The following is a 255,517-nucleotide window of genomic DNA, read 5'->3' on the forward strand; positions in this document are numbered from 1 at the left end:
ATGAATGTCATCTTCATTGACAGAAAGACTTTGATTTTTGGGGTCAGCATTTCCCATGTCGGGGTGCATGTACATATTCTTGAAGCCCTAGGGAATTTTCTCTTGGGTCTGTTGGAGATGCATCTGTGTCTCTGTGTGTGGCTAAGGGAAGGGTCTCAACGTCGGGCAGGCTTGAGTTTGAGTCCTAGTACCATCACCAATGGCTCGTTGTGACCCTGGGCCATGTGCTTCCCCAGCCTCACCCATCGGATGAGGTAATGAGGCTGGCTGGAGGCCCTTCAGGACAGAGAGCACCATGCCAGGCTGGCAGGGAGAGTGCTGCACATTAGCTACCAGCACTATTATTATTCCCTATTATCATGTGCTAGTCATTCCCATCCTTCTTTGCAGTTTATTATCTCTCCAGGAGACAGAGAGGGTGGAAATAGGATTACCCTGAGAGTGGGACAGAATGGTCAGCCCAGAGTGGATGAAGTCAGCTGCATGCAGAAGCTGCTGTAAATGACAGGATGTTTCCCCTGCCAAAAGCAGAGGAGCAGCCTGGAAATCTAATCAAGCCCTGGCCAGACGTCAAAGGAAGCTGAAGCCTTCATTAGTGCTATTAATGAGGAAGCAACATGCATGTGAAGTTCTGGAAAGCCAGCCCACAGAACAGGAGGCCTGTGGGCCTCGGTCTCAAAGGCTACCCCTCAGGAGGCTACCGGTTATGGTTCTCAGACCTTGAGAACATCCGGCTCCACATCCCATCTCTGTCACTGAGCAAACTTCTGATTGTCCTTGGCTTCGATGAAGAGTTTCTTATAAGGGGAGACATCCCACAAAGCAGTGCCTCTGGGCCCCAGCCCCCTTGGTGGACCCTTGTAAATGAACACTACACCTTCTGACTTCTCTATCAGCTTCCTAGGAGTTTGGTTCACATAACTCCAACTTCCTGAGGATGCTCAGCCCTGTGAGCTGAGACAAAAATCTGTGTCTGGATCGTGCTAATGCCACTAGGGTATGAGGATCTGTGGAAGGGATCCACCACTTCCTGCTATTGATCCATTTTTAATTTTACCAACAGGGACTCCCCAGTAGTCCTCCAGGTAAAGACCACACACTACCCTGGGCCAGAGTTGGTAGCTCTGGAGCAAGATCCTAAAGATGCCACCTTGGGACACCCACCCTTCCTTGAACCCCTGGGATGGGCCCATTATCTTACTGGCAGAATTTGTATTTCTGTCTCCTCAAACCACCTCAAATAAGGCAACATACCAGTGAGTTCTGGGGACTTTCAAACTGGGGAGAAGACTGGGAACAAGCCCAAGGGAATTAAAACTATGAGCTTTTTTTTTTTTTTTTTTTACAAAAATAGCCATTGTTCATCAGCTCCATGTTATGTTTTGCAATTTCTCTTGGTCTTCTCTAGGCCTCTGAGCCTCAAAACACCTCCCCCCTCCAACGTATCTGTGTCTCTCCATGGACTTGACCCTCTTCACTCTCTGTCCTGAGTTCTTGGGGGCAGGATGACTGCTTGTGCCTTAATGGTCCCCTTTGGTTCAATAATAATGTTCCTGCTCCCAGAAGACACACAAAGCGGTTCTGGGTAGATGGGGCCAGCCACTGCCCACTGCTTGCCTCAGTTCATTAAACATGTTTTCCCACAGAGCATCCAGATCAGAACACGCTGACAGCTAATTACTATGCTGCATGTTGTCAACTGGACCCGAAATTCCACCATGGTCTTTGGATCTGGAGCCGCTCTGAGCCTGAGACAGACTGGGGACTTGCCAGATTTTTGAGCTCTGTGCTCTTTCCCACCTGGACAAGCAATCAGATACCATATACACACTAGATTTGTAGAGAACTCTAACCCAACCCCCACTGCTTCCCCCACCCCCCGCCAACCCCAGTCGCAGAACCTACAATCATCATCTTTCAGAGTACTTACAGAACAAGAGGGCAGAAATCGAGGTACTCTGGACTGAAAACAAGAAGTAACGGAATTTGCTGGAGGTATTTTTAAGTCGTAATGCCCTGGTCCTGGGCCTTCATGCTATAGGAAGGGGGAAAAAGAATGTTTTATAATTACTAATATTTGCTATATTATAATGCTTTATTTGCCTTCCACAAATAAACATATGGATCACTGTAATATGGTAGAAAAATCTCTAGACTGGGGTTTGGAGGATCTTATATAAGGTGTGCCCTGGCTCAAGCCATTGGGAAATGGGAATAATACCTGCTTTACCTGCTTTACCTGCCTTGTGGTGTCTGAGACTGAAGATTAAGTGACCTGTAAAAGTCCCCCTCCGTCTTGCCCCACACTGGCACGCCTCACTCCTACCTGCCCTTCGGACTGTTAACGACTTGCTGCTTTGAGCTGTTAAGCTTTATAAAACATACATATTCTTTCCTGAGTGTAATATGTGTTATTTTAGTCCAAACAAGTCTTCACAGCAATTCACTGACATCAGCACAATGCTGTGACATTAACATAAAATGATCATCCTAATGGAAAAATTACTAAAAGGCAATTCACAAGGAGGAAATACAATTGTTCACTGAGGAAATGGCAGGTGGCTGGGAGTAATTTTAACCTCTATGAATAACTGAATAAGTTCTCATTAAAACAAGTATATGGAGGATCCTGGGTAGCTCAGCGGTGCACCCAGCAATCCCAGGGCGTGATCCTGAAGTCCCGGGATCGAGTCCCACATTGAGCTCCCTGCATGGAGCCTGCTTCTCCCTTTGCCTGTGTCTCTGCCTCTCTCTCTCTCTCTCTCTCTCTCCATCTCTCATAAATAAATAAACAAAATATTAAAAAAAAAACCCAAAGGATATGATTCTTGTTTCAGGGTCTTCAAAATTCATGAAAAAAGAAGAAAGGAAGAAGGGGGATGGAAAGAGGGGAAAAAGAAAAGAAGGAAGACCCCAAATTTTAACCACCAGCATGGACACTCCTCTATGACTCTGGTGCAAGTATAAATTTGATTAGTCCCTCTGGAGGACAATTTGGCAAGATACGAAAGGGCCTGTAAACATCTATACCTATCAGGTGAGAGGGGGAGAAAGGAGTCTGGTTACCAGATTGTTGCAGAAATCCGAAGACACATGAAGAATCCTAGGCCAGATACAGCAGGGGAAATGGAAAGAGCCCAAACATCGCAGTGGATGATGTGGACAAGACGTTAACCTCTTATTTTCTTTCTGGCAGTTCACTTTTTCTCTCCCATTTTTAATTACTTGTGCTATTTGGTAGAAATGAATCTTTCTGACATGATGTCTAGGATCTGTTCCTACATAATGCAGGGACTAGTGAAAGTGGGTGGGATACACACTGATCAGGAGCTACAATTGTTGAATTGATGCATGGGTGTTTGATAGAGTATTGTGTCTACATAGTATGTATTTCTGAAGTTTTTACAATACAAAGTTAGAAATGATGTATGTTTATTATTCTGACCCAGCAATTCCACTTTTAGAAATTCATCCTAAGAAAACAATTGACAACATGTGCAAGTATTTGGCCACAAATGTTTTTTCTAAAAATTGAAAATTGGAGGGGCACCTGGTGGCTCAGTGGTTGAGCATCTGCCTTTGGCTCAGGTGGTGATCCTGGGGTCCTGGGCTCGAGTCCCACATCAGGCTCCCCATGGGGAGCCTACTTCTCCCTCAGCCTGTGTCTCTGCCTCTCTCTGTGTCTCTTATGAATAAATAAAATCTTTTAAAAAAATGAAAGTTGGAACAAACTAAATGACTGATAATGCGTGGCTGGCTAAGTACACTGTGATACATCCATTCAGCTGTCGAGTGATGGATTTTTACAGACATAAAGCTACTTCCAAATACTTTTCAGTGAAAATGCAAGCTTTAAAAAAATGTGCATAAAAACCAGGAATGGAATGTTCACCGGCTGTTTTCCCCAGGTGGCAGCATGTTGTGTAAAAAGAATTTTGTTTTTCTTACCTGCATTTTCTAAATTTTCTACAATGGACTTGAGTGCTCTTGAGACATGAAATATATATATATATATATATATATATATATATATATATATACCTATTTTATAGATAAATGAACATGAAAAATGAGCAAAGGAGAAAAAGATAAGAGTAACAATAGGGTTAAAACAGAGAAATGTGTCCTGTAAGATCTTTATCATCACTAAGGCTGGGCTGCAAATTAGCCCATCAGATTCAGCAGAACAAGTGTTCAACTGCAGACCTTCCAAGGGATTTAAGAGCAAAGCTTTCCCTTTCATTCCTGTGGGTGGCAAAGCAGTGTAGTTTGGGCTGCCATCTCAATTACTCTTCCATGAATGGAGTTATTAAAGGTCAAGCACAAGTCTGATAATCAAGAGATGGATGCCCCTCATAATTTTACAACTCATGGTAGAGAGATGAACACAGTAACACTTTGAAACTGATACATACGTGGGACAGAGATTGCTACAAGCATGAGTGGAGTGACCTCTGCACTCCCACTGGAGAAATGTGAGCTGCCATAAAAACCAAGGCACAGAAATTCAGGGGAATCTGTCAGGAATAGTCTATGCAACCAACACCTCCCCCCAATTGGTTTGGCCATAATATATGCAGTATTTTTAAGTGAGAATGGTACTGGGACAAAAGATCCTGCTAAGTGCGCTACTGTTGACTAACCGCCTACCAGCAACCACTTGCAGGATGGCTAAGAAATGCTGCCACATGTCCCCTTCCCCTCAAGCCTGACGTGGCTTCCCTTCCTAAGTTTCCGTATCATGAGCTTCTTGGGAGTCCAGGTGCCAGGCCTGGCAAAGTGCTGATGTGTGCCAGTGCCACCCAGTAGCCCCCCCCCCCCCCCATATGGGCTTGATCATCTAAATCAAAGGACCCAAGACTTGGGGCAGAAAAGAAATGACTGCGTGCTCTTTGCCCCACTTGCATCAGATGGAATCTTTTAAGAGCCAACATTAGGAAAGTGGATACAGGCCCAAATTCATATTCCAGAGGCCACAGGCATGTTGTTCTATGTGAGAAGTACTGATTGGGCCAAGATCCTGCAATGGGTGGGCGGCAGCTCCAGCAGAGTCCCTGATTCTGAGGACAATGTGAGTGAGCAGAGCAGGAGTAGAGAGAAGGGAACAACGGGAGGATGTTTCAAAGATGAAGAACATTTGAATGGTTAGGAAGGCTGCTCCCTCATTGACTGGGGACTGAGTATGACCCAGAGCTTGGATTCACCTTATGTAGGGTGCATGGGTGGAGGGTGGCACCCAGGTTCATCAGACAGTACCAAGGATCTCTCTCACAAATCAGGTGAGCCATCTCTTAACCCTTGTTTTCATTAGCATCACGATTTGGCAACCTGGGTTTCCCAAAAGTACACCTTTCAAAGGCCACTGACATTTGGTGCCACAAGTGGATAGAACTGTCACCTTCCTAGGGTCCCAGGACCTGCTGCCAAAAGTAACTACAGGAAACCTTTCATCCTTACCCATTCTTCTGCTTTGGGGCATGATTACTCCTGACAAGATGATATTATCTTTCTTTCCCTTTGAAAAAGTAATTGAGTTTCTACTCAAGAGCAACTTTAACTAACAGGATAGCACAAATGAATAAAATACTATCTTCAACCTCAGAGGAGTTTACAGTCCAGGGAGGGATTCTTTTTATCCCAAAACATGTGAGGAGCTAGGATGGTGCTGAGTGAGGGCTGAGCTAATTGCCTGGCTTCAAGACTCTACACTAGGCCCTGCTGTGACCAGCCTGTGCTAACTGTGACTGCAGTGGGCCACAGGATGGTACCAAGGGAAGCCACTTTCCACTTACTACCAAGGGCTCAGAATGCACAGACCCCAATGACTTTTCTGGAGTGCTCCCGGGACCCTGCCATACCATGAAAGAGCTTCCCAGTGGGCAATAACTCTCAGTACCATTATAGGCCTTTGGAAAGCCCTGCCATGCCGCCACTGAACACACTTCTCCTCCAGGGCTGGGAGAGTGGGACTGGCTAATCTCTGCCCCTCTGCTCTGGAACTAAAAGATGTATCACTCTGGGGCATCCCAGAGCAGCAAAATGCCAGGTACCTCTGAAAAGACTGTGTGAGGGTAGATGAGATTATCCCAAATTACTATGTGTTCAATTGTGATCCCCTTAAAATTCACAAACTCTACAAATTTTTATTGTGCTGAGTTGTGCTGAATGGTGTCCCCCGCAATTCATAGCTCCTGTGAATTTTGAATTATTAGTACCTCAGAATGTGAGCCTCTATGGATATAGAGTTCTTGCAGCTATAATTAGTTAAGATGAGGTTATTAAGATGGGCCCTAATCCTAGATGAATGCTATCCTTTAAAAAAAGGGGGATTTTGGACACCCAGACACGCACACAAGGAAAACACCACACAAAGATGAAGGCAGAAGTCTACAAACCAGAGGAGGCCAAAGATTGTCAGTGTACCACCAGAAGCTAGGAGAGAGGAACGGAACAGATTTTTCTTCACAGCCCTCAGAAAGAACCAACACTGCTGGCTGGCTCCTTGATCTTGGACTTCCTCTAGAACTGTGAGACCATAAGTCTCTGTTGTATAAGCCACTCAGTTGGTAGTACTTTGTTAGGGAGGCCCTAGCAAATGAATTCGTAAGTGCTCAGCCCATTTCTTCATTCAGCCAGTACAAGTACGTTGGAAGTGGGAATACAGTGGTATGTGATTGTCTCCCGATATCCATTCTATCCCTTAGTACAAGAGCAATTTTTAAAGGGGCACATGTCTACCCAGCATAAAGGCAACATTTCCCAGCTTCCCCTGAAGCTAGGTGTGACCACATGACTAATTTCTTGGCCAATAGGCCAGAGGTGAAGAGGTGTGTACAAACCCCAGAGCATCCTTATGGAGAGGGCAGCTTCTCCATCTCCCCCCAACTCCCCTACCCCGTTTGGTTGATCCCACATTATGTGCTTAGCTCTCTGGGGCCATGGGAATGGAAGCCACTCTCAGCAGAGCAGCACGCAGAAACGTGATGCAGCTGAGGTATCTTACCAGCTCTAAACTGTCTAAACTGCAGGACATTTATACAAGGCAGATATATGTCCTCTCACTTATGATATTGTTATTTGAGGTCTCTGCTTCTGCAGTGGTTTAGCGCCTGCCTTTGGGCCCAGGGCGCGATCCTGGAGACCCTGGATCGAATCCCACGTCAGGCTCCCTGCATGGAGCCTGCTTCTGTCTCTGCCTCTCTCTCTCTCTGTGTGTGTGTGTGTGACTATCATAAATAAATAAAAAATTTTTTAAAAAAACAAAACTATGACAAATGTGTGGCATATGACACAAAGGGGCAGATAGGATGCTATAGGAGAGCATGTAGGAGGGTAAACTGTCTGGTCTGAGGGGCCTGAGACGCCACTGAGGAATTACAAAGGATCTAAGACCTAAAGAGTAAGGAGCGGGTGGAGTTTGCAGACAAAGAGGCTGGACGAAGGGTTTGTACAGAAGCATTACTAGGAAAGCCACCCAGGGAGGAACATGCCATTCATGTTAACCATTCAGACAAATTCACTGCATCACAGAAATAAAATGTGCCTAGGCTCCAGTCCAAAAAAAAAAAAAAATAGGGACCTGAAATTCAACTTTCTCAAGACAGTTACCACTTCGTTATGTTTTACATGTGTCTTAACACTAAGAATGGTTTTACAGTTTAACTGCAGGTGTAAAATGTTAAGTGTCACCTTTGTATTTCCAATCTCTGCAAGTCGCCCCCTTTGGTTTGCAGGTTTCAGGGCCCCTGGCCTCTCCTGCCTGGTCTGGAGCAGGCTCAGCTGCCCACCGCGACCTCCCCAGGACCCTCGCCACTCCCCGGGCAGCTGCCCAATCCTGTGCCATCTCTAGCTCAGAACCCACTCTCACCCAGTGCTCACTGCAGCCTCAGGTGGGAAACGCCATCACCTCCATGCGGCCCATGAGAAGTGAGGCTGGGTGGGCTACCAACAAATGCTTTAGCCCCTCACTTGTGGGAATCAGAGCCAGTTACTGACCTTGCTTCTCATTGCTGAGAGGTATCACTGCTTAGTTCTAAGCTTTTTTTCTTTAAAATCACAAAGCTAGAGGGAACCTAAGAAAAAGCACACGATCTGTCCCCATTGATTCTAGGCACAACTTTCAATGAATCATACCTGGAGAAAAGGTCAGAAATAAAATTTGTGGCCTCAAAGATCTATCCAGACACATGTAAAACACAAGTAGTAAGCAGCAATAACTGAAATTATTAGATGGGGTGGTAAAAAGGATCTCCCCCAAAATGTGGCTGCATGCCTGTAACAGCTGGAATATGTGGCCCCAGAAAAGGAAACAGGGGCCCCTGCAAGGGCTGTAGGGTGGTGAGTGCCAGGAGAACCTGCAACTGCTTCTCTGGGAATTCAAGAGGAGGCCTGTGGCTGAGGATACTCAACTCACAAAACTCTAAAATTCTGTTAACCATTGGTCTACAAGTTCAGGGAGCCATGAGTGCTGTCGCCTAGGGTAGAAGCAAAACTATCAGACCAAAAGTTATTCACATTTGCGAAATGGTGAACTGATCGTACCTCTTAGGTGTACCTCGGTACCGTTTATTTCTGCGGAGAGAGGGAAACCAGGGCAGTCGGGGTTCCTGGTAGGGGCCGAGGGGGCTGGCAACACTGAGCGATCGCAAACCTGCCCATCCTAGAAATGCAGCTTTTACAGGAATGCACCTGCCGGGGACCCCCAGGCAGTTCAGCATTGCTGCAAGCGCTCACTGGCCCACCCTCGCTTTTCTAGAGGACTGCAGAGCTGCACCGGGGTTAGAGATCCAAGGCCGCACTTGGACGCAGGACCTTAGGCAGCTCCCCATCACAGCGACAGGCCCAGGGCAGGCACATGACTGCCACCTGGCCAATCCAAAGAGCCTGCCTATGGGCAGCCCGGGTGGCTCAGCGGTTTAGCGCCGCCTTCAGCCCACAGCCTGATCCTGGAGACCTGGGATCGAGTCTTGCCTCGGGCTCCCTGCATGGAGCCTGCTTCTCCCTCTGCCTGTGTCTCTGCCTCTCTGTCTCTCATGAATAAACAAATAAATAATCTTTAAAAAAACAAAACAACAACAACAAAAAAACCAAAGAGCCTGAATGTTCACACTCTCCTGGCTGGGCAGGCAGGTGCTGCACCTGGGGCTGCTCGTGGGCCGTCATCCCAGCCCATAAACAGCATGCCCGAAAGGTTGTAAAGGTCAATTAGTGGCAAAAGTCCCAGAAGCTGTGTGCACCAATAAATTCCATCCCACTTTTATGTTTTATGTTTTTTGCTTACGCCAGGTCAGGATGGGCTTCTCTATCACATGCAACTGAAAAATATCCTACCGATTAGATTCTTTTTCCTGTTCCCTCTCAAGATATTGTTATAAGAAAAGAGAGCAGGAAATTCTTTACACCTGCAGCCAAACAGGGATATGTGACTCTGCTGGTGTTAATACCACTGGAAAAGCTGCACAAACTTTTTAAAAAGAAAAACTGCCAGGATATCTTTTAATAAAAAATCCTAGTACATCTGTTGCTGTATTTAAAAGGTTGTATTTTTCCAAAAATGTTACCTACAAGTGAACTCACCTTTGAGGAGATTTGAGACTGGGACCTGCTTTAATCGTTTTTCAGATTTCATTCATGCAGAAATCAATCTGTTTGGCTTGACTCAATCTGACCATGTTTACTAATTATTTTTCTGTTCCTTGTGGAATTTTCAACTATCAGCTTAGTTCTTAATTGAACTAATTTCGTAAAAGCAAAAACAGCTGGAATGATTCAGCATTCTTTCATAGTGCTAGTTTTAATGCAGAGAGTACGGCACAGATCTGCTATCCCCTTTTCAAACTGCTGTTAAATGTGACTAAAACAGACAAATCATATAACGCTCATTCCTATCTGTACAGACTCTTTCCTGTTTATCTAATCCTTTCCTTATTCTTTATAGGCTTGTCAGGTTTTAAGAAATACAGAAACATCTTGAAATATTTCTGTCATCAAATAAAAGAAACTCATTTTCATTTGACATTGTCAGATTTTATTCCTATTGTCAAGAAAGATGTGCATGTCTTATTTTTCACTTTATATACAGCTGTGAGAATTAATAACTGTAAGGAATCTGCTCAGCAAATCACTGGAAGCCCCAAATCATGTGGATGACTGAGTCCTAATTAAATAGTAGTAAGTGGCGCTATTTTTTTAAGTAACAAAATATTTTTATGTTGACCATTTTGATGGCTCTTTTCTTCAAACACTATTTTGACGGCTCTTTTCTTCACACTTCAAATGGCTCTTTCCTTTTTTTCTTTTTTCTTTTTTTTAAACACTACCTCTTTTCTGACTTTTTATATCTTTTTTATTTTTATTTTTTTAGAGAGAAAGGGTGCACATAAGAGTGGGAGGAAGGGCAGAGGGAGAGGGAGAGAATCCCAAGGAGGTGAGTGCCAGCCCAATGCCACCCTGAGATTGCAACCTGAGCTGAAATCAAGAGTCATTTAACCAACTGATCCACAGGCACACCCCGCCTATTTTCTGAATTCTAAAAATCATATTTTGAAAAACTATAAAAGTAATGGAAAAGAAAGGAGGTAAATAATCACCCTTAATCACAGCACCTCCACATAGTCACTAACTGGATTTGATGCATTTCCTGCATTTTCATAATTTTTCTTACATTGCTGCTGTTGTCATCTTGCTATTATAAGTAATCCCTTCATGACATCTTTGTATAGATGAATATTTCTGTCTATAAATTATTACTTTAGGAGGATTTTCTCAAAATGGAATCAGCACAAGATAACATAATGTCCAACTGCCTTTCAAGGGGTTGTATCAGTTACCACCAGCAACAGACAAGAGAAGCACTGGGTCTGTATGGTCCACATGCCAAGTAGATGCAGGGGAAAAAGACTTGGAAAAATAGAATCTTCCTTAGTCCTCTTTACCTTAATGGGCATAAAAAAGAGTCATCAGTGGCCCCAGTATGTTCAAAGAGGTTGTGCAGAATCTCTGATATCTTTAATGCCCACCCTTGGAAACACATCCAAGAGGAAACAAAATCCACGCAATTTTTTGGCAGGTCGAGAGATTTATGTGGGTCATTTATGAAAGCAATTGAATCAATTAAAGGGAAGGGCAAGGGGAGGAAAACCCACAAATGACAAGTTTTACTTTGTCCAACTCTCTTGGATAAGAATGACCAGGATTTGTTGCAGTATTCTCCTCTTTAGAAAAATCCTGCTATGAAGCAACTATACCTTTAGGTCTTGGGATTTACAAGGCTTGGTCATTATTATCAAGGTGCTAAAAGGTGGCAGAAGTTGCCAATACAATATTTTTTATGCATGCAAAAAGGCCCTTTTTATTTAGGGTAGACCATGTCTCCCAGCTTCTATCCCAAAATGTTCACATAAATATCCTCCTCACAGTCTTTACTATGGAAAAAACAGTTGTACTGATCCATAACCAATTATTATTACTTCAATAATAACTGAAATAGCCAATGAGTATACAGCCTCACCTTGGTAATCTGAAGATTAAAAACCACTTTTCAACCCAACAAATCCCTTACCAATGGCTTCTCTTAAGAGCTACCTATACTTTGGGGCAAAATGTAATTCACTGACTGAATCCCTGGCACAAACAAGACTGGGGATTTTTGTTGTTGTTGTTTTGGTTTGGCTTTTTATTTATTTTTGTAAGATTTATTTGAGAGAGAGAGAGTGCACACAGTGGAGGGAGAGGGAGAGAGAGCAAAATCCCAAGCAGACTCCCTGCTGAGCTGTGGAGCCTGACACAGGGCTCCATCTCATGACCCGGAGATCATGATCTGAGCTGAAATCAAAAGCCAGACACTTAACCCACTGAGCCACCCACTGAGCTCCCAAGAAGGCTGTGTTTTTTAACAAGTGAGAACAGCTTCTCCACACTGAGAGGCCTTCAGACACTTACGATCCTAGAGGATCTTCAAATCCAAAGTTAATGTACTTTCTAGAAATAAAAAATCATGCAGGGACGCCTGGGTGGCTCAGCAGTTGAGTGTCTGCCTTCAGCTCAGGGCGTGATCCTGGGATCTGGGATCGAGTCCCGCATCGGGCTCCTTGCAGAGAGCCTGCTTCTCTCTCTGCCTGTGTCTCTGCCTCCCTCTCTGTGTGTCTCTCATGAATCTGCTCTGCATTCATATGGTCATTTACTCATCTTTTAACTGACTGCTCCTGGAGATTTTATGCATGAATGATCAACAAATTTCAATGGGCCACTTTTCACAGATTATGGAAAGAAAGGAAGAGGAGATCCACACCTATATGTATCCATCTTTTTTAACTTGCCTCATTCTCAAAAGGGTTTAGAGTGACTCCGTAGATGTCTATGGGTCATACTATATTACACTAGATCTAAAGGTCAGATTTCTGGTGATTGTAGGCTTCAGGTATACCAACAATAAGGCAACCTGTCCTAAGTCAGTCGGGCTCAAATGACAGCACAACCTTACCATGCAATTGTAAACAAACACATTTTGGGAGAATCAAAGAATTGTTTAAAAAATCAAAACACCAAATACAGGAAAGAAAATTAAAGTGAACGTGTCTTTGGAGGGAATTTTTTAAGTGGTAGAAAAAATAAGAAAATATACATAAATTTCATTCATTCATTCAACACATTTTTCAAGCACTGTACTAGGCTCTGGGCATTGATGAATAAGATGGCCCCCCTTTCATGGAACTTACATTCCAGAAGATGATGACAAACTAATTTGACGACATCAACATTTTACACTTTAAATGTCTCTCTCTATAAAAACACGAAAGTAAAAGGCAAAATCCCTGAAAAGCTTCAGCAAATACAAGTGCTAATATCTTTTCACTATAGTGTTTATACAAATTGACAGAAAAGAATGTTAAAACTCCACCCATGACTAGAAAGTATTCAGGAAGGACCACAAATAACTGATTAACAAAAAATTAGAATGTGTAGTTTCAGATCCTACAGATTAAATTAAAATAATAAGATACCATTCTTTTACTATCAAATTAACATATTTTAAAAATTAGTGATAAAATTTATATAAATCTTATGAGATGGGCACTCCCTTGATTGCTGGCAAAGATGTAAATGAATGTAATATGTTTTTAAAAGGGTTGGCAATCTAGATGAAGAAGCTGTATATCACCTCTACACTAATAAATACGATTTGTGATAATCCATAAAAAATGATGCCCAAATTTAGAAAAGATTTTATGCATTGAGTCTTATGTTAGCATTAGTCTCTTGATCTGAGTATTCAGCACCATTGTGCTTGTATAACAAAGTTGTGAATGTAAACAAAGTTGTCAGACTTCTCCAATAAACTGACCTTTTACAAAATCATATCCTATTCAAACATTTCTCCCTACTTAATACTGGCATCCACCATTGCAGACAGACAGCGTCTTTTAAGTCAGTTTTTCTGTCATTATTAAATGATATTTAATAGTACATTGCACATAAAATGCAAATCCAATTCAAAGTGAAATTGCAAATTTTACCCCAAAATGCAAGATTTCATGAAGTTGAAATCTTTAATTTCTTTCTCAAAGTGGATTAGTTTCCCTCTCAGACATCTTTAACTGTTCTCCCAGTGTGGACCCACTTTATCCTGGATCCCATGCCTCCCTCTTTCTGGATTTACTCTTTTGTTTTGCTGTATTTTACCATCAGTGGCTTCTTTGAAAAGGGTATTAGAAAGGCAATTTTTATTAATTTTTGCATGTTGGAAAATGCCTTTATTTTTGTCTTCACGATTGATTGACTGAACACAGACTTCTGAGTTGAAAATAATTTTCCCTTTCTTCCTCTCTTTGTGGATACTAAGTGGATTTTAAAAAAATCTTCCCTCTATTTAATGCATTCTGTTTTCAGCCAGATTTCCATTGTTCTGTCTGTCTTACTTCCATCTCTCATTCATGTTACAGGCTTTTCACAGTTGCCTGGTGGAGGCTTGGGTATGTGGCTGGGATATGTGGAGATCAGGCAACTGAACGGTGAGCCAGTCTTTTTCCTGGGGTTCCCTAAATATAAGGATGTGGTTCTCTTTCCTCTAAGCTCACTGAGTTTTTCTTTTTTTCTTTTCTTTTCTTTTCTTTTCTTTTCTTAAGATTTTATTTATTTATTCATGAGAGACACACACACAGAGAGGCAGAGACATAGGCAGAGGAAGAAGCAGGCTCCCTGTGGGGAGCCTGATGGGGACTCAATCCCAGGACCCTGGGATCACAACCTGAGCCAAAGACAGACATTCAACGATTTAGCCACCCAGGTGCCCCACACTGAGTTTTTCTAGAGGATAAATTCTACTAATTTTTTGCTTGGGGTCAAATGTCCAAAGTGCAGCATTTTACATTAGGAGAAGAAAGGGAGCACCAGACTTAGATTACTCTGTATGTACCATTTCAATTAATTCCCTGGGGTTCAACTAATTCCCTATGCCTCACCTTATCTTCCCCACCCCAAGTCCTGAGCTTTTCTGCAGTTCTAAGAGATAAACAGGCTGCCATCTCTTCTGGACCACCCCATGCCTGCTTTTTAGCTGGTGGCTTCCTCTACTTTGTCCAAAAATTGTTGAAATCTTTTGTCTGCCAATGTTTCCCTTTTTTTCTCTTTGTCCACGTGGATTTATTTATTCTTTTTCTACCATTCTTATTGGGATTTGAGAGTGAGAAGGGATCATATGGCCAATTGGCAATCCTGAGAAGGAAATCATCTATTACTTTTAGAATAGAAAATATAAACTTTAAATTCAAGTAGCTATTATGACCATGATTATAATGAAGCAAGGATACTCAAATTGATACTCAAATATTCTACATATGCAGGAAATACATTTATTTAACATTCATTCTTGTAGATTTTTTTCTGACTCTGCATCTTCAATTATGTCAAAATTGGATTCTCCCATAAGAATCAACAGACTTTTCTATTTGATAAGGAAAATATCCGTAAAAATTCCCAACAGAGTGCTTGCTTCAGCAGCACATATACTAAAATTCCCAACAGAGCAAGTCTTTGTGAATTTTATTTTTCTTCATTTTGTAGAGTCTGTTATGGAATTATCTCTAGGTTAATGTCAGAAACTGTAACACATGTTTTGTGTACAGAACAAACAGCTAATGATATAAAAATCTAAAAACTGGAATCCCCTTCTTATAATTCTTCCTCTTTTCACTGACTTTCCTTTATCCCAGATATCTTTTCTTTTCTTTTTTTTTTTTAGAGGATTTTATTTATTTATTCATGAGAGACACACAGAGAGAGGCAGAGACATAGGCAGAAGAAGAAGCAGAGTCCCTGAGGGGAGCCCGATGAGGGACTCGATCCCAGGACCCCGGACCCCGGGATCATGACCTGAGCCAAAAGCAGACACTGAACCACTGAGCCATCCAGGATACTGGGATATCCCCATATCCTAATTCACCCAGGATATAGGGATATCCCAGTATCCTAATTCTTGTCATCTCATCTATATTCCTGGAGGATGGGGGTGGAGGTGGGGGATCTAATAAGTCACTAATTCCTCAGTATGAATTGGATCAATATATTTCTCCTTCTAAGAGCTTTTGCATTTAAAAGAGGACATGTGAAAAGGAGAAATCCCCCCAAAAGATTTTTCTACAGTTAAATCGAGAGTGGCACATGTCTCACATTTCAGATCTTAGGCTGCCATATCAAAATCCTTACTATGGGGGGGGGGGGGGGACCTGACTGACTTAGTTGGTGGAGCATTCGACACTTGAATTCAGGGGTTATGAGTTCGAACCCCACACTGCATGTAGAGATTACTTAGAAATTAAATTTTTAAAAATCTCTACCTATGGAGTTTCAGGCATTGCTGCAGTGGGTGGGGACATAAAAATACAAATTTCCCTTCTGGGCCTGTCAACTAATAAATGACTTGTGGAAAAGCCTTTAGATTCAAAGCCTAAGAGGACAACTAGCAGGAGATCAGGTTCTTTTGAATTTGGCTTAGGATACAGGCTCTGAAGGGATAAGTATGGGTGTCTCTTTCCTCCTTCAAGCCTTCTCTTCACTCCTGCCCTTATTTCCTTCCTCAGCCTGGAGTCAGCACCTGCTGAGTGTATCAGAAAGTAATTCTGGAGATGGCTCTTGGGAGGAAGGAGGTACATGTGCTTCTATCAACAGATAATATTAAACTTGAGTCACAAGTGTCTAATTTTGGGTTCCACGTTTCAAGTGGTGCATGCCAAGCTATCTGGTCCCACACCAGTCAGACACATGCATTGTGAACCCTGGACTTTCATTTAATCTGCGTAGGTTTCTGTGTGCTTGTATGGGTACACCTGGGTTTGGTTATTGACTTAACGATGTCCTTGCCCTTCAAGAGAGAAGGAGAGCCCTGGTAAAATGTGTCATTTGCCATTGAATACTCAACAATACTTACCTAGCATAGGGCCTCCCATACACAGCCACCGAAAAGAGATGTGTAGAATAGATGAAAGAACCTCTGTTGCAGTTAGCTAGACTCAGGTGAGTCCAAAGAAACTTTGCTGAGAAAAGACTGGAAGTTCTAACATCCTAAAGGTGTCTCTGGGAAAAAATATGGCAAATGAAGAAAAGGCAATGTAGCAAGGCTTCCAGCTGGAGTCTAAGCTGCATCCATTCATTTTAAGGATCTTAGATACTCAGGGCCGAGCAGGCAGGCTGGCAGATGGACCTCTTAGGAGAGAGAAGCCTTCTGCCTGTGAACTCATTCTACTGCAAAAAGGGTCAAGCAGGCAACCTGGGCCCATGAACAAGCCTTAGTCATCAGTGAGGAATGGTGACGCCAGAGACAACACAATGTCTGCCACTTGGATTTGACCCCAGACCAGCTCTAAATGTCCAAAGGCACTAAGCAAGTCACTTGATCATGCGCTCGCACTAGGCAGCACAGCTTAGAGCCCAGGTTTTGAGGTCACCATAGACAGGGTCTAAGTCACAGCTCTACTTTCTAAATAACCGTGTGACCTCTGTTAACTAACTTCCATTTCCTGACCTGTGAAGTAGAGGTGAAATATTAACCCACCGAGTTGGGATCCCTGGGTGGCTCAGCGGTTTAGTGCCTGCCTTTGGCATGATCCTGGAGACCTGGGATCGAATCCCAGGTCAGGATCCCTGCATGGAGCCTGCTTCTCCCTCTGCCTGTGTCTCTGCCTCTCTCTGTCTCTCATGAATAAATAAATAAAATCTTAAAAAAAAAAAAAACCCACAATACTTAACCCACCAAGTTGCTGCGAGGATTAAATGCATCTGCACCAGAAAACACTTCAATGAGTGATGGTGGCTATCATCATCAATGCTAATGGAATACAGTTGACCCTTGCACAGCGTGGGGGCTGGGGCACTGGTTACACATAGAAAATCCATGTATGTATAACTTCACGCTCCCCCAAAACTTAACTACTAATAGCTTACTGTTGGCCGAAAGCCTTACCAGTAATATACTGTCAGCACATATTTTGTATGTTGTATGGATTATATACTGTATTCTTACAATAAAGTAAGCTAAAGAAAAAATATTAAGATCATAAGGAAAAGAAAATACATTTACAGGACTATAATGTATTTACTGAATATACTGAGTTTACTGAAAAAAACCCACATGAGTGGGCCCAGACAGTTCAAATCCATGTTCTTCAAGGGTCAACAGTAGCTTATTTATAAAGTTCCTTCCAGTTCTAAGAGTCTTTAATAGGGAACACCTAAGTGGCTCAGTGGTTGAGCATCTACCTTCATCTCAGGGCATGATCCTGGGGCCCCAGGATCGAGTCCCGCATCGGGCTCCCTGCATGGAGCCTGCTTCTCCCTCTGCCTGTGTCTCTGCCTCTCTCTCTCTGACTCTCATGAATAAATAAAATCTTAAAAAAATAAGAGTCTTTAACAATTCTATGATTGTATTGTCAATTTCTAGAACAATTAAACTGAATGACAAAATCAATCAAATGAATTTTTTGGATAAAGGTTAAATAGCATTCTATAATGGCCTGAAGATTACTGCATTTATCTCAAAAAGGTTTAAGAATGGTAAGCAGCATTTCTACACCATACTCACAGAGCACACCGTCATCTCCCACTGTTGGGATCAAAGGAGTTTGCTTTCTGCAGTTTACAAGTTTGTGGATCTAAACCAAACCCACATTCTGCTCTGGGAATGCATGTTTAGGACAGACATGAATCACAGCCCTGGGCTATTTCTTTGTCTTAAAACATTTTCCATGAAAGTATTCTTTTCACTTTGTTGAAGGACAGGATGTTCCAAATCAGTGAATCACTTTTATTTATGAAATAGAATGGATGAGGTGACATCAATGAAAATGGCAGAATAAGGAGCTCGAAAAATCTCTCCGTAAAAGCAATGAGAACAAAGGCAAAAACTATCAGAATCAACTGGCTTGAGCCATTTCACATCCCCAGCTGCTTGTCCAGGACGCCTAACCTGGACAGGACTATTGAGTCTATTGAGAACTATTGAGTCTCTTCTCACTAATAGTAAGCAAATCATTATTAGCTCATTAGCTCACAGCATTCATTTAAAGCATATATTTCAAGGGGAACAGAGTCATTACCCAGCAAAAAAAAATCCAGGTGTCTTGACTGCTTGCTGCCAAAGCCATCTGTACATATGCATCTATTTCCTTTCCTCCCATCAAATAAGAAAGGTGTAACTATCCGCCTCCCATTCCACACACACACACACACACACACACACACACACATAGAAAGGGGGGGGGGGAAGAGAGAGAGAGAGAGAGAGAGAGAGAGAGAATAGCCAACAGAGAGTACATACTGGGGGAAAACATGAAGCACCCTGGAGGAATGGTACCTTATGTAGTAGAGCGGAGAGAGAGCCGAGGCCCACATGCCTGGAGAGGGCCTTCCAGGGGGACAGGCTGATTTGCTTCACAGAACCCAGGAGAAGGTCAGGAATTTTAGGCAATGAGGCCCCTGTCAGGTGGGAATGGGCAGGTGGGGATTGAAAGTAGAAGAAACTGGTAGACCTCTTCTCTCCAGGTATCTCCTCCTCACTCCCTTCCTACATTGCAGGCAGGGCACGCGGTTCATTTCTGGGAGACTGCACCAGGGAACTGGACACAGGAGCCCCAGGCACTCTGAGGACAGGAGCTTTTACCCAAAACAGGAATTAAGTGAACTTCTCCACATATCAAACGGTGAGACCCCCAGCCTCTTCCCAGACTTAGCTCCCAGAACACTGGCAACTGGCCTATACTCTAAGCTGGAGGCTGAGGAGTCATTTTGAAGCTACTGTCATGTCCAAGAGAAAAGGTCTAGGACTACCCAAAGGAAGAATTTCCCATGTCCTCCTCCCATCAATCCGTTGTGAAATCCAAGGGACATACTCCCCATCTATCTTGCTGTCCTGTGCCTGGTGTGACAAATTACTATAAATATGGTAGCTTAAAACAACAGATTTTGGGGACACCTGGGTGGCTCAGTGGTTTAGCGCCTGCCTTCGGCCTAGAGTGTGATCCTGAAGTCCTGGGATCAAGTCCCACATCGGCTCCTTGCATGGAGCCTGCTTCTCCCTCTGCCCCCTGCCTCTGTGTGGGTGTGTGTGTGTTTGTGTGTAAATAAATAAATAAAATCTTAAAAACAACAACAACAACAACAAAAAAGCAGAGTTTGATTCATAATTCTGGAGGCCAGAGTGTGAAATCAGGGTCACTGGGCTAAACTCAAGGTGTTGGCAGGGTGCTGCTCCCTCTGGAGACTCTAGGGGAGAGTCTGTCTTTGCCTCTTCCAGCTTCTGGTGATGGCCACCTTCCTTGGCTTGTAGTCGCATCAATCCAACTTCTGCCTTTGTGGCCACATTGTCTTCTGCTCCTTCTCAAATCTCCTCCTGCCTCCCTCTTATAATGTGACCGCATTTAGGGCCCACTGGAGAATCCAGGACAATCCTAATCTCAAAATCCTTCACATAATCATATGGGCAGGGCAGTTTCTGCCACACAAGGTAACATTCACAGGTTCTAAGAATTAGGACATGAACACATCTGTGGGACCATTATTCAGCCCAGCACACCACCCACATACAGAAAGTTTTCAATCAGCTTTTTCACTTCTCACATTTGTTCGTGGGATCACAATTTTTTTACCTTTAGTGGATATCTGAACTTCTTGTTTTATGAAGGGTCCACTCATGGCCTTCATCTATTTTACTTTTCTATTGATGTTTTCCCTTGAGATTGTTAGATAAGGCCATTAGCCCTTTATCTACCACATCTGTTGAAAATATCTTTCCTAATTTGCATTTGCCTGTTAACTTGTTTACAGTTTGTCTTCTGATATACAAAAAATGTTAAGTGTTATGTGACCAAACCAAATACTTCTCCTTTGCAGTTCAACCACTGCTCTTATCTCAGAAAAATCTACCTTATCCTAAAATTAGATATGGGCTAATATATTTTCATCTGGTTTTATGGTTTATTTAATTCTTTTATCAACATGGAATTTATTTCAATATGTGGTAGGAAGACTCTAACTTAATTTCTAAGTTATTTAATCAACTGTCCAGCATAAAATATCTCTTCCTTTCTCTACTGATTTGTCATACCATCTTTATCAAATATAAAAATCTTATATAAGTCCAGGGTCTGTTTCTGAACTCTGTTATCTAAATTCCTCTTTCAGATGTTCACTGTATGTCTTTCTCCCCCTGGGTTTCTAGTTACAAATAGGTAACTCAAGTCCATGAAACCACCCCAGAATAATTTCATATTGCCTTAATACTTCAAAATGTTTATATAATTGTTTTTTGGCATTCTAATAGTTAATTATCTAAAGTTCATTTTTATCATGACACATGAACATATATTTGGAAATCGGTGGATGCAGGAAGGCATTTTCACATTTTTTAAAGAACCCAGAGATACTTTTCCTTTTTGTTGTTAATACAATGATCTATCAAATATCTCTGATGATTTTATTAATTCATTAAGTCAATAATACCATGTGCCAGGCATTTTTCCAGGTGCTATGTATGCAGGACAAAAAACAGACAAAAATCCCCACCTTCATGAAGCTTACATTCCAGTGGGGAAGACAGATAAAATAGGACAGATTAATGTCTGAGTGTAGTGTATCAGACAGTGATGAGCAGTATGGAGGAAAATAAAGCAAGAAAGAGAGCACAGGAAATTCTGAACAGGTGACTAGGGATGACTTCACTGAGCAGGTGATATGAGTCAAGACCTACAGAAAGGAAAGGAGCTTTTACTTTTCCTCTGTAACTTGACACAAATGGGTTACTTATATTGAAATCCCTAGTATAGCTTCAGATACACTTGAAGTATATCTCAAGTCAATTACATTAATCATTCTCTGCTTATCTACTACAGATAACAAAATATTAATCTTGATATATCAGAATGAACCACTGCATATCTTAAACATCAAATTCATCATGAGTTAATTGTCTATAATATACTTACAGGAGTGAAGTAGCTTGTTGGAAATCTTTGAACTGTAGAACGAAATACGAAGCTTCTATATTTAAAAAAAAAAAAAAAAAGATGATTTTCTAAATCTATTTTTTAACGTGAGAACTTTGTTAACTTATTTCCTGTCTCTCACTAAGCATTTAAAAATGCTAATCTAGGGGTGCCTGGGTGGCTCAGGTCATGATCCCAAGGTTCTGGGATCAAGCCCCAAGTCAGGCTCCCTGCCCAGTGGGGAGCCTGCTTCTCCCTATCCTGCTCCCCTTGCTTGTACTCTCTGTCAAATAAATAAATAAAATCTTAAAAATATAAAATAAAAATGCTAATCTAGATATGATGAACATAAATAAGGTTTAAAAGCCATTAGTATGGGTTAAGAATGTAAATAAAAAGGCATGAGTGAAATTAGTAAAAGCAATTTAATAAGTATATAATTACCTGGAAGCATGCTTGGGAACTGGTGCAGGAAGTAGATCATATTGCCCTGGTGAAAGCTTAACTGACTACATAGAATGGACAAGGACACCAAAAATAGATTAATACAGGTCTTAAGCTCACTTTATTTTATTACCTGTCATTCATAATCCTTTATTTTATGACTATACAGCATTATATAATTTATTCTCTATCTTAACAGTGGAAAAAGTACATTTTCAAAGATGGAGCTTCAAAACACCACTTTTCATGGTAAATTTTATGATAATGTGCCTGAGCTGATGCTGATGCATAGAAAAATACTGAACAATTGACCGTATTTTAAAAGTGCTAGATTCAACAAATCCATTTAAGTACCATTTAGTGAGGCTTCTCTGTGGGTAAAGCACTGCTAGGTGTGATGGGGAGAAACACAATGGTAAGAGAGATACGGTCCCTGACCAGCAGGAGTGAGAAGGCACATACACAAACAATTCTAATATAAAATACTATTTTAAAAAATTATAAGTTGGAGACTTGGGGGTTGGGAGAGATGAATTAAATCCAACTAAGTGACCTATAGCTAACCTCACATACTCAATGGTGAAAAGCTAAAAGCTTTTCCTCTAAGGTCAGGAAGAGGACAAGAGTGCCCACTTTCTCTCTCCTCACCGCTCATGCTCTCTGTTGCTACCTCTGTCTCTCTCAAATAAATAAATAAATAAATAAATAAATAAATAAATAAAATATTTTTTTAAAAAAAGATAAGAGATAAACGTTGGTCAGGATATGGGAAAAAGGAAACCCTTGAGCACTGTTGGTAGGAATGTAAAGTGGTGCAGCTATCATGGAAAATAAGATGAAGGTTCCTCAAAAAGTAAAAAATAGAACTACTATATGATCTAGTAATCCTATTTCTGGGTATATATCCAAAGGAAACAAAATCCATATCTAAAAGAGATATCTACACATTCCCATGTTCACTGTGGCATTATTTACAAATAGCCAACCTCTGGAAAAAACCTAAGTGTCCACTGATGGATGAGTGGATAATGAGTATATATATGATAATGAATAAATATATATATATGATATATGAGTATATGATATAAATGCTATATATATGTGCATGAATCATATGTATGTGTATGTATGTGTGTATATATACATATCTCACAGGAATATAATTCCAATGTGAAAAGAAATCCTGCCATTTGCAACAACATGGATGAATCTGGAGCACATTATGCTAAGTGAAATAAGCCAGAGAAAGACAAATACTGTTTTGTATCTGTCATATGTAAAATCTAAAAGAGTACTCATAGGGACACCTGACTGGCTCAGCTGGTGGAGCATGTGACTCCTGATCTCCTGGTTGTGAATTCGAGCCCCACGTTAGCTGTTGAGATTGTTTAAAAATAAAGTCTTAAAAAAGAAAAGGGTACTCATAGAAACAGAATAAATGGTGGTTGCCAGAGGCTGGGGGTGGGGAAATGGGGAGATGATTGTCAAAGGGTACAAACTTTCAGTTATTATAAGTTCTAGGGCTATCATGTACAGCATGGTGACTCTAGTTAAGACTGTATTGTATGCTTGAAAACTGCTAAGAGAGTAGATCTTATGTGTTCTTATCACACACACACACAAAATAGTAACTATGTGAAGTGATGGATGTGTTAATTAACCTGATGTCATAATCATTTCATGATACATACAAAATATAGATTCTTTTTCTTTTGAGGGGCACGAGGGACAAAGAGAGAGAGAAGGAGAGCCCAATGCAGGGCTCGATCTCATGACCCTGAGATCATGACCTGAGCTGAAATCAAGAGTTGGATGCTTAACCAACTGAGCCACCCAGGTGCTCCCACATAATGCATAACAATATATAATCATCATATACACCTTAAATATACACAATTTTTTCAATTATACCTCAGTAAAGCCAGAGGGAAATAATTAAATAAATCCACCTGAGTGGTCTAAACATGGCAAAGACAGTGAGATTTGAGTGGGGCTTTAGGGAAGGCAGGACTTCCTCAAGGGGGCCAAGGAAGGTCATTTTATGGAGAAGAATGTTGCAGAAGAGACCGTCTCTTTGCCCACTGCCAAGCTTGTTGCAAACTACCTGGGGGACTCCACTGTCTCTCTATCTATAGATAGTAGTCCAGAAGTTCATGACGTAAGGAGCATGAGGAACCTAAACAGACAGAGAGTGGGATATGTGAGAGGGGAGGAAAAGAAGGAAGAGAACTGGAAGCCAGAGGAACGAAGACTCACTGGACCTCTAGACCTCTAGAACTTCTTATGCTGAAGGAGCTGGGAGGGAGGAGCTGTATTACAAAATCCTGGGAAGATTCCTTCTTTCAAGGGAACAATCTCCCCCACCCCCTATTATTTTAAAATCAGGTTTTTTTTTTTAATTTATTTTATTTATTTATGATAGGCACACAGTGAGAGAGAGAGAGAGGCAGAGACACAGCCAGAGGGAGAAGCAGGCTCCATGGACCGGGAGCCTGACGTGGGATTCGATCCCGAGTCTCCAGGATCGTGCCCTGGGCCAAAGGCAGGCGCCAAACCGCTGCGCCACCCAGGGATCCCTAAAATCAGGTTTAAAAATACAATACTGCCTTTGCTGAAAATGAGGCATCCATGTCCTGGCATCATCTGCCACAAGGAAGTTCAGCTATCGTATTTAACCCCACAGCTGTCTTTCACATTTTTTTTTTCAAAGATTTTATTTATTTATTCATGAGAGACACAGAGACAGAGGCAGAGACACAGGCAGAGGGAGAAGCAGGCTCCATGCAGGAAGCCCAACGTGGGACTCGATCCCAGGTCTCCAGGATCATGCCCTGGGCTGAAGGCGGTGCTAAACCGCTGAGCCACCTGGGCTGCCCTCTTTCACATATTAATACAATTTTGATTGCAAAGGCAGCTTTTTGTGGATACAGTGATAAGAACAGTAAATATAGATTTTATGATGAAATACATACATTGTCCTGATGCACCTGTGCCTTGTTAATTGCTTACTCAACATAGTAAACACCAAAGAGACATGAGTTTGTTTGTTTAATCATGCCATGGGAGCACAGGAATGAATTTTAAACAGATGCTTTCTTAGGGGCCACAGCATTTTATTTCTTGATTTTGATGATGGTTACATGGATATTTGCTTTCTGTTTAAACTGTCCATATATGCTTTATGCTCACTGTTTTTGTGCTCTCTCTCTCTTGTACATATACCCACATATACAGGAGAAGAAATAAGAAAGAAGTGAAAAGTGGGGGGAAGAAAACGACCCTTAAGCTGCTGTTTGCTCTATACTCAGCAACCACAAAAGATTTACGTAATAAAAGTACTCATAGAAAAAGTCTTAGCATTAATCTAGAAAGGAATACTGGTAACCTATTGCTTCTATACTTGTCCTACTTTCTTGGCATTGGCCATTCTTTGCTATTTAATATAGCTGAGAGAGGGCTATTTTTTTCCATAAAGTCTTAAATATCCAGCTGCCTCTTATAAGAAAGTATTACTCTGCGCATTGCTGACCTTGTTGCAAGCTATCTGGGTGGTTCCATTATCCTTGGGTCTAACGGAATATACATATACACCAAAAAGAATGTATATGAAAAGAAAAGAATGTGGGGCACCTGGGTGGCTCAGCGGTTGAGCATCTGCCTTTGGCTCAGGTTGTGATCCGAGGGTCCTGGGATAGAGTCCCACATCACGCTCCTTGCGTGGAGCCTGCTTCTCCCTCTTGCCTATGTCTCTGCCTCTCTCTCTGTGTCTCTCATGAATAAATAAATAAAATCTTTTTTAAAAAGGATGTGTATGTGCATGTGTACGTATGTATATGCATATGTGCATGCACATGTGCACACGGGTGCACACACACACACACTCACTTTCCTAATTCCTATATATGCTTCTCAGTTCATTTGTAATGTAAGGCTCAGAGAATCTAGACAATGTGCCCACGATAATACCCGACTCTAGCTAATTGTTTCAATCCATGTTAATTAGGCACTCAGAAATCTTACAATACCTTAGAGTCATCAAATATGGCAAGATGATATTAGTGTGGATACTGAATTCAGTTGTGTTGTACCAGCACCATCAATGTCAGAAAACTGGAAAAAGTAAAAAAAAAAAAAAAAAAACTTCTTAGGTCCTTGGTATGACAATATTTTGAAAATCTGGATCCATAAGTAGGTGGGATGGAAGAGAATAGATTGTTCATCCATTTAGAAGCCCTAGCAGAATAATCATAAGGTGAATGCAACCAATGGGCTGGTAGGTGTAATATTTTTAGGCCCTACTAGTAGAAATGTCATCAAATATACCTTCTCTCTGAGAAGTAAAGTCTCTTATGTCATATGAAAGTATCATTGATTCACTGCTCAGACTTGGGTCTGAGAAACAGATGACACAGAACTTTTTCAAAAAGAAGCCTGCTTCATGCTAGCAATGACATGGTCCTTAATTTTGCAAGTACCCTATAGTGCTCACTTTGACAGCACATATACTAAAATTGCAAGTACCCTGTACTTTTCATCAGCCCCAAACGAACTAAGAACTATAAGTGGGTCCCAGTCCCTGAGACAAATTCTCTGAATTCATTTTTCAACACAGTTAACAATGATCAATGAATTGGCCAGGTTTTCTCAATCTTAGATTCTCAAGGATGTCTTTTGAATACATTAAAATGGATCCTTTGGGGTGCTGGGTGGTTCAGTGGGTTGAGCATCCAACTCTTGACTTCAGCTCAGGTCATGATCTTAGGGTTGTGAGACTAAGTCCTACATTGGGCTCCACGTTCAGCAGGGAGTCTGCCTGGGATTCTCTCTCTCCTTCTCCCTCTGCCCTCTCTGCCCCACTAGCTCTCCCTCTCTTTAAAATAAAAATAGGGACACCTGGGTGGCTCAGCAGTTGAGGGTCTGCCTTCGGTTCAGGGTGTGATCCTGGGGTCCCAGGATGGAGTCCCACATTGGGCTTCCTGCATGGAAGCCCATGCTTCTCCCTCTGCCTGTGTCTCTGCCTCTCTTTCTGGGTCTCTCATGAATAAATAAAATTTTTCAAAAAATAAAAAAAACTGCTAGGAATTACCAAATTACCTTCCACAATATTTGCAACAATGTGTATTATACAAACATTATGTGAGAATATCTGTTTCTGTACTCGCTTTTCCAATAATGGGTATCATCAAACTTAAATTGTTGATCATCTGACAAGCAAAAAAAATTATGTCTAGTCACTTTTGTTCCTTTCTCATTGCTTAATTATTAGTTGAAGCCAAGCATCACTTTGTGCTTTTTTTTTTTTTTTTTTTTTTAAGTAACTGGTATGTCTCTTTGGTGAACTGCTAGTTCATATCTTTTGTTCTTTCTTAGATTATCTATTTCAGTTGGATTATAAGAGAACATGACTCTATTCCAGAAACCAATGTTGCACTGTATGTTAACTATCTAAAATTTAAATTTAAAAAAAAAAAGGAGAGAGAATATAACTCATTTTTACCCTTTGATACAAAAGTGCTGGGATCCCTGGATGGCGCAGCGGTTTGGCGCCTGCCTTTGGCCCAGGGCGCGATCCTGGAGACCCGGGATCGAATCCCACATCAGGCTCCCGGTGCATGGAGCCTGCTTCTCCCTCCGCCTGTGTCTCTGCCTCTCTCTCTCTCTCTGTGACTATCATAAATAAATAAAAAATTAAAAAAAAAAAAAAAGTGCTGAAGCCACACAGTGACTGACTCACTGGCTTTAGACTAGAGCAGTCACTATCTTCTCCCTTTCCTGTTCATTGTAGGGAAACTCTGCTTAGCTGACTTGGGGTTGTTTGAAGTTCCCCTGGCATACTGATTTCAAGTTTATACTTTAAAATTTCCTATGTAAGTCCTTTGATCTGTGTTTTTAGTTGAAACCATAAACAGTGGATGTAAAATGGTACTGGATTTATTCCACTCTGCAAGATAGAGTTGCAGGATAGCACACTTTGTAAGAGTATTTTGGCAATGCATCTCCAAAGACTTAGACATCTACATACCTTTCCCCAACAATTCCACTCTATGACTAACAGCAGAAAATGGTGACTACATTAGGATATGTGCATATAGTAGAATACTATGCAGCTATCTAAAATGATATAGAGAATATATAATGGTGAGGAAAAGATTCACAGTATATTTCTAAGGGAAAAAAAGTTCTGGTTCCTATTAATGGCAAGCTATGTTATTTGGTTGATGAACTTTCCTACCATAGACAATTACTACAAATGAGGAATAAAATATTAAAAGCTAACAAACCAAGAGTTTTAAAAATGATCTGAAATTGCTAACCAGATAACAAGGAATCATAAGAACACTATAGCGAGACATAGCAAGAAGCCAAAGAGGTATGTGGCCAACTTTTGCCCAGAGGATGTTTGCTGGTCCAGACTAAGCTCAGCAGAAGACCAGGGCTGCATTTGAGGCAACTTCAGAGTCTTATAAGGATCCAGAGGTCAAAGCCTAGGCCCATCAATGAAGGTGATCTAATGGGAGTCCTACCCACAGGAATTAGAGACCCTAAAAGAACACTTTTGGAAAGTAAACCTACCCCTATCACTCAGTGCTAAAGGTCTATATACAGAGTTGCCTTGGTGCTGAGCAGAATTGGAAAGGGGGACAGAAATCCATCATTAAGAGGGTATAACCATGGGCTAGTCCCTTTCATGGATTCCAGTCCAAATTCCCAACACTGGAGCGATCTAAGAATACATAGACAATGCATTTCAAGTGGCATCAGATTAGTAGCTCCCCCAAGTATCAGGAGAACCAAAAGCAAACCTTCTCGGAAGGAGAACACTTTTCTCTTAGGTCTTAGGGTTCATGAAAATAAGTTTTGAGGAACAGTGAAAAATACACACACAAAGACACATCAAAGGAAACAAATAGAATACGGCCCAGTCAGATATCAGATAGTTGGGTAATCATTCATTCGTTCCACATTCAACACATATGAATCAACACACACTGTTCTAGGGGCAAAGATGTAACAGTGAGCAAAATAGTTAAATATTCATGTCCTCATGAAGCTTCATGCTAAGGGGGGAAAACAGAAAACAAATAATAAATGTAAAGTAAAAGTAAATTACAGAGTATATTGATGGCTACAGGTGCTAAATTAAAAAATAAGGGCAGGGTAGGGAAGGTCTGGAGTGTCAGGTGGCCAATTTAAATGGGGATCATTGAGAAGGTGACACTTGAAGAAAGAACTGAAGGAAACGGAGTGAGTCATGCAGATATCTGGAATGAGAGCACTCAAGAAGAAGGAAAATCCAATGCAAAGACACTGTGGTGCAGTGGTGAGCTCAAGAAGTAGCCAGGAGGCCAGGGGCAGGAAGGGGGTGAGTGGGAATAGTAAGATGAAGCCAGTTCACAATAAACCTGTTGACCCTGAGAACAACCACTCAGAGATCACACCCGTTGTCACTAAAGATCTCAAGCAAGGAGGTGGGTTTGTCGGTTGGTTGGTTGGTTGGTTGGTTTTATTAGCCCCCTCTCCTCACCCTCAGGGAACATTTGGCAATGTCTGGAGATAGTTTTGGTGCTGTAACTGGGAGGGGGACTGCTAATGGCATTTAATTGGTTAATGGCATCTAATTTTCCAGGAATGCTGCTGAACATCCTACAAAGCTCAGAACAGCCTCCACAACAAAGAATTATCCTGTCCAAAATGTCAATAGTGCCAAGGTTAAGAAACCCTGAATTAGACATATAAGTGCAGAAGTCAAAATACAGATGGATATACAAGTCTGGAATTCAAGAGAGAAGTCTGAAGGAGGTATAAATTTGGAAATCTCAAACAAATAGATGGTGTCCAAAGCCTTGGAGCTGAATGAGATCATTGATGGAGTGAGTGTAGAAGGGGAAGAGGTATGAGTGCCAGGGGCACTCCAACATGAAGAGGTCAGGGAGAAGAGGCGGGAGGGACACCTGAGTGGCTCGGTAGTTGAGCATCTGCCCTCAGCTCAGGGTGTGGTCCTGGGGTCCCAGGATTGAGTCCTGCATCGGGTTCCTTGCTGGGAACCTGCTTCTCCCTCTGCCTATGTCTCTGCCTCTCTCTCTTTGTATCTCTCATGAATAAATAAATAAAATCTTTAAAAAAAGGGGGAGGTGCTGAAGAAGGTGAGAGAGCGAACAGGAAGGACTGAGGAGGAGGAGGTGGAGCTCTGGAAAGAGGGGAGATGTGAGATAAAGCCACCTACAAGAGGGGCAGAGAAAACAACCATGGAAGTCCATTCAGTGTCAGGCAAGGTGAAGGTTTTTTTTTTTAAAGATTTTATTTATTTATTCATGAGAGACACAGAGAGAGGCAGAGACATAGGCAGAGGGAGAAAAGGCTCCCTATGGGGAGCCTGATGTGGGACTCCATCCCAGGACCCTGGGATTACGCCCTGAGCCAAAGGCAGATGCTTAATCATGGAGCCACCCAAGCATCCCATGGTTAAGAACTTAAAATAAGATCAGTCATTCAGCTACATGGATGCAGGTACAGAGTTCCCAGAGACTTGGACTTAAACAGTGTGGTTGCCTTGCCAGACAAGTAAGATGAGCCACCAGGGCAAGGGACTGAGAGTGTAAGGGGGGAGAAGCTCTAATGAGTAACTAGGAACAGAGGCTCTGCAAGGAAGGAAAACATCAAAAAGTCAGAGGCAGTGAAAAGGAGGTAGGATGCATGGATTCTAGATCAGGAGGATGGAAAAATTGTTGGGGTTAGTGCCCTAGGGTGAGATTAGGAGAGGGTGATAAGAGTGGGTTGTATGCAGTTGAGATTGTGGAGGATTGAAATGTTTGGTCTTGAAAAACTGTAAGGAGTAAAACAAACAAAAAAACAAAAAGCCACAAACAACTCTAAAGAGTGAATGGCTGAGGCAGAGGAGAATTCAAGAAACTGAAAAGCAAGATTGTTGGAAGATCATGTATGGGGCACACTGAAATCACAAGAGCGGTGGAGAGAGTGGGAGCAAAAGGGAGTTAAAATCATCCAGAAGGGACGGGGTTGGAACCCAGGGGCTAGTGGAGAATGGCAGCCAGGCAAAGAGCAGGTTATAACACTGTAGATAGGGGAGATAATGGCCTCACTTCTGTTCACATGTTCTATAATAAAAACCTATTACTTCTCAAAAAATAATTCCAAAAAGAAGTATTATAAAATCGTAGGGCCATCTCAAACAGTCTTTGGAAAGAGCCAGACATAGGTGAGTACACGTACACACTCATGTACGCATGCGCAAACACACACAAACACACAGATCTATATACCTGATAGGAGTCTTTGATATAGATTCTATGAGTTACATGCTTCAGAATAAAGGCGTTAACAATAGCAAAAACTCTTACACACAAAAAGCAGCAGTACAAAGTGAATATTCTATTAAAAATTGTGAAGCTGGAGAATGCTGTTCTGTGTTAGTAAATAACAGCAATGTATACTCTATCTACCTCAGATTCAAATTATTATTTTACTGAATTCTGCTTTGTTTAAAAAAAGATTTTATTTATTTATTCATGAGAGACAGGCAGAGGGAGAAAAGCAGGCTTGTGCCCCATGTAGACTGGATCCTGAAACTTCAGGATCACGCCCTGAGCTGAAGGCAGACACTCAACCACTGAGCCACCCAGACGCCGGGTTCTGCTTTTAAAAAACCAGAATCGTAAAAAATAAATAAATAAATAAATAAATAAATAAATAAATAAATAAATAAATACCAGAATCGTAATAAATAAATAAATAAATGATCTCATTCATTTTATAAATAAAATAAAATAAAAAACCAGAATCGTGAATTTTATTTGTGAGTAAACAAAGTTACATCTGAATCTCTCTCTTCCTGAGAAGATTATCACATATTTTTGAAACAGAAAATTAGGAAAACATTTAATTCTTCCAGTTTTTACAGCATTATCCTTTTGGGGGAGGTGGGGAGAGAAGAAAAAGAAAGCAAGAGAGTATGTTTTCAGGTTTTATCCACCCCTCTGGGTAAGCCAAATTCTTATGACCCTTTAAATCTTTAAATTTTGCCTAATACTAACCTTCTCTGTTTTCTCCTTTCAGCAGTGGGCCTTGGCCTACCCTCAAAAACCCCTAAAAGCAAGAAGAGAGGAAGTAGAAGGGCAGTAAGTGGTGGTGCAGAATGAGGAAGAATGGTTTTGCACTTGAGGTGGCCAGAATGATTTCACATGTAGCATGGTTACCCGATACCAAGCCATAAATGTCTAAGTATAATTTAGTGTTTGTATTCATCCACTGAAGCAAACAGGGTAAGATTTACCCAATGAGCATTTATCATTCTGTCCTGTTTCAAAGCTATAATTTGCAAAGCAGTAGGAAAGGTTTACATGCTGGCTATGACGTGCTCACCCTGCTGAAAATTTCTTGCCCATCTTTATAACCACAGCCCCTGTACTTAATTCAGCTTCCAGTTGCAATGCGTTTCTTCTCAGGTTATCACAACGATATTCTAATAAAGTTGTAGGGGTTAATACTATTACTGGCTTCTTTAAAAATGAGAAGCTCAGGGGCACCTGGGTGGCTCAGTTAAGCATCTGCCTTTGGCTCAGGTCATAACCCTGGGGTACTGAGATCGAGCCCCGAGTTGGGTGCCTTAGTCAGGAGTTTGCTTCTCCTTCTCTCTCTGATCCTCCCTGCTGCTTGTGCTCTTGCTCTCTCCCATGAATAAAAAAGAAAAAAAAATCTTTAATAAGTAGGAGGCCCAAAGTCCCAAGTGCTAAAGGCCAAGTCCCAATTCTGTATTTGCCAGCCTGGAACAGGCCTTGGACAATGTTATGCCCTTCCCTTATCTACTCTGGATCCACACATCCAAAGTCGGGTTCATAGCCAGAGGCACACTGGAAAAAGCACTGAATTTGAACTCAGAAACCCTCAGTTAAAAGTACTGCCTCATCTATTTATCAGCTATGTGCCTGTGAACAAGTGACTTAGTATCTACTCACCTTGGTTTTCATGTATAAAAAGGGGATAACAACTGTTCCGCCTATTTTAGGGAAGAACAACTAAGAGAATACGTGTGGAAACTCACAGTAAGCTATTAACAGCCACATAAATGTCATGTATTATACAAGGTCCAGCTTGGGTCCTTCTTAATCCAGGGAGCCTTCCAGCTTTTCAATCTAGCCTACACTGAATTCCCCCTGGCATTTCCTGCCATGCTATTTATCTTAGCACTTGATATATTTGCTCTTGCATTGTTACTCAAAGATTCCCTCAGTCAGGCACATCTCCCTACGCGGAACCTAGCATAAGCACAGCAGTGCTCTCTCTATCCTTAGTGTCATGAATGAACTGGAGGAAACAGAGAGTAGAATTTGACCTTCTTGGTACCACAGTGCTCATTTCTACAAGAAATTTTTTTTTTACAAGAAATTTTTTTTAAAGATTTTTTTTTTTTAAGATTTTATTTATTCATTCATGAGAGACACAAAGAGAGAGGCAGAGACATAGGCAAAGGGAAAAGCAGGCTCCCTACTGGGAGCCCAATGCAGGACTTGATCCCAGGACCCCAGGATCATGACCTGAGCCAAAGGCAGACACTCAACCACTAAGCCACCCAGGTGCCCCTCTACAACAAATTTTTTAAAAGACTTTCCCTAGGATATTCAGTTATAGTCATATTCTCATTAAAGGGCACTATTCACTGGAAAAATGTTCTCTTTAAAAGATGAGGGTACTGGGTCTAAACTGCTTGAGGGAACAGAAGTATGGCCCAATCACAGGTAAGATCCCAGAAGCTCCCCAAGTCAGAGGAATCCTGCCAAGAGTGCCTGGAGAGGGAATAATTTTTCCCCACGTTACTCTCCTTAGGTTAAGGAGGCCTCACAGGGGGATCCCTGGGTGGCGCAGCGGTTTGGCACCTGCCTTTGGCCCGGGACCCAATCCTGGAGGCCCGGGATCGAATCCCACATTGGGCTCCCGGTGCATGGAGCCTGCTTCTCCCTCTGCCTGTGTCTCTGTCACTGTGTGTGTGTGTGACTATCATAAATTAAAAAAAAATATATATATATATATAAAAGGAGGCCTCACAGGGAAAAGGCCTCACTTGCAAATCAGGCAGCCCTTGTTTGACTTCTATAGGCAATAAGGTATCCTAAAGGATTTCAATTTCTCCTGGGGAAGATGCATTCAAAGTACATAGAATATTTTCCTCAAAGGCTCTTGGTAGCTTTCCCACAAAAACCCAGAGACTTAGTAGCACTTTACCTGATCTTTGTAAACCAGCCTGCTGGGGCTCGACCGAGGTTTGTCTTTAAATGAGTAAGTGGCCACTTGCTTCTTTAACAAGTCCAAGAAGTCAGGAGGTGTGTACAGGGGAAGGTCATTTAGGACTGGATCATTTCTTTGCACAAGAGGTGGTTTTTTCCTTCCTTCGTTTTTAAAATTGTAGGTTGCTATTACTGGATTTAATAAGGATTCTTCAATGAAAGTTTTCAAGTGGTAAGTGCCAGGGATAGGAGTATTCTGTGGAAAGTTGATACCATTTTTCAGATCAGTGTGTAAACTGGTAACATCCCCTAAAGCATCATTTGTAGAAGGGTCAGTCACTCTTAAGGAACATTTCTTTCTGTTTTAAAGTTTAATAAAATTTTATCGAATTAAGTAAATGCTCTTGACACAGTAATATTTCAAGAGAATCATGATTATTTCCTTTCTGAGACAATTGCTGAATTATAGCAAATGGGTTGTGGCCATTGTTGAAGTTTTAACTTTTTAAAAAGTGACTTCAGAGATACTAACACTTGAAATGCAGGTGAACTATAAATGTCAGGTCTCCCTTGAGACCACTCAGGACAGTTTCCTGACTTAAAAAAAAAAAAGTTAGCCTACTTCTGCTTGGCAGACACTACACGTTTCTTTCTAGCCCTCAAGTGAGAAGCTAAAAAAATAAGAACATGAGACGGGATGAACTGAGAAAGCATGTGGTCTAATCAGTCCATAAGAGGTTTGGTACTTTCAAATCACCACAGTGTGGCTGAATGGCTCCACCTGTAAGTTTAGTCAATGTTGCTTTTATGGCTCACTTACTACTGAGCACCCAGCCTGGTGCCACCATTAAAATTAGTTCAGTTTCAAGAAGGCTTTGGCCCACGGCCCCTCTATTATTGAAGAATGTGGATAGAAAATATTTCTACAATATAGAAATGATGTCTTTTGAAAGGGGGATCTTCTGGTCATTGTTCTTTCATATATTACCACCTTGCTTTCCTACATTGACCATGTTAACTGAACTATCACAGGCCCTAAATCCCATCTAACCAAGATAAAACTGAAACCCAACCCCCTTTTTTAGACTGGGGGCTTGTTCTTGTGTAATCTCACCCAGATCACAAACTAGATTGACCTTATCTAGCTATCCTGTAAAGCACTTAGACTCCTAGAGTTGTTTCACTTTTTACTGCATCCAAAATTTAGTTCTCAGTCAGATGCTGAGAGTAAAATTATAAATAGGAAATGAGGTCCGCTGTTTTCTTACAATTGTTAGTGACTTAAAATGTAAGGCTGATTAAAATATCAATAAGAATACAAATTACTTGAATAGAAAGAATGAAAACACATACTGTTAATGCTATTCTCCACCATCCTTCTCTTTCAAAAGATGATGTCTTCCGGGTTGGTTTCTATTAACAAACATAAAATGTGCTTATTCATTTGAGAGGTGATCCGTGGAAGTCAAATGTATTTTCTTTTCTTTTCTTTTTTTTTTTAATGTATTTTCTAAAACATTGGCTTGAAAAGATTAATACCTGTATCCAATTGGTCACCCTGAATCAAAATAAAAGCTACATAACGATCAATTTTGCCTGTCATATTTCCTTAAATTACTATTTTATGACTTGATGTGCTTTTTAGCCATTTAAATTCCCTTTGGAAAAATGAGAGTAATAAACATCCTCATCTCAGGGAGATGTCATAAGGAAAATTAGATGTGGCAAAATTTGGTGTTCTTAGGAAGCAAAGAGTTGTGTGAATCCAAAATTGTATTATTATAATAGATTTATGGTTCAGGTGATTGCGCTGGGAGTTCAAGGTAGAAGATAGTCATCAAATTAATGTGATATTGGGATACAAATTCTCAGTGACTTGGCAAATGCTTAAAACTACTATCAAATATGTATCATACAAATATGATACAGCTACTTTTCTCAGCTTGTCCAGCCAGCTGTGACACTACAGAGGCAGAATGATACAGGAGGGCTTGAACTCCACCTCTGCCGCTTACCAGCTAGGAGCACTAGGCCAGTCACTGAACCCTTATGAGTCTCAACTCCCTCTTGGGAGTATAAAAATAAGGCATTCTACATTTAAAGACTTAAACACACAACCAGTGGTCAATAAATGATAGCTTTTATTTTTTAACATCTCATCTGCCAAGTTAAAAAGGAGATGATTTTGGTATTCCCTAGTTTCCAAGGATGCTCTTGGCTTCCACGGTAGGTACTCTATACCCATTTATTATTATTCCACATTTGTTTCAGCCTCACCACCAACAGAGCATGGTTGTTTAGCTTTTTCCTTTTGTGCTATTTTCACTAAATCAAGTCATTAAAACACTGAATGGTACTTCCATTTATAATGATTTTGTTACTACTATAAAATATAGGTTATTTCAAGCAACAATGCATTAGAAATAATAATCTTAGAGTAAAACTGATATAACTCATTCTTCCTTTTTAGCAACTTATATCCACTCTACTTAGAGTGCCCCTGGGCTTTAATTTCACTATGAAATGTGCATCTAACAAAACAAAACAAAACACTGTTTCATACACACTGCTAAGTCTATATTTCTTCCTATACGTTCCCTTTATTAGATTCATGTTGGATCTTCTCTGTTGCACATTTATAGTCACAGAAATCAAACTTTCTCAGGCAGGTCAAGACAAGTCTCCCACCTCTCCCTAGGACCAGGCAAATGAAGTGGAAAGAAGGGAGAAGTAAACACCCTGCTTCTAAAGGAAGGTAATTGGCAGCTGCTGTTTTGTTTTGCCCAAGGCCAGGGATCTAAACTCCACCCACCTATCACTTCAAATTCATATTAGGGGGTGAATCACTTTTACAAAAGATAGGCTAAACATCCCTCGCCCAAATATATTTAAAAAGTAAACTAAGGTAGTTTAAAATAGTTTATAAATACGAAAGCAAGAGGCAGGCACAAAACCCTGCACTTCGGACTAAGGGAAAACCCATCCTCTCGGCAGAGGGAGACGTCAAAGCAGCTGTGCAGCGCAGCTGGTAGTATAGGAGGAGGAAAGAAAAAACGGAGGACAAAGGGCAAATGGAAGGATGAGGGAGAGCAAGGGAAGAGGAAATAAAACCAAGTAGACCTCAGATAAAGATCAGGACTGGACTGCAGGATAGGTAGGAGGGCAGGGTCAGGGAGGAAGGGCAAACCGAGGAGCACAAGGGCCCAGCATTAGAGACGTGGGAGTTGGGGCAGGAGCCTGCCGGGCGGGCGAGGGATGGCTGCGGGCAGGGGGGCTGGGGGGGGGGGGGGGGCGGGGAGGACGTCTGTACCGAGGCGGTGACCAGCGAACTGCCAGGCCCCAGGTCATCCCTGAGGCTGTTGGAGGTGATGGCGACTGGCTGGTCCATGGCGGCCTCCTCGCTCCCTCCCTCCGCCAAGCCTGGCGTCCGGTTGCCAGGAGGCGCCTGGGGCCCGCGAGCTCGGGAGCGCGCGCAGGCGACCGCAGGGGACCGCCGGGCGTCGTGTCCAGCTGGGGGTGGAGGTAGGGGTGGGAGTGGGGTGGGGGGAGGGAGGCGGGCGCACTGAGGCCCGCGCCACCCGGCCACCCGGTGCGCGCAGGAAACGGCTGGAGGCGCGGTCGCTCACTGCAGAGAAAGGCTAGAGGGCCCCGGAGGCGCTGCAGAACCTGGGGCGGGGAGCTGCGGCGGGGAGCTGCGGCGGGGGACGCTTCTGAAAGACGGTTTGGGCGAGCCTGAGCGCACCGTAATCCCCACCAGGCTTTTCACATAGAAGAACCCCGCCCCACATCCAGGGAGACAGGGAGACAGTAGGCTTCGTAGGCATGCTTCACTTTAGCGCAAAAATCAGCCTCAGCACCCACTTTCTAAGGTGGCTTCTAAGCTCCTCTGGATGGAAATTCTGGGGGTGTTTTCTTCTCTTGCCTGATTTTAGGAGTGCGCACTCGCCGAAGCAGGCTTCCCTAGCTGTGAAACCAAGGACCACCGTCCTGATAGACCCTTTTCCCTTCCAGCCTCTCTTAGCTGTAGCTTCTCAGCCTTACAAACATTCTCATCTTCAGAAACAAACCCTCCCCCCAACCTTAGTAATTCTGTTTTATGGAGTACCTGCGGCGTTCTAAAAACTTCATACACATTAATCTAATTCAATCCGCACAACCCTGTGAGGTAAATACTAATTCCATTTTATGAGTAAGGAAACAGGTTTACTTGGACAGTTTAGCATACATAGTTGAGTGGGCATCACAAGTGGCAGAGGCAGAGTTCAAATCCAGATCTTGTTCCAGCACCCCACTGTCCACTATACCATAAAGTCTCTCCTCCCTTTCACAAATTTCTAGAGGAGACTCCGGTCTTTCGCCTCTCCTACTTCCCTAAAGCCATCTTAATCTGACACGTGTACACACCTTTCTATTAAAACTGCACTTGCTCGGGATCCCTGGGTGGCTCAGCAGTTTAGCGCCTGCCTTCCAGTCCAGGGCGTGATCCGGAGCCTGGGGGAGGGGGGCGAGGGGGACGAGCAGGGGGGGGGGGGGGGGGGAGCGGAGATCCCGCATCCGGCTCCCTGTTTAGAGACTGCTTCTCCCTCTGCCTGTGTCTCTGCCTCTCTCTCTCATGGATAAATAAAATCTTAAAAAACAAAACAAAAAACCACCAAAACTGCACTTGTTGAACTAGCCAGTGATCCAATCACCAAATCCAATGGGGACTTTTCAACTATCAAACCTGATCCCGTTGGTCACTGCTGCATTTATTACCCCACTCCCTCATTCTTGAATATCTTTCTTCCCGTGATTATTAGGATTTGACCACTCTCTTCTGCCATTTGTCTTCTATAAAGGTGATAATAAATTGGTACCTATCCACACAGAGCGATTAAGACTAACTTGAGTGAAATGTTTGGAACCATGTCTGGCACAGTGTATTCAGTAAATACCGACAAATCATTGCCTTTGGGACAAAAGCAAAATTCACAATCCAGTTTCCTTTCCTTTTCCCTCATTAGAACCTCACACTGATGTAATACATGGAAACCCCATGCCATCTTCACACTTTGGTCTCCCCTTATGCAACAATGCTATTTATTGTACATGCTACAATGCTCCCCTTCCTCAACAGCCTGGCAAACCTCGAGTTGCCTCTGAGAAGTCCTCCTTGGCCTAATCCATTGTACCTCAAAGGACCCTGTGCCTATCTGCTGGAGGATTCATTTTGACAAACTGTTTCTCCACTAATTTTTAAACACATTCCAAACACAAGTTTTTGTCTTAATTCTGAGTCTTCTGAACAACCAGAAGGATTAAAATATTTCAACAAATGACCACTTTAGAGGATAATCTAGCACAGTGCTTTTCAAAATGTGCATACAAAACACTTGGGATCTTATGAAAGCAGATTCAATTCTGAGGCAAGTGCCTAAAATTCTGTAGGTGACTTTTTGAGTAGTGAGACTCCATTTAAATTTCTCTTAATGGGATTCTAAATTCAACATAACCTTTAAAAAAGGGGGGGGGGGGCAAGCAGGCACCAAGTTTGAAATCACAACTGACAAAGAGGCTAATAGCCAGTTTTCACAAATATAAGAGATTTAAATCAAGTCCATCACTGTTCCTAATTTCACTTTCTTATTTTGGCTGAGCCTGTAAAACTGGCTCAGCAGACTAGGGACTGGTACTCTAGAGACTAAAGGAATATGATGAAAGGTACAGAGAAGTCTAGAAACCCATACAAGGTGTGAAATAGAAAAGAACATCTAGATGAGAAAATAGTTTAGAGAATCTCAAAAATAGAAACAGCATAGGTCAAAGACTTCAAGGACTTCACCAATAAGACAGATTAAGCATGTAGGATAAACAAAATGTCCTCTTAAGAAAACAGTCTTGTACAGTAATCACTGAGAAAAATTTAAAATTTTCAGGTTATAACAGTAGTTTTAAAAGGGGGGAAAAGTATTTCTGAGACTACACTAAGTAGAGGTCAACAGTATCTATACTATGCATCAGATCTTTTAATAAAAATTCTGTAAAATACATCCTAAAGCATGGATCACTTCTAACTGCAGCATTCTAACAATTTTTGTTAGAATTATCTGAGAGCAAACATGCTACAGATAGCAGTTGAGGTAATAATTACCAATTACCGTGATCCTGCTAAAATAAAACAGGCAGTATGGTTAAGATTTAAAGATAGGTTTTAAAATTAGTCCGGAGTTCCATTAAGATTGTTGTAGAGGGACACCTGGGTGGCTCAGAGGTTGAGCATCTGCTTTTGACTCAGAATGTGACCCCAGAATCTGAGATCGAGTCCTACATCGGGCTCCCTGCGAGGAGCCTGCTTTTCCCTCTGCCTAGGTCTCTCATGAATAAATACATCTTAAAAAAAAAGAAAAAGAAAAAGAAAAAAAGATTGTTGTAGAAGGCAGAACTGAGATTTGAATCCAGCTCATTATGTGCCCAATATGACCAGTTAAATTATATAAACTGTTCTATACTTCAAGGAGGCTCCTGAGTGGTGCAGTTGGTTAAGCATCTGACTCTTGGTTTCAGCTGTTGTGATCCGGGTCATGAAATTAAGGCCCAAGTCTGGTCTGCACTCAGCAAGGTTTTAGTTTTTCAATCTCCCCTCTTCTCCCAACACCACCCCTCTCTCAAAAACAAACCTTTAAAAACACCCCATAACCTGCTGTATACTTTTAATTTCCTATAAAAATCAATACTGACTTTGTGACTTTTGTGAATATAAAAATCAGCAATTAATGATATACCCCAAAATAGTGTGCCCCCTTCTACCTTGTTAAACTTGAAAATGTAGGAACTGGAAGAACTACGGAACTGGGAAAGATGGACTTTGACCAATTCCCTCATTTTACAGTTGGAACTGGGGGGGGTTTTACAGCATAGTATTATCGACTGAGCACTTACTGCAAAAATGCACAGACTATGCTACGTGCTTTACCTTCATATTGTAAAAGCCAAGTAAAAAATAAAAACAAAAACAGTTGGGTAAATTATATCCATCTTGCAAGTAAAATAACTGGAGCTTAGGTAATATTAACCACTTAAAGTTTACACAGAACAGTGATCTTAACAGTGTTGAAGTAAAACTCCAAAGCCCAGGTTTAATACTCTGATAACTATTGTGTCTCAACAACCAGACACATTAATCTCCCACCAGATACCTTGCTGGCCTTCCTTTTGACTGAAAGGTTACAACTAATGAAGGTTTTTCTATTTAATGATTGACTGCCTAATATGTAATAATACCCCATATCAGGATTATCAACACTTGTAACTTCCCTGTAAAACCCATTTCTCTCTCTTGTCCTTCACTAATCAGTTTTTTATTTTCTGGTGAAACTAATAACAATGGTATTAAAATGGATTGCCCTCTAGGAAGAAGACATATCTTGTGGCTACAATAATCAGGTAACAATTATACTTAATGTTTTAATCTTGGCTCTGGTTTGCTATGGAATCTTTAAGTTTTTAAAAGGTAGCTAATAAAACAAACCCTAATAACTACTTTTTGAGTAGCTTAAAATTATAGAGAAAGCAATGGTTTAGAAGAACTAAAACAAGGTTTAGTTACTGCCAATCCACTCCTAAAGATACCTTTTTTTGGTAAAACATGTCCTGAATAGGCAGGACAACTGAAAATTCTCCCTTGCCTTATGAAAAAGAAAAATCACTATGAAAAACATTAGCAAATAGAAGTAAAAACATAAGGTTTTCTAATCTTTCATTTAAGCCTTCTGAAGTATAATTTAAAAACTAAACACATGGGGATCCCTGGGTGGCTCAGCAGTTTGGCACCTGCCTTCGGCCGGAGTCGTGACTGGAGTCCCCGGATCAAGTCCCGCGTTGGGCTCCCAGCATGGAGCCCACTTCTCCCTCTGCCTGTGTCTCTGCCTCTCTCTCTCTAGGTCTATCATGAATAAATAAATAAAAATCTTAAAAAAAAAAAACAAACAAAACACAATCTAGATAGTAAAACAACAAAAATGTATCCAAAATCCATCAAGTAAAAATCACCCCCATAACTGATTCTCAAACTTGTTCAACCTCAAGTTAATTAAAGGACTCAGATTCAGAGCAACAGTTGGGTAAATTGTAATTTTTTTATTGGAAAACAAATATACAACTTGGAATGGATTTGAGGCAAATTGTGCCATAAGCAGATTTTCTTTAAGTGGCTAAAACAAAGTTTAAAAAGCAAGTAACAATAAAAGAAAATGTTTCTGGTACAGGACCAGCAGTACAAAAAAATAGTGTACGAGTACCTGGATAATACACCCGTTTTGCAATAGTGCAACTTTTAAGTACATATTGTTGACTGTCCATAGTCCACGCAGAGTTACAACTCCACACTTCAACAACAACATGCTGACAGTTCCTAAAGAAAACTACTTAAAAAAAAGGCATAACCCAGATGTTCCCTCATTTGACCAACTCCATCTAAGTTTAGATGTGCAGAAGGGCTTAGATATATCCAGAGTAAGCCACATGCAACATGTTACTTGATCAATTTTCTAAAATAAGGTTTCAGGACAATGACAGTAAGATAAGGGAAGAAAACATGGAGGAATGAAGTCCTAATTACTATACATGCATATTTTTTGACAGCAGGGGGAAACCTTTTACAGATAAGTTACAAACAAAGAAAAGGCAAATAAACAATTTTGTACAAGAAATTTAACACATTCTGTACAATGTCTTCACTTTGCTGTCATCATTTGTACAAACTCTGAAAAAGAAGAAGTACACAAAAAGTTGCGTCAATGACAAAAGACTGACAAAACCAATCATATTACTCAATCTCTGAGTAGTTTCCAATTCCCCTTTCTTTCCTCAAAAATATACAGTACACAGGAGAATTGGTTTAGGCTAGCTCTATTAAGCTTTGTCAAGCCTTGATCTTCATAAACCAAAATAATGTAGGATTATTAATCAGTAAACTAAATTAATTCTTTAGACAAGTTATTACAAATAGAAGCATTCTTGCTCTTAAGTTTAGTATAACGATTAATTTTTAGTTGAAGCATTAAGTAAATAATTTCAGATTAAAGCTAATTACAGGGAAAATAAATCCAATGAAGGAAGGTAAGTCGCCTTAATTTCATTTTGAGAATCCTGAAAAGTTTATAAAGCTTTTAAAACTGTTTCACTATCATTATACAAAGATCACTTTAGCACAGTTTAGAGTACAGTGCTTCTCAAACTTTTAACATGCACATGAAATTGTCCAGCAATCTTGTTAAAATGCAGAGAATTCTAGGTATACAGGTAGGACCTTACAATAAACAGCTCTAAAAATTCCTCAGATGATTGTGATTTTGGCCTAGTGTAGAAAAACCCTCAGAAGAGCAGAAATTTTGTAAACATAAAAACTGTTTTAGGATCTTCATCTTGTGGGGGTGGGGGGTGGGGGTGGGGTGGTGTCACTACTTTTGAAATATGTAACAAATACCTGTTAACTTAAAAACCAAAGCACAGAATGAGGTAGTGAAAGACTTACCTTCATAGTTTACTTGACCATCACCATCAATATCTGCTTCCCTGATCATTTCATCAACCTCTTCATCTGTTAACTTCTCTCCCAGGTTTGTCATCACATGGCGAAGCTCTGCTGCACTAATATAGCCATTGCCATCCTAGAAGAAAATTTAGTAAAATATTTAAGTAAAATTATAGACTCAAGAGTTGAAATGAAAGTTTAGGAAGTTTACACCAAGCTTCACAGAGCGAGAAAAATATACTTTTAAAAATACATACCAACCAAGAACAATCTATAGTTGGCCAATAAATTGCCATTGAGAACAAGGCAGGACATCATACGTTAATTAAAAATCACTGTTTCTAGTCCCAAAGTCAGTGACACCTCCTTTGCCAAGATTTATTCTCAAAATTTAATATAATCCCTGATACCTACCTTATCAAACACACGGAATGCTTCTCTAATTTCTTCTTCACTATCTGTGTCTTTCATTTTTCTTGCCATCATTGTCAGAAATTCCGGGAAGTCAATTGTGCCATTACCTGAAATGGTATAGTTGAAATATTATAAGAGAATTTAAATGCCCCTCTTCAACTCCCCTTTTCCAAACCCCCAATTAAAAAACACTTACCATCAGCATCTACTTCATTAATCATGTCCTGTAACTCTGCTTCTGTGGGATTCTGCCCAAGAGACCTCATTACAGTTCCCAATTCCTTTGTTGTTATAGTTCCATCACCATCCTTGTCAAATAGTGAAAAGGCTTCTTTGAATTCTGTTTTAAAGAGAGACCACAATCCAAACATACAGATTAACAATAAAAAATAACCTCCTAAATGAAAATGTATTAATCAACTCTTAAAGCAAAGATACACATGGAGATAACACCTGAAATCAGTTTTTGATTCCTGAAGAATTAGGTGGGAAAACCTTACATTTCAAACATCTTTAATCATACTGCTCATATTGACCTATCAGCAAAGTTTTTTCACCTAAAATCTTACAAAGAACTCCAATATCTAGACCAGGTAAAAGTCGAAATTATTCTGCAATGAAAAGGCAAAGAATCAAAGCCCTAAACGACTGGCTTCTCTATTTACTACTGAAGCTCAGAGTAGAAAAATAAGACTACTGGTACCCAAGACGTGTTTCTATAGGACTATATGCATTATGTCCAAAGTAATCCTTGAAAATTAAAACTAAGTCTCTTTAAAAACTAACTTAAAAAAAAAAAAAAAACTAACTTAAGAACAAAAACCTTAAAGTTTAGGACAATGAGATACAAGGAACTATCACCAAAAATCAAAAATGATATTAACAATGGGATGATCAAGATATGAATGGCCAGTTTTAGCTAAGTATTGTTACGACTGCTAACAAAGACAATTTAGACCTTTCTTGAAAACATAAAATCCAAACTTTTAATGGAGTTGAAATGTATTATCTAACATCTTAAAAGTTGTCTTATGATATTATGTTTAACTCACCACTAGATTACATGGAAAGCTATTGGATCAACAGTCTAGAATACCTGGCTTCCCCATTTTTTCATAAACTAAAGCAGAGATTAAATTTGGTAGTGCGAGGTCATATAAATGAGCTAGTAACACAAAGCTAGTATTTTCTGGTAAGGTACTTTTTAAAAGGTATCAGACCCTGTCACCATGCAAATCCAAAAGCAAGTTTCCCAGGCTAAATTCGCTCAATGTATTTATACATCTGAAAATGTACACCTGACATGTTTAAGAAATAGTTTCCTTCCTCTTATATAGTCCAAGGCTATTCGTGCCTTTCTATCCTTGTTCCAATTCATATACATCCCAGTTTCAATCCAACATAATCTCTTCTCTGGACTCAACTACTCCTCTACTGATCTGCCATTAACATATATCATGTCTTTTAGCTTAAAATGAAATTCAAACCTTGTATCTTCTTACATGCTTGCCCTTATCTCTCCCAAAATCATGGGAAGCACCATTACTCATACTCCTCTTTCTTCTACCATCTACTATTAAAATTACTTCCAGCTCCAACTCATCAGTTGAAAATGGCAGGTTTACCAGTAACAATCTAGTTGCTCAAACAAGTGTGTGTTAAGTATGTGAGGCCATATAGCATAGAAACTAAAAGTAGACTTTGGAATTCAACTGCTTGGGTTAAATAATCCCAGCTCTGCTACTTACTAGTATTGTATGTAACCTTTAGCAAGTTAAGTTACTAAACCTTTACTACCTCAGTTTCCTCATTTTTGTTCAATAGGAGTAACTATACCTACCTTTCTAAGTTTATGATTTTTTTTTTTTTTAAGATTGATTCATTCATGAGACACAGAAAGAGAGGCAGAGACACAGGCAGAGGTTAGAAGCAGGCCCCATGCAGGGAGCCCGAGCGGGACTCCATCCCAGTCTCCAGGATCATGCCCTGGGCCGAAAGCAGGCACTAAAGCTGAGCCACCCAGGGATCCCCACCTAAGTTTACGAATTTAATTACTAAGCATAAAGCACTCAGAACTATGTCTGGCAAATACATACTTAGTGTCAAGAAAAAGATCTCATTTTCTTTCAGCATCCAAAACTGCACCAAAAAACTCTTAAATTTCTCTTGGTTTTCACAACAGCACATCAGTTTACCTCCTACCTTATACTGCCAAAGGCTCTCTTATTCCCATTTATCTCTCACACGTAGATGTGACCAATTTTCTTATCTTTTTCTCTTTTTGACCATCTCATCTATCCCCACTTATAATGAAGACTTTAGTCTACTGTCTCTCTCAACATAATACAGTAGTCCCCCACTCTTACCCAGTTTTGCTTTCTGCCATTTCAGTTACCCAGTCAACTGCAGTCCAAAAGCAAATGATCCTTCTGACATACAGTCCTGTCACTAGCAGCCTAACCCTACATCACAATGCCTATGTCCTTCAACTTACTTCATCTCATCACACAGGCATTTTATCATCTCACGAAAGGAGTACAGTAAGAGAGATCACACTCACGTAACTTACATTGCAGTATAATAAACAATTGTAACAATAGTCCTTGTTGCTCATCTTTTATTGCACTTAACTTATAAATTAAACTGTGTATGTGTGTATATAGGAAATTGGAACTGTCAGTGGTTTCAGGCATCCACTGGGGTCTTAGAATGTATCCTCCTCACACAGATAAATGGTGGGCTACTGTACCTTTATTTCTGACTTCCTACAGGACATGTTCCCTGGCTGACCCCAAGCAAGACTTATGAAAATGAATTCTATATTCCCCAGCAACCCTAGGAATGCAAGCAAAAGACACTAAATTTAATTCTTTCTCTCTGTGAAACCTGTCAAGTCCTGTTGAATTCTCCCATTTCAATATTGCCTGTTTCTTCAACTCTACACACAATATCTTGTTTCATGACCATATCATCTTCTGCCTAGACTATTACAATAGCCTTTTAAAAAATTATTTATTGGGATCCCTGGGTGGCGCAGAGGTTTGGCGCCTGCCCTTGGCCCAGGGCGCGATCCTGGAGACCCGGGATGGAATCCCACATCAGGCTCCCTATATGGAGCCTGCTTCTCCCTCTGCCTGTGTCTCTGCCTCTCTTTCTCTCTGTGTGTGACTATAATGAATAAAATATATATATATATATATTTATTTATTTATTTATTCATGAGAGAGAGACAGAGAGAGAGAGGAAGAAGCAGGCTCCATGCAGGAAGCCTAATGTGGGACTCGATCCCAGAACTTCGGGATCATGCCCTGAGCCAAAGGCAGATGCTCAACCATTGAGCCACCCAGGCGTCCCTACAATAGCCTTTTAACTGGGTTCTTTAAAATTATCCACACAACTACTTGAGTCATATTAATTACCTCTTTAGATTACCACGTTACTTTCTTCAGTTTAAAATCTTTTAATAAAATAAAATAAAATCTTTTAACTGCTTAGCTTTAGACCAGGTTATCACTAACTGGTTGGGTAGTTAATTGCTACATTCATTAGTTAACATAATTCCATTTCATTTAGAATTACTTGTTTTCAGAGGAACTCCTCTGGTATCAGAAGCTTAGTAGCAAGCTACTGATGGATTTTATATGAAATTAGCCTACAGTAGATTAATTAGATTGATCCAATGACAAAAACAGATCAATAAATCCCACAAACAGAATTTGATGAAGATATTTCCATTTTACTCAGATGTTTTTTCTTTTCAACAGGATGGAAAAAATACTGTCTAGAAATGCATAAACTATTAGGGTTGAACATGAACGCATGGCATCTATCACCTAATATCTTAGGGTACGAGAAAATTAAAGCACTTAGAAACATGATTTTGCTTATATTACATTCACTGCTATAATACTTAGCTAAAGGTATTATTTAACACCACCAATTATGTGCAAAAGCTTCCAATGTCTAACTATATAACCATTTTACTATATGACTTAATTATTAAGATGCATGGTAAATTTATAGATGTGTTCTTAATTTCAAGGAGTTTTAAAATACATTAACTTAAAAAAAAAAGAAATTAGCTCTACATCCAGCATGGGGCCCAACACAGGGCTTGAACTCATGACCCTGAGATCAAAACCTGAGCTGAAATCCAGAGTCAGATGCTTAACCAACTGAACCACCCAGATGCCCCTAAAATACATCAACTTTTAAAATGCTTGCTGGAATAAGTGAAAAGCAGAAAATAAGACCATATCTATGCTGTAACTATTAGTTTATGGATACAAGAAAGGAACAAATGTCAAGATTTATTTCAAATTTCTTATTTGTATTTTTAAACTAGAGCCAGAAATACCTGTTAAAACTCCTTGAAATAAAAATAAACTCAAAGTACAATTTAAATTCCCCTGCCCTTACATCTCACTACCTGTACTTTAGAACTAGTATAATCTTTATGTACAGATGCATTCCATTCTAAACTGTAATTCCCAGGAATTACTTGAATCTAATGCATGTTTACCAACTTCCATTTATTTAGAAAATTCTAAATTATGTCTTAAAGGGCATGTATCAGACTTTTGCTGTCACTATTTAAACGAGTAAAAAAAAAAACTATTTAAATGAGTAAGGTTATGATCTTTTATCAAGAAAGTTTTACTCCTACACTCGACTTAAAAAAAAAAAATCCTTGTAGGTTTTTCCTAGTAGTCCCCTTCAGTGTCAAACAAGGGCAGAATCATCAACAAAATTACTAGTGATGTCATAATGGACTCCTCCAGATTGCTCTTTAAGACTAAGTAAACAATTCTACTAACTTCATATAAACAAACATGCTTTTTCTAGACCAAGTTATTTGCTGTTATTTCTAAACAAATCTGAAGTAGTAATAATTATCACATGAAGCTAAAATAGCTTTAAAAGAACTTTATACTCAATGTTGACTTATATTAAGTCTATTGACATTTTATTTTTTGGTAAGGACTCTAAGATGTCACTGATTACCACCACTTACAACTTAACAGGATAAAGAAAATTTGCCTCCACCTCAAAGGTGGACACTGAAATAATCCTATTTAGAAGGAAGGGATTTTGGAGGGAGGCACAATTCTTAGGATAGGGTAGGTAGTGTTCTGGAACATTTTTTGTGTCACACACCTCTGAAAAGAAGTGTACCGATTCTTCAGTCCTTACTATGTGGGAGGCAAAGGGGATACAAGAGGCAACAAAAAGGTCCCCTGTTCTTGCAGGGTTTTATTTTAATAGTATAAAAGCTTTGGCTTCTTTTGCCCTTTTATATTTAAAAGACATAAGCTGGTTTTTTTTTTCTTTCATAGTTGTATGTGTGTTTGGGAGGGTAATAATGAGCATGAACTCTGACAGATACTTTAAATAATACATTTTCTATCCTAAAGTGAAAATACTATGCCGTGTTCAGCAGTGACAACTACCTGACTGGGAATACCAAGAAATGAAAGGTAGAGAGGGGAGGCAAATATATTAAGAGAAGTTTAGAAGTTAAGGCTGAATATATTAATTAGCCCATCACTTCCTAAAGGACATGTTATTTTTAAAAAACTGTTTTAGGAATTTACATTTCACTGAAAAACTTTAAATAATATAAATGAACAAAGAAATTAGGTCCAAAATTCTGGTTGACTACTTCAACACTCAATACATGCAATGTATCAACCCTTGAAAGCAAATCCCAGATTCAACTCAAATTCACAGAACAAATAATAAAACCTGCTTACATTTGGTCCTTCATGCTAATAGCTTCCTAACTTTATATATATAGTCCTATTAAATAATATTTGTGATGAATATCTGAGATGACTAGTGATTGCTGGGTCCTCCAAATTTGTTTATGTGGAGCGGGCAAGGGGCTTACTTTAAATGGGCTATAAACAGCTGAGTTCCAATTGGGCTTTCTCAATTTTTTCTAGCATAAAAAAAAAAAAAAGCTTTAGTGCTTTTGAACACTTCAAACTTCTTGCCTTCCAGGAAAACTGTGATAGTTAACACTACTTGATGCTTGTGTTAATAAGCCTAAGGAGAGTAAAGGAAGATTTTTTGCAAAGCATTTCAACATTACAATGAACTAGAAAGGAAAAAAAAAATCCTTAAGCAGGTTTACCCTACAGTTGATGTTAACCCACCATCTCAAAGTTGTTAGAATAAAATCAAAAGTACCAATGTTTAATGTTACGACATAAAGACAACATGACATCAAGTTTTACATAACAATTTCACAAATTTCCACGGCAAACAAAAGGAGAGAAGACTTAAAAAGCTCAGTAACAGCTGTTATTGTTCTTTAAGACAAAATTCAACTTACTACACATTTATAAAATAAAATGGTAACTTCTTGACCTAAGTTTTCTCTAGAGATAATGATTATCCCTGGTTGATTCTACATACAATTCTAAGGTCAAAATATTAGCTACTTTAAACTGGGGTAAATTCAATGTTCCCTTTCCAATTCAACATTTCAAGTTACCTATTAATTACTACCTGGCTCTTTTTTTATGAAGAGTATTTGGAGTTGCAGTGTTAAAAATTGCCCAGAATTCATATTTTAAAGATAATCTTCAAGAAAATCAAAAGACCACCACCACCACCAAGTTTCCAAAGTATATCTTCACAGCGCGTAAAAACTTGCCTTTAATTAGTTAGCCCCATACATCTTTCACAGGCAACTGTACCTTCTCATCTGCCAAAGCAGATTCAATTACTAGATTACATTACACCCATTTGTTACTATCTACTACATAGATCAAAGTCAATTCTTTTTACAGGTATCTTATTTTGAGGTTGGCTATTCAATTTATAATAAAATCCAATGTGTACCACTTAGCTAGGCATTTCTTACCTGCAATCTGCTCCTCAGTCAGTTGGTCAGCCTACAAAGAGATCAGAGATAGTTAAGTGAGTTCAGAGTATGTAGATGAGCAGTTAAATTAAGAACCAAGTTTAAAGACTTTCAAGGCTCCCCTTGTACCATAAACAACATTTAGTGTAACATTCCTTAGTATGAGGAACAAACAAAATGTATGCATTTTTTTACTCCTTAAGTAGACAGGTTTAGCTTCAAAGCTAAGCAGTCCTGACCAAGTTTAATACTTATACCTTCAAATATTATTTCAGAATACATATAAAAGTCTAAATTTCAAACAAATTGGGGGGAAAAAAGCAATCTGACATACTAGAAAATTTAAATGGAGCTGTTATTCTTCTAAAGCAAGGGAGAATTCAACAAAAAGTTTCCTTTCTCAAAGTTAGGATACCTAAACTTAAGTCCACTTCCTCTGGTGGATAAAACACACACTATTATCAGAAATCTCCACTGAACCAAACATAATATCCAATGACTACATTCAAAATTACCCCTACTAATGGTTAAATACATTATTTTGACATGAAAATGATTTTCCAAACCTAAAAAACAAAACAAAAAACCCCATAACACTAAGTAAAAATCCCATTATATATAAAAATCCAAGCTGTCCTAGTTGGGGCAACATAAAGCTATCACTTTTTACTTCTCACCTGCCAGGGAACTGCAGAGAATCCAGGATTTTCAACATTTGAACTACATTATTTACTAAATGTTAAGTCTAACCATCCATTTTCTCCTGACTTTTGAAATCCCAAAGTGTGCCTAATGTTGTGAGGTTTGGTAGCATAGAGAAGTTGTTTTTGCTTAAAAAACAAAAACAAAAACAAAACAAAACAAAAAAGCCCAGACATTGCTAAAGCCCTTTACAGATGCTTTTATTCATCTTCTCAATAACCCTCCTTTCCTTATCATACAAATAGGGAAAGAGGTTTAGGTTACATTTCAGGGAGGAATACAAAATTAGTAACTAGCGGAGTCAGAACTAAAACACAAAGGTATTATGTATTCATTATTGCCGTTAAGTTTTAAATGCAGAGTACCATAATATATAATAAACATATCTGCAAAATACCAAGGCTCCTTTTTTTTCATGTGGCCTTTGTCTTTGGACATTTCATCACTTAAAATACATGAACCCACGAATCAACGTTTACATGGTACTAACTAGACACAGGCTTCTAGTATTCTTACCTCTTCGGAATCATGCAAATTGTGATTAACCCATTCACTTATTAGTATGAAAGAATAACACTGCCTGGTTTCATTCTTCTTAAAGAATACCTTAATGTAGAATAGCATCACATTTCTCTAGGGGTCAGCATGAGAAAATTTGGGAAGGAACCCAGAAAGCCTAAATTTCTTTCCCTGCTCAACAATTTTGACTTGACCTCCATGTAAACCCAACTTGTTTCTATTCTGAGAAAGCAAAAAAGCAAAAGGCCTGGTAACTTAAAATTGAAAAGGCAATAATTAAATTCAAATGCAGGAGTTAAAAAAAAAAATCTACTTTTATCCTTTCAAATCCCAAATCTCCACCAAGTATCTGATATAAAATCAGTCATACACTGTCTTCCCTTAGGAGTAAGATTTAAAACACAGTAAATCCACTGACTTGATGTTCACTTTGTTAGAGACTATAAAGATTTACTTCTACTCTGATTCCATTTTGAAGGACTTGTAACATTTCAGAAAAAAGGGCAACATGGCAGGGCGGAGGTAAAAAAAAAAAAAAAAGCATAGGGCTTTGAATCATTGCTGGACTAGTATCCTAGCTCTGCCACTTAAGAGCCATGTGACTGGACAGGTTACTCAACCACTCAATTTCATCCATACAATATTAGTATCTACCTTATAAAGTTATTGTGCAGAGTGAGAAGCTGTGTAAAGGGCTAACCCAAAGAGTTCAGTGATAATTACTTTATATATTAACTAATTAAAGAACCTACAATGCTAAATATGAACCTGACAAGTTCAACTTCCACACAGAAGACAAATATGCATGGCATTATCACCTCTTGCTTCAGAGTAGCAGGGCCCCATTATAAATCTCATATTGACTGTATTATATGCAGGCATTTTGAAATTTATTTTCTTCTTGCCATATTTTATCTTTTATCCTAGTTATCTTCACCCCATTCTGTCTACCAGATCACTTATGAAATACTTAAAAATGACCAAAATACACATATGCACATGTGTGCTTTGTCTTATCATATATTATGGAGATGCCCATTTAAAACTTACCCTTTCTAGGAAGTTATTAAGTTTAAAATGTATTACTGCAACATAGAAATTTAATTTTACTATTCTCATCCATTTACAACCAAGCATTGCATAACATTGTCTAGTGTCTTTTCTAGGTATCAGAATATAAAATTGAGACCATGAAAAACAATAAATATTTGTTAACCGTCTTTTAAAACACCAAACCTACCATTGTTCCATGTTATTTTTGTTTGATTTAATCTGAGAAAATAAATTTCCATAAACTGAAAGCACAAGGTGCAGCCCGGGGAGAGTTGCGGCTGATGAAATCAGTTTAGGACTATAGACTTACTTAGTTAAGCTAAATGTATGGAAGGCATAGTATATGTGAAAGCTATGTGCAGAAAGGTAAACAGGGTTTGTTCTCTCAGCAGGGAGGAAGGGGTGGATTTTGGGAAGGCGCATTTATATTAAAGCTAAGGAAGGAAGGAAAAAAAGGAAGTTAGCTATAAAACAAAACTTTAAAATCATCCAATTTTGCTTGGAAAAGCCAAAACTCAATGGTCGTACATCATCTTGTCCAGCTCTTCATCTCTAGGCAGGCACAATCTCAGAAAAATTCACAAATGAGGGGTGCCTGCATAGCCCAGTTAAGCGAAATCACTCTTGATTTCAGCTCAGGTCAAGATCTGACCTGAAGGTTGAGATATTAAACCCTGCTTTGCGTTTCCCACTTGGCATGGAGATTTCTTTAGATTCTCTCTCCCTCTCCCTCTTTGCCCTGCCTCCCACCCCCTCAAAAGGAAAAGAAACAGAAAAATTCACAAATGTACTTTAAGGAATGAACTATCAAACAGAATGCTGTTACTCATACAGCCTTAAAAGTGCTCCTTGATTTTACTTGCAATGTTTCAAAAAACTTAAAGCAGTTTTTATATTTACTACTAATCCAAAATCCAAGGTTTTAAAATAAACTTTACCAGCAACATTCAGATTAAGGCCTACTAAAAGCAAAACACACCACTCTAATTTGTAAGCCATTCCCAACTACATGCAAATAAATTTGGTTCTGATTTCTGTCTATGGAGAGTGCCATTTTCTTAGTTAGAAGAACTATAAGAATTATACTTTTGGGAAAACTCAAGCTCATTAACATGTGTGTTTATCTCGGTAAAGAATAACCCACTGGAGAGGTAACTAGTTCTTACTCCTTTATTTCTCTAACAATTGATGTAATTCCTCCTCCGGTTCATCACTGGAGAGAAAAGCTTCCGGGCACTAGTACACTCTCAGGTTCCACACCAGACCTACTGAACTAGAACAGAATCTGCATTTTTAAGAACCACAGGTGATTTGTAGACACTGGAAACATTAATCTAGACTAATGGGTGATCCGAAAAGTCAATACATTATATACCTATCAAACATTTCCTAAACAGCATTCAAAGTGGATATGGATACTCTTGGGAGTTTATCTAGTGAACAGCAGTTTAAAAATAATCCAAAAGTCTGAATAAATGTATGAATCCACAGGTTTAAAACAGAATACAAACTTTTAGCTTTCATTCATTCATTTTTATTCCAAGTTCTACTTGGATACAACAAAGGCTTCATTAAGTAAAATTTTTTCTACAATTTCAGAAGTCAGGGTAATTGTTTTACCTTTATCAAAAGCAGTCTAGAATATTTCAGTAGAGTTAACAGATACCTTAATTCTGACAGAATAGCACTTACTACATAGCCTCTTACACCAAGAAAAACCATTAAGACAAATTACTTCAGAGAAATTAGGACCTTTACTAAAGGCCTAATTCGATTGTTGTACCTAAATCTGGAACTTTCTATGTATTTTAACAGGGCCATAGTTGAGCGTAACACAAACTGATCTCCTTACAATTTGACACAATAAACATTATTTAGACAAGCACAAAACTTTCTACCTATTCCTGTCTTTTATTAGGCAGGCCCCAAAGTCTTCTTGAAGCAATCCCCAGCCCTCTCAATATCAACTACATGTAAACCCAAGACAAATTCTTATTCTTTAAAATTGATAAGAGCCCTAATTTTAAATCTCCAGATCTTATAATTATGTTGCTTTAAGACAACCTCCAAATTAATTTTACTTAACAATGACTGTCCATCTAACTAACTCAAAACCCCCAAAGCACCAATGATGTAAACAGTAACTAGAAAATCTTATCACGGGCAAGGACCATGAAAGCAGATTAAAAACTGTATACATCACCCAGAAAATCTATTCGAGTTCCTGATTCAAGTATCAGACTGATTAGGTAAAAATTTTACCGTTCATTTAAAAACATTTTTAAAAACTTACTGCACAATTTAGAACCTTGATTCCATGCATATAATGTAATCTGAAAGTAAATTCAACCAGTATGTTTAAAGTCAGGAAAAAATAATTTAAAATATCAAAATAGAATGAATGCATCAAACTTGAATGAACACTAGTTTTAACCAAGGTGAACTCCTCTCCCCACACCCATACAAGCTGGAGGTTTCAGTTGGCAAGGACTCCCAACTCCTGTTTAAGATGTCACCTTGCCTTCTGGACACACCCATCGCTGTAACCACTTGGCAGACGGAAACACAAAATAGGTATTGCAAATTACCGCCCTCATTAGATTTTTTTTTTTTTAAACAGGAAAAAAAACCAGGAGTTCCGGTCTCAACTGATGACAGGAACATGCTTTTGAAAAATCCCCTGCTCCCCCTGCCCCCGGTACACCCTTCCTTCACTACAGTATTTGACAGCCACTACTGTGCAAATGCATTGCACGGCATGTAACCATGGTCTAGCATTTTCTATACGGAAATACGACTCCTTTTCCACGGAGCTGGAGCTGGAGCGGGGGCAAGGCTGTGGTTGTGGTTAACATTAGGAGTGCACGTGAGTCCTCCATAGAATACAGACGAGGCTTACGGGAGGATAAAAGCCAGTGGCGCCGAAGCCTGCCTTCGCTGAGCGCCTAGAGAGCCTTTCAGACCCAAGCCGGAGCAGAGGGCTGTAACACGACGCGCACCGAGGATGCGCCACACTTCAGGTATAAAAGCTCATTCCCTTCAACCAACGACGGAGCCACTTACGATAAATTTGCTGTTCAACGTCCAGCCCGGGGAGCAGGAAAAGGCCCCAGATGGAGTGGGGCAGATTCAGGATAAACCGAGCTTCCTTCTCGCCACCCGGAGGGGGGGGAAGGGGGGATGGGAACCTGCCGGGCCGCCCTCCCCCCCACCCCATCCCATCCCCAACCGGCCGGCCCCGCCGCGACCTCCGCAGCCCTGCAGGTGCCAGCGCAGCAGCTGGGGCGCGAGCCGAGCGGGCGGCGGCCCCGGCCACGCCGCCCCGCCCCCCCCGCCCCGGCCGCTCCCCGCGCCGCGCGGGCTCGGCCCACACAGCGCGCCGCGCCCGCTCGCGCGCCCCCCGCCCCCCACCCGGCACGCGGGGGATGCGGGCTAACGGCGGCGCTGGCGCTCGCCCCGGGCCTCGCGCTCCCTCCCGCCCCCTCGGCGCATGGCGGCCGCGAGCGGACAAAGGCGCTTCCTGGCGCCAGCACCAACCGTCCGTTGGGCTTTTGAATCCGGCCCCGGCACTGACCTTTGGAGATGCCCGAGCCGAGGCGTCTGCCCGCCCGCTCTCCCGCGCCCTTCCACTCTCTCGTCTGCACCATGTGCTGGGCCGCCCCCCGCCCGGAACCACCCTCCGCCTCACCCCGCCAAGCCCCTGAGGAGCTCCGCCGCCTCGTGGGCAACGCTCCCGGCCCCCCCAGCACTAGAGCGCTCCTCCCTGAGGAGGACGAGGATGGGGGAGCACCTGCGACGCAACCGCCGCGGCGCCCCCAGTCTCTTTCGCGCCATCCTTCCGGCGAAGACCACTCCGGGAGGGGGTGGGGGGAGCGACATGCCCCGTAACAAATTTACTTCAGCCTCGTCCCCCCGCAGGCCGAGCGCCGGCAGCTCAGCGGCACTCACCATGCTGCAAGCGCTACCGGTCTCCAAGAAGCGACCACACAACCAGTCAGCTCGCTCGCCCCACTCGGACTAATTCTCCTCCTCCGCCCCCAGCGCCTCATAAACACCTCCCTCCGCCAGATCCCTCCGCCGCATGCCAGATAACGGAACGGCGCAAACGAGTCCCGGCCAAGCCCCCTCCTCTCTAGCTCGGCTCGGACTCCTCTCTCCACTGTTACCGACTCGACGAAGCCAAAGAGAAAGGGAAGTGGGCGAGCGGATGACGTAAGTGGGCTTCACTGCTCCGCGAGCCCGTGTACAGGCCGGTGGAGTCGCGCCCGAGGGGCGCTACTTTGCGGCGCGGAGGAGCATCATAGTGGCGGCTCGAGGCCGATGATCGTTGAGTCGGCCTCTGATTGGCTGGTTCGTACCTGCAATGCGTCACTCGGGGCTCGCAGCCGCCGCCGGGACGCGGTGCGGCTTCTGCCGTTGCTGCCGAGGCCGCGCTGTCCTGGCAACTGCGCCAGGCGGCGGAGTCGCTTCCCCTGCGCCTGGCCGGAGAACCTTTCTCCTCCACCCGTGCTTCCCTCCCACACTCGCACACACACGCTTTCCCGCCTCTCCCTGGTACAGGCGGAGGCGAAAACACCTCAGGCAGATAGAGAACGACGCCGAAAGACCCCGGAAACCCGTACCCCGCGCCCAGCCTCCCCGCCTCGTGGAGGCCACACATTTTTCAATTTTACTCCCTCACAAAACCCTATAAAAACCTAGGTAAGGCACATGCAGCTGCTTAGCTGCGAGACTAATCCAAAAGGGTTCTCCTTATCTTAGGGGCGGTGCTTTCCCGGAAAAGTACCTCAGAAACGGCGGCATCAGGGATTCCGTGGGATCAGTTGCTGCCCCAATAGCCTTTTGGTGTCGTGGAATAACAGGGTCCTCGTTTGGAGTCCGACCTGGGTGCAAGTGTTGGTTGGTCCACTTTCTTAGATGTGTGACCTTGGATGAGTCCTCTCGAGCCTCATAAAATGGAGGTAATAATACTTCTCTGAAAAGGTTTTTGTAAGGATTAAAATGATATAAATTTTAGAGTTAATGTGAAACGTTCAAGTATCTGGCTCAAGGTAGGTACCCAACAAGCGATGGACCCTGTAATAAATTGGCCCCTTCGGGTCTCTGACCGCTCCGATTTAAGTGGACGTTTAAAAGACCTGTTTAAGAGTCAGCTCTTTGGAACTGGAACCCGTGTGCGCTGTTGGTGGGAATGTGAAATGGTACAACCACTTGCGAAAATGAAAAATTAAAAGACAATTACCATATGATGCAATAATTCCAATTCTAGGTATGTACCCAGAAGAACTGAAAGCAAGATCTTGAAGAGATGTTGATATACCTATTCTCAAGGCTGTGTTATTCGATATAGCTAAAACTTGGAAGCAACCCAAATGTCCGTCAGTAGATAAATGGATGAGCAAAATGTGGCATATACGTACTTAAGAATATTATTCAGCCTCAAAAAAGGAAATTCTACAGTGTGTTGCAACATGGATGAACCTTGAGGACATTATGTGGTAAGTCACATAAACTAGTCACAAAAAGATAAAGCTATTGTATAATTCCATTTATGTGGGGTACTTAGAGTAATTAAAATCAGAGACAGTAGTTTACCAGGGATTTTCCAGTAGATTATTAGATAAGATAGTGGTTACCAGAGGGTGGAGCAGGGGGAATGGGGAGTTACTGTTTAGAGGGTATGGAGTTTCAGATCTACAGATGAAAAGACTTAGGAGGGTGGATGGTGGAGATGTTTACACATTTTGAATGTGCTTAATATCACTGAACTGTGCACTTCAAAATGGCTAAGATGGTCAGTTTTATGTGTACTTTATCACACATATGCATTTTTTTAAAATTAGCTCTTTGGTCCCACCCCAAATAAGCAAGGGTATGCATAACTTGAAATATTTAACAAGCAGATTGTGAACACCTACTGTATGAATTTGATTTTGACTACAATGTAATTGTTACCATAGAGGGAGCTTACAAGCCACAGAAGTTCCGGAAGGATTTCTAAAGAAGATAACTCCTAAACTGAATCTGATACGATAAATGACCTAGGAAACAAGCAAAAGGTAAGGAGGAAGAGAGAAGCAAATTCCAGGTGGAAGGAAGAACAGAGCAGAGGCCCAAAGACATGCGATTGCATGTCATGATGGAGGAGCTGTCAGTGATTTTAGGCATTACTAGAGCCAGCCAAACACAGGAGAGGGTTGCTGGGAAGTTAGAAAGGAGCTAGGGTTTAATGCTCAAACTGCAGTTCCTCAAGAAGGTTGTTGGTAGAACTAGTGTCCAGAAAGAATCATCTTAGGCTACAGTGACCCTTAAAATTTCTCAGTAAAAAGCATTGGCTTGTGGAGCCTTGAAATGTAAGCCAGCAGGATTTTTAGCAGGCCAAGGTGAAATCTTGCCTGCTGAGGAGAAGGTTGCCCAGCAAGACCAAGACATTCTGTAACTGCTATCTGCACATACTTGGAAAGCTTCAGTGGAATTTAACCTCTTTTAGCCTATTTAGACATTTCTTCATACCATTGAAAGTATTTACTAGGCCAGGGATGGATCCTCTTTCTTTCAGTCATGCAAACCAGACATAAAGTAAGTACTCTTTCAATTAGTATTGGCAGCACTGTGACCTTCCTTTCAGTTGAATGACTCTTTAATGAAAACTCAGGACCCAGGGTGCCTGGGTGGCTCAGTGGTTGGGTGTTTGCCTTTGACTCAGTGCATGATCCTGGGGTCCTGGGATTGGGTCCTGCATTGGTCTCCCTGCATGGAGCCTGCTTCTCCCTCTGCTTCTCTCTCTGTGTCTCTCATGAATAAATAAATAAAATCTTTAAAAAGAAAGAAAAGAAAGAACTCAGGACCCTCATGCTTCTATTGTCCTTACTAACTTAATACTGTAATGAGGCGGGGTCAGGGGAGGTAATTAGCTTTATCTCACAAATGAAATACCATTTAGGGGATCCCTGGGTGGCGCAGCGGTTTAGCGCCTGCCTTTGGCCCAGGGCGCGATCCTGGAGACCCGGGATCGAATCCCACGTCGGGCTCCCGGTGCATGGAGCCTGCTTCTCCCTCTGCCTGTGTCTCTGCCTCTCTCTCTCTCTCTGTGACTATCATAAATAAATAAAAAATTAAAAAAAAAAAAAAAAAAGAAATACCATTTAGAATATTACTTAATTGTAGGTACCTCTGCTTCAGAATCTAAGCTGGAGACAAGAGCCCTAAGGCCATAGTTCCACTACTCTGTGTTCTGGTAGCTCCCAAGTCTTTCCAAGGTATTTCTCAGAAATTTGTCTATGATTCCTCCTCTGATGGAAGAGCCATCAACAATCTTTTCTCTCAGTCACTAAAAATATTCTCTCTTCACACAGTACCCCATCAGTATGCATAATTTTACATATAAAATTTTTAATGATAGGAAATTGAATGACAAAATGAATAATCACCTCTTCTAGAAAATGAATTTTTAAAAGGATTGATGTGTAACGTATAACAAGCACAAGCTTAAGTCTAACATACAAGTGCGTGCTTAGCATTGTATGTATTGAATCAAGCTTTTAAACAAATATTTGGTAATGAAATATGCCTGTTAAAGAGACTACAGGAAAGTTCTTGGTTTCTAGGCTGAATTTCAGTAAGCCTCTCTTGTAGAAACTTCCTTGCTGACCTCTCCAAGATGAGAAAAAATGAGAAAAAAGTCAAGACTTACATTTAAAGCCATTGTGGTTTATGTGTATTTGAGACTGTTCCAAGTCAATTTATTTATAGAGAATTTGTCTTCTACAAGATGACATACAGTGCAGCCTGAACTTTGGCAATTGCCAGCTGAGAAGCAAAGTTGATGACAGGCACCACACCACAGCCTAGGAGGTGGTTGGTTGTCTTTCTGTTTCCCTCTCTTGACTAGTGAGGTCTCACAGGTTTCTACCTTTGTCCACCTTGGGAAAATGAGAATGTGCTTCCTCTCCAGGCCTCAGTTCCTCATTTTGCAGAATACAGATAACACAAGTCCTATCCTTTGAGACTTCCTTCCCATAGCTTCTTTCCTCTAGCCAGCTGTCCTAACCAACAAGGACAGAGGACGATCAGACTGGCATTCTTGATTGTAGGGCCCGTGTGACTCTTGACAGGTGAAAGAATTAAGCCCTAAATACCCTAAGGCATCAACAATTTGCTCAACCTCTCTCTTACTTGAATAGCAATTTGTTGTGTGTCAATTTTGAGAGAATGGAGAAACCAGTGCTCAAATCATTTTCTTGTTCTGTGGATCAGGTAAGGAGCCCTAGTTGAGAAAGTGAAGCTTTCCTTTTCTAGGATTATGGGGCAAAACAGAGCTGGGACAGGAATCCAACCAGGTCATGAGAATGTCTTGCCCACAGCATTCTCAATAAGGGGTGAAGAGAATATGGAAAGAACATCCTGCATGGACTTACACTCATATAATCACGGGAAAGATTGAAGGTCATTAGCACTGATATTGACATTCTGCCTTTTATTCATTTATTCCCTCAAAAAAATTGAGATGTCATTTTAGGGTGACCATCCACATTTGTCCAAAACTGAAAGGTTTCCTGGGACCCAGGACTTTCAGTGCTAAACCATACAGTCCCAGGCAAATCAGGATGATTGGGCACCTCAGAAGCTGTTACCACTCAATCAATAAATACCAGTAGCCTATTATTTGCTAATGTGCAATGATAAGAATGAGCATAGGAGACCATGGGAGCATGTAGGAGGACAACCTAATAGGCAAAGGGAGGACTTCCTAGAGAATGTGATTCATAGCAATTTGAGTAGAGTTGGAGAATAAGGAAAAGGTGTTTGAGGCAGAGAAAAGAAGCACTGAGGAACAGAAATATCATTGCCACCTCTATCATCAACATCATTATTAACACATTCACAGCCACTGGTGAGTGGGTGCTCACCATGGGCTACGCACTATGCTGATCACTTTACATGTATTGTCCATATTGTTGACCATTCCATTCCTCTTGAAACACTCTTCTCACTTGGCTTTGGGAACAACCCCTTGCAAGTACTTCTCCTACCTCTCTGGCAGTTTCTTTCAAGCTCCTTGGCTAGTTCCTTCACCTGTTGCTGGAATGCCTCAGGATTAAGCCATGGCTCTCTTGCTTGCGAATTTTGACTCCTGCCCTGAACAAACTCCCCACTCCTATAGCATTGGCTCTGTGCCAATGACCTCTAAATATGGATGGCAAGGTGTAAAGTCTTCCTAAACTCCTGGTCTGTATTTCCAGCCACTCAGGCCACCTGTGGGTTCAGTCAAGAGTATAAACTGAGAATTATATAGCATATGTTATATATGTAAAAATTGTGAATCAAGCTAACAAATATCTTCTGTTATCTTGACAGATAAACTTTCATAACTTGACAAACTTTCATAGCAACCTGGATGGCCATGGCCAATTTTAGAACCTTGAACTTACACACCAAATTGTGGAAGTATAAGGAAGCCATCCTCAAACCCACAGCCCACCCATTTCTCTTCTCAACCCCAGCTCCATCTGCACTGTTGAGAGGTCTTACATTCACCTGTGTGGACACAAGCATAGTAGTGAGTAGGCTCCATCAACAGCCCCACTGTTGTCCATCCCTCAGGACCTAGAGACATGCACCCTTAGAGACAGAGTTCTCTGGAGAGTGGATCTGAGAGAGAAGCCTACATAGGCCCTGGAAGCAGCCTCAGTGCTATATGAGCAAGGGACATAGAGTAGTCTTAGAGGAGTGGGGGATGTGGGCTCTAGGTAGAACATCCCCATGGCCCTTTGTGTAGACGTACATCTGAAAGAGGGCCACAACCAGCCTCTCTAAAGTGAGGCTAGGTCAGGGCCCTGTCCTGTAGTCCTGAAAATGCTTACTGGCAACTCCTTATGGAAGTCCTTAGGCCCTAAAAGCACATCAAAACTGAACTTCTCATATTTTCACCCCAACCTGCTCTCCTCTATTCTGGCTTCATTAAAAAAGCACCTCCCTTCATGATGTCACCCAAGCCACGCTGAACAACTTGCAGATATCTGCGTGCACTACACTGTTTTTCCAGTCCTTGTCGTTCCTCTTGCTGCTCCCTCTGCCTAGAACATTCTTCTTCCCTTTCCCACTGCCTATTGCACATCCACTTATCCTTGGCCCAAACATCATATTCCTTGTGATGTCTTCCTAGCCCACTCACCCTCTCCCCTTGGTCCATGGAGAAATAATCACTCTCACTCAGAATATCCTTATAACACCTTATGGTATTATATCCTTATAGGTTAGTGGCACCAACTACACTGAGTCCCTTGAGGGACTGTAATTATGTTTTCACCCTTACCTTACTTGGTGACACAGTTGATGCCCAGTAAATTTTGTCAAATGAATAAGTGGATGAATGGACAAGGATATTATCATTTTGCACATGCCTTCTTCACACATTTTTAAACAAAGAAGACTATTACAAAGCATGAGTTGTCTTATAAATTATAAAAAGGGAGAAAGTGGCCAGCAGGACAATTCTCATCTTCTAATGTAAGTCATTATTTAAATCAATTTGAAAATACTAAATATATATTTAAGCAAATGTAATTTTCATCTTCCTTGAGATTTTTTGTGTCATTGTATAATAATTGTTTATACAATTTTTAAATTGTATTTCTTCTCATCTTATTTAAGGAATTTGTTGTTCACTCTACATTAGGCTTGATGAAATAGGAATTAAAGCAATTAACCACCACATAATTAAGCTAAAAAAAATTATGCTTTCAACTGTGAATGGTTTCACAGAAAATGGGTGATATTGTCATGGTTGGTACTGTACTGGCAGCATGGGGGTCTACATGGAGGTATGAATTCTCTGCAACCTCAAAATTTTAACCTCAAGTTTTAATTTCATTTTCTTCATCATGGCTTGGTTAGTGATTATCTTTTGGTTTATAAAATCAGAATTCCCCAGCCTCAAGACTCTAAAGTGGGCACTATTGGGGTCCTCTCTTCCCTTCTTCACAGTGTCCAATTCCCCACCTAACTATCTAGCCAATAATTCTAGGTTCTGCTCATAGAACTTGGAGTAAACCATTGTCTGCTTTGAAAAAATATTTCCAAATGTTCTAAACTTAACTAGCTACCTGCCTTCTTTCTTTCCTTCATTTCCTACATATCAATTTTCTTTATGGTGTGCTCTGAATAATATATACTGTCTGCTATATCTTCCATGAAATTCTTGGTTAACAACTTCAGTTTGGAAGCCCATCTGCCATTTTGCTCTCTGTTTGCGATTCACTGACCTCTCTTCTGTAGAGAAATCAGAAACCAGGGGCCGGTCTGTAAAGAAGATTCACAGCTCCATGTGGCTATGGGATCAGATGCACCCTATGAGAACTTGATTAGAAAGTTATGGATTAGTATCTGGATTTGCTAAATTCTTCATGTTATTTGTTGTGCCCTGAAATCATATTAATAATGAAAATATACTTTCTGGGGAAATAGTCACCTCTTGTGACTTTCCAAGGTCTTTCCTGGAAGGAAGGAGGTCAGCTTCCCCTCTGCATGAGAAAATGGGAGTTGCATTAGGGAAAATATCTTCTTTATTTTACTGCCACATTCCCACTTTCACTGGTTCCAAAGTAATAAGAGTCACAACCCCTGCTATTCATGTGGGGGCTGGGGGAGACCCAGATGTGCCCCTATTTCAATTACAAGGCTGATTAAGCATAAAAGAACTGCTTTTTTTTTTTTAACTGCCAAACATTTCCTCAGAAATTTAGTTCTCTATTTTGAAAAATTTCAAATGTACAGAAAAGTTGGAAGAATGGTACAAACTATTCATATACTATCCAGTTTGAGTCAACAATGTCTAGCGTTTGCCACATTTGCTCTTTCTGCCTCTCCACACATACACACACACACTAATCTACAAATTATTTTTTTTAAGATTTTATTTATTTATTTGATAGTGAAAGAGTGAGAGAGCATGTAGGGGGAGGGCCAAAGGGAGAGAGAGAAGCAGACTACCCACTGAGCAGGGAGCACAATGTGGGACTCGATTCCAGGACCCCAGGATCATGACCTGAGCCACCTAGGCTCATAAATACAAATTATTTTTGGATGAAACATTTGAAAGAAAGTTACAGGCATCATACTTCAGCCCTGAATTTCAGCATATCTCTCCTATGAATAAGGATATTCTCCTAAAAAACCACAACACTGTTACCACACTTAAAAAATTCTGTACTATCTTTGATCCAGCATATACTTAAATTTCTGTTCCCAAAATGATTTTATAGTTGTTTTATTTTTTCTAACTGGGATCTGACAGGGGTTATCAGATTACAAGATTACAATCTTTGCAGGATTACATCTCTTTAGACTTCTAATTTTAATTTAGATAGTTCCCCTACCTTTGTTGTTCATGACATTGATATTTTGAAGGATCTAGAACAATTTTCTTTTACAATGTCCATATTCTGGATTTGTCTGATTGCTTTCTCATAGTATTATTTAACATGATGCTCTATCCCCTGTATTTCCTATAAACTAGAATTTAGGACTAAAGACTTGACAAGATTCTGGTTGAAGACTTTTAGCAAAAATATTGCATAGGCAGGGGCACCTGTGTGACTCAGTTGGTTAAGCATCTGCCTTCTGCTTGGGTCATGATCCCAGGGTCCTGGGATAGAGCCCCACATTGGGCTCTCTGCTCAGTGGGGAGCCTGCTTCTCCCTCTGCCTGCCACTTCCCCTGCTTGTACTCTATCCCTCTCTCTATCTCTGTGTCAAATAAATAAAATCTTAAAAAAATAATTCACAGCCAATGTTGTGTATTTTATACTATATCATCTCAAGAGCCATTATTCCATTCTTAGTGATGATAAATTCGATCACTTAGTTAAGATGCCATCTACCAGACCTCACCATTTTAAGGTGTGTTTTCCATGTTTAATTGATAAGTAACCTGTGGGGCAATACTATGCTAGCATGTAAGTATCCTTTCTCTAGCAGCTCTTCACCTAGCAATTTTATCATGCATCAATAATCATTGTCTGATAATATAGTTACATTGAGGGTTGCAAATGGTTTTTCTAATTCTGTGATCCCTTCCATATGTATTAGCCATACTCTTTTTTTGCAAAAAAAAAAAAAACAACAAAAACAAAAAAAAGGCTCCCTTCCTCCCCTCTTCTCTCTTTTTCTGAGCATTACTATTAATTGTGGTGTGTTTTTTTTTTTTAATTTCAGTGTACTGTAATCAGTTACATTTATTTTAGGTTTAGTGCTCAGGTTGTCCCAAACTTAGCCAGTATTTGCTGTTCAGTCCAGTTCTTATATTTCTTTGATCGATCTCCATTAGTTTTTGAGTAGTTTGTTGCTTTCTGACACAAAGTATTCCCAGCTTACCTTCTACTCTACTCTCTCTGCCTGGATCTAGAATCAGCCATTTTATTCAAGAGATGTTCAGCGAATCGCATTCCAAACTTGTAAAAAGTCATCATTCTGTATTTGTGGAGTTTTTTAAAAGATTTTATTTATTTATTCATGAGAGACACACAGAGAGAGGCAAAGGGAGAAGCAGGCTCCATGTGGAGAACTTGATGCAGAACTATATCCTAGGACCCTGGAATCATGGCCTGAGCCAAAGGCAGATGCTCAGTCACTTAGCCAGCCAGGCATTCCATCATTCTGTATTTGCTGTACTCCACCTATCCATAAGCACTTCTGTGGCTTTCCCTAGATATTCAGAAGTTTTTCTTCTCATTGCCTTTATTCTGGACCCTTGCTCTCAGTGCTTGGTTCTTCTCCAAAGGGGTCATACTTGTGTCATATTTCCTAAGGTGTAAATTGTGAGTACTGGATCAGACGGGAAAATGGATAATATCACAAAGCTTGTTTAGAAGCTGCAGGTAAAAGGCCTAGATAGGCATGGCCAGGACAAGAGAGAAGCAAGACCTTCAGTCAGCAGGATGCAGTGCAACTGCCCTCTGCAGAGAGGACACAGCTTCCCACAGAAACCCTTTCATCCTCACCCCTGCTTACTTCCCTGAAGGCAAAGAGAACTTGGGCCAGAGCAGGAGCTTTGCTTAATCAGAGTTCAGTATGACCTCATCTCAAGGTCAGAAGAGAAAAAAGGAGGTAGCTATGGCCCTAGGTCCCCAAAGACCTTTCCAATATTGTATGAACCCATAGGGAAATTCCCATGTTAATTTACCTCTTGTGTTCATGTTTAAGTTTCTTTATTTGAATATATTTTGTCTGGATTGGAATAATTTTACTTACCAGTGATTTCTAATTATTTTTATCATATTAAAACTCTTAGTCATGGACCAGAGGTCTTCTTCAGCTGTATCCTTCTGTATCTGGTGGCGTTATCTCCCACAAGCATTATACTTTCCAACCCCAGCAAGTGTCTCTTGAGCCATACCATCCCCTATCCCCCAGTCATTTGCCATTATATAGAGGACCCATCACTGTACAGGGACTCCAAAGTAGGAATTTTTATCCAAATGATCACCAACTGCTCTGTGATGTTGGGGTAAGTTTTATAACCTCTTTGGACCTCAGACTGCAAGTCAGTCACATGATCTCTTGATTTTAAGGCCCCTTTTAGTAAGGGTTGGAGGGGAAGAAACTTCCTTAGAATCTATTTCCTCAAATTATAGATTGTTTTGAGTGGGAAGGGATTTTACAGGTCATTTAATATAGCTGTCTAATGAGGAAATTTAGTTCCTCAAGATGAGAGGATTGCCCAAGGTCCTGCATGTAGTTGAAGGAAGAGCCAGGTTTCCCTGACTACCAAACCAGTCCTTTCTATATTATACACAACTGACTTCCACCCCCACCCTCTTTAAAATTCTGCTAACCTAACCCAGCCAATAAGTAACCTAATAACCCCTATCTCTCACCCTTCTCACCTCTTTGTATGTGTTTTTATCCCTTCTGATTATAATAATAGTAACTAACACTTTTCAAACATTCAATTCTAGTTTCTGTGCTAACCATTTTACATTTAGTATCACATTTAATCCTCACAGTGGACTTAACAGAGTCTGTTCTACAATCATCCAAGTTTACAGATGGAATAGCTGAGGCTTAAAGGGTTTACATAATTTGCCCAGTCACAACTAGTCACTCTCAGAATTAGATTTCTAACTCATCTGACTTCCACACATCCACAGCACATTTCTGCCTGTGAATATAGTCACTCGTCCATTCATTATTGCTCCCTGAGTACCTGCTTGTACCCAGCACCATTCTAGACAGTATGTGAAATAAAAAGAAACAGAAGTCCCTGTTTTAACTAGAGGTGCAAAAATCTATAAACATGAAACAACTAGAGTGCAATTCAAGGCAACATGTATGTTACAAGAATTCCAAATCATAATTTTTTATGTCAATAGACTAAAAACTTTCCAAAGGCAGAGTTCAATCCATGGTTTCTAGAATACAGTGGACTACAGATAGATAATAGAAATAATCTCCTGTCAGACAAAAAGATAGTTGGAGTTGAGAAAGTAGGTTTATGCTGAGAGTCAAGCTAAAGTCATAAATTTATTTTAAAAAAATTTTAATTGAAGTTTGATTTGCCAACATATAGTATAACACCCAGTCATAAATTTATATCAAATTTGCAGGTCCCACTAAGATAATGTTAACTGTCAGCAACAAGAAGAGTTGAGTATTTACTATATGCTAGGTGCAGTGAGAGACACCTGGAAGAATCAGAGACAAGGAAGACAACCAGGACATTCAGACCCATCAGAGGTAAGGCTGGTTTGGGATCTATACAGTGCCTTATTGCTGATGTGATCGGAAGGCGCTGGGCTTTAGCATCTTGGGAAAAGAGAATTCTCTTCCAATGGGAGGTGGAAAATGACAAACTTGGATGTTGGGGTAGTTTAAAAGAGGAGAGGAGTGGAGTTTAAGTAGGAACTTAGAAAGTAGACCAGTGGTCTTCGAGCCTTCTCACCACCCTCCACATCAAGGGGCAGATCCCCTCAAGATGAGAATTTGATTTGTTTTTATTGTACTGCTTTTGGTAGACTGACTCACTCTTGAGGTTGCTACACATTTATGAGTGAATAGTCTAACTATTTATATATCTTTGCTAGACTTCAGAATTATCAAGTTGACTTCAAATCTTAAAAATAATAAATTTAAAATCAGTTTGGTCTGTGAACCAACTTAGTTTGATCTGAGATACTCAAGCCTGAAAGTTGGAGACTCCTGAAAGTTTGAATTATGATGTGAACATACTAATGTCATTAACAGTGGAATCATTTTCAAAAATGACATTGGGTAATGGCTTACTCTCTACCAGAACTCTGTATCTTTCTATCTGGAGTTTTATGATGTAGTAAAATAACAATAACAAGCAGGATTTCCTGGGGAGAGGTAGAATCTATTCTGTTTAGGCAATTAGCTTTCCTAGCTCTTTAGACAATAGCTTTAATATAGGAAAATATGCCAACTGGCCTTGAGACAATGAAAATGAATGGCCTCCCAAGGTTCTCCCCAGGCTCAGCATTCTGAGATACTTCACATGGATACTAATTCCCTTCTCATTGTTTTCATTTGCGCAGTGCATTATTTCGGTGGGCACTGGGCTATAAAAGTCATAGTCCTTTTGTGTAAGTATTGAAATTGAACAGGCTTTTACAGTATGGCAGGCCCTGGAGGGCCATCTTCACAGAGGTTCCAGCTCTACTGACAGGCTGCCTTTCTGCAAGAGTCTGCTATGTCTAGTTTTCTAAATTGTAAATGCAGATTTTTTTCCCCTTTGAAGGCAGTGTGTTGGTAGTTCTGCAGTATACAATGATCTAATACCCAGAGAGTCTGTTACCATGCAACAAAAGCTAAGGTCAGTTATGAACCCCATCAGTGACCCACAGCATCCCTCATGTCTTTCACAGCAGTCTATTTTGAAGAGCAGATACTTTAACATTTTTAAAGGGAACCAGAATTATCATTCAAATGATAAACTGCTACACAGACAGACATTCTCTTGTGATTCGTAGAAGTGCAGGTCATAAGAGGTTATGTATTTGGTCTCAGTATTTATTAAAGAAAGTGAAGACAAATAGATAAGACAACAAATCAAACATTGCATATCATAGATGCCAAGCTCAATAGAATGATGTTCCAATATTAATATGTGGGCTATATGACCCCACTGGGCAAAAACATGTTTTATTCAGGAAAATAACAAATCAAGTAATCTCTCTATAGAAAGCCATTTACAACTCATTTGGAAATTGAATTCATAATCTTTAATAAAGCCTGTTTATACCAACCATGAAGGAGTTTCAAATAAATAAAACTGAAAGCAATGATAAATTAGCTTCCAAGCCTTTATATGTTTATTACATTGTAATCATTCAAACCCACTGAGGTCAAATTTGTTTTTCCAATTTCCTAAATTCAATCCAATGAGCTCCTGGTTCTTACACAAAACCAATTCATATTGTCAAGTGACAGCAAGGAAAATTAATATTATGTTGGTTCTTACTGTCCAAAGGGACTTTACTAAGTGTAAGTAATAATATAGGCTCTTACCAGCTAAAAATCTATTATTTAAGGTAAATTCTAGCCACATGCTCTGATACTCTTAAAAGGGCAATGAAATGAAAAGTCGACCCCGGGGATTATGTCATATCCAGCATGTTAAAACGGATCCCTAGAGCTTTGGTCAGGAAATAAAGAGCTATGCTAGAATTTTATTGAAAAATCGTGATGACAAAGCCCTTTCCATTTGAAACTCAGAGTTTATCAACATCATCGAATCAGTGGCTGGAAATGGATGGAGAGGTGGTCTCATTTTGTTCTCTCCTTGGCACCCAGCTTTAGGTAATAGTCACATCACTAGTTACAAATCAGGTTAGGAGACTCTGCTCAGAAAATTCCCTAGGATGACAGGGTTCCTCCTTGTCAGAGGCCCAGGCTGAGCTGAAGCTTCCCCACTGCTGCCCACTGCAGACCTACTTCTCGCAGATCCACTGTGTCTAGGACAGATTCTGTTTAATCCAGGCACTTCACTCATTCCACTCTGTGTTTGTTTTCAGTTGAGGAAAGGGATGATTCCTCATGGGAGAATGTGAGAAGAAAGGTAAACAGTGCACGTGAACGGCCTAGAGCTGCCTAGAGCGTTCTCTCCTGCCCATTCACAGGGCAAATATTTACCAAGCCTGGATTCTGCGCATAGCATCATACACAACTGGTAATGGCTTTGCAGGCCTCAGAGTGAGGACTCTGGAGGCCTCTCACTTCACCTGGTTGGCCAGGATGGGGAATGGGGAGAAAGAATTTCAGAGGCAGCAGACGTGGTTTGAATGCCCTGGCACCGCATCACAGCTGTTGCCTCCATGAGTCACTACCTCTGTGAGCTTCAGTTTCCTCATCATACAGTAGAGGATTAGAGCACATACCCTGGAGGGTGATGTGAGAGTGAGACCCAGTGTACATCAGGTGGTGGGCACTGCCCAAACATTCTTGCCACCATCCTGCCTTCATGCCCCCTCCCTTCTGGACCCCGCATTGGATAGGATGTTCTATATCCAGTGATGCAGGCCTTCCACTCTCCTTCCTGAGGCTTGTCTTATTTTATGTCAAAGTTGTACAGTCTTTGAGAGGAGGAGCTGTATCTTGCCCAGCTCTGATGCTCCCCAGGATCAGCCCCAGCTTCACTGTGGGCTCCTGAATAACACACAGACTGTCTGCTCAGAAGCAAGACTGCTTCCCCCACCCGCCTCTTTCTCTTCTCTGCTGCAGTCAGGCCTGCAGCCAGAAAAAGCCCAGGATCTCCCCCATCATTTCCTGCAGCCTCCACACTCCTGAGCAGCAGCAGAGAGGAGAAGACGGGGAGCTGCTCCAGACCAGTGCTGTGACACAGGGTCCCTCCCCAACCTCCTGAGCTGAACCCAGCCCACATTCTTTTAGGGGAGACCTAAGGGGAACGAAGGAGGACGAGGAGGAGGACCACATATCCACAGTGTTCACAGAGCTCCCAGGCACTCCTCAGCCTGTCCCCTCCCACAGCATTAAATTCACAGCACTCCTCTTCCTCGTGGGTGAGATTAGAAGAATGAACTACCTTTACTGAGCATTACAGTGGCCCAGAACTTACCTAATTAACAAAGTCGGCTCAGTTCTTCCTCAGAACATGGACATCTTATTAGCCCCATTTTAGAAATGAAGAGACTGAGGATAAGAGAGGTTAGTTTGGTCCCCCAAGTCGTAGCCAGAAAGTGCTTGGGCCAGGATTTGAGGGCCCCAGGCTGTCTGACTCCAGGCTCACTCCCCCCTCAGCTTCAGCAGGCTGCTTTGCTGGCAGGTGGCAGGGAGGGAGCTGACTCATGGCTTTTGATTCATTCGGTCCTCTTTTCTGCATTAGCATTGCTGCAGCCTAATGAACAAATGTTGCATTATGCATTTCTCACTTTGCAAATATCCACATGAGGCTGCTTGCCTGCAAGCCCAAAGAGTCACATTTCCAGGTGACATATTGACAAGCTAGCTTATAGGTAAGTTAAAAAGAATGCTAGAGTCTTTAGAGATCATCTAAACTAATTCTTTTTTTTTTTTTTTTTTTTTTTTATCTAAACTAATTCTTAAGCTGGAGTTCAAGGGAGGACCTCAAGGGTGTAAGACTCTGGAGTTCAAGGGAGGAGTCAAGGGTGTAAGACTCTGAATTTACATACATTTTCCTAGGCCAAGGGTCTATAACTCTCACCAGATTCTCAAACAGGTTCTAAGTCTCAAAAGGTTAAGGTTAAGAACTGTACACTGCCTGGCCAAACCAAACCTCACATTCCCAGGCTTGTTCCTGCCATTGCTCTGTGAGGCAGCACAATTTGTGAGAGAGAAAACCCAGAACTAAATACCAGAAGCAGAATCTGAGCTCTGAATCTTCTGGCAAACATTTTAAAGACTCATGAATTATTAAAATAGCTAATTAAGTCAACCTTCACCAGAGAATATTTGCTTTTCCATCAAAACAGAGCTCACTGTGAAACCTGACTTCACTCCGTCATTTGCTTAAACATAAGGTCAGCTCCCTTTATTCTGTCTTTGCTGGTCTAGGAAGAACTTTCCGTGGCCTGGCATGTTAAGTAGTAGCAGCCGCTTTGTGTACCTCAGTGTACACAGCTGGGAGGCTTGAACCCATTTTCTCTTCTTTCCTCTGGGATCCTCTCCTCCATCGTCCACATCAACCATGCCTATTCCTACATCTTCCCCTTATACCAGGATGGTGCTGCCCCTAGAACACTGTGAGTGAGTGACCTAGAACTAGAAATATACAAGAATCATCAAGTCAAGGTCCATTGTAAGATTGCACTAGCCTCCCTACATTTTGGAGCACATTTACCAAGTATCCCCTTCCCTCCCCTCCAGACTTAAATGCTACTTTCAGGATCCCTCTCCAATTCCACATCCTTTGTGGAACCTTGTTATTTTATCTATGTCAGTTTCATCTATTTCCAACTAGATAATAAGCTCCTTGAGGGTAGGAACAACTTCTTTCTTCTTTCTTCTTTCTTCTTTCTTCCTTCTTCCTTCTTCCTTCTTCCTTCTCCTCCTCCTCCTCCTCCTCCTCGTCTTCTTCTTCTTCTTCCTTTCTTCTTTCTTCTTCTTCGATTTTATGTGTTGATTGATGAGAGACACAGAGAGAGGCAGAGACATAGGCAGAGGGAGAAGCAGGTTCCCTGCAAGGAGCCTTGCTTGATGCAGGACCCCAGGATCACGACCTGAGCCAAAGGCAGACACTCAACCACTGAGCCACCCAGGTGCCCCTCTTTTCTTTCTTTCTTTTTTTTTTATTAATGATTTTATTTATTTGAGAGAGGGAGAGAGAGAGAACGTGACCAGAGGGAGGGGCAAAGGGAAAGAGAGAAGCAGACTCCCCACTGAGCAGGGAGCCTGATGTGGGTCTCCATCCCAGGACTCCAGGATCATGACCTGAGCCGTAGTTAGACGCTTAACCAATTGAGCCACCCAGGGGCTCCTTATTTTTTTCTTCTTGTAACGTACTTACCAACAGGTTTTGTACCAAGCTAGATGCCAAATAAAAACTATATTAATTAAGAAGTAGGCTTCTCCCTACTCCCTCAGTCTTTGAAGTTGACCATTTGCCAACAGGATCCATTGCAAAATGAAAATATAGGACCCCAACTGGGAGTGGGGAAGAAATTAATCTCCTTCCCATAGGCCCTCTGCACCAACCCATGATCAATAGGTGACTCCCTGGGAGATTATAATCTCTATGCTGGTGGCACTCAGTACCTAGACCAGAGGTTGCTTCTAAATTACTGACCAAATGCACAATGGCACTGCCAGCCCAAGACAGGAATTGCTACCACCTTGCTCTACCATGAGATGCCCCGGTAGAGCATTCCATTTAACCTGATCCTCCTCATACCTGCGCCCAGGACCATGCCGTGAACAGAGGGCAACAGTGGCATATAGGCCTCCCCTACTGATGCAAACGGGTCACCATCCCAGGTGAAGGGTGGCAGCAATCATGAGGCAGGGGTGGGGAAATGGGTCACTGAGGGACAGGGAACAGACCATCAAGATCCCATACCCACCCCCCCCATCACCCCCCCTACCCCCCCCACCCCCCACCCCCCACCCCCGCCCGCCAGGAGGCAGGAATACGTAGGAAGATAGGACTGCAGGAGAATCAAGGTTCTAAGCCCCTGGGCACATGCTCCATTGTTCCATTAGACTTCATTTACACAACACAGATTGAAAATTAAATTACTGACAGTTTCAAGATGGCAAATGCTGAGCATCAAACCCCAAGTACGGGGCCCTTATGAGTAAGAGGACCTAAGTAACACATGAAGCCAGGCCTGCTGCGTCCTAAAACCTTTGGCATAACTTGACTTGTAAAAATACAGAGGAACAATGAGTAATCTCTTAGAGATTCATAGAGTTACCCTAATGGCTGTGGATACTACCACTTACCTCATCTACTATTTTGTATATGCACAAGGATTCATGACTTGGAAACAGATCTCTAAGAAGATGAATAAAATTGGCCAGTAAAGCACTTATTTAATGTTTAGCTACCAGCTACACAGTTTTGATAGAATATTCTATTGTTTGGAGATTGGTTTAGACATGACCTACCTCCCCTTTTCCTATGGAAATCATTCCCTTTCTTACTTTCCACAGAATTCAAGCATCTTTAATGTTTACCAGAATAGGAATGGTTAAAACAAATTTTACTCAGTTTGTATGAGGCCTCAAAAAAAGATTAATGCAGCATCACACTTCGGTTTTAAACCCAGTGTTAACCACTGTAAGCTGTGTACTATTTTTCTCTCCCTCACATCTTTAATTCATGACTGTAGCTGAATATTTATCCTAAAAAGATTTTTAAAAGGTTGATTGATCCAACTGGCATTGGCCTGGATCAGATCCCATGATGGATAATGGGATTTTTTTTTTTTTTTTTTAAGCACAAGCAAGCAGTCCCTTTCCACAATAACTTAGGACTTGATGGAGTAAGGTGGCCCTTGAGAGCTGAATTTCTGAGTTGGACTAGGGCAGGGTCTGCTGGGTATTTGCACTGATGACATCTGAGGAAGGGAACTGGGTGCTTCAGTTGACTCTGAATTTCTGTTTCTTCTTTTAAGCATCGTCAGATTTTGACTGGATGTGTGTGCCTCATCCAGCACCCAGCTGCTTGGGTAACATCTGTGAGCTGCTAATTAGTTGGAGAGTTTTGTAGCCCATAGGAGTGAGCTGTATTGCCTAATAATTGTAACAGAAAAAGAGTCTCAGAATGGAAATGAATTGTGGGATGCTGGGCAGTTTTGAATATTGGTGTCTAAATCCTGGGAACAAGTTCCTCTGTGGTTGCTAGTTCCTACTCATCTGCAAGCATTTCCAGGAACAGAGAAGGTTTATTTTATCTCTTGTTGTCTACTACATAGTTAGCATTCAATAGATGCTTTTTGAATTGATACTGCCCTCACCTGCCTTCCTTTTCTCCATTTTCAACTCCAAAATTCTTCCCCTAGGAGCTAATATTAGTATCACTGGCCATATCTTTGCTAGAGATTTTCCCTCTAGGAAAATCTTATTCATTGCTTCACTGGTCTGGTGAAGCAGTGGCACTATAAACACATGTTCTAGGCCAGTGTGAGTTCAGTGGATTTCTTCCTTTCTAGGCTTCCCTACCACAGAGGCAACTTCTAATCCTAGGGGCCTCAGGAGAAATAGTAGGTGACCCCTTTCTTCACTCGCTCAGGAGATCACTACTACGATCTATTGACCTTTTGTCTGTGGATTGTTTCTCTAAACTGAGACAAGAATTACATTATAGGCCCAAATACCCATTAAGCCAATTTTCATTTTCCCTCTGCTTTCATGGAAAGCAGTAATAAATCTTGCTTTGCGGGGCCTCTGCCTCCTTATTCAGTCCCTAAGCTAATAAGATCAAGACTATTCCTGAAATTAGATTAAATAATTGGCTCTCTTCTTTCTAGAAGTTTTGGAGCTCTTCTGACCTTTCTTAAAGAGGCAGAAATTATCTTGTTTTTTTCTCTCTCAGTGGTCTTTGAGTATCCTGTCATTCAAAAATCAAAAATAAAAAAGAAGGCATGGGATATATATATATATATAATATTTTTTTAAAGATTTATTTATGATAGACACAGAGAGAGAGAGAGAGAGAGAGGCAGAGACTCAGGAGGAGGGAGAAGCAGGCTCCATGCTGGGAGCCCGACGTGGGACTCGACCCCGGGGACTCCAGGATCATGCCCTGGGCCAAAGGCAGGCGCCAAACCGCTGAGCCACCCAGGGATCCCCGAAGGTGTGGGATAGAGAAGGGAGGAAAACAGAGTCAGCTTTCACTAACTAGTTGTGTGCCTCAGTGTCTCAGGCCTCAGTTTCCTTTCTGTGAAATTCAGGACTCAGATGAAAAAGCTATCTTTAAAGGTCCCTTTTGGCTCTAAAAATCTAGGTATCTCAGAAGGCTGAAGTTTTCATGGATAAACTGTAATTCTCCAGGCCTAAGGAAATTGTTTTCTTTGTGATGAGAACAAAATTTTTTTCTCTTCTCTTTTAAAAAAAAAAAAAAAAAAAAAAAAAAAGAACAGAACAAAATGATCCTAAATTCAGCTGATTTCTTTCTGAATCACAGAATTCATTTTCTGAAATTGCTGTCTTTTCCTTCAAAAGACCCTTCAAAGTCTTCAGCCTTGTCAACCAGCTCTATCACTTTTATATTAGGTCTTGAAATAAGGAGCTTTTTAGAGTAGACATGAAAGGAGCAATGACAGGACACAGGCATGGTTGAAGAGGCCATCTGCACAAACCTCCCCCAGATTTGCTGTACAAATCAGCTCCCCTCCCATCCTTTCGTAATACCATCCAGAATCCTCTCCAGAATCTGGGCAAATAAAATGCTATTTGTCAGTCAACCTATTGATAATTATTTTTCAAGTGACTGTCGTGTGCATTCAACTATTGATCCTTCATATTTACAATCCCAACAGTCATACAGGCCTTAGCTTTTAAAATCAGAAAAAGCTGTGTTCATAGGACTTAAGTATATTTCCTTAAAAGGAGACCACCTCAGAAGACTTAGAGGTTAAGAGCAGGGACTCTGACTCGTTAGAGTAGGTTCAAGTTCTAGAAGGTCCCACCACCTACTAGCTGCATAAGCTTTAATTTCCCTAAGCTTCTGTACTCTCAGATATGAAATGGAGGTAATAAATAATGCCTATTTCATAAAATGGGACAAGGAGTAATTTAAATAAATTATGGAAAGGACTTAGCATAGTATCTGGCACACAATAAATACTCAATAGAGTCAGTTATTATTAAGAGTGATACTCTATTAATAATACATAAGTCAAGTCATCCTTGTTGCCCTAATCTAGAGAAGCAACTATGGCCTTAGGCATCATACACCTTTCTGGACTTCTTATGGGTTCCTGAAGCAAGGTAAAGGGGGGAAATGCCATTATGTTTTAGTCATTCAAAGTAATGGTAAATTTCTTTGAAATGCCTCCAATTATATTTTAATATAAAAATTATTTTCAAAAAAAATTATTTTCTTCTGAAAGACAGAATACAATAATTTAAACAACTGAAATAAGTAAGTTCTTAAACTTGAGAGAGAGTGATGTTTGGCCCTCCATTGATGACATCGGTGAGTTTAAACTCTCACCCTTGGTCAGGATTGAATGCTGACTCTAGCCTGTTGGGGAGTAGTAAACAACAAAAAGAAGAAAGGGAAATGAGGACCATCCACAGGCTTTGGCACCACATGGACTAACACAGATCAGGACTCAGTAATGCTTGTTTGACTGAAAGTGTCCATTCTTCTGTCACCCCCACAAATTGGAATCAGATGGACCTGAGGGCCAAGGCAGATTTAAAAGACAGTTACTCCTGAGTGGGGAAAATGCCATGGTGAAAAAAGTAATCATAGCTTTTACTTTAGAATTCAGATCCATGTTGAGATGAAACTCATATTCTACTTTGGGTCAGGGAGTGGCCCAAAAGGCCTAAGAAAATTTGTGTTCAGGTTTGAATCTGCTCTAGCTCCTTACAAAAGCTGATACAGTATCAGTCATCATCATCAGAGGGTCTCTAATAGAGTTTGCTTAGATTACAGAATCAACAGATTCAATCTAACCCCCCAGTCAGGCAGGATTAGATAAACATAGAAGTGCATAATTGCTTTACCAAGTCTGACTACAAATTGTGAAATATCTCAGTCTAAGGTATGGCCAAGCAACCCGTGAAATAATCTCACTGAGTTGGCTGGCTAGATCCAGAAGATGGAGATAATGTAACTGGAAAGAGGAAAAATTTGTCTATCCAGAAGTGAAGACAGCAGGTAGACAGACCGAGCCAGCTACTGAGGGACAATGAAAAGCCATTTGAATTGGGGAAAGTGAGGAGAGGCGGAAGGTGTCATGCAAATTATAACTAAATTATTGGAGGAAACTGCAGCAGAACAGGAAATGTGCATGTGGATAAGTGAAGCCTCCATTAATGGCTTCACTGCATTTATCAGAAGGAGTTTCAGTTAGCCTGATGAGGTTCAAGGCAGTCTCAGTAGGAAGAAGAGATGGATTTAGGATAAATCCCCTGTTGTTTCCTATAGCAATTTATAAAGGAAATGTTTCAGGTGAGAGCCTAGCTTGGAATTAATCCTCAAATGATTAGAATAAGATTTTTTTAAGAAAAAAAAGAAGAACCCGAAAGGCAGTGGATCCCAAACTTGGCTACACATTTGAATCATTTAGGGATCTTTTAAAACTTCCAAAGCCCCAGGCCACACTGCAGACCAATTACATCACAATATCTAAGGTGGGACACAGGAATTAGAAATTTCCAGTGTTCCTCATTGATTCCAAGGGACAGACAAGATTGGGAATAACTATGTAATGAGCAGTATGCACAGTGGAGACATGTTAGGCATGTTGGTTAAAGGAAAATAAGTATAGTCATTAAGAAATGGCAATAAATTAGCCTGCCTTAAAAAGTATAAGATGCACATCTTGTGTTTCCTTTATTTGTAATTTTTTAAAAAGATTTATTTATTTATTTTAGAAAGAGAGTGTGTGTGTGTGCACTAGTGAAGTGAGGGAGGTGGGAGGGCAAACAGACTCCAGACTTGTGATTAGAGTGGAGCCACATGCAGGGCTGGATCTCAGGACCTTGAGACCATGACCTGAGCTGAAACCAAGAGTTGAACGCTTAGCTGACTGCACCACCCACATTTTAAAAAGTATTTATCGGGCAGCCCGGGTGGCTCAGCGGTTTAGCGCCTGCCTGCAGCCCAGGGCATGACCCCGGGGTCCCAGGATCCCGAATCGAGTCCCACATCAGGCTCCCTGCAGGGAGTCTGCTTCTCCCTCTGCGGCTCTCTGTGTCTCTCATGAGTAAATAAATAAAATATTTTTAAAAAATAAAAAGTATTTATCATAAGTGTTCAAGAACAATGAAGGCGGCCTGGGTGCCTCAGCGGTTTAGCACTGCCTTCAGCCCAGGGCCTGATCCTAGAGACCCAGAGTCCCAGGTCAGGCTCCCTGCATGGAGCCTGCTTTTCCCTCTGCCTGTGTCTCTGCCTCTCTCTCTCTCTCTGTGTGTCTCAAATAAATAAATAAATAAATAAATAAATAAATAAATAAAATCTTTTTTTTTTATTAATAAAATCTTTTAAAAAAAGAAAAATGAATGAAAATACAAAGCCACTTTTTTTTGTTGGGGGGAGACAGGCAGAGGGAGAGAATCTTAAGCAGGCTCCACACCAAGCATGGAGCCCGACTTGGAGTTTGATCGCTCAACACTGTGATCATGACCTGAGCTGAAATCAAGAGTTAGGCACTTAACTGAGCCACCCACGTGCCCCACAAAGCCACATTTTAAGAAGGAAATAAGCAACCAAGAGCTAAATTCAAGTAATTATTGAGTGAAGACCTTGAACTTGCTGTCTGGGAGTGGGATAGAAATCAAGGGAGTTCATTACCATTATGGTTATAGCAATTTATATATTTTTGCCTCATAAAATGTTCACATCCATGACCTAATTTTAGCTTGCATCTCTGTGAAGTAGGCAGAGAAAGTATTATTTTTCTCTCCCACTTCCACAGATGGGAAAACAGATCAAGAGAGTCTCACAACTGACTCAGCATTACAGAGCAAAGCTAATGGCAGGAGTAGGACTAGGATTTCATTCTTCAAAACTCCCAGTTGAATGTCCTTTCCTCCACCAATGTTGCCTTTCTGCCCTTGAAAAACTCTGTAAGAGTGGGAAAATTTACAGTGATAACTAAAACAAGAAAACATGACACCTGGAGAGTTGAAAGAAAGAGTTCTCCCATTAGGGGAAAAAAATCTAGAACAGATGCCAAAAGACACATCAAGGTGGTAGCAAAGTGCTGGACACCCTGCCCTTGAGGATGCCTCATGAATATTTGATGATATTAATACACTGGATTTGCCTCCAAAGTTGCATTGGGTTGGGGGGCAGGAGTAAGGTCATTGAGGTCACAAGCAATGATTTTTGAGGCATAAAAAAATAGAAGTAGCCTTACATCTACTTTAGCCTACAGTTTGAGGGCCTCTTTTAAGTCAAGTAGATTGCGAAAGAGCCAGTGAGTGGTTGTTGCCCTGGTGGATGCTTTGCTTGCAAGAAATAGAAATTCACTGGCATTGGCTTATCTACAATATGAAGGTGTCTTATAGGTCCTATGGGTAAAAATCACATCTGGCTTAAGGAAAAACTAGAACTGGGAACTTGCAGACCTTCAGAAACTCAAAAGATGTGTGTTCTCTCCATGATCTCTCTTCCTGAGTGTTTTGCCCATATTTTTCTGAAGAGTTAGTTCCCTCTTCTGCTCTGTCCCCATGTGAGATCAAAAGCAGATACCCACAGCTCCCAAGTTCATCTTCCAGCCATATGAACCAACTCTCTCTCCCCATTCCTCTTTCTCAAACACAAACTCCCATGGAAGGAGCTCTTTCAGCTTAAATTGGCTCAGGAATCCATCCCTGATCCAATCAACTATGACCAGGGGTCAGGGTCCCATTAGTCATGAGCAGCTGTTGAAAGCCACCCTCTACAGATGGCAATAAGGCATTTATAGATAGAAATCATTTAAGCTGAGCATATACCTCAAAATATATCCACCACTCACACCCACTAGGATGGCTATGCTAAAAAAAAAAAAAAAAAAAACAAATGGAAAGTAACAAATGTTGGCAAGAATGTGGAGAAATTGGAACCCTCATGTAATGTAAATGGTAATATAAATATAAATGTAAAATGGTACAGTTGCTATGGAAAACAGTTTGGTGGTTCCTCAATAAATTTAAACATAGAATTACCATATGACCCAACAATTCTACTCCTGGGTATATACCCAAAAGAATTGAAAACAGGTGTTCAAACAAAAAACATGTACATAAATCTTCATAGCAGCACTGTTCACCATAGCCAAGAGGTGGAAACAACCCACATGTCATCAGTTGATGAGTGGATAAACAAAATGTGGTAAAGCCATGCAATGAAATATTATTTAGTCACAAAAAGGGATGAAGTGCTGATACATGTTACAATGTGAATGAACCTTAAAAAAATTACACTAAGTGAAAGAAGCCAGACACAAAAGATACTTATATGACTCTACTTATATGAAATGATTCTACTTATTTTATGATTTTACTTTATATGAAATATCCAGACTAGACAAATCCTTGGAGACAGAAAGCAGATTAGTGGTTGCCAGGAGCTAGAGGGACATAGGAATGGAAAATGATGCTAAATAAGTACAGGAACCCTTTTGGGGGGTGATAAAAATGTTCTGGAACTAGAAGGTGATGATGGTTGCACAACATTGTGAAGGTACTAAATGTCCCTAAATTTCACACTTTAAATGTTTATGTTATAGGTGTTTTACTACAACTGTATTTATAAATGGGATGTGTGTATGTCTGTGTTTCTTATATATTTGTCAATTGCTCTGAGAAGACTGATCACATTCACTACCCTATAGTAGTAGCCTGTTGAGAATAATAACTAATACATTCACTCATTCACTCATTCAACAAGCATTAATGAATTGAGCATTCATTATATGCCAAGATATGCCAAAGCATATGGGGGCTAAGAGATCCAGTCTCCAGCCTTAAGGCCCTGACAGATTAGTGGAGCAGACACAGATCATTTCCATATTATGTGATAACTGCTAAGACTAAGACATGCTCAGAGTGTTCTGGAAATTTAGATGAGGTGTGATCATGAAAGAAGGACATAAGAAATGAGACAACACCTGAGCTGATCCCTAAAAGATAAATACAAGTTCTGCTGGTGAGGCAAAAAGAAAGGAGGAAAGAAATGCACTAAAGGTACAGAGATTGGAGAATGTGGCCAGTGGAGGAGGAGATAAATCATGTGATAGGGAGGAGAGGAGGCAGGAGCCAAATGGTGAAAGCCCTTGGCTGCTGTCCAGAGGAACCTGAATTTCATACCACAGTTCATGGCCAGTGCCTGAAGGATCATCTGCAGGTGAGCAGCCGAAAGGAGAAGCAGAGTCTAACAAGATTGAAATGGGGGGAGGGGTGTGAAGCAGAACAGAGTATTAGCCCAGAGCTGATAATCCAGAGAAGGGAAAGAAACAAGAAGAGTAGAAGCTTCAATAGTGTCATAGCTTCAGCAAGGTCAAGTAAGATGGGCTGCAGTAGTGGCCATGGACTTCACAATGAGAAGGTCATTCATGTCCTTTGCACATGATTGCAGTCATGTTGGACTATGGCCTGAACGAGCATACTTTTCTGTGGACTTTGGCTGGGAAGGAGAAGAATCTCAGCATGGTGGAGAGGGAACATGTTTGTGTGCTCAGGAGAAAGACAGGATGATATGGAGACAGAAGGCAGGGGCGGGGGATCTGGGGAAGCCAAGGTGGTGCCAAGGCTACAGAACATTTGGGAGGGCTTCCCTTGGCCCAGATGAGGAGATCCCAAAGCCTCCAAGACAGGGGGAAGCAAGGACGATGAAGAAGGGAAAGATATTTTTCCTGCTGGGGCAGAAGTGTGGGTATGTGAAGATGAGGGAATTCCTACCTGATGGCCTGTATTTTCTCAGCAAAGCTCAAGGGGTGGGAGATGCTTAGAAAAGCCACTCTGAGGAAAGGGAGAGTTTGCTGCTGAGGATGCTAAGAAGGGTTTCCAGGCAGCTCAGCAGCCTGCTGAGGCTGCAGATGATGACTTTGTAGTAGCGCCAGTTTGCGTGGGCTGTGATTTTTTCCAGCGGAGCTCAAGAGCCCAGGAGCCCAGATGTCAGAAGGAAGAGCCGGCCTGATCAGGCTAGGGTACAGCCAGACAGGAGCAGCAGCAGGATTGGGCTGACGGGAGATGCTTCAGGAAGCTTGGGCTAAAAGGAGAGGGAAATGAAGAAGGGTGATTTGATACAATGACAGAAAATGGCAAGGGAGAGACTAGGTTTGGAGAAGGTTGAAAACCCAGCATACTGGGAGGTAGGAGTAGGCGGGCTGGGAGGTGGGAGGCTCTGATCAGAGTGGGCTGGAGAACAATTCAAGGCAATATGTAATCAAGTGCTAAATAGGATGGTATGAAATGTAAGTGGGCATAAGCGCTGGGGAGGAGGGGGACGCTCCAGGAACCGAGTGCTCAGTGTGGATTCAGGAGAAATCCAGTGCAATTTACTGCCTGCGCAGCACCCCCAATGGGGAATTCAAGGTGACAGTGTAGCAACTGGTACTGTATCTGGAAGCTTAAAAAATACCAGGTGTATCAAGCCTTCCAGAGGACGCAGATTCTTTGGACTTAATAAAGGCAGAAAGTGAACAATAGGAGAGAATGTTAAGATTCTCTTAATCCTGCCTATAAAATGCTGTTGCATTCTCTCTGTGCCCTGCAATTTATGTTCTTCCTCATACTTTGCTTCAGTCACTCCTCGCTTCCAGCCCCCTCTGACACCACATCTGCATTTCCCATCCTCAGCTCGTCTCAAAATTTCAAGAAACCTAATGCACATTATACACCTTTACGAATAAGGCTATGAATTTATGTGGGTTTGGGGGGGAAGAGGTAGTAGAAGAAACTACCTAAGTGGTAAAGACAAGGGTTACAGTCTTTGTTGTAGTCCACATGAGGCTGCACCGAAGGAGGTTAATCACTAGCCTGAACAGCACAGCTAGGGAACAGCAGAGCCCAGATTAGGTCAGCACTCTGAAGCCACCTGATCCTTCCCTGCCCACTGCTAGGTCAGTCAAAACCTGAGCTTCCATTCCTTTCACCTCATAAACTCTATGCTGGAATCAGGTGTAAGCATTGGATTCCACTCAGGTGTTTCCCTGTTGAACACCCATTTCCCCCTGTTTCTTTGATCTCAAAACTCAATTGGACTCTAGTGAAGTATCTACCCCCACCATTCATCTGAGGGGCACTGTCCACAGTTGACCTTGTGGCCCAAGGTAGGCCTACTCTTTGCTATGTCACTAAAATTTGAGTCCTGAGTTGAGACTGCTGGAGCTCTTTACCCATGAATAGGTCCTGATCTGAAGGATAGCTTCTTATACTCAGATCCCAGCCCCCATGCTTTCAAAACCCAGTTCTACAGCAGTTCCTTCTGGTCTGCACAGACTTCCAGAAAAATACCAATTTGTAGTTTTGTGTACGTGGGATTTGGTGCTTGCTGTCCAAAAACCTAGAGGGCCAGTCTTCTCCATTAAATGAAAACTCAGTTCAACCAAGTTGGGTCCTGGTAGCACCATACATTCCATCTGTCAGCAAATCTTACCAGCACTACCTTCAAAGCATGTCCTGAACTGGAGCACCTGGGTAGCTTAGTTGGTTGAGTGTCCAACTCTTGGTTTCAGCTCAGATCATGGTCTCATGGGTGGTGGGATCAAGCTCTGCATGGGGCTCCGTGCTCAGTGGGGAGTCTGCTGGAATATTCTCTCTGCCCCTCCCCCACTCTGTCTTTGTCTCTGTCTCTAAAATAAATACATCTTCAAAACAAAACACATGTCCTGAACTGGAACAACATTTTTAGTCCCTTCACTGCCCTTCATCCTGGTCTAGCCAATGCCATTTTTCGCCCAGACTAACTGGAGGCACTGTTCCCACTCATGCCCCCCGAAATCTATTCTCCACACAGCAGCCAGAGGCACTCTTTTATCATGCAGGATGGACCAAGTCACTCCCCGTGCACATCCTCCTAGTGGCTCCCCCACCTCACTCAGAGTAAAGCCAAGCTCTGATAGTGACCTGCCAGGCCCACATGGTTCATTTCTGTCACTCCCCAATTCTCCCAGTGACCCTTCTGGCCCAGCCACATGATATCCTCACGGTTGCTGCAACATCCAGGGCACATTCCCACCTTAGGCCCTCTGCCCATGCTGTCTCCCTCCCAAGAAATTAAGCTACAAGAAGGCAGGGATTTCTGTTTTATTCATTACTGTAACCCTAGTACCTGGCCGAATGCATGGCACAAAGTAGCTGCTCACTAAGGATTTGATGAATGAAGGAATGAATGAGGGAGAGAGGAAAGGAGGAAATGAACCATCAGATATGATCTGAGCAGCCTGGTGATCTTTCCTCCTTCCTCAACAATGCTACCCCCTTCCTACAGATCTTCTGGCAACTTGTGGAACTTTGGGCAGATGGTTTTAACACTGAAGGGGTCTGTTATTTTTTATTATTATTATTGTAACCATAAAGACCACAATCACTTTTTTTTAAAGAGACTTTATATTTTAGAGCAGTTTCAGGTTCACAGCAAAACGGAGAGGAAGACACAGAAATTTTCAGGCAGCCCGGGTGGCACAGCGGTTTAGCGCCGCCTTCAGCCCAGGGTCTGATCCTGGAGTCCCGGGATCGAGTCCCACATTGGGCTTCCTGCATGGAGCCTGCTTCTCCTTCTGCTGTGTCTCTGACTCTCTCTCTCTCTCTCTCTCTCTCTCTCTCTTCTCTCTCTCTCTCTCTCATGAATAAATAAATTCTTAAAAAAAAATTTTCTGTATACTCTCTACCGCCACACCTGCATAGCTTCCCTCATTATCAGTCTCCCCCAGCAGAGTGGTACATTTGTTACAATTGATGAACCTACATTGGCATATTATAATCACCCAAAGTCCATAGTTTACATTAGGGTGTATTCCTGGTGTTTTAAATTTTATGGGTTCGGACAAATGTATAATGACATGTAGCTCCCATTAGGGTATCCTACTCTGTAGAGTAGTTTAATTGCCACAACCTCTGTGTTCCACCCATTCATTCCTCTCTTTCTCTAACCCCTGAAACCACTTATCTTTTAACTTTTTACCTTTTTCTCATCATAGTTTTATCTTTTCCCAGATGTCATATAGTTGGAATTGTGGAGTATGTAGCTTTTACAGATTAGCTTTATTCACTTAGTAATATATACTTAAGTTTCCTCCCCATCTTTTGTGGTTTAATGTTAAATTTAAATGCTGAATCATATTCCATTGTGTGGAGATACCACAATTTACTTATCTCTCCACCTACCAAAGAAATCTTGGTTGCTTCCAAGTTTTGGCAGTAAGGAATAAAATTGCTGTAAATATGCATATATAAGTTTTTGTGGATATACATTTTTTATTCCTTTGGATAAATATCAAGGAGTATGATTGCTGAATTGTATGATAAGAATATGTTTAGTTTTTTAAGAAACTGCCAAATGGTCTCCCAAAGTGGCTGTACCATTTCATATTTCCATGAGCAATGAATCAGGGGCCCTGTTGCTCCATGTCCTTGCCAGCATTTGGTGTTGTCTGTGTTCTGGATTTTGACTATTTGATAGGTCATGATTCTTTATATTCATTTCTGGAAGTGGCACTCAGAGTGTATTGAGATTTATATAAAAAATAGTAATTTTACAACCAAAACCAAAACAAAATAAAAATGCATAAACATATGGATCTATCTTCCTAAAGTGATAGAAGCTCAAACATTATAACCTTTGTGGGGCCTGCATTCTTACGCGTATGGGCCGACAGGAAGAAGTTTATTTTAATATAAGATCTTTGGGGGATGTATACACAAACTTCCCAGAACTCTTTCTCAGAAGTGTTTCACTTTGCTTCAATACTGCCTTACAATGGAGAATTCTACAGGCTTTCTATAATTGCCCTCAAAGATGTTTGCTTCCTAGAAGAAGCTGCTATAAGTTATGGAAACAGACTACCGGAATACTTTTATGAGAAGCTCAGCCTTTGTGGCCTGTGGCAAGCACCTGAGGGACAGCCCAACCAGCTGTACACCCACTGGAATCTCTTCAGGACTCCACTACTGGATAATTCTGTCCATTTCAGTGTCCCCCAAACTGTGGAGTCACCCAGGGTAGAAGGATGTGAGTCTGAACTAAAATGGCCAGAGACGTCTCTGAGATAGATTATGCTCATTGCCCCAACAGCCCTTACAGAGGTTCACTTGGATTCAGGGACTTCCATCTCCCTCATCCCAGATGCTCTTCAAAATTCAATAACGCAGAATTCTCCTGGGCTCTCTATGACACGCCCTTTCATCTCCCCTCAACCAGGCTTAAAAGCAAATGTACAGAAAGTCCCCTGTTGGCCTGTGAAAACTCATTTTGAATCTCCCCAGCTCCCTTGCAGGTGGGTGAATTAGGCAGGGCCAGCATAGTTTATCTTATTTACTCACTCCTGTCCCATTACCGTTCCTTGCATCCTTTCCCTTTCTCAGAAAAGGTTCCATCATCAGTCATTTATACTTTGGGATTCATTTCAATGCCAGTGTTTCCTCTTTTCCAGAGATGACTCTGTTTTCAGCCACATTTCTCAAGTTTAGGCATCAATAGTTTGGGAAGGAGGGAAGCAAGAGGAACAACAGTATCACTGAAATAATGCAGTAGCAGCAACTACCATTTCCTGAGCATCAACTTTGTGTTTTACACTGTACTGGGTACTTTGCAAACATTATACTATTTAAATAATGAGTTCATATTAAATAGTTTAACACGGTAGTTTGCACATAATAAATAATTTATTTAAAGTAGCTATTATTAAAATAGTAACCCTCATAACAATACAATGAGATAGGTAATATTCTATTCTATAGATGAATAAACAAAGGTAAGGGACTTCTCAGACTCACTCAAATGATACCTGCAAGCTAGGACTTAAATTCAGATATGTCTAACTCTAAAGATGTGCTCTTCTCATAACATGATTTGTATTTCAAAACACAAAAGCCTCAGCTTAATCTGCTGAGTTTGGCCAGAAACTTGGGCATATAGGGAAGTATGTCCTAAAAGTCTTCATTTTATTTCTTTTTTTTTTTTTAAGATTTTTATTTATTTATTCATGACAGACACACAGAGAGAGGCAGAGACACAGGTAGAGGGAGAAGCAGGCTCCTTGCAGGGAGCCTGATGCAGGACTTGATCCCCCCACCAGGACTTGATTCCCCTCACCAGGACTTGATCCCCCAACAGGGATCACACCCTGAGCCAGAGGCATATGCTCAACCGCTGAGTCACCCAGGCGTCCCAAAGTCTTCATTTTAAATAAGACTTTATTTACTATGAGGAACTTTTCTGTTTTCTTACCCTCATCATTTTCCAGAGCAGCAGAGGTTATGTTTCCCACATGGTACTCACAGCACCTTATGTCAGGGAAGTGACAGCCTGAGAAGCCATAAAAGTCCCTAAAGTCCTGTAATGTCACAGTCGAGCCTCAGCCATAAGTCTCTTTGATTCACTTCTGTTCCCAAGCAGACCTGGGAAAGGGATGAGTCTTAGTCTACTTTCTTCTAGGATAAATCCTGTGGCCAAGTGCCTCATGAGTCTTTGATGATGCTAATCCATGCCTCCCCCCTTCCCTATATTTCCCCAACAATTATACCCATGCAGTCTATCCATTGGACACAGCCCACAAGGGAGGCAGACTGTGTGCATTTCCAGGAAAGTAGGTGTGTGACTTCCTGCCAGGGGTCATAGGGACTTTGGTTAGGACTCAGTGTGAATGAATGAATGAATAAATGAATGAATGAACGAACGAACTGAGATGAACAACCCTAAAATAAAATTCTCTGCCCCCATGTCTGACCACCTCCCAGATTAGAGCTATTGGCTCATAAATGTAGTGGCTGGAAAAACAACACAGGGCCCAGTGCCCATGTAAAACAACATGTGTATTCATGGTGCCTGCCCTTTCAGCCTCTTGGGAATGGAGGGATATTGTGCTAGGAATGGTTTCTCTCAGGTGCTCCCCTGAGGATGTGCTAACTAAAGGGATTCTTTAGTCCTTGTGGAAAATGTTTTTGCTACATAATAAAGCTTCATCTTTGATTTGAATGTTCTGTGCAGTAACCCTTTTCAGCTGAGTTAGAAATAAAATTCTTCCAAAAAATATTCCACTCATGCAGGCTACTTTGAGGCCCTAACATGAACCAGTCTGGGAGGCAAGCTGCACAGCCCCTGCTGAGATTAACGTTCCCTGGGTCCACCCAGATAGGTACAAAGTGATGTCTCCCAGCAAACTTGAGCCATTTCCCATCATCCATATTGGTAGAGAAGTCCACAGAATGTAAGAAAGTCATTCCAAGGGGTCTCCCAGGTTTTGTTAACCAGAGATTATGACTGATGAGGTATTGTGGTCCTTCTGCCTCTAGGTCATACGTGGATACACAGACTCCAATAGTTCTATCCTTAAAAGAATTTTCTTTCCTTGTGGAAGAGCACTGATCTGCAAGGCTCTGCATTTCCCTTGTTCAGTTTTATCCATCAATATTTTTCTTTAAATCTTATTTCTGATCTAACTAGGGTTCACAACTGGGTTGAGGCCAATAACCAGTGAGGTCTTGAGAAGGTCTGGTAGCCATGTCATTGCTGTGAAGGCTGTGTCTCTAGTCTTCCATGTAAGGATTTCCTTAGTAACTGGCTGGGAAATCCTGTGTTCTAGCGAAGGATGCATCTGTAGCTCTTGCCCTCCAGGACTCTGACAGTATCAAGACCATGGGCAGCAGCAGGTCCTGGGTCCCAGGCACGGAGCCCAGACAAGGAGGGTGGAAGCAACGCTGAATGCAGATTATGGGATTGGCAAGGGATTAGGTTAGACCTGGAAAATGTCATTAGAAATCTATCAGCCAACCAGGGAAGGTCAGGATCCAGATCAGTGCAGAGTGATGAGTGTGGGGATCTTATCCCCGAAGACAGCATATGAACATTAGAAGGTAATCTGTCAAGAGTTAAGAATTGAAAACAAACCAGGGAAATAGTCAAAAAACAACCAATTGATTTTTTTTTTTTTTTTTTTTTTTTTACCAAACTGTCAGTGTAACTTAATGGGAAAGGATAATTTTTTTAAAGATTTTATTTAGGGGATCCCTGGGTGGCGCAGTGGTTTGGCGCCTGCCTTTGGCCCAGGGCGCGATCCTGGAGACCCGGGATCGAATCCCACGTCGGGCTCCCAGTGCATGGAGCCTGCTTCTCCCTCCGCCTATGTCTCTGCCTCTCTCTCTCTCTCTCTCTCTCTCTCTGTGACTATCATAAATAAATAAAAATTAAAAAAAATAAAGATTTTATTTATTAATGGGAAAGACACAAAGAGAGAGGGAGGCAGAGACACAGGCAGAGAGAACAGCAGGCTCCATGCCTGATGTGGGACTCAATCCCGGGACTCCAGGATCACGCCCTGGGCCAATGGCAGGCACTAAACCACTGAGCCACCCAGGGATCCCATGGAAAGGATAATTTTTTTTCAACAACTGATACAGAAACAAATTTTTAACCATATGCAAAAATGAGCCTTGATCATTCCATACACCAAATTTGACTTGAAATTGGTCTGCATAAGGCTAAAACTATAAAGCCTTTAACGGAAAATACAGGAGAAAATCTTAGCGACCTTGAGTTTGCCAAAAATCCCTCAAAAGGATTCAAAAAGTATGAACTATAATAGTGTGGATATACTTAATGTGACTAAACTATACACTTAAAAATAGTCAAAATGGTAACTTTTATGTTATGTATATTTTACCACAATAATAGAAAGGAAATATTTTCCCTCCAGGCAATTGCTAGGGGAAAAAAACCCACACTATAAAGAAAATTCAAAATATAAAACTTCTGTACTTAAAAAAGACATTGTTACAAAAATGAAAAGGTGAGACATCTGAAAAGTTGCAAAACCTTATCTGACAAAGAACATGTTCTAGGTTATATAAAGAACTCTCATAACTTGGGTGCCTGAGTGGTGCAGTTGGTTAAGTGTCTGACTCTTGGTTTTGACTCAGGTGGTGCTCTCAGAGTCGTGAGATTGAGCCCACGACAGGCTCTGTGCTCAGTGTAGTCTGCTTAGGTCTCTGTCTCCCTCCACCCCTCCACCCCCCATGCTCTGTCTCTCAAATAAATAAATCTTTAAAAAACACAAAAACCTCTTACAACTCAATAATAATAATATAAGCAATCCAATCTTTTTTTTTAAATGGGCAAATAATTCGAGCAAACAGTTCACCAGTGTCGATAGACGGCAAATGAGCACATGAAAAGATGCTTAACATGATTAGTCACTAGTCAATGCAAATTAAAACCACCATGAAAAACTACCATAAGGGGGCCTGGGTGGCTCAGTCAGTTAAGCATCCAACTCTCAATTTCAGCTCAGGTCATGATCTCAGGGTTGTGGTCTGTCTTCTGGTCTGTCAGGCTCTGACAGACCAGACACTTCTGTCAGTGTCATGATCTCAGGGTTGTGGTCTGTCTTCTGGTCTGTCAGGCTCAGACCAGACACTTCTGTCAGTGTCAGGCTCTGGGCTCAGGGCAGAGTCTGCTCCCTCTCCCTCTGCTCCTCCCCACAGTGGCTCTCTCTCTCTTTCTCAAATAACTAAAATATTTTTTAAAAAAGAAAGCTATATACCTACTAGAATGACTAAAATTAAAAAGACTAATTATACCAAATGTTGGCAAGAAAGGGGAGCAACTAGAACTCCTCATACATTGCTGGCAGGGATATAAAATGGCACCACCATTTTGGAAATGGCTTGGTCATTTTTTGTAATATTAAACATACACCTACTATGTGATCCAGTCATTCCATACCTAGGTATTTACCCTAAGTAAATGTAAGCCTATGTCCACAAAAAGACTTGTACTTGAATGTTCAGAGTAATTTTATATGTAATAGCCCAAAACTGGAAATAAGTCAAATGTCCATCAAGAGGTGAATGGATAAGTAAATTTAGTGAATCTGTACAATCAAATACTGTTCAGCAGTAAAAAGGAATGAACTATTGTTACATACAACAACATGGATGAACCTCAAAATAATTATGCCAAATGAAGTCAGGCAAAAAAAGACTACTTACTCTCTGTTTCCATATATAAAATTCTAGAAAATGCAAATTAATCTATAGGGACAGAAAGCAGATCATTGGTTGCCTAGGAACAGGTGGCAGTGGGGGAAGTGAGGGATGCACAAGGAAGCTTTGGGGAGTGATAGACTTATTCATTATCTTGATTTCAGCAACAGTTTCATGGTTGTATACATATGTCAGAACTCATCAAATTATATTCTTAAATATATAGTTAATTGTATATCAGTTATAATTCAGCAAAGCCTTTCCTGAAAAAGGAGAAGAAAAACACACACCCACCACTCCCATCAATAGGCAATACAGGCTCATGGGTACAATGTCGGCTCTGGAGACTTTACCAGGTTTGGACTTAGGCTCTAAGTATGACTTACTAGCTGTGTGACTTTGGCCAAATCATAAAATCTCTCTAAGCCTTGCTTTTTCATCTGTGCAATGGGGATAATAATAATGTTGTGAAGACAAAATCATCTGGAGTTTGTGAAGTATTAGGAACAGTAGCTAAAGAGTAGGAAATGTTAGCTATCATTATCATCATCATCATCATTTGAGGCAGACAGATAGTAGAGATCCGCATCCCTCTGGGTAGATGGAGGGGCATAAGTGAGAAGTCAGGAATTCAAGTCTGACTGGAATGCCCAGAAGTTCCACTACCCCAAGGAACGGTGTTGTGAAGGAAACTTTTGACCATCCTGAGCCCAGACCCCACCTTTAGCCAGTCTCATAGCTGCAGGGGAGAAACAAGTAGATGAACCTGGATGAAAGTATGTGGATGGAAAATACAGTTTGACAGGCTATATGGTGACCCTTCCAGAAGTTCCCACGTTTCTATCCAATACCTTGCTGGTACCCCTTAGACACATTGGAAGATAAACTCTTCCCCATCCCTCCATCTCTCAAGGTGGTTCCCTGATACATCACAGAGGCCACCTTTCAACCTTCCAACACTTTGCAGTCAATCACCCCTCGTGGCTTAGTCACAGCTCACGCTAGATCTGGGTGCCATCAGAGAATCAATACAGCCTGAGCTTCTTTCTGGTCTGGTTGATCAGAGCACTCAGTCCCTGCCCAGAAAAATGGTGACAGGGTGTTGGTAATGCTACCAAAGGCTGCTAAGGGCAGCACCATCTGTAGAGAATAATGCAAAAGGCTTAGGTAGGAACACTGAACTGGTAGAGGTAGAGGATGGGGAGGGGAGATGCCTGGTAAAAAATTGAAGATTTCTCTAGGGACAATTACTAGGCCAAATAATCACAGCACTCCCCTCCTTCAAAAGAAAGAGAGAAAAGAAGGAGAAGAAGAAAGAAAGAAAGAAAGAAAGAAAGAAAGAAAGAAAGAAAGAAAGAAAGAAAGAAAGAAAAGGAGAAGGAAGGAAGGAAGGAGAGGGGAAGGGAAGGGAAGGGAAGGGAAGGGAAGGGAAGGGAAGGGAAGGGAAGGAAGAGAGAAAGAAAACAAACAAAATGAAATGAAACAGAACCAGTGGTGGGATCCAATTGGCCAGAAGCCTGGGTCCAGGCAATTTCATTCCCTGGGAGAGGTTCCTACAGGAACAAGGAGGAGGAAAGAAGTGAGGAAATGATCATTCAAATTAATAAATAGATGAGCCGCACCAGAGCCTTAGTCTCTGAGTGAGCTTGTGTCAGACGTCAAGGGTGCTGCATGATGGAAAGTCATCTCAGCTAAAAAGAACCTCGGCAAGGGATAAGCACTCTTAAAAACCCATGGCTCAGGGGATCCCTGGGTGGCTTGGCGGTTTGGGGCCTGCCTTTGGCCCAGGGCGCGATCCTGGAGTCCTGGGATCGAGTCCCGTGTCGGGCTCCCAGCATGGAGACTGCTCCCTCCTCCTGTGTCTCTGCCCCTCTCCCTCTCTCTGTGTGTGTCTGCCTCTCTCTCTCTCTCTCTCTCTCTCTCTCTCATAAGTAATAAATAAATAAATCTTAAAAAAAAAAAAAACCCATGGCTCAAAATCTAGCTCTACCTCTATGCTGGTTGTGGTTCATTTGTGCCCCTTGCCCACCAACCTGTCCCCTCTCTTTCTATCCTGCTCTGCCCACGTGACTGACCTCTTTAGACTGCATCACCTGGGTTTTAGCTGGGTTCAGCCGATGGGAGGCATGGAAAAGACGGGAAAGCAGGAAAGAAGAAAAGCCAAGGTATTTCTCCCCTGTTGCCTCTTGCTTGGCGGTGGTGGTGGTTCCTCTGTGACTCTAGGTCCGCCCCCATGGGTTCAGTTCTCTCACCCATCTCTGGTCTCACTCTTTCCACTCCTTGATCTTTTAGGCTTGTGGGTAATCAGAGCTTCCTGCTGTTGCTCCTCTCTGGGTTCCTCACCAGCTTTTGCTTATCCCTGAATCCTGCCTCACCTCTCTAAATGCAGCCCTTCATTTGAAACATATTCAGCAGATCCTACTCCCTACTGGGACCTGCCTGATATAGTCACTTGTTAGCTGCATAAAAACCCAGAGTAGTCCATGTCTGGGCTCCACTTCCTCATCGCAGGGACAAGATACTAGAAACTGTGAGTATTAGACAAGATAATGCATACGGTTTCCCATTGCTGCTATCCTGGGTGACGCTCCACCCTAGGGCTGTCAGGATGGAGACTTGCAGACTCTGTAGGTCTCCCTGTCCGTTCTCCCACTTCCCTCAGACTTTCTTCCCCTCAGATAAACCTGCTTGCTCAGACTGAAGGAGAGAAGAAGAATGTTTCACTGGCTCTTCATCACGTAGGCCTGGGAAAGCAGGAGGGGCATTCAGCCAACCTAGCACATCAACCTTCTCCCCACCCCCACCTCCAAGCTCCTCCAAAGGTCAGCCTGCCCGGAATAAGGAAGTACCCGCAGCCGGGAAAGGTAAATCCGAACCCGAAAATACAGGAACTGACTGTTTCAATCAACACGGGCCTGCAGCGTCCTTGCAGAACAGTGTTTATGAAGCAATAAACCATTAAAATGACTCTATTTTGGAACCCACAAAGTCTCCTTGAATGGTTTATGGGAAGATACTGCTAATAAGAGTCTCGGAGGACTGGAGGACTGAAGCATGAGGCTGGGGCACCTTTGCCTCAAAGCCGCAGGTTTCCTTTGGAGGAAGAAGAGGGCTGGGAGCACCAGCCCCTGGAAAGATTGCCAGGAGGTGAGTGGCCCTGGGGAAAATGCAAGGGTGCAGGCAGGGCAGCCTGAATCACAGATACTAAGGGCCAATTTTGTTTGTTTGTTTTTTAAGCTTTTATTTATTTATTTATTTATTTATTTTTAAAAATTTATTTATTCATGACAGAGAGAGAGAGGCAGAGACACAGGCAGAGGGAGAAACAGGCTTCATGCAGGGAGCCCAATGGGGGGCTTGATCCCTGGTCTCCAGGATCAGGCCCTGGGCTGAAGGCAGGCGCTAAACCGCTGAGCCACCCGGGGTGCCCAAGGGCCAATTTTGTAAAGAAGAGTTGTAAAAAAGAGATACATAATATTTTGTGGAGGGCAGGAGAATGGAGGGCTATTGTGATGGTCAAAAGCATGACATGGAGTCCTGAGTTTGAATCCTGGCTCTGCCGTTTATTTTCTGACTCTGACAAATGTACTTACCCTCTCTGAGTCAGTTTGGTCATCTGAAAGACAGGGATAACAGTAATAAGATAACTGCCTTGCAGAACTTTGTGAGGATTAAGTGAGATCATATATGTAATGTGCTTAGCATGGGGCTTGGCGGATGGTAACTGCTCAAGAAATTAGCCATTATCAAGAATATTACCACCATACTCATCTCGTTGCATCTAACCACCCTTTCTCCCAGCTGCAAAGAGAACAAGGGTCCCTGGGGGATTAACAGTAATAACTGACACCTACTTCTGAGAGAGTGTTAAGAGTAACAAATTCCAGACCCAGATCAACTCTCACAAGCCATTGGAGCTCAGAGGCTGCTGAGGAGAAAGGGCAGAAGCTGGGAAAGCTGAGTGGCTGGCACCAAGTGAACTGCATGCAAATGGTCCACAGAGTAGTGCCAGTGGCTAGTAGTCTCCTCAGGGCAGTACCACGGGTGCTGACACAGGACTGCCAAAGCTGGACATGACTTCACACCCCTTTGTAAAAGGCAAAATACTTGGGAGAGAGTCTCAGTTTCAAAAACTCACCATCACTTACAGGAAATACAATCAGGAAGAAGATGCATAACAAGAGAGAGGTGCCAGCTAATTCCCAAGAGGATTCCCAAGGCCATAGCATACCTTGATAAATTTTTCAAGGTCTGGGGCTGTCCCCCATCAGGCTCCCAAACTCAATGTGGTCAACAGGCTGAGTGAGGGTGGATTTGTCTTTTAGGAACAGACTAACATCAACCAAAGTAATAAAATACTGATATATAGACCAGAATGCTAATTCTCTCTGTCTCTGTCTCTTCCTAATATTTAATGAATGCCTACCATGTGCCAGATAGCTATAAATAAAACACAATCTCCAGTCTGAGTATGCATTCTCATTGGGAAGATAAAAAGTAAACATCTTTCAAGAGAATCAAAAGACAAGCCACAGAGTGGAGAAAATATAAAAGATCTATCTGAAAAGGAATGTTAAGCAAAATACACAAAGAACTCTGAAAACCCAACAATAAGAAAACAAACAACTTAAAAACTGGGCATAAGATCTAAACAGAGAGATACCTCACCACAGAAAATACAGATGGCAAGTAAGCATATGAGAAAATGCCCCACACAGTGTGTCATTAGGGAATTGCAAATTAAAACAACGAAAATTATACTGCATACCTGTTAGAATGGCCAGAATCCAAAACATGACAACACTAAATGTTGGCAAGGATGTGAGGCAATAGGAATTTCCATTCATTGCTTCTGGGAATGCAAAATGGTGCAGCCACTTTGGAAGACAGTTTGGCAGTTTCTTACAAAACTAAACATATTCTTACCATACAACCCAGCAATTGTGCTCTTTGATATTTGCTCAGAGGAGTTGAAAACTTATGTTCACATAAAAACCTGTACACAGATGTTTATAGTAATCAGAGCAGTAATCAGAGCCTCATTCAAAACTGCCCAAACTTGGAAGCAACCAAGTTGTCCTTCAGCAGGTAAATGGATAGAGATAAACTGTGGTACATCCATACAGTGGGATATTATTCAGCAGTAAAAAGAAATGAGCTGTTAAACCATGGAAAATGTGAAGGAAATTTAAATGTATATTATTAAGTAAAAGAAGCCAATCTGAAAGGGCTCCATACTGTGTGAGTCCAACTACCTGACATTGTGGGAAAGGCAAAGCTATGAAAACGGCAAAAAGATCAATGGTTTCCAGGAGTTAGTGGGGAGAGAGGGCTGAATAGACAGAGCACAGAGGATTGGGGGGCATTGAAACTCTGCATGATGCCATAATTATGGCTAACATGTCATTATACTTTTATCCAAATCCATAGAATGTACAACAAAAAGGAACAACTTGCGTAAACTGTGGACCTTGGTTGGTGGTAGTGCATGGAAGAGGTTGGGGGAGGAGGAGGGCTTATGGGAGAACTCTGTACAGTCTGCTCCATTTTTCTAGGAACCCAAAACTGCTCTAAAAAAATAAAGTATGCATTTAAAAAAATCGATGTAAATAATTAATAGCAGAGAATGATAGACATCATGAAAGAAACTTAGGGTTAGATGTGGGGAATATGAGGAGCAAGGGGCCACTTAGCCAAGGTGAAGCCATCTCCACAGAGCCAAGGTGAGGCGGCAAGGAAGGCATTCCAAGACAAGAGACCAGCCAAGTGGGCATAGTCCTGAGTAACAACTGCCCAACAGATTGGGATCCTCCTGCTTGTGCGGCCCTGCACACCTTTTCCCGGCAGGCACACTGTACAGGGAAGTGAGCTATGGTCAAAAGACCGCATAAATAAGGAGCCAGAGCAAGGGACGAAGTGATCCCAAGTAGTGACCCCACAGAAGGCTACAGTGGTTGCTTGCCAGTCCAGGATGTTTGTGAATTGAGGCTGCTCCCCAGAGGTAGTGCTGAAGAGTCTGCCCCATTGCCTCTGCCATCCACATGTCTTTTCTCCAGGTTGGCTAACACAATGTGTTTGTCTACTGTTAATCTTATTTGGGCAAGGTGTTCAAACTACTCATCCTTTCTATATCTTTCCTCATCTACAAAATGAGGATAATAAAAGTTACCTTGCAGGGCTCCAGGGTAGCGATGAGGAATCTGTGAGGTAATGAAGCTGTGTGAAGCCCCTTGCCCAAAAATAGTCGCTGTTCAATAGATGGTTAGGTTTATTGCTGTTATTCATATTATTTTGGCTATTTTTCACCAGTCTGTGAGCTTTGTCAGTTCTTTAATGGAGCATAGGAATAGCCTATAAAGTATGGTCTTAGGGCACACAATGTGTAATCTCAGGCAAGTACAGTGAGAACTAGAGAGGAAATTCCAGGAGGAGAAAAGCTTTTTTAATGACTTACTAAAGTGAACTGAGCACATGTGGAGCTGGTAGTGGTTTTTCTATGAAAGGAGGATGGGCAAGAGATGGCTAAGATGAGTGAGGATAGGGAAGTCAAGGCTCTAGACATACGGGAAGCCTCCTGTATTGAGCTCTACATCTGCCAGAACACTGAGCTGCCCACCTTCTGGCCCAAAGCACTGGCTATCCAAGGAAGGAAGCTGGCCCCAGGGATGGATCTCTGTTCCTAGAGCAGACATTGATGAAAAAGATGAGATGTCTCTATTTGTCCTGGCAACAGAGAGTGCACACAAGAAGAGGGGAGAAATGTTTTGTATTTTCTCTTTATTCTCTTTCTTCCAGGCTTCCCAGATTTGACACAGTCTCCGTTTTCTTTCTAGTAGAGGGGAAAATGACAACTAAGATTTTTCTTGAATCTTGGCAACAGAGCTCAGACTTTTATTAGTGTGCAGTAAAAATGGCATTGACCTCAGTAACAAATAAATTAAATCCTGGTTGGCTTGGAGTTTAACATCTTGGCCTTTCTAAGTTCACTCACCAAGTGATTTACTTCCTTAGCTCCTTGAACCCGATATCCCCAGCAGCTGACCTTCCAGTGAATACCATTTATCTTACTTCAGGGATACAGATCTCAGACAAAGCTGAAAACGGGTCTTAGAAATATCCATGAAGATTAACTGTGTTTTAGACATGCATACCCTGAAGGGATGAGAGCCAGCCCCCACCCTGTCTCTAGCTAAAAAGAAATTCACCTGAGGATTGGGCTGTCCAAAAGGAGCATTAAATTGGGAGCTGGGTTACCTGAGACCCTGAACCTGTTCCTTATCAATAGAGTGACCTTGAACAAGTCACATTACTTCTCTAAGCCTAAGTTCCCACTCAGTGTAACAGAGGTTGGAGGGCTGCCTCAAGACACCCAGCCAGCTTGCCATTTATATACTGTGTTGTCAAATACCTGTTCAGGTCTTGTCCTTCCAGTTTCCTCCACGACTTCAATAGTCTAAGGACACCTCTTTCTATCATTTCACTATAGACAGTAAGTGCCCCCAAACTGCTCAGTTTCCTCATCTGCACCAGGGGTGGGAGCAGTGACCTAAGGTTTAGTGCCACCTCCAGTTATTGGCTCAGGGCTCTGTAGAGCAGCTGGCAGTGATGTTCCTGGGAAATGAGCTGGAGGCTGCTACAGTTTGGCTGTTTCCCTGAACAGCTGGTGTGGAGAGTAGGGAGGGCAGGACAACCTCTGAGACTCTGGCCAACTGCAGTATATATTAAGGGCAACCCAGATGGCTGCTAGCCAACAACCCAGGCCCGTCTAATTTGCACACTGTAGTTTCTCCTTCTGAAGGTCTCTCTCTCTAGTATATGGTGAAGGATGTTTGTTTCGTTCTCCTACACCTGTCCACCTGAGCAAGACCTTAACTTGAGTCTCTTTCTTCGCATGGATCGTCATGAGTCTCTTCCTTCCCCAGGGCCAATCTGTGGCACCTCACATGGGCTCCAGGACCACCATGCTTCCTTGAACAGACTGTAGGGGAGGGAGTCTAAGGGAAGATCACACTCCTTCGTCCTACTAAGTTGCAAGTGTGGCTATAGCTTATTTTCCTAAGGCTGTAGGGTTAACAAAACTGCTAAAAGCTTGGGGTTGGCAAAAGAGAGTTACAATTATAGAATAAAAACTGTTAAGTTGGAAGCTGCCTATAGACTCTCCTGGAGCCCACTGCCTCATGGCCTGCGTGCCCTGCTTGCCTTCTTCTTCCACAGCCTTCAGACATGCTCTGACTGCAGAGCTAACCTAATTCACAGACAGGACGGCCCTTGGCCTAACTCCCCTACCTGGAGTCCAGGCCCCAACTCTTTGTTTTCCCTAAGAGAGAAGGGAAAACTCCACCAAGTGAACACTAGAAGAACTTCTGCAGTGAGTAGTAGCTTTGCCCACTGGAAAGACAGCCTCCCATATTAGTATGCACAGCCATTTATTTCCCCTTGTCTCAATATGTCCATTCTAGAATCAGCTCTTGAGTTTTCCTCTGCATAACCAAAAAGCCTAGTGTTTTTCCCAAAACAAAAACAGTCTTTTCCTGTAGGTAGGTTTTCCTTCTTTCTTTGCTAACCAGAAAACAGCTGAGGCTTTGGAATTACTGCATCCCCTGCTTCAAGCCCTCTTGAAGGTTGCAGCGGTATCAGGGTCTGATATGAGAGCACCCCATCGTATAAGTAATAATCAGACACCAATGACCATATCTGGACTAGTCATAGTTGAAGGCAGAAGGTGCTGGGCAGCCTTCAGAAGTAAGTTCTTCTACAAGCCAGGGTTTTAAACTAAGCACAGAATGGCCTTTGAGTCTATAGCACATGGCTTCATCAGCCAGCAGGACCAAATTACTGCTGTGTTTATTATTTTTTTAAAGGCATTGACCTATGCATAAACAGCACTTGACATTGAAAATTGCCACACTAAATACCCTGCTCCTCTGCCCGATTACAGCAGCCTCGGAGCTCTTCCAAATTGTCACCTAGGATGAATATGACAGCAAACAATGCTTTAAAAGTAAGTAATCTGCTCTATAATTATTTTAGCGGCTGCAACTGCCAACCAGCAGGATCACTTATGAAAAAGGATGCAGTTGTTCCTTATTAAAAATGCATGAATATACAGTCTCTTGATTGTGGAAATAATCAGCAGACTATCTAATGTAACAAGACTTAGCCACAGAAGAATTAATTAGGGTGAAATTGATTAAGGAAAAGAGGGTAAAAAATCTATCTGTGATGATTCAGGCTCCGCGATTAAACTCAAGCATTAATTCTCACATTCTTTTCAAATTAAGAGCCTCATGTAAATGCTCCGCATTAATATTCCAATGTACCCCACCTCCCTTAAAACCAAAGAGAAATGCAGACATTTCTAATGAAAGCTAAAGATCTTGTTCAGTTGACTGTAAAACCTCTGTATTAAGGATTTCAGGAGATTGGAGTTTTAATTATTATTTTAAATAAAAGACAGGTCAGGGATTTGGAGTGGGGGTAACGAAATCCCTGAATTCATTCTGGTTTTGAGCACTTAGAACTGTCATCAGGAGATTTCTCAAAAAATCTCTGAAGGAAGCATGCAACACAAATGATTATGTGACAGCCTCCTGAATTGTCTTTGTTTTGCAGTAACCTGCTCTGGTACAGATAAGGGGACCTTGAAGGGGTCATATATTCCATCCCTTACCCTGTGGCAGAGCTGTATTAAACCAGAGACCCATCCATAATTATCTACCATCTCCTGAGAGGCCTCTGGGCACTGGAACTCCACAACTCCCTGGGTAACACGATCAGGCAGCTAATATATTCCCAGCTCCAGCTTGTTCCCCCCCCCCCCACTTCTCCCCACCCCCACCCCACCCCCCGCAGCCATTTGAAGGATGTGAGTGAGGAGAAGCTTCCTGCATCACTGATTTTTCTCTTTTCATTTTCCCTCCATTAGGAGCCCGCTCTGTGGTTCCTGGCTCTCCTCATCCAAACTGTGTTTATGTTTCACAGGGTCACTGACCTTTCCTTGATCCTCCAAGGACTGCTATCTTTGTGGCTCTTCTTCCATCTGCTGCCTTGTTTTTTTGTCCCGTGGTTGAGTACATCCTTTGTCTGGGTGGGGAAAGGCAACTCATGGCTCAGAAGCATACCACAGGGCTCTAAGCTGTCCTTCTGTGCAGTATGCAACCACTCAACACCATCTAGGGGACCCGCTAATCAAGGTGCTCTGAGGTGGGGGGTACCCAGAATTGCCAGCTTTTATTCAGTGAAATGTGAGGAGACGTGAGGAGAAGTAAAGAAGCAATTTCAAGCCCTTTGTTTAGCCTGAATATGATCTTTTCTCTTTGCCACCCTGGGAGGTAGTCATGGTCCCATTTTACTTGGGAGGTAGAGGTGTTCACAGAGGCCTCCAAACAGAATCTAATTCCACCTTGGGTCTCTAGCCAGGTCCCCCTGAGGAATTTATTAAGCAGTGACCTGGGGAGAGGGCATTCTAGGCAGAGGGGGCAATGTAAGGGGATCTGGGAACAGCATGTATGTATCAGGCTTCACCTTCCTGGGCCAACAAGGGAGGTGTCATTTACCTTTATGACAAAATATCCATGATGTGTCCCCCCCCCCCCCCCCCCCCGCCCCATGACACTGCTTACTGGTTTCTAACTGCCTCAAGCATAGCTGGGCAGATATCATTGGAAGAATGCAGGGCAGGCCACCAAAAAGTCATCAAAGGGTTATTACTGAAAGCCTCAGGGAGAAATCCAAACACTATCTCAGGGAGAGCCATACTACCCAATAGCCTGGCTCCACTGCCCATACCTACAGCCCCAGGCTCACCATACCTGACTTTGAACAACAAATAGGGAATATGGCAAGGCCCTGTCTCCCCTCTCAGGAAGCTCCTTCACTTCTATGTAAATTTGTGGATGCAAATTGTCATGAGGAGGCAGAGACCCCAAAGCAGCCCAGCCCCAAATGCAAATACTTATGGGGGAGGGAAGGATGGTCATCCTAACAACACCCATCCACAGAGCCTGGAATCCCAGATCCAATCAAAAGATCCTGTGCCCTGCACAATGACTACCATGGCCATAACTAATCCTCTCCCTCTTGTCCACTCCACCCTGTCTTTATGCTGTTCTTCTCTCATCTCTCCCTCAATTCGGTTATTAGCAACCTGGTTCTAATGACCTACCCAGGACTTTAACTTTATCCTTGGTACTAAAAAGGATGCAAGAGAAAAAGATGTGAACTCTGCTCTCAGGAATTTCACAGGTGGTCAAGAGAATGACATGAACTCAACCAAAGCAAGTGAAAAAAAAAAAATGCAAGTGAAAAATCATAATAGATAGTGTGTCATAACTTATTACATCAAGTGCCACCAATTTAACATTGAGTGAAGACAGAAAGGGAGCAACTCCTGGGACATGGGCTGGGGTGATTAGAAAGATTCCAGGGAATAGGTGAGACTTGAATTCATTCTTGAGGCTCAGTTGGCATCATAAGGATTGGGGGGAGAAAGGAAAGATTCCAGGGAAGGGTGAGACAGCAAAGAGCCCAGGCTGGAGGGCAGGTTAGGGGACCCCTCTAGCCTGGCTAGAGGGGAAGGTTATGCTGGGGAGTAAGAGAAGCCAAGCTTTGCAAGCCTTGAATGCCAGCTATAGAGGCCTGGATTTTAAGCTAGGTTGTGGATTCTCAGACCTTGGTGTGCTGCAGCATTACCTGGGATACTAGTTAAAATGAAGGTTCCCAGGCCCCAGCCTCAGGAGGCAGAGCATTTTAAATAAGCACCTCAGGTGACCCTGATGGTGGCCCACTGGCACATTTACTAAAGGCTCTTTTCTCACCAGCTTTGTCCCTCCAATGAGTAAACCTGGGCTTTGTTTGCATCATGGAAACCATGGAGCCAAAAAGGGTTCCCAGCTTCTACAAGGACATTGAGCCTTGTCTCCTAGGAACCTGGAGGTTGGGACAGGGAACTGTTTTGACTTCACTATAGCCAAAGGAAAAGCAGCTTTCAACAACAACTCAACTACAAGAGTCCTTCTTGCACAAGAATGAAGAAGCTGCTTTAGATCCTGGGACTATATGGAACTAACTACCCCAGTGATTAAAAGTGGAATCATGAAGAAATACATTTGCTGGAGATACTTGTATATTATAAAAGTGTTCAGGGGTGCCTGGGTGGCTCAGTCGGCCTGGCATCTGACTTTATTTTGGCTCTGGTCATGATCTTAGAGTTGTAGGATTGAGCCCACATCAGGTTCCATGCTCAGCACAGAGTCTGCTTAGGATTCTCTCCCTCTCCCTCTACCCCCATCCCCTACTTGCACATGCACACTCTTTCTTTAAATAAATAAAATAATAAATAATAATAAACTAAATACGAAGTGTTCAGCTTTAGGTTCCTTTAAACAGCTATCTCTCCTTAGTTAATGTGACATACATTGAATCCTGGATCTGCCATTTAATAAATGTGCTTAATGGTGAGTTACTTGCCCTCTCTTTTAAACCTGTTTGCTCAAGTCTCAATTTTTACTGGGAAATTTTCAAACAAAAAAGTTGAAAGGATCGTACAGAAAAACCTATAAATCTTTCACTTTTGGTAAATCAAATTTACCAAGTGTTAACATTTTGCCATTTGTTTTCTTTTCCTCTTTTTACATAGATTTAGAAGTATACCTATATTTCTATATTATATATACATATTTATTATGTATATATACATATCTCTGTATATATGAAGATATATATACGATATCCTATCATATATATATACATATCTCCCTGTCCTTCTTCCTCTTCCCTGACTCTTGCATGACTCTTCCCAGAGCTGTTATAAGGGCTAAACGGGGCATTGAAAATAAAATGCTTGACATAGTGCTTAGCACATAAAGAATGCTCCAAAGGGGTGCATGGGTGGCTCAGTCAATATGAGCATCCACCTTTGGCTCAGGTCATAATCCCCAAGTCCTGGGATAGAGCCTTGCATTGAGCCCCACATCAGCTGCCTGCTATTTGGGGAGCCTGCTTCTCCATCTCCCTCTGCCTGCCATTCCCCCTGCTTGTGTGCTCTCTCTCTCTCTCTCTCAAATAAATAAAATCTTTTTTAAAATCCTCAAAAAAAAAGTGTTGTGTGTATAGAGCTAAACATATTGCACACATACATACACTCACACTCACACATACACTCAAAATGCATATATGTATATATGCATGCCCAGGAAGGTAAAGGTCTGGCCAAACAAGGACAGAACCCAGTTCAAGCCCCATCTGCCTGACTCCAAATCCAAATCTTATGCCCATTCTGCAGGCAATAGACCAACCCTTATCCCCTTATAAGAAACATTTGATCTAAATCATCTGAGTATTGTTATAAAAATTAGAGTTGACTTCAAATATCTTATTTACACCTAATTTCAAGATGCATAAAGCAGGACCCAACTGCTCTGATTATACAAGGTTGGCTGTGGGTCTCCACACCTATGCCCTTTCTTCCCAGAATCTGCTAGTTAGTGCACTCTTTTCAGCTCACAACATCCCAAACTCACCACATTAAACAGCAGTCATCGTGCACCCAGAAACAACATATTGTGGCCAGAGAGCACTCTGTCCTTCACCCTATACAGAGTAATTGGTCTAGAATAAGGACAAGACCACATGCTCATTTCAGCAGCACATATCCTAGAATAAGGACAAGACCAGAGAATAAGCCTTGGTTGAAGTAGGGAAACTTTAGGGTTCCATGTCAGGTGGAGGTCCCTGAAAGCTCCCATGGGTTTTCATTGGAAATTCCCATCCCTGCTTTCAACTAAGTACCCCAACCCCAATCTGTGGAAGGGAATCCACAGCAGCAGTAAATCATCATTTTGAGTCAAGGGTCTTTATCTCATATGAACTAGGATGAATCCACTCAAGAACTAATCCCATCCGTCTGGGATTGTGAAATGTGGGTTTGCTGTTTAGATGCACGTCTGGGATTTAAGGCAGGCAAAAATCACTTCCAATGAAGACTTCACAGAGCTGGTGGGCCTTGGGGAAGGGTGGATTGGAGTTGGATAAAGAGGAGGAAGAGCAGTTCTGATTTTGGGGTGATGGGGGTAGAGAGCATTAGTAAATGCACAGAGCTAGGATAATGAAGGGCTGATCCAGGGATTAAGGGACAATGTGTGCCAGGAAGAGTAGGATCCACGCACTGAGAGGGCAGGGCCCTCCCAACACAGAGCAGATCGTGGCTGTGGAGCAGCTGAATATTTTATTGATGGAAAATTGGATGTGGCTCTGGTGCTTGGGATGTGGATTCTGATTTCAGGGCTGGGTGGACCAAATGGCTGATTAGGCTGCAAGAGGGTGACTGAGGCCCCACCCCAGGCTTCCCAGCCCAGCAGAGCACAGATCCCAAACTTCCTGCTCAGCAATATCAATGAGTGTGCATGCTCTGGCTCTGGAAAGATGAGCAACGCATTGCCTCACAGGCCCTCAGTTCCAGTTATTCAGGAACATACATTTAGCACCTACTATTATAGCCCTGGGGATCAGTCTGTGGATCAGCTTGGAGACACAGACCCCCTAACAGTCCTCTAACTGGGAAGAACAAAGCACTGTGGCCTGAGGCATCTCAGAAGAGGGGCTGCCTGTGCTGATGATACATTCCTCAGACAGAGAGGAAGGAGAAGGATGCTAGCAATATTTAGTGAGGACTCAGTTTTGGGCAAAGCATGAGCTAGGAACTTGTTCTATACTACAACCCTTAAACTTCATAGTCACTGTAAGAAGTAGGTATCATAGTTCCTAACCGCATAGACAAAAGGCATTCCAGGTAGGCACATATGCAAAAGAATACATGGAGGGAACTTTGGAATGCGAGGACACTTAGCAGTTTAGAGAAGCTGAAGCATTGGAGGCTTACTGGGGTGGGAGGTGGGAAGCTGGCAGGAAATGAGCCTAGGAAGATGGATTGTCAGGATGACAAACTTGGACTTTACCTACCTAGCCACCTACCTTTGAAGGGTAATGAAAAGGATAGTGGCAAATGTCCCTTTTACTCCTACCTTGATGGCCTTTTGGGTCAGGCCTCCTCTCCACATCCTAACCATTCCACCCTATTAAATAGCACACCTTTACTGGGAGCCACACACTCTCCTAGGCACTGAGAAAGTGGGCATGGACAAAGGCCTACTCTCATGGAGTAAAGGAAGAGGGAGTAGTAGAAAAAGACACTATCTAGGACACAAATACACCAAAAAATGCAAAATTGTGATAGGTGCTGTGACAAAAATCAAACACATAAATGGGAAAGAAAGATGTGGGGAGGAGTGGGGAAGCTGTTTTAGTTAGTTGTTTTCTCCCTTCTCCATGGACCTCTGGGTTGTAGGGGTGCAGGGGTCTCAGGACACAGAGTTAGGAGCTTTTTCAATTTCCTGCATTTCAAATCCTTTCCTGAAAGTAAGTTAACTTCCTAGAAAAACATATCCCTTGCTTCCAACATTCTTGGGCCACTGATGCTGCTCCTGGCCAAGACCAAGGGAAAGACCCCTAACTTTGGACTCAGCCTAACATTCCAGTGGGGATTAAGTGAGTGAGAGGCATGGTATGAAGTATCCTGTGCCCTCCCTTCCAGGATCAGGAGCCCAAAGTGCAGAGCCCACTTTGTATCCCAGAGCTGGAAAAGCTAAAATGCCACGGCCGTACAGGACAGACAGTTTGGAGATAATTTTCAGGGATGGGTTTCTTTCCCTTCACCCATGAGTCGTTGCAGAATATCATCCTCTTAGCAGCCAACAGTGTCCTTTCTCTGGAATGACCCCTCTGCTTCATTACCCTTTCTTGGCCTTTGGTTATGCAGAAGACCTATTTAATTCCAGGCCCAATAGTCCTCAGAGGAACCTAGTCACCCTGAGTAGTCTCCCCAGTTCACATAGTCTTGGGTCCTTTCAACATATGTTTTCCCACCTCAGTGGCCAAATTGGTGTTCGTCCTAAGAGTCAGGGAGGAGCAAATGGGATACTGGTAGGATGGCTTGTCATGCCCCGGTTTCTGGATCATGAAGATCCAGCAGGTCAAACTGGATAAGTTGTGGTGTAGAGCTGGAGCCCAATGAGTGGCCTCCTTGGATACGAGCCAACCTGCTGGGGCCTGGGCACACCCAAAAGGGATTGTGAGCAGGTCAAACCAGTGGGGCCAGATCCCAAGCTGTGCCATCCTAAAAGGATTCTTAAGAAAGCAGGCAGATGCTAAGAAGGGTAGGAGTAAGAGTCCAGCTCATGCCTGCACCAACCTAAAGGAAGCGGGAAGGGGAAGGTGAGTATAGGCCTTGACCAGCTACAGGCCAGAGGCTATATTGGGATCTGGACTTCCTATCCCAAGTGCAGAGGAGGAAGCAATTCTTGTTGGGCTGCTTATCAGTGCCTTCCATCCCTCCAAGAAACCCTGGCTGGGTCCGGTTTTATTACAACACCTTTGCCTTCTTGCTTCCCTCAGGGAGTCATGGTAACAACTGAAGACCCTGGAGAATGATTTGGTAGCCACCTTCCTCGCTTAGAGGACCTTTTTCACCTTTCTACCCTCCTTTGGGCATTTCCTAAAGCCCAGCCTTTTTTTTTTTTTTTTTTTTTTAAGATTTTATTTATTTATTCATGAGAGAGACAAAGACATAGGCAGAGGGAGAAGCAGGCTCCATGCAGGGAGCTGGATGTGGGACTGGATCCCTGAACTCCAGGATCAGGCCCTCAGCCAAAAGCAGAGCGTAACCGCTGAGACATCCAGGCATCCCAAGCCCAGCCTTTTGAGAGGTAACAAGAAAGTAGTGTGTTTTTTAAAATTTCACAGAGCAGAGCATTATTGCCAATCAGAGCTCAAGACAATGCAGAATTTGAGGCCATATGTGTGAAGAAGGCAAATCCATCCAATATCCATCTCAAGCATCCTAAAGCTAAATAATGGGAAATTCTGCACTCTTCCCCTCCCTTCCCTCTGCCTCTCTCTATATATACACATACACACACACACACCCTCCCCCACACCCATTTCAGAATCTTCCCCTTTTCTACCAGTCTCTGCCTCCTCCCCCCCCCCCCCCCCATCTCTTTTCTTAGCAGGAGCACACCAGGACAAAAAAAATGTTACTATATGAGCCTCCCAGCCGCAGAACTGGTTTCTCAGAAAGAGTTAATACAGATCTTACCAGAATCATTGCTGTCCTGAGCCCATTTCTCAGACTCACCCTGTCTAATATAACCCAAGAAATGAAACAATTGCATGGAGTGGCCTTCACCAAAGGGTGCCCAGGGTTGCCCTGGGGAGCCATCTCTGCTGTTGTTCTAGGAGAAGGCTAATTCACTTCCTGTTGCAGGAGGCTGCTGATATGGTCCCTTCCCAGGGATCAGCAGCTCTGAGGTACTTGGGAAGGGCACTTATAAAATATGGGTTATTAATGGGCTGCTGAGGGTCTGGGAAGGCCCTGAAACTGAATGCGCAAGTGTAAGTATGTGTGTTTTCCTGGGGATGAGAATATGTTTTGTCTGATTCTCAGAAGATTTAGAGACTCTACCCAAATGGTTACTAGTGGGCCAATAGATTAAAAAAAAAAAAAAATTGAAATGTTCCTTCTCTCATTTCGCTCCCCAATCAATGTGTTTTATGCAATTCCTCATGTAAAGTGGAAGCCTGAGCCCATAGAAAGCAGGGGTTGAACATCCTGAATATGCAGTTCCTTGGATAGTCACCAAGAGAAGATCTGAGCAGGAGACATGATGTCACCTTTAGGGGAGGAGACTCTTCAGCTGTCTGGAGTGAGGGGAGGAAGTAGGAGGAGAAATCAGTGGCCTTGAACCCCGAGGGAGAGCCCCAGAACACCTTTCTGGGACACAGTCCAGGCTCTGCCTTGTGTATACAGCTCTAAAAGAGATGCTGTGCAGATTCCAAGCTGCCAGATCCTGGAGGTCCTAAGGGAGAACCCAGCCCAAACCAACCCAGATGGTGTCTGGGCATCCTGTACCCTACCTACCAAGATCAGGAGCCCAAAGAGCAGAGCCTACTGTCGAGTCAGACCTAAGATAGCTGAACACCAAGACCAGCTCCCCTGACCTCCCATGGGAGGGAGGAGAGAGAAGAGGGAATGAGGGCCTCCACCCACTAGCCTATGAGTCTCTTTAGCCCTTGGCATGGTAATTAATGGCCAGGAAGTTATGCATCAGCCTCTGCAACCTAACATGGCAGGAGCTCCCTCCTGACAGCAGAGCTAATAAGAAATTTGCAAATGCAATTTATCACTTTAAAAAGCCATATGTCGGTGAGGATGAGCACTTCTCTGCGGCAGCCAGTCTAATTGTCAGAGCAGAGCAGCAAGCAGCTCTCTGAAGGGGGTGAGGATGATGTCTTCACTGAATCGGTGGCGCAATGCAGCAGACAGAATGGGAGGAGGGGTGAGGTGCTGGGCCCCAGGCCCTCAGCCTGTCGTGCCCCCAGGAAGCTGGCCTCTGCAAGACTGTTCTAAGGACCTTTTAAGAACCCGATGTGCCCTGAGCTCCAGCTCCTGCTGGAAGCTGTACTTGCAGCTTCTCAGTTTATGCCGCAGTATTAAAATAAGAAACAGGTCTGTCTGCAGTGACAGCTGATCTAAGTCTCAGCCAGTGAATGTCAACACACCAGACCCCATTCAGGCTCCTGACAAATTTGCTTTTTCTCTCCCAGACCTCTGCAATGACTCTATTCAGGAAAAGGACCACTAATCCTGAGTCAGATGCAGAGGAAGATTAGAAATCAACCGCTGGAGCACCTGGGTGGCTCGGTCCATTAAGTGTCTGCCTTTGGCTCAGGTCATGATCCCCTGGGTCCTGGGATCAAGTCCCACACAGGACTCCCTGCTCTGTGGGGAACCTGCTTCTCCCTCTCCCACTCCCCCTGCTTGTGCTTGAGCTCTGTCTGTCAAATAAATAAAATATTTTTAAAAAAGAAAAGAAAAATCCAGTTCTGGCCTCATAAGATCCATGCTCCCTGCTTAGACAAAAGGTAACTTGCTTTGAATGCCCAGTGTTTGGCAAAAACAAACAATGGTTTCCGGAAGGGGAAAAACTGCTGCCATGGGATTTTTTTTCCGCTCACTCCAAACCATCTGCCCCCAAAGCAAATTCACAGAGAAGCAAGTGTCCCTGTGGGAACAGAGCCCAGGGCTACCAAGAATGCTCTGGGAGGGATTAAAAATGTCCACATGTCTGGATCCCCCTGCTTTCTGGAATAGTCCTCCACTCTCAGTTATCCCTGGGAATGAAGGGGAGCTGGGGAGAGTGATGAAGGAGGGCAAGCCCCCAACACCCAGAGAAACATCACACCCAATTTTCAGTCAGTTCAGCTTTCTTCTAAACCAAGTGTTGATCTTAATTTTTCCTTATCCTTTAATTAATGCTTTGAATATTGGTGGAAACACTCAAGGAAGACAAAGCACAAGGACCCAGGTAATAACCAGTAGAAAGAAGCAATGCCATACTAGGGTTCTGGACAGTTCTGTGTGCATATACCACCCCTGATAACTGAGAGGAGCTAGTAGGCTGCCTTCCTGTTTAAGACCTTTCTTGGCCCGATGACTCGCCTACTCTTAAGAGTGACAAGTGAGGGCAGGCACTAGGAACGCTTTATGAGTCTAATCTGCAAGAGGAGGGTTTTGCAACAAGTCCCCTCAAGAAGTTAAAGCCACCTGTGTGTATGCAACCCGGAGGCAATGGGCAGTGGGCAACTCCACTACCTTCCTGTTGTGCCTGACCAGCCCCTAAGCAGAGCACCCTGAGTGGCCTGGGATCTGAGGAACAGCCTTCAAGGCTTGGCCCAGGATTTGGCAGCCAGGGCTACAGGAGCAGAGAGGAACATCCACTGGACCTGCTTGAGCTGAAAAGGGGCCTAGGGGCCCCTTAATGTGCACTTAAAAATGTATTTTAATGTCTGAGGTCCTGTCCTCTTATTTTAATTTTTTAAAAAATTTTCCTGATTCTACTCCCATGTTTATTTTCCAAATCAATCTTAGTACCATTTTTGCCAAGTTTATTTAATAAGATTTTTTTTTTTTTTTTAATTCTTGAGAGATACAGAGAGAGGAGCAGAGACCTAGGCAGAGGGAGAAGCAGGTTCCTCGCAGAGAGCTTGATGCGGGACTCGATCCCAGGACCCCAGGATCACGCCCTGAGCCGAAACCAGACATTCAACCCCTGAGCCACCCAGGTATCCCTTTTTTTGCCAAGTTTAAAAAAAGATTATCCTGTTGATGTTTGATTGGGCTCACATTAAATTAACAGATTTATTTAGGGAAAATTTTTCATTTTTGCAAGATTGAGTCCTTCTATTCAAGTTAGACTATTTTTTACATTTAAATAAAGCCCTGATGTTCAAGTACTTTTAAAATTTCTATATTGGCTCTGAACCACCTCCTCTGATGGCTCATTTGCCAAAGATTTTGTAGACTCTTACTAAGGGGGTAATGAGCTCCCTCTTTCTTGGTAGTGAGGGAGCCCCTTTAGAATATAATTAAGTTAAACTGCCTTAATTTAAATTGAAAAGCACTGGGACTAACAGCCACCTTGAGGTTTCTCGACCTTGTAACCTCCAACCTAGGCTCCAGGTCCTGGAGCCTCCCTCATTCTAGATCCACACTACACACAGGAAGGCAGTCTCTACCCCATGGCCAACTCTCACCTAGTCAGTGGTGAGCACCTCTGGGTCCCAGGGAGGACACCCAAGGAATATAAAGTCCCTGCCTTCAAGACCCGAGATTAGTAGGTTAACGAGAGGAGTTGCTGGTACAGATCCTCCTGGCTAAAGCCCACTCACACTTTTCTCAAGTAACCCATTTGCAAGGCCGGCTTCACAGGGGCAGTCATACAGTCACACACATCCTAGTGCATAGATGGATATTATATATGCTGGGTTTAATGCTTTCTTATCACCATCTTGAAATTCTCAATACTTTCAAACAAGGAACCCCACAGTTTCATTTTGCACTAGGCCCCACAAGTTACATAGCCAATCCTGTTCTCTGTAACAGTTGAAAGCTCAGAGATAGGAACAGTCCAAGTCACTCTCAGAGTTGGCTGACATTCAAATACTGGATGTAAGTTTGGGGGCAGGCAAAGCCTCACTCCCACCTGGCAAATAGGCCTGGATGATCAATTTTTAAGGAGACACATCACAGGGGACTCAGTGCTTGCTTCCTTTGTTCCTTTTCTCAGCTTGTGTCTTGGGGTCTGGGCTATAACAGCCCACTTAGAGAATCCTCAGCACAACTTGCTGACTGTCATCTGGACTACCTCACGCATAGGCCTGCTCAGTGTTTCCCAACTTCTCCAGATGATTGCCTCTCTCAAGACTTCCTGGGAGTCTGGACCAGCAAGGGAGAGCACTTCCAGACCATTATTAGCAGGAGCACATCCGGTCTCCTGGCCAGAGGAAGTCACCATGCCAGGAGAAGAGAAGGGTTGACCTTCTGGGCCTTAATCTGTAAGAGTTACTTGGCCACCAAGCGGTGCAGTCAGGGAGGAGGGAGTGGTAGGGCTCCCGTCAGGAAAGCTCAGGGCCTTGTGTGCTCGGAAACTTCGAGATCTCCCCTCCTTAGTCCCTTTGGCCAGGATGGGTGAAGCCAGCTTTGGCAGTAAAGGTGTCAGGGCACTGCTGGGAAGGTAGAGATTCAGGGAATTCCCCATGGACATTCACTTGTCTAGGAAGCCTTTCCTCCTGAGGCCTTCCTGCAAGGATGCTGGCAATAAGACAAGGATTCATGTGTAATTTCCCAACTGGAGAAGTAGAAGGAAAAATACTTAACTATTTATTTAACTCTGTCCAATTATACATTCATCCCTTCATTAATTTAGCACTTTTTGAATGCTTATTTTGTGATTACCTGGGTTAGGTTCTGTGAGTACTGCTGAGAAATATAAGACAAGGTCTGGCCTCCAGGACCTTGAAATCTAGATATAGAGTCAAAATTAGTACAAATGAAACAATTGATGGATTACAATACAGTCAAGTGGAATATAATATGATCAGTGCTACGTTGTGTGGTAATACAGTAAGTGCTAAAGTGGAGTTTAGTAAATGTTTCCTGAGAAAATGCTTTGCCAGGCTTCGCTAAGTTCTAAAAGGTATAGAGATAGCTGAGACATGGTTCCTAGACTGAGAACCCTCAGTTCTAGTTGAGGGGACACATGTTAGTAGACAATTTTGATATGCAGAGGGTGCTGTGGAAATACAGAGGAGAGCCACTGAGCCCAATCCAGGTGATACAACGCCTAAATAAGTGAGGGCAGGCACCCAAAGGAAGGTTGGAAGAATGCTATAGGCACAGAGAATGGCATAGGAAACTCTGGTGGTCTGGTATGATTGAAAACTACAGCTAGGAAGTTCTCAGAATTAGGGAAAGGCAGAAAATGAAGATAGACAGGCTAAAAGAGGTCAGATCATGCAGAGCCTTATGAAGGAAATTAAGAAAATCAGCCTTGTCTTGGTAGAGGCCACTAAAGGGTTCTTAACAGCTAACTCTCACGGCTGGGAGGAAGATGTACTTGAGAGGAACACAGCTGCAGGCTGGGAACCCAGTTAGGAAGCAATAACAGTAGTCCATGTGAAAAGTGATGGGGGCCTGCATCAGGTCAATGGGAGTCAGGATGGAGAAGAGAGGACAGGTTTTACTGTTTTCATAGCCTGGAATGTATTTCCCCATTTATTTTTTACCCAATTTGGTCCCTGGATCCTTCAGACCTCAGTTTCTCTGAGTTGTCTTACCTACCTCCAGGCTAGTGCGAGTGCCCCTACTGTACCACAGCATAGCTCTGGGTAACTCCAGTCATCTTCCCAACTGTCATTCTAGATTTATTCCTGAGGTTATCTTATTAACATCTAAGGTGCCCGATAAAACTGTCTTAGCCCATCCAGGCTGCTAGAACTAAAATACCATAGATGAGGTGGTTTAAAACAACAAATATTTATTTCTCATAGTTCTAGAGTCTAGAAGATTCAAGATCAAAGTACTAGCAGATTCAGTGTCTGTTGAGGACCTGTTAACTGGTTCATAGGTGGCAGTCTTCTCACTGTGTCCTCACATAGTGGCTAGGGTCCTTTTATAAGGGCACTAATTCCATTTGAGAGGGCTACACTCTCATGACGTAATTACCTCCCAAAGGCCCCACCTCTAAATGCCAACACATTAGGGGTTAGGATTTCAATATATGGATTTTTTTGGGGGGGGGGGTACATTCAGTCCATAACAGACTATAAGATCGCTAGGGATGGAGACCATGTCTTGTTCCCTACTGTATCCTCAGCTCTTATCCAGAATCTGGCACATAATAGGGGCTCGATAAATATTTCTGGAGTGAATGGATGACAGATTTGGCTGCTATGTGAAAGCTCTATAAGAATTCAGAGAACATCTATGTGGGCTGGAAGAGCTGGTATAGTCTACACAGACAAGATATGACACAGAAAAAATTAAATAACAACATAAGAACAACACAATAGAGATGACAAGACAATTGATGTGATATGTGTCAGACAAACAGTACAAATACTGTATGTTAAAGGCATGGAAATATCCCGCCAGAGAGTGAGATACTGTTCTTGTTCCATGTCTCTTTCCTAGAAGCTTCCCAGCAATCTCTCTCATCATCTCACCATCCAGAACTGGGTCACGTGCCCCTTTCCAGGCTGACCACTGGTGAGGGAGTAGGATTTCTGTGACTGGCTTAGACCAACTGCAACTCCCTCCTGAGGCTAAGATGGGTCACTATCCACTGCGTGAAAAAGGAGTAAATATCCCATAGAAATCAGGATGTTAGACATGAATAAGTGGGAAAATGGTTGTTGACTAAAAATCAACATGTCCACTGCAGCCCACCCTTTGTAATCATCTACTCAAACCATTCATCCCATACAAAGAGGTCACTCTGTGTCAAAACAATCTAGAAAAAGCTTGATGGTGGAAATAGGACTTAAAGTCTCTTTTAAGAGGGTAGGACTTGGGATGCCTGGGTGGCACAGTTGGTTAGGCATCCAACTCTTGGTTTTGACTCAGGTTGTTCTCTCAGGGTTGTGAGATCGAGTCCCACCTCAGGCTAACACTCAGTGACCTGGAGTCTGCTTGCGATTCTCTCTCCCTCACTCTCTGCCCCTCTGCCACCATCCAAGCATGCACTCTCTCTCTTTCTCTCTCTCTGATATATAAATAATTTAAAAAAAAAAAAAAGAAGGTAGGATTTACACACCTGGAGAACAGGCAGTGAGAAATGGGGACATGGAGGTGAAAATTAGCCAGGCTGGTTCCCAGAAAATGCCCCCCAAGAGCTATATATAATAGAAGGTGCTAGACTTGAATGGCAAAAAGGCCTGGGTTTACCTCTTGACTCCACTACTCAAGTTTCTTAACCTCTTGGAATCTCAGTTTCTTCCTCACTGAAGTGGGACTGGAGGATCTGCTTTCCTGGAATGTGATCAGGATCACACCAGACTGTTTGGGACAGAACCTTGCACATAAAAAGTGCCCAACACATGTTTGTCTCCTACCTTTCTTCCTTGGAAAGGAAGCCTGTTCTGGAGAACACTTTGAGTTGCCAACACAAACTTCAACCCTACTGTGAAAGAGAGGCAACAGGCTATGCTTCCATGCCAAGACTTGAAGCATGAGTTTTCCTTCTCACTTGAGTCTTAGATGAATATTGGGCCTCTTTTTGCCTTCTTTACTTCTAGCCCTTGGCCTTTTTGACATCAACTTTGACTATAGCAATCCAAGTGAGATGTTCCAGAGGCCTTATCTAGAGCCATAGATGCAAGATGGAATGAAAGATCCATCCATCTAAATACCTCTGTTATTGGGGCACCTGGGTGACTCAGTCAGTTAAGCGTCTGCCTTCAGCTCAGATCATGATTCCAGGGTCCTGGGATAGAGCCCTGCATTGGGCTTCCTGCTCCACAGGGAACCTGTTTCTTCTTCTCCCTCTGCCTGCTGCTCTCTCTCTATGTCTCTGTCAAATAAATAAATAAAACCTTCATAAATAAATAAATGAGAAAATAAATAAATACCTCCCTTATCTAAAGGCCCATCTAAGGGCCTGATTCCCCAAGGAGTTTAGAACTATGCTTTGGGATTCTTGAGGTTCATGGGATTCAGGACCCATTAGAGAATAGGAGAATGTTGTAGACATTTTTATCAGGGAAATGCACATATGTATAAAGATTATTGCAGGGATTCTGCAACACTCTGAAGCAGCTTCTTAGAGAAGCCAGAGAATGAGAAGCTCTGACATAGAGGGTTTGTTTGGGATGGCCCAGGACTGGTTATTGCAGGCAAGTGGGAAAAGAGCTAACTTTGCACAGGTATAAAACCATGTATTGAGCTACAGTTTTCGGATCTGGTCATCTGCTGGCTCATTTGTTCCCGGCTCCACACTCAGCCCTTGGCCTGGGCACAGTTTGGGGACAGACTGTGTGCACATGCAGACACTTTCAAAGGGCTTTGGGTGATGCTGATTATAAAGAAACCAGCTGAACATGTTTAGGATGACAGGTTCTTTGTCCTGAAACAGAGGATTACTTCCCTAAGAGGTCTTAGGAATCCAGGGACAAAGAGACAAAAAGGCAGAGATCTAGATGCAGAGAGAAAGATGAGAATGAGATAACAAACAATCAGGAGAGCTGCCCCAGGAAGTTCAGCCATTGGTGGAGGTGGGGAAGGGCTGCTAAACTGAACGGGTTGAGAAGGGGCAGTTGTGGGTGATTTAGAGCAGCAATCTTGAAAATGTGTGCAGCACTTACATAAGATTGAGAAAGCATCAGTTGTCCAGATCAAAGAATGGGGGAGGAGTGCTTTCCAGAGTTTATGGGAAGGCTAAAGCAGCCCCAGCCTCCTGTCCATTGGCGCTGCTCCTGTGGCCCCAGCTCTGAAGCCCAGAAGCTCCAGCAGTCTGCCGAGGCCCAAGGACACTCACTGCCTCTCCTGGAGTGTTAGCTGGTACAAGGAGGAGGACTACAGCAGTGGCTCCTTAATGGAGCTCCCCAGGAGCCCAGCTCCATTGGCTGCCTGCATTATTAATGCATTATGTCATCTTTCCTTGCACTTGCTCTCAGCTGCTGAAATTTTATAGAGCAGTATTATTAATTGAAGCAATTAGTGCTGGGATATCAGCACAGCCACGTCAGGGGGCAGAAGATGTGCAGGGCAAGGATCTCTCCTTCTCTTTGTGCCCCATTCTCCCTCTCTCCCACCCTCTTTTCTGTGCCTCCCCACCCCCCACCTCCTTGTTTCTACTGTGCCCCCACTTCCCTCTCTTTCTCTTCCAGTTCTCTCTCAATATCCACCCCAACCTCCAGAATTCCTGAGTGCCCATTACCCTTCCCAGACAGAAATTCAGTCTCCAAAGCTCTCCCAGCATGGGCAGACAGACAGAATGATAGTGTCACTGTGGCTGACTCTTGCCTGGAGGGGCTGGCCTAAATTGGGATGGAAGACAATCCCTCACAGTTCTTACCTTGCCTCAGAGTCCTTGGTGGGGGTAGAGGGTGGCAGGTAGAAACAGGAAGGGTTCACTGCCTATCAGACCCATTCATCCATTCATTCATTCGTTCGTTCGTTCTTAATCTGGTGCTATGAGAAATCAATAGAAGATAACAGCTCACTCCCTGGGACTGGCATTGTAGCCAGAGGGACCAGACTGCCTCTGAAACAACTAGAGCAAAATATAGCACAGCAGAAGGTCACCCTGTGGCCCAGGTGGTGAGAAGGGCCTAGGGAAGCCAAAGAGCCCTGAGGAATGAGAAAATCAAGGTACTGCAGGAGGGTGAGAGCAGGAGCAGCTCCAGCCAGGAGAAAGGAAAGAAGGTACAGGCTGGGCAGGTAGAAAACAGAGAGCCCAGGAGGGACTAGATGGCTCCCCAACCCATGAGGCCGATGCTCTCAGCCCAACCGAGCTGAGGTTGAGACCTCAAAGCAACTGGAAAACCTGACTGGGGCCAGGACACCAGGGCCCCCACCTCAGATCCTTTCATCAGGAATCAGAACCGACACCTGAGAGGCCACAGGCTCAGGTTCCCTGTAAAATAAAGAGATACCAGGATGGAAACATCCAGGATGAATAGTCACCTGCTGCCCCTTGCCCCTCTGCACTTGCTTCCCCCACCCCCAGCTATAATATCACCTACAGCAGAGCTTCCCAGTAGACATTCTACAACCATCAGATGTTCTGTTCTGTGCTGTCCGGTATGGCAGCCACAGGCCACATACAGTTAGTTATTAAGCACTTGAAATGTGACCCTATGTGGAAGGCCTTGAGTGCCAGGAAAAGAAGGTAGGACTTTGTCCTATGGGTAGTAGTGAATTATGGGAGGTGTCTGAGCGAAGGAAGGTTTGATAAGAGCAGCAAGACTTTATGCTTTTATTTGCTTATTGGTTTGATTGCTACCATTGACTGATCATGTCCTTCTGGATGACGGGCCCTCGTCTAAGCTCATGCTCAATTTTTTAAAAAGATTTTTATTTATTTATTTGGGAGAGAGAGACAGCAAGTGAGAGAGCACAAGCAGGGGGAGCGGTATAGGGAGAGGGAGAAGCAGGCTTCCCGCTAAGCAGAGAGCCTATGCAGGGCTGGCTCCCAGAACCCCAGATAATGACCTGAGCTGAAGGCAGATGTTTAACCGACTCAGTCACCCAGGCGTCCTGCTCATGCATAGTCTCATTTAATTCTTATGTACAGCCCTATGAGGTTGATGCTTTATAGGTGGAGAACTGAAGTTCAGTGATGGCAAGTGGCAAGCAATTAGTGGGTGGCAGAGGAATTTGAACCCAAGTCTGTCTTACTTCAAAACACTGGCTCGAAGAAAATTCAGCTACTATCAGACTTTTTTATAAAAGGGGGTTGGGATAGGAGAAGGGTTAGTGGGGTCTCCTACACCGGTGTCCAGAATCAGTGCTGGCACTCAGACAGGCTGAGTAAATCCTTGCTCATTTAAATTGAATTGAGTGAAGGCTCTGGCAAATCCTTAATCCAGACTGGGTTATCAAGAGCTAAGTTTGGCACAAGCCTCTAAGAAACCTATTTTCACCAGGCAGCCTGGGAATCCAAAGCTCTTATGGCCTTACACAAAGTTTACTGTCCATTAGAGCTGCTAACAAGCCCAGCTGCTTGGCAAAACTATTTCCAGGGGCGATGGCCAGGCCTAGGACTACTAGAAGGGGACAGGTGCGAAGCCTTGCTTTGTGAAGGTGGCATTTCTGCTGGCCCTCTCTTAGGGATCTGCCTGCCCAGGTTCTCGCCAGGGGTATCTGAGCTAACCTCCCCAGCTAGGAAAAGGAGCCTGGACCAGGGCTCCATGGGGCCCAAAGACAAGGTCAGACCCAGAGATACAGGGTTCAAGGAAACAGGATCAAGAGGCTTTGATCTCTGGAAAATCACTTTAAGTAGAATTTGTCTTCATATGCTGCTGTACCAAATTTGCCCCTCTGTCCTCTCCCAACCTACCCTCAGTCAGAACTTTAGTTTCTCATACCCCCCAGGTTCTCTTAGAAAACTTTGTGAAAACCTCATTTATTCTGAGATGTCAGGACCTTACATCCAACTGTTAAAACCTTCTATCCCCTTTCTAGGAAAATTATATTCCTTGGTGGAAATCCAGGCCCTCTGGTTTTGTGGGGATAGGGTTAGACCTAAGATCAAACTTGTCTGCGGACAAAGCCATCCTGGCTGATATCAAAGCAATTTGGAATCTATGAGAGAACAACTCCAATAAGGCATATCAAATGAAATGAGGCAAGTCCTTCAATTTGCAGGTGTTTACTGAACACCTCCCACCATCGTTTGCCAGGAGCTGAGAGGCAAACCGAGCACTGAAAGAGGCAGCCTAAGAATATCAGCAACAGGTGGAAGACTCTGGACTTGGGAGACAAAAGATCTACGTGGGTGTAAGTTCAAGCTCCACCACTGAACTGTGTGATCTTAGACAAATTATTGGCTTCTCTGAGCCTCCCTTCTAACTTTCTTTGATTTGGGGAGCCAAGTTGAATGGTTTAGAAGCTTAAGCTGTGGTAACAGACAGACCCAGGTTTGACTCCTGGTTTTGTCACCTATTATTGCTGGGCCTTGAGGAAACTCCTCAATCTATGATTCAGTTTCCTCATCCAGTAAATGGGGATAGCATAGTGGTTGTGAGAATTCAATATAAGAACACAGTGCCATTCTCAGAATCTCAATATGTACATTGTCATTATATTGACATTATATATCACTTCTTTCTGGAAGACTAGGTGTCAGACAGGGAGGGAGAGGAAGTGCTGAGAAACTGAAGGATATGTATCAGAAATGAAGCTGGACCAGTGAGAGGATGAAGTCAAACAGCAATGGCAGAACTCAGGAGCCAGGGAACCCATTCAGAATCAATGTGCAGTTGTGCACAAAGCTGCCTGCCTGAGGGGGCCAGTGGGAGTGGAAATCCCACCTGAACCCCACTCCCTGGAAACCTTTGCCTGTGTTGGCAAATTGTGCACAGGGTTGGGCAGGCAATAGGATGAGGCCTGTCCTGAGGGGTCAGGGCAGCTGCAGCATTGGTGGTATAGTGGTTAGCATAGCCACCTTCCTAAGGGGTCCAGGCAGGTCAGCCTCGGGGATAGGCACAGGTGGAAGAAGGAAGGAAGTCCTGCAGCTCAAGGACCCTGGTGGCTGGTGTTCTAGGGACTCAGACGTGAAGACCTTGCCTGGGAAGACAGGACAGAACTCAGTCCCCAGAGCACTTCAGGGCTGGTAAGAAGACAAGGCAGACATTCTGGCGAAGGGTGACCCCAGACCGGTGATCAGAAGGCACAAACCAAAGGGCTGTGATGATGGGATGGGCCACAGGTTCAGGCTGGGCTCAGGCACAAAGCTGCCTCTATCCTGGGTCACAGAGAATGAGCAGTCTGGGCCTACACTCACTGGGGATGAGGATGAAACAGGCAGCTATTGATGCTGGAGGGGGCAGACCATGGGGGCAGAGCACTGGCAGATCTATAGGAACTTTTTCCCAAATCCTTTGGTAGCCTAATGCTCCGCACAAAGCTGTGTAGCAGGATTCACCTCTTCCTGGAGAGGCAGTTCCCAAGTGGAATGGTGTTACGAACAAGGAGATGTTCCTTTGCCCAGAAATATTGCCTTTATGGGTCTCTATGCTTCTGCTATTACTGTGTAATTTCTTGGGATGAAGTCAAAGGTCACGAGCTCAGATGTTACAGGAGCCAGACAGTGGCATAAATGGGAGAAGGAGGCCAGATAGGGAGAGATAGGGACTGGTAAGAACTGCAGCAAGTCAGGGAGCAAAGGTTTCCTTTAAGGAGGGCAACAACTGCTCAGCTCAGCCAGTTCTTACCCGGTAGGAATGTGCAGCCGGTACTTTCAGTTCTTCCCATTTTCTAGAAGAAGCCAGAAATCTAAATTTTTATGTAAATTTTTCTGTTTTTTTTTTTTTAATAAAACTCTTGAGGTTATCATGATGTTGACCAAACCCACAAGCATCTATGGGTCATATGTGGCCTCTGGCTTGGGAATTTCTCTCTCCAAGATCCCCTGGAAATGCATCTCCTTCTGAGAGAGGTCTCACATTGGGTCCCTAACATCTCCAGGGGAGAGTGCTACTCCAACACACTCTTTATGTCTTGTCCCAGAGGCTCAGGCTTCTGAAGATGGAAAAATGGGAAAGAGCACAGAAAGCAGAGGAGTAATATTGAGGACAAACCTCACTGACTTCATTATTTTGTGCCCAGTACATGCTGTATGCTGGTCTCCACCAGTCGTTATCTATAGACACAGGTTCTGGGAGACAGGAAGACAGCTCTGAGGCCAGGCAGGTCCCATGGCTCGGTTCCATGTACTTAGGGCTAAGGGCTGGTGACAGCCCAGAAGGGTCATGGCTTCTCTCTGGGAACCAACTCCTTCTTTTCCCTCCCCCCGCCCCCCAACAGCTCTTCTGGCCTCTATCTCTCTGTGGTAGTTTTTATAAGAGTCATCTTACTGTGTGGGTTTTATTAGCAAGCTATTGCTTCTCACAACTCAACTCTGAACCTTTCAGTTGTGGTTTCCACCTTGGGCCAGTGGACTCCGAAGATGCAATTAATATATCCTTCCACCCTCCCACACAGGGGAGAGTACACCACCTCAGGGCAAGAGGGAGGGAGGGGTCTAGATGTAAGGTCTGACTTCAAAATAATAAACAAATCATAGGCAGTATTACCTTGCTGAGAAACTTGAGGCTCAGAGGGACTGAGGTCCCCTGTCATAAACCATGGAGACAGTGAAGGAGGAGGGGCTCACACCAGAGCTTTGGTCCTTCCTTCACCCCATGTCCCCATTTTTCAATTAGGAAAAAGGTTTGAGGCCAGACTGCAGGCCCTATGCTAGAGCTCTCTGAAGAAGGCTCAAGAAGTGTAGGAATAAAAAAAGAAAGAAAGGAAAAGAAAGAAAAGAAAAGAAAAGAAGAAAAGAAAAGAAAAGAAGAAAAGAAAAGAAAAGAAAAGAAAAGAAAAGAAAAGAAAAGAAAAGAAAAGAAAAGAAAAGAAAAGAAAAGAAAAGAAAAGAAAAGAAAAGAAAGTGTAGGAATAGGGCAGCCCGGGTGGCTCAGCGGTTTGGCACTACCTTCAGCCCAGGGCGTGATCCTGGAGACCCGGGACAAGTCCTGCATCAGGCTCCCTGCATGGAGCCTGCTTCTCCCTCTACCTATTTCTCCCTCTGCCTGTGTCTCTGCCTCTCTGTGTGTGTGTTTCTCATGAATGAATAAAGTCTTTTTAAAAAAGAAAGTGTAGGAATAAGGCCTTTCAGTCTGACTGATGAGATACAGGTGGCACACCACAGAAGAGGACAAGAGAGGATCTGGTGTTGCTTCCTTCATTTCACAGGCATTGATCAGACTCCTGTTGTGTGGTCTACCCACAGACTGCCCCCAAGGGGCCTATAACTCACTGGGGAGAAGACTTTGCCTCAACCCCTTGTTAGAGCTGTAAAAGGCTTTTGGATCATCTAATTATGAATAATCTGGAGTTTTCAATCTCTCTGTCTCTCTCTGTCTCTGTCTCTCTTTCTGTCTGCAGCATTTTAGAATTTGTCCATTAATCATTTCAAAGTGGGTTCTCTGGTTGAAGAGGATAGAAGAAATCCTGAAGTTCCTATCCACTTGACCTTGACTCCCCTCCCTCCCCTGCTCCCATCTAGCAAAGCAGTCTCTGAGGAATCCTCCTAAGAAAAACAGTTCAAAAAAAATCTGTTTTAGGAGCACCTGGGTGGGTCAGTGGTGGAGCTTCTGCCTTTGGCTTCGGTTGTGATCCCGTGGGGAGCCTCCTTCTCCCTCTGCCTGTGTCTCTGCCTGTGTCTCTGCCTCTCTTTTTATGTCTTTCATGAATAAATAAATAAAATCTTTTTTAAAAATATGTTTTAATCTGGTCCAATCCCTGAAAAATCCCAGTTTTGGAAATTGAGATCCCAAGAGGTCAAAATACTTGCCGAAGGCCACAACCTACACCTCCTAATTGCAGGCAGGGCTCTTTCCTTGGCCACTGTCATACCGTAGTGTAAACATGAAGTACCAGAAAGGGAAAGTAAGTGGTGGGAAAGCCAGAGGGGCAGATAGAATTCAGTGTGGGTTACTCAGGGAGACAGGAAACTTGAGTGGGGGCCCTGATAGGTGGCTGAGAGGAGCAGAGGCGGTCATTCAGGAAAAGGGCATAGGTCAAGCAGGTGTTAAATTCCAGAATCCTGTAGATAAGCAGTGTCCTGCTGATGGAAAACTGGGATGGGGCTAGGATCAGGTTCCATGTAGAGAGAAGGCCTAGGGTGTAGACTTGGGCTGGTGGTAGTTGGAGGGTTGAATTCTTTCCCTCCCAGTTTACCCAGATGAATCTGCTGATAGATCCCAAGTATGCTTAGCTCTGGAAGAACTACAGGAGGCTGGAAGTCCAGACAGGCAGGCAGGCAGGCACAGGGGTGAGTAGAAGCAGTGTATTAAGTAAGGCTTAGGACAGCAGCTGGGTTGCATTAAAAATGAATCAAGATGATGTTTGAATGAAAACAAGAATGGAGTGCTGGGGAAGAAGCATTCTGAGGACTGCGAGAGCCAGCAGCCAGGGCGGGGCAAGGTTCCTCAGCAAGGGCCACGTCAACCCCAGATGTAAGCCATAAACCGGGACTTCCAGTGTCTGTCTATTCAAATGAGACAGGAAAGGTGGAGCTGGCTTTGGAGAATAGCCCTTTCTGGAAACCTTCGTTCTCTTACCCCTAAAATGGACATAACAACCTCAACTCTACCTCTATCCGGGGCTGCTGTAAGCAGCAAATGAAATCAAGTTGAGAATCATTGAAGGCTTTTACCAAGGTTGAGGTCACAACTAAGCTCCTTCAGAAGCGGCAAAGTATGTGACTTGGGCCCTGGAGTAAAACCAGGGGGAATGGAGGCTGGTCTGTCTGGCTGAAGACATTTGAATTAAAGATTCCAGAGCCTCATGTTGGCCAAATGAAATGCATCTGCCTGGCACCCTTATCCCTAGCCTGTACTCCCTGAACTAAGGTTTGGCAGAGAAATGCTTAAGGTCTGAGCCTCCCAGGAGGATATATATATATATATTCTCAAGGAGGCATCAAAAACTACCCTGTCCATTATGATAGCCACCAGCCACATGTAGCATTTAAATTTAGATCTAAATTACTTAAAATTAAAAATTTAGTTCTTCAGATACACTAGCCAAATTTCAAGTGCTCAATAGCCACATTGTGGCTAGGGGCCACCAAGCTGGACAGCACAAATATAGAACATTTTCATCATCATAGCAAGTTGTGTGGGTCAATGCTGCTCTAGGCCTATAATGGTAGAATGATAGGTATTACGGTAGAGGGTTTCTTCCCTGAGGCTTCTCAAAAGGCAATACACCATGTATAAGCTTCTTTCTCTGCCTAAGTGATCTCTTCCACTTTTGCCACTTCCTTTCACCACCAGGCTTTGATAACTCACTACCTCCTCATAGTGAAACCACCATGCTCATTGTGCATCTGCTCAGGACCAAAGGTCAAATGGGAGAGAACAAAGGGCTCTCCCGAGGTTATCATATCTTCCACTATATTAGTAACTGAAAGTAAGAATTTCTGAGCCAAAGGGAGATGGCAAGCATGATAGAATCAAGGGAGACATCCTGGGGTAGATAGGACCAAATGGTACCCTTCAAACAGCATAGAAGAGGTGGCTACCTGCTTTTATCAGGGAGGCAGCATAGCCAAGTCATTAAGAACACATGCTTCCTGGGTTGGAATCCCAGCTCTTCTACTTATTAGCTGTATAACCTTGGCTTCACATAGTCGTTCTGAGTCTTAGTTTCTTCATAGGTAATATGGGAAAGGTACTTACTCAGAGGGCATTATAAGAATTAGATGAGTTAATGGCTGGAAGGCACTTAGAACAGAGTCTGGTGTGGAATAAGTGTTAGCTAGTAGGAAGAGGAGGAGGAGGAGCAGCAGTGTTTGATTATTTGTCAAGGCCTTGAATAAGGCAAGTTTACCATACTTACCAACCTTATTGCATACTGTGCACTGGCTCTTCCCCCACACCCCTTACATACCCCCTAGATTTTTTTCCATCATGTTGAGCACTTAATTGTTTCTCTGGTTTTAAGAGCCACTGCTCGGCCCCATCACCAAGGCCTTGTCTTGCCTTTGCCACACCATAGAGATCCCCCAGTCTTTCCAACACCACATCTCCAGCCTGATAAATACGGGCCAGGCCAAGCAGTGGGCTGTCCACCAGGCCCCAGAGCCCCCTCAGGCAAGCAGCAAGGCTCCTCCTTATGCCAAGCGCACAAGGATTAGCCCTGAAGCTCCACTTGACCCAAGACCAGTGCATCCAGACAATGGCACCCCAAAGGGAGACCATTTGGAGCCACAGGCAAGTTGAGTCCATCAGATTCCTTCTCCAGAATTTGAATAAAGGAAGACCCAAAGAATAGGCAGCTGGTTAGCATACCAGGCTGAAGCTGAAAGATGAGGGAACCAGAGAAACCCATGATGGTCAAGTGAGAGCTGAAGGGAAGAGGCAACGAAACTTCAGTGTACAGTGAAAGAATCGCCCTGAGCTGAACATCTCTTGCTAAGGAAGTAGGAGAGCAGCACCTTTTACCACTTGCCCTTCCTTGCTGCTTATGTGGAAATACTGCTTCTCTGTCTTCCCTAGAAGCTTAGAAGGGACTTGAAGGAAGTATAAACACAAAATCTCCATAAACACTTTTATGATGCGCTTGCACTTCTAATGAAAAACAGTCCCCATTAAAACAAACAATTTGTGGGATGAACATATTAGTGCAAACACACCATAGTACACCCCTCAGATGCCCAGTAGGTCCTTCCTGGTACGCCTATGAGTGTCTGGGCCAGGGCAGATCAGGTGATCTGGCTGGCAGAAGGACAACCCCTTTCTCCTCTTTGATCCATGTAGTCCCTCTGTCAAAGAGAACTGGCTTCCTAGACAAAGAGGCCACACTTCAATCAAGAGTCTGCCAATGTGATTTGATGAACTAATAGAGCAGCTCTCACCAAAATAAACTCTGGGCTAAACACAGGAGAGCCAACCCAGGCATCAAAGCTAACTCCTTGAGCAAGTCTGTTTATCTTTCTGGACCTCAGGTAATTTGTCTGTAGAAAAGGAGGAGAGAATTCAGATTTGATCATCTCTTGGACTCCTTGCACTTTTCTCATTGATCCCAGGGACCCTTGAGCCATGTCATCTTTAGCCTGCCAGCCTTTGGCCTTCCCAGCAAGCTAGTCTCCTGATAAACAAACCACAGAAATCCTGCTCTTTCTTATTTTTCTCCCCCTTTCCTTCCTCTGACATAACCAGCATCTGTGTTGGGGGTTCCTCAGCTGGGGTGTGGAGTTAGAACAGTTAACTGGTAGAAGCAGTGACAGGGCCCAGCACCATGCAGAGAAGGCTGGCGTCAGAGGATCTGCTGTGTTCTTGGTTGTTATTTTTGACACCCCACTTATATGGAAGCTGGGTGAGGTGGCCTGGCACATCAAATGTACCTCTGTGAAAGCTGAAAAAGGAATATTTAAAACACACACACACACACACACACACACAACAACAACAACAACCACTTCCTAGTAATCCAACACCTCCTCTGCTTGCGAAAAGGAGCCTGGCCTTGTTTTGGGGGGGGGTGGAAGTGGGGTCGGGGGAGAGCATTAGGCCCTACCTACCTGGGCCCTGAGGCACTCCAAACACAGAGGCCATTTTCATCCAGCCTTCAGAAGTTTCCTTTTGTGGCATCACGGTGTTAAAAATATTCCTCCCTGAAGGTGCAACCGCGGCAGAGCAGATGTCCCTGACTGAGCACTTGGGAAGGAGCTATTAAAAGGAACGTAATTAGGTTGTCATCCTGGGGCCTCCGAGCCAGGCTTCCGAACGCCATCTTTGTTGAAAGTTTTCCAGGCATCAAATATTTGCAGAACCCGATTTACCAAAAAGGCTGTTAATACCCAGTAGGACCAGGCTGCGTGTAGCAAAGGCAAAATGACTCTGTGGGTCAAGGTTGGTGTCAGGCCCTAAGACTCATTTTTCTGTGTCCTCTCCCCATTTTGGGTCCCAACTCGGCTCCCTAATTTCCTCTCCCCTCCTCCTCCCACCACCTCCCATCACAATTTGCTCTTAGGTAAGACTCTATTTACCTCTTAGCACGAATATAAGTAAGCCACTGAGCACCTCTCACTTCTCCAGGAATGTGGGATTCATGCCTGAGCTCTGTACACTGTAGGGTACAAAAGGCTTTGTCTCCTTTTGTAAAAAGAATATCAAGCATTGGAGTACAGGTTGGGGAGCATCTTCCTAGTGATCCTGAAATTGCACTACAGACTGCCACCTACTTCTCTAAGTACAGAGCTAGCCTACCCCACCCTGGTGGTATCTGTTGTAATCACTCCCCTTCCTTCCCGCTGGTTAGATCCTACAGCCTCATCTATCCCTCCATTTCTTTGGTCGTTCATCTGTCTATGCATCCAACATCCATTGAAAGTCTCTCTGGCAAGAATTGTGCTGAGTGGGAAAGAGGGTAGAGAACATCCACAGTCACCATCCTTGTTGTCATGGAGGGAGACAGCATAGATGGAAAAAGACACTCACCAGATCATTACAGAAATAAATGTAAACAAAGGAGAAGGAAGTACATGGTGCTGTGAGGATACATCAGAGAGGATGTACCCTTGACCTGTTAGGGGAGTCAAGGCAAGGAAGGTAGCCCAGATGAAATGAACTGAGCTCAGAGCTGGGGGGAGTGTGTTTGTTGGTGAGGGAGGGATGGAATATATGCTTGATGATTGGCTCCTTCAGCTGGATTGGCTTGTGCAAAGGCCCTGGTTGAGGATGAGGAAAATACCACGATTTTCTCCTACTGGGCTTTAGGAAACATCAAGGATTTTAGTTACAAGATAAAAAGGAAGGGTGGAGGAAGGAGAATCTGAAACCAGTGTCTGAAACCCTCTGTAGAAGATGGACTTCTCATAGGTGGTTGAGACATGGCTCTACAAACATACAAATCAGACTGGGTTTTCTTTGGTAACAGAGAGCTGGACCTGGCCTCCTCTTCCTGGAGGCTTTCCCTGATATTCTGACATGCTTTTTACCTTTTAGCAATCTATCACAGCTATTTGCCCAGGTCAGGAAATATTATTTTGCAGTAAAATTGTTAATGGCTACCTAACATTCCAGAGTAGAGAAAGCCACAGTTTCACTCAATAAGCACCCTATTATTGAACTTATGGACAATGTTTTGCAACCCTAAGTAGTTCTTCCATGAACAAACAGGATTGTATATCATCTTTGCCCACTCCTTTGACTTTTGCTCAGGATAAATTTTGCTACAAACTAATAAATGTGAGGGTCAGCTTTACTAAACACTAGTCTTCTTACCTGCTGACCCTGTACATCCAAACAAGACATAGTGCTTTACCCACTCTGCATAGAATTCTGCTGCATCAACTCAGTGAGTTTGGAAGAAGGGATGGGAGGAGTCACAGCACAAAGAACCAAAGTGGGCTAGGTGCTAGATAGGCTGGGAGTGAGGAGTACTCCATCACCACTTACCTCCTTCTCTATCTTATCCTCCCCATTACAATGGACGAATCCATCTGTGCTGCTGGAGGGCTGTGTCCTAATGCTCAGCACTCTACTTTTCCAGTGTAGACAGAGACTGAAGGAGGGAGAGGCTAGAACCTCCAGCAGTGACCTCTCTGCAGGAACTTTCTCTGGAAAGCTTGCAGTACACCCACCTCAAATATATAGGGAATATATGTTAAAAGAGAGAATTCCTAAAGGAGACCAGGCTTGGAAACAGGAGACCAATCTGTGGTGAAACTTTTGTTACAGATGTATTGTGTAAATCATCTAATCTCTCTAGGCCTCTGTTTCTCCATCCATCACATGGAGTTAATCCTTTTATCCCTACTTGACCAGGATGATGAAAACATGAAGTAAATAAATGTATCTACTTAAATGAATTAATCAACATGAAACTGTATGGGAATACACAGGCAGAAAAGAAGAAACCAAGATTCAATAAGCTGTAACACATGAGTGGCTTTGTGTTGTGCTGTTATATCACTGGTGCCTAGAACTGTGCCTGGCACTCAGTAAATATTTGTAAAATGAACAAATATACCCAGAAGCACTTACTCTGTCCCGTGCTGGGTGCTTCATAGGCATTATTCCACTTAGCCCTCACAAATAGCTCTTTACCGGAGGGTATAAAACACTACCAGTTCACAGATACGAAAACCGAGGCTCAGACTGGTTAGGTAACTGCCAAGCATTGTTCAGCTAGCATTGGGCCTGATTTAAATTTAACTGTAAGTTCTTCTGAAGACATTCTCCTAGCTCTTCCCACCTCTGCTATATGTTGCAGGGGAAAAGTTGCTGTGATGTGTTGATGTTGCCCTACACTAAATGAGCTAATCTTTCTTTTTTTTTTTAATTTTTATTTATTTATGATAGTCACAGAGAGAGAGAGAGAGAGAAAGAGAGAGAGGCAGAGGGAGAAGCAGGCTCCATGCACCAGGAGCCCGATGTGGGATTCGATCCCAGGTCTCCAGGATCGTGCCCTGGGCCCGAGGCAGGCACTAAACCGCTGCGCCACCCAGGGATCCCTTTTTTTTTCTTTTTTTTTTTTTAATTTTTATTTATTTATGATAGTCACACAGAGAGAGAGAGAGAAAGAGGAGCTAATCTTTATTAAAAGCTACAGCACCTGGCACGCAGTTAGTGTTCTACAAATGTGATCTATTATAATACTCTATTAGTTCTTTTTTTTTTTTTTTTTTTATAACCACGTTGTAAACACCTTAAGGGCAGGGGTCATTCTCTACAAGGCCAGACGGAGTAGTGGCCTGAAATATCGATTAACTAAATAGCATTATTTTTATGGTGATAGTAAAGTGGAAGCAGAGGTGCTTCCTGTAAGGCAGGGCTTTGGGGACAAAGCTGGTCTGACCGTGACTTTAATGGGAAGCGAGAGTAGGCCATGACTCTCCAGTGGCTTGGAATCCAGGTGGTCAACAGGGAAACGGGTAGAGTCAGACACAAGGAAAAGACAGCAACCAACGCAGAGATCAGAAGCCCGGGCTGCGGCGCACTGCCGACAGCAGGTTACGGCTCTAACAGCTTCTGGCCCCGCCCCCGGAGCCTGCGACCGGGGAGGCTGAGCGAAGCAGGGGTGGGCGGGCCTGGGAGGGAATCTGCACCAATCCCCTGGCACCCCCTTCGCCGCCGGGGCCTAGGTGGTGCTGGAGGCCACTAGACTCGGGGACAGATGTCACTTACTGGAAAACTTCCCTCCCCTGCCGCACCCAGAGGCAATGCAGGAAAAGGTATTTAGCATTTGAGTCTAAATGCTTCACCCTTTACCAGAGCTGAGCCTCAGTTCCTTTACCTACAAAATAGTAGTTTCTTTTCATTGGGGTTGTAGCAATTAAACAAAATAGGGCATGAAAAAGCGTGTAACACAGGCACCTATAACACAGGGCCAGTGGTCAAAGGAAATCGGCTACCTCGAGATAGCAATCGGCCAGAGGGCAGGAACTATACCTGAATCACAGCTTGCCAGGGTGCTCGGGCACATTCAGCTGTTAGTATACTTGTTGAATGAATGAGGGCCTGAATGGCTGGAATCCCATTAACGCTTCATCTCTTCTGGTTAGCCTAGCCTGTTGTAGGCCTCTCTAAAGGTCTTCCTAAAAGGGATTTCTAAAACGGTGAACACCCAATTTCTTTTCTCCTCTTCCAGAAGGGCCTGAGGAAAACATGAAGGCCTGGATGCTGGGGGAGGAAAAGTGCCACTTTCATAATGAAGACAAATTCATGGTGTTACCAGGACCACCGCCCTCAGCTGCTTGCATTCTCATTTTGTACCTTCTTGCTTCTGAATACTAGGGCAGCAGGCTTCACCACACTGTGGACTGACTATATGGAGGATGGTATTAATGATAGCATCAGGCCACCAGGATCTTGGAAGGGCTGAGTGATCCTTAGAGGTGTATAATGGTTAGAATTAAGGAATGAATGATTTAAAAGAGTGGTTAGAATTGAGGCATTGAGATTGGAGTTTGGAAATCACCTGGAGTTAGGATTCAGTAATTAGTTACTACTGAATTTCTGAGAAAACAGAACTAGTGGCCAGATAGGATAGGGGCTACCACTTTGATTTGAAATTTAAAATGTCCTATTCCAGAGACCTGCTGCTTTCATTACAGAGAGCCAGAGATTCCTGTCTTCTGATTGGCTCCTCAAAAGTCTTGGGTATAACCTACAGATGGAGGAGGTTGAGCATCTACACATACCAGGTGTTGTAAAGTCTAGCATATAGGATTCCAAAGGTGTCTAAGACAAAGCCCCCTACAATGAAATTGAGGTGACCACGATGTGAATGACCTGCTCTGGGCCCAGCCCTGCCACAACCCAGTGACTTTGGGAAAACCTTAAATATCCTAGCCTCAGCTTTTTCAACTGGCAAATGGACCTAACCTCAGAGGGCTGTTTGGAAAACCCTGAATGATCACAGAAGAAAAGGACTTTGAAGTGAACATTCTCTGGCAGAGTAAGCTCTTCCAAAGTGAACTATGAGGCAAAGTCTGGGTACCTTACCTTCAAGGGAGGGTTGAGGCCTCGCTTCCCTCCATGAAAACTTAGGATTTCCCAAGACCATTTCCAGGGGGGCTTATGCTTCTGTACAGGAACTGACAAAGAACCAACTCACACCAAAAGCTTCCCAGGCTCATAGTACTCCCTACCGTGCGCACGCACACACACACACACAAACACAGACACACACACTCACACTCCAGCCAACCCTTTTGGGGTTGAAGTATGACCAATCGTATGAGTCACCAGGATAAAGTAAGGACTCAACAAATATTTATAAAATGAATGAATGAATGAATGAATGAGGGAATAGATGAGTAAATGGTTCCATAAATGGGCAGATACTCCCTTAGAGAATGAGACTGCTTCCTAATCCAGGATGCTGAGTGCTCTCAAAGAAAGTCATTGGGACTTTCCTAGTGAGTGCTCCATTTTGGAGCCACACCCTCTACTTTCCCTCAAGCCCTAAATGTCTTTTCTCCCCAGCATCATCATGGGCCACTGTGTCCTAGACTCCTTTGGGTCCTCTTTGGGGACCATAGTCTGTATGCTAGACTCTACACCTGGTGTGTAGTAGATGCTCAATAAATATGTGATAAACTGCAAGAGGAGATACCAAGATAAGTAAGACTTGGGCCCTGCCTTCCAAATGTTTACAGTGTAGTGGAAGAGAAAAGATAGATGGGTGAGTACTACATAACAAAGCACCTATAGGTAACTGGTACCAAAAAAGTGTCAGGGAGTGTATGCTATAGGAGCTCAGAGCTGAGAAAACTTACTCTGGACTGAAAAAGTCTGGAGAATGCTTCCTGAAGGAAGGAAATGGTATCTGAAGCTGGCCCTTGCAGGAAGAGAAAGATCTGGCGGCAAGGGAGCAGGTGTTGCTGATAAGGAAAAAGGAGATGGGCAGCTCCAGAGAGGAAGGCTAGTTCAAGTTATATTCATAAGATTTGGGTAGATGTAGTGTACCTGGAGAGCAGATTCAAGCAGAAGAGTGTGCCATGTATGTCTGCCCAGAGTTTTGAAAGCTAGGGGGAGGAGGGATATGGATCAGGGAGCTAGTGAAAGCTTCTGAGCAGAAGCTCAGAAAGTGCTTTTCTGACAGAAAGTGAAAGGAAAGCTGTGAGATGGGAAGAATGGTCCTGGGAGAGAGACAAGACAGGTGAGGAGCAAGGAGAGTGTGGCAAACCCTACTGGGCAGTATTGTGCCAGCACAGGGCTGGCCAGACCCAGATCGCAGACCACTTTCCATTTCTAACATTCCATTCCATTCCAGTTCGTTCCCTCATTCAATAACGATGTCCCCTGCCACATGCCAGGCCCTGCGGAAGTGAACACTGCAGATGCCTTCCCTCCTTTCCTGGGGCCTTGGGCTCTAGGCCCCCACCCAAGCGCCGGTGGCCCGAGGGCCAGCGCCTGGGGTGGAATCGGCTCTGACCTCGCCCCTGCAGCTTCTCCCTACGAAACTGCTAACCTTCAGGGTCCGGGGCCCAGGCCCGCGCTCTCGCGACCAGCCCTCCCCACCAGCCACACCTGGAAGGGAAAGCACTGCGGGAGGGGAAGGTTGGCCCGCGGGGGGCGTGGCGCGTCCCAGACCTAGAGACCCGGGACTAGGTTGACCGGAAAATGACCTGCCTCCCGGGAGGGGGGCAGATGATGGCTGCAGGGGGTGCCTAGCTAGGCGCTTCCTGACGGCGCCCACACTGCGCGGAGGCGGGCCAGCGATCCGGGTGTGCGGCGCGGAGGCGGCGGGGCGGGAGCAGGAGCAGGAGCAGGAGCGGGAGCAGGAGCGGGAGCAGCGCGCCGGGGCCGCGGGCCGGGAGCCGGGAGCCGGGAGCCGGGACTCTGGACAGACCCAGCGGGCCCTCTGCGCCCTCTGCCGGGCGCCGGCCTCCACTGCACGCGGCGCGCCCGCCCCTGCGCCCTGGAACCCTCCGTCCTCGCGGGCTCCTTTCTGCCCCTCCGAGGTCCCCCGTTCCTCCCTGGGAGAAGGGAGGTGGGAATAGAAGCCTTTGTTGTAATAAGAATAGAGGTGCTCCTGGAAACCCCCTCCCTAAGGCTTTCCTTGGTACCTGAAATTCCACCATTAGAGATATCACTCTTTGGAGAGAGAGCGTGGAGGGGTAGAGAGGGGACTTCTTCAACTTTTATTGGCTACTTTAGCATTAAGGATATTCCACATGTACCTGGGAAAAGGCCTGGAAGGAGTAGGTGGTCAAAGTCTCATTCCTTCTCTCAGAGAAGCTTCTTTTGGTGCTTGTTTGCCAGGGTGTCCTGAAGGTGACTCGGAGCCAACAGTCTTACTGCTGGCATGCTGGAGTTGGGAAAGGCTAGTTTCTCTTGCCATGCTTTGCCTTTTATTAATCCCTATGATGGGCCTCCTTCCTTGAAGAAGTTAGCCTTGACTTTTCTGGTGAATTGTTTACAGGCAAGATTCATATCTCCCAGTTCAGCAGGCTGGGGCATGAGTTTTGCCTGGTTTCTCCAGGTTCATTCGGTGCCAGGGGCAGAAAATCCACATCAGCAGGGACACTTCCCTAAGGAGGAAGTAGGAGGAGAACATAGATTAAAGGGAGCAGACACTAGCTCACATTTCCTGTCCAATCAGGGACATGCTCACATGGTCCTTCCAAGGCCACTTGCATATGGTCCCACATTACCAATAACCTTCTTGAGTGCCCACCCTGGACAGTCTGTTCTCCAAAAAAGTAGCCAGGAGGTCATATATGATCATGAATGGTCTAAGATATAAGTGACTATAAATAGTCTCTTCTCTCCCCAAAGACAAAGATTTGAGTAGATTTAGAGTAGTGGGAGAGCCAATTCAAGCAGAAGAGTGTGCTCTGTATGTATGCAGATTGGGACAAGAATGCAATGGCTCCCCAGCTCACCTGGAATAAAAGCTGAAGTTTCTACATTGGCCTGAAGACTCTAAGTTCTCTGGTCCCCTGGTTCTTATTTCTTGGAGCCACTCTCCTACAGCTCTTCCCAGCACTCACTAGTCTGGTGTACTCTAGCCCTTGCTGCTGTCCTTGAACACACAGACACACGCCCATCTGAGGACTTTTGCACTTGCTTTTCCTTCTGCCTGGAATGCTGTTTCCCAGATACCCACATGACACACTCTCTTATTTCCTTCAAGAGTCTATTTAAATGCCACTTTATCAAGAGGGGCTTTCCCTGACTGCCCTGGCTAAAATAATGCCCTCCTCCATTCCCTGTACCCTTAGCCCCCTTGATTTTCTCCTAGCACCTATTACTACTTGACATTATTTGTTTATTTGTATGTTGTCTGCCTCCCCAGCAAGAATGTCAGTTCCAGGGCAGCCTGGGTGGCTCAGCAGTTTAGCACCACCTTCAGCCCAGGGCGAGATCCTGGAGACCCAGGGCGTGATCCTGGAGATCCTGGAGACCCAGTCCCGTGTCAGGCTCCCTGCATGAAGCTTGCTTCTCCCTCTGCCTGTGTCTCTGCCTTTCTCTCTCTGTGTCTCTCATGAATAAATAAATAAAATCGTAAAAAAAAAAATGTCAGTTCCATGAGAACTGAGATCTTTTTCAGTCATGTTCACTATCTAGCACCTAGATATTTTTTCAGTCATGTTCACTATCTAGCCTGGCACATAGTCAGTGCTCAATAAATTTGTGAAGTGACTGAATGAATGTGAACCAAGTACCAGGGCAGCCCATGAATAAGCCTGGGTTCTTGTCCTTGAAGAACAGACTGGCAGACAGGCAAATAATTACAAACCAGAGTGATGAGTGTTGTGTCTAAGTACAGATGTATATAATGTACACATGAAGACTCAAGGGAAAAAATCATTCACTCTGCCTGGAAATAAGAGGAAAGCATGGGTATGACATCACCAGGTAGAGGAGAAAGGGAAAAGGCATTCCAAGCAGGGAAAACAGCAAGAGCAAAGACATGGAGGCATGAAAATATTTGACTTGTTCCAGGAGTACCAAGGAGGCTGACCTGGCTGGCATGCAGGATGTGTGGTAGGTGTGGCAGGACATAAGTTTGGAAAGATAGATGAAAGACCTATTATGTATGAATGGGCTTATTAGAATGATGACAGTTGACTGTCTAAATTTCTGATCCATGCCAGGCCAGTGGAGGCATTTCAGGACAAAGAGCCTGCTTCTAACCCCCTGGCAAAGCTATAGCCTGCTGCCTTGTTAAGGCCTGGGAACTGCGTGGTCTCCTCAGTGGGCCAGGCTAGAGTCTGAACACTCGGGGGAGCAATCTGGCAGCTCTGCTTGCCTTCCTGTTGCTGATCTAAGCAGGACCCTCAATTAAGGACCCACTTAGCTCCATGAGACCCGAGAGTATCCTGGACCACATCTCCATATTCTGATCACCAAGAGTCCAAGTTTCAAAATGTCCTTATTTTGCGATCTGACTCAAAGGGTAGAGAGTGGAAAATTTATAGACGGCAGCCACCAAGGGACCGTGGCTTAATATAACTGGTGACCTGGGAAACAACAGGCAGAAAATAATTTGCCTCTCGGACTAAGAGACTGAGAGGGCCTGTCACAGCTGACTCAAAATAAAGACTTTTCCTTCTACCAGACAGAAGAGCATGTGTTTGCAGGACAGGAAGATTCTTTTCTTTCACCTCCTCCTTGTTATGTTGCTCTTCCCTCCCCTCCTCTTCCTGCCCAGCTCTGCCCTCTATCCTGTCCCTCTTGGCTTTTTCTCCTTTCCCTGTTCTCCTTCCACCCTGCCCACTTCCTTACAATCCTCTTTTTCCCTCCTTCTCTCTATTCCTTCAGCTTAAACACAAGACTGGATATTTGAAACCGTTAAAGGATCTTTTTTTTTTTTAAGTAGCATCATGACTCTTACACAAATGTAAAATGAACACAAGTCTTCAACTTCATTTAACTCATTAGTTAATGAGGGAACCAGTAATACTTTACAGCCAGTTCACAGGAGAATCCAAAATGCAGACATATATATAGGCCATCAGAGATGCCAGGGGTGGGGGATTTGCTGAGAGATGTAGAACTGGCATCTTCCTTTGCATTCCTAGAACAGGAATCTGTGTCTTAGCATCAGCCATGTGCAAGTTAACTTGTATCGCTACAGAGATGCAGGATCATCAACAATAAAAGGCATGGATCCTTGTAGAATCAGAGGACTCGGGAAGGGTCCTGTAGTCCAGGCAACAGTCTAGACAATGCCTGACATTCTGTTGAAAGGACGCCCAAGGATCTTTGCCCATTTCACAGTCTTTCAGAGTTTTTCTTGATAAGACTTTAGAAGAGTACAGGGAGGAAAGGTGGGAGCCGGGTAATTTTTATAAGTCTCTAAACGGGTCTCTGTTTAAAGGTGGAAACTGATTCTGGCCTAGAGGCTTAGTCCCAGGGCAGAAAGTGGAGGAAAAGGATGGTTGCCTGGCTCTGTTTGAAGCAGTGGGTGATTGGGCTTGGTCAGCACTCCATAAACCCTTGTTCTCCTCCTCCTGCCATCATCCTCCAGCCTTGGAGACAGGGAAGGGCAGGGCAAAGTTGGAGGAAATCCACCCCACATGTGACCAGACCAGTGGAGACAGTTCTGGGCCTGAAGTTGGCCATAGGCCTCCTCACAGTCGATCCTGCTAACCTATCCCCAACATTTGGCTCATTCCCTATGAGAGATGACAGCTTTCAAGATCATCTCACCAGGCTTTAAGGCCCATCTCCCGGAGTCTGTGGCAGGCACTCATTACCAATGGCATGGACCCTCTGCACTGACATGTTGCCCACTCTAGCCTCCACCCAAGTTTTCCCCAACTATCCCAGATTTGGCCTTCCTGGACCTCCAAAGTAAACTGAGAACAACCAGGCACATTTCTAAAGTCACCTTTTGATGATATATGTGAGCTTGGAAGTATGAAGCAGCCAGAGTTCCCTAGGGACTACTGAGCTGTGACCCTTAGGTGACACGTTTGGCAGATGCTGGAGGGACGGATGGAGATGGGGCAAGAGAAGATGGTATTTACAAAGATGTAATTCCTGCTTTCAGAGAATTTCTAATCTAGCTAGGGAGGCCAAATACCCAAAGAGGCCCCAGCAGCTGGTGTCAGATGTAGTGTATGAGGAGAGAAGAGTGTTAGGGGCAGGAAAGTGAGGTAACTAACTCTAGAGGAGAACAAGGCAACCATTCACCACCAGTGGAGCTCTACAAAATCCCTCATCCCCTCAAAAGAAAGGGCAGCTCCCTTAATCACCTACTTAGAGCAGGTGTCTTGAACTTTATCTCCCTATGGAGAGAGCCTCAGGCTGGATCTCAGCCACCAATCCCCCTTTTTATTGCCACTCCTGCAGAAGGGAGAACCATTTCCAAGGTGAAAACTTCAGATGGGTAATCGAAGAATTAAAAGGGTATCTAGGGGATCCCTGGGTGGCCCAGCAGTTTGGCGCCTACCTTTGGCCCAGGGTGCGATCTTGGAGTCCCGGGATTGAGTCCTGCGTCGGGCTCCCGGCATGGAGCCTGCTTCTGCCTCCTCTTGTGTCTCTGCCTTTCTCTCTCTCTCTCTATCATGAATAAATAAATAAATAAATCTTTAAAAAAAATAAATAAAATAAAATAAAATAAAAGGGTATCTAGGATGCAGAGGTAGGGCAGGTGATGAAACCTGTTCCACCAAAGAGCCTTTAGGCGGGGCTGAGGAGCAGGCAGAGGATATTCACATTTGTTTCCTCTAGCTGCTCCTGAAGCTGTGTGATTCAGACCAAACAAGTTCTCAGTTCATCTGTCAATATGGGATTTGGACTCAGGGTTTATTGATTTATTTAAACTTAATATTTTTTATTGTGGCAAAATATCTACAATATAACATTTACCATTTTGACCATTTTTAAGTATACAGTTTGTGGCCTTAAGTACTTTTACACTGTTGTGCAAACATCACCACTATTCATCTCATTTTTTTACCCTCCTCAACTGAAACTCTATAGCCATTTAAACAATGGCTCTCCCTCCCCATTACTCCCTTCCCCCAGACTCCCTGGTACCCAACCACTCTCCTCTGTCTCAACAAATTTGCTACTCTAGATACTGCATACAAGTGAACTTCTACAGCATTTGGCTTATTTCACTTAGCATGAGGTCTTCAAGATTTATCCATGTTGTTGCATGTGTTCAAATGTCATTGTTTTGTAAGACTAAATGATATTCCATTGTACGGACATGCCAAATTTTATTTATCCATTCATCCATTGATTGAATTTGGGTTGTTTATATCTTTTTTGGGGGGGGTTGTTTATATCTTTTGGCTATTGTGAATAATGCTATTGCAAAAATGGCTTGTACAAATACCTCTGCCAGTCCTTCTTTCAGTTCTTTTGTATAGATAGCCAGAAGTGGAATTATGGAATCAAATGGTATATTTAACTTTTTTGTTTTGTTAATGTTTCTTTTGCATGTGGATATCCAGTTTTCCTGGCACCATATTATTTTCCTTAGTGGCTGCTCCATTGCTACATTCCCACCAGTAATGCACAAATTTCCAGGTTCTCCATATCCACATCAACACTTGTTTGTTTTTCCAAAAGCAGCCATCCTACTGTGTGTAAAGTGGTATCTTGTTGTGATTATGATTTGTATTTCCCCTGTGATTAACAATGTTGAGCATCCTTCTGTGTGCTTATTGGCCATTTCTGTATCTTCATTGGAGAAATGCCTGTTCAGGTCCTTTGCCCATTTTTGAATTGAGTTGCTTGGTGTTTGCTATTGACTTTTAGGAGTTCTGTATATTCTTAATGTTAATTCTTAGCAGATAGGTGATTTGCAGGTGTTTTCTCCCATTCTTCAGGTTGCCTTTTTCCTCTGTTGACAGTTCCCTTTGATCCACAAAAGTTTAATTTTGGTGATGTCCAATTTGTTTACTTTTTCTTTTGTTGTCTATACCTGCCATAGCCCAGTAGTCATTGCCAAGTCCAATGTCATGAAGTTTTCATTTGTGTTTTCTTTTAAGACTTTTATAGTTTTAGCTCTTGTGTTTCATTTAACTCATTTTGAGTTAACTTTTATATAGGGTCCAGTTCATTCTTTTGCAAGTGGATATTGAGTTTTCCTGGCATCATCTGTTAAGTCACTGATTTATTATCTTCTGTCAGTTAAGAATTTTGTTCATCTTCAAGAAATAGAAACTGCAATGACTTAAACACACAAGTTTGTATTGCTTCACATAAAATAAGTCCAAAGGTAGACCATTCTCAGCTGCTGTGAAGGCTTCATGAGGATCTGAGCTCCTTCTGTTTCTCTCCTCTGCCACGCATGGCTTCCATTCTAGGTCCACTATGGCTGTTGGAACTCCAGCCAGTAATATCTGTGAGTTCCAAGCAGCAAGAGAAGAGGCAGGAGGGATAAAAGAATGCCACTCCTATGAAGCAGCCTAACTCCTAAACAGTTCCACTTAAATCTTGTTAGCCAGATCTTAGTCACAGTGCAAAGAAGTCTGGGAAACATAGATTTTCCCCTAGGTACATTGCCATCCCAAATGAAATCAGAACACTCTCACCAAGGAGGAAGGGCAAAAGGAATGCTGGCCCAGATAGCTCTGCCTTGAGTGCCTACACATCTGAAACTCTGTGGCAATCTGTCTCTTCGAGAAAAAAAATGAGAATATGGTTGCCAAGTGCTTAGATAAATGCCTTGCTCAGGTTGTGTACTTAAAAAAAAAAAAATTCTCTCTCTCTCCCTCTCTCTTTCTCTCTCTCTCTCTAGTTTTTTGGTTTTTATTTTTTTAAAACTCTCTGGTCTCAGATAGGCCTGTTTCTATACCTGGGGGAACAGACAGTTCTCTGTGTGATGTCATATATGGACTTCAAAGGCGAAAATTGTCTCCTAAATGTCTTCCACACCAATGCCTCAAATACACCATTAGTGCTCCAAGCCTCTGTTTCTCTCTTAGGCCTCATTTTCAACCCAAAGGAATGAGGTAGGAGGGGAATAGATAGACTTTAGAAACCACACACTCAGCCACCCTCAGCCACAGTCATTGGATGCTCTTTTGCCCAGCTGCTGGCTGGGATCCAGGCCTCCAGGGATTGGACATCAGGAGGGAAGGGACTCACACAAACCAGAGAGGGCAGGCTGAGCGTGCACCTCAGTGAAGATGGAGAGTATAGAAAGGGGGCTGGTTGGCTGCCATTGTGAGGGTAGGGGCATTTAAAGGTGGTGGGAGACATGCTCTGCCCCTCCTTGTTCCTCCCTAACCTATCAGGCACAGTCCAGTTAACTGCAATGAAACAGGGCAGGCTGGAAGGCCTGGGATCTGAACTGGAACCACTTGTGGGGTGGAGACGCCATAGAACCAAGAGTGTCAGAAATGTAGCCAAGCCCAGGTAGGGGTCTTCAGCATGATTCCAGAGACCTGGTGTCACTCAGCAGTCAACTCTAGAACAATATTTCTGATTGCAAAAGTCCTTCCTGGGAAGACTGTCTAGATCCCTGTCCTTGTGATAAGGTATCATTAGGCACACACTGCCAGGAAAGGAGTGAAGCAGGAGCTGGAACTTCATATCAGAAAACAGACTGCAGGGGGCCCATTTACTAGCAGAAGAGTGGGCTCAGGGTTAGCTCAAGTTGGTAGAGTATTCAGAATATTGAATCATCACTATGGCCAGACCCCCCACATCAGGACAGACACGGGCCTAAGAACTAGGGCTGGGTCCTAGAGACCTCCCACTAGGCCAAGGGCCAACCTTTTATTTTGTGGATCCTGAGAAGATCCTGGGGAGTGTGGCAGAGGGGCCCAGGGGCCTGCATCAGCAGAGGGTCCTCAAGGGACATGGAGCTACAACCATTTACCCACTCATATGGAAGTACTTCAGTATCCTAACCACTAGTACAACTGAAGCTGTTTGTTAGTGTCTGGGTGTTGGCCCTAGGCCCAGAGGGACAAATGTGGTTCGAGGCCCCTGACTTTCCTACAGTCTAGAGTCATTGGGATAGACTGGGTCAGAGCTGAGCCTGCTGAGGGAATAGTGGACTCCTTACACACAGCTACGTACTCTCCCTACACCCCAGTGGACTCCTCAGTGTAGGGGTCCTGAGTGGACCTTTAGAATTTCTGTTTTGGCTGAATCAGTGCTCTGGCTTGGGCATAGGGGCAGGTGCTCGTGTACTTTTCTCTGGCTGTTACTTGCCAGAGAAAAATGAGCTAGAGGCAACCAAAGGTCAAAATAAAAGTCAAGATCCACCCAAAGGGTCAATTTCTAGGGAAAAGGTGGAGAGCACATACAGGAAATGTGGGTCAGAACCAATACCAAGGGACAGGTCCCAGGGCCTGAAAACCTCCTATGATGTGTCAGGTGCAAACCCTACAGGCAGGTCTTAAGTGAAGAACTGTTTTGGGCTGACCTTTTGTCAGTGTTGCCAGACCCCTGGGGACAGTTAGGATGAGGCTGCAAAAAGTCCACACTGGCCAAGTCAAAGGCAAGCCTGTCTGTCAATGATGAGTAAACACAGGCTGTCCCAGTTAGAAGCATAAATGACTACCAAACTGGTTCACTGACAACAGATTCCTAACGGACAATTAGGTAACAGTCAAGAGTAGTTTCAGGAAGGCTAGTATTCAGGGGGACATGGTGGAAAGAGGATCTAAGTGGGACTTAGGAGCTCCAGTTTCCTCTCTAAGCTCTGCTGTTAAAAGGCTATATGACCTCAGATGAGTCACTGCCCATCTCTAGGCCACATTTTCTCCACCTGTGAAATGAGGGCTGGAGACCTGGCAAGAATCTCTGAGGTAGAGATCATGACCAGAGGAAGAGCCATTCCTGAATGAACCAGGGAACAGCCAGGTGGAGGCTGCTCAGAGTATATCACAGTAGAATTTAGCTTCAGCATCTGGGAAGGCTCCTGAACTTCCCAGCCCAGAAAATGCAATGGAGGAGAGGTGTTTGAATCTTGGTCTTCTTGCAAAGATGCTCAGATGTCAAACTTGCATCAAGACCAGAAAGCCAGAGGCGGGCAGCCCTGGTGGCTGAGTGGTTTAACACCGCCTTCAGCCCAGGGCCTGATCCTGGAGACCCAGGATCGAGTCCCACGTCGGGCTCCCTGCATGGAGCCTGCTTCTCCCTCTGCCTGTGTCTCTGCCTCTCTCTCTCTCTCTGTCTCTCTCATGAATAAATAAATAAAATCTTAAAAAGAAAAAAAAAAAAGAACTAAACTTGGCATGGTAGTGCCAAGAACATAGTTCTTAAAAAAAAAAAAAAAAAAAGACCAGAAAGCCAGAGGGGAGAATTATTTTGAAGCTAAAGAAGGTTCAGGGTTCCCTACTTTCATGAGTCCCTTCCAAGACCTTGGAGAGCTCAAGCCCGGTGTTCACATTTTTTTCCTTAAAGAGGATATTCCCAAACTCTATCTGTTCAAACCCCACAAAACCTGGTCCTAGTCCTGCTAGATGGCCTGTAATTTGGAACCATTATTAAGTCAGGTGGGAGATAACACAAACACCCATTCTGATCAGATGACCAAGGCTCAGTGACAAACAGCAGGCAACTGTACTGTGGTGGCTCGGTGGCTTGACATGTACTTATTATTCATTTGAATAATAGCATGCATACCTACTCCACTTTCACCTTCATTATCCCAGTCAGTCCTTTTCCATAAGCCTGTGAGATGAGCAGGACAGGTCTTATCACCCCTGAGCTAAATGATGAAACTGACACTCGGAGAAGCTGAGAGACCTGTTCTGGTTTACAAGGCTGGCTGAGGACAGAGCAGGGCTAAGCCCAGAACTTTCTTATGACCAGCCCACAACTCTTAAGTTATCCTATTCAGGACCAAACAGTCATTCCAAAGCATAGCATAAAGAGATTCATCCTTCTGCACCTAGAGAGGCACCAAGTAGCTGCTGAGAGCACAAGCACCTCCATCCTGGTCCTGGGAACAAAGAAAGCACAAGTGGACATAAATCACAAAACATAATTCAGAATCATAGGGATAAAAAAGCCCAAGAACTTTGGGAAGGAAGGGGTTTTTCCATTTTCCCCTAATTTCTCCCCAAACTCTGCATTCCTACTCATGACACAAGTCATTTTAATCAACTGTATTTATATTAAATATAAACACAAATACTCAACCAAAGTATAATTCAATTGGCAATAATTTCTCCATAATATCCAGACTGGAAACAACAACTGGAGTTTTAGGGGCTCAACACACACACACACACACACACACACACACACACACACCCCTCCCTGTAACAACTCTGGTCTCTCAAAGACACAACTATGTAGAAGAGGGAGATCCAGCCCCCACCTCAAATCTGAGCCAGATCTGTAGAGCTGGTTTGGCCTAGGGAGACAACCCCACCCAGGAAACCTCAGGACCAAACCTACCAACTAAAACAACAGAGAAAGAAAACAGCTGCAGAGTGGCCCTGCCAACCTACCTTCAGTTGTTCTATGCTAACAAGGCCACCTGGGACCCCAGGATAAATAGGACCAAGTCTCATGGCCACTTGAGATACTGTGTGTATAGCACCTCCAGGGCAGGTTTTCAAACCTAGAGAGACTACCAAGGAGCAGTTGGGAGGAAACATGTTAAACTTTTTGACCTCTTCTCAGAAGGTGATGTCTACATTCTCAATCTGGATCACTGCAGGGTACTGAGTGAGATTCATTGCAAGGAAACTTTGACTATTCCTACAACTTTCTGGCTTTAAAAAGGGAGCCCACCTATATGCTCCTGTAATTTGGAAAAATAGGCTTTCTTCCAGCCCCTTCCTGATTTATTAGACTCTAATGAAGTCCTTTTTGTTTGTTTGTTTGTTTGTTTGTTTGTTTTTGATGAATAAATCTGAATCCTTTCGACTGTCTTCAGTGGTTTTTCCTCCCTCTGTCTAATCCCTCCTCATCACTCTGGAACCTCTGCAGAGAGGTGCAATATGCCTCTTTGGAGGTATCCCGTCAGGATTTGGGGTTTGTGTTGTGGGATATAGAGAGGAATTCCCACTTAATTTAATTGAAACTGCCCTTTATCTTAGGACTTATGTAGCAGCCAGCCTCCACAATGGCAACACAATGATTCTGCCTCTTGATACTCATACTCTTGAATAGTCCCCACCCTACCATGAACTGACCTGTCCATCTGATCAGTAGGATGTCATGGAAATGATGGAATGAGACTTCTGAGGCAAAGTCATAAAATCATAAAAGATATGGTTTCTGCCCTGTGATCTGTCATGGATCACTGGCCCTAGAAGAAGCCAGCTATCATGTGAAGATGCTCAAGCAACCCTATGGAGAAGTCCCTGTGGTGATGAATAGAGGTTTTCAGCTAACAGCTAACGTGAACTTGCCACCAAGTGAGGGAGCCAGCCTGGAAGTCAATCCTCCACCCAAGTCATGCAAAGGCAGCCCTGATTGACATCTGATTCTGCCGCCTTACAAAAGACAGAGCCAGACCACTCAGCTAAGCTAGAGATAGTAAATAGGTGCCGTTGTAAGGTAATAAGTTTAGGGATGATTTGTTACACAGCATTAGATAGCCAATCGTCAAAGCAGAATGGGACAGAGCATAGAGAACTGTTTGGAGCCCTGCCAGATTATTCTAATTCTTGTGGGATGGAATGCCCAGGCATCCATAGTCCCAGGGATGGGCACATGATCCCTGCTTGGCACATATGCCTCTCCATCTCCTTGTCTCCTCTCTAACTGGAGCTTTTAGGAGTCTGAATTGAATTCAGAGGCAGCAAAAAGTAGAAAGACAAGGAGGAAAAGTTCAAGTGCTCTGTACTTCAGCCCAATCAAAGAATATAAAAGAAAAAGGTCCTGGATGCTGGACTGTGAATTTCCTAACTATGTTTGATATGAATTCCTGTACCCTGCTCTTTTGAAAGGAGATGGAAACAGCAGTTGCTTCCATCTACTTAAAAATAAGTGGAGGGGCACTTGGGTGGCTCAGTCAGTTAGGCAGCTGACTCTTGATTTCTGCTCAGATCATGATCTCATGGGTCATGAGATCAATGCTTGGCAAGGAGTCTTGAGATGCTCTCCCTCTGCCCCTCCTTGCTCTTGCACACACACATGCTCCCACTCTCCCTCTCTCTCTCTCTCAAATGAGTCAATAATTTTTTTTAAACAAAATAAGCGATCAGGGGCACGTGGGTGGCTCGGTTGAGCAGCCAACTCTTGATTTCAGTTCAGGTCATGATCTCTGGGTCATGGGAGCAAGCCCTGCATCAGGCTCTGCCTTGAGCACAGAGTCTGCTTGGGATTCCATCCCTCTGCCCCTCCCTCAGCTCATGCACCCTCTAAGTAAGTAAATAAATAAATAAACAAATAAATAAAATCTTTAAAAATAAATGGATCAAACTCAATGTAGGATTTTGTGGAGCTGCATTTTTTTCCTCCTATATAATTAGAGGAAAGGGAAAGAAATTTGTCTGCATTTTCTACATATGTAACATATAAGAGAGATGGAGAAAACATCATGTGTCTTTCAGTAACTTATAGTCTAAATAGATGATCATCTCTACTGGGAAGAAATATCACAATTAGCTAGGGGACAGGGCACATACCGTCACAACTTCTGAAATCATCTGGATAGATGTTCCAATTTGAGGATGAAATCAACTCTCCTGCAGACTTCTATGGAAAGAGCACTGCAAAACCCATATTTGCTGTCAGCTTCTTAAATCTGTTGCCATTGCCACATTTTATAAAATGCTAAATGTTGAAAGCCATCATACCATTTACTCACTGAGTCATCTAGGAAACTCATGGCAATAGGGAATGGCTTTGATTTTTTTTTTTTTTTAGCAGAATCATTTTTTTCCTTTAAAAATACTGAGACAGGGGATCCCTAGGTGGCTCAGCAGTTTAGCGCCGCCTTCAGCCCAGGGCATGATCCTGGAGACCAGGAATCGAGTCCCACGTCGGGCTCCCTGCTTGGAGTCTGCTTCTCCCTCTGCCTGTGTCTCTGCCTCTCTTTCTCTGTGTTCTCAGGAATAAATAAATAAAATCTTCAAAAAAAATTACTGAGACATAATTTATGTACCATAAAATTCACCATTTACAGTACAATTCAGTGAGTTTTAGTACAAGGTTGGGCAACCATCACCACTATCAAATTCCAGAACATTCTCATCACCCCCAAAAAACCCCAGTCTTGGGCAACCCTGGTGGCACAGTGGTTTAGTGCAGCCTGCAGCCCGGGGTGTGATCCTGGAGACCCGGGATGGAGTCCTACATCAGGCTCCCTCCCTGCATGGAGTCTGCTTCTCCCTCTGCCTGTGTCTCTGCCTCTCTCTCTGTCTCTCTGTCTCTCATGAATAAATAAATAAAAATCTTAAAAAAAAAAAAAAAAAAAAACCACAGTCTTGTTAGCAGGTTTTTTTTTTCTCCCATTCCTCCCTTCCCCCAGCCCCTGGCAACCACTAATATAACTTCTATCTCAAAAGATCAAAATATTTGTCTATTCCAGACATTTTATATAAATGGAATCATACAATATCTGATCTTTTGTGACTAATTTCTTTATCATAGCGTAATGTTTTCAAGGTTCATCCATGTTGTAAAGCAGGAATCAATATTTTATTTATTTTTGTTGCTCAACAAGTTTCCATAATATGGTTATACTACATTTTGTTTATCAATTCATCATTGATGGACACTTGTGTTGTTTGCATTGAGAATTTTTTGAGGAAACCTGATCTTGCTGTGTTCAAAGTGATTGTAAGTGATGTTTCCCGTCCCCCCATCTCGTCACCATAGAATTCCCCCAGGAAGTGGTGTACCCTGCTGTTGGAGTACAATCAAAAAGTAGATACTGTGTTCTGTAAGGATGAAATCAGCTACATAGCTCTGGATTGACCACAAGGAATTCCCCCCCTGGGTATTTTTCTTGGTATTTAGGCAATGTAACCATTATTGCAAGCCTACCCCAGTGAACTTGCTAGAATTCCGTTCCCATTGCAGCACTCCTGTTTCCAAGCTTAATGACAGCAGATGTGCTTTTACCTAGTCATATGAGCAGATGACTACCCTGTCCCAGCCTATAGATGAAGTGGATGATCATTCTAGACTGGCCGCATGTGGGGTATGGAGTGGAAGCCGAGTTGTGTGTGAGCAGGAGAGCAAAGACGATGACTGGGAAGTAATCCTTTTAAGTAAAACCACATTACTCATCCATCAGCCAGTCACTCTGTAAGTTTTCAGCCCTTCTGTGGTCCTAGCCCCTGTCCAGCACTGTAGGGCATGGTACACATCACTTCCTCTTAACGACCTTAAGGCCTTGATAAGGAGACTATGATGTATCACAGTACCCGATGATTGAAAAGCCCCAGCTTCTATAATATGAACAGGAAGGTTGCCTTGCATAGAGAAGATAATCAAATATCATCAAAACCAAAAGCTTGAACCCTTGAAGGGGAAAATAACTGCAAATAGGAGAAATGTAAATAAATGACCCTCTAGTTCATTTATTAGAAAATTAGAAAATAGGAAAAGCTAGATGTGCACATTATTAAGCTAATAGCTCTTAGCTGCTGACTGGGACTATATACACTTTTCTCCTTTGCTAGCTACTCCCTGATAAGCTTTACTGTGGGAGCCTGCAAGGCTGGAGTAGGGACATAGGGCTTGCTTCTTCCTATTTGCTACCTGTTCCTGACAATGTCACACCAGCAATGTATCTGCACCTGACAGTGGCAGCTCCTTCCAGGGAGCAGCAGAATCACCTTCACCGCACCCCCCTCAGAGACACCAGGAGTGTTCAGGCAGCAGCCCCTCCTCAGAGGTTAAGTTTCAGTTCCACAGGACCCCTCGTCCAAGTTCTAAGTTTTAGCAGTTCCAACCTCTTTCCTTTTTCCCTCAGCCTTAGGGATGCCTCCAACCATGCCTTGTGAGCCAGAGTTAGGGAGACTTTTCATTCAATAGATAAATCCAGTTTCCTAGTTATATGTCTTAGGAAGGAATAAGCATTGAATGAAACTGGGTGAACTTTGTATAGTCTACCACAGCATCTTTTTTTTTTAAAGATTTTATTTATTTATTCATGAGAGATACAGAGAGAAAGAGGCAGAGACACAGGCAGAGGGAGAAGCAGGCTCCACGCAGAGAGCCCAATGTGGGACTCGATCCCAGGACTCCAGGATCACGCCCTGGGCTGAAGGCAGACGCTCAACTGCAGAGGCACTCAGGCGTCCTTTTTTATTTTTTTATATTTTATTTTTAAGTAGTGACGACACCCAACATGGGGCTTGAATTCACAACTCCAAGATTAAGAGTTGCATGTTTCACCAACTGTGTCAGCCAGGTGCCCCTACCACAGCATCTTTGCATATACACCCTGTTCATGTGTATCCAGATAACACTTCAGATTCCCAGATGTCATACTGGAAAGTCTGTTCCTCATAGCATAAGTTTGTGTGTGTGTGTGTGTGTGTGTGTGTGTGTGTGTGTGTGTGTCAGTTGTTAAGAGTACCTGGTAGAATTCTTTACATATCCTTTTAATGTTTCTTTCAAAAGACTCCATTTCTGACCTATAGCTCATAGCAAAGGTCTTTAGACAAAGTGAAGGGATAGTAGAAACCAGGTGCTAATGACAAAACTGAATGACTGGTTAGTTTATTACAGTGACCAACCGAAGATCCCAGAATGAAGAGTAGATTTCTCCACTGGGTATAATATATAACTACTTCATTGTAATTCTGGGGTAATAATGTATCGTGATCTTTGACGCATTGACAAATCTCAAGGTCTTTCTAATCCATCTGGTAAAGTGTGTGTTACAATTGCTACTAGTTAGGCAGGGCTATTTTAAACATGGGGAAAAAAATTTAATTAGTTTGTTGACAGTTACTGTATGTCTATGTACCTGAACACTGTAGTTGCTTTCATCCTGGAAGGTCAACAATCACTGAAGTTGCACTTTACCTGTTCCTAACTGACTCAAGAGAGAGTCTTCTCCTTTTTGTTGACACTTCTTCCCATGTGATGAGCTTAGTAAACACAACAGCTCTCACTATCAGTTGAGTCATAAAAACATGGAGATTGGGTGGCTCAGTGGTTTAGCGCCACCTTCAGCCCAGGGCCTGATCCTAGAGACCTGGGATGGAGTTCCACCTGGGGCTCCCTGCATGGAGCCTGCTTCTCCCTCTGCCTGTGTGTGTGTCTCTCTCTCTCTCTCTCTCTCTCTCTCTCTCTCTGTGTGTGTGTGTGTGTGTGCCTCTCATGAATAAATAAATAAAATCTTTAAAAAACAAAACAAAACAGGGCAGCCCGGGTGGCACAGCGGTTTAGCGCCTGCCTTCAGCCCAAGGCCTGATCCTGGAGACTTGGGATCGAGTCCCGCGTTGAGCTCCCTGCGTGGAGCCTGCTTCCCCCTCGCCTGTGTCTCTGCCTCTCTCTGTCTCTATGTCTATCATGAATAAATAAATAAAATATTTAAAAAATAAAATAAAATAAAAACATGGAAATTATCAAACATACCTAAATATTTCTAGCACCTTTCCTTTTATAAAGCAGGAAAGTAGACTTTTTGGTAGCTACCAAAGAGCATCTTAAAAAGTGCCAAATAAGATTCATGTGCAAAAAACACCTTGTTGGCTTTCTTTTGAATTTTAGGGGAATAATTATCAGAGGAGATTGAGTCCTTATTTTAAATGGAAGCATAGGTACTTGAGAAAAAGGTAGTTGGAGCTTGGATAGCTGGATACTAAAAGTAACAATGTAGTATTTTAAAATAAACAGCAAAAAGTATCATCATCATTATCATCATCATCATCATGGTATAGTATACTCTTTCAGAAGTGAGAAACTTTTTTTAAGATTTTATATATTTGGGACACCTAGGTGGCTCAGGGGTTGAGTGTCTGCCTTTGGCTCGGGGCGTGATCCTGGAGACCCAGGATCAAGTCCCACATCGGGTTCCCTGCTTGGAGCCTGCTTCTCCCTCTGCCTATGTCTCTGCCTCTCTCTCTCTGTATCTCTCATGAATAAATAAATAAATATATCTTTAAAAAAAAAAAGATTTTATATATTTGCAGGGCACTTGGGTGGCTCAGTCAGTTAAGGGTCTGCCTTTGGCTTGGGTCGTAGTCCCAAAAATCAATGGGCTTCTGAGGAGGAATATTCAGTTGACGCAAGTGATCTGTGCTTTCTAGGCAAATAACACAGATGGTAAATAATTTCTTACTACCTTTGATGAAAAGCAGATCAATTTTGAACAACACATCTTCTCTTTGTCACTCATAATTTATCTTGCTTATTCATTTTAATATTCATACGTATGTATAATTTATTTAAACATATACAGTTATGTATATAGTTAAATGTTTTAACTATATACATAAATCTTAGCTTTAAATACATATACATTTATATACATAAATCTTAAATACATATACATACAATCTTAGCTTTAAAATATAACTTAAGGGATCCCTGGGTGACGCAGAGGTTTGGCGCCTGCCTTTGGCCCAGGGCGCGATCCTGGAGACCCGGGATTGAATCCCACGTCGGGTTCCCAGTGCATGGAGCCTGCTTCTCCCTCTGCCTGTGTCTCTGCCTCTCTCTCTCTCTCTGTGTGTGACTATCATAAATAAATAAAAATTTAAAAAAAAGGAAATGATTTAAAAATAATAAAATAAAATATAACTTAAAAATAATTATATTCTCATAATCTTAAATATTTTCTGGAAGCAATGATAATTTGTCTAACCCATAAAACCAGTATCAAAAAATTGTAGAGTTTAAATTAATTAAGCTTTCCAAACAAAACAAAACAAAACAAAACAAAAAAACCCTGAATCTTGCTAAGATGAGATGTACATTATATTATACCCCACACCGTGATAAAATGAAGATGAAGCCATAGCACTGTTTTTAAACCAAAATTATCTAATCAGTCTTTTCTTTAAAAAGATTTTATTTATTTAACAGAGAGAGAGAGCATGCAAGAGAACAAGAAAGGGGAGCAATAGAGGGAGAGGGAGAAGCAGGCTTTCTCCTGAGCAGGGTCCCAATGCTGGGCTCCATCCCAGGACCCTGGGATCATGACCTGAGGTGAAGGCAGATGTTTAACTGACTGAGCCACCCAAGCACCCAATATCAGATTAGTCTTATTTGTTCAAGGATTCACCTCTCCTAAGAGTATTGGTGAATGTGGATCCAAATATAATTCTGCGTCCATTTGTCAAATATTAAAAATGCTTCTGGCAGTTCATCTTAGTACTTTTTTACAACTGTGTATTGACTATATTTTCTTATTTTCTGTAGTCATATTCAAAATATTTTGGCATTTGAGGCCTTGATCCTGGACAGACTGGCCCTCTCAAGGCTAGTAATTTCTAGAAAGCAAACATTCCTCTATAAGAATGTCTTTGATATACAAACCAACCAGGTCAGAGCCTGACATCTCTTATCAAATTCTCACGTACCATATCAGTATTTACCCAGTCCAAAACCACCTCAGGGCTAGGTATCAGACAACTAGGGACTGACTATAGCCCCAAGCTCACCAAAATTACTCAAACCCCCTGATGCTAAGTTTACTCAATATGTCTACCCTGCCTTACCCATTCCTTCCTATGAAAACCAGGATAAAGGCTTTGGGTCATCCTCCCTGCTTCTGTCTGTCCTGGTCAAATCTGGTCAGTCCTGGTGCTTCCTCATGTAGCCCTGTATGGCATGCCTAGTCTCGTTTCTAGAGATCTGTGAGTGTGAACTTCTCATGACAATTGTTTCCATGTCTACATGACTTACCATACCTGATTTTTTAAAAATCCTGGCTTTCGGGCACCTGGCTGGCTCTGTCAGTAGAGCCTGTGGCTCTTGATCTCAGGGTTGTGAGTCCAAGCCCCACTTTGGGTATAGAGATTACTTAAAAATAAAAATTTTTTAAAAGATTTTATTTATTCATTCATGAAGCACAGAGAGAGAGAGAGAGGCAGAGACACAGACAGAGGGAGAAGCAGGCTCCATGCAGGGAGTCCGATGTGGGACTCGATCCCGGGACTTCAGGATCACGCCTCGGGACGAAGGCAGGCGCTAAACCGCTGAGCTACCCAGGGATCCCCTTAAAAATAAAATTTAAAAAAAAATTAAAATCCCAGATTCATTTTTAGAACAGACTGCTAATTGTTCGCTCAATGCCTACTTGCGTTTCTTTTACTTCTCCTGAGATGCCCCATAACAAGTACAAGTGACAGATTCATGTGATCTGTTAACCCAGTTTCCCTCAACAAAGCCAATCACAGATACACAGATAGATCATCATATGTGGCCAGTTACTTTACCTGTGTGGGGAAGGGCAAAAGTTTTCCTCACATCTAGATGCACAGAGAAGAATCACAAGTTCCATTGCTCCAACTGTAGCCATGGGTCAGACACAAATACAGACACCAACACATGTGCCTACAGTAAACAAAAAACAAAAATAAACCTCTGTAGGTAAACACCTCTGACAGTGAAGAACTGGACCAGCAGAAGATATGGGCCATTTCTTTCTCCCCATCCACCCTTTCATGGTTCCTTCCCATGGAATTCCTTACACAAAGAAATGTTGACAGAAGCCTCAAGTCTGGGTCTGGACTTCTCCTTTGGAAACTTCACAGACTTCCCAGCACAATAGTGGTACCACAGAGCCTTCCCCAGGCTCCCAGCCTTTAAGCTAGAAGATGAGCATTTAACTTCCAACTTTGTCTAACAGGTCTTCTCTCTGGTCAGTGCTTCTGGGGCCCAGACTAGGCCTTTTGAAAGGCAGCCCCAGGTCCTAGCAGTTTCTAACAGGCAGACAGGCATGACTTAGAGAACCACATTTTCTGTTTCTAATTTTTGAAAGACAAAGACATTTTATCCACGACAGGTAGGTATCACCAGATTTTGACACATAGGAGCTCTGAAAATGATCCAAATTTGCCATATCTTGGCAAAAATTCACTGTTTGGTTGAAGCAATCGGAAGGTTGGGGAAGTACAAAGTATCTTAAATTTATGTTTTCTATGAGGTTCTTGATCTAAGGACTGCTCTGTTTTAGGGAGTCCTTGTGAGGGGGCAGGACCTCTGAAACTGTGAAATTGTTAAAATTACAATAATAGTCAATTGTCCATTAAATGAAGTTATATTCCTCAGCTAATCAGCTGAGCTAGTTTGACCTATTAGGACACATTCTCAGATGATATTAAAACATCACATCTCTGCCTTGTTTCCAAGTTTTATATCATTTTCCCTGAACAAAGTTTCATTTCTGGAAAGTAGAAGCAACAACCACAAGTAAAAGCAACTTCAAGTGCTAGATTTTCTGATTCCTAAGAAATGAGAAATTACCAGATAATTTTAAAATACAGTCAGATGTTGAAAGTGTTCGTGAGCTTTGAATTCAACATTCTGCTGCTAATAACCTATTGTACAGAAGTATTCAGAGATACGTGTGCCCAAAACTTCATGCCAGATGTTTGTCTCAGTGCCCTTGATCACAGAGACCTGGAAATAGTCCAACAGGTTCATTAATGGCATGTAGTAGAAGCTTTGAACAGGCTGCAAATTTCCTCACTCCACTCCTTACCAGTCATGTGCTGGGAACTCCTAGCCTGTCCCTCCTGAGTCTGTAAAATTAGGACTAACAACAATGCTCAGGGCTGGATTCCCCAATAGCAGATGTGTTTAGGAACTAGTAAATCAGGGGCACCAAAGAAAATGTTTTTGAGGGGATCCCTGGGTGGCTCAGCGGTTTAGCGCCTGCCTTTGGCCCAGGGCATGATCCTGGAGTCCAGGGGATTGAGTCCTGGGCCTGGGATCGAGCCTGCTTCACCTTCTGCCTGTGTCTTTGCCTGCTGCCCGCCCCCCACCCCCCGCCCGTGTGTCTCTCATGAATAAATAAATAAAATCTTTAAAAAAAAATGCTTTTGAAGGAATCTAATGTTTGATAGAAAAAAATAGAATAAAGTATACTTTCTTATGCTTATTTTACGCTTTTTGTTTGTTTTGGGTTTTAGTTTATGAACAGCATGGTACCACCATGATCTTGTTAGGAGAGAAAACTTTACCTCTATCCTCTTAAATTTAAAGCTTGGGACCTGTAAATTAAACTGACAGGAGAGATTAGTAAGAGAAAAGATCTTCATCACGTATGTATGGGAGTTCACAGAGCAGTATTATTCAAAGGGGCGATAAGAAATTGGGGCTTACATACTATCCTAAAAGGTGAAGCCAGGGAGAGGGAGAAGGGCATGGTATGGGAAAAATAAATGGGACCTTAAGGGAATGAATGGGGAGACAGGATAGTTTTGTGACAGTGTGTTTGGGCATGGTGCTGACTTCTCTGGGAAGATTAGAGTGGCTCCTGGGGAGAAGATTTATGACATTTGAGTTCTTTTGGGAGGCTCTGCATTTACGTAGATAAGGGATTTCAGGAACTCAAAATATTTCCATTCCAACTAGAAATAATTTTTATACCATGGTCACAGAGACTTAAAAGAGGACTCTTTCAATCTTCTCCTAACCCTGAGTACTCTTTGTCAGTGATCAGTGTTACACGGATAAGCTACTTGAGAATTTGGGAATGAAGGAAGTAGGATTGCTCCAGATGGTGAATTGTAAACCCTGTGACTAATGGATCAGAGAGTAGATATGCAAAGTCAATGAAAGAGGCTCAGCTGCCCAGCAGGGCTTGACTGCAACCTGATTAAATGTATTAACATATCTAAAGAGACTATGTCATTTAGAGGGAGGGTTGAATTTTCCCCTCCCAAGTAATTACTCTCCCAACTGCTGGCCTTTAAAGCAGACCTCCCATAACTGTTTATGAGTTTGAACTAAGATGGCAATGAACAATAACCCCATTTATTGACCACCAGATGCCAGATGTTGGGCTAAACATCTTTAACACATTATATTTGGGTCTCACAATAGTCTGAAGCCCAAGTATTATTAACCCATTTAACAAATATTAAGAGAGATGCATGTGTTGTCCAGGAGACAGCCCAGGCTATCAGGTGGTAAAGCTAAGACCAAACCTTAGAATCCAAGCTCCTGCCTTCCATGCTGCTATAGTCAGGCTCCACTCCTTCCCCTGGTATCCTTCCCCTGGACTTTGATGGTTGGCTAAAATTCCCCCTACCCAAACATTTGCTTATTTTAACAGTGGGCCAAAGAAATGGAAAATAAATCCAGCTCTACTGCCTCCCATTTGGGTGACCCACAAAAACATAAATCCTGCAGGGTCTTCAGCACCCAAGATGTCTAAAATCTAGGAGGTGTTGAACCCAAACACCACAGTGGAGGAGAAGCAGGTAGTCCCTGTCTGAGACCTGGTTCTGCAAATGATTACCTGCATAATATGGGAGAAGTTGCTAAGCCTCTTTGGACCTAATTTTCTCATTTTAAAATGAGAGCAGTGGACCAGATCATGTCTTAGCACTACCATCCAGGGATTCTGTAGTTCAATAAAAAGGGTAAAAAGCTCCATGGGGGTTGAGGTTGCAAGAAAAGAGACTGAGTCCTCACTAAAGTGTTTTCAATTCTAATGATAAAGCTATTTTTAGATTTGATCTGATTCCCTCATGCATGTTGCATGTTACAGGATGGATTTCTGGGTCAACCTTTCTCAGATAAACTGTCATCTAATCCATGACGAGGACATTTGTCCCTATAGAATAACAACTTTGCCCACACTAGCATTGGCTATTTTGAAATTGCTTTGCCCCAATTATCTGAATGGCCTTCAAAGAACTGTGATGTGGGGGCTCCACATGTCTTTGTTTGAAAGGGGTATCTTGGGTGGCTCAGTGGTTGAGTGTCTGCCTTTGGCTCAGGTCAGGATGGATTCCCCCTTCTCCCTTCACCTCCCCCCCACCCCCAATCGGGCTTTCCACAGGGAGTCTGCTTCTGTCTCTCTGTCTCTCCCTCTCTATGTCTCTCATGAATAAATAAATTAAAATCTTAAAAAAAAAAAAAAAAAAAAGAGGGCAGCCCAGGTGGCTCAGCGGTTTAGTGCTGCCTTCAGACCAGGGCCTGATCCTGGACACCCGTGATCAAGTCCCACATCGGGCTCCCTGCATGGAGCCTGCTTCTCCCTCTGCCTGTGTCTCTCATGAATAAATAAATAAAATCTTAAAGAAAGAAAGAAAGAAAGAAAGAAAGAAAGAAGAAAGAAAGAAAGAAAGAAAGAAAGAAAGAAAGAAAGAAAGAAAGAAAAAGAAAGAAAGAAAAAGAAAGAAAGAGGTATCTTGGAGGTTCTGTCTGTCATACATAGAGTCTCATGCAATCATTCATTCAGTAATTTATTTTTCTGGAGAGCCCACTCTGTACTAGGAACTTAGAATATGATGTAAGCAATAATAGGATCTCTACCACCAAGAAGCTTCCACTGGGGGAGAAGACATTAATTAAATAAGCCTACAAATTTTCATTATGACTGTAAGAAGTGCTACAAAGAACAATTGCAAGGTGCCCTGAGAACTTAAGATTGGAAGCTCAGAGAAGGTCCTTAGGGAGGTGCTATTTGAACTGAGTTCTGAAAGATGAGAATAATTAAATAGGTGCCAAGGCAAGGGAAAAGCATTCCTAGAAGAGGAAAAAGTATAGACAGAAGTCTATAAAAGGAAGAAATATGGGACTAAAAGAAAACTAATGCAGTTGAGCACAGAGATCAAGGGACATGTCAGGGTGGAAAATCTTTTCCTAAAAAAAAGGGGGGGGGGCGGATCCCTGGGTGGCTCAAGTGGTTTAGCACCTGTCTTCGGCCCAGGGTGTGATCCTGGAGTCCCAGGATCGAGTCTCACATTGGGCTTCCTGCATGGAGCCTCCCCACCCCTCTCATGAATAAATAAATAAAGTCTTTTAAAAAAAGAAAAAAAAAAGAAAATCTTTTCCTCTACCCTCTTATGTTCAGTACTAGGGGCTTGTGAATTAAATTAACAAAAGAAAGCTTAACAGAAGAAATTATTCATATATATATATATATGGGAGCTTACAAAAGAAGTAGCTTGATTAATGATTAAAGTCAGAGGCTCATAAACCTCATTTAGTAGAGAAAAGAGTTAGAGAGAAGGCCTCTATGAGAGAACAATAAGTTTCTTTAGAAGAAACAAGTGGATTTCTGGAAGAACAAATGGGAAATAAGGAAGTTTGTGATAATATCCATGCATTTACAAGTAGGCTTTCTGACTTCTTCATGGTCATAAAACTCCCCTAGAGAGGGAGTTCATGGTAGGTTAACTCTGGATCTCCTTCCTAGGAACAAAAGCCACCCTGAAAAGGGAATTTGTGGCATCTCCATCTCCCAAAAGTTTCTGCATGTAGTCAGATAAGGCGAGCTCTAAGAAGCCTTATTTCTGCATCTTGAATCTCAAATGTCTTCAGTTTAAAATAATCTTCATACCATTTCTGGGGTTCTATGTCAATTTTCATAGGTGGCTTACGCAAGGTGATGCCAGAGGGGTGACCGGCAAGATGGCACACAATATTATACTAGGCTGTGTTGGTTTGATCCTTTTCTTTAGGACAATGGGAAGAATCGAAGGGTTTGAAGTAAGAGAACTATAGGATTAGATTTGCATGTGTTGAACTTGGGGTGCATTTGAGAACTCCAAGAGTTGATGGTGAATAGGGAGGGAGCTAGCTGGATTATACCAGCTTGGAACTCAGAGGGAAGCTCTAAAAATCTTTGTATGAGTCATCTACATATAGATGGTAATTATAGACCAGTGTGTGGTTGAGATTGCCTAAGGAAAGAACGTATAGGAACATGATGCTCCTTCCCACTCACCTGTAAACGGAAGGAAGGGAGGGAGGGAGGGTGGGAGGAAATAAAGGGAAGAAGGAAAAGAAAAGAACAGAAAAGAAGGCACCTGGTGGCTCAGTCAGTTAAGCATCTGACTTGATTTCAGCTCAGGTTGTGGGGTCGAGCCCTGTGTCTGGTTCTGTGCTCTGTGTAGTCTGCTTGAGATTCTCTCCTTCCTCCCCTGCCCTCCCCTCAGCACACTCTCTCTCTAAAATAAATAAATAAATAAATAAATAAATAAATAAATAAATAAATAAATAAAATTTTAAAGAAAAATATTTTTTAAAATGAAAAGAATACGGGAAAAAAGGAAAAAGGAAAAAAAGTTGTAGGGAAGGAAAGCTAGTTTGCAGGGAAACAACCCATTTCTAGATTCGCAGATATGAAATTGTAACTATTATTTCTGTTACATGCAACTCTGCCCTTGGAGTTGTCCCTTCATCTGACAAATGGGATTTACTTTACTTCAGCTACTTAAAAAGAGACTGATGCAACTCAAATGAATATGAAGATTCTTTTAAATTCAAAGTATCAAAAATAAATAAATAAATAAATAAATAAATAAATAAATAAATAAATAAATTCAAAGTATCATAATATTGATATTTTTGCTGTTATTGCTGGTGTTATTATTATCATATATCATTGTTGACTGGGAAGGGAAGTGATACAGAGAAAAATAACATTGTAAATTTACCAGTTTACCACACCCGGCCAGCCAGTCTGCATTAAGTAATCCTCAGTAGCACCACTTTACAGATGAGAAACCGAACTTTACAGATGAGAAACCAAAGTAAGGCTCAGCAAGTTGAAGAGATTGCCTGAAGTTTCATGGCTAGGACATGATACAACTGCAATTCACACTCACTCCTGACACTGCAGCTCATTCTTTTCCTTTTTGAAGTTCTTTTTCTCCAACTCTGCAACCCCACTCTCTCTCACAAACACACACACTCACACACACACACGCACACACAGATTTTTCAGCTCAAATCTGCAGTACAATCAAAGGGAATAGAATGCTATAAGGTCATAAAGGTTGGGCTGGGCCACTCCTCCAGACTTCTCCAGACTGGTAAATCTCTTGTCCTGACACTGGGGAAATGAAGAATGTCAGCCTTGATCCCTGCTGTTCTACTGCTGGACATGTAGTTTGGCAGTGTTACATTATTATTTATTCATGTATGTCATCACAGATTTTATGTGAAGAATTAGTAGCTGTTTATCTAATTTAATGAGCTGGAAATTTATAAAATTATCATCTCTAGGTATGCAGATCAAATCCTACTTCCATCAAAAGTATTCCCAAACCTCAGCCTACCAGTTTTCTACCATTCTTCCATATTTCTTATAGCACAGAAACACCTCTCAATAGAACAGCAAGGAAAAACTTTGGACAGTGTAGCTGTGTAGTTATTTAACAGGTCTGTAGTGAGAACCCTAAACTCTATGGAGGACAAATATATGTATATACACACACTAAGCCCCAGTTCCTGCCCTCAAGGAACTTACACTCCAGATATCATCTAACAGCTATCCTCCTGGGCCTTGCAAGTGAGAAATAGCTGCTCTTGCCTCAGAGGAAGGTCAGAGAGATTATCACAACTAGGGAGGTTGAAGACACATTCATAGAAAAGTTGCTGCTTGAGTTTTGAAGAAAAGACAGGGTTCCGAGAGGTGCACAGGAGAGCATTCCAGGCAGAGGGAGACACAGAGGTCAAAACTAAGAAAGGCAAATTTAGGAATAGGGACAGGGTATGTCTGTGAGAAGCAGAAATGCATTTGGGGAGCGATGGTTAGACATGTGGGTTTGGGGCATATTATGGAGGGCATTGACCACTGAGTCAGCTTAACTCAGGGTTCCTCAACCCTGGCACTATCGACATTTGACCTAGATCATTCTTTCTCTGTTGGGCGTAAAGGTGGGAAGATGGGGCTTTCTTATATTTGGGGATAGTTAGCAACATCCCTGGTTTCTACCCACTAGATGCCAAAAGTATCCTTACTGCCAGTTGTCTTCTTCACTTAGTTATGACCCAAAACAATGTCTTCAGACATTGCCAACTGTCTCTGGGGATCAGAATTGTTCAGTGGCCTGAGAACTACTGGGTTAAGGCATGGTGATAGTGTGTGCGATCTGTGTGTAATTTTTCTCAGGGTCAACAGGTCTGTCCTGAATTCGCTTCATTCTTCCATATGCCATCAGCGTTCCCATGCTCATGCCCCTGTGGCAGTGACCTACACAGCTCATAGAGAATCCATCTTCCTATGAGACTCCTGTTGGTCCAGTTGTGGGTGGGGTCTTTATTCACCAGCCCCTACTTCAGCATGCCTAGAACATGACACTAGGGGAGAAAAAACAGGTAAAGTGCATTAAGCCAAGAATTAACAAGAGCCTGCCATTGGAATGGAGATGAACCACCTAAACAAAAATATTAAACAAAAACACATGGGAAGATTTCAAGCAGTTTAGTGTTAACATCGAACCCATTAGGATGGCTACTATTGACAAAACAGAAAACAGGTGTTGGTGAGGATAGGGAGAAATTGGAACCCTTGTGCACTGTCAGAGGGAATGTAAATTGGTACAGCCTCTATGGCAACCAGTATGGAGGTTCCCCCAAAAATTAAAACTAGAACTACCATATGATCCAGAAATTCCACTACCTAAAAAATTGAAAGCAGGGTCTCAGAGAGATACTTGTATATCCATGTTCAAAGCAGCATTATTCTCAGTAACTAGAATGTGGAAGGAACCCAGGCATCCATCGACCAGTGAATAGATAAGCAAATTATGGTACATACATACAATGGAATATTATTCAGCTTTAAAAAGGAAGGAAGGGGCAGCCCAGGTGGCTCAGCGGTTTAGCACCGCCTTCAGCCCAGGACCTGATCCTGGAGACCCAGGATCGAGTCCCACGTCGGGCTCCCTGCATGGAGCCTGCTTCTCCCTCTGGCTGTGTCTCTGCCTCTCTCTCTGTGTGTGTGTCTGTCATGAATAAATAAACAAAATCTTTAAAAAATAAAAAAATAAAATAAAAAAGAAGGAAATTCTACAACATGCTACAATGTGGATGAACCCTGAGGATGTTATGGCAAGTGAAATAAGCTAAAAAGACAAATGCTATATGATTCCACTTTTTAAGATACTTAGAGTCATCAAAATCATAGAGACAGGAAGTAGAATGAATTTAAGACCAATGAACTGTATATTTGAAAATTATGAAGTTGGTAAATTCTGTGTTATGTGTATTTTAGCACCATAAAAAAAGTGGGGGAAAAAAACCACACCAAGAATGGTGGGAAAGTGCCCTATTTCCTTCTGAACATTGAACCCATTACCAGTAAAACGACAACTGTGTCCCAAAGTTGGACAGTGAAATGCGGTCCAATTAGACCTGGCATCAAGCCAACTCGAGCCCCTGATTAACAACAGCTGGGATGTTTAGAGGCTGATGTATTGTTTTCTTGCCCTCTGTGACTGGCAGGTTGTTGATATAAAAACCCTGTGAAAATGTTTACCATTATTCTGGCTTTTCCTAATTAGAGATTCCAGAACCACAGACTTTCCTCAGGGCTTCTGACATGGGGAATGGAATGTCGGGCGTTGGAACAGAGCAGTGTGCGGTTAGGTGACCACGGAGCTTCTCGTCTCCTAGCCTGCCTTCCTGGAACCTGCTCCCTTCCAGTGTTACCTGGGAAGAAGGACTGGTGAAATACCACCTTGAAGCCTAGGAAACTTTAAAAATGTCATTCTGTTACTGTTAGAATGAATATTTGAGAAGCTGAATTCCATTGCAATGACAGCTAGCATTTATCTAGTATTTACTGTCCTTAAACGTGTTACCAGCGGGGTATGAGGAATTTAACACTTGGAAATGCAGATAACCTGCCAAGGACACAGGGACGGTACCTTGGACACAAGAAGTAGAATGGAGTTCTGTATGTCTCCTGAGTCCCCTTAACTTGAACAGTCAGACCTGCCCATGTGGGCTACTGATGGAGCCTCTCCAGCCTTTATGAAAAGAACCTGTCTTCATCAGGATTTGCTTTATATCAAGCCAAGGGACTTGCAGCTGTCTTGTCTGTGTCCCCTTCTTGACCAGCTGCCACCTGGAAAACCTATGACAGTTCCCCTCTCATTCTTAAAAAAAAAAAAAAAAAAAAAAAGTTTCTTTTGCCTATGTATTCCCTGTAGAAAGTTAAAAGAACAGGAAAAAAAATATCCAAAATCTTGAGACAAGCTTTTAAAACAGCTTGATGCATTTCCTTCACATACAATGTGTTTTTCAGAGGCCTCTTGACCTCAGACTCTCTACCAGTTGCTAACCATCTAGCATTGGTAGTGTTCACAGGCAGGCCCATCCAAGATGCCACGCACAGAAGGTCCAGGAAACCATGACCTAGCACCCCCTATGTCCTAGAAGCTTCTCCCTTTACTTTCATGGGCAAAGACTTGCTCTTCAAAGTGGCCCCAATTGTAGTGTCCTACAATCTTCCTACCTCAGGAGAAAGTCAGAAGTTTGAAACCAGCTTTTGGAGAAATCTGGAGAATTGACCACATAATCATACACCATTTCCTCCCTTAACGTCTTATCCTGAGCATAATGCTGATTTGGTTCAAATCCAAGCCTGGCTGCTTTTTTTTTTTTTTAAGATTTTATTTATTAAAAAAAAAGATTTTATTTATTTATTAGACGGAGAGGGAGAGAGAGCATGTGTGCACAGAGGGAGAGGGAGAAGCAGACTCCTCACTGAGCAGGGAGCCCAATGCAGGGCTCGATCCCAGGACCCAAAGACCATGACCTGAGCTGAAGGCAGATACTTAACCAACTGAGCCACCCAAGCACCCTAAGCGTGGCTTTTTCAGAAGCCCCACACCCCACACAGGCTAATATGGGGTGTACAGTTACGGCCCTAGTAATTAACCAAGTCATAAATCACCTAGTCCCTATCTTTCTAGACTGTTCAATAGAAATATAATGTGAGCTGCATGTGTATTATAAATTTTCTAGTTGCAAAAAAAAAAATTTCTAGTCGCTACATAAAGTAAAAAGGAACAAGTGAAATTAATTTTGAAAACATTAAAAAAAAAGAAAACATTTTTACCCCAAGATATTAAAAATATTACTGATATTTTACATCTTTTTTGTGCTAAGTCTTTGATATCAGTATATATTTTACCCTTTTAGTACATCTCAATTTGGAGCAGCCACATTTCAAGTGCTCTATAGCCACATGTGACCAGTGGCTGCCATATGGAGCAGAGCAGTTCCAGACCCATTTTAGCTCTATTCAGTGACCTGCAGCAGCCTCTCTAGCCATATCCCCAATCTCAGGTCATTCCCCAGCCAATTCTGAATGCTCCAAGAGTAGGCAAAATGGAGAAAGGGTCTTTTTTGCACCCTGGACAGCCCTGCCCTCCAGCATACTGGATGGCAAGAAGCTGAAACTAAGGAGAGTCTCTGCCGATCTGGTGATGGTAGGTTTCTACATCATTAAATATGTGAGCCCTGATCACCTTCCTGGAAGGCAGAGGAGCACATCCTGCTCCCTTCTTAAACCCCTCTCTAGCTCCCCACTGCATACACAGTAAGGTTTAGACTCCACACGCTGCCACCCAGCACTGATTTACCTTCTCTCCAGCTGCTTTTCTCATGACTCCCCAGTGGAACCTTAGCTAAAGCCAAGCCAGAGCAACCTGGCACCCCACAAACATGCCTGCCACCTTCCTGCCTGCATGTCCTTGTGTCTGCTATTTGTTCCCAGCTAGAAAGTCATCACCTACTAAATTCCAGGTGCATCCCTAAGGCCTAGGTCTTCCCCCAATTCCCTGAAGCCTTCTTTAATGACTTCAGCCTGAAGGGTTTTTGCCCTTCTCTGACATCTGTAACACATTTATCAGAAATAACCAGGTCCAGTGATGTCATATCTTAGGAACTCTCTTATTTACTTTTTAGGTTATAAACACCTGAAGGGCAAGGCAAGGCTCAGAGTCTTTTTTTTTTTTTTAAAGATTTTATTTATTTATTCATGAGAGACACATTTAATTATATGTCAACCACTTGAGGTTTTGCCCAGAACACCTAACAGTGTGTTAGGCACATCATAGCAATGTAATAGGGTTTTAAAAATTAATGCCCTGCATTAATGCACCCACATGGTCACATGGTCACCATGGGACTGGACCCACATGGCACCCATATGGTCACCATGGGACTGGACATTCCTTGCACATCCATAGTGCGGCTCATTCCACCCTACTAGCGCCATCCCTAGCACCTACAGCATGACGGGGCCATCCAATGCTGCTCTATAACTTGATGTCAGCTTGGTTCTCAGACTTGGTGCACACCACACGAATCCAGATACTGGGGAGCAAAGAACATGCCCCTGGGACACAAGTGAATTCCTCCCCCATTGTCAACCTTATCTGCTTCTTGTGGCTCTTATCACTAAGAGGCAATTTAATCCCCCTCCTAGAACCCAAAAGTCACACACCCATTCCCCAAGGAGCCAAGATAATAAGAAAGACCAAAGTTTAGGATTACTCCTTGATAAGAGTCTTGTTTAAACAAGATCTCATATAAAAGCTGGTCTGCTCCCCACACCCTTCTCCCCTCCGCTCCCCTCTCTGCTTTCTTCCTCCCTTGCTTGAAGATTACGAGAATGTGCGATCCACCCCAGGGACGCAGGCTCTGACAGACCTAATGCCCATTGCTTTCAAACACTCAAGCCTGTTCGCCAGCCCTCTCCAGGAGCCTGTGTTTGGGGCTCCCGCAGGGCAGATTGCTCAGACCAGTTCCTGGGCACTTCCCACTGGCACTTGCTCGTTTACATTTTGAAACTAGAGCAAAGTTCAGCACCCACTGGCTTCAGCACCCAGTGAATTGCCCAACCCTGGTTAGAAAAACGCAGACAATAGCAACCTGGGAAAACTGCCCTCCTGAAATAGCCTAGCCCCACAGCATTTTGGCAACAGGTCTCCCTGCGCGGAGTCTCCCGGCTCCGCAACAGAGGAAACACCCAGGGATGTAAATAGCAATGAAAAAAGGCCACTTGTGCCACTATTAGGTTTTGTAGTGGCTGGTTCATTTTTCCCCCCAACAAAGCCTGAGTTGCATTTTTTGGTTGTTGTTCCGTTTAAGTTTTGGATGAAAGTGTAAACACCATGAGGTATTTACTTGTCCCGCTTTTCTATTTCTTCCCCTCCTTGTAGGGACCTGGCTCCTCTGTTTCAGCTCTGTCCTCCCCTATCCTCCCTGTCTGAAGACCAGTCCCTTTAGCTCCAAAGTGGCGGTACCACCACAGCAGCCTTAAGAGCTAGCAAAGCCCCATGCCTGGCACCACACCTGCCTGCGGACAGGCCATCAGAATGTCAGGGCCCCACAGTCAGGATGGGTTGTTGCAGGCCACTGTGGGGGCACTTCGCTGTCACACAGGCACCTGGCAGGCTGGCATGCTGGGCAGGGTACAGAAGCTTCAGGTAGAAGCAGCCAGCTCCCCGCACTGATCCCCTTTTGCAGAGTTCCAGGCCAGGGCCAGCAGCCCTTCGGCACAGAACTTTCTGTACATTCCACAGCAGCTGAAAGGGCTTTTGTCCCCAACAGGAAGAACAAATGACAAAGGCAATTGTGTGTCTCCTTGCAGGCCTGTACAGCAGGTTTGGAAAGAGAAACTTCTTTCCCCAAGAGGCCTGTTTGCCTGAGCGGCTGCAATCACAGATGTAATCACACAACCACACAACGTAGGAGCAGTGTGGTGTTTGAGTTCCCGTGTGTGTGGCAGGAACATACGCAGGGTACACACACATTCTCTCTCTCTCTCTCTCACACACACACACACACACACACACACACACACACACACACACACATCTCCCCTAACAAACTGCTCCTGCCTGGCCCAGTGGCTCTGAGTCACATGCCACAAGGGCAAGGGGCCTCAAGAAGTGAAGTTGTCTGGCCCGCTCCTTTAGGAGCCATCACTTTATTATTCTTCTTTTCCGGTGGGGACACAAAGGTCACAGATCACATGGTCACATCGTTCGCTTCAGGGCCCACAGCCCATTCCCGTGAAGAACACTGGGCAGCCTCAGAGAAAGACCTGTTTACAGGAAGTCTGTCCGGGGTCCCTTCAAACACACTGCGTTCTGGGTGTAAGCTCCAGACCGTCCACATACGGTCCATTGCGTGGAAGAACTACCTCTCACTGGGGGAGGCTAGATCTCTCCTTTTGCCCTTTTCTCCTGTAATTTTCATAATAAGAGGCTGAAGGTTTGAAGAGTTTTAAAATTTTTTGTTAAAGGGAAAAACTTCTTATCAAATGAAATTCTTGTGGATCATTTCAATGCACCCTGTGAACGGAATAATGCAGCCCACTTCCCGGGCAGATCTGGCTGCCCGAATTTTCAGTGCTGAGTTTGGTGGATCTGTTATAGCCACTTATTCATCCTAGGTACATCTGCTTCCCCCAGCAGGTGTCTGCTCTGGTGTTTGTTTTTGAATTGTGTCTTGTTGCATCCCAAGTTTAACCATCATAAGCAATCTTTGTGCTGTGCAGAAATTTTTGTTGACCTGGAAGAGTTGGGAAATCTGAGTATTATTTCTGGCTCTGCTTGTCTGATCGGTTCTACCTTGAGCAAGACATCCCCTCTCTCTGGACCTTGATTTCCTCATTTGTGAAACACAAGACTGAGCCGTCTATGTCTGAGCCTGCCTGTCACAGCATCACCAGGGGCTCTGGTTAACCGTACAGAACCCCAAACCTCTTGCCTGGATGGCGGAGGGAATGTATGGATGGCTGGAATCTGTATCTTTAAAACTACACGGCCCCGTGGATTCTTACCTTCCAGGAGGTTTGAAAAACACTAACACCGGATGGTTGTTAAGGTCTTGTTCTGCACTATGCTCCGTAATTTATATAAATAATCTTTTAGAAAGAAGATGCAATAGGATGATGATTTTGAAACTGTATGTTTTGTATTTATTGAATAAAGTTCAATATGATCCTCAGTTTTCATTTATAAACACATGAGGGGCATGCTTTGTATTTCCCTTTGCAGAATAAACACCCCCACTCCAGGGCAGCCCGGGTGGCTCAGCGGTTTAGCGCCACCTTCAGCCCAGGGCCTGATCCTGGAGACCCGGGATCAGATCGAGTCCCACATTGGGCTCCCTGCATGGAGCTTGCTTCTCCCTCTGCCTGTGTCTCTGCCTCTCTTTCTCTCTCTCTCTCTCTCTCTCTGTGTCTCTTTCCGTCTCTCATTAATAAATAAATAAAAATCTTAAAAAAAAAATAAACACCCCCACTCCAGTCCTGGGTCCTCATGCAGTTGGAAATTCATGAGGCTCATGCCCTCCTTGCTCCTGCCCATTGAGACTGCACTTCCTTAGGATTTCAACGTTTCCCCTGGACACTTGCATAACTCTTTACCTTGCCACCTTGGCTGGGGTGCTTACTTAAATGTAATTTTTCAATGAGGCCTTCCATGGAGCTAATATCATAGCTCCCTCTTCACTTCGTATCCTCCTTCCCCACTTTGTTTTTCTCCTTAGCACTCATCACTGTCTAACCTACTGAATTTTCAGTTATTTATCTTATTTGTCATCTGTCTTCCCCACTAGAAAACAAGCTCCTTAAGGCAGGGATTTTTGTCTGTTTTTTTCCTTGCTATAGCTTCAGCACCTAGGCTGGGACATAGTAGTTATTCAATCAATATTTCTTTAATCAATCAATGAAATGCTTACAAGATGGATGGATGGATCGGTGGATGGACTTCAGAAAATGTCCAGATGTTTGACTCCAAGGAACAGCCATTCTTTTTTTTTTATTTTTTAAGATTTATTTATTTATTAGAGAGAGAGAGAGAGAGGCAGAGACACAGGCAGAGGGAGAAGCAGGCTCCGTGCAGGGAGCCCGATGTGGGACTTGATCCCAGGTCTCCAGGATCACACCCTGGGCTGAAGGCAGCGCTAAACCACTAAGCCACTGGGGCTGCCCAGAAACAGCCATTCTACAGCCATGCCAGGCTCCAGGCTTCTTGCAACTTTGTTCCTAGCCGCTTGCTCATGCACACACTGGTCACATAGGAATCCCATGATTAAGACTTCTGTCCTGGGGATCCCCGGGTGGCTCAGCAGTTTGGCACCTGCCTTTGGCCCGGGGTGTGATCCTGGGGTCCCGGGATCCGGCCCACATCAGGCTCCCTGTGTGGAGCCTGCTTCTCCCTCTGCCTTTGTCTTTGCCCCTCTCTCTGTGTCTCTCATGAATAAATAAATAAAAGCTTAAAAAAAAAAAGACTCCTGTCCAGTGGAATTACTCATTCCTGCCTTGCTCCTGTGGGATTGGCCACAGAGCACACAAATCTCCATGGGCCCCCATCCTCACCTGCTCACAGCTTACTCCGTGATGTCCTTTGACACAGTCCCTTTTTTTCCTCTCCTTTTCCACTAGGACCTACCTACTAGACCTTGGTTACTTTTACTTCATGCTGGGATTGTTCAACTCCCAGCCACACTCCTGAACCTTTCTCTAAAAACAAAATTTTTGGGATCCCTGGGTGGTGCAGCGGTTTAGCGCCTGCCTCTGGCCCAGGGCGCGATCCTGGAGACCCCGGATCGAATCCCACGTCGGGCTCCCGGTGCATGGAGCCTGCTTCTCCCTCTGCCTGTGTCTCTGCCTCTCTCTCTCTCCCTCTCTCTCTCTCTCTCATCATAAATAAATAAGAATTTTTTTTAAAAAAAGGTTTTCAAATTGAATTCCTTGAAAAAAAATAAAAACAAAATTTTCTCGTTAAAAAGAGGGGAAATAGCAGATGCCAGGATCCATCTCCCACCCAGAGGGATGAAACAGTGTCACAGGACTATAAGGGAAGTGAAATTAAGCAGGGAATTTTTTTCAATACTTTATTTATTTATTCATGAGAGACACAGAGAGAGAGAGGCAGAGACACAGGCAGAGGGAGAAACAGGCTCCATACAGGGAGCCCGACGTGGGACTCGCTCCCGGGTCCCCAGGATCATCCCCTGGGCCGAAGGCAGCACTAAACCACTGAGCCACCCAGGCTGCCCTAAGCAGGGAATTTTAACTGAGGTTTCCTGCATTCCAAACCAGAGAAACTGATTCAGGCACTTGTGGCTCTTCTATCATAATGAGCCTCCATGGTGTCCAATATTGAGGCATCAGCACGTCCATGCTCCCTCTGAAGGCACTAGGAGAGAACCCTTCCTTGCCTCTGCTGGTGTCAGGTGGTTCCAGACATCCCTGGCTTGTGGCTGCATCCCCACAGTCTCTTCCTGGGTCCTCACACGGCCTTTTTTTCTGCCTTGTCTTCTTTTCTGTCTCTTACGAGGACACTTGTCATTGGATTTAGGGCCTACCAGGATAATCCAGGATGATCTTACCTTGAGATGCTTAAATCATTACATCTGCAAAGACCCCATTACCAAATAAGATCACATTCACAGGGTCTGGGGTGAGGACATGGACATGTCTTTTGGGAGGTTGCCATCCAACACTCTCCAGTAGCCTTGGTAATTCTGTGCATATGTGTGTTCACTTGCCACTTAAATACTATTCTTTGGCTTTCATATTTGGAGAGCCATCTCTGAAATCTGGTTTCCTTGCACTCTCTACAAGTAAATTTCTTCTTTCGGTTTTTATTTTATTTTATTTTTTTATTTTTTTCTTCTTTCAGTTTTTAAAGCTTCCCAGTTTTCCTTTGACAAACTACAATGTAAGTTTGCTCTGTTATTCTCCCTGATTTATCTTTTTCTTTTCTTTTCTTTTTCTGTTTATAAGAGACATGCTGAGAGAGGCAGAGACATAGGCAGAGGGAGAAACAGGCACCCTGCAGGGAGCCTGATGTGGGACTCTATCCCAGGACCCAGGATCACGACCTGAGCCAAAGACAGACACCCAACCACTGGGCCACCCAGGTGCTCCTATTTCCCCGATTTAGAGATGAGGGAACTGGAGCCCAGAGATGTAGAATGCTGTGGGAATTTCATGAATTCTCATAGGCAGTCTGCTCCAGAATCCCTCCCCCACAACTTGGTGGTTTAAGAGATAACCCACAATAACCCTTTGATGTGTAAATGTCCAGTCCTCTTTTCCTACATGTATATTTATTTTATTTTTGTAGAGTAAGGGTGATCCTGCTTCCATATCCCTATATACTGTTCAGCCCAGGTTTTTTGGCCGCCATTGTTCATCATGTGGATGTCCATCACTCTGTGTTATTAGTCTAGAACACTTGTATGCAGCCTTCTTTTTTTTTTTTTTTTTAAGATTTTATTTATTTATTTGAGAGAGAGGGAGCACAAGCAGGAGGAATGGCAGAGGAAGAAGCAGACTCCCACTGAACACAGAGCCCAATGCAGGGCTTGATCCCAGGACCCTGGGATCATGACCCGAGCCAAAAGCAGATGCTTAACCCACCGAGCCACCCAGGTGCCCCATATGCAGCCTTCTTATGTGCAAACTGCTTCTGTGTTAGGGAAGAGAGAGGAAGAAGCCAGGTCTCTTTCTTTCAGGAGCTTACTGGCTAGTGTCTGATTCTCAAGGCTGGCTGTGTACTAGAATCATCTGAGGAGCTTTTTTTTTTTTTTTTTTTTTTTTTTGAGATTTAAAAAATTTATTTCAGTGGGAGGGAGAGCACCAGCAGGAGGGGCAGAAGCAGAGGGAGAGAGACTCTCCAGGAAACTCCATGCTGAGTGCAGACCCTGAGGCGGGGCTAGATCTCCTGACCTTGAGATCATGACCTGAGCTGAAATCAAGAGTGGGACACTCAACTGAGACACCCAGGCACTCCTGAGGAGGAGCTTTTAAAATACAGCTAGCGGGACGCCTGGGTGGCTCAGTGGTTGAGCGTCTGCCTTCAGCTCAGGACGTGATCCTGCAGTCCTGGGATCGAGTCCTATGTTGGGCTCACTGCATGGAGCCTGCTTCTCCCTCTGCCTGTGTCTCTGCCTCTCTCTGTGTGTGTCTTTCATGTATAAATAAATTTATTAAAAAAAAAAAATACAGCCAGCTACCCCACCTCAGACCAACTACTTCCAATACCCTGGAGCATGGGCCTAGGCACAGCATTTTTAAAGCTCCCCCAGGTGATTTCAGCATCCAGTCAGGGTTGGGACCTCAGGGTAGGGGACCTAGGATCCCATCACATATGCTAACACCTGTTCTCTCTTGCCCCTTTCCTGCCTCCTGGCCCAAGGGTTGGCCAGATCACAGAAGTCTCTGGAGGGTGGATTAACCCTGCAGGTTCTGCATTTCTGCCTTGCTGACTTCAGCAGCAACATCCTCAAGGGCCTCCTGCCCCATGGACGGTTCTGGTTCTGTTCTCTCAGGTCTTCTGTCTGTGCCTTTAGATGGAGAATAGGGCAGGATATTAATAGGTAGTTCAGGAACAACATCACAGGTCTGGGAATCAGAAGGCCTGGACTTCAGTCCTCTCTTGGAGCCCACGCAACCCTGGCCTTGTCAGATCCGTTCAATACCTATAATCAGATGGATCAGTTCTGAATTTCAGGGAAATTCATAAATTTATGAAGATGCCACTGGTCCCTACCATGACTGTACAAATCAAAGTGAATTCTGGATTTTAATAATTCCTCAGCTGCCTGCTCTTATGCAATGAATAACCTGAACAATTATACCTGGGCTAAATGAAACACATCTTACAGGAAATTTAACTGGCCGAGGAAACACTGGACTGGTACCCTCACCTGAGATAAAATGTAGAGTCTACAAATGGGAAAGAATGAGGGAGAGAGGAGACTCTGAGAACTGCTGTGGAATCTTTTGCAGCATCAAATGGCCCCATGCAGGGCTGGGGCAGACAACCAGCAGACCACTCAGTGTGCATGTTCTCAGCCCCACTGGATGGCTAAGAGCTGGTTTGCAAACCTAGTAATACATGCTTGTGTGCCCACAGTCACACTCTGCAAAAAGAAGCTGTAAAATTTAAAAAAAAAATTTAAATGAAGATTAAACAGAATCACTGGAGCTGTACATATTAATCTTCCATCTGAACATTTGTGAAATTGGGCAACTTTGCTCTAAGATACTGCCATCCCTCTGCTTTTCACTTCCCTTTTATGTGCCCACTTAAATTTTTTTTTAAGATTTATTATTTATTTATTTATTTATTTATTTATTTATTTTTATTTGAGAGAGGGAGAGACAAAGAGAGAGAGCATGCAGGGGCGGAGAGGCAAAGGGAGAGAGAGAGAGAGAGAGCGAGAGAGAATTTCAAGCAGACTCCCTGCTGAGTGGGGAGTCCAATATGTAGCTCAGTCTCATGACACTAAGATCATGACCTGAGCCAAAACCAAGAGTTGGATGCCCAACTGACTGAGCCACCCAGGTGCCTCTGCCCACTTAACTTTTTTGTGTCCAGTGTCCCCAGCTCCCTGCTTACCTTCCTTAATCACCTCACCCTCATCCCATTCCCATTTTACCCTTCCAGTTAACTTGAAAAGTTATTGGAGGGGCAGATGGGTGGTTCAATCCGTTGGGCATCCAGCTCTTCGTTTTGGCTTGGGTCATGATCTCGGGTCATGATCTGAGGTTGTTATCTTGGTGGTCATGGGATGGACCCCCACAATGAGCTCTGCACTGATCAAGGAGTCTGTTTGAAAACATCTCTCCCTCTGCCCCTTCCCCTGCTCTCTCTCTCTCCCTCTCAAATCTTTTTTTAAAAAGAGCTATTGGAAAGACTACAGACTTTGCAATCAGATCTGGATTCAATTCCCAACTAATTATGTGCACTTGGGCCAGTTACAAAACCCATTTGAGCCTCAGCTTCTTTATCTATAAAATGGGGATAATGAGACCTAACTGAAATAATAGCACTTAGCTGATAGGGTTGCTGTAATAATTAAACAAAAATTTGCACAGAGTATCACGCATCTAGTAGGTTTCAATAGATGCAGATCCTACCATTTTTCTCTCTGGAAAGTGCTGCTTCCATTTATTTAAATCCTAGTACACATTTGAATCATATCTTTCTTTTTCTACATGTCTGAGTATTAACACTTTTGTTGTTGTTGTTGCAGAGCATTGCTATATCTTGAGCAGTCCCAGGAGGGTTTGTTTCCTGAATCCACTGATCTTAGAAAATGCTCAGTCTTGGAGGAGCAGGCAGCAGGGAGGCCAAGCTGTGTGAAAGAGAGCAGGGTGCCCTGGCTTTATGCATGTTTGATGGGTAGCCTGCTGGGACAAATGGTAGTGAGTTCTGGGGACACATGTATCGATGCCTCATTGGCATCAAAGACACAACAGGATGCAGCCACCTGCCCTTGAGCCTAGAGAGCCAGGGTCTCCTGCCCTGCCCAACATTGAATCTCCTCATTATTCTTCCACGTTCTGTTCTTTCCTGAAAAGCTTGGGTCATCCGTTTCCCTCTGGCTGCTGTCACAGACTTCAATATGGTGTTCCTTTAGCTTTGCTAAAGGGAACAGCAGCCTCTTGGGCAGCCAGACACCCACTGAAATGGCAAACAAGTGCCACTTAGGTGACACTGGCTCTCCTCTTGGGCAGGGGTGGCTCCCAGGTCCATGTGAACACTTGCACCATTCCGAGGGCAACCTCTTCTGTGTCTCCGTTGTCTACTCCTCTAAAACCCCACACTCTGAGGCAGGACCTCTTAACTTCTTAGCCTTTGTTTGGAAAGAAAGTGTGAAATCTCTGTGCATTTTGAAGCAACAGAGCTGAGTCACAACCAACAGAGAGCTCACTTCTTTATATCACACAACAGACCATGACTGTGAAGCCTCGTCCCTGTGGCACCTCCCTCACCAACTTTTGCAACCTTTCACAATCAACCAGTCCAGCCTTTGAAGCTCAGAGTGTGTAGGTCAGAGCCTGTTCAATGCTATGGTGGGAGGTGGGGGTGTCTGGTCTTGTGCTGGGGACAGTGGTTAAAATATTTGAAAGCTAGCCCTCCCCGGGAGGGAAAGACAGTTCCTAAAAGAATCCAGGGGCACCTGGGTGGCTCAGTTGATTAAGCATTGGACTTTTGATCTCAACTCAGGTCTTGATCTCAGGGTTGTGAGCTCAAGCCCCATGATGGGCTCCATGCTGGGCATGCGGCCTACTTAAGATGATAAGAATAATAGTAGGGACGCCTGGATGGCTCAGCGGTTTAGCCTCTGCCTTCAGCTCAGGGCGTGATCCTGGAGTCTCAAGATGGAGTCCGCATCGGGCTCCCTGCATGGAGACTGCTTCTCTCTCTGCCTGTGTCTCTGCCTATCTCTGTGTATCTCTCATGAATAAATAAAAATAAAATTAAAAAAAGATAATAGTAGTAGTAATAATAATAATAATAAAAGAAGAGTTTAGATGTCTTTCTCTGGTCTGTCAAAAAGTCATCTTTGTAATAGATCAAAAGCATATGTGGGTATTAACACTTTAATTATCAAAAATCTTTTTTACTACAAAAGCAGTGCATGTTAATTTGCTGAAAACCCAGAGAAGCAAAAAGGAAACATAAAAAACACCACAACCTCCCCCCCCCACAATCTGCACGTTTACATTAACAGCCAATTGTTGAACAGTATAAGCTAGGCACAGTGCTAAGCCTATTATGTGCAATTTTAAATTAAATCCACCCTATACAACAAGTACTATTTAAATCTCTAACAAATGATTAAACAATTTCAGGGTAAGTGTATAGCCAATAAGAAGCACCCATGCCTCTCAACTTGGACTATAAGACTTTATTCTCTGTTAAGGGACCTGCAAGCAGCAGAGATGATATTTGGGAGCTGGGAGCCCTTTCCAGCCCCAAAATTCCAATCCCTTAGCAGCCTATGTCTCTAGAATCCTCTGCCTGGTTGGACACCACTGTCCACACCCACCAGCCCACCTGTGCCAGCTTCTGCAGTTGCTTTGTCTTTGCCAGCTGCCATAGCAACACATTTGCATGTGATCTTTGGGGCTTCTACACAGCCTTCTTCTTGCTGGTAGGGCCACTGATACAGGAGCCAGAGGGCCTGCTTATCACTACCTTGCAAGGTGACCTTGGACAAGATCCTAGGGAGTCCCTATCTCTCATGGGAATAGTAGCAATCAGTTTTTTCCTGTGGTTCTAAAGAAGATAAAGTATACAAGACCAGCCAGATAGTTTAAAGATTTATTTATTTTAGAGAGGAGAGAGTGCCCACAAGCCAGGCCAAGGCAGGTGGGGGCAGAAGGAGAGGAAGAAAGAGAGAATCTCAAGCGGACTCATTGTGGAGCACAAAGCCTGCAAGAGCAAGACACTTAACCAACTGAGCCACCCAGGCGCCCTAAGACCACCCAGATAGTCTAAATGTCATATAATAGACGGTTACTAAAAAAAATAATAAAATAAAAAAATAATAGTTACTAAGAAGGCAAGAGAAAGTTGTATATAACATATTTACAAGTTCAAAGGGCATTTGATAACACGAGATTATGAGGCTGACCAACTGATACCAAAGCTGCAGAACAGGGAAAGGCAATGCATATTGACAGAAAATTTACCTGACGTGCCAACCCAGAGTAGGTAAGTTCCCCGTGACATTGGATGGGGGGAAGCTGGAACCCTACGGGTGAGAGTGAGATTGGGCTAGAGTCAGGAGCCTGCACTGAGAACAGAATCCTGATCTCTCATCTGCTCTGAGGCAACCCTTCCTGGAAGAGCCTGAGTCCCATAATTCCAGCCTGTCTATTTTGGACTTTTTTGGAACCTGGGGAAACACCCTATGGACTTTGTCTCTTTGAATCTCAGAATAAGAAGACTAAACTGAGGGACGCTTGGGTGGCTAAGCATCTGCCTTCAACTCAGGTCATGATGCCAGGGTCCTGGGATGGAGCCCCACATCGTCGGGCTCCCTGCTCAGCAAGAAGTCTGCTTCTCCCTCTCCTTCTGCTACTACCCCTTGCTTGTGCTCTTTCTCTCTTTCTGTTAAATAAATAAATAAGTAAAATCTTAAAAAAGAAAAAAAAAAACTAAACAGAAATAAGAGAAGAGAGTGGGCCAAGGTGTGGCTGTCCAAACCAGAGGGTGAGTCCTTCTGATTTCCACACCTAAGCATGTCAGCCCCACCAGCCAAGAGTGCTCAGATCAAGCTGCTCACTTGCAGCCTCATGGCCTTCTGGATCTAATGCCCTGTGGTTTTAAATAGCCCTCTCCTGCAACAGGAAGGAGAAAGTACCGTATTTCTTCAGGGCTTCAACAGGCTCTTAAAACAATGCTGTTTCTGTTTCAGATAATGCTACCCTGAAATGACCTGCCCATCCAGACTGCTACTCACCCACCCAGTCAATAATTAATTGACCAACTAACACTCTTAGAAAGGACATTGCTAAAGGCCCAGTGCTTGTGTCACACCGGGGAGGTTACCCAGAGGTTCACAATCCTGTCACTGGCCTCGAGGAGGTTAGCCTCCAGATGGTGTTTGAGTCACCTTGGAGCTCACCATGGGCACAGGAAAAAAAAATAGTACAGTAAATGCCTTCCTTGGTGTCAGCCTGAGGACATTTGCCTATTCTGGAAATGTTTACACGGGGATTGCACTGTATGGAGCATTACACCGCATACATCTGCTTTTGTGGTTGTATTGTCCTTGTACATTTCCACGGGCAGAGAAAGGGGCCGCAAGGAAGATTCCTGGGCTCCCCCTGTGGGTCAGCACGGTCCCAGCAGCCTCGCTGGGGTTATTCATTCTTACATCACCCGGTGGGAAGCTTCAGGATTCTGCGTTGCAGAGGGAGACGGCAGCTCTGAGGGGTGGGAGTGCTGTGCTCACAGGGCTGGAGCTGCGAGTGCGGGTTTGTGAGCTATGTGTTGTAGGCGTGGGCGGTAATGTGGCACAGCAGGTTCCAGCTCATGAAGGGCCTTGGGTGCTGGCTAAGGAAGGGGACTTTCCTGGGAGCTGCAGGAGCTGCTCAAGGGCAGGGCTGATCTGATCAAGTCTGCAGGGAAGCACAGTAGCATCTGCATGAGGGCTGGCAGGGCGAGGGGGTGGGATTGCAGACGACCAGAAGAGAGGGCTCTGGAAGGGCAAATCTCTTGTCCCTCCCCTCCTCCCCACACACAGAAGAATGGTCTCTGGACTCAAATGAATCATTTTAATAACCCAGTTTTAAATTTTATACCGAAGTCAGTAGCCTCTATATTAATTTGGATAATCAAAATTAGCTAAAGTCCGTGAGGGAAGCTTGTGCTGTGGGCAACCGCCTTGGTAGGAGGCTGCTATGAGGACAAGAGTGACAAGATTTGGCACTAGTGCTGAGGAGGTGCCCGGGGGAAGGTGCCAATTGTGGATTTAGGCAGACTTGAGTTTGAAATCTGACTCGGCAGCCATTTACTAGCCATAAGACCTTGAAAATGTCATTTAATCTCTCTGATCCCCTTTCCCTCACCTGTAAAATAGATTTCATCGTCCTTCTCTTGCGTGATTATGGAATTAAGAGTATTCAAAGTGCCTAGCACACGGTTGGCACTCGGTGAACCTAGCTAGAGCTGAACGTAGCTAGAGCGTGTCACCCCTGGGCCTGGTTGCTCGCAGTGATGGTTGTCACCAGCCTGGCTCTGCCCTGTAGAGCAACAGCGCCTTTTAGTGGCCGAACAGGGAGTGACAGGTCTTCCAGGGACCGGGGCCCTGCTCCTGCCCCACCACCCCACCACCCCACCACCCACAGGTTAGAAGTCTCCTTTGTCCTCCACAGTCAGAGCTGACAACCTCTCAGACCCCAGCCAGCATGCACCTCTCAGAAGAGCCCGAACCCCACTGTGGTCAGCAGGTGACAGGCTCCACTGTCCCCGTACTGAAGGACATCACACCCCGTGGGTTCCAAGCCTTGGGCTAAGAAGAAAACACAATCTGTAGTAGTCAGGGAACAGCTTTCTAGGGATGGCCATGACCTCCAACCCCTCCCACCCTACCCCCGAGAATAGTGTGAGTGGAAAGCAAAATGCCAGCTGCACAGCCAGGCGTTCCCCAGCAGAACAAGGAGGGAAGCCATTCAGCAAACACTGGAAACCCACCCAGGCCCCTGGTTCCCACTAGGCTGCAGATACCACAGGCAGCACACACAAAGCCCTGCCCTCAGGTAGCTGACTATTTAGTGAGATAAGGACATTGGCCGAATAATCACCTGGATACATAATTGCAGACCATAATAAGGTTATGAAGGAAAGGTTCATCCAGACCAGATAAGGTGTACTCTTTACTGCTCCCATCGGCTCCTGAGCACACTGGTTATGGTGCTGCCCCTAGGCTGGGTGAACTGAGCATACATTTACATGTTCATTACTCTTTGGAGGTGGGCTGATGGCGCTCTGGGCTGTCCACCCCTCCAGCTGGTACACACAGTCAGGGAAGTCACCAGAGGATGAATAGGCATTACTAAGCACTGGGTTTTAAAAAGAACATTCCCAGAAGCAGTTCAAAGGTGCTGAGGTGGGATCCCACGGGGCATCTTGGTGCACAGAAACCAAGGACAGAGACAGTATCGCTAGAGCATCAGGCAGGGGGTGGTGACCAGGAATGTAGAGGCCACCTCTAGTGCTTCTGCCTTCCTGCCATACACCCACCCACCTCCCTTCACTGCCCAGGGTACTTCTATCAAGTCTTTTCTGGACTCCAGCCTTTTTTCCCCTTTTCTTTATAGCATCCTATCAACTGTGTCAGAGAATGTTTCCCCTTTCTCCCTTCTTTCCACAGAAAATCCTAAGTAAAAACTGGCCTTCAAAACCCCACTCCCATACCTAAGATGCAATGATTTCTTGCCCACCCCATGTGCCCAGCCCTGTACTAGGCAGGGCCAAAGATGAAACAGAAAATATGGTCCTTCCTTACCTGTCTGTAGCTTCTCATCATGTCCCGAGTCCAGAGACTGCCTCTCAGCTACGTACTATTTCATTCTGAGCCCTGTTGAGGAAACAGCACGTATACATGCTCCCTCTCTTTCTGAACATTCAGATCCACCCACAGGAGTCAGCCTGGTGGCCAGTCAGCTCATCTGGCGAGTGGCTTGAGGTACACGAGGAAAGAGTGAGCATCTGGAGTCTCAGCCCTGCTATTTTTTTTTTTAATTGTGTCCTTAGACTTTTCGACTTCTCTGGGCTTTGGTTTCTTCATTAATGAAGTGGGGAATAGCAAGGCTTTCTCTGCCTGCCTTGCAGAGGGTTCATGAGGATCAGATGAGGCACTGCAGTGAGGATGAGGTTCCTAAGACAGGTGCGACCCCTGAGGACATTTTCAGCACCCTACAGTGAGCTGAGGAAAATGAGAACAACAGAGGGAGGCATTCACAAAGGCAGGTTCATTCAACTGGAAGAACTGGCCTTTATTCCCAGACTGTGTCCTTCTTTGCATTGAAACTGCATTTATTTGGGCACTTGGGAGCACAGTTGGTTAAGCAGTTAAGCGTCAGACTTTTGGCTTCGGCTCAGGCTCAGGTTATGATCTCAGGGTCCTGAGATGGAGCCCTGCATGCTCAGCATAGAGTCTGCTGGAGTTCCCCCTCCTTCTGCCCCTCCCACCCTCAAATAAATACATTTAAAAAAAAAAAAAAGAATTTGTTAGAACTTTATTTTATGAAATGAAGTTAGAACTTTTTTTTAATGTTTTCACTCAACAAAATAAAAGGGTAAGTATTCAATTTGGGGAAAACTTACTGCTCCGTGAAACCGCAAACCCACCCAAGTAAGTGAACAAGAACGCCCTCTGCAAACCACAGGTACTGCTCTTGCTGCCCCACCTCCAGGACTCCTGGCCACAGCCTGTGTCCTTGGTGGTTGCCTTCTCCTCCTGGCATTCAAAGCAAAGATTCTGGAATCTGGCCATGAGGGCTTCAACACTAGTTGAAAAGTGCACTTCTGCACTTTCTAGCTGTGCATGATCATGGACACGCTGCTTATGCCAGAGTTTCAATATCTGTAGCAGAGATAAAAGTAAGGCACATAAAATAGCGTGTGGCACATATGGGCACTCAGTCTATGTGAGAGGTGATTATATAATGATTTTTCCTCCCAGCTCCCCAGCTCCCCAGGTCACAGCTGCCTGTGCCAAGCCTTAAACCATTATGCCCTCTGCTCTCTGTCTCCATATCCAAAGCCTTTCCAGATCTGCCTTTAGGGGCTAAGAAGCCATTGGCTTCCCCTGGAAAGTTCTGGGAAGGTAAATGTGGCAATCAGGACTGTTTCCAATAAGCAGAAAGAAGAAGAGTTTTAACTGTCCTTTTTCTTTCTCCCTTTACTTCTGAGACTCTGCCCATTGACTGGCAAAGGAGGAAACTGCTTTTGGGTTTTCAGCTACCTTTTGCCACAGTTAAGCCAGGAAGGGAACTTGGAAGCTGAAGACCCGAGAGGAACACCTGCTTGGCAGAGGCCAGGTGTTTTGGTTTGTTTGTTTTAAGGGCAACGTCTTCTACTTCAGTTTCCTTTTCTGAGGACACAGACTCACAATCCTTTCTGCTCGTGGCAGACGTGTGTGCTATTGGTCATTTGCCAAGAAGACAGTGCAGGACGTGTCTTCCTTGTGCATACAAACGTGTGCGGAGTTGGAGCATGTACTCCTGTTCCCATAAGAGAGAACTCACAGACGGCCCTGGGTTGGGGCCAGCCCTTCCAGATTTGAGCATAAGAAGACAAGACATTTGGTCTGGGACTTCTAGAACAAGCTGAAAACACCAACTCGTACCCAATTCCACACTCTTGAGAGTCAGCCACTGATGCCACCTTGGAGCCCACAGAGGCCACGTACTTTTGCTCTTGCTAATAGCTGATGGTATCTGCATAACTGGCAGTTGGAGGTTTGCAAACAATGGCATTTCCCTATTTTTTCATACTTTGAATAATATAAATAATGGACACCGCAGGGTTTTTTGTTAGACTCCCTACTGGTTTTGTCCATAAGTGCCCCAACAAGCTTGCAGAGGGTTTTGCCTTTTAAAGTTGCTTTAATCCAGGTCTGACTCCCTTTATCTGTGGTTCGCTGGGCTTTCCCTTCTCTTCCTGCTCTGCCCACACCCCCAGCCTGGTGGCCAGTTGGCTCAGGTAGGCCATAAACGTCCCCAGGAAAAGAGGCAACAGGTCAAGCTCAACGTGAGAGTCACCCTAATTGGACAGCTCGGGGTGCAGCTGCCCCCATGAAAGCAGTGACGGTGCTCAGAAGAATGGAACATGCCAACTGGCTGTGTTGACCAGGGACCCCAGGAGCTCAGGCAGGGGCCCCTTTCCCCTGCTGTATGTGGGCTGTGTGAAGAGAGGTGGACACGAAGCCTGGGTGGACCACCAACAATGCCCACGTCACATTCATTCCTGAGCTTTGAAAACTGCTGACATAAAATTGTGCCTACTAATTTAGAGGGTTTGTATCCATCTCTGGAGGGCCAAGAACCCCTCCACTGTCATATTTGAGCAGCTGCTACATGCTGCCATGGAAGAGCTCACACCTTCTGTCCCACTCCCCCTCAGAAACCTGCCGGTGTCCCCTCTTATTACCTAAACTCCCCCCCCCCCACACACACACACACACTGGTGGTGGCCCATGTCCCCTCCATCCAGGTTCTATCGCCCCCTAACAAGAGCCACTGCTCTGGAGGCTTTCTGCCTGTAGCCTTTGAACCTGCCACTCTTCCCCCCCTGGATTGTTCTGCTTGCATTCTCCTCCTAAACAAATGCTACCCTACAAGCCGAGCCCACCCAGAGAACCCCATGAAGCTCAGCCTCATCTGAAGTCCGCAGCTCCTTCCCCCGTGGCTCCTGTGGGACACTGCGCTCTGGTGGTCAACTGGCTCGTAGAACAGAAGGATCTCGGGCAGCCCCCATGGCGCAGCGGTTTGGCGCCGCATGCAGCCTGGGGTGTGATCCTGGAGACCCAGGATCGAGTCCTATGTCAGGCTCCCTGTATGGAGCCTGTGTCTCTGCCTCTCTCTCTCTGTGTCTCTATGAGTAAATAAATAAAATCTTAAAAAAAAAAAAAGAAGGATCTCCAACTTGCTCAACAGCAGAACAGGCCTCCTTGTTTCCAGATGCCTTTTTCACCCCAACTGAACATTAGTCACTGAAGGAGGGCACAGCCCAGCGAAGGTCTGCATCTACACAGCTCTGCCTTTTCGCAGCTTGTTTTCTCATTCTGTTTCCCCCACACCCTGGCTGGACTATGGCATTGAACCAGGTGCCATGACTCACTCAGGGAGGGGACATGTGACTCTGGCCTCCTCAGCTCAGGCCCTAAATAGTTGAGCCAACAGGGCCCGGGGCATGAATTTGCACTGGTTACACTGACTATGAGTCTATGACTATCCAGGAGCTCAGAGAAGGAGCAAATTAATTATTAGAAAGAAATGATTCCTTATCCCCAAGCTGCTCCCTTATTGTCTCTGACCCTGGCAGGCCTGTAGTCTCCAAGAACCACAGACCATGCAGTGGGATTTCAACTGTAATAAATAGGAACCTGTTGAATGTGTTCTTTGTTTAACTCCACACATTTTGTTAGAGCATCTCCTATGTGCCTGTAATTGGTCTAGATAGTAAGGATATGTCAGCGAACAAACAGACAAAATCACCATCCTTCTAGAATGTCCTTCCTAGGGCAGCCCGGGAGAGGGGGGGGTGCTCAGTGGTTTAGTGCCCCCTTCAGCCCAGGGCGTGATCCTGGAGACCCGAGATCAAGTCCTTCATCGGGCTCCCTGCATGGAGCCTGCTTCTCCCTCTGCCTGTGTCTCTGCCTCTCTTTGTCTGTCTCTCATGAATAAATAAAGAAAGGTAAGCAATAAATAAATCAATAAATAATAAAGCAATAAATAAATAAAGTGCAATATCTAGTATGCCTGATGGTGAAAGTAGTTTGGAGGAAAATAGTCGGGGAATGAGAAAAGAGACAAAGGGAGTATGAGAAGGTTTGGAATATTCAACAGGGTAATCAGAGAGTGATTTATTGATGAAGTGACATTTGAGCAAAGGCCTAAAGGAGAGGTGGGATCAAGCCCTGCAGAGAGCTGAGGCTTTCCAGACAGGGGGAGAACAAGTGCAAAGGCCCTGTGGTGGGGACAGGTCCAGGGTGATGGAGGGAAAGTGTGGAAGGCTGAGCAGCTACAGCAGAGTCAAAGTACTTGATGTTCAGGCCTGGGCTTGGGGTTCAGAGCAATTCAAGGTAAGGAAACAACACAGTCCTTGACTTCAAAGAAGCAAAGAGCCTTTAAAGCCTACACAGCAAATGCTAAAATAATAGCACACGTAGAAAAGATCGAGTCCTAGTCTATACTGTGAGAGTTCAGAAGAGATAGCTTGGGGCGCTGGAGCAGGCGGAGAGGGCTTCAAGGGACAGTGGAGGCCAGCTGGGTGGGCATTGGACAGGCAGGGAGGAAGGTGGTGTGGGCACAGTGCACGCCGTGGGACATTCTGATCAACTATCAGCCATGTTCCCTGTGAATGAGTCTCTGGAATTATTGCAGCTTGGGATTTTGGGAGACAGATCAACAGAGGTTGGTAATGTGCGCATATTTTCTCCCAGGAAGAGGCATTCTGTATCAAGGCCTCTGTCATTTCTCATCACAAAAGTCCTATTGCTATACAGTATGAATGTCTTCTAGGCATCAGCATGAAAGCAGTGAATGAGGATTGGAGTGGAAGAGGAGACCACCAGCAAAGGAGGCTGGACTGCCCAGAGCCCTCAAGGGCTTTTTTTTTTTTTTTTTTAGATTTTACTATTTATTCATGAGAGACACACAGAGAGAGGCAGAGACACAGGCAGAGGGAGAAGCAGGCTCCCTGCGGGGAAGCCTGATGCAGGACTCAATCCCAGGACCCGGGGATCACGCCCTGAGCCAAAGGCAGGAGCCACCCAGGCGTCCCCTCAAGGGCTTTCTATGACACACATTCTTCCTGCTTCATCTTTGCCTCCTGACCAAAGGCAAATAACCCTGGAAGATTCCTATTTTGAGCCCATCACACATTTATGCCCTGCTGCTTTCCTTAGTTTGCTGCTTTATTCATTTGTTTAGTTACCAATTCATTCAACCAAATTTTATCCTCCTTACTCTGACGTTGTCAGTGGCTAGCTATGGAGTGGGAACTCCATAAGCTCATCTGAAAACTTGACAAATCACCTTTAACAAGAGTCCAGTAACTGAAGATGCCATGTAGACAGCACCTGAAGAGGATCCCCGCCCTCCACTGCAGCCAGGACTAGCTCCCTAATGCATGAGTCCCATGAAGAAGAAAAATATAGGCTGTTTTGTTCCAAAGGCAAGGAAAGGGGTGCCTGGCTGGCTCAGTTGGCAGAGCATGTGACTCTTGATCTCAGGATCTCAGTTCAAGCCCCATGTCAAGCAGAGAGCTTACTTAAAACCTGCAAAGGAAAACATGCCATTAAAGGCATTAAAATATGAATTTTTTTTCTTCCATGGACTCTCTTGCTCTCTCATAGTGTTTCTTTTTTTAAAAAAAGATTTAATTTATTTATTCATGAGAGACACAGAGGGAGACACAGAGATCCCAGGACCCCGGGATCACAACCCGAGCTAAAGGCAGATGCTCAACCACTGAGCCATCCAGGCGCCCCTCTCATGGTGTTTCTTACCTGCTCTTTAATGTTAAGCTTCCTTGGGCACAGGGATGTTTGTAGGACGAGTGCAAGCCCTCACAGACACGGGAGGTAGGCTGTGTGCTGGGTGCATATGCACACAGCGCAGCAGCTCTGGGATTCCTCCTTTGACCAGCCACCAGACCGACATGCCACGTTCCAGGCACAACCCACATTGGATGGCACAGCCCTAAAGGATGAAATGCCTATGCCAGCACATGCTCAGTCCCGGGACCAGCAGTGGATGAGAGGCTAAGCCCTGCTGTGCCCGCCAAATGCACCATGACACTGGCAGCCCAGGGGAGGGACAGCTGCCATCATGCCTCTCCTCCAGACACCAGAGGGCACACATGCTCAACTGTCATTCTCTCTGTACCCTTGGGGCGGGGGGGGGGGGGGGGGGGGGGGGGGGGGGCAGAGATGGTGACAGCATCAAGGGGCAAGGGCAGGGAGCGGGGATCTGGGGGGGGGGGGCATGGAAACCAAGGAGCAGGAGACAGCCAAGACCAGTCCCAAGGAGGCAGTGAGAGGCAGACAGACCGCCAAGCCCCAGTGCATGCTGCTTAGTTCCATCAGGCTTTACTTAGAAAATGTAAAATCAAAGAGAACATCATTAAGTATGGTAAGAGGCGTCTGGGTGGCTCAGTTGGTTAAGCATCTGTCTTTGGCTCAGGTCATGATCTCAGGGTCCTGGAATCGAGTCCCACATCGGGCTTCCTTCATGGAACCTGTTTCTCCCTCTGCCTCTCTCTCTCTCTCTCTCTCTCTCTCTCTGTGTCTTCCATGAATGAATAAATAAAATCTTTTTTTTAAAAATTCTTAAACTGTTTAAAGGTCAAAGTAGCAAGACAGTGGCCACAGAGCATTAATCCCAAGTACAGAACCCTTCTGAGCATGGAGCCCATGTGACCACACTGGTTGTACACCCATGAAACCATCTAGGCAACAACTTTCAACACACAAGTGTTATGGTTTAGGTCCTCTGCCAAGTCTGTTGCTCCCAGTAGCTCCTCTCAGAGCTGAGGTGGGTCCTCAGACTGGCATTAGCAGAGGCGTGAAGCTCCCCACTACATCAACGAGAACATCCACCAAGGCCTAAGGAGTATCGCCTGAGCATCCTCAGATCCAGATCTGCCTCATCAACTTCTTCCAGATGCAAAAAGCACCTCCGGGTCTCGGGGGCCTGGTTTGTTTGTGTCAGATATAATAACTCGCCTGATAGTTGCTTTTAAAAATTGGCTATGCTTCCATCTGCCAGCCTCTGAAATCAGGCCCATGTTTCATGTTTCCCAGTGTGCCTTTGAGAAAAGTCCATAAGCCCATAAACACTTTCTTTTTTTCCCTCCAAGGAGCAGTTTAATCCTAATACTTAATACCACTGATTACCGAGGAGCTGTGCAGAGAATACCTTCTCTTTTAGGCTCCATTTCTCATCCTGGGGGACTGGATGAATATGCACCCACACTTCACTATGGAAGATTTCAAAAGCCTCAGAAGAAAATGAAAGCAGACTTTGAGTTAAGCCTTATAAGGGAATAGAGAGGAAATACTAGGAGAGTTTTCAATTTTGATTTCAGAATCCATTTGTGGATATCTTGCTTTACAAGAATAAAGAAAAGCCCCTAAGCATACTAATTTGTTTTAATACCCAGCCGCATTACCAGGCAACTGAGAGCATGAGACTTGAGGTACTTGGTCCTACAAACCTATGTGAATAAATCCCAAATCTCTGTTGGGCCCTTGTCCTCTGTCTGCACAGAAGCTGGCACCTGCGGGCCTGGCAATGGTGGCGGAGTCGAAAACCAGTAGGGCCAGGGCCAGGGTTGGCGGTGTAGACGCAAAATTCCATCCAAGGGCCTTGTGGCCAGGAAGGGTTGAGGGGCCAGGAGTCTGTCCCTCTGTCTTTCCCAAAGGTGAGAAAGGACTTCGGAGTCATCCTCGGTTCTGGGCGCTATACCACACTTCGGCCAGCAGAGGGCAGCACGGCATTGCAGAATGGTCGTTCGAGAGCTTTTAAAAAACAAAGAATTTGAGCCCTCTACCTGTCACTGCCTACCCCCTTCATATTTTTCGTACAGGTCTTGTTTTTCTTTTTTCCTGTTTCCTCTTCTGGGGAACCTGAAAGTCATCTGAAATTATTCCGTTGCTGTTTTGAGGAGAAAAAAATGGATTTCCTCTTTGGGATGGACTTGAGCAAAATTAGACCAGAGTAGACCCCAGACCCCCAACCCAGGCAAGCCCAGCTGGACTTTCTTTGCCTCCTTCAATGCCATGAATGAACTCTCATTTTCTTTCTTTCTTTCTTTCTTTCTTTCTTTCTTTCTTTCTTTTTTTCTCCTTCCTCCTCCCCTCTCTCACTCTCTCTCTAAATACAGAATTTGCTGCCCATTAATATAAATATCAAGCCTCAGTGAACAGGCGAGGAAAACATTTGAGGAGGTAAAACAGGTTGAACCAGTAGTGTGGGAGTCTGAATCTCTGGCCCCAGAAACACCCAGAAACGCCCCTAACATGGGGTCCTGCTTCTGAGCTCTGGACCCAGCTCTCCTTGGCAGTGCTCGTCAGGACTGAGCCTGTGTAAATGTGCCTTATGAGCGCCAGAGAATTTCCTTTGTGAGACATGTTTTCCTTTACCCTGTCTCAATCCACAATGAGCCAAATCTTGGCCCCAAGCTGCAGGCTAGTGTTTGCTTGTGAGACCCCTCCTTGCCTTTTCCTCTGCCTTCTGGGCTCCTTCTGGGAACCAGTACCCTTTCTCAGCTCCAAGGGAATCTAGAGGAGGATTTCCGCCCAAGCTGTTCTCGAGTTTTACTTCTGCATCTTTTGTCTGGTGGTGTGTGGTTCTCCATTAGAAGTCCTACTGGGGAAAAATAAAGCATTCACCCTTCACAAAGTGTTCACGTTTTCTTAAAAACTTTTTTTTTTTTTAAAGTTCAAGCCTCATGTTGGCTGTAGAGAATATTTTTTTTTTTAAAACTCCAAGATGAAAAGTCACATGCCTTACTGACTGAGCCAGGCAGATGCCCTCACAAGGTATTTACGTTTTAACAGGGGGACAATAAGCCAACAGAATTGAATTCTAGAGGTGAGATTCCTGGTTTGGGGAGAGATATATGTAAATGTTAGAAGACTTAGCTAACATGTAAGGAGCTGCCTCTTCACCTATCACTGAAGCCAGCCATGAACCTAACCAGCTGATACAGGGCCAAACACACACAGCCAGGTCTGGTAAGCAAGCACTTTTGCCAAACACTGTTGATTTCACGGAGCCAGAGGTGATCTCATCACAGCAGCTGGGTTCTCTATTACCCGTCCCAAGCACAGAATCACCTCTGATAACCTCTGCAGGTGGTAGTCTAGCCTGAGCAACTCCTATATATTCCATATGGGGCTGAGCTCTGAAGCCTGACACCCACCTCCTCCCAGAAGCTACCTTCCCTCTCCATATTTTTCTCATGGACTCTTAATAGGTTGTTTCAATAGTCTCACTCCATTGAGCAATATTACATGCTTAGAAAGATGATGTCAGGCTTTATTGCACACTCCCATTACAACCTTCGGCATGTAATATTTACATACACACTGGCTCTCACCAAGGAACTCAAAGCCACTTATGGATCCTGTCTCATTTGCTCCCACAGGAGTCCTGAAGTTAGAGGGGCTCATCCTATCTGGGAATAAAGAGAGCGGAAGAAACTTCCAGGCCTTTTCCGATATTCGAAAAGACTCCTCCAAGGTTAGTCATGGTCACCAATCTGTCCTTTATCAACATTTTGAGTTGATAATTCTAGGGCCATCTTGTGAAACTTGCATCTTGCAGGATGATAATCATTTAGGGGCCAGTATTTTCCTATTGAGTTTATAAGGCAAACTGAAACATTGCAGATTCTGTGACAAAGATCAGCATAGGGACTGAGGCTTAAGAGCCTGCCTGGATGGCCAACCAGAGCCAGGCCTTGGCAAGTTCCAGAGGACAAGCATAGGGTCTCAGGTAAAATGAGACGTTAGAAGAACCTAGACATTTTCATTCAAATGGCGATTCATTATTGTATAGAAACATGAGAAAAGGTGAAAATGCAGACGTGTGACAGCATATTTGGGGAAATGACGACGGGGTAATGAGTGTGGGTGGGAGAGTGAGTACAAGTATAGTGTGAGAAGCAGCTAGAGAGCCAGGCTGGTGGCCAAGCCAGGCAGATCCTGTAGACTCTAACAAGATTTGTAGACTTTATTCTGATGGTTCTCTGACCAGCTTAAACAAGACAGTGGCCTGATCAGATTTGCATTTTGAAAGAATTGCCAGGGCTGTGATGAAGAGAAGTTAGAGATGCCAGAGTAGGTACAGGGAATCGAGCTGGAGTCTCCCGTGGGAGTCAGGCAGTGGCCAGTCATCTAGACTAGACTAGATGGCAGTGAAGGCAAAGAAAGTCAGTGGATCTGAGAGCTGTTTAAGAGAGAAATCCCAAGGAGGATGTGTAGAGAAAGGACCCAATAGCAGAAATTGGATTTCCCAGTGCAAACTCTGTTATCTAATATAATTTTATATCCTTTGTACTGCCGGGTATAAGGGAGGGTAGTAGAGTAAAAGGAGAGTCTAATACTTGAATTCTCAAACTCCTACTATGTGCCAGGCACTGCCTTAAGCTCTTATAATCTGTAGGATAATAAGGGCTTTGGAATAAGGATTCCAGCTCTGCATTTATCAGCTATTTAACATTGGACAATTTACATAAACTTTTTCATCTATATAATGGAGTTATATGGGTTTTCATTCAGGGTAGGGGGAATGGGCAGAATGGGTAAAGTGGGGAGAGATTAAGTAATTTACTCACCATGTTTACCTCTGGTCATAATGGAGTAACAGGAATCAAATTTACCTTCTCGTCATAAACAACCAGAAAACTAGACAAAAATGCATAAAACAAATGTGATTAGATGTTGGACAACAGGCAGCACAAGTCTGTGATCCCTAAGAGAAGGGAAACACATGAAGTGATTGCCCTGGTTTTCTGCCTGGAGACATGTTCTAGACCGTGGCACAGGGATTGCCCAGGGGATTTGCTGAGTTGAGAGAGATATCACAGTGCCGGGGTAGAGGGTGGACAGGAGCTGGAATTTGTAGGACAGAATTCCAGAGAGGATGGAGTTACAAGAGACAAAGAGCTTGAAGGTCTCCTTGAATCTTTGCTCAATAGTAAAAAGAGTGAAACTCCATGAAAACATGAATACAGGTGAAAAGAGAAATGGAAGGTCTGGGGAACAAATGGAATTTCTAGAGATGGAATTAGCAAGAGAACATCCTGCAAGAGAAAAAATTACTGAACTTGTGACATAGCAATAGAAACCAACCAAAATGAAGCAGGAGGAAAAAAACACTAAAAAAATGAACAGGGGCACCTGGGTGGCTCAGTCAGTTAGGCAGCCAACTCTGGATTTCTGCTCAGGTCATGATTGTGGGGTCCAAGGATCGAGCTCTGCATCTGGCTCTGCACTTAGCAGAAAGTCTGCTTGAGGACTCTGTCTCTCCCTCTGCCCCTCCTTCTACTCGCTCTCTCATTCTCTCTCTAAAATAAATAAATCTTAAAAAAAAAAAAAAAGTAAAACATGATCACATTATTCCAAAAGGTGGATGAGAGAGAAGAATTGGAAGTATATTGTTGTAAGGTTGTTATATTTTATGTGAAGGGGTATAATAACAGTTAAAGGTATTCTGGGTTATGTATTTTATCCAAGGTTACACATATGGTGGAGCTAGGAGCAAATCAAAAATTGCCAATTGCAAAGCCTTATATAGAAAGGGATGATGGGAATACAGGCTTGCACAGCTGTCGAATCTTAGATTGCTCCAAGACAGAGTTGTACAAAAGCTATGGGAAGTAAGCCCTTTCATCCCTGTAGTGAGTAGAATTGTGTCTTCTTTTTTTTTTTTTTTAATTTTTTTTTTAAATTTATTTATGATAGTCACAGAGAGAGAGAGAGAGAGGCAGAGACACAGGCAGAGGGAGAAGGCAGGCTCCATGCACCGGGAACCTGATGTGGGATTCGATCCGGGGTCTCCAGGATCGCGCCCTGGCCAAAGGCTGGTGCCAAACCGCTGCGCCACCCAGGGATCCCTAGAATTGTGTCTTCTAAAAAGACATGTCCAAGTCCTGAGCCTCTGTACTTGTGAATGTGGCCTTCTATGGAAATAGAGGGTTTGCAGATGTCAAGTTAAGAGGAGGTTAGGGGCACCTGGGTGTCTTAGTCAGTTTAATGTCTGCCTTCAGCTCAGGTCATGATCCCAGGACCCTGGGATCAAGTCCCACATTGGGCTCCCTGCTCAGAGGGCAGCCTGTTTCTCCCTCTCCTCACTCTTTCCTCTGCTTGTGCTCTCTCTCTCTCTCTCTCGCTCTCTCAAATAAATAAAATCTTAAAAAAAAAAAATAGGACGTCCTACTGGATTAGGGTCAGCCCTAATTGAAAGACTGGTGTCCTTTTGAAAAGAGAGAAATTTGGATACAGAGAAGAAAGAGACACAGGGAAAGTGCCATCTGGCAATGGAGAGGCATAAACTAGAATGATACTTCTACCAGTCTAGGAGCACTCGGGATTGACACAGCCACTAGAAACTGGAAGAGACAAGGAAGGATCCTTCCCTAGGGTCCTCAGAGGAAGCATGGTCCTGTCAACACCTTAATATTGGACTTCTGGCCTCCAGAACCATGAGAGAATAAATTTCTATTGTTTTAAGTCACCAAGTTTGCAGTACATTGTTACAGAAGTTCTAAGAAACTAATACAGGGGCACCTGGGTAGTTCAGTCAGTTAAGCGGCTGCCTGTGGCTTAGGTCATGATCCCAGGGTCTTGGGATCGAGCCCCACTTTGGGCTCCCTCCTCAGCAGGGAAGCTCCTTCTCCCTCTGCCCCTCCCCCTGCTTGTGCTCTCTCTATCTCTCTCAAATAAATAAATAAAACCTTTTATTTTTTTAAATTTTATTTAGGGCAGCTCCAGTAGCTTAGCGGTTTAACGCCGCCTTCAGCCTGGGGCCTGATCCTGGAGACCAAGGATCCAGTCTCACATCAGGCTCCCTACATGGAGCCTGCTTCTCCCTCTGCCTGTGTCTCTGCCTCTCTCTCTCTCTCTCTCTCTCTGTCTCAAGAATAAATAAATACAATCTTAAAAAAAATCCCTTAACTTTAAAAAAATAAAATAAAATAAAATTTTATTTAAATTCAACTTGCCAACATATAGTATAACACTCAGTGCTCATCTCATCTTGTGTCCTCCTTAATGCCCTCCATTAATGCCTTAATGCCTTAAAACAAAAATAAGGAACCAATATAATCCTGAAAACTTGCTGTTCCCTAATGTTCCCAGTGTTTGCAAGGTGGAAAAGCTCTGGGGGCCCATGTAGGAAGTGAATGTGGACAGCAAGGCTCTAAGTTAAAAAAACAAACCAGCTTCAAGATCGAAGAGCCAAGAGCCATGAAGGAGGGAACTGGTTGGGCTGGTTTTCTCATAAAACTCGGTGACTTTAATCCCAACCAGGTTGAATTTTAAAGTTAATTGCCTCAGCGAGGAACAAGTAATGCTTCCTTCCACAGTTTGTTCTGTGTGTGTGTGTATGTGTGTGTGTGTGTGTGTGTGTGTGTCCATCTGGTGGCCTCGTGTTAGGCCCACAGGGGAAAGCCGGGTGAATCAGATGCCCTCGATCTTGAGAAGCTATTTCTAGGAGGACTCACCTCAGTGACAGGTGTAATGGAACAGGTCAATGGAATTAATCAGGAAAATGAGTAACCAGCTGCAGGGGCTCAAAACCAAGAGTGATTCATTCCAGCTAGAGGAGGATCACCCAGATTGCTTCAGGAGGAAGAGGAGACACAGCACCAAATGATGCCTGACAGTGGAGTCTGCTGTCCCACGGACAAGTTGATCCTCTGTGTCAAATAGATACAAATGGAGGAAAACAAATTACCAGGAACGCTGGTGTTCTTCCAGGGGATGTTTCACAATAATTAGGTAGTAGTGCTCTCTGCTTAGTGGAGAGGTCTAAAGCTATCTAGCCCTGACTTGAGCGGGGGGCAATTCTCTGGGGTCTCAGAGTCTCTTCTTTTCCATTCTGATTCTCCACATGAGGCCGGTGTTCTTCTCCACACTGCAGAGGTTGAGGATGGTGGCGAAGCTGGAGGAGGTACAGAGTGATGGGGAACTGTTAATGATCTCTTATCAACTACATTTTGTTGGAGAGCTGGTGGTGTAAGGAGAGAGCAGACCCTTGTCTAAAATTTGCAGGAGTCAGGGTAAGAGTAGAGCCTGCATGTCCCAGCTCCATCCACATTGCCAAGAGGTGGCACCCCTTGGCCCCACTTGGGCCTCCCCAGTATCATGGCCCACAGTCTGGAAAAGGGACCCCAAGAAGAGGCTGTGTGAACCCTGAAAGCAAACATGACCCTTTTCAAGCAAGGAACTTTGGTGTCCTGAGTACCCAGAATGTGGTCTAGAATGTAGTCAGCATATTCTTGTGGCCCTCTTGACCCTTAACCCACGAGAAGAGACATGGCTGGAACAGGCCTGGAGCAGGACCCTCTAAAGCCTGGAACCTGAGCGGGCTGACCCTGAGATTTCTCTGAGTCTAACATAGAATTGAGTAGGAGCACTCTTAAACTCAACATGAGCTGATACTGAGTTTCTTGTTTTTTTTCTGGTAGCTGGACAAGCTAATACCAATCATCACAGCAGCCCATGTAAAGAATTTCATGGAGGGTATGTGTCAGAAGCAGTGGTTTTCAACTGGGGGCAGTTTTGCCGTCCGGGGACATTTCCAGTGTCTGCAGGCATTTTTAGTTGTCACGACAGGAGAGTGCTACTCACATCTCATGGATAGAAGCCAGGGAGGTTGCAAAATATCCTACAACAGTGTCCTACAATAAGCACCCCACAGTAAGCCATGATCCAGCCCCAAATATCAATAGTGCATGGTTTGGTACATGAATTTTCAGTATCTTGAGTATGTGGACTTGCGTGCTCTAAGATGATGAGCCTAGAAAGTATGAGATCACAAGACTTGGGGGGCTTCTAAAGAAGGACCCAGAGTAACTGCTTCCAGAAAAATGAGTCAATATGAACAGAAAAACAACTTGATGGTGAACTTGGGGCTGTACTTTTAGCCTCAACAAACGGACTTACAGGCCATGCCAAGATCCCATAACACCAACCAGTCCTGAGCCAGCTTGTCCTTATGCACCTTGCCACCCACCACCCACATCACCTCCACTGTCTCCTTGTCTTTGGTCTTCACAGAGGCAGCTCTCCATTCAACTATATCTCCAATGCTTAAACTAATTGAGTTTTCTTTGCAGCTTAATACCATGCCTCACAGGGTCTACTTCTATCAGGTTATGTAACTCAGGACCCAGGCAGAATTTGGACTTAAGTCTGTGTGGTCAACTGAGCAACCAGTACTACTTCCCTCAAGCAGCCAGGGGTCTGGGAAGGATGCCAAATGTTTTTGGCCTCCCTCTAGCCCACAGCAGGAAGGGGCGGTCAGGACATGGACAACAACACGCCTTCTACTCCTGCCCAGGTTCATGACAACTTTTTAAGCCGAGCATACTGCAATCAATTAATTCTTCTTTTTTAAAAACATATTTTTATTTTATTTTACTTTTATTTATTCATGACAGGCACAGAGAGAGAGGCAGAGACACAGGCAGAGGGAGAAGCAGGCCCCACGCAGGGAGCCGGACTTGGGACTCGATTCCAGGTCTCCAGGATCACACCCCAGGCCGAAGGTGGCGCTAAACCTCTGGGCCACTAGGGCTGCCCTCAATTAATTCTTCTAAACATAAAATAATCAGTAGCCATGTCCATTCTGCGCCCATGAGCGGGCAGGGCCAAGTCCAAGACCACCCCCTCTGTCTTCAGAAGGCCTTGGGATCGGATCCCAGCAGTTCCGGTATCTAAAGGCTTTTTAGGCTCCTAACCTTTCCAATAACGTTTTCCAGTAATTTCCAACAATGTTTTTCTCGAAAAATTTCCCCAACAATTAGCTAAGCAAAAAGTCAAATGTGTATTTTTGTTGACTCAGTCAACTCTTGATTCTGGGAGGAATTCTGCTATGTGAGAAGACCCCTGCTTCTTCTTTTCTCCCAGACTGTTCTTCATTCATCCCTTTGGTCATCTTTAGGGGGCATCTCCTAGATAGCCCGCCCCTTGGCATGCTTGCGTGCGGTGGTGAAGAACCATTTTCCTGTATAATATCACACAGGCTGACTCCCCAGTTTGCCACCTCAGCCTGGAAAGAAAGAAAAGTGCTTAATGATGTATTTGCCATGCAATTTCACCAAAATAAATTCCCAATACTTATTATTACTTAATTAATCCTGAAATCATTCCTGATACTTCAGTTATTTGAGTGCTCCATAAAGGAGGCTTTAAAAGAGGTGGTATCGGAGAGAGACAAGGGAGAGAACTTTCTGAGAGACTGGTAGGTTTTAAAAGCACCTTCACTTGGTCTGGTACTTTTCCTACAAATAAATAGCACGCATATCTTTCAAGATCTAAGAAGTACTGGTGAGCATCAGTTTTAGGGAGAAATAAAACAACTGAGCTTCCTCTGTGCAGTAAGAATATATTAGCCTAATGTTGCTTTTCTTTCTCTTTCTTTCTTTCTTTCTTTCTTTCTTTCTTTCTTTCTTTCTCTCTTTCTTCTTTCTTTTTCTTAAGTTTTCACTGACGTTAAAAGCATTGAAATCTAAGAAACTGCAACTTGAGGTTGGGGGAATCCCAGGGTGATGGGCACACAATCACATTCAACAACAAAAGCAAAAGGGAAAAGTGAAAAATGGGGCAGCCGCCTGAAATACTAGGCGACCTGGTCCCGGCAGGGAGCCCAGGGGCGGGCCAGGAACTCGGCCCCATCGGAGCCACGTGATCACTGTCTTTGCTGGCCCCTGGGGCCTGGGACACAGGATGGGAGGAGACTCGGGGACAAAGAGCAGAGCTGTAGAAACCAGGCCTGGGGTGAGGATGCTATGGGTCGGAGTTTCTGCCTTTGTTTTTTTTTTTTGTTTTTTTTTTTTTCTCACCCAAGGGAAGTTAAAAATTCACCTGAGCTTGTAAAAGGACTCTCTAAGTAAAGGTGCCCATGGGGACCTCTAAGGATACCTGCAAGTCCGGGCTGCTGGGCTGAGGCCAGAGCGCGGGAGGGGAGGGCTTTTGGGACAGACCCCGCCCCATCCCAGCCCCCAACTGCTCTCATCGGGTCCTCCCCACCCACCCCCACCCACCCCACCCCACCCCACCCCACCCCACCCCCACCCCTGCCGGGTTCTCCGAGCGAGCCTCCTGGCTCTGCCTCCGTCTCCGCAGCTGTGCCCGCTGGGGCCGGTGCCTGAGCCGCATTCCCCGCGGGGGGGGACACTGCTCCCCAGTGAACGAGCAGCACCGAACAGCCAGGTGTGTGATAAGGACTTTTGTTGGTGCCACTTGATGATGTCCCGAGAAACGCAAACAGCACGGCAGGGAGGCGGGTCTAGACCACCCGGGGAAGGGACGCCGGGCTCAGGGCGCGATCCCGGACTCCGGGTTCCAGTTCTCCGTGGGGCTCCCTGCGTGCAGCCTGCTTCTCCCTCTGCCCGTGTCTCTGCCTCTGTCTGTGTGTGTCTCTCGTAAATAAATAATAAAATCTTAAAAAAAAAAAAAAAAAAAAAAGACCCGGGGAAAGCAGGCCAGATCAGGTGCGGGTGCCCGCGTGGCTGTGCCATCCACGTCCTCTGGGTTCCTTCCAGCTTCACTGTTAACCATAATCTCCCTTACTTGGGATTGTGTGAGTCACCCACACCGAGAGCTACACTGGAGTGTGGAAATCAGATCTCTGTTGAACGGACTATGAATCTGAGTTTTGAGTGTATCTGCCTGGTCTCTTTATTGGGAGTTTTGCCTTTGGGCTCCTGCTTGTTTCTCTCCTGATTTCTCTCCTGGCTGAAGGTGAGGAATCCTGATATCTCGGGCTCTGCTGACCCTTTTCTGATCATAGGGCGAGGATGTGTTTTGCTGGGACTAGTCTCTTGAAAGTGGCCTGGGCACAGATATAAGGAAACAGCACATATGTTTTCCTTTGTTGTTTATCAGTCTGTCATTAGCTCTAAGGGCACCATTTTTCTTTACTTTCATTTTGTAAAAAATTGAGACATAACTTACGTGTCATAAAATTCACAGATGTTGGGTTGTAGTTCAGAGAGTTTTGACAAGTGCATACGTTGGTGTAACTCACACCTCTAACAAAATGCAAACATTTCCATTACTTCCTACCTGCCCCCCCCCCAAAAAAATTTCCTTATGCACTTTATGAGTCTCTCCCTACATCACCCCAGTCCCAGGCAACTTTGTTCTGATTTCTATCACCTTAGGTTAGCTTTGCTTGTTCTGGAATTCCACATAAGTGGAATCATACAATATGTACTCTTTATATCTGGCCTTTATTGTGTGGCATAATGTTCTTGAGATGCATCCATGTTGTTGCAGGTACCTGTAATTTATGTTCAAGATATTTTTGATAGCAAGCCCCCACGATTTATGAGGCCCCCTCTCTACAGAGCCTAGTCTTGGGCACCTGGGCGGCTCAGTGTGGTGGCTTTGTTCTGTGTTCTTTTAGCCAAGCAGAAACTACATTTTTCAGAATTCCTCTCCCTGTTTATTCCAGGAAAGTATTGGCTACAAGAGAAATGAGTGTGATCTTTGGAAGATGCACATCAGCCATGATTTTATGGGTTTAAAGGCAAGTGCAGGGCACCAGGCACTGAGGTAGCTTATGTGCTCAGCAAGTTCATGGGCAAGAAGCAGCACCAGGACCCACAGCACTTCCCACTCGTACCAGAACCCCTTTAGCTTCTCCACAGGCTGGGTCAAGTGTGGCTACAAGGAAAGGTGCCAGCCCCTCCTGGAGGGCACCCATAGTGTCCAGGCTAAAAATCAGACCTGGGTTTCAATTTGTCCTCCTGAGTTCCCATCTGTCCTCACTCTCAATCAAACCCAGCTTTCTTTTCTGACGGCCAGTACAGTGACTGACCTATAGTGACTTCAAGCCAAACCTCAGATCCAGAAGCAGCAGCCTTGCTGTCTTCTACCAGTTTCCATGATTGTGTCATTCTAAATAATCCCTGTAATAGATCCTTTATTCTATACCATTCATGACGTTTCTGCTTCTCTGGTCAAAGCCCAACCGATTCAGGAAGGACTAGAAGTCAGGATCCGTGTGGACAATCCATCCACCATGAAACTGCAGCTCCCAGCTCCTCGGATTTGGAACTCCATGGTCCCCTTCAACAGTCTTCTGCCACAGACCCTGGGTTCTGAGAGCCCCTGGAATGCTCCACCTCTACAGCTCCTGGCGCACATTCCGGTTCTTCGTGTCTTCTTACTCCCTTTCCCTCCCTGCACCTGCTCCTGGACCTCATCTAGTCAGTCAGCTCTCGACTGCTCTCTTTCTTTTATCTCAGTCCCTCGGCTTCCTTCTGGTTTCCCCTTTTCAGTGCTTCCATTCTTTTTTTTTATGTTTTTAAGATTTTATTTATCTATTCTAGAGAGAGTGAGTGACAGAGAGAGAGCATAAGGAGGGAGAGGGAGAAGCAGAGTCCCCACCGAGCAGGGACCCCAAAGCAGGGCTCCATCCCAGGACCCTGGGATTATGACCTGAGCTGAAGGCGGGTGCTTAACCTACTGAGCCACCCAGGCATCTCTCACTGCTCCATTCTACACCACAAAGAACCACCTGAACCACTTTCTTGCCAGCAGCTTCAGTGCTATTAAGAAAAATTATCCAAACATATAAAGCAAGACAATGACTGCCTGTCCTTTCAGTGTTTAGCACCGTTTAACAGGCTCACTTAAGATTATTTAGTTATTGGGATCCCTGGGTGGCTCAGTGGTTGAATATCTGCCTTTGGGTCAGGGCGTTATCCTGGAGTCCCAGGATCAAGTCTCACATTGGGCTCCCTGCATGGAGCCTGCTTCTCCCTCTACCTATGTTTCTCTCTCTCTCTGTCCCTCATGAATAAGTAAATAAAATCTTTTTAAAATATAAATTAAATATTTTATTTACTTATTTGAGAGAAAGAGAGAGAGAGAGAGAGAGCGCGCGCACACACACACACACACACACACACATGCATAAGTGTGGGGGGAGGACTGAGCAGGGAGCTGGATGCAGGGCTCCATCCCAGGACGCTGGGATCATGACCTGAGCTGAAGGCAGATGCTTAACCAGCTGAGCCACCCAGGTGTCCCTAGAGTGGTATTTTTTTCAAAGTGGCCAAAATTTGAGCCTATTTGTCAGCTGAGGGGAAGCTGGAGTCAGTAAAAAGGTGAAGATCTAGGAACGAGACCTAGTTGATGAAGCTCCTGCAGAGCAACCATCATTAGCCTCGCCCATACCTGGCTGTGCTGGACCCTGTTGGAGGAAAATGACATCACAGAATAGCCTGGTACAAATGGCTGCATGCACATAGGGTTGGTGGTTCGTAAAGCTCCAAAGGGACAGGGGTGAAGGTACTGTCAAAGTATAATTTTTGGGGGTGCCTGGAAGGCTCAGTCAGTTGAGCCACCGACTCTTGATTTTAGCTCAGGTCATGGTCTCAGCATTGTGAGATTGAGCCCCACGTTGCTCTCCACACCCAGCTTGGAGTCTGCTTGAGATTCTCTCTCCCTCTCCCTCTGCCCCTCCACCAAAATAAATAAAATCTTTTTAAAAAGTAGAATTTTCAAAAGTCTGAAATTGTGATTCTACCCCATAGCAGGGAGCCTGCTTCTCCCTCTCCCTCTGCCTGCCACTCCCTCTGCTTATACTCTCTCTGTCAAATAAATAAATAAAATCTTGTTTTTAAAAAACATGAGAAACAGAGAAAGAGAGAGAGAGACAGAGACACAGGCAGAGGGAGAAGCAGGCTCCACACAGGGAGCCTGACACGGGACTGGATCCCAGGACTCCAGGATCACACCCTGAGCCAAAGGCAGATGCTCAACCACTGAGCCACACAGGTGTCCCATATATAAATAAAATCTTTAAAAAAACATGTGATTCTGATACAAATATGAAATTAACATGTGTTAAAGATTCATTAATTAATGAGTGAACCAGTAAGCTTTACTATCTTACAATGTTCCAAGAACATTGGGAAATCAGGCATTTATAGGCAAAAAAAAGAATGTTGGAATACACTTGCTAAATTAGATATAACTGGCATGCTGGAGGAGTAGAAGGAAGAATAGGACTAGAGCAGCAAGGGCCCAGGGAGCCTGGACAGGGAGACAGGGTCCACACTACAAGGGCCTTGGTTATATTAGGAATCAGAGTTTTGTCCTTAGAACATCAGGAAGCTGCTGGAATGGGAATGGGGTCATCAGATTTGGGTTTGGAAAATTCCTCGGGTGGTTGTGTAAAGAATGAGTTGGAGGGGAACATGAGTGGATGTAGAAAGGGGTCACTCCTTGGGACCAAGATGCAGGTATTGCTGGGTGCCCTGGTTAAATGCATCTTCAAGGGTACCTGGGTGGCTCATTGGTTGAGGATCTGCCTTTGGCTCAGGGTGTGATCCCAGGGTCCTGGGATCGAGTTCCTCCTCTGGCTCCCTGCATGAAGCCTGCTTCTCCCTCTGTCTATGTCTCTGCCTCTCTCTCTGTGTCTCTCATGAATAAATAAATAAACTATTTTTAAAAAATTAAAAAAATAAATGCATCTTCATCTCACACCATTCATTCCTATACACTTTCGTCCTTCCTCTGTTCCTACTTAGTGGTCTCACCCCTACCCCAGTGCTTATTTTAGTGTACTATTGCTGTGTTTCATTAGGTGAACACTTCTCAGTGGCAGTCTCCTTCATTCTTCTCCCTTCCTCACCCCCCAGTGTCTTCAGCTTGATGATTGACGCATAGTAGTTTATCAAATAAATGTAGACCTGAAGAGTATCTTCCCCCAGTTTTCACTCCAGGGTCTGGGAGAGGCTGTACTCTCTGCCTCCGCCTCTCCATGCCGCATTCATTCCACCTACTCCATATTCTGCCCCCAACGCCCCACTGAAACTTCTCTTGCTAAGATCACCACAACCAAACACAATGATGTTGTGGCCAAACACAATGGACATCTGGGGACATCTGGGTGGCTCAGCTGGGTAAGCGTCTGCTCAGGTCATGATCCCAAGGTCCTGGGATGGAGCCCTGCATCAGGCTCCCTGCTCAGCAGGGAGTCTGCTGGCCCCTCTCCCTCTGCTTATGCTCCCCTTGCTTGTGCTCGCTTGCTCTCTGTTAAAAATGGACTTTTGTTCTTTCCTTAGCTTGAACTCTGCCCATCAGTTTCTTTTAACAGTTCCCTTCCTTGTGAAACTTTCTCCACCCTAGTTTCCATAGCCCCACTGTCTTCTGCTAGGTTAGCCCTCACATTGTTTCTTCTCAAGATTCCTTAAGGGCTCTAGTGCCTCCATCTCGCCCTCACATATCAGTGTGCCCAGAGATCCACCGTCAGCTTTCTTTTCTTCTCTTCCTGACTGATTAATTCATACACACTTACGATTCCAATTATGACCTCAGATGCTGAAGGTATCTATCTATAGGTATCTAATATCTATCCACATACCTACCCCAAAACTTTCTTCTTGGCCCCAGACATGTGTTTTCCAATATACTAGATATCGGTACCTGAATGTACAATGAGTACCTCAGACTCAAATATGTACTCATTCTCTCTTTGGAATCTACCGACACACCTGATCCCTCCCCTGCACTCCATGGCTCTGTAAACAGAGTCATCCTAAATCATTCCTCCTTTCTTTATCTCCTACATCCTGTGGAATCACAGGTTTGCACCCTCTTCTCCAGTACCTCCTCCCTGCCAACGTCAGTTCAGGCGCCTGTTTGCTCTCTCCTCCTACATGATCTCTCCCGGCTCAGGCCTCTGCCCCTCCAATCAGTCTTCTGTATCGCTACCAAAGGAATTTCTCTAAGCCTCTGACTGCCTCACTCCCTGGATTAGTCATCACTTGGTAAAATCCAAACTCCCCAATCACCTGGCCTTTATCTTCAGCCCATCCCCCCATCTTCCTGGCTGCACCCCGTGATAAGCTCTCTGCAACTACTTCCAGGTTCCCAGACTTGTCACACAGCTTTCCCATCTTTCACCCTTTGTGTAAACTGTTCCCTCTGTCCCACATGTCCTTTCCCCACTTGCTGGCCTAGCAAATTCCCAGGGGCCTCCAGCACCATTGGAGCAGCCCCTTCTCTGCAAAGCCCTCTCTGCTCTGCTAGCACCCTGACATTTCTCCACCACACCCCTTATCTTTACTACAGTCAGCTCAACCTGCCCGAGTTCTGGGCTGTGAGTTCCCTGAGCAAATTGACCGTCTTGTCCGTCTGAAGATCCCCAGTGCCCAGCACTGCAGATAATCAGGGAAACAGTGATTAGAAAAGCCAATGACTGAGGAAAAAGAAACCCTCCTTCGTCAAGAAATTCACTGTTGGGTAAATAAAACTAAAGCATAAATAAAAATGGGAAAAGAATATATAGCTCTGTACAGGTAAATGGAAATTAATAAAAGGCCATTAGACTAAGACCAGAACTCACTGACAAGACAAGATTCATGAGTCTATTGCCAAGAGATGGATAATTCATTAAATGATATTGGGAAAATGGGTTACTTTTTTAGTGTATTACTTTAAATCCTGACTTCATGCCATGTCCCAGGATTAAACCTATATGAATTAAAGAGTTACTGCAAATAGAATATCATTTTTAATAACTAGAAGAAAATTTTATCGAATAGTTATGTGCTTTTTGGATAAGAAATCTCTTCCAAAGCATAATGGTCATGAAAGAAAAAAAAACCTCAAAAAAACCTACAAAAGATGTGACCATGGGGATCCCTGGGTGGCTCAGCGGTTTGGTGCCTGCCTTCGGCCCAGGGCTTGATCCTGGAGTCCCAGATCAAGTCCTGCATCAGGCTTCCTGCATGAAGCCTGCTTCTCCTCTGTTTTTGTTTCTGTGTCTCTCATGAATAAAAAAATAAAATCTTAAAAAAAAAAAAGATGTGACCATATGAAAATGTAAATTTTCTATAAATCCAAAAATAAAATTACAAGTCAAACAACAAACTGGGAAAAATACTTATCTATAATATGACAAAATATAATCACATAACTACTTATAAAAATTAATTTTTTAAAAACCAGTAAGATTTCGGGGCACCTAGTGCCTCAGTCAGTTAAGCGTCTTCCTTGGCTAGGGTCATGATGCCTGGGTCCTGGGATAAAGCCTCCATCAATCTCCCTGCTCCGCGGGGACTCTGCTTCTCTCTCTCCCTCTGCATCTTCTCCCACTCCCACTCTCACCTCTCCCTCTCTCTCAGATAAATAAATAAATAAATAAATAAATAAATAAATAAATAAGTAAAATCTTTAGAAAAAGAAGAAATCCATAATCACCTGTAACCTACATGTATTTATTTTTGTAGGGTATTTGTTTATATTCAAATTTAGAATGTTATAGAATATTTATTTTTAAGAAAATTTGGATTACACGCTATATAGTTTAATATGTTGATTATTTAGTTAACAAATATTTTTATGCTATTAATTATTCTTTAAAAACTCAATTTTTAAAAATTATCACATAGCATTTCATTATATGGATATCTTATAATTAAGCAATAATTTCCTTATCCTTGAACATTTAGTTTCTTCTATATTCTATTATATGAGATGTCTAGGTAAATGTATTTGCATATAAACCTTTACTTAGGGGTGCCAGGATGGCTCAGTCGGTTAAGCATCTGACTTTGGCTCAGGTCATGATCTCATGGTCCTAAGATCAAGTCCCACATTGGGCTCCCTGGTCAGTGGAGAGTCTGCTGCTCCTTCTGCCTCTGCCTCTGCCTCTGCCTCTCTAGGCCCCGCTCATGCTCTCTCTCTTTCTTTCCCTCTCAAATAGATAAATAAAATCTTAAAAAAAAAAAAAACCCTTTACTTATATCTCTTTTTTCTTTAGGGGATGGATTCTTGAAATTAATAGGTAAAAGGATGTGAGCATTTTTTTTTAAGTTTATTTACTTTTTTTCAGTAATCTCTATATCCATCATGGGATTCAAACTCATGACCCCGAGATCAAGAGTTACATGCTCACAGCCAGGCACCCCAGGATGTGAGCATTTTTAGTTTTTTGTTTGAAAGTGGTTTTGTTTAAGCCTCCCCTTGCTTGTCATGAGTGTGTGGCTCTTGGACTCATGTTTCCATTGACTATCATCATTTTGTAAATCTTTGTCAATGTGATAGGAAAAAAAAAATCTGACCATTTTTTTAACTTGTATGTCCTTGAGGGATGCCTGGGTGGCTCAGCGGTTGAGCGCCTGCCTTCAGCTCAGAGTGTGATCCCGAAGTCCCAGAATCAAGTCCCACACTGGGCTCCCTGCACAGAGCCTGCTTCTCCTCTGCCTGTGTGTGTGTGTGTATGTGTGTGTGTGTGTGTGTGTCTCATGAATAAATAAATAAAACATTTAAAATAATAATAGTAATAATTTGTATGTCCTTGATAATTAATGATGTTAATTTTTCTATTAACCATTACACTTTCTTTTCTTTAAATTATGTGTAGATGTCCTTTGCTTTACTTTCTATTGAAATCTTAATTTTAAAAAAGATTTTATTTATTTATTTATTTATTTATTTATTTATTTATTTTATTTTTTAAATGTTTTTAAGATTTTATTTATTTATTCATAAGAGACACAGAGAGAGAGAGAGGCAGAGACACGGGCAGAGGGAGAAGCAGGCTCCATGCAGGGAGCCCGATGTGGGACTCGATCCGGGGATCCGGGATCATGACCGGATGCCTTCATGAGCCGAAGGCAGACGCTTAACCGCTGAGCCACCCAGGCGTCCCAAAGATTTTATTTATTAATATGACAGAGACGGAGCATAAGCACAAGAAGGGGAGCAGCAGGCAGAGGAAGAGGAAGAAGCAGACTCCTTGCTGAGCCGGGAGCCCAATGCAGGGTTCAATTCCAGGACCCTGAGACTGTGACCTGAGCCAAAGGCAGACACTTAACCAGCTGAGCCACCCAGGTGCCCCAATTATGGTTTTCTTCTTTATGCTTCTAGTTATTCTTCCAAGCAGGTATAATTTTTATAATTACAAATCAACTTTAGGGTTTTTTGGACACATGTAGGTTTGAGGGGAACCTGAAGTCCATGTAGAGATGAGATCCATCCAGTAAAGCTGACCACCCTGCAGGTGTTTGCAGATGATGCTATGTTCACCTCTAGCCTTCCTATCCAGTGGAGATTTATAACTTAACCAGCCTCAGAAAACTGTGCTTCTGGGACACCTGGGTGGCTCCATCAGTTAACCATCTGCTCTTGCTCAGGTCCTAGGTCCTGGGATGGAGCCAGGCTCCCAGCTTCACTTCATAGCGAATCTACTTCCTGCTCTCCTTCTGTCCCACCCCCTGCTCCAGCACATTCTCTCTGTCTCTCACACACTCTCTCTAAAAAAAAAGAAAGAAAGAAAGAAAGAAAGAAAGAAAGAAAGAAAGAAAGAAGAAAGAAAGAAAGAAAGAAAGAAAGAAAGAAAGAAAGAAAGAAAGAAGAAAAAGAAAGAAAAGGAAACTGTGCTTCCACCAACCAGGATCTTGGGCAGAGCTAGCTTTTGGGGAAGTGGTAGCTTTCCACCCACTGCCTCCACTTTTGGGAAACTACCTGACTACCCTCCAGGTATTTATAAAATAGAGGCAATAATGCTTACATTCATTTCAAAGAACAAAGGTCCTCTGTAAAGATGAGCACCCAATTACAAGCTCCTTTTGGAATCAATTGGAAGTTATCAAGTGCTGGAGTTTATCTGATACACAAACATTTCTCTCGGTTTTCGTGACAAAGACATACACTTTAGGGCTGACAACAGCATTTGATGAGCTCATGCATATATGCTAGTTATGATTTCACAAATTATTTTTTAATATTTTAATTAATTAATTAATTTTTAATTTACTCATGAGAGACACAGAGAGGGAGAGAGAGAGAGGCAGAGACACAGGCAGAGGGAGAAGCAGGCTCCATGCAGGGAGCCCGATGTAGGACTCGATCCCGGGACTCCAGGATCATGCCCGGAGCCAATGGCAGGCACTAAACCGCTGATCCACCCAAGGATCCCCCAAATAAATAAAATATTTTTTTAAATTAAAAGATAATAATAACGATGCTTAATTTTTAGCCAGAGTGCTCTCTTAGCTAAATACTTTCTTGTGGGATGCCTGGGTGGCTCAGTGGTTGAACGTCTGCCTTTGGCTAAGGGCATGATCCCAGAGTCCCAGATTCGAGTTCTACATCAGGCTCCCTGAAACGGAGCCTGCTTCTCCCTCTGCCTGTGTCTCTGCCTCCCTCTCTCTCTTTCATGAATAAATAAATAAAAATTTAAAAATAAATAAATAAATACTTTCTTGTTGGTCTGCCATAAATGGGTTCATATAATAATCATTTTCCTTGGTGTTCAGAAGATCAATATTCAGACCTTATTTTGGAGCCTAAAGAAAAGCAATTAACATCCCTGAAAGATTCTTTTGGAGATTAGTTTATGGACTCTAGATTCCAGTCTCATGATGGATTTGGGCACCATGATGTATCTTTCTTCTGGAAAGCTCAGTGCTGTGCCCTAGTTTTATTGTCTGCTGTTAATATGTAGCTGCTTATTTTTTAATTTCATATATGTTTCCAATCTCTCCCAACTGAGCTGGAGGTTCTTGAGAACAGGACCTATATCTTTTACTTCTTAGACAGAAATAATGCTTACCATGGAGTTTCATAACCTAAATTAAGTGCTTAGTAAATATGTATTAAGCAAACAAGTCACAAATTAATCCCTAGTCAGCCCTGTGCTTCAGTGGAGTGATCTGACACGTACCAAAGGCCCCTGCTGCCCAAAACACCTCCCTCAAAACCAGCTTCAGTGCCTAAGAATCCCGCCATCACTTGCCTTTTTTGGATAAAACACTGTCTCCGAGAGCCCTGTATTAAAATGAAAATAGGGATCCCTGGGTGGCGCAGCGGTTTGGCGCCTGCCTTTGGCCCAGGGCGTGATCCTGGAGACCGGGATTGAATCCCACATCGGGCTCCCGGTGCATGGAGCCTGCTTCTCCCTCTGCCTATGTCTCTGCCACTCTCTCTCTCTGTGACTATCATAAATAAATAAAAATTTTAAAAAAATTTAAAATGAAAATATCTAACCTGGATGGTATCCATCACTAGTATATTGTCTGTATAGTTTCCCAGCCGGGAGCTTGGGCTAGGATTGAGTCCAGGGAAGAGGCCTGAGAACCTACAGTACCATTTTGGGGTGTGAATTAGGTGGAGCAGCTCAAGGACACCAGTGAGAGATGAGGGAGGGAGCATAGAGCAGAGGTCCACTGGGCTGGGACTCTGTGGGGTGAGGCAGGGAATGCCCAACTGGGCTGTAGTGTGTCTCCACACAACCAGAACTGATCTGTAGTAGAAAGCCTTCAATGAGAACCAAAGTGGGGCAACAGAGGAGAAAGAATTTCTGGCAAAACCAGAAGGTTTTATTTACTCAAGTTTCCATCTGAAATTACCCTAAAAAATGATGGGAGGAGGGGTGCCTGGATGGCGCAGTCAGTCCCGCCTCTGTTTCTCCGTTTCAGCTGAGATTCTGATCTCAGGGTTGGGAGATGGAGTTCTGTGTCAGGCTCTGTGCTCAGGACAGAGACTGCGTGGGTTTCTCTCCCCCCCTCCCTCTCTTTCTCTCTCTCTCAAATAAATGAATGAATGAATGAATGAATGATAGGAGGATGGGTCAATGTGGTATGGCTCTTGACCTACAACCAATATGGCTTCTAAATTCTGAGCAATCTTTACATAAGCATACCTACACCCATACACGACATACCTACACTTCAGTGCTTCCACGTATATAAATCCAGGGTTTGTTTTTTGTTTTTGTTTTTGTTTTTTTTCCTATGAATTGTTTGCTAGGAGTTAGAAGCAGGCAGCATCCCAAAGTGAGCAAGGGATCATGGATACAGGGCAGGGTCCCCTCTCCTCTACCAACCCCCAGGAGGAAGCAGACAGGGAAGGTTCCTATGGTTACAAGGGCTTGGCTCCTTTATTGCTTTCATTCTTCTGGGCATTTTTATAAGAAGAAAGCAAAGTACACATATTTTATAACCCTTTGTCTAGAAAATATGATATTCCATTTCAAAAAATGAAGGCCCCTATAAAGGTGAGCACCTAACTACAAGCTTCTTTGGGAATCAATCAGACATGATTAAGTACTAGAGTTTATCTGCTACACAAATAAGTATTTCTCTAGGTTTATGACTCTAAAGAAGACATAACCCTTAGGGTTGATAGCACTGAAACCGTGTGGTGTGGAGAAAGAGAATAGCTTTTGGAGTTGTACAGCCACGGGGTTAAGCCTTAGCACCACCGTTCACTAATCCATCTTTCAGCCCATCTTGGGTGTTACCTCGCTGTGCTTAACCAGTACTCTCATCTGTAAAATGGAAATAGGAGATAGAGTCTCTGTAAAGATTAAATAAGATAATGTGAAAAAAGCACATTGTGAGTGCTTACCAAATACTTGTTTTCCCTTCTTTTCCTTTCTAAATGGTTGGCTGAACGAAATAACTGGTGAGGAAGATCTCTAATCAGTAGCCAAATAAGGTTCTGAAAACCCTCAAGGGTAAGAAGAATCTAAAAAATAAGCTGTAAGAAAGAAAGCAATCTGTTTCATTAACACTTATAATAATTTAGAACCAGAGAGTAGCCAGACCAATCCTGAGCCCTGAGTTCTCTGTATGAGTGTCTGTCTCACTTCCGAAGCTACAAACTCCTGAGGGAATGCATGAGGACCTAGAACCCTAAAAGCTCTGTCTTGTTAAACCTGAATCTCCACAAACTAGTGAGGAGCCTCCTAGTTTGATTGCTGATTAAAGCTGACTCATTTTATCTCCCCTCTCTCCCAGTTGGTTCCAAAATACAATTCTCCTTGGATAATATTGGAATCCCTTAAGGCTTACTTACAGGCCAGCTTTCAAATTTTTTCCCTCATTTGATGCCCGATAACATGCATCAAATAAATTTACCTATGCTTTTCAACAGGTGATTTCTATAGGAGTGAGCCAGCTTGGGCCATGTATAAACCAAGCTATGCCTGTGTTCTCTATACTCCTATAATCCCACTGGTTAGTTATTACCATTCAATGGGTCCACTGCTTTGTCCTACAAAGGCTTTTGCACCCAAGGATAGAAGCAAAGTGTGATGTCCCCCATGTTGAGATGGCTTAGTAACTCTTCACTGGTCTGAGATATTCTTTTTTTTTTTTTTTTTTTAAGATTTTATTTATTGGGACACCTGGGTGGCTCAGTGGTTGAGCATCTACCTTTGGCTCAGGGCATGATCTCAGAGTTCTGGGATCAAGTCCTGCAGTGGGCTTCCTGCTTGGAGCCTGCTTCTCCTTCTGCCTGTGTCTCTGCCTCTCTCTCTCTCTCTCTCGCTCTTTCTCTCTCTCTCTGTGTCTCTCATGAATAAATAAATAAAATCTGTATTTTTAAAAAAGATTGATTTATTTATTCATGAGAGACACAGAGAGAGAGAGAGAGGCAGAGACACAGGCAGAGGGAGAAGCAGACTCCCTGCAGGGAGCCTGATGCGGGACTCCATCCCAGGACCCCAGGATCATGACTTGAGCCAAAGGCAGACACTCAACCGCTAAGCCACCCAGGCATTCCTGGTCTGGGATATTCTATGAGCTATTTGTTTTGTTTTGTTTTGTAAGGTTTTATTTATTTCTTCATGAGAGACACACACACAGAGAGAGAGAGAGAGAGAGAGGCAGAGGCACAGGAGAAGCAGGCCCCATGCGGGAAGCCTGATGTGGGACTCGATCCTCGGTCTCCGGGATCCGAAGGCAGGTGCCAAACCGCTGAGCCACCCAGGGATCCCCCTTTATGAGCTATTTGTAGCATTTAGATCCATGTGCTATTTTTCCTGGGCTTTTTCTTTTTCTTTTTTCTTTTCTCTCTCTCTCTCTCCCCCCACCCCCTCTCTTTTTCCTGGCTATCTTTTTGACCTAATAAACCCTGCATGGAAATGGAAATGTGGTCATTGGTTCACAGACTTCACTACAGGCTTCTAGAAGTGCCTTTTTTTTTTTTTTTTTTTTTTTTTTACAAATAGGGAACCAACAAAGATATGACATATCCTCCTTCCTCTCTCCCCTGCTCACATTCCTTTATTTCTTCTTTCACTTCCCTTCTACAATTCATGGCCATAATTCTCCCTCTAATGCGCTCAGTCCTCAATGACTGCTAATCCTTAGCACTACGATGGGGGACAGCCTAGAACTCCCAGGATCATTATCAAACTGGGAACATTCTGAGTCAGTACTGTACACAGTGATGTGTGTTGTATATGGTTCAGCTGGGCCATGACACTTGATAACTCACTCATCCTGAGTAGGAGTGCCAATAAAATTATGTTTATGGTATTTAGTTCATTCTTATCATACACCTTCATTTTCTAGGGACATCTTAGGAAGCCCTATGGGGACATACAGAAAATTCCAGAAAGGAAAGCCACATAAGTGTGTATTTTTCCTTTGTTGTTTTTTTCTCGTGCCTTGCAAACTGCCAATGTGTTCCTTCTCAACCAGCAATATGAGAACCCAGGTGACAGTCCTGTTTGATCCTGTCCAGTTACCAGGAAAGGGAACTTCCTCAGAATTGTGAGTGTGTATTTGGTTGCTGCGGAGATGTTATTAAACTTGAAATAAGCTCTCAGGTTCATCAGGGCTGTCGCATACACTGTAAATGACCCATCATAAAGATCCCACCCCTCTCTGATCCTGATAAGGCATAAGGCAAGGGTAAAGGTCCGTCTCTGTTTGCCACACTCTAGTTCCTTCTGTCTAGGCCACAACACAATTTCCGGAACCAGCCAGCTCCAGGAACAGTGTCAGTGTTGAATGGTTAAGTCATCCATAAAGTAAATGTTCGATACTTATTAATGATCATGACTCAATCATTCAGGTGGTTATTAAGCTAACACCGGTCACCCCACCACCCCTACCTCACCATATCCTCCCCGAGAGAGCATTTCCACCCCTCCCTACAAAGATTGCCACCACCCACCACTACATTCTGCAGGGCAAGACAATCATCCTTAAGTCCCTCGACCTTTGTATTAATATTCAAAATCTGCACATCAGGCTGCTTTCCCATCTCCCTCCAAGAGCCTGTCAGGCTAGTCAGACCATGCTTTATATCCTATTTGCCTGGGTCACCGCCAGAAGAACAAGCCTTCTAGGTCACCCAACATCACATTGGCCATTCATCCCAGTACCTGTGAGCTCATCACCTAGTCTTATCCAGTTCCTCTCCGTCCTCCCCCAAACTCTCCCACTGCACTCTCACTCACTCTTTCTCTGCCACCATCAAACATCTTGGTAGCCTCCTCTTCTCTGAACATCCCTTCCACCTCCCAGCAGTGAGTGACCTTGGCTTCCCTCTCAGATGAAAGAAATTGCTTTTACTTTTCCCCTCAGGGAAAAGACCTCAGGGCCAGGGGGTGTCCTAGGTGTTCTACTTGTCATTTCCAAACTATTTCTTTACTTTCGTCCTTCTAACATCCAGCTCCTTCAAATCCCTTGCTGTCACCCCTGGTCCTTTCAGCTTCTCACTTATGAGCTGCGTTGTCGCTGTTCTTTACCCTGACAGATATTCCTGTCTCATCTTCTTTACTTCTGAGTAAAGAAGTAAAGCCCTGCTTAGGTGCCATGACCCAGCATCATCATCACACTTCTGCAAACACCTTCCACACTAATCTCATCTTTCTTTTGTCCATCCTGGAATATCCCATTCTGTTGACTCCAACTCCCTGGTTCTCAGAGCTTGTACTCAAGCACCTGGTTATTGCTGGAGGAAATTGCACAACACAACCGATGGATTTCACTTTGAATTGTGACTTTAAACCTCAAAGGAACTCTTGCACTGCCAAGCAAATACTATCATATTTTCTAGGAAAGTTCACTGTCCCACTCTAAAATGGCATTCTCAGGGGTGCTTGAATGGCTCAGTCTGGACAATTTGTGACTCTTAATCTTGAATCTGCGGGTTCAAGCCCCACATTGGTGTAGAGATTAGTAAAATAAATAAATAAATAAATTTGTCAGAGATTGTACTTTAAGAAATTATTTTAATCATCTTTTTTTTTTTAAAGTTTTATTTACTCAAGTAATCTCTACACCCAATATGGGGCTCAAACTCACAACTCTGAGATCAAGAGGATGTGAATCCTTCTCTGACTGAGCCAGTCAGGCACCCTAAAATTTTTTTTTAAATAAAATGACATCCTCACTTTTCCCCCCTCAATATCCTCTACGTTACAAAGCTTTAAAGAAAGATAGAATGTTTTTTTGTTTTGAAAGATAGAATGTTAACATAGCTGCAAAGCATCTCCCCCAGAATGTTTGTCATAACTCTGATGGGTTTTTTTTCATAACTCTAATGGTTTTAACATGTCTACAAATTCTTTTATATTCCTCCATCTCTGCCTCTCTGTGTGTGTCTCATGAATGAATAAATAAAAATCTTTAAAATAAAATAAAATAAAATTTAAACTAATAACTCTCACATCTCATCTTCAAACCCTTCTTCTTTTTTTTAAAGGTTTTATTTATTTATTCATGAGAGACACAGAGAGAAAGGCAGAGACACAGGCAGAGAGAGGAGAAGCAGGCTCCATGCAGGGAGTCCGATGTGGGACTCGATCCCAGGACTCCAGGATCATGCCCTGAGCCAAAGGCAGATGCTCAAACCCTGAGCCACCCAGGCGTCCCTAAACCCTTCTTTCATCTAGTGACCTTGCCTCATACATCCGTGATAGATTAGAAGTGTGGGACTGGAACTTTCCTTCTCCCATGACTACATTAGCTGGTGTACCTGCATCTGCCTCCATCCTTCTGGTAGAAGAGCAAAGCTGTCTCTGCTCTTCACCAGATCCCATTCTCTCTCCCCTTCCCCCCTTTCTTAAAGATGCCCCTCCTCAGCTACTCCTTTTCTGTCAGCGACCCCCTCTCTCCTGGGTCACTCCCATCTCCCCTGTACACGTGCTGTGCTATCTCTCAGATTAAGAAGACCCTTCCCTGCGTCTTTGTCTCCCACTGTGCTACCCCATTTTCTTTGTCCCCTTGGAAAACATTTTGCAAGACTTATCTGCATGTGTTCTCTTCTTGATCTCTACTTCCTGTGAGTTTCTCTCCATGAGCACTGTGATTCCACCAAAATTACCAAAATCCAGTGGACTGTTCTATGTCATCTTATCAACTTCTCACTGGCACTCAGTACAGTTAACCATTAACTGTATTTTGAAAACCCTTTTCTCTTGGCTTCTGTGACACTCCTTCTAGCTTATTCCTACTTCATTGACCACTGCCCTGACTTTCCTGACTCCTACTCTTCAGCTCAACTTCTAAATATGGGATACCTTAGGGTTCCTTTCTGAACTCCTTTTTTTTCTATCCACATTCTCTGCCTACTTACTTCATATACTCCCTTAGCTTTAGATACTATCTTTATACAGATGACTCTGTATGAATTTAGACTCACATATGGCACATTCCACTTGACATCTCTGCTTGGATGACTAATGGACCACTCAGACATGTGCCCCCCCACTCCCTTTCTCCCCCAGTGTTCACCTTGTCAGCAAATGGCACCATTATCCCCTCAGCTGCTGAAGCTAAGAATCTCAGAGTGATCTTTGATTCCTCACTTACCCTCATATCCAGGATTGGAATTAGTAAATCCTATCTGCTCTAACTCCAAAACTGCATCTCTTATGTATGGGTACTTCTCTCCATCTTCACTGCCACTACTCTTGTCTAGGTTAACATAATTCCTCACCAAGATTAATACAATGGCTTCTAAGTTCATCTTCCTTCTTACACTCTGCACACTTACAATGCATTCTTTAAAAAGCATTCAGAAGTGATCTTTCTACAGTATAACTCATGTCTGTCCCCTGCTTCTATCCCTACAATACAATAAAATCTTTACCATTCCTCAAGGTTTTGCATGAGCTGACTCCTGGCCTCAAGCCCTTCCTCTCTCATTTACAAAATTCTAGTCCCATTGACCTCGTTTCTGTTCTTCCAGCATACCTTTTGTGTAGTCCACTTTTCCTATCATATAGCAATACTGAGTAAGATAAAATATGTTGCTGAAATCAAGGTATGCTATTATTTAAGGCCATAGCTCTTTTTTTTTTTAAAGATGTTATTTATTTATTCATGAGAGACACAGATTGAGAGAGGCACAGACACAGACAGAGGGAGAAGCAGGCTCCACGCAGGGAGCCCGACACGGGACTTGATTCTGGGCCCCCAGGATCACACCCTGGGCTGAAGGCAGCACTAAACCACTGAGCCACCCTAGCTGCCCCAAGGCCGTAACTTTTAATCAGAAGTGATACTGCCTTGCCCAAAGCTCTGGAAATGTATAGACACCTCTTTTGAGTTGTTTAAACGACTGAGTAGATTGAGTGGAGGCTAATCTCCTTGAAATATTTTGAGGAATATCCTATCCAAAATTCCAATGTAGTGCCCCATGATAAGACACCTAGTCTGAAGCATTCTTGTGTCCATAAAAGACTTATAACAATAATGTTTATAGCAACTTTATTCATAATAGCACCAAACTGAAACATCCCACCTCTCCATCCATAGTAGAATAGATTAAATAAATTGTGGCATATCCGTACAGTTCTAAACTTCTCAGCAATTAAAGAGAATTGTCAACACATGCAACATTATGAATCTCAAAAATGTTATGCTGAGGGACACCTGGATGGCTCAGTGGTTGAGCTTCTTTCTGCCTTTGGCTCGGGTCCCCATCCCGGGATCCGGGATCCAGTCCCACATGGGCTCCTTGCAGGGAGCTTGCTTCTCCCTCTGCCTGTATCTCTGCCTCTTTCCCATTCTGTGTCTCTCATGAATAAATAAATAAATAAAATCTTTTTTAAAAATGTTATGCCGAGCAAAAGAAGCTTTATACAAAAAACTACATATGGGTTGATTCTATATGACAATTCTAGTGGGACCAACTACATAAATTCCAGGTTCTAGTACAAAATGAAAATGTAGATTTCTTGTTAGAATACTGAGAATTTCAAGACTGTGACAGCTTGTATTATACCAAGTGTGTACCCTTTGAAGCATGGGGTCCTGTGTGGATGTATGGGTTGCATGCCCATGAAGTTTGTCAAGGGCTGGAGTAGGCAAATTTATGTATGCTGGAAAACAAATGAAAATTGGAATTGCATCTTGAGGGAGTAGAGACTGACTAGAAAAGAAAAAATAAAACTTTTTGGAAATGATGGTTATATTGATCTTTTTTTTTTTTTTAAGTAGATCCACACCCAGTGTGGAGCCCAATGGAGGGCTTGGACTCACAACCCTGAGATGATGACCTGAGCTAAGTAAGATCAAGAGTTGAGTGCTTAACTGACTGAGCACCCCAGGCACCCCAGTTACATTTGTCTTGACAAAAGTCTGTATCACAAGTATATATATTTGTCAAACTCATTTAACTTTGCACTTAAATTTTTTTCTTCTTATTGTTTTACCGAAAAAAAAATTCCAAGCTAACATTGATCTTTAATTAATGGTACACATACTGAAGTAGTTAGAGAAAAATGTGTATGAAGTCTTCAGTTAACTTGAAAATGCATCAAAATAATGATGGGAAGATAGATGGATATGTATGTGATAAATCAAGTATGGTAAAACATTAATGGTATAATTTTAGTTTGGCTATTTCAATACTCTTCTCTCAACTATTGAGAGAAGTTGGGGATCCCTGGGTGGCTCAGCGATTTAGCGCCTGCCTTTGGCCCAAGGCATGATCCTGGGGTCCTAGAATCCAGTCCCACATCGGGCTCCCTGCGTGAAGCCTGCTTCTCCCTCTGCCTGTGTCTCTGCCTCTCTCTCTCTCTCTCTTTCTCTGTCTCTCATGAATAAATAAATAAAATCTTTTTTAAAAAATTGAGAGAAGTAGACACAAAGTCAGAAGGAATAGACAACATCTGAAAAATACCGTCAGCGAACTTGAACACTCCTTCTAACAAAGTTCTTTTTTTTTTTTTTTTTTTTTTAAGATTTTATTTATTCATGAGAGACACAGAGTGAGAGAGGCAGAGACACAGGCAGGGGGGAAAAGCAGGCTCCATGCAGGGAGCCCGACGCGGGACTTGATCCTGGGGCCCCAGGATCACGCCCTGGGCTGAAGGTGGCACTAAGCCTCTGAGCCACAAAGGCTGCCCACATAGAACATTCACCAAAATAGACCATATGCTGGGTTTTTTTTTTGTTTGTTTTGTTTTTTTGTTTTTTTTGTTTTTTTATGATAGTCACACAGAGAGAGAGAGGGGGGCAGAGACACAGGCAGAGGGAGAAGCAGGCTCCATGCACCGGGAGCCCGACGCGGGATTCGATCCCGGGTCTCCAGGATCGTGCCCTGGGCCAAAGGCCGGCACTAAACCGCTGCACCACCCAGGGATCCCCATATGCTGGGTTTTGAAACAAGTCTTGATAAATTTAGGATTGAAATAACCCAGAATTTATTCTTTGAACCCACTGAAATTAAATTAGAAATCAATAATAAAAGGTTATCTAGGAAATCTTTAAATATTTGGGAATTAAACAACACACTGCTAAATAATCTATAAGCTGATAAAAAATCTTAAGGGAAACTAGAAAATATTTTTAATTGAATGGTAATTATAACAGAACATAATGTGTGGGATTATAACACAACAAAATGTGTGAGCTGCAGCTAAAGCTATGCTTAGAAGGGATATTATAGGTTTAAATGCTTATGTTATAAGAGAAGAAAACTCTAAAATCACTGATCTAAGCTTTCATATTAGGAAGTTAGAAAAAGGAGAGCAAATTAAATCCGAAATAAGTAGAAGAAAGGAAATTATAAAAAGAAGAGAGAATACCAATGAAACAAAACAGACAGCAATAAAAACAAAATTTGGCTTTTTGAAAAAAGCAATACAATTAATAAATCTCTAGCTAAATTGGTAATTTTATTTTTCTTAACTTTTAAACAAGATTTTATTTATTTGACAGAGAAAGAGAGAGAGCACAAGCAGGTGGAGTGGCAGAGGGAGAGGGAGAAGCAAGTTCCCCTCTGAGCAGGGAACCCCATGCAGGGCTTGATCTCAGGATGCCAGGATCATGACCCAGCTAAAGGCAGACATTCAACTGACTGAACCACCCAGGCGCCCCTAGATTGTAATTTTAAAGAGAGACAAATTACCCACAACAGGGATAAATGAAAGACGTCTCTACATATTCTACAAATATTAAAAAGATGTAAGGAGAGGGCACCTGGGTGGCTCAGTGGTTGAGCATCTGCCTTGTCTCAGGTTGTGATTCCAGGGTTCTGGAATCAAGTCCCACATTGGGCTCCCCACAGGGAGCCTGCTTCTCCTTCTGCCTAGGTCTCTGCCTCTCTCCCTGTCTCTCATGAATAAATAAATAAAAATCTTTTAAAAAATATATAAGGAAATATTATAAATAACTTTATGCCAGCAAATGGGATAACTTAAATGAAAAGGATAAAAATTTCTGAAAAGACACAAATATTAAAACAGACACAAAAATTAGAAAATCTGAATTGCCTTCCATTTATTAAAACACTGAATTTGTCATTAAATTTTTTTTTTGTCATTAAAATTTTTGCTACAAAGAATCTCCAGGGGGATCCCTGGGTGGCTCAGTGGTTTAGTGCCTGCCTTCGGCCCAGGGCATGATCTTGGAGTCCCAGGATCGAGTCCCACATCAGGCTCCCTGCATGGAGCCTGTTTCTCCTTCTGCCTGTGTCTCTGCCTCTCTCTCTCTCTCTCTCTCTCTTTCTCTCTGTGTCTCTCATGAATAAATAGACTCTTTGAGAAAAAAAAAAAAAAAAAGAAGAACCTCCAGGCCCAGATGGCTTTACTGGTGAATACTAACAAACATTCAAGAAAGAAATATGTAAAATCTATAAAAGCACTTTCAGAAATTAGAGGAGGAAAGAATACTTTCCAACTCATTTTAAGAGGTCAGCATTGGGATACCTGGCTGGCTCAGTTGGTAGAGCCTGTAACTCTTGATTTCAGAATTGTGAGTTTGAGATGCACATTGGATGTGGAGGTTACTTAAAAATAAAGTATTTAAAGGGCACCTGGGTAGCTTAGTCAGTTATGCATCCCATTCTTGATTTAGGATCCAGCCATGATCTCAGGGTTATAAGATCATATAAGCCCTGCATCAGGATTTGTACTCAGCAGGGAGTCTGCTTGAGATTCTCTCTCCCTCTGCTCCTCCTCCCACTTGTGTGCAGACTCTCTGTCTCAAATAAAGAAATCTTTTAAAAAAGTAAAAAATAGGGCAGCCCCCCCCCCCCAAAAAAAATAGGGCAGCCCCAATGGCTCAGTGGTTTAGTGCTGCCTTCAGCCTGGGGTGTGATCCTGGAGACCTGGGATCGAGTCCCATGTCAGGCTCCCTGCATGGAGCCTGCTTCTCCCTCTGCCTGTGCCCCTGCCTCTCTCTCTCTGTGTCTGTCATGAATAAATAAATTAAAAATAAAATAAAATAAAATAAAAAAGTAAAAAATAAAAAAAATATTTTTTAAAAAAGAAGCCAGCATTAACCAAAGTGACAGGAAAACTTCATCCTTGATGAACATTATTACAAAACTCTTTTTTTTTTTTTTTTAAGATTTTACTTATTTATTCATGAGAGACACACACGGAGAGAGAGAGAGGCAGAGGGAGAAGCAGGCTCCATGCAAGGAGCCCAATGTGGGACTCGATCCCGGTCTCCAGGATCACACCCTGGGCTGCAGGTGGCACCAAACTGCTGCACCACCAGGGCTGCCCTACAAAACTCTTTAACAAAATATTAGCAAATAGAATTCTAATTTATAACAAAAATAGTACATTATGATCAGGTGAGGTTTATCCCAGGAATGTTGGGTTAGATTAACATTCAAAAATCAATGTAAGGGATCCCTGGGTGGCGCAGCGGTTTAGCGCCTGCCTTTGGCCCGGGGCATGATCCTGGAGACCTAGGATCAGATCCCACGTCGGGCTCCCTGCATGGAGCCTGCTTCTCCCTCTGCCCGTGTCTCTGCCTCTCTCTCTCTCTCTCTGTGTGATTATCATGAATAAATAAATAAAATCTTTTAAAAAATCAGTGTAATTAAAAAAAATAAATGTTGGATGGAGCTACAGTGTAGCTACAGTGAAATTAGCTAGTCAGAGAAACACAAATACCATATGATTTCACTCATATGTGGAATTTAGGAAACGAAACAGAAGAACATGTGGAAAGGGGTAAAAATGAGGAGAGACAGGGACACAAACCATAAGAGACTCAATGATAGAGAACAGAGTTGATGGAGGGAAGTGGGTGGGCAGAGGATGGGCTAAATGGGTGGTGGGTATTAAGGAGGGCACTTGTGATGAGCACTGGGTATTACATGTAAGTGATGAATCACCAAATTCTACTCCTGAAACCATTATTAAGTATAATGTTAACTAACTAGAATTTAAATAAAAATTTGGAAGAAAGATTTTTTTAAAGCAATGTAATTTGCCAAATAATAGAAAACAGAAGAAAAATCAAAGGATTATGTCAACAGAGGTAGAAAAACCATTTGACAAAATTTAACCCCCACACACAAAAATATGGGATGCCTGGCTGGCTCAGTTGGTGGAATGTGCAATTCTTGATCTCAGGGTCATGAGTTCAGGGTCCCGATTGGGCATAAGGATTACTTAAAAATAAAATCTTTTAAAAATTTTAACACCTATTTATGATACTCCCAGGAAACTAGAATGTTTTAAAAATGTTTTTCAACCTTAAAAAGGGTATCCATAACAAAGAACCTGCAGCTAATATAATACTTATATTTTTAAAGATTTATTTATTTATTTGAGAGAGAGCACAAGCTCACGAGCAGGCACACAGGAGCTGGAGGCAGAAGGAGAGGGAGAGAGAATCTCAAGCAGACTCTTCACTGAGTGCAGAGCCCAATCTTATGACACTGAGATCACAACCTGAGCCAAAACCAAGAGTTGGGTGCTCAACCACCCAGGCACCCCAATATAGTACTTCATAGTAAACAATTGAATGCTTTCTCTCTAGGATCAGGAATAAGGCCAGAATAAATAAATAAATAAAATCTTAAAAAATTAAAAGCTAAAACTATGAAAGTTCTAGAAGAAAATGATGATAAGACAACAAAGAGTGGGATGATTTCCACATAAATAATATGGGAAGATGTGGGTAAGGGACCTTCAGAAGAGAGAAATAATTATCTTCTACAGGGGGATATGAGCTGATACCATGTGAAAGGGGAGAAAAAGCAGCTAAACAAAGTGGTTGTGTCTAGTGGAACAAGAATCAGGATGGGAAAGGGAGTGCCTATTTTTTATTTTAAATTTTGTAGTACTGGGCAGCCCAGGTGGCTCAATGGTTTAGCGCTGCCTTCAGCCCAGGGCGTGATCCTAGAGTCCTGGGATCGAGTCCCACATCGGGCTCCCTGCATGGAGCCTGCTTCTCCCTCTGCCTGTGTCTCTGCCCGCCCCCTTCTCTGTGTCTCTCAAATAAAATCTTAAAAAAATTTTGTATACTATTTGATTTTTTTTTTTAAGATTTTATTCATCTTATGATCATGCCCTGAGCCAAAGGCAGATGGTCAACCACTGAGCCACCCAGGCATCCCTATTTGACTCTTATACTATGTACATGCATTTCTTTGATAAAAGTAAAAATCTACTGTATTATTTTTAATTATAATAGATATCACCTAATAAGCATCTCTGTATTAATGTACTGAACAGTGTACTAAGTACTTATTATATAGCACTTTATATTTTATAAAAGAATTTCAAGGGTCCAAAGATATGAAAAAGGGTTTTTTTCATGGTTAGGAGTTCAAAGTTTTGCTTTGGAGATGAAGTTCATTTTTTTAATGACAGATAAAATGACGATAAAAATCATACAATATATTAAGGTGGGCTCTAAATATACAAATGCAAACTTGTTTTATAAAGCTAAACCAGAATAATAGTAATATCCCTCATTTAACAAAGAGTAAATCCTATGAAACCTGATTCTTTAGGATATGTGAGTAGAATTAACGAATAGTAGCATAAATATCAAACCATTAACAATGATTATCTAGGAGAAGAAAGGATTTGCTGGGTAGTGGTCAAGAAGAACTTTCATTCTTCATTCTTTTTATCTTTCCTTAAAGATTTTATTTTTTTAGTCTCTATACCCAACCTGGGGCTGGAATTTACAATTCCCAGATCAAGAGTTGCATGTTCTACCAATTGAGCCAGGCAGGTGCCCCTCATTCTTCATTCTATTTACTTTTGTTTTTTACTAATATATTACTCATGAAATAACAAAAAAATTAAGAGAGGCAGGTGAGGGGCAGAGGGAGAGAAAGAGAGAATCTTAAGCAGCTTCCACATCTAATGCAAGCCAAAAGCCAGACTCAGTCTCACAACCTTAAGATCATGACCTGATCTGAAATCAAGAGTCTGACACCTAACCAACTGAGCCACCCAAGAACTCCAAAATAACAAAAAATTTTAAGAACTAGCAATCCTTTATATTAAATGTTTACACATTATACTTTCCCTTAGCCATCTGCAAGAATAACATTTATCCTATTTAAGGTTTCATTAAATTCACATAAATATGTGCACATACACACATTCTAAAATCTATGTGAAGAAACTACTGTAGGATATGAACTAGGTAATTTTCTCAAAGAAAAATAGATAGTAGGTAGGTAACTAGGCAATTTTTAAAATTTTTCGAGTTGTTTTTTTTAAGGAACATGATTATTTTCTCCAATGCTGATTGTATTTAATATGATATAGTTTTACTTTATTTTTTTAAAAAGATTTTATTTATTCATGAGAGACACACACAGAGAGAGGCAGAGACACAAGCAGAGGGAGAAGCAGGCTCCATGCAGGGAGCCTGCTGTGGGACTCCATCCCGGGTCTCAAGGATCAGGCCCTGGGTTGAAGGCAGCGCTAAGCCGCTGAGCCACCCAGGCTGCCTGACATAGTTTTACTTTAAAAGTATCCTTGAGGGGATCCCTGGGTGGCTTAGTGGTTTAGCGCCTGCCTTTGGCCCAGGGCATGATCCTGGAGTCCCAGGATCGAGTCCCGGGATCGAGTCCCACGTGGGGCTCCCAGCATGGAGCCTGCTTCTCCCTCTGCCTGTGTCTCTGCCCGCCCCCCCTCATGAATAAATAAAATCTTAAAATAAATAAATAAACAAAAGTATCCTTGAGGTGCCTGGGTGGCTCAGTTGGTTAAGGGTCAGACTTCTCTCATGAATAAATAAATAAATAAATCTAAAAAAAAAAAAAAAAGTCAGACTCTTCATCTCAGTTCAGGTCTTGTGAGTTCAAGCCCATAGTCAGGCTTCATGCTAGGTGTGGTATCTACTTAAAAGGAAAAAAAAAAAAGTATCCCTTACATAGGAAGGGAAAAGGAAGTCATAACCAAAATCCCTATTCAATCAATATTTTGTGCTACCCATTATATATATATATATATATTTTTTTTTTTGAGGGGACTCAACAGGTGTGACCCACATGACCCTGAGATCAAGACCTGAGCTGCTATCAAGAGTCAGATGCTTCACCAACTGAGCCAACCAGGTGCCCCTATACTACCCATTATTTTCTTATTTTTTTAAAAAGATTTTGAGAGAAAAAAAAAAAAAGATTTTGAGAGAGAAAGAGCGAGAGAACAGAGGAGGAAGAAGGAGCAGAGAGGGAAGCAGGTTCCTCAAAGAGCAGGGAGCCCAACATGGAGCTCAATCCCAGGACCCTGGGATTATGATTTGAGACTAAGAGGCTTAACCCACTGAGCCACCCAGGTGCCCCTCCCATTATATTTTTATTAACTAGTTTCTCTTCATTTCTATCCATTCTTTGTTTTTGATATTGGTTTTTCTTTCTTTCTTTTTTTTTTTTTGATATTGGTTTTTCAATTTAGTTCTTATTTGATAGACTGCAGGAGTTTGGTCAGAAAAGTTTCATTTTTAATCTTGTCATTTTTTAAAAAGATTTATTTGCTTGAGGGACGCCTGGCTGGTTCAGCGGTTGAACCCCTTGCCTTCGGCCCAGGGCGTGATGCTGGGGTCCTGGGATCGAGTCCCACGTCGGGCTCCCTGCACGGAGCCTGCTTCTCCCTCTGCCTGTGTCTCTGCCTCTCTCTTTCTCTGTCTCTCACGAACAAATAAATAAAATCTTAAAAAGAAAAAAAAACTGATAAGATTTTCTTACGAAGTCAATCATCTTACTTAACGTTCAAGAACTTGAACTTAAACAAGTATTTGATTTGAATTCATTTGCACTTATTCTCCTTTGTTTCTACTTCTCTATATTTTCAAAGGACTCAACAATGTTCTGCAACATTAAAGCCGGAATCACCTCAATTCTCAGCGTTTGGCTCTGAGGACATGTTTTGTTACACCTTCAAGTACTAAAAATGCTTATAACAAAGGGAAAAGAATAAAACTGTAAAGAACAAGAATTTCTCAACCACAGAACCAGGAAGAGTTCTCTTTTCTAGTTTCTTTTTTTCTTTTCTTTTTCTTTTCTAGTTTCAAAGGAGTGTGACTGCCAGGTGCGGCACAAAGGTCGGCTTATTTTTTTTTTTTTTTTTTTTTTACTCGTGCTTCCGACCGTACTCGGCTTCCCCTTGTATTCCATCTCAGCTTCCAGCTTCCTGTTCCCAGACTTCTCACTCTGTTTCAGGCCCCATCTCTCCCAGGTCCCAGGTCCCAGGTTTCGGAGTCGTGCTGCCTCCGGCAGAAGGAAGGTCTTTTTTTCCCAACTTTCTCCGTGGCCACCAAGAGTCCCGCCAGCTGCCGCGGCCGCAGCCCACCGCCCTCCAGCTCCCACGGGCCCAGGGCGGGGCACCTGCCGCGGCGCCGCCCGCGAGCACCTGCCCCCCCCCCCGCAGGCGGTGACTCACGCGGGGCCCCGCGGGCAGAGGTGAGCGGCCCGGGGCGGGGCCGGGGGCGGGGCCGGCAGGTCCGGCAGGTCCGCTCCGCCCCGCCGCGGCCGCAGAGCGCGCAGTTCCCCGGCGAGCTCGCAGCGCCCGCCCGCCCGCCCGCCCGCGCCCCGCCGCCGAGCTCCCGCCGCCCCGCGCGTCCCAGGCCCCGCGCCCCGGTCGGCCCCGGGCTCCCGCCGCCCGCGCCCCCCGCGCCCCCTCGACGACGACGCGCGCGGCATGGCGCGGCCCCAGGTCCTCGCGTGCGGGCTGCTGCTCGCAGTGGCCACCGCGGCGGTGGCGGTGGCCCAGAGAGGTAAGGAGCGGAGTCGCGGGCTCGGGCGGCGCGGCCGGCCCCCGCGTCCGAGGCCGACCCGGTGTGGAGGGCGCGGGCGGCGGCCGCCGGGGAACCCCCCCCCCCCCCCCGCCGCTCTGCGCGGCTCCCGGGAAGCTGGCCCGCGGCGGGGGGGGGGGGGCCGGGGCCGAGGGGCCCCCGCGCGGAGTTGGCGGCCGCCTCCCCCTCCCCCACCCCCACCCCCACCCCCACCCCCGGGCGCGGGCCGCTGGCCCCGGATGCGCGTCTCGCGCGGGCACAGGTGGCTGCGGGGAGGCCGGGCCGCTCGCACCTGCGCGGGAGCAGGGCCTGGGCCTGCAGCACCTGGCGCTGCCCCCTCGCGTGAGGATCGTGTGGCTACGGCCGAGTCCGCTGCGGGGACCCCAGAAGCACCGATGACGGCCCCCGACCCGCCACTTAGAATCCCGCCGGCCGAGTACCAGGATGTCTGTCTCCTGGACGTCTGCTGTGAACCTTGCCCTAAACCGAAACTCAGCTTCACATCTCGTGGGCGAAGGTGTTTTCACTCCCGCAGAACCCGCAGAGTCGTCCGTTTCTTTCGGCCCTGGAAACCCCGGTCTCAAAGGGGTGACCAGACAGCCTCGGGGCGGGAGGTAGCGCCATTGTCCACGTACTGGACGTGTGATTCGATCACAGTTTCCTTCGTTTGGAATAAACAACTTGTCTGCCGTCTCCTGACAGTTTGTAAGATGGAGGCCAGAGGGGAGCGGCAGGTGGCCCGAGCTGCCCCAACCGTCGCTATGCTTGAACGGGGCATGGGCCTGATCATTATACTTTCACAAGAATGGCGGTTTTTCTAGCCCAGGATAAGGCTAAGTACTTAAATTGCTTTGAAGTGATGATAGTTGCAATAGTTGTATGTTCAGAAACATACATGATTGGTTCTCTTTTAAATTTCACATCCCTTGGCCGCGCAAAGGTGCTTTTGAGCCGAAGAGAGCAAGAGTGCTGCATAAGGCTTTAGCTCCTTTTTTTTTTTTTTTTAATTTTTTTTATTTATTTATGATAGTCACAGAGAGAGAGAGAGGCAGAGACACAGGCAGAGGGAGAAACAGGCTCCATGCACCGGGATCCCCGGTCTTCAGGATCGCGCCCTGGGTCAAAGGCAGGCGCCAAACCGCTGCGCCACCCAGGGATCCCCAGGCTTTAGCTCCTTGAGGGCAGCAGCCACTGTCTCCTTTTGTGATCCCAACACCGAGTTTAGTGCTGGATGGATTATTCAGGTGGTTCATATTAAGCATAATTTTTCTAAAAAAGATATGTATGTATTCATTCATTCATTCATTCATTCATTCATGAGAGACCCACAGAGGCAGACACAGGCAGAGGGAGAAGCCAACTCCATGCAGAGAGCCCATTGCAGGACTCAATCCCAGGACCCGGGATCATGACCTGAGCCGAAGGCAGTGGCTCAGCAGCTGAGCCACCCATGTGCCCTAATCATAATTTAAACAGGGTATGGTTAAAGCCAACTTGAGACATGAAGGAGCTGTACAAAAATTCTTTGGTTTGTCACAGTGGTTTTTGTTGTCAATGATTGCATTCTCTTAGCTGGACAATTAAAAGGAACTAGAGGGGCTTGCCAATTTGAAGTTAAAACGAACTTTTGAGATAGTCAAAGATATAACTGTTAAACTGGCATTAATATCCAGGATAAGCTTTGCAATATCACTTTAAAAGTTGGGTACTGGGATCCCTGGGTGGCGCAGCGGTTTGGCGCCTGCCTTTGGCCCAGGGCGCGATCCTGGAGACTCGGGATCGAATCCCATGTCGGGCTCCCGGTGCATGGAGCCTGCTTCTCCCTCTGCCTGTGTCTCTGCCTCTCTCTCTCTCTCTCTCTCTCTCTCTCTCTGTGACTATCATAAATAAATAAAAATTAAAAAAAATAAATAAAAGTTGGGTACTAATATTTAATTTGGTTAGGAAGGCCACAAACAAAAGTACCCCAAGTTCATTAGAAAGTATAATTTTTCCAAGGGTTGGCTATGTTACCGTTAAGCTTAAAAGCAAGCATCTCTTTTGAAGAAAATGGCCTTGGGAGGAGGGCGGAAATGTGAGTTATTCACAGATCCTAGGATTGGAATTGTTGAGTTTCTCGGGAAAAGAGTCAGTAGCTAACAAGCAAGGGTTTTATTCAGCAGTACCTGGGGAGAGAAGGATCTGAGACTGGGAGAATCATGGAGGCAAAGCTGAATACGATGTTTGCATGGCTGTTATTAGCTTAACAAAATCAAATTGGGAATACATGCAAATTAGACTATGTGTCTGTAAAATATATACAAACTATTCACCATAGTATGAGCCATTCAAATTAGAGCTGAAAAAGAAAACACTTGGGACCATTTTTTTTTTTAAATTTTTTTTATTTATTCAGAGGGGGAGAGAGAGGCAGAGACACAGGCAGAGGGAGAAGCAGGCTCCATGCAAGGGAGCACGATGTGGGACTAGATCCTGGGTCTCCAGGATCACATCCCAGGCTGCAGGCGGCACTAAACCGCTGCGCCACTGGGGGTGCACTTGGGAGCATTTTTAAAGGCTTTGTGGCCCTGTAACTTAGGCATTGTTGTTACAGTATAATTTAGCTGAGACACCAGAGCTCATAGTTGGACTCACATTTTATTTATTTTTTAAAAAGACTCACATTTTAAAGTGGGATTTTGTTTTTTTCATTTATCTAGCATGTATCTGTGAAAACTACAAACTGACCACAAACTGCTCTTTGAACACAAATAATCAGTGCGAATGTACTTCAATTGGTGCACAAAATTCTGTCATTTGCTCAAAACGTGAGTAGAATATTCTCATTGCCCTCAAAAATTGTATTTTGACTTAGCCTTCTTTAATTGATGTGTCTGGAATCAGAAGCATTTTTTTGGCTCAAATTTGAATCGTATTATTTTGTCAAAATTATCTCCTTGTTGAATCTTCTTAAAATTTATGAAGTGAACGTGGGAGCATGTCAATCTGCTGTGATCTTTGGCTCTGGGAATTTGGAGTTAAATTAAAAAATTTTTTTCCTTAAGCATAAAACTGTAGTTACTTTGCAGTGTAACATTAAGCTTACTTTTCAGTGGCAACGAAATGTTTGGTTATGAAGGCAGAAATGACCGGCACAAAGTCTGGGAGAAGAGCGAGACCTGAGGGAGCTTTCCAGAATAACGACGGGCTCTATGATCCCGACTGTGATGAGAAGGGGCTCTTTAAAGCCAAGCAGTGCAATGGCACCACCACGTGCTGGTGTGTGAACACTGCTGGGGTCCGAAGAACTGATAAGGACACTGAAATATCCTGCACTGAACGAGTGAGGACCTAGTGAGTTCGGCTGCCCATATTCCTTGTTTTCATGCTTTTCAGATTCATTTAAGTAAAGTTATTTTTGAATATGTAATATGATTTGGTGGTTTAGAATTCAAAAGGAAAGGAAAGAATATATATACAGTGAAAGTTTCCATTTTATCTCTACCCCCCAGCTACCCAGTTTGTTATATAACCCTCCAGAGATATTTTATGAATTCACTAGCAATATGTTGTTCTTATTTTAACAATTTTTTCTTGTGGCAGCATACTAAACATGATTTTCCTCTTCTATGTTTTTTCCCTCTTCTATTTTTATTTAACACTTCAGATCTTAAAGTTGGATTAGTGTTCAGATCTTAAAGTTCAGATTTAAAGTTCTTAAAGTTCAGATCTTAAAGTTGGATTGCGGTTAAATGTAGTGAAAACTGTAAGCTGTTTATATATTTGTTCATTTATTGTGTTTTAAAACCAGATACGGTTAGTGCTGAAACTAGTATTGTACTACATGTTAACTAACTAGAATTTAAATTAAAAAAAAAAACAAAAACGAGGTATGTTTGTCTCGGATTTATGCATTGAAAAGGAATAGAAACACTCGAGCTAGCTTAAGCAAAAAAGATTTTATTAAAGGTGACTAGAGCTGGAAAGTTATCCAGACCAAGGCAGACACTCTCCTTTGGTGTTCTGGAGCCTCAAGGTCACTTTTCTCTGTTTCTCTCAGTGCCTTTAGGTCTCTTCCCTTGAACATGGCCTGGCATGACCAGCTAAGCCTTGGCTTTACATAACCTTGGGTATTGTGACCCAAAGCCAGCGGTTGACTTGTTTGAAAGGTGTTTTCTTAAAAAAAGGAAAGGAAAGGAGAAAGGAAGAAAGATGTTTTCTCCTGGATGAGTGCTTTATAAGCAATGTGTGTGGGGGCCAAGGAAGAAATTAAGGGCAAACCTATTGCATAAATCCTTTCCTGTTGATTATACTGTGGTTCCACTTGGGAATTTTGCTATTAGCTTATCAGGAAAATACTATAAAAGGTTGAGTTGGTATGGTCAGTTAATAAATAAATACTGTTTTTTTGCTTTACAGCTGGATCATCATTGAACTAAAACACAAAACAAGAGAAACACCTTATGATACACAAAGTTTGCAAAAGTACGTACTGTTAAGTGCATTATATTTGCACAGTTGATACTCAGATCTTCCTTCTACGCCATTAGAAAAACTTGTACAAGTCTTAATGCTTGTTTATATTTATGAAAAATAAGATACCATCAGTAATATTTTAATCTTATTTTGAAATAGAGTTGCAAGAATAGTACAGATTCCTATCGTACTCTTCACTCATATCACCAATGAATGTTTTACCCCATTTTCTTTTTATGAAGGTACATGTATGTGTACTTTCTATATCTACCTAAACACGTATAGATATTTTTGAAGAGTATAGGCAGATTATTTCATAGAATGTCTCTCAGATTTGGATTTATATGAAATTTCCTTAAATCCAAGTTAAGCATTTTTGATAGAAAAACTACTTAAGTGATTTTATGTCCTTCTTAGTACTTCATGTCAGGAAGCACATGATGTATTCTTGTCCTTTATTAGTGATAACTGTGGTTAAGGGGATATCAGGTTTGTAATATACAGTTACTGTTTACCTCTGTAATTTTTTTAATTAAAAATTTTTAAAAGATTTTATTCATTTATTTGAGAGAGAGAGCACAAGCAGAGGGGGGTAGCGGCAGAGGCAGAGGGAGAAACAGATCCTGCACTGAGCAGGGAGCCTGTTGTGCGGCTTGATCTCAGGACCCTAGGATCCTGACCTGAGCTGAAGGCCAATGCTTAGCATACTGAGCCACGTAGGCACCCCACCTTTTTGTAATTAATAAATATAATCTGTGGACAGATACTAGGATCCTGTATAAATACCCTGTTTCTAATCAAGCATCAGTAAATGATTCTAGCCTGAATCAGTTATTATTATGATAGTTGCAGAATGGCATAATTTTTTTTAAGATTTTATTTGAATAAATATTTATTTATTTGAATGAATATTTATTTATTGAATGAATGAATGAATATTTATTTAAATAAATATTCCCGAGGGACACAGAAGGCAGAGACAGAGAGAGAGGGAGAAGCAGGCTCCTTGCAGGGAGCCTGATGTGGGACTGGATCCCAGAATTCCGGGATGACACCCTGAGCCAAAGGCAGACGCACAACCACTGAGCCACCCAGGAGTCCTGGCATAACTATTTTAAAACAAGGTTGGTTAGGGATCCCTGGGTGGCACAGCGGTTTGGTGCCTGCCTTTGGCCCAGGGCACGATCCTGGAGACCCGGGATCGAATCCCACGTCGGGCTCCCCGTGCACGGAGCCTGCTTCTCCCTCTGCCTGTGTCTTTGCCCCTCCCTCTCTCTCTCTCGCTCTCTGTGTGACTATCATAAATAAATAAAAATTTAAAAAAATAACCATAGGTGGAAAGGCCCCTTCTCTTGGATCCACTTTAAAAAAAAAAAAAAAAACAAGGTTGGTTAATGATAATTCTAGAGCTTGAACTACCTGCTTAGATAAAAACTAGTGCTTGGATGCCTGGGTGGCTCAGTGGTTGAGCGTCTGCCTTGGGCTCAAGGCATGATCCTGGGGTCCTGGGATGGAGTCCCACATGGGCTCCCCACAGGGAGTCTCCTTCTCCCTCTGCCTATGTCTCTGCCTCTCTCTGTGTCTCTCATGAATAAATAAGTAAAATCTTTAAAAAAATAAATAAAAATAAAAAGTAGTGCTTCTTAAAAAAAATAGTGCTGCTTAATGTTGTGTAGTATCCTTTTTTCTAAGACACAGATTTTTAATTATTTACAGTGCACTTAAGGAGACACTCAAAAACCGTTATCAACTGGATCCAAAATACATCACAAATATTCTGGTAAGATTTTTGTTTTTAGTAAATGAGCTTCAGAAAGTTGGTGGGTGATAGTATGGTTTGGGTATGACTTGTGGTAGTGGTCAAACTGCATTTGAATAACACTTTAAACCCTGGACACCTAACTCAATTTCCTATTGTTGTTTTCCTTCCCTAACCTTTAAAAACCTCAGTTTTACCCTTAAGGAAAATGTAGTATCCCTGGTTGAAAAATACTTGAATAATGTGATGAAACTTCTTTAAGGCAGAAAACTGATGTCATTTTTAAGGACAGGAAGGAATATACCTTTTTGCCTATTTAAAGCAGAACATGGTAAATGTATAGTGCATTTCAGACTGCATTTCTTTAGCATTTTATTTTTAAAGTACTTCTAACCAAATAAGATGGTTTATTTTTTGTTTTGTTTTTTTATTTTTTATTTTTATTTTTTATTTTTTTATTTTTTGAATGTTTTGTTTTTTTAAAAGTAAGGTCTATAACCAATGTAAGGCTTGAACTCAGGACCCTGAGATCAAGAGTCACATGCTGGGCAGCCCCGGTGGCACAGCGGTTTAGCACCACCTGCAGCCCAGAGCGTGATCCTAGAGACCCTGGATCGAGTCCTACATCAGGCTCTCTGTATGATGCCTGCTTCTCCCTCTGCCTGTGTCTCTGCCTCTCTCTCTCTCTGACTCTATGAATAAATAAATAAAATATTTAAAAAAAAGAGTCACAAGCTATACAGACTGAGCTAGCCAGGCACCCTCTAAATAAGATTCTTTTGTTTTTCAAATAAGATATTTTAATATCTTGTTTTAAATTTTTTTCAAGGGGAGAAAATTCTCTTGAAAAGAAAATTTGCATCATCCTAACCTTTAGTTGCATTGCTGTCTTGTTTCTCTTGGATAGATTTTAAAACTTCCCACGGATTTTTATTTATTTTTTTAAAAAATTTTATTTATTTATTCATGAGAGAGAGGCATAGACACAGGCAGAGGGAGAAGCAAGCTCCCTGCAGGGAGCTCGATGTGGGACTTGATCCCACGACCCCAGGATCACCCCCAGGATCATGCCACTGTGAGCCAAAGACAGATGCTCAATCACTGAGTCACCCAGGCACCCCTTCCCAAAGATTTTTTTTTTTAATTTATATTTATTTATGATAGTCACACAGAGAGAGAGAGGGGGGCAGAGACACAGGCAGAGGGAGAAGCAGGCTCCATGCACCGGGAGCCCGACGTGGGATTCAATCCTGGGTCTCCAGGATCGCGCCCTGGGCCAAAGGCAGGCACTAAACTGCTGCGCCACCCAGGGATCCCCCCCAAATATTTTTTTTTTTTTTAAAGATTTATTTATTCATTCATTCATGATAGAGAGAGAGAGAGGCAGAGAGTAGCAGGCTCCATGCCAGGAGCCCGACGTGGGACTCGATCCCGGGACTCCAGGATCGCTCCCTGGGCCAAAGGCAGGCGCCAAACCGCTGAGCCACCCAGGGATTCCCCCTCCCCCCAAAGATTTTTAAATGAGAGTTACCCACTAATGGAACACTGACATGTAGATTACAGAAAATCAAAAACTGAATATTCTGATAATTGAACCATATTTTTACATGATTTTGGTTGTACCAGTATTAATTTAGTATTTTTCATTTTTCCCCCCAGTATGAGAATGATCTTATCACTATTGATCTGATGCAAAATTCATCTCAGAAAGCTCAGAATGATGTGGACATAGCTGATGTGGCTTATTATTTTGAAAAAGATGTGAGTATAATCTCCCTTATTTTATCCCTGTGTTTAGAAATGACTGTAATGTCTGGCATGCTTCGTGGATTCAAGATCGTTCATCATCTTTTTCTCCACATCAGCCACACCTCTGTTCTCCTAGTGCTTCTTGTGCTGCAGTTAACTTAGTCCTCATCCCTCCCATGTACATTCCTCACCTTTCTGACCTGTTTGTTATATATTTATGGCTTTCTTTCAAAATCTTTTACCTACATTATTTTCTCTCATAATTCTTAACTATCACATCCTTGATAGTTACTTCGTTTTTGTGTGTAGCCTTCCATTATAATGTCCATGAAAAAGAAGTTATGTTAGAAATGCTATATGTGATTAATCAACCAGTGTGATGAAAATAGTTTGTTTCTACTTTAATATATTACAAAAAAAATGAATACACTTTAATATATTCTAGTGAGCCATCATCTGATGAAACCTGAGATTTACTTCAAATAACTAACTGGCCCAGGGGGGAGGAGGAGGAGCAGAAGGATAGAAGAATGGATTGAACAAGTTGGCCGAATGTTGCTATCGTTGAATCCAGGATGATAGGGATAACAGGAATTCGTTACACTATTCTTTTTACTTTCATATATGTTTGGCAATTTCCCGCAGTAAAAAGGTTTTTTTAGAGTTTCAGCATATGAGATTGTTATCACTGAAACCACGAAGATTCTTGGTAGCAGTTCTTTCTGTGTATAATTGGCAAGTAATTCTATGTGGCCATGGTTGGTTTTCTTAAGTATTTTAAATTGCTTTTCTCCTTCTCCATACAGGTTAAAGACGAATCCTTGTTCCATTCCAGTAAAATGGACCTAAGAGTAAACGGGGAACAATTGGATCTGGATCCTGGTCGAACTGCAATTTACTATGTTGATGAAAAACCACCTGAATTTTCAATGCAGGGTCTACAAGCTGGTATTATCGCTGTCATTGTGGTTGTGACACTAGCAGTTATTGCTGGAATCGTTGTGCTGGTGAGTATAGAACAAGTCAACTTTCACTTAAGGGCATTTTCCAGAACATATTAATGAAACATCTTCATTTCTTATAATTCTGTGTAGTGAATGAATCTCTTGCATCTGGTCCTTTTTTTTTTTTTTTAAGATTTTATTTATTTATTCATGAGAGACCCAGAGAGAGAGAGAGGCAGAGACACATGCAGAGGGAGAAGCAGGCTCCATGCAGGGAGTCAGACATGGGACTCGATCCTGGTCTCCAGGATCATGCCCTGGACTGAAGGTGGCGCTAAACCACTGAGCCACCCGGGCTGCCCAACATCTGGTCCTTTTTTATAAAACAGTCACTTTATGAAGCAAGAAAGGATACTAGTCGGAGAAAAGCTCCGTAGCCGAGCACCTCATAGGTCACTTATGTTGCTATCAAGCAGCAGATGTCCTTTAGCTCTCACTGCAGACAGTCCTGACAGTCCTGCTAGCGTCAGTGCAAAATGCCCAAACTCCCAAACCATTTAATGAAACAACAGAACACCAACTAAAGTTAGTTTGGAAAGGATTAAAAGTGGTAACTATGAAAAGCAGTTGTAAACAAAAGATTAGCAAATCGAATGTAGCAGTGCTTCAGATGGAGAAGGTACCACCTGAACAGACAGGGTTTATTCTAGAAATGTAAAGGTGCTCCAGCATTAGAAAATCTTAACAACATAGCAGAATTCAGAAATAGAAGTGAGAGTATGTGGGAACTTATGTTTTCAGCTCAATGGAATTATACTCAGCTGTCTACTGGAAGAAAACAAAAGTTGAATTCCCATTTCACCTCATCAGGGCGAGCTATATTGCTCAACAGTGTGAATGGCACATTATGCGTAGCACACCATATTCAAACTCTAGAATCCATGAATGAAAATACTCATATTTCAGTAAATTGAAATTAAACATTTTGTATGGCAAAGATACTATAAAGTAAAAATATCAACAGTCGGTTAGGGGAAAATGTAATGCATAAAGCCAAAAAGACTGTTATACATAATATAAAACAAGTTCTTACAAATTGATGAGAACATTAAATAAAGCATAGCAGAAGTCATGGATATATGATTTACAGAAGAAATCCAGATGGAAAATAAACACATGAGAGAATGATAGAAAACAAACTGTCCTATAGAAATGAAAGCACAGGTGGAAGGGGAGGAGGGCGGGGGGTGGGGGTGAATGGGTGACGGGCACTGAGGGGGGCACTTGACGGGATGAGCACTGGGTGTTATTCTGTATGTTGGCAAATTGAACGCCAATAAAAAATAAATGTATTATTTTATTTATTTATTTTATTTTTTTATTTTTTTAAATCTTTATTTATTTATGATAGTCACAGAGAGAGAGAGAGAGGCAGAGACATAGGCAGAGGGAGAAGCAGGCTCCATGCACCGGGAGCCCGATGTGGGATTTGATCCCGGGTCTCCAGGATCGCGCCCTGGGCCAAAGGCAGGCGCCAAACCGCTGCGCCACCCAGGGATCCCATAAATGTATTATTTAAAAAAAAAATGAAAGCACAGGTACATAGGAAGCATGGTCAAGGTTATGTATTGTGTTGTTGCTAGTAAGGATGAATCTGGAAACAACCTGAGTTTACATCTGTGGGAGAACAGAGGAGTAGATTGTGGAATATCCGTGATATGGAGTAAAGTTATTAAAAAGAATGAGTACAATCTGTATCTTTTAATCTGGAAAGGTTCCTGTGCTGTTAATACAGGCTGTGCAAGGAAAGAAATGATATTGTATGATCCCACTTTTTTAGACTGCCCCCCCTTCCCCAAAACTCATACACATAAGTTTATGTGTTTTTTTTTATGTGTATATTTTTGTTAGGATAGAACAAAATGGCATACCAAGCTGTTAGATTTTATTAAAGATTGTGGATTTCCTAGTACAATTTTTCGTTGTTGTTTGTTTCACTGGTTGTAGTAGGCTTTTTTTTTTTTTTTTTTTTTTTTTTGTAGTAATAGGCTTTTTGTTGTTCCAAAAGATTTTGGGTTGGGGGGTAAGGGTCTCAAAAGTGTTCTTAATTTTTTAAAATGGTATTTTATTTATATTCAATTAGCATATAGTATATTACTGGTTTCAGAAGTAGAGTTCCGTGATTCATCAGTTGCATATAACACCCAGTGCTCATTACATCCATGCTCTCCTTAATGATCATCACCCCAGTTATCCTGTACCCCCACCCTTCTTCTCTTTTTTTGAAATATACAGTGTTATATTACTTTCAAGTATACGATGTAATGATACAACAATTCTATACATGACTCAGTGGGCATCATGATAAGTATAGGCTTTTTTTTTCTTTTTAGTAGGAAAATTTTATTTATTTTTATTTTTTTAAGATTTTGTTTATTTATTCATGAGAGACACACAGAAAGGCAGAGGGAGAAGCAGGCTCCATGTAGGGAGTCTGACATGGGACTCGATCCTGGGTCTCTAGGATCACACCCTGGGCTTAAGGCAGCGCTAAACCGCTGAGCCACCCAGGCTGCCCTAGTAGGAAAATTTTAATTTAAGAAATAATGTCTGTGAATAGATTTTTTAAAAATTTTTATCTATTTATGTTAGTCACACACACAGAGAGAGAGGGGCAGAGACACAGGCAGAGGGAGAAGCAGGCTCCATGCACCGGGAGCCCGACGTGGGACTCAATCCTGGGTCTCCAGGATCGCGCCCTGGGCCAAAGGCAAGCACCAAATCGCTGCGCCACCCAGGGATCCCTGTGAATAGATTTTTAAATTCAGATAGGAATTATGTCCGTTAAAAGCATTTGTGTGTCAGTTTAGATCAACTTTTTCTTTGGATACCAGTCCTAAAATAGTAATCATTTTTCTTCCATTCAGGTTATTTCCAGAAAGAACAGAATGGCAAAGTATGAAAAGGCTGAGGTAAATGAATTACTTTATTTTAAAAATCCGTTTTTAATCTTTACTCCTAATAATCACTGTACCTTCCTAGATACTGATAGGACTCAATTATACTGGAGCCCCTTTGTAGTGTATAGTCCTTAGAGTCTTAGGGATTGCCTTTCAGTGCTCTTAACTTACATTCCCTTTTTTTTTTTTTAAGATTTTATTTATTTGAGACAGGGAAAGAGCATAAGTCGGAGGGAGAGGGAAAAGCAGACTCCCTGCTGAGCAGGGAGCCCAGTGAGGGCTTTAAACCCAGGACTGTGAGATCATGACCTGAGCCAGCCACCCAGGTGCACCTCCCCCCCTGCTTTTTTAAGATTTTATTTACTAGAAAGAGTACATGTGTGTGTACACACAAGAAGACTCCCCGCTAGGATGCAGGGTCCAATCCCAGGCCCCTGGGATCATGACCTGGGCTGAAGTCAGACACCGGACCAAATGAGCCATCCATGTGCCCCTTACTTCCTTTCTCTTGCATGAGTTCCATGGTAGACTAGCTAATATTGAATTCTGCCTCAAAGAATAGTGGGATAGGAAGCCTACAATTTTTGTTTGACAAAGTGTCAACTTCTGGTGGAATCTTTTAGAGGCATACTCTGGATTCACATTAGAGAAACTCAGTGTGACTGATGACCTGTTTACTGTCTCTGTGCAAGTGAAGTAATCATTTTGAAAAAGACCTTAATTTATATTCTAGTGAATTTGTTACATGCTAACTAGTCATGTACATTAGTGTGGAAACAGATGATTAGCATGTCAGTCACTTGGAATCAGATGTGAAACACACTTGTTCCTGAACCCTCTCAATACCATTTTCAGTATACCAACCAATTTTTACATTTTTGTGTGTTTTATCTGTAATTGTATATGTGCTTCTTAGTAATATTTTACCAAGAAACATAGAAATGTAAAAAAGTATTGAAAACAATCTAATAGAAGTAGAAAGTTGTAAGATTTTTTCCCCCCATATCATAGTTGATCCTCTGGCTTACCAAGTTTGGGGACTACAGATCTAGGGGATGGACAGACTCTCCCTGAACTGAAACATAACAGATTTGAATAATAATGTAGTGTTTTGGTTAAGAGCAATGTAGACGTGGGTTTGACCACTTATTAGCTGAGTAGGCAAGTTATTTAACTTCAAGCTTCCATGTTTCCTTATCTATAATTGGGGCATAATATTACAGACTTGTTGCAAGAATTAAACAAAGTAGTCTGTAGAAGGCAGTTGGTCTCATACATGCCACATAGCACAATGTTTGCCAGCAGTAGTAGTTTCCATCATCTGGTCTCAGCTCTGCCTGTAACTAATTGTGTGATCTGGGACAAATCACTTACCCCTGAACTTTAATTTCCTCATCTGTAAAGTTAAAAGATTGATAATAGAAAATATATTGATTCTTACTAGATGTAAAAGTGGCATACATTTAATAAAATCCTTATCCATTGTTAAAGATATAGCTCACCTACTATTCCCCCCTCCTCCCCATCACTTTGGCTAGCTTACCTCCAAATAGCAGGGTGGGTCATGCATTCAGTGTGTGCTTCCTTGTAGTACATTTTGCCTGTTCCAAATAAGGTTCATAAATGTGGGAGAGAATTGTCTTGATTCCCCCCACCTTTTTTTTTTTTTTTTTAACTATTTTCAGGATGAACAAAAGGTTGGAAAATTATTTAATTTTTTTTCTCTTTTTCTATTTCAGATAAAGGAGATGGGTGAGATGCATAGGGAACTCAATGCATAATGACTATAATTTGAGGAGTAACTACAAGAAGGAAAATTAGATTACAAATGTATGAGCATGGGGACAAAGAGATCTTTGAAGACTATTATTTTGTTAGTTAACATCTTCTCTTTGTAGTAATGAAACCTGTACTCTGTATATGAGCAGCTTCAAATTGACTTTACCAATCTTAAAATTTGACGACAGTGTCCTATTTTGCAGATATGATATAAAAACCAGAACTTGGCATAGTTAAAATTATTTATGAGGTGTGTGCCTTAAATAGGCTTCCACAGTAGAGTTTGAATGACTCCTGTCTCATCCATTTGTGATTGAGAGCTGCCTTTCTATTTACTTTGAGTCTTGTACATATAAACATTTTTTTACAACCTGTGAAATAAAACATTTTAAAACTGAATTTCCTAACTCTTTATTTGACTCCTATTGAATCAAATTTCGTAGTATATACATAAGGTAACGGGTTGAAGAATGCTTTGAATCCAACTACAAATTACAGTTTTGTATGAGTACTTACAGTCATGTGTATTTAATATAAAATGTATAACCTAGAATATGTAACTTCTGACAGGAAAATCAAACAGTTTTATTCTGAATGAATCTACGTTTGTTTTAAACAAATTGGCATTTTGGCAAACACTCATGTCCTGGGGCAGAATTGATGGAGAACGTTGTGAACCATGAATGCTGTGGTTGGTTGAGTTAAAGCACCAGTTATTCAACATCTTACGTAATGAGTAATCATAGTGCAAACACCTTTTATATGAAGTTAAACTATCCTGAAGTATTTTGCTTTCAATAGGAAATTTCTTCAAACACTATGAAAAGAACAACTTTAAAATATAAAAGCTAGATTGAACATTTACTAAAGATTTTTGTCCCTTCTGTAGCAGGCTGACCTTTAGGATGGCCCCAAGATTTCTTCTCTCTGGTGTATATGCTTTATATATTCCTTTCCCCAAGACTGTGGATAGGGCCTGTGAAGATGATGGACTGCCACTCCAAAGTTGTTCCATTTTATGGCAAAGGCCAGGGGATTTTAGGTATAGATGTGATTAAGATCCCTAATAATTTGACTGAATTAAGAGAGAAATTTTAGCCCCTGGAGACAGGAGACAAGAAATACAAACTATAGATGTGCTCTCCTTTTAGCCTTAAAGCAAACTGCCATGTTGCAGACGGTTACCTATCAGGAAACAGTAGGAGGCCGGGGGGTTTGGAGTGGGGTGGGGTGGAAGGACCTCAGTCCCATAACCTCAAGAACTGAATTCTGCTGACCAGTAAGCTTGGAAGAGGACCCAGTTCCAGATGAGATCACAGTCCTGGCCATCATCACTGCAGTCCTGAGGCCCTGAGAAAAGGATCCACTTAGGTGATGCCTGTACTCCTGACTCATGGAAACTGAGATAATAAATACTTGTCTTCAGATGCTAAATTTCTGGTAATTTGTTAAGCAGCAATAGAAATTGATACAGCCAGCAGAAAGTAATGAGAACCTTAAAGAGAATGGGAATAGGGGGATCCCTGGGTGGCTCAGCGGTTAAGCGCTTGCCTTTGGCCCAGGGCGTGATCCTGGAGTCCTGGGATCGAGTCCCATGTTAGGCTCCCTGCATGGAGCCTGCTTCTCCTTCTGCCTGTGTCTCTGCCTCTTAATCTCTCTTTCTCTCTCATGAATAAAATAAAATCTTAAAAAAAAAAAAAAGAAATGGGAATATCCGATAATATGGAGCAGCCATTACCCCCAGGGCTGGGAGGGCACACAAAGAAGAGCTCTACTTTCTTCTAGGCCCCACTCACTGGGCTGAGATCCAGACCTTGTGGGAGAGGGCAGTGTGGCTCCCCGAAAACCTGAGAAGTTGCTGTGAGCCTGCCCTGGGTGTACTTAGTGAAAACCTGCCCTCTAGGACAGAAGTCCTCAAACTACAGCCTACAGCCTGGGCCACTGCCTGTTTTTACATAGTCTAGGAGGTTAAGAATGGTTTTTACATTTTTAAATGTTTGAAAAGAATATTCCCTGGTATGTGAAAGTCACATGAAATAAAAATGTCAGTATCTGTAAAGTTCTGTTGGAGCACAGCTTTGTCCATTTACTGTATGTGGCTATTTCGCACTACAGCAAAAATAATTGAATAGTGTTGGACCCAATGGCCAGTACAACCTAAAATATTTCTGGTGCTTTATAGGAAAACATTTAATGACCTTTGCTCTAGGGTGCTGGGGAAAAGCTATTCATAAAGAGGTGGCGTGCCAGACACCAAAGGCATTCCATAAAGCTGCCTTTTGTAATTTGGGTGTGGGAGCAGGTGCTCAGGGAAGCTGCTGGCTGCTGTCCACGGCAGAGCAGCAGCGTGCTGGAGCAGCCCTGGGTATGTAGCACTGGGGAAATAGATGTTGCAAGAACGAACTACCCTTTCCTCTTGCACTGTCTCCTGCGCCCTCTACTGACACAGCTTCAGGTGCACTTTGACAGAACAGGTGAAGAGGGTGAATTTGCAGCTAACAGGCAATAAAATGATAACGGCTCGTCTTCAACCCCATGCCCTCAAGTTTCTGTTCTAGCTCTTCTGAAGCTACTCTTATTTTTTTTTTTGAAGCTACTTGTTCTAAAGACAATACTGATCTACTAATTGCCAATGGCCCTTTGTCCCCAGTGTATAACCATGTGATCTGTCCACAGCTTACCACCATGACTTTCCCGTTTCCTACTCCAGTATGTTGCTAACAGATTTTCTTCTTTGGCATAACTGGCATTAGTCTCCCCTGGTTGTTTTCCTCTTCTACTGACTCTGAAATACCAATGTTCCCAAGATTTAGCCTTATTAATATTTTCCACTCCTTTGGATAGAACATTATTAAAAACTGTGCCTTTTCTCCTGTTAATCTGCATTCTGTCAGTTTAATTCACATACTCTCAGGAACTGAACCTAAGACTAGTTTCTACTCAACAAATATGCTTCTGTTAGATACAACATAATTTCACAACTCTTGTCTGTCAACCTAAAACACCCCCAACACCTCTAAAAACTCCCACTGACCTCCCTAACAGGCTACCATTCCTTTTTTTTCTTTTTTATCAAACTTAATTTAAAAAAATTTAATTCTGGTGTCGTTGAAATGCAGCGTTATATTAGTTTCAGATGTACTACAATTCAATACATTACTCAGAGCTCATCATGATAAGCAAACTCTTTATTTTTATGTAATCTCCACACTGAATGTGAGGCTCAAACATGCAGCTCTGAGATCAAGAGTCACACACTCTTCTGACTGAGCAGGCCAGGTGCCCCATTTCTTGTGTTTTTTATTTTAGCCATTCTGACAGGTGTGAGGATATATCTCGTCGTTTTGATTTGCATTTCTCTGTTGATGAGTGACATTGAGCATCATTTCCTGTGTCTGTTGGCCATCTATGTCTTTGGACAAATGTGTGTTTTTGTGTTCTGCCCACTTTAAAATTGGATTGTTTGGTTTTCTGGTGTTGCGTTATTTAAGCTCTCTCTTTTTTTTAAGTTCTTTATATATTTTGGATACTAACCTTTTATCAGATGTCTTTTGCAAATATCTTCTGTTCAGTAGACTGTCTTTTAGTTTTGTTGATCGTTTGCTGTGCCAAAGATTTTATTTAGATGTGTAATTCCAATAGTTTAGTTTTGCTTTTGTTTACCTTACCTGAGGAGACATATCTAAGAAAACGTTACAGCTGTTGTCTGGAGAAATTACTGCCTGTGCTCTCTTCTGGCATTTTTATGGTCTCAAGTCTCATATTTAGGTCTTTAATCCATCTTGAGTTATTTTTGTGTATAGTGTAAGAAATTGGCCCAGTTTCATACTTTTGCATGTAGCTATCCAGTTTTCCCAACACCACTTGTTGAAGGTACTTTTTCCCATTGGATATTCTTGCCTCCTTTGTCAAAGATTGACCATATAATCATGACTTTATTTCTGGACTTTCTATTCTGTTCCAGGGATCGATGTGTATTTTTGTGCTAGTACCATATTGTTTTGATTACTATAGCTTTGTAATAAAACTTGAAATCTGAAACTGTGATACTTCAGCTTTTTTAAAAAAGATTTTATTTATTTATTTATTTATGAGAGACAGAGAGAGAGAGGCACACAGGCAGAGGGAGAAGCAGGCACCATGCAGGGAGCTCGACATGGAACTTGATCCCAGGTCTCCAGGATCATGCCCTGGGCTGAAGGCAGGCGCTAAACCACTGAGCCACCTGGGCTGACCCCCTTTTAGGATTGTTTGTTGTAGTTCTGTGAAAAATGCTGTTGGTATTTTGATCCATAGATTGCTTTGGGTAGTATGGACATTTTAACAATATTTGTTCTTCCGATCTATGAGCATGGAACATCCTTCCATTTGTGTCAATGTTTGCTAGTATCTTTAGAGATTTTATTTACTTATTCGAGAGAGAGTAAGCACAAGCAGGAGGGGCAGAGGGAGAGAGAATCTCGAGCAGACTCTGCACTGAGTAGAGCCCAATGAGGGGCTCAGTCTCATGACCCTGAAATCATGACCTGGGCCAAAACCAAGAGTAGGACGCTTAACTGACTGAGCCACCCAGGGGCCCCAATGTTTGACAATTTTTAAAGTACAGGTCTTTCACCTCTTTGGTTAAGTTTATTCCTAAGTATTTTATTATTTTAAGTGTAACCGTAAATGAGATTGGTTTATTTTTTTTAAGATTTTATCTATTTATTCATGAGAAATACAGAGAGAGAGGCAGAGACATAGGCAGAGGAGAGGCAGGTTCCCTGCAGGGAGCCTGATGTAGGACTTGATCCCAGGACCCCAGGATCACGACCTGAACCAAAGGCAGATGCTTAACCACTGTGACACCCCGGTGTCCTGAGTTGGCTTCTTAATTTCTCTTTCTGCTATTTTATTAGTATATAGCAATGGAATGGATTTCTGTACATTGATTTTGTATCCTCCAATCTTACTGAATTTATGAGTTCTAGTAGTTATTTTTAGTAGAGTCTTTAGGATTTTCTATATGTAGTATATGTCATCTGCAAATAGTTTTATTTCTTCCTTACTAATTTTGATGCCTTTTATTCTTGTCTGGGTGCTGTGCCTGGGACTTCTACTACTATGTTGACTAAAAGTGGTGAGAGTATATGTCCTTGCCTTGTTCCTGACCTTAGGGGAAAGCTCTCAGTTTTTCACCACTAAGCATAATATTGGCTGTGGGGTTTTCATATATGTCCTTTATTATATTGAGATATGTTCCCTCTAAACCTACTTCGTTGAGGGTTTTTATCATGAATGGATAGTGTACTTTGTCAAATGTTTTTTATGCATCTACTGAAATGATCACATAGTGATCATACCCTTTCTCTTATTTTTTTAAAAACTATTTTTCTCTTTTTAAAAAGATTGATTTTTGGGCAGCCCCCGTGGCACAGCGGTTTAGCGCCGCCTGCTGCCCAGGGCATGATCCTGGAGACCCTGGATCGAGTCCCATGTCAGGCTCCCTGCATGGAGCCTGCTTCTCCCTCTGCCTGTGTCTCTGCCTCTCTCTCTCTCTGTGTCTCTATGAATAAATAAATACAATCTTAAAAAAATAAATAAAAATAAAAAGATTGATTATTGATTGATCGATTTGAGAGAGCACAGAGAGAGGGAGAGGGAGAAGCAGGCTCCCCACTGAGCAGAGAGCCTGATGCAGGGCTTCATCCTAGGACCCCAAGATCATGAACTGAGCCAAATGCAGATGCTTAACCTGACTGAACTACCCAGGTGTCCCCTCTTTCTCTTATTGATATGATGTATCATGTTGAGTAACTTGCAAATATTGAACCACCCTTGCATCCCAGGAACAAATCCCACTTGATCGTGGTGAATGATTTTTTTAAGTGTATTGTTGGATTCTGTTTGCTATATTTTGTTGAGGATTTTTGCATCTATGTTTAACAGATATATTGGCCTGTAGTTCTCTTTTTTTGTAGTGTATTTATCTGGTTTTGGTATCAGGGTAATGCTGGCCTCAGAATGTATTTGGAAGTTTTCCTTCCTCTTCTACTTTTTGGAATAGTTTGAGAAGAATAGGTTGTTTTTTTTAAAAAAAATATTTTATTTATTTATTCATGAGAGACACAGAGAGAAAGGCAGAGACATAGGCAGAGGGAGAAGCAGGCTCCATGCAGGGAGCCCGATGCGGGACTTGATCCCAGGACCCCAGGATCACACCCTGAGCCAAAGGCAGGTGTCAAACCACCGAGCCACCCAGGCGTCCCAGAGAAGAATAGGTATTAACTCTTCTTTACTTATTTTATTTTATTTTATTTTATTTTATTTTATTTTATTTTATTTTATTTTATTTTATTATTTTATTTAAAATTTTTTTTAAAATTTTTATTTATTTATGATAGTCACAGAGAGAGAGAGAGAGGCAGAGACACAGGCAGAGGGAGAAGCAGGCTCCATGCACCGGGAGCCCGACGTGGGATTCGATCCCGGGTCTCCAGGATCGCGCCCTGCCAAAGGCAAGCGCCAAACCACTGCGCCACCCAGGGATCCCTTTTATTCTATTTTAAATATATTATTCATTTATCCATGAGAGACACAGAGAGAGAGGCAGAGACACAGGCAGAGGGAGAAGCAGGCTCCACGCAGGGAACCCGACGTGGGACTGGATTCCAGGTCTCCAGGATCACGTCCTGGGCCAAAGGCAGGCACCAAACCACCCAGGCTGCCCCTACTTTTTTTATTTTAATTTTTTTTAAATTTATTTATTTATTTATGATAGTCACACAGAGAGAGAGAGAGAGAGGCAGAGACACAGGCAGAGGGAGAAGCAGGCTCCATGCACCGGGAGCCCGACGTGGGATTCGATCCCGGGTCTCCAGGATCGCGCCCTGGGCCAAAGGCAAGTGCCAAACCACTGCGCCACCCAGGGATCCCTACTTTTTTTATTTTAAAGATTTTATTTTTATTTATTCTTGAGAGAGAGGCAGAGACACAGGCAGAGGGAGAAGCAGGCCCCATGCAGGGAGCCCGATGTGAGACTCAATCCCGGGACTCCAGGATCACACCCTGGGCCCAAGGTGCCCTTAACTCTTCTTTAAATGTTTGGTAGAATTCACCTGTGAAGCCATATGGCTCTGGACTTTTATCTTTTGGGAGGGTTGTTTGTTTTGTTTTTTTAATGTAGGCTCCACATCCAACATGGGGCTTAATTTTCAACCTTGACATCAGGAGTCACATGCTCTGCCAACTGAGCTAGCCAAGTGCCCATGTTGGGAGTTTTTTGATTACTGATTCAATTTCATTGCTGGTAATTGGTCTGTTCAAATTTTCTATTTATTTCTTTTTTTTCTTTTTTTTCTTTTTTTTTTTCCACTATTTATTTCTGATTCAGTTTTGGGAAGTTGTATATTTCTAGGAATTTATCCATTTCTTTTAGGTTGTCTAATTTGTTGGCATGTAATTTTTTTATAATATTCTCTTATAATCCTTTGTATTTCTGTGGTGTCAGTTCTATTTCTTCTCTTTCATTTCTGGTTTTCTTTATTTGAGTCTTTTTTTTTTTTTGATGAGTCTAGCTAAAAGTTTATAAATTTTGTTGATCTTTTCATAGAGCCAGCTCATGGTTTCATTGATCTGTTCTATTGTGTGTGTGTGTGTGTGTGTGTGTGTGTGTGTGTTTTAAATTTCTATTTACTTTATTTCTGCTTTAATTTTTATTATTTCCTCCCTTCTACTGGTTTCAGATTTTTTTAGTCTTTTTTTTCCTAGTCCGTTAGGTGTAAGGTTAGGTTGTTCATTTGAGACTGCTTTTGCTTTTTAAGCTAGGCTTGTTTTGCTATAAATATCCCTCTTAGACATCTGCATGCTGCATCCTAAAGATTTTAGCCCATTGTGTTTTCATTTCCATTTGTCTCTATGTAATTTTTGATTTCTTCTTGCATTTCTTGGTTGACCTGTTAATTGTTTAGTAGCATGTTATTTACCCTCCTTGTATTTATCCTCTTTCCAGATTTTTTTCTTATGATTGATTTCTAGTGTCATGGTGTTGTGGTCAGAAAAGATGCATGGTATGACTTTGATCTTCTTGAATTTGTTGAGACTTGTTTTATGGCCTAATATGTGAACTATTTTAGAGAAATGAAAAGAATGTGTATTTTGCTGATTTAGGATGGAATATTCTGAACATATCTGTTAAACCCATCTGGTCTAATGTGTCATTCCAAGCCACTGTCTCCTTGTTGATTTTCTGTTGGTTAATCTGTCTATTGATGTAAGTGGAGTGTTAAAGTCTGTTACTATTATTGTATTACTATCAATTACTTCCTTCATGTTTGTTATTAACTATGTATTTGGGTGCTCCCATGTTGGGTGCATAAATGTCTATAATTTTTATATCTTCTTCTTGGATTGTTTTCTTTATTATTATATGTCCTTTCTTGTCCCTTGTCGCAGTCTTTGTTTTAAAGTTTATTTTGTTTGATATAAATATTACTACCCGGGTTTTCTTTTCACTTCTATTTATATAACAATGCTTCTTCATCCCTTCCCTTTCAATCTGCATGTGTCATATATATATTTTTTTATTTTATTTTATTTTATTTTATTTTTATTTATGATAGTCACACACACACACACACACACAGAGGCAGAGACACAGGCAGAGGGAGAAGCAGGCTCCATGCAGAGCCTGACGTGGGACTCCATCCAGGGTCTCCAGGATCACGCCCTGGGCTGCAGGCAGCGCTAAACCTCTGTACCACTGGGGCTGCCCTGCATGTGTCTTTTAGATTTCAGGTGAATCTCTTGTAGGCAGCATATACATAGGTCTTACTTTTTTTTTTTATCCATTCTGCTATCCTATGTCTTTTGATTGGAGCATTTACAATCAAAGTAATTATTGATAGATATGTATTCATTGCCATTTTGTTCTTGTTTTGTGGTGGTTTTTGTAGTTCTTCTCTGTTCCTCTCTTCCCTTGAGCTCCTCTCTCATGATTAGTTGGTTTTCTTTAGTAGTATACTTGGATTCCCTTCTCCTTTTTTTTTTTTTTAAGATTTTATTTATTTATTCATGAGAGACACAGAGAGAGAAAGAGAGAGAGAGAGAGGCGGAGACCTAGGCAGAGGAAGAAGCAGGCTCCATATGGGAAGCCTGATGTGGGACACAATCCCAGGACTCTGGGATCATGCCCTCAGAAAAGGCAGATGCTCAACCGCTGAGCAATCCAGGTGTCCCTCTTCTCTTTATTTTTTAACGTGTCTTTGACTAGTTTTTGATATGTGACTGCCATTAGGTTTGTATAAAACACCTTCTGCATATGGAAGTCTATATTAAATTCATTAAATTGATGGTAGCTTAAGTTTGAACCCATTCTTTACTCCTCTCCCTCTATATACCACTTTTGAGTATATGATGTCATATTTTACATCCTTTTATTTTGTGAGTCTGTTAACTAATATTTATGGACATAGTTATTTTTACTGTTTTTGTGCTTCCTACTCTTCTTACTCTTACTCCTTTCCATTCAGAGTCCTCTTTTATTTTTTAAACATTTATTTATTTGAGAGAGAGAGCATGAGGGAAGGGCTACAGGGAGAGAATATCCAAGCAGATTCCCATTGAATGGGGAGCCCAATGTGGGGCTCCATCTTATGAGCCATGAGATCAGGAACTGAGCTAAAACCAAAAGTCAGATGCTTAACCAACTGAGCCACCCAGGTGCCACAGGAATTCCCTTTAACATTCCTTGTAGGGCTAATGTACTGGTCATGAATTCCCTTCATTTTTGTTTGGGAAACTCTTTATCTCTTTTTCTATCTGGATAATAGTCTTGTTGGATAGAGTATTCTCTTTTTTTATTTTTTTAATTTTTTTATTCATGAGAGACACGAAAGAGAGGCAGAGACACAGGCAGAGGGAGGAGAAGCAGGCAGACACTCAACCACTGAGCCACGCAGGCATCCCTGGATAGAGTATTCTTGACTAATTTTTTTTTTCTTTTAGCACTTGGATTATATCATGCCATCTTCTCCTGGCCTGCAAAGTTTCTTTTTTAAAAAATTTTAAAAATATTTTATTTATTTATTCACGACAAACACAGAGAGAGAGAGAGAGGCAGAGACACAGGCAGAGGGAGAAGCAGGCCCCACGCAGGGACCCGACGCGGGACTCGATCCCCGGTCCCCAGGATCACGCCCTGGGTCGAAGGCAGCACTAAACTGCTGAGCCACCCGGGTTGCCCCCTGCAAAGTTTCTACTGAAAAATCAGCTGATAGCTGTGCAGGGTTTTTTATTGTATGTTACTGCTTTCTTTTCTTGGCTGCTTTTAAAATTCTCTCTTTGTTTTGAGTTTTTGCCTTTTTTAATTACTATGTGTCTTAGTTTGGACCTCTTTGGGTTGATTTTGTTGGAGAATCTCTGTGCCTCCTAGTTCTGGATTTCTGTTTCCTTCTTCAGAATCGAGAAGTTTTCAGCTTTGATTTTTTTCAAATAAATTTTCTGCCCCATTTTTTTTTCTCTTCTGCTTCTGGCATCCCTATAATGTGAATATTATTACACTTGATGGTGTTGCTGAGTTCCCAAAGTCTGTTCTCCTGTTGCATAATTCTTTTTTTCTCACCTGCTTGACTTGATTACTTTTCATCACTCTGTGTCCTCCAGGTCACTGATTCATTCTTCTGCTTCTTCTAGTGCTTATTCTATCTAGTGTATTTTTAATTTCATTTATTGTGTTCTTCATCTCACATATGTTATCTTTTTATCTCTTTTTTAAGGGTGTCATTGATAGCCTCCATTCTTTTCTCAACTCCAGTGAGGTGAGTGTCTTTATGATCATTACTTTATTTTTTATTTTTTAAGATTTTATTTATTTACAGAGAGGAGAAAGAGAGAGAGAGAGAGAGAGGCAGAGACACAGGCAGAGGGAGAAGCAGGCTCCATGCAGGGAGCCCGACGTGGGACTCGATCCCGGGTCTCCAGGATCACGCCTCAGGCTGTAGGGTGCACTAAACTGCTGAGCCACCGGGGCTGCCCATGATCATTACTTTAAATTCTCTACCAGGCATATTATTTTGTTTTATGTAGGCCTCTTGCTATGATTTTGTCCTGTTCTTCTTTCATTTGGGACATATTCCTCTGTGTCCTCATTTTGTCTAACTTTCTGTTTCTTTTTCTTTTTTTCTTTATAAGATTTTATTCATTTATTCATGAGACACACACACACACACACACACAAATACACACACACAGAGAGAGAGAGGCAGAGACACAGGCAGAGGGAGAAGCAGGCTCCATGCAGGGAGCCTGATGTGGGACTTGATCCTGGGTCTCCAGGATCAGGCCCTGGGCTGTAGGCGCTAAACCACTGAGCCACCTGGGCTGCCCTAACTTTCTGTTTCTTATCAAACTTTTTAAAAGATTTTATTTTTTAAAGTAATCTCTACCAAACCTGGGGCTTACACTTACAGCCTCAAGATCAAGAGTTGTGGGCAGCCCTGGTGGCGCAGTGGTTTAGCGCTGCCTGCAGCCCAGGGTGTGATCCTGGAGACCCTGGATCGAGTCCCACATCAGGCTCTCTCTGTATGATGCCTGCTTCTCCTCTGCCTGTGTCTCTGTCTCTCTCTCTCTCTCTGTCTCTATGAATAAATAAATAAAAATAAAATCTTAAAAAAAAAAAAAAGAGAGATCAAGAGTTGTGTGTTCTACCAACTAAGCCAGGCAGGCACCCTATCAAACTTTTTAAAAACAATGACCACATCTTGTTTTCAGAATGAAATCTTCAGTCTATGGAGCTTCTCTTCTCCATATCAACTAACCAAAGACCATTCTCTAAAACCAATGACTTCTTTGGATCCTTTGCCCACTTTTATTTATTTTTATTTTATTATTTTAAAAAAAGATTTAATTTATTTATTCATGAGAAACACAGAGAGAGAGAAAGAGAGAGGCAGAGACACAGGCAGAGGGAGAAGCAGGCCCCAAGCAGAGAGCCCAATGCAGGACTCAATCCTGGGTCTCCAGGATCACACCCTGGGCAAAAGGCAGCACTAAACTGCCAAGCCACCTGGGCTGCCCTTGCCCACTTTTTTTTTTTAATTTTTATTTATTTATGATAGTCACACAGAGAGAGAGAGAGAGGGGCAGAGACACAGGCAGAGGGAGAAGCAGGCTCCATGCACCGGGAGCCCAACACGGGATTCGATCCCCGGTCTCCAGGATCGCGCCCTGGGCCAAAGGCAGGCGCCAAACCACTGCGCCACTCAGGGATCCCCAGCATCCAACTCTTAATCTCAGCTCAGGCCTTGATCTTGGGGTCATGAGCCTCATTGGCTCCATGCTAGGCATGGAACCTATTTTTTTTTTTTTAAAGAATTATAATTAAACATATATTAAAAGTATGACCCGGGGTATCTGGCTGACTCAATTGGTGAAACATGTGACTCTTGATCTTGGGGTTGTGAGTTTGAGCCCCACATTGGGTGTAGAGACTACTTAAAAATAAAATCTTAAAAAAAAAAAGTATGACCCAGCAATCTCATTTCTTGGTATATATCCAAGAGAAATAAAAGCATATGTCCACATAAGAACATGTAAGCAAAGGTTTATAGTAACATTATTCATGATGGCCACTACCCAATGAATGAATAAATAAAATATGGTTTAGCCCATATAAATCAATATTATTTGGTAATAGAAAGGAGTAAAGTACTGACATATGTTTGGACATGGATGAACTTTAAAAACATCATACTAAAAAAGAAGAAACAGGGATCCCTGGGTGGCGCAGCGGTTTGGCGCCTGCCTTTGGCCCAGGGCGCGATCCTGGAGACCCGGGATCGAGTCCCACATCGGGCTCCCGGTGCATGGAGCCTGCTTCTCCCTCTGCCTGTGTCTCTGCCTCTCTCTCTCTCTCTGTGACTATCATAAATAAATAAATAAAAATTAAAAAAAAAAGAAGAAGAAACATCATGCTAAATGGAAGAAGCCAGACACTAAAGGATTTATAGTGTATTATTCCATTTATATAAATGTTCAGAAGAGGCAAATATATAGAGACAGAGAGTTGATTTTTTTTTTTTTTTTTTTTTTTTAGAGAGTTGATTTTTGGTGCCATAGGTAGGGAGAGGGGGAAATGGGGAATGACTGCTGTTGGATATAGAAATTTTTTTAGAACAACAACATATTCTAAAATTAGATTGAGGTGAGGGTTATACAATCCTGATAATAGACTAAAAGCCATTGAATCATACACTTTTTTTTTTAAATAGGCTCCATACACAACATGGGGCTCAAACTCCTCTTTAAAAAAAAAAAAAAGAAACTGCAGTTTTTGACACAGTTGAGAGTACTTTACTTACCATCATTTTAAATTTTTCTTAAAGATCTATTTACTTGAGGGCACCTGGGTGGCTTAGTCAGTTAATCCTCTGCCTTCTACTCAAGCCATTATCTCAGGGTCCTGGGATAGAGCCCCTGCTCAATGTGGAGTCACTTCTCCCTCTGCCCCTCCCCTCACTTGTGCTCTTGCTCTCAAATAAATAAAACCTTTTTTAATTTTATTTTTTTTTTTAATTTTATTTATTTATTCATGAGAGACACAGAGAGAGAGAGACACGCAGAGACACAGGCAGAGAGAGAAGCAGGCTCCACGCAGGGAGCCCGATGCAGGACTCGATCCCCGGACTCCAGGATCACGCCCTGGGCCAAAGGCAGGCGCTAAACCGCTGAGCCACCCAGGGATCCCAATAGAGCCTTTTTAAAAAAAGATTTTATTTATTTATTCATGAGAGACACAGAAAGAGACAGAAACATAGAGTGAGAAGCAGGCTCCAGGGCAGCCTTGGTGTCGCAGTGGTTTAGCGACGCCTGCAGCCCAGGGCATGATCCTGGGGATCCCAGATCGAGTCCCACATGAGTCTCCCTGCATGGAGCCTGCTTCTCCCTCTGCCTGTTTCTCTGCCTCTCTCTCTGTGTGCGTGTGTCTCTCACGAATGAATAAATAAATAAAAATCTTGAAAAGAAAGAAAAAGAAAGAAAGAAAGAAAGAAAGAAAGAAAGAAAGAAAGAAAGAAAGAAAGAAAGAAAGAAAGAAGCAGGGAGCCTGACATGGGACTTGATCCCAGGTCTTCAGGATCATGCCCTGGGCTGAAGGCGGCGCTAAACCGCTGAGCCACCCGGACTGCCCCTATATTTATTTATTTATTTATTCATAGAGACACACACACACAGAGGCAGAGACACAGGCAGAGGGAGAAGCAGGCTCCATGCAGGGAGTCCGACGTGGGAATCGAGCCTGGGTTTGCAGGATCACACCCCGAGCTGCAGGCGGCGCTAAACCGCTGCGCCACTGGGGCTGCCCTGAACTACTTATTTAAAAGATTTATTTATTTATTTGAGAAATTGGGGGAGAGAGCAAAGAGGGCTCCATCCAGGGCTCTGGGATCATGACCTGAGCCGAAGGTTGATTTGTAAACTACTGAGCTACCCAGGTGCCCTGAGTTGACTGTTTAGAATACGAACCAGAAAAGAGGAGGGATGAGATGACACTCAAAGCCAAGGTGTCCTTTAGAAGCAGTTATTGTGATCTCCAGCTCATTTATTTACAAAAATTTCCTGCACACCCTACAGGTCCTAAGACACGCAGGATGTGGGAAACAAAGGCAGAAGGAAATGTAGATAAAATTAAATGTCCTTATAACTTGCAGCCCATTAACAAACACTTGAGGTAGGCTGATTATAACATCCCTCCAGGAACCTGAGTCTTTTTTAGCATATGAAAGTCCTTTTGAATTGCCTTATCTTCACTTCCCTGAGCCCCAGGGTATACTATCAGTTGCCCTACACAATCCTGGGGCAGCAGGGGGCAGCAGGCAGCAGCCACAACAGCTCTTTCTGCCCAAGGGTTCTGTCCCAGTGCTTTTTTTTTTTTTTTTTTAAAGATTTGATTTATTTATTTGACAGAGAGAGTGAGAAAGCACAAGCAGGGGGAGTGGCAGGCAGAGGGAGAGGG

At 43.1% G+C, this 255,517-nt stretch overlaps 3 protein-coding genes and 1 long non-coding RNA gene across 8 annotated transcripts; 2 read left to right on the forward strand and 2 right to left on the reverse strand.

The window, feature by feature from the left end:
* Positions 1-21,455: 21,455 nt before the first annotated feature.
* STPG4 (sperm-tail PG-rich repeat containing 4) lies at positions 21,456-37,755 on the reverse strand. Its single transcript, XM_072742126.1, has 5 exons — positions 37,464-37,755; positions 35,507-35,566; positions 34,152-34,409; positions 21,915-21,979; positions 21,456-21,525 (listed from the first exon to the last, which is right to left on the reverse strand). The coding sequence occupies exons 1-5, from the start codon at positions 37,539-37,541 to the stop codon at positions 21,456-21,458; spliced, it is 531 nt and encodes a 176-aa protein (XP_072598227.1). The 5' UTR covers positions 37,542-37,755.
* A 4,493-nt stretch (positions 37,756-42,248) lies between these two features.
* Positions 42,249-57,709, reverse strand: CALM2 (calmodulin 2). 3 transcript variants are annotated; one of them, XM_072741735.1, is made up of 6 exons: positions 57,582-57,709; positions 50,950-50,980; positions 44,275-44,418; positions 44,079-44,185; positions 43,665-43,800; positions 42,249-42,893 (listed from the first exon to the last, which is right to left on the reverse strand). In XM_072741735.1, the coding sequence occupies exons 3-6, from the start codon at positions 44,342-44,344 to the stop codon at positions 42,865-42,867; spliced, it is 342 nt and encodes a 113-aa protein (XP_072597836.1). In that variant the 5' UTR covers positions 44,345-44,418; positions 50,950-50,980; positions 57,582-57,709; the 3' UTR covers positions 42,249-42,864. The 3 variants fall into 3 exon arrangements, with proteins under 3 accessions (XP_072597836.1, XP_025848386.2, XP_072597835.1); XM_025992601.2 differs by lacking the exon at positions 57,582-57,709 and adding an exon at positions 57,172-57,355; XM_072741734.1 differs by lacking the exon at positions 57,582-57,709 and adding an exon at positions 56,798-57,046.
* Positions 57,327-225,203, forward strand: LOC112915228 (uncharacterized). 3 transcript variants are annotated; one of them, XR_011997879.1, is made up of 6 exons: positions 57,327-57,435; positions 58,493-58,721; positions 59,184-59,282; positions 68,828-68,957; positions 191,078-191,172; positions 225,118-225,203. It is a non-coding gene; the product is annotated as an uncharacterized lncRNA (long non-coding RNA). The 3 variants fall into 3 exon arrangements; XR_011997878.1 differs by lacking the exon at positions 57,327-57,435 and adding an exon at positions 57,793-57,924; XR_003234024.2 differs by lacking the exons at positions 57,327-57,435; positions 191,078-191,172; positions 225,118-225,203 and adding exons at positions 57,793-57,924; positions 95,705-95,838.
* A 1,435-nt stretch (positions 225,204-226,638) lies between these two features.
* Positions 226,639-240,927, forward strand: EPCAM (epithelial cell adhesion molecule). The gene is made up of 9 exons (XM_072741733.1): positions 226,639-226,864; positions 229,582-229,689; positions 229,975-230,215; positions 231,281-231,346; positions 233,054-233,117; positions 234,756-234,857; positions 235,652-235,852; positions 238,717-238,761; positions 240,489-240,927. The coding sequence occupies exons 1-9, from the start codon at positions 226,789-226,791 to the stop codon at positions 240,528-240,530; spliced, it is 945 nt and encodes a 314-aa protein (XP_072597834.1). The 5' UTR covers positions 226,639-226,788; the 3' UTR covers positions 240,531-240,927.
* The last annotated feature ends 14,590 nt before the right edge of the window (positions 240,928-255,517 follow it).

Source organism: Vulpes vulpes, chromosome 16 (assembly GCF_048418805.1).
Source record: "Vulpes vulpes isolate BD-2025 chromosome 16, VulVul3, whole genome shotgun sequence".
Lineage (NCBI taxonomy): Eukaryota > Metazoa > Chordata > Mammalia > Carnivora > Canidae > Vulpes > Vulpes vulpes.

Coding starts and splice junctions, on each gene's coding strand:
- STPG4 (XM_072742126.1), bottom strand. CDS start 37,541: ATGGACCAGCCAGTCGCCATCACCTCCAACAGCCTCAGGGATGACCTG. Junction 35,567..37,463: donor GTTCGCTGGTCACCGCCTCG/GTACAGACGTCC, acceptor GTTTGTTAATAG/AAACCAACCCGGAAGACATC. Junction 21,526..21,914: donor GTTCCCAAGCATGCTTCCAG/GTAATTATATAC, acceptor TTTTAAATATAG/AAGCTTCGTATTTCGTTCTA.
- CALM2 (XM_025992601.2), bottom strand. Junction 44,186..44,274: donor TAATGAAGTAGATGCTGATG/GTAAGTGTTTTT, acceptor ATACCATTTCAG/GTAATGGCACAATTGACTTC. Junction 42,894..43,664: donor TGGTCAAGTAAACTATGAAG/GTAAGTCTTTCA, acceptor CTTCTTTTTCAG/AGTTTGTACAAATGATGACA.
- EPCAM (XM_072741733.1), top strand. CDS start 226,789: ATGGCGCGGCCCCAGGTCCTCGCGTGCGGGCTGCTGCTCGCAGTGGCC. Junction 229,690..229,974: donor TTCTGTCATTTGCTCAAAAC/GTGAGTAGAATA, acceptor CTTACTTTTCAG/TGGCAACGAAATGTTTGGTT. Junction 238,762..240,488: donor CAAAGTATGAAAAGGCTGAG/GTAAATGAATTA, acceptor TTTCTATTTCAG/ATAAAGGAGATGGGTGAGAT.